This window comes from Neurospora crassa, linkage group I, assembly GCF_000182925.2.
Source record: "Neurospora crassa OR74A linkage group I, whole genome shotgun sequence".
Classification (NCBI taxonomy): domain Eukaryota; kingdom Fungi; phylum Ascomycota; class Sordariomycetes; order Sordariales; family Sordariaceae; genus Neurospora; species Neurospora crassa.
This window is the reverse complement of record NC_026501.1, coordinates 8,015,066-8,232,433: the sequence shown is the minus strand read 5'-3', so window position 1 is coordinate 8,232,433 and position 217,368 is coordinate 8,015,066. Positions and strand designations below refer to the sequence as shown.

The following is a 217,368-nucleotide window of genomic DNA, read 5'->3' as shown; positions in this document are numbered from 1 at the left end:
CTAAGAACCGGTAGGCTATTATTTAAATATATTAGACTTATATACCCAACTTCGCTCTTATTAAAGTACAACCCCCCCCGCCCCTATAATAGAAAAGTATATTAAAAATATTGAACTAAAGTAATCTTATATACCCAACTTCACTTTAATTAAAGTACGAACTGCCTACCCCAGCCCTATACTAAATATAGAAAGAATATTTAAATTTTTTTAAAATTTTTGAGAAATAAAATACTTTACTCTAATTAGAATATAAACCGCCTACCCCAGCCCTATACCAAATATAGAGAGAATATTTAAATTTTTTTAAAATTTCTAAAAAATAAAATACTTTATTCTAATTAGAGTACGAACCGTCCACTCCGGCCCCGTATATACAGAAAGAATACAAATCTTCTTAAGATTTTTAAGAAATAAAATACTTCGCTTTAATTAAAGTACGAACCGCCTACCCCGGCCCCATACTAAATACAAAAAGAATATTCAAATCTTCTTAAAATCTCTAAAAGACAAAATACTTCGCTCTAATTAGAATACAAACCGCCTACCCCAGCCCTATATATACAGAAAGAATATTTAATAATCTTCTTAAGATCTTTAAAAGATAAAACACTTTACTTTAGTTAAAGTACAAACCGCTTACTCCGGCCCTATATATATAAAAAGAATATTCAATAATCTTCTTAAAATCTCTAAGAGACAAAACACTTCGTTTTGGTTAGAGTATAAACCGCCTACCCCGGCCCCGTACCAAATATAGAGAGAATATTTAAATCTTCTTAAAATTTCTAAAAAATAAAATACTTTACTCTAATTAGAGTACAAACCGCCTACCCCAATCCTATACTAAATATAGAAAGAATATTCAATAATTTTTTTAAAATCTAAGAGGTAGAAAAACCCTAATTTTACTCTAATTAAAATATAACCCCCCTTATTAATAAGTATAGATATTAAACCTAAAATAGTTTTATATATTTAATTTTACTCTAATTAAAATATAGTATTAATTCTAATTGGACGGAACATCCGGGTTGTTAAATTTCATCCTAATATAGTAGTAAATATATAGATAAGCGCCGTAGGTAATTCTAAATAAGGTTTATACACTATACCCCGGGCTATTTGGATTTTATTCTAATATAGCAGCAAACATACGGACAGGCGCCGCAAGTGATTCTAGATAAGGCTTATGCGCCGTGCCCCGGGCCGTTTGGATTTTATTCCAATATAGTAGTAAATATATTAATAGGCGCCGTAGGTAATTATTAATAAGGCTTGTACGCGGTACCCCGGGCCTTGGGTCTTTATTTTAATATTTAAAATTAACCCTAACCCTTATTACCTCCCTTACCCCCTCCCTTCCTTAAAGATTATTTATTGAAATCGCCCTTACTTTTTATTTTAATACTAAAGCAAATAGAAGAAACGCTAATCTAAAGCAGTTTTAAACCCTCCTAGAAAAGTATAAGAACTACCCCCCCCCCTCCTCGCCCCAGTCCCCAAACTCTCCCTTCTATACGCATATACCATTTAATATTTTAAATAAGTATTTATATAGTTAAAAACTTATTTAAAGTATTAGACAGTATATTCCTTTTATTGTAGGTTAATAATATTGTTACTTAATTTAACGTTTATTAAAGTACTAGATAGTGTATTCCTTTTATTACAAATCGGTAGTAGTTACTATAAAATTCGTAAAGTACGGGGTTTATTTATTAAATTTAATAATTTATTAATTTAATTTATAAGGAATTTAAACTAAACAATAAAAATAGTATTAATTTAAACCTTAATATTAATTTATATTTTAAAATAATAATTATATCTATTTGTATACTTTATAACTAACGCTATTTAAATTAGGATAAAGGAAATATTCTTAATATTATTGAAGTTGAATAATTAGAGATTAATTACGCCCTTCCTAGAATATTAATTTTTATATAAGAAGTGTACTTGTAGGAGCTTTAGACCGATTTATATTAGGCTATAAAACTTTTAAATAGGAATAATAAATGTAGTAAAGTAAAATAGACGGAGAATAGTAAAATATACTAAATGTTAAGCTTAATATTAATATCGAACTCTAAAATCGATAATATAAGTAGAAATAAAATTTAATTTACTAAGGAACTAGGAGAGGGAGTATAATAAAGTAGTACTTTAAGGAATATACGGGTTTCTAAAAATTATAAAGTACGAGGGTATAGAAGGAGAGTAAACAAGGTTAATGCTAGTAGCGAATATTAGAGGTAAAGAGTAAATTTATTAATTATAAACCTATATATATATTTTCTATTTAATTAATAAGTTAAACCTAATCCGCTATATTCAATTGAAATACTATAATAGTTAAATATAGTTCTTACTTTAATTAGAATTTAATAAATAATTTATATATTGCTTATAAACGATTTTCGCTTTAGTTAAAGTAAATTCTAAATTACTATCTTTCATTTTAATTAGAACAAATAAATTCACTTTAACTAGAACGAAGGTTATCTATAAGTAATATATATAGGTTACTAAACTTTAATTAGAATAAAAGTTAAATAGCTTTAATCCAGATAGATAACCTACTTCAATTAAAATAAAAGTAATTAAGTATAAGAAGTACCTTAATAAATATACTAACGCTAGCTAATAGTTATACAGCGTTTAATAAAGCGGAGATCGGGAATAAGGGTTAAGGTTATAAAAATATAAAGAAGCAAGGGCGAAGTAGGCTAAATAGTATTATCCCTACTATATACTATATTTTTAATAGAACTATTCCTACGCTTATTATTCTAATTTACTTTAATAACCAATAGCACTCTAATATACTTTATAAAAAGGTTAAACCTATAAATATTAAAATACTCCTAATCCCGTAAGAAGGGTATACGTATTATTAAGTCGTTTAATATACGTATTAAATCGTTTATTTTAATTACAACTATAGTACGTACAATTTGCTAAGAGATTTCGGGCGGTAAAAGAATAGCGTAGGGCATTTGGAAATTAATATAGTATAATACGTATATTAATATAATACGCTCCGAGAAGAAGTCCTAGAGGTATAATAAGAAAATACCGGCCTTAAAAGTATCGGATAGTAGGCTAAACTTCTTCTTCGGCCTTTCAAATAACTATTCAACCCGACCGAAGTAATAATTATACCTATTATAATATATAGTACAAATATAATTATTATAATCGATATAACCCTAGAGAATATAGAGAATAGCTTTATAAAAATACTTTATATTTATAATAGTATATATATTAAAGTAATATACAATTAATTTAGTCCGCTACTTAATATTATACTTCGTCTATTTCCTCAATTTAATAATTCCAAATATACCGAAATTAGGGTTTATTATAGACGAAGGGCGTTTAAATTAGTTAAGTAATTAAAATTAAACTATATTAAAGATTATATCCGATATAAACAACAATTCGGTATTATATATATATAAACAGTTATTATATAGTTAATTTTACAATAAAGACGGCTTCTTAAATATATATCCAAACCAATCGAAATACTAATAAGGTGCAAAGAAATAGGCAATACCCTCTCCACTAGCGCAAACAGTACAACCAAAACGTTACTATAAATCTATAACATCCTTAGACGTAACCTTACCGTATTGTATAATTCGGGCTATATTAAATATATCCATACCTATCCCCAACGTAACCATCGATATAATAATACGGTATTAGGAATTAAGGGTAATAAATTACTAATATAAATATTCCTAATTAGGGGGGCGGATATAAGAGTAGTAAACCTAAACTACTATAGGCACTTCGATTCTAGTATAAAAATTACACTTAATTATAGCACGAATAAAATACTTCCTTACTTTACTAATTAAATCCTTACTATCAATATAAATAATAATTTTAAAGATTATTACCCCCATTATAAGGATAAAGAGAAATTCAAGTCGTTTAAAAGTTTAACTTTCGCTAAGCGGAATACAATCGAAAACTATATTAATATTAGGGCGGTCAATTAAAGCGCGGATAATACGTAGGGAATTAAAAGATTCCCTAAGTTTATAAAAACTAATATATTATTATATATAAACTTCGGATTTTCTAATTAATATAGTTATATAACCGAACTAAGGAATAAAGAAGGGAAGGGTCCAACAGAATTGAAAGAGATTAGAGAATTTAGTATAGAAGTTACGCTATTAGTAAATTGTATAAAGTTTATTTATAATTATAAATATTATACGGGTAGCGAATTCCAAATTACAAAAAATTTTAAGAAACCGGTAGTGAAGAGCCTACTTAGGCCCGAGGAGGATATATATAAAACGTCTAATACGTATATAGTCCTATACTATATAAATTTAAATATATTAATTAAATATTCTATATTTAGAGTAGCAATTACTAAATATACTTTATAAAGGTCCTAATTAATAAGTAGAAACTTAGCGCCGGGGTACTTTATAATAACGTCCCTCTATTCCTAACTAAAATAATTTAAGAAAATAATCTATAGAATAATTTTGTTTAGTAAAATTACTAATACTATTTAAAGTACAATACTCTTATTAAAACTAATTACTACTATAAGGATAGTATCGCTAAAATAGTATATAATACAACGGATATATTCAACTTATTCCGGACAAGGTTTACAGCGGCTAGAATTTATAATTAATTAAGAGACTAGATTAAATAGAAATTGGACAATAACGTATATAAAACGAATTTAAAGTCTAAAATATTCTATTAGGTATATATATTCAACGATAATAGTAATATATTTATACAATATTAATCTGGAAGAAGGCGAAATAGTAAGGTTAGAATAAGTTTTAAAGTATCGAATAAACCTTAAAACTTCATCGAAGGTAGAATTAAATTAAGTTATATTTAATACTAAATTTTAAATTAATACAATAAAGAATAAGTAAAATATAATACCTATTTTTTAGAATAGTAATTATAATACTTAACGAAGGAACGCCCTAGATTTTGTCTAATAATAAATATTAATTATAGTAAAAAAAAAAAAGTTACAAAATTAAAAGTAGGACTAATACTAAACTTAATAATTAAATTAGGTTCAAATATCGGTTGTAATTGTAGAGATATCTACGAGTGATATACTTGAGTAGAGTTTTGTTTGTATAGGAACAACAGCGCTTAACGGCCAAAATGCTCAAAATTGACACAGACCTCCTCTCACAAAGTTCGAGGAGACCCACATTTTATGTGGGGCGGGGGAACGGAGGCAGATGGGGTCTGTTCAGAGACTAGTTTTTGGTACGGTCGGCTTTTGATAGCCTTGTCGTTGCCATTTGACCGTTGTCATTGCCATTGCCCGCCCGAGCCGCCGTTAGTCGTCGTCGTTGTTTATCTCCGGATACCACCGTTGAAACCATAACCATATCAATAATTCTATCACTTCTCATATCTTTTCTTTCTTTTCTGATTTTCGTCTTTCCTCAAACATCTGATTCCCCATTCATCATGGTCCATATGATCCATGATGATGATCCATCCCCAGCCTCCTCATTTTTTTCTCAAAAGCGATTTTGTACATCACGTAGCATCCGCATCTCGAAACTCTGAAACATCATCCACCCATTCCACACTGCCACTGACAGCGCTCCATTATTCCTCGCCCAACAACCACTCAGGTCGCGACAAAATCTGAAACGACGTTTCAGATTTAGTTTTTTTTTTTTCTCTTTCTTTTTTGCAGCTGCATTTGCATCAGTGCATGCATATGCCAGCCCCTTAGATCGCTGAGTGCGCTTCATACTGTGCACGACGCAGCCGGCTACATATTAGCGTACGCTAAAACATCCCACATTCCGACTCTCAACCTTTCAGCCCACTCTACTCACCCACCCAATTACCCACCACCCAACGGGCAGCATATGCAAGTTGCAAGAACTTGTGTGAACTTTTCAAGGTCCGCTAACGACTGCAAGGAAATCTCTTTCTGTCTTTGGTTCCGTTGCTTTGCTGTCCTGATTGAACCGGTAAGAGCCAGTGAAGATTCAGAGAACGTCCAAGACTTGATGTTGCCTTGCATATGTAAGATTCTGGTTTGCTTTTTTTTTTTTTCTTTTTTTTCCCAGGGTATGTACAGAGGCTGAAGAGGAGGTTCGCTGAGAGAGCTCGGTGGTCGATCACTTCCGATGCGATATGCGACTGCCTTACCCGTCATCCTGGGTCGCGTCGGTCGGTCTCCCGATTCCCCCCGCCATGTGGTGAGAGCGGTGGTGTGGTCCGAGGTGCCCGGTGCGATGCCCGGTGCCGGCCCGACGTTTCATGTTTGGTACTTACAGTGGTGACTGGTGATATGGTTCGGTCAGTGATCGAATCGGTTCCGGTTCAGAGTGTCGACACCTATGTACTCATATGATCGGCTTCGATCGGACGACAAAACGGCTGGGTCGTGGATGATTACTTGTTTGTCTGTTATTGCTGACTCTGTTGGGGCATGGCCGGTCGAGGTTACCGCGCCCGCACCGCACATATCCATCGATATCCACACACGATTCCGGTTCGGTATGTAGGTACATACATCGGACCCGACCCGTGATGCAAATAAAGGTGGATGTTCGGGTTCCGCTGGAGGTCGGGGGGTACTAACGTGAACGGAGGAGAATGCGGACGGAAAGGTGTAGAGGAGACGCGGAGATGTAGACAAGAAAACGGAGGAGGGGTCTATTTTTTTCGTCCGTAAAACGTAAACTACGTGCAGGTGGGGCTGAGGGGCCGCTGCAGGATTCTTACGCTAGCATATGTGGTTGATTATTTCCGCAAATAAATCCACAATGTTGTCTGCGGAAGCATCGATTCTGTCATTGCGCGGGGATTGATTGCAGTGTGCAGTAGGCGAAAAGTAACGGAGCTTTTGCGTGCGAGTGAGAGAAAGAGGGCTCTGGGTCGGGATACCTTCGCTCGAGTTGGTCGCTTGATCGGCAAAAGCTTTGACCAACCGAGCCTTCGTTGTGTGCACCCCAGGCCTCCCCCCATGTTGTTTACTTGCCCCTTTTTCTGATCCTTTTGTCTATTATCGCCCGTGGTCCCTGGGCGCCAGAATACGCAATCTCAGAGACGACGACATACTTTTGAGTTTACGCCTCGACATCTTCTGACCGAACACTCTCAAATGCGCTCCCGTCCAAGTAGTAAATACGGTCATCTTGCCCATTCTGTTTGACACACTCATCTATGTTATGATCACGCATTCACTCATCTGCGGTCGCTTAAAATGGCCCATTGTTGTACTTGAGGCGTCGGCAATACGATCTGGGTAATGGTTTCAGACCGAGCTCGAGGTGCAAAGAGCCCGGTATTCCGTGAAAGAATCGTCTAGCCATCACCATTTACCACCATACGTTTAGGTTTCACTCGCTCATCGGGCGCCAGTGGCGCCTCTCAGCATGCACTACCTCAGGGCAACACCCTGCGAGAGCAAGATTGGAGAACATCTGATGGAATGTCCCACTTCTTCCAATTCCTTCCTTCGATGGCGTTTGCGTTCATGCAAAAATCCATTTCCTGCTCGGTACCACCTGCTCTTCTTGTCAGACAAGCTTCTCAAACTCAAAAAAGGATCTACCTTGATAGATAACGGGAGTGAAGCCTCAGCGGCTCCGCTAGGTTCTGCGGTATGCAGTACGCCGGCTCCTAGTCGTATGTCTCCGTGCTTCGGTGACACCGAAACACACCGTACGATCACTGCCGTGCCCTTGCTGTGGATAGCAAAGCGCTAAGCTTGGTCGTCCTGGAGGAAGAAGGGAAGGTATTCTGTTCTCCTTTGTTCTGACAGGCGTAGTACCCCAACACTTAAAGATGTAAACGATGATATCTTAGGGCTCACCGTCACAGCAAGTAGAGCCTGAGCTAATCTTGCAGCTGCGGGAGGCAGTACGGCGGCAAAGGCGGCAGTCTATATCCATCACTATAGCTAGTAGTAAGCAAATGACTGACTGCCTTCAGCCAGTTGGGCGTAGCCGTGGTTTTGCAACTCCCCTTACTCGGGGTGAGAGCGAATTTCTAACAGTTCGTTAATATTTGTACGTGTGGATGAACGATGTAATGGGCAAAGGCACAATGGTGGGTGTGTGATGGACACCTACCCTGAGGCCCCTATTGAGCAGGTATACTCAGCCGGATACGAGGCAGATAGATGTACGACAACAACCTCCCCATGGACCAAGGGCCACAATACTGGACGGTCCCTGTATGACATGACGTTAGACAATGCTTCGTACACAAGGCGTGCGTGCCGTCAAAACAATAAGGCCCTGGAAACCGGAATGATGTAGAACCTGTGATGGTGGATGGCTTGTATCGTTCCTTGCGTGCCTTCAGCGAGAGGGCATTGCTTGCAAAGGAATACGGGCTTCAGAGGCTGAACAAACGGTTCGACGACACCGAGTGATACTTTTTGGTCAGTTGTCACTCCGTGTGATTGGAAAGAAGCTCGATATTAAACGGGCAAATATTGGGAGACAATGCTTCCCCTTCAAGCTCTCCCGCGCGCGTGTCTGTGTGCTTAACCGATGGTCGATTACTGACACCGGAGCTTCCCTGTGTCCGATGTTCCTTTATTTTTCCGGGCCTTTTTTGCCTTCTCCAGAGTTAGGCCAGGTAGATAGGTATACCGTGACGGAAACCCGCAGACCTGGCACACTGTAACACAACAGCACGTATGTTTGAGATTGAGGGAACACAACGTCTACAATCTTTGGTAGATCATCGTAGTCATTAGACATGCAGCGTTTGCAGCATTGTCTCAGACAACTTGTTCCCCCATTCCTTCCATGAATCTTCCTTGCTTCCTTGCCTCGGTTGAGTTTGACCAGCACTCCTCCAGCTTTGGGCTTCAGCGCGAGATGGTGTCGGATCGGAGGTCCCATGTTGGTTCCTCGAGCTGGGATGATCACTGCAATTCGCTTACCAAGATGGTGGAAGACGTCCAGGAATCTAGTTGCTGATGAATGAAACATGGGGACCGCGTCGCCGACCTCATCTAACGAGACAAACGGCAAAGTCAAAGGGGGGGTTGGATATACCTGACCTGACCGTGTTGACGACCGAAAACCGAGGCCCGCGCCGTGACAACGAGACAATGGGACAATGCCTATAATAACAAACATGATGAGGTTTGGGAAGAACGGGAGACATTCCCAACCAATCAAGTCCCATTGCTGCCCAATCGCCTCACTCGCCTGGTGGTTTCGATCAGTAGAGGTACTTTCTACCCTCTTCCTGCCTTCCTTCCTTCCTTTCTTCCTGCCTCATTCATGGCTATCTATGTGCACCTGTGTGTGCGAGTGGCTCAGTTCCTTCGTCTGTTCCGTCCCTTTGTGGCCCTGTCTTACAAAACGAACCGGGAGGAAGGAACGAATCAACCCACGAGACTGAGGCACCTCCAACGAATGACTCCAGTCTCCCAAAGACGGGATGGTCACGCCACCCCTCACGTAGTCCTTAGCCCTCTTATAGAGGAACACAGGCCCATCAATCCCTGGCTTATTGTCAGAACCCAAGGCAGACACAGAACCATTGTGATTCGGGCAGTTACAACTCGCGATCGCGATCTCTTCCACCTTATCTTTGGGTCGGTGTGAATTGGCAGACCCCCGACCTATCCAATCCCCTCCTGTCTTCGATACCCAAGAAAAATGTACCGTACACATACACTTGCCAATGAGTGATGCATTGCCCCTTGCGCGTTCCTTGCGTTCCTTGCGTGCGCTGCTTTATAGCATAATGGCACAAAAAGGCACGACGAACACAAGGCTGCACACGACCTAGTCAAGACCCCTTTAATCACCCTATCAAATCGCCGTTGGGAAACTTCTTCGTTTCAATAACCGAGCGGATCAACCCCGGATTTTCCGCTCGCATTGCAGTAGCTTTTGCAGCAAGAAAAGTTGATGATATGTACGTAGTTAGGTAGCCCGGTAAAAAAGATTACGGAAGAAAGAAGTCCAGCATACAACAACGGCGGTAGCTCGGATGGCAAGTTTGGGTGCAACAGTGGTTTTGTTTCCTTCGTTTCTTCCATCGTCGTATGTAACTGGTTGTTGAACCAAACGTTGAAGTATGGATCCTTGCATTGGCGTTGCATGCTGCTTTCTGGCATCCGCTCCGCATTTGCCTGCATCGTGTGAGGTGTGGGTGCAAGTGTGAGTGTCCAACCTGCGCAAATGCGTGGGAACACTTCTCCTTCCTGAAGAATGACGGCACTAGGGAGTGCGACTTAATTAATTGCATGGCATGGGAGCGTGGGGTTGACATCTAAATGGATGAATTGGAGTCGGTTGTTGCTGGCAAAGAGGATCGTGAATGGGTGAGATGGAATGAGATGGTGGGATGGCGTCAGACATTATTGGTTAGGTTTGGGAGAGAAGAAGGTACTTTACTCACGATAAGAACATCAAGACTACCAACGAACCAGTGTCTGCCGTCTTGGCTGTGTTGTCTTGTTCTCTAGGTAAGGGAGTAAAAGAGATGATAGAGCGGAAGAAAAATGCCTGTGAACAAACAAGTTTTAGGTTTTCAGAGTCAACATGTGATGTGTGATCAAAGAATGTGTAGTATTGTGTATAATATCGAGGACTATAACCACTGGTACATTTGAATGGGGGTATGGTAGTGGCATGACGTGACACCATTCACACACCCTCTCAACAACAAACCGAGCAGCCGATCAACTAACTAGACATAAACACGGACCCGGGTCAAACCTCTCATTCTTTCGGCTAAGGAGATTTCGACTTGGGGTAAAGTAGATACCGAGTAGGCATCTGTTATGTTTTGGAGGTTCGGGCAATGATGAAAGCCTGTTCTGGTGTTTGGTGCCTTTTTTGTTCTTTCTAATACAACAGTCACGGATGTCAAAGAGATAGCCGACCGACCGACGCTTCAGAACGCCTGGCCTGTCTCGTGTCTCCTGCACCAGTCTTCTATCAACCCATGACGACTGACGTAGCACCTTGTGCCGCAAAAAGAAAAAGTTGCGTAAGGGGGGGAAATACAATGGGCGGATTGGGTCTGTTCGTATAGCGAAAGGCACTTGAGATTCATTGAGAGCAAAGGATTTGGGCTTCAGACGCATTGATTGTTTCGCTATGTGAACTTCGCTAACTAGCTACAGGATTGAGTGTAGGAAACAGGTGTTTGTTCGTTCCAATGAATGTCGGGTATGGATCTTTTGTTGCTTTTCTTCCTCCCTCTGGCAGTGGCCGAAAGGCCTCTTTGAAAACCCACAGCTAGTGAGCCTCCGCGTCAATGTATGTTGTGTCTTCAAGTTTGCATGTTGTAACCCGTGAAGCGGTTTTTGTGCCGCCGCCGTAAGTGGCCCTCGTCGACATGACGGTCGCAGTTTCATGAGCAATCCGCATTCAATCCGAGAATCTTCTTCATGTCCCTTCATCCCTCTTCATTCATCCAAGGCTCTGCCAGAGTTCATGATGGACAGAAGACCAAAGTTTCGTTCATAAAGAGTGTCGTAGATCGTAGAATGATACAAAGGAAAAGAGATTGTGTCGTTAGACATGCAATTTGCAACCGGTAAACCATCCTCGTCTGGTTTCCCGACAAGTCGATGACCCGTATATGTGTTGCTGTGATATCCCGAAACCGCCATGAGAACCCCCTGAAATTTTTCGTGAGAAGAAAAGAGATGTATGTCCGAGAGACCGGGCCCAAATCCGCCAAAAGTCTCGCCCCACGTAGAAAAACTCTTTGTACAAGTGTAAGAACATTAGAAAGCGAGTATTCCATCGCCCCCCTCCAATTCAAGTGTGTCCAAAAGAAATCAAGCCCGGGGATCGCCCCTTTTTCGCCATGTCCCGCCATGTCCCGCCAAGCCAGCCTTTCGGCAAGGGTTACGCAGTAGACACCAGAAGATCGCTTGCGCCAATATCCAAAACAACACATTAATCGTGAGAAAAGGGTGAAAAATCGCCAAACATCAAAGCCAGAAGCCAAAAAAAGCAAGAAAAAAAGCAATGCTCGCCTGCTAAAATCGACAATGATCCAAAGAGTAAAGTAGAATAGGAATGATGAACACAAAATAAGAAAAGAGTTTGAGCGTCCCGGGACCAGTGCGGGATCGCGAGAAGTCAAAACAGCTTTGGGTGCGTGAGCAGCAAAGGTCTGAGTGTGTCGCGAGAGCGGAGAAAGTGTATCAAAAGTGAAAAGCCGAAAGGATGGGAAGCCGGAAAAACCCATATAGACCGGTGAAAATAGGAAAACCCAAGGAACGCAATCTTAATCGGGTGCGTCATGACTGTCGTGCTGTCGTTCCGAATGCCGTGTAATTGGTACTCGTCAAAGTGTCGTCAAAGTTATTTTTTTTTTTCGTCTCGTCTCGTCTCATTTTATATCTCATCATCATAAATCCGCACCACTTTATGCATCTGCATCATTGGCCGCAGCAACTTGTTGGCTTTCAGCAACCATCTTCGCAAAGTCACGCACAACGTCACGGGGGATCTTGTCCCATAGGAGTGACCGAGTGTAGACCTCGGCGGCAGAGTCCTTGTTGGCGGCAGCACGCATGCTGGCAAGCGCTTCGGCAAGATTGCGTCTGCCCTTGCTCGTGGACCTTTCGGCGGGAGCATTTTGCAGGAAATCTTGCGAGCTGATGCCGTTGTATTGCGCAGCCGTCAACCCGAAAAGCTGCTCGTTGGTCTGTTGCTCCGTCGGCTGGGTCAAGGCGTCAGCCATCTCACCGAGCATCGAAGGCGCCACACCATTCATGCCAGAGGCGGCGACTGGCAACGATGACCCGGTGCTTTGGGCCCAGCTGGAACCTGATGGCTGAGGAGCCATGGCCTCGAGACCGGAAGCGGCCTGAGGCAAGCCAGCGTCCTTAAGAACATTGTCGAGGAGGGTAGCGGATGCCACACGGATGTCCTCAGACACCCGCGGAATGCTAGGCGGCGATCGGTTGGAAAGAACGAAAGCGCCGACAAGGAACAGCATGAAAAGGAGTCCGCCCTGCGAAGGAGACTTTTCGTTCTCGGCAGAAAGGGAAATCTCGGACTTCTTGGTGGGAGCGATCTGCATTTCTTGCTTGACCTCGGATGGCTGCTGCTCCATGGTGAACTCGCCAAACATGGGCATGTTATCCCAAGAGCCATCCATGGCCATGCCTTCCATCTCACTATAGGCACCGGGGAAGCCGGACACGTTCGGGCCGGCCGGCGGTGTCGACATTGCGGCGCTTTCGAGGGCTTGCACGTGGTTGGTCAGAACGTTGACCTTCTTGCGCAACTCGCCCGTCTCGATGGTGTGCTCGCGGATGATCTCCTCTTTCTCGTTCTTGAGCTCGCTGATGTACGCCTCGTAGCTCTGCTTCTCGCGGAGAAGCTGGTCCATGTCTCTTTGCAGGGCATTCATCTGCTCCTCCATGTTGGTAATGACCTCAGTGAAGTGCTTCTTCTCATCCTCGAGACGCTCCGTGTGCTGCTTCTTGCGTTGCCTCGAGTCAAGACTGTTCGGTGGGTCAGTATGGGATGGTCCAATCCGCAAGTACTTGGTGAAAAGGGGAAACATACGCGGCCTGCCTGTTGCGCAACAGACGCTTTTGCTGCTTGAGCTCCTTGATCTCTTGCTCGTCGGTGGACTGGGCAATCAGCTGATCGATGTTGCTGAGGTTGCGTTCAGCAGGGATGTCGAAGCGCGCATTCTTCTTGCGGATGCCATCACCCCGGCGCAGCTCGTTGTGAGAGCGGATCAGCGGGGTAGTCGGCCTGTTGCGCTTGGCCATCGCCTGGTTCTTGAGCTCTTGGTTAATCCAATGCTCTTTGGGAGGCGACGCGGGAACGGCCGGGATGCCATGATGGCCAAGCTGCTGGAACATGACGGCTTGGTTGTTGGGATTGCTGAAGGGCGTCTGAGCCTGGACGGTAGCGGGTCTGAACAGAGGAACAGTCGATGACTCGTACTCGGCCTGCGGCAGTCCATCGAAGCTCTGAAGAGGGGTAGCGGCGCCCGAGCTCATCATGCCCCAGTGGTTCTGGTACGTTGATTGCTGGTTCTGGTCCATCTGCATGAAGGGGTTGTTGTTGTGCTGACCGAAGAAGGGGTTGTTGGACGGGACGCTCTGCATCTCGACAGGAGGCCAGGAATCATCCGACTTGGGCGAGAACAAGGCAGTTGCCGAGACAGCAAACGAATCCCTTCTGCTGTCGGTCAAGGGCGGCGACATCTCCAAAGCCGAGTTGAGGGTGCTCTGGTTGAGGATGTCATCGTCTAGGATCTCATCATCGTCGAAGAATTTCTGACCATGGCAGGAAGTATCGACGTTCAACGGCGGTGTCCTGTAGTAGGAGGGCTGCTGGAAGGTTGCTGAGCCCATGGTGGGCTATTTGAATGTGCTCGTGGTAGGGATGAACGAGGTGGTTCTTTCCTTTGCAAAACACGCAGCGAATCTTTACTCCTCCTACGCTATTGTTTTTGTGTGCGAACTTTCTGATATATGGCCGAGTCAGTGCCTGTGGCTGGGACGGCGAAGCGGTGAGGGCAGAAGCATGGAAAGCGCCCGCTTTGTGTGTCTGGGTGGCCAAGGTCTGCAGTGGGAAGCCGGGAAGCAGGGCAAGGTGTACGGGAAGACCCAGGTTCGGATCCGTCTCTGTCAAACACCTGAAGGGCTGTCTGTGCGTGGGGGTGGGTTGTGGTTGGCTTCAGAGGCAGTTGGTATATTGCCGTGTATGGTTGAAGGGGCAAGATGAAGAGATAAAGAGCAATGAAGAACGAAGGGAGGGGAGCAGACGAGGGGATGATATGATGTTGAAGGATAAGATGGAAGGTGAGATGCGCAAGGTAGGTAGTCGATAGGAAGTCTACCCTTAGGTACACTAGATAGGCTTGGTAGTGGGGAAGAGAAAGCCGGGGTGGGAAGGCAAAGTGGAAGCCGGAGTCGGGATACACCACTACAGTATCCAGGCCTCAGGGTAGCACCGCCAGGGAGTAGCGAAAGAGGGAAAGTGTGAAGAGCCAAAAAGACACACGGGAGGAAAGGGCGAGGGTACCGTCGCAAATTTGCAAATGAAGAAAATGAGGGGGTGTGCAAAAAGGAACGTGAGGAATTGGAATGGCACTTCACTCACACTTTCTGTTCCCTGTGTAAGTTGCACTGCGCTGCCGTCCGTGGAAAGAGGGGTTATCAGGCTGGTCGGTTGTTGTTGTTGTTGAGGTTGATTGTTTGTTGTTGACGGGATGTGGTTGTTGTGGTCGTTAGGGTAAAGACGAGAGTGGCGCGTTCTTCGGGAGTCACAGACCACCACGAGAAGCGATAAAACAAAAACGAAAGAAGTGAAAGTAAATAGACAAAAAGTCAGGGTCAAGGCAGGCGCAATGCTGCTTTGGGCAAATAACGATCTTTACAGAGTCAATCAATGACTTTGGGATTGAGACGGTGGGCAGAGGGGGTGGTGCCCTTTACTTATTCTATGTTTGATGTTAAGACTGTGGTCAGTGTGGTCAGCCATGGTCAGGCCGGCCGCTGCGACGTGACGGATCTGCCCAATTGAATGAACATGGCAGGGTCTTGGATCGCAAAAGTCTCGTGGTACATCAGGGTGGATGTGTGGTGGAATTGTGGATGGATCTTGGGACTGCGGAGGATGGCGCTGGTTTGCTTCTCTGTTGCTCCATGGGGGTAAACTAAAAAGAGGACATCTTCGCCGAGCAGCGATGAGGGGGTGCGACAACAGGGAAGAGGGGCCGGTTGACGGGACCGGGGTCTTTGAAAGTACTTTGTAGAACACGACGTAGCCTGGAGACGTTGGACGAGCAAGACATCCAGAACACTCACGCTCAAGCAGCAAGGGACTTGGCCGCACCTCCACCCAAAGCCCGCAGCAGGATCGAGCCGGGTGTCTGAGGTATCTTTCCGTTACCCTCCGTTTTGCCAAGCCCTCTTGAGCAAAGAACTGAACTGAACGGATGCTGTGCGGATGCTGTGCGGATGTGGTGGAGAGGTTCTGATACGGGAGCTAGGAACTTTTGCGCGATCTGGATTAAGAGGCGGATATGGAGCTCCTCGCTGAAAGCTATTCCCAATCGGGACAGTCCATCCCCCAAACCGTAAAGCCTGCCTCGCTAGGGGGGTCGGATTTGGGCATAGCGTACAGGGCTTGGGAGCGTGAGGGCAGAAGGGTAACTGTATCACCCATCACTCAGAAAATCGAATCAGGCTCGTCATCGACAGGTCTTGGGACGACTCTGAGCCGCTCAACTAGCCCAACGGCTGGAACGAGAAGGATCGGGAGACGGTCAGGGGGTGTAGAATCGGCAAGAAACCGAGATGGCTCGTCTGTGAGGAAGTCAGCCACTGCAAAAACGAGTGATACGGGTGCTTCCCGGACGGAGAACGGCCCCATCAAAACAGGGAACACAAGTGGATGAGAAGGCTCCCTCGAGAGTGGGTTGGGCAGAAATGGCCGGGTGGGCATCGATACCCAAAACGCGGCTCAAAGACCAGTGACCTGCCAGTCCCCATGCCACCCCCAACTTTTGCTATACACCATCAACAACAGCACCAAATTCTAGGGCTGGGAATATTCGAAAGGGCCCAAGTGCCGGCCGGCAGAGACCTGTCAGAAGGCTGTCAAGAGTGCTTTTCAGCTGAAGTCCTCATCGTCACTCGAATGACCGCACCGCCCAAAGCAGCCACTTCTCAGTTGTGCATCTCAGCCTCCAAGCCACTTTGTGATGTCTTCTCCAACTCAAGGTAAAAAAACGCGTGGGGTGGCGAGCATGGGAACCGAGGGAGTCTGGAGACTGCAAGGGAAGTGCCTAGCTTGGTACGAGGTATGATATGTACCTAGCGGAGCTGAGAAAGTCGCTTTTCCTTTTGCTCATCGAAACTGAGCTGTCCAAGGCCGAACGCCTATCCAGACCGGGCCAGGCAGAAAGGAAGATGTTTGTTTCTTTGACTCCCTCCTTGGGTTGGTCATGACAAGGTCTTGAACCCCTAGACTAGTTGTTGAGAAGGAGCTGCAATCGCGGTGTTATATCAACATGTCCAGACTCTGTGGTAAACCCGGCAAAACGCCTCTATCAATAAACGCATGTGGGCATTCGACCAGTCGTCTGTGCAAACATGTGCCACGATGCTCCTTGCTTCAAGACGATTCCAAGTTCTGCCCCTGGCATATATGCAAGAAATACGGCGTAGCAACCAACTTAACAGCCCGGCCATCCACCTGGTGCGAAAAGGCCCGGGTCCGTTTTGATGCGAACGGGTTCTCGTCATCCAAAGTTATCGCTGTCATGCCCGGCAGCACCAGGACCGGCAGCAGCAACGGTGGTGGGCATGGCATCCGCTACTGTCGCAGTATCACGGCAGTGCTTGTTGCGTTCGTCGGTCGAGTCTGCGAATCCCCATTAACAGAGCCCAGGGGGACGACACTGATAGGCCAGCGAATCCGGGTACTGAGACCTTCAGAACGGAGACAGATGCACGAGCTCCTGCGGGAGGGTCGTGATCACCTCACTTGCCCATTCGACCAGTGGTATGATTTTGCTGAAACGTGGGGAATGAGAAGGCTGGTTTTAGGTTGGGAGATGGTATCAGAAGGATACTGCTCAAGGCCGCATAGGTATCGTCCAGGCTGGGAAGTAAACTTTTTCGAATGCCGTGAAGTTGTCAATGTGTCCTGGCAAGGAATATCGCCTCATATTCAGATGAAAAGAGATCATACTGTTGTTTGCGTGCTTGTTGGGCTTGGTGGTCTATCGGAGGACGCAAGGCCGTAGTGCGAGCAGCAACAACACCGCGACAATCATCAGTGCCTACAGTGCAGCAGCATCCGGCGTCGAAATACTTATTCGATTCACGGAGTGGATTAATCGGGACTGGGCGATGTCGGTTTGTCAACTGCTGGCTTTCGGACATATCAAGAGACTCGGATAGTGTTGAGTTTTCATCACCATTCTTGAGACGATTGTCATTCCTCGGTTGAACTGACCAAGTGCGCTTGCAAGGGTCGTCGTTGATGCCTCTACTATTTACAGTTGGCGGTACGTTGAATTAGTATCCCCAAGCTCCGCATTTGTCCAGCGCCAGTCGGGTGAGGTGTCAGTCGAAATGCCGGACCAAGAGCAGTTTTCCGTTATATAAGTCACATGACTCAGTACGTACTCCTGCTTCCCTTCAGTTTCATTTCCACTGCTGGGCGCGGCAGGCAGCGAAACTCCTTCACGTTTCCTCCTCGTCCGCTGCAATTTCCCTATCACAACAACAGCAACATGAACAAACGGCGACAACAACAACAACACCAACGATACGACCGCGACAATGGCCACTTACACATGTCAACATCACCCCGCTATTGCATCAAAACATTCGACTTGATGGTGATTTTCCATTCGTCCAATATTCCACACTTCCACCCTGTTTTCCTGCCGATTTGTTCCTAGATCGTCTCAGGGGCCCAGAATGCCGACTTCGTCCAACCCCAATCCGTGGAGACGTGCGGTCCATCTTTCGGGGATCAGTTTGCCCGCGAGCAATTCCCAGCAGCGAGTGATTGAGCATCGAGAAATCTGAAAATGCGGTGGCTGGGACCTACAGCATGCTACAGCACCTTGACCCACTAGCCGGACCATCTGCAAAACTCCAACGGAGCTCCCGCATCAGCGCCGCTTCTGTCGACCACTCATCGGCGCCGCTCGACTGCCTGCCGACTTGCCCAGATGGATTGTGCCTCTGGCCGCATACAAAGAGGCCCGCATCAAAGCCTGGCCGTGCTGGTATCTGTACCCAACCCGACCAACCGGCGACGCGATTGCTGGGAACTGGCACCGAATTGGCACCTTTGTTGCCGTCCCGACACGCGAGATATGTAGGCCACAGGAACCATTAGGATCCATTGAAACGCGTCCCTCTCCGGGCTCGCATCTGCTAGCTCTCCGCATGCCGCGCCGCGAACGATCACCGTCCGAGGGAGGCGACCTTTTGGATGGCTTTTCTGCGCGTTGCTGTGTCTGGGCAACAACTCTGGGGTCACTGGTGTCCGTGACTGGTGCCGGTGCTGTCACTGTCTGAACCCTACAGACGTACGACAGTAGTAGACAGCAAAGGTGAGCCCCACCAAATCCTGCCGTCTGTTATGCAGCCTGAGTGCTTGCAGATAGCGACAGAATTGGAAGCGTGCGACTTTGCTCCAGTTTTCAGAATGGCATCCAATCGAGCCGGCGACAATTCACCTCACCTTTACATAACCTTTGAAATGTCTGTCAAATATTCGAGGACTAACAAGCTGCCAGATACTCTAGCTACTATGATCAGTCATGTTGCAATGACCTTTCTTTCCCCGCCCGTTTTCAAAAGACAGAGAGAAGCCCCTCTTTTCCACACTTTTTACCAGCGCAAATTCATGCCCGGTTGCAACTATCATCGCTTGGGTTGCCTATTATCGGTTACCCCGCTGTTACCTGTCCACATGATGGGCATCGGGCGCTTTCCAAAGTCCCATCAACACTGACTTGATCAACCGTCTTGATACGGCCGTTTGCTGGTCTTGCCACGAATGGTTGAGTTTCAGCACAAGCCGTATTTCGACCACGGACGGCAAGGTTTCCGGATGGTGGACATTCAGGTCCTCTGCCTCTCAGCAAGCGAGGACTGAAGAATCATGGGAGGATCAACACAAGCCAATCGATATTGTAAGGCGGTGGTACCGGCCCTCTCACGATTGGGCTACGCGTCTTTGTCAGCCATCTCTGTCCGCCTTTGTTCCGAAGTTCTGGATTACGCTTCGTCCTACCCGAGTAGCGCTACCTAGAAGCGTCTCCAGCTGCGCCTGGTGGTGAAAAGTTTGTTCTGGAGCTGTTAGTATTGGTGAATGTGGAAGATCAGTGGTCCCGCTACTATCAGCCTCTACCATTCGGAATTCGCCGCGAGAAACCCTAAAAGAACACCATCTAGTTTTCAAGCTATGAGAAAGACGCTTTATTTCTTTCTTTTTAGCTATCGAAAGAGCCCCGCCGTGCAGTCTCCTGGTCAGTGGCTAGAGGCTCAACATCGCGCAACACTAGGGTCCTACATGCGACCTTTTTTTTTTAATTTATTTCGACCTGGATATCGATCTGGATGGTGGCGGCCGTATCAGACCCAGAACAGCAAATATCCCACCCAACGGCGCAGACCTCCTCTTGCGAGTTTATGTCCGTCGTTATCCAGTATATCCGCACGCTCTTGACGACCCTAGTGACGTTTCGACTGCTGGATGCTTGTTGTTAATGTGCATCAGTCTCTCAGCTTCTCGGGCGGCTGTCTCGCCTATTACTCTAAACGTCCAGGCCACCCTACCGAGGTCGGCCTCCAAGGGCTCCGGGATCCTATTGTTCGCGATCAGGTGGCAGCCATCTCGACGATGTGCAGGGTGCCATTACTTCACCACCCCGCTCTCTTTTCTACTCCTTGGGGTTGCGTCGTTGTGTTTCTGTGGCAATCACGCACACGATGACTTACAGGCCCTATTTTTCCTGCATCTTATGAATCTGAAACATATCTTTTCCCCCCAGCTCCACGCTCAGTCAGCGATCCCGTCAAACAACAGGGTTCAGCTGGGGACCGAGAATATTATAATTCTTTCGGCGAGATGTTTCCCCAAACGGTTTGCGGGAACCGTTTGGATATCGGTTCATAGGAGTTGTTTTAACGAAACCCCACATGCTTACCGAGTCTTACTGATGGATATCCGCCGCCAATGCTTGCGCAAGCCTTCTGCAGTCAAACCCAAGGATACAATCACTGGCTTATCCCAGGAAATCCTCGAGATGGTTCTGAACCGGCATTCTGAACAGTCAGTTACGAGTATCTTTACCGCCGAGCTGCTGGGCTCTGAGATAAAGGACGCGATGTTCGTGATTGTGTGTGGTTCAGGCGTGCAGCACCTTCACCTTGATCGAATCCCGGAACTCTGGATCAATCTATTTTGATACTGGCCCGCTAGCCAGAGCTGCATCTCGTCTGATCTAATCTGGCGTTTGGTGCGTTGCGCTTGCGTGAACGGCCACTGACGGCAAGCCCTAGGTACGGAATTTCTACGCAGAGCCAGGATTTCTCGAACCAAAATTCTCATCAGCGGAGCAAGAGAGGGGTGGTCTTTTTTTTTATTCTTGTTATTTTTGCTGTTGGTGCTCGCGTTTGAACTATCGGCTAGCGGCAGCGTCCAAGACCAACTGTGTGCAACATGCAGGCAAGAGGATGCAGCGAGCAGAGCATGGGCGTAGGACCACTACTGCAACTAAAAAGTGGTGTAAAAACTGCTGTGTTGCCGGGACCGTTGCAGATGTGGGGCATCTTCGAGCTCTCGGTGGGCTCATTGTCAGGTGAGTGGTGAGACGACATGGAAGAGCCATTTTCGGAGCGTGTTCGGGGTTGAGGAGAAGAGGAAGAGAAACGGAACAAGATGTCATGCCGTGATAAGATTTTGACGAGCCGTTAACAGTACGGAATTGGTTCCTCCCCGGCGCGGCTCGGGTCCGGTTTACGTTAACGATCCTCTGTCGAGGCGCTTGGAAGGTATGTGGAACTGTTTCATGGCGCATTTCCAAGGCTCTACTATTCGTACGATCGTACTTTCATTGTCAGTCCCGACATCTGTCGCGCAAACCTTGGGGTCATGAGGGGGACGGGAGGTTTGTTTTGATGGGTGGGTCGGTCCGGATCGGCTTGTGGATTCAAGCGGTGAGCGGAGACGGTCTGGGATCAAAACGGAATCCGGACGGTGACTACTGCGGGAGACACACCCACTCCTGGAGACATATAGTACCAGATAGGCAAACCTTCATCTGCTTGTCTTGGCTGTATCATGTACTGCTACGCAGCATGTGAGATGGGAAAATCTCCCAAAATCTCGCATCTGCTTTGCATTTGTTCAGCAAAAATTCCGGAAAGAGGATGAGCACAAAAAGGAGGATATTCTGGAGATGTGGAGATATCAGAAAGCCAGTGCCATCTCCGTATCGACTTTTATTTTGCGGCTCCAGATGGGGTACGTGGGGTTGTCTTCTCGGACACCGTCGATCTGCTGCTCTTCCCTTGGACGAGTTCGCAGATTTCCGGAGACCCCCTCTCTTCGTACGGGACGGAAGAACCGGGGGTGGGGGAGACATGTACCGAGCGTCATTCTCCGATTCTTGTACCGGCTCCCATCGTACTCCGGTATACAACAAAATCATGGTTCGCTGTGCCGTCGTTCTCATAACAGTAACCCGGCATTTTGGAGAATAAGTAAAGATCAAGTTTCCGCGAAACCAAGGAAAAACTCCGATACTTTTCAAGCATTACCTTGCTTCGATGATTCCGGACCTGCATACGAGATGACGCTCCTACTCATGGCTCCATTCACGAGGCTATCACTGCTGTGTATCGTGTATGGTAACTGAAGCCAGGGAGACCGCGTACTCGAACGTCGCCAGGTTGGTAAGTCAAGCCCGCGGAGTTCTGACAATTATCCTGCAAGCACGTGAGCCTCGCTTGGATGGCTTCCTTGTATTAGAAGTCAAGTCAACATGAACAAACAAACATCACTTGAACAACCCCGCGTTGCATACCCATGAACCATGAAGCTTTTTAGCTTGTTCTCGACTCTAGACTCAAAAGAGAACAAGCCGACTCCAAGATCCCTACCTGCCTGTCCTTTGGTGAGCCTAGCTCCCTGGTCGTGTGCGGCGTCTATCTCCCACGCAAGTGCGCGCCTACGAAGAGATAGGGACAGGAAAGAATGGTACCGAATGAAGTGACGAGGATCCGAATCCTTGTCCTGCTTCTTTTCTCCTCTTGTCTATGTAGCTTTTTCTTTTTCCCTTGCTTTTTTGCCCCGCCCCTTTTCGAAGAGGGGCTGGTAACGGACGACGAGCAAACGAACGGTCGACTTCTTGCCTGGTCATCGGTTCTCGTTGCGTCGTCCGTTCAGGTGAACCGGGGCCCTACTGGGCTCCCTAGACCTGGTTGACGATCTTACAATGTGACAAGGTCAGTCACCCAGGTCAGCTTGTCTGGAAGTCTGCAACCGGAAGCCGTTTGAGCAAAGTGAAGCTAAGGTGGGCTTGGTGGGCTCTGCCGAGTTGGTATTTCCGGGGCACTGGCCAGGGTGCACCGCTTCGGTCGCACGATCTACGGAAGCGACTAAAACAACGAGGTGAAACGAAACGGGCCCCAACCGGTGCCCGGCGGCGGCGGCGGCGGCAACGGCGGCCAGTCACCACTCACCAGCGGGCGGCGGGATGACATGGGCATGAACAAGAGAACGATTATCAATGATGACGACAAAGCAATCTACATCCATGTCAGGGTCACCATCATTGTAATACTTTCCGTGCTCACAAACACACATATCCCAGCATCCCAGCATCCCATTTACCACCAAATTATTCGATGACCAAGAGTCAAGAGTCTTATGTGAAGCTCAAATAAGCCTCCAAAGATAACGACAGATGATCTCTCTCGAAAGGCGGTGTGTTTTAGCTGGCTTCTGTCTCTGCACCCTCTGGATCTGGGAAGTCCTGAGAGTCTGGGAACCACTCACTTGGGACAGGTCTGGTGATCTGATTTGTTACTACTGTCAAGTGGTGAGAGCTGTGTTTCTTTTTATGGTGGGTGGTATGCATTAGCTATCCTTTAGGACTGTTATTTTGTCTCTCATGTTTCTGTCTCGCTCGTTGAATGGGCTTGTTGAAGTCGCCGAGAGGTTCGAACAGGTCGGTTGAGGTTGCTTTTTTCAAAAGCTCCTTCAAACAATAAAGACAGAAAAGGAAAGGGAAAGCAGTGCGCGGTAGAGCTCGCCATGGGGCAATACCAGTCACATGTCATTCTTCTTGATTGACTTTCATGTTTTGATGATCTGAAGTACCTAGTTGTAAGATTACCTACTCAACTGATAACCCTGCCGGACTGATTCAAAGAAACATTATCCTCACCCTCCCTACCTAGGCTGGGTAAGGTAAGCGAAGCAAGTATGTATGTGTAAAGAGGATGGAATCAAGCAAGTCTTTGATGCCGATGAAACAGAATATGAAACAAGAACTAATGCACTCTCTGAATTTTCCTACGTATTAGAACAGATCGGCATCTACAACAGAATATCTTCAATTCTGCGGTAGAGTGGGCGACAAGAATTTTGAAATTTTTGCTTATAGGGACCTTGTAGGCCTGAAAAGCTTTCGGGCCTACTGCTAGTGTACCAATGCCGTGAATAAAGCAACAAGCTGTAGGAGCGAGTCTAACTCTCTGTATTAGCTAAATGGTAAAACAGGGCCAAGACAGATCAGCAAGACCGCAGACATCAGTCAGCAACAAATACTTGGTATATCGATAAACTCGTTTGATCCAGTTTCAGGTCGGTCCGACAAAGGTAGATTTCAAGGTCTGCTAGTTTCGTTTGGGTGTATGTACATGTCTAATACAGTATATCGCAGAGCTATAACCCAACAACAATTGCCGGGCCGACTGGGGACATCGAGGTAGACTAGTTTGTTCGGTATTTAGCGTACCGAACAGAAAGATCGAAGAAATAAAGTTAAATTTGACGACAACGCCGTTTCCATACACGTAGTATTCCTTGTAACTTGCCGCTCTGTTACACTATGCTCAGTCTTCTTTCCGGGGACTATGATGTCGCGAATCGAAGATCACACGACTCTAACTTGCACTAGCAGATCGGTCAGCGTCATAACCTCTTCTTTCTGTAGATCAGAACCCTGACCGAAAGTCTGACGAACTAAAGTGGAATGGAATTAGGGATATGGAATATCGATGAACGGATGTAATGATGGGGCTAGCTAAGTCAGGGTTTTCAAAAGTAGCCAGAAGGGGAGACGGGAAGAAGGGAAACCGTGGGGTAGGGTCTGAGATCTGCATGTAGCGGCTGGTAAAAGAATCAACAAAAAAAGATGATGAAACAAAAATTTTCAATTTATTTATCTATTCATTTGAGGATGCTCGTCTTGACGTGTTAGACAAGTTTTTCTTTCCTTTCCTTGGAAGAATGCCGAACTCAATGTGTAAAAGGTGGTCATCAATGCGCTAAGGGTCTTCAGTAAGAGTCAGAAGAGACAGGATAAGTGCTCTGGTGACTGCTTGCCGAAACCGGAAGGAATGCTGTTGAAGTCCGGAGTCAGATAATCACTTGGGAATAATCCTATCATTTTAGCCATTTTCTCAGGTGCCTGAGGACCTCTAGGGCTGCCTCGTGTCTTATATTTCGTGTGTCTCGTGTATCAGTCTGCCTAGGTAAACATGGAGCCACCGAAGCCAAGAAAGCACAATGAACTAAGGATTGCGGGGAGGCGTGCGGCGGTACATATATACGGGGTATGGATAGGTAGTCAACTAGTATAGTATAGCACAGTCTCATATTTAGGTCTACTGCCGATGTCCTCACCCAAGCGACCAACCTAGGAAAAGCTGATCGGCGGACATAAGGTCCGGACACGAACAAGCCTGGCTAGCTTCACCAGAGTATGCGCCGGAACCTTTTTAGGCGAAGATATAGATCTTAGTGATCTATTGACTCGGGCATCTGATAGTCTTAACATGGTCGCGATGTTTGCTACTGTACTTATATCCATCTTAGCCAAGCGACCCTGAATGGGATCACTTGTGAGCCAATCCCTCTCACTTTCGCAACTATGGACTACTTTCAGAAGGTTTGCCACCAGACACTTCCTTGATCAGCGTTGCACATACTGGTAGTCTTTCGGATCTCAACAGAAAGTAGGTAGGAAGGGGGCGTTGGATTTGGTCGGGGGTCTGGAAAAAGGTTGAACGTATTTCCACATTCTATTCTGTGACCCTGCCACTGCCTCTGACTGATACACAGATAAGCACAGAGACACAGGCACAAAAGAAGGTTTACACAGAGAGGCGAATGGGTGGACGGTCTCTCAGAGTTCGCTTCACTCTTAGACTTGCACTTCACAAGTCACCACCAAACCAGCCGGTCGGCCCTTTGGTTAGTCGCCACTGGAGGGTACTACTTCTTCATTTCATCTGATTCTAAAATCTAACCTCTACTAGTCCCTTGTGATCCAAAACTACTATCCGATATGGGTATAAGCACGACCCGAAGCTGGAGAGGGATCCCCCGAAGGTTGCTGCCCGCCCAACAATAACAAAGTAAACTAGTCAGCAGCCCCTGACCCCCTCCCTATTTTGGAAAATATGGGGTGATTCACCCCCGTGAGCACACAACTGAGACAGACCATGCTGCCCTCTACTGTTCTGTCCTCATCTGCGCCCTGCCTGGCCTGGTGTTGTGATCGAGTATGACGGTGACCATGTATGACGTCCCACAGAAACACCACAGAGCAGAGAGTTCCCGCCGAGCAACCGGCCGCCGGTACCACGAAAGGGGGAAGGAAGGTGGAGAGAGAGAAGAATTTGGATGGTTGAAAGTGCGGTTTGGGGGCTGGAGGAGAGAAAGTCCCCGGGGTTCACGGTTATGGATAGAAGGCAATCAACGTAACCAACAAGCATTTCTCGACCATCACGGCGACTTGTTATTTTTTCCATTCGGCCCTCTTTTCTCCGTAACTAGCTCGATCGCGGTCTCGTGGCTCTGGTCAAGGGGTCTGGGGCAGACCCTGGCATGTCTCGGATGAGAACAATTGAACCTTGTTCGCGTCCTGGCAGAGGGCCACTAGCTTCCGAAACAATGTGTCTACCACGTGTTGAGCATGACGGTGGGAGGTAGAGGTTGTCGCTAAACATGTGGAATGCTCAACCGAGCGGACGGTCTGGGCTGCGACTGGGTATGGGAGTCGTACACTATGAGTACGGCATTTGAAAGATGGTTTACGATGAACCAAAATCCCATAGACTGACCAGCGGGCTATCAGTCTGCTCTGTGCCAGGATCGGCCTTGGTAAAAATGTGTTTCGGGATCATGAACTCGATGACCGGAGCCTTCTTCACTTCCTTGGACATCTCTGCGTCGATAAGCTGTGGGTGTATGTTAGCCATATGCTTCTATATGCATTTAATTGTGGTTGACTTACACTGCCATAGGAGTGGTCCAGAAAGTCCTCCAGGTTGTAAGCCTGTTTTGTAAACTGCTCAGAGATGATCTTGGCGATGGTCGCAACGTTGGGGTGGTAATGAGACTGTAACTGCACAATCTCCCACAGAGAACTGTCAATGGCGTGGGTCTCCATAGGGTCCTCTTCGTCAGGAAGGAAAGGGTCAAGGACCCCCTCCTTCTCGATCAGCTCCTTCTCCTCCTTGGTCCGCGGTACACGATGCATCATGAATGTGGTGAGAGGATGCTTTTTGAACAGGTTGTAGAACCACGGAACGATGACAACAATGGCGCTTGGTGGTGCGTTGAGGGCGAGACGGGCCAGACGCTTGATGAAGCTTGCCACCAGGACGGCGGGCAAATGGGACGAGCCCAGGAACGTATCGAGGAGGCGGAAGAAGCGTGAGCGATACTTGGAATGGAGGATGTCGGTATCCAGCAAGGAGTAGAGTTTCTGATAGAAAGATGGGTAATCCAGGTTGCGTTCCTGGATCAGGTAGAAGACACCGGAAAGGGCCAGGAGTGAAATAGAGCCGCCAGTATTGTAGCAGTCGGTAAGGAAGTCCATGAGGAGCTCGGGCTTGATGAACCATGGCGCAATTGAGGACGCCATGACGTCCAACACCTTCTTTCTCTGCTCCTTACTCAGACCCAGGTGCATCAAAGCCAGCCAAGCTTCCTGTGCCCTCTTCTTATGCTGCGACAAGGACCGCAGTGGGTGCTTCTTTTTGGCGGGTTGCTCGATATAAAAGTCCTCAAGGTCTTCGGATGACTCTGGGATATCCTCCATCTTGAGGAGAAGATTAAACACTGTGTTTTGTAACTCTTCATCAACCGACTCGCGTTCTGTAAGAAAGTCCCTACAAAAGCATGTTAGCAATTTGCTACACGGGGCAACTCGGGTCCCATTGGGTTCACGTACTTGATTCCCTCAAACGTGTAAAATCTAATGTCGTCATACTCGTCGATGAACTTGTCACAAAATTCATCACGCACCTCCTCGACTGGCGACGTTAGAAGCGCACTGATGATGGCATTGAAGAGAGGCCAGGGAAAGACGGCCTCGTCCTTGCCCTCCAGATACTGGGCTTCCGCCTTCAGCAAAGCCATAGCCAGAACGAGAGCCTGGGTGGCGAGCTTGGTGCTCTTGAACATGGCGACAAGAGCCTTATGGTGGTCGTTCAGGCGATCCCGAAGCCACTTTGCGACGGTCGCATCTTTCTCCGAAGCATCCTTCTTCTTGACCAAACTGCCCGAGGCGAGAAGGCGAACGAACACGCGGCACAGAGCTTCGGCGGCGGCGATGGCGGTCTTGGGGTCTTCATTCTGCTTTTCGGCGTACTCTATGAGGGTAGCGATGTTGTTGTAGTGCTTCCTGGACTCGTTGATCTGGGATTCGAGATTCTGGATTTGCGATGCGAGGTCTTCCTTTTCCTCGCCGGCCTCGGACTTTCTGCGCTTCTTGATGGGTTCGCCGTTCTCGGAGCGTTTCCGCTTGACAACCGGCTTCGCGGCTTGGGCTTTTACTGTTGAAGGCATTTTGGCGACAGTGTGTGGGTGTTTGGACAAGGAAACGAGGGAATGGACGATTCGAGGAACGGAATGGTCGTCGTATCTCAGCAAAATTTAAGTGGGGCGTCTCCAAGTCAAAGTCCTTCTTTGGCGTCGCGAACTGGAGGTCACATTGGCGACTTTCTTGGCGCCAAAGTGGGGCCTCGTTTTTTGCTCTTGGACTGGCACCGACTGATTGAAACTTTTCCAGCGCCTTTGCTGAAGCTCTCAGGCCCAAGATCCACGTGACATCCAGGTACCTCCGGTAAAGTGCCGGGTCAACCCGTTCCGTTAAAACCTCAATTCGACCTTGAAAGCTCAGCAACGTCACTAACAGCCACCCCACGCCCATCCCCTCATTCACAATGGCGTCGCGTCTGGCCAGAACTGCTGTCGGTGAGTAGATCGAGCTCTCGGACGGGCACGTCGGGCGCAAAGACCACACAGAGACCGTCGCTGACCCGGGCGCATCCTTAGGGGCTGCCCGCCTCCGGCCCAGCGTCGTCCCCCGCGTCCTTCCCGCGCTGAGCACCGTTGCCAGCCCCCGCTACTCGTCCGGTGTCCCCTCCGAGGACCCCAAGACCAAGGCCCAGTCCATCATCGACTCCCTTCCCGGCAGCAACCTCATGTCCAAGACCGCCATCCTCTCCTCCGCCGCCGGTCTTTCCATCTACGCCCTCTCCAACGAGTACTATGTCGTGAACGAGGAGACCGTCGTCGCCTTCTGCTTGCTCTCCGTCTGGGGTGGTCTCATCAAGTTCGGTGGTCCCCTCTACAAGAAGTGGGCTGATGAGCAGAGCGACAAGATCAAGAACATCTTGAACTCTGCCCGCGCCGACCACACTCAGGCCGTCAAGACCCGCATCGGCGACGTTAAGCAGATGTCTGGTGTTATCGACATTACCAAGACCCTCTTCGCCGTTTCCAAGGTAGGCGCTACCAGGATGGGGATTGGGATACATGGGATGCAGATGGTGCAGCAGGTGGAAGGATGACACGATTGGGAAGAATGATGTTGAGGAAACAAGGGGAAAGACAGAGGCTGACATGGCTTCTAGGAAACCGCCAAGCTTGAGGCTGAGGCCTATGAGCTCGAGCAGCGCACCGCTCTCGCCGCTGAGGCCAAGACTGTCCTCGACTCCTGGGTTCGCTACGAGTCGCAGGTCAAGCAGCGCCAGCAGAAGGAGCTCGCCCAGACTGTTATCGCCAAGGTTCAGAAGGAGCTCGAGAACCCCAAGGTCCTCAAGCAGATCCTCGAGCAGTCCGTTGCTGACGTTGAGAGTATGTTTTCTTGCCATCCCCGAACATGTGAAATTGGTTGAAGACATGCTGACACGACTATACAGAGATCGTCTCCAAGGCTTAAATAAACTATTTTCGTCCGACTTGCAAGCGAGGCCCCATTTGTATCAGTGTCCGTCCAGACCGTGTGAAATAGGCAATACAACTTCTTCGTCTCTACCGGCCTTATTCGACCTTGACGCCTTTATGCTATTATCGATTGCCCTCGAGCGGCCTTACAGATATTCTTACAGATTTCCTGTTTCCAGGCTGTGGGGCCTCATGTTGCATGAAGTTTTGGCTCTGAAAGCTGGGAGTATGGCAGTCAGTAAACTGGGCAAGTTGGGACTTGAAGGAATGGTGATAAATTGCCTGAGTCTCGGATATGTAAACATGTCGGGTCTTTGACTGTGTCCACCATCAATGGTTCTGCTCAACCCTGGTTCTGTCCAAAATGTGTCAGGCGGTCCCAACTCGGATTTCTAAACCAGTCACCCATGAGGAATGACCCGGTCTTGCTGTCAACTTATGTGGAAGGGGTAACGGTTGAAGATGAGGTGGGTTGTGTAAGTCATTTCGTACAAGCTTGTACCTCCATTACCCTAGACATAGCTCGAGGTACAAGTGATATGCGAACACTTCGACACGATAAAACCCTGGTATATCTCGGGTAGTTGGAGTATCGCAATTATTATAGAGCGTCGCTTGTCTTTATTTTTCTTCGTGTTGGAGAGAAGCGTTGTAAGCTTCCGCAGATCAGCTCACACAAGAACGCGGAACATCCTCTAACTTTTGAGTTCTTATATATGCTTTACCATGGCTAAGTTTGAGCCGGAGGTACTGCGTACTGGGTTGTTGCGATGAAAATCATCTTGTTAGATCGACAAAAACCATGTTATCTCACGAGGATGAGGGGTTCGGAGCTATCTGGTGGTGGTATGACGAAAGCAGTTGGCGAGCTTGGATTATAGCAGCTGACTGTGTTTTGGAAGGTTCACCTGGCACAGATCTGTTAGGCAAATGGCAGCTAAGCATTATGATTAACGAGTACAGTAAAAGGGGAAGTACCGGTGCCTAACAGATAAAGAGATCTTGACAACCCCAAATTGACACCTTGAGGCTCTGACGGAACGTTCAAGCTTCCAAGCTCCCAAGGCGTGGGTGTGGGGTGCATGTCCCAAGCTCGGCAAGCTTAAGGTTCCATGCCTGGACCCGGGGGGCGACTCCCGCCCTGCCGCCGTCGCTTGTGAATGGGTGGAACCAACCAGGCTTGTTTCATCGTCATTTGATGGAGCCGCTCTCTTTTCATGGATGTCCCAGGACCCCACGATAAGGGCGAAGGGGGTACTTGCAAGTTTATTTTTCTTTTAATACTTTAATCATTTGTTCAAGTCATCGTAGACCCCGTCGCCCCGTGTCTCACACATCGTGCTAGACGCTCCTTGGGCGTCGCTTTATGCAGGCCACGTATTACAAACACCCACTTTACCTTGGCGCAACCAGCTTTATTTACTTCATCGTCACAACGAAACAAGTCATCACTGATCTCAGCCGGTGCACATCACTAAGACGACTGCCCTCGGATGAGAGGTTCGTCTGATCAAGCATCACCTGACTCAGCCAACTCCGCCAAACTTCATTTTGAGAGGAAGAGAAGAAGGGCAAATATTCATCTAAGATACTAGTTTCGGTCATCGGTCCGTACTGAGTGTTGGTCAGCAAGGGCATGGTGATGGGGGATCAGTCAGGCCGTCGACACCAGAGCGCGCTTCGTATTCAAGAACCCAATCTGGCAGAAAGAAGACCTCTTCTACCCCAACGGATAACAACAACAACCGGTAGACAAAATGGCAACCAGCATCACTCGCTCGACGGTCAAGTATACGCGTGTGGGGACGACCACTCACAACTACCAGTTTACACCAACATCCACCGGATCCGTCGGGATATCATATCGGTGGTAGAGGACTATCTGAGCCTGGATCAACTGCGCGATATCCGCATCAACATATCTGTTGTTCGCCCGCTGGTGGACAAGTTCTATGCGCAGGACGATATTTCAATAGTCTACTGCTTGCTGGTCAACCGCGCGCAGTTCCTGAACGAGCAGTCGCATCTCAACAACAGGCAAAATGTCAACTACACACGCGCCATGCTGTGTGAGTTAATAGCCACACGCATTCTCAGGCGATGCAGCGAGGACAACGAGGGTCCAGAGGGTCTTTTGGTGCTGGCTCATATCCTTATTGCTGGCTTTGAGCCGTTCCAAAATGCTCCGCCAGAGATTCGACGGGAGGTCCGTGCGCAGACAGCATGGCATAAGACGCTACCAGCCTTGGAGGTAGCCATCCTGAGTGAGGCCAAGATCTTTCTGAGCTCGACATCATGCCAGAAGATGTGAGTCGTCCGACGAAGCTTTGAACTCAGTGGGCATGGGGGCTGACATAAGAACAGTGTGGACGCCATCTACGAGGGACGGGTTATCTACAGCCCTTCCAGCTTCCTGGAGATTATCCCCGACCGTTACAAGCAGAAGCCAATATCTCTGTATGACCCCAGAAGGGCGCCTCTACTGAACCAGTACCGTCTGGTTGTACCGCGGACGCGAAATATCTTGGAAATCATCCAGTTCGTCATCCTCCTGGCGCTCTATCTTGTATTCATGTCCGAGAGATACGCCGGTCGTGTCACGATACTGGAAACTTGCTTCACCGTCTACGCCTTCGGTTGGGTGCTCGATCAATTTGCAACTATTCTCGAGCATGGCTGGTATGTTGAAACTTCACCAATCCTCCGAGACGTCTCATTAACTCGTACACAGGCACGTGTACACTCAGAATTTGTGGTCGTTCCTTGATGTTACATTTGTTTGCATCTATTGGATCTATCTTGTTCTGCGCGTATACGGGTTGCAATCTCATAACGAAGAACTAGGACAACAAGCACTCGACGTGCTGGCCATGGGCGCACCAGTGCTTGTTCCTCGCTTAGCGTTTAATTTACTGTCCGACAACATCCTCTTCTTGTCGCTTCGGTCCATGATGGCCGATTTTTCTTTACTGACCGTACTTGGTGGCTGGTGAGCTCTTCTGGTTGTCTTGGTCTGGTCCTTTGACACTGACATCTTCCATAGGTGCTTTTTTGGTTTCCTGTTGTCCCTTGTCTGGCTAGGAAACCACCAGTACTCCTGGGTGTGAGTCCCACTTCCCGCCACCGTTTTTGACATTTACTGAGCTTCTCGTAGAACCATCAGTGAATGGATGATTTACATTTGGTTTGGTCTGGATGGATCTGGCATCCATCATTCGGTATGTCTCAATTTTAATACCTCCATGGCCTGGGCGTATACTAACACATACTCTAGACCGACTTCCACAAATACCTGGGACCAGCCCTAATGGTTATGTTTGCCTTCCTCGGCAACACATTATTCCTCACCGTTCTGGTTTCTATGCTCTCAAATACCTTTAGCACAATAGTCAGCAACGCAACCGCAGAAATCCAGTTCCGACATGCCGTCCTGACTCTCGAGGGCGTCAAAAGCGACGCCATCTTCGCCTACCAACCCCCCTTCAACATCCTCGCTGTCTTCATCCTCATCCCCCTTAAATGGTTTGTCACCCCGCGCTGGTTCCACAAAATCCACGTCGCCAGCGTGCGTCTGCTCAACCTCCCCCTCTTGCTCGTCATTGCCCTGGTAGAACGCCGAATCCTTCCCCCAATCACATCAACAGCAGGAGGAGAACGGCCAGCGGAAGGGCCATCAGTCAACTCCTCCTCTTCGCACCCTCGACGCAGCATATGCAAAGGCATGCGCTTCTGGAACAGGTGGCGTATCACCGTCCACAGTGACATCGAGACCGTCTTCGAAGTCCCGCCGCCAGATTCGGTACTCGAGCAGATCGCTGAAGACGACGATCTCACGAAACATTTGATCCGGCGGCAATTCGTTCGGGGAAACACCGTGGAAACAGCCACAAAGACACCGGCCAAGGACACAAACACGGCCAAAGACACAAGCACGGCCAAAGACACAAGCACGGCCAAGGACACAAACACGAACAAGAAACAGCCACCTGGTCGTCGTGACAGCATCGCGCCGTTCCCGGGCCTGAGGACGGAGTTGCAGGGCGTTTTGAGCGAGAGTGATGAGATGAGCGCTATCACGGCGAGACTGGAGGCTTTGGAGAAGAGCACGAGGAGGATAGAGTTCATGTTGGCGAAGCTTACGGGCGGGTTGGAAGATAACAAGGATGATACGGCTATCAATGATACGGAAAGTCCGTTTGATTCTGACGAGGAAGGAGAGGAGGGGGCGGTGTCGCAAGCTACAAAAGCGTGAGGAGCCGTAAGGAAATGGGAATGAGAATGAGACTGGGTTTGTATGCCAGCGAATAAATAGCGTTCGATGTGCAGACTGAGGTGTTCCTTTTTTGCTGGTCCATATGTGACTTTGTTTACTGTGAACCTGGGTATCAGCGGTCACATGCTTAACAAAAAGAGAAGGCTGCGGTGTTGCAATGAGCTGGCTAAAGTACATTGATCCTCATTATGATGCATTGTCAAATGATAAAGCCTACGACCTCCATGGCCAAAGCCTGGACAGGCAAACAGCGGTAAGGTGACCAAGGCCGCTTGAAAGAGGAGTCCAATGGCTCAGTTTGGTCTGTAGAAATATCTTGAGGCACAGTCCTGTTGCCATCGTTCAAACATGAAGTCTACTATTTTTGGGAGTTTTAACGTCATCCCAACTTACAAATTTCTTCGATATTGGGGAGGGGGGCTGCTTGATGGATATGATGTTGATCACTCCTCGCTTCCATAGATAGTATTGCATCACTAGGAGTCTGCTCCTTCATTCCCATCGATTCCACGGAAACATGTTCACAGCTTTAGTTTCCGTATAAATCCCACATAGAGCCGAACAAGTCTTCCCTTCTCGGTATACTACCCATGCAAAAAAGTACCAGAACGACTAGGGGCTGGAGTTCAGCAATATTTTCTCCCGCCTTCAGCGTTGACTCCCCATTTCCAATCGCCAGCAGCAAGATGTCGACATACGCCACCCCCCCTCGCGAAGCCCCCATTACCTTCCTCTGCGGACACATTTTCCACAAACGGAGAACATACCATGATCCTACTATGCAGGTTCCGAGCGCCCCCAGCTCCCTATCGGGTGCGGTACCACCTCATCGGAGTAATAACGCGCCCGTCCCGTGTAAGTCGTGCAGAGAAAATAAGTTGTGGGAGTATGATTGGAGGAGGAGGGTTTGGATGAAGAAGGATAATGTTGTAAGTGAGAGCGGGAAACTTGAGGAGCTTGAGAGGTAGCGAAGGTAGGCGGGCTTGGGATGTGTTGTTTGTTGGGCATCTGGGTTAATAGTAAGGAGGTAGCTACTTCGAATGGCGCTGTTTTCATGCGTCGATGCTAGGTAGCGGGTATCACCTACCTGTAGACGCTGTCTGAAGTGAGGATGCTGCTCGCCTAGATGGTGCTTTGTGAAGAGAGAGAGTGACTAACTCGGTCATCCTTCTATCTTTTGCTCTCACGCATACAACCCTTATCACGTGCCAAGGCTGAGTGTTTATCCGAAACGAAAATGAACATAAAATTTCGAGCCTTGTCATTTCTTGTTCAAACAACCCAAATCGGACAAAACTGGAAGCGATCCTCAACGTCGCTGTCGCCAAGTACTCAACAGTTCATTGGTCCACCTCTTGTCCCTTGAGATTTAATTCGTCGGCCTCGAACAGGGTACCACTCACCTCTTATACCGAATTAAACACAGATAGTGCAACGGCAACAACCACCCAAAAACCAATCACCCAACCGCCATCATGCTCCCAACCCCCGACACCTCCCATGTGCCTTACCAGCGCGTCTACGAACCAGCCGAGGACTCCTTCCTCCTGCTCGACACGCTCTCGTCCTCCTCCGAAACCGCCTTTCTCTCATCCCGCTTTGCCTCCCCTAGTCCCTTCTCCCCTTCCCCAGCGCCTCTGATTCTAGAAGTCGGCCCCGGCTCCGGCGTAGTGATCGCCTTCCTAACCGCGCACGCCTCCACCATCTTTGGCAGCCCGCATGTCCTGTCAACCGCCATCGACGTGTCCCCCTTCGCCTGTGCCGCCACCAACCTTACCGTCTCCAAGGCCGTTTCCGAAAATACTTCCACCTCCGGTTTTTGGACATCAGCAACCCAAGGTGACCTCGTCTCCCCCTTTCGTCCCGGATCGGTAGATGTCCTAGTCTTCAACCCGCCCTACGTCCCTACGCCTGACTTGCCTGCGCCGCCACCGACAGGGTTGCAGGCACTGAAGGAGAAAACGACGTTTGAGGAAGACTCACATCTCTTGGAGTTGACGTATGCTGGAGGGAGGGATGGGATGGAGACGACGGATAGACTGATTGAGGCCTTGCCGGGGGTGTTGAGCGAGAGGGGGGTGGCGTATATTCTGCTTTGTGCGCAGAATAAGCCGGAGGAGGTCAAAGGGAGGATCAGGGTGATGGGTGGTGAAGGGAAGTGGAAGGCAGAGACGGTGGGGACTAGTGGGAGGCAGGCGGGTTGGGAGAAGTTGCAGATTGTGAGGGTTTGGAGGTGAATGGAGGGATGAGATGCTGGTGATGAGTTGAGGATGGGGAGGAAGCTGTTGAAGAGGGTGGAAGAGGGGGAAGGACGATGGTCAGTCACGTACAAGGCTCGAAAATTCTGGGGGAAATTTGGTATAGAGAGTTGCTGATTGTGCCGCCTTCTCCAGTAGGCATATATCGCCGTCTATCTGTTTTGTGATACATAAAATAGTTCATTCCGGTGGCGGTTGGGCGCGCCTTTCTCTCTCTCCCTTCCCGCTAGCAAAGTGATTTTATCCTGTCCAGAACGCCGCAACGAAATCCCAATGCTTGCCCTCTGCTCCGATCCGATGAGGGGGAGTGGTGTTTATGTGTGTAACACTCGATGCGAATGAGGTGAATCTCGAGTGTCGCTCAAGTGAAGATCTGGGATATGCTCCTCGATTTTCTGAAGCGCACTCATCGTCGATTTTGTCGTGTCGTCGCCACCGGACGTTATTTCGGGCCGGCCTTGATCTTCCCTACCAAGACGGTCAAGCCGGTCGACCGAAGGGGGCATAAAAAACCGAAAAAAATCCACCATTAACCGTAGTATAGCATCGTATCGTCTTTGAAAAAAAATCTAATTCGCACGTTTCTGTCGTCCAGGGAGACGTACGCCGTGGCCGATCCCAAAGAAACGAGATCCGCTTAGCCACGGCCACGACCGCGGCCGCGACCCATTCCCCTTCCTCTGCCACGGCCACCACGGCCACCTCTGCCGCCGGCGCTGCGGTCCGCTTCCTTTCTCGCCTTGTTCTTGGGCTTCACGGAATCATCAACTAGCAATGTATCGAGCGGCAAAGAATCGGGGAGTATGAAGTAACGGATGGTCGAGCCCCTGTAGGGTTTCAATAGTTAGTGATGCCCTCGAAAACTGAAAAGGGCCACTCCCCCTTAGTTGAAAGGGTTGATTTACCTAATGTTCATGGCATCTAGAGCCACAGCGTCCTGGCCCTTGGGGGTCATCTTGACGTTGCGAAGCGCAGTGTCCATGCGGGGTGTGACCGAGGCGATAGTGCCGTGTACAATTGTGCCGTTCTTCAACTCAATCGTCACCGTCTCGTTGGCGCATTTCATCAAAAATCTGCAGTGTTGAAGTAACGGATTCCACTTCGTCAGCCTGGTGCCCTTGGTGTTCTTTTTCTAGTAGAGCAGCATGGACGCGCGCGAACACGGGCTGGCAGCCTTGAAGGCGAGGACTCAAAGCTCAGCATGCGTCGTGCAAGAGAATAGGAATGAAGTCGGGTGGGATGGGGTATCGGGTACATGTAGCGAAGTATCAGAAAGCAAGGAGAAATCTTACCTGACCAGCTTCATCTTGACTTATTTGGACAACGCGTAATCGAATATGTGTTGTATGGAATTGGTGGTGACAAGGTCTCGATTACCAGCTTGTTACTTTGTCAATCAACAGTCGCGACGGGAGAAGGCTTGTCGAGCTTCCTTGGACGCTTGCACAACCATCCAAGCGTCAGGGTGGAGCAGATAGCCTGCCGTCGCTACGCGCCAAGATAGAGCCCGTGCTCAATCACGTGAGCCGAGCTGAACAGGCAAACGGCGGCTTGAAAGCCCCTAACCCTGGAAGTCATGGGTTTCAAGCTATCCATAAATTGCCTGCCCTGCACATGATCTGTTCATGTGCTGAGTTGAAGCAACCAGATAATTGGGGTACACGAAGATGGGCTGGCTAACTGCCACGCCGAACAACAAGGTGTTGTTTACTATGACTTTGTCTCTGAAGCTATAGCTGTAGTTGCACAGATCATGATGCCTCATGGCAGGATAAGGACTATGAAACGAACATAGGGCTTACAGCCTTCAACTGCCTCTCCTTTCATCCAATGAAGAACGAAAACAGGGTGGATGTGTAAATGCCATCGTCGCTCAACTCCAACACGAAAGCGGACCATGACACTATTTACAGGATGCCATGGTAACTTCGCTAACACGACATTCGCTTGTACGTTCTGCGTGTGGTCGGTCCCCGCTCAATCGCCAGGATATTCACTTGTCCTTTTCGTTCTCGTTCTCCGAAACCTTCTCCCACTCATCTTCCGTGCTGACGCCGCTCTTAGTGCCCAGGCTCGGTGTCTCCTCAACCACTCTGTGCTTCAGTTCTCCAATCTGCTGGATAGGCTCAACCTCATGGCTGACCGCCTCTGCAATTGACTCCTGCCTCGTGAGGCTAGCTGTCGATGTAGCTGCCTCTACTTCTGTTTCGCTGTCTTCCGATGTGACTGGAGTTGGCGCTGCTTCTTTGGCTCTTCTCGCCTTTTCCTCTTCTTGGATTTGGTGCACCTTCAGTTCCGCCGCGAACCAGTTGATGGATCCCCAGAGTCCACCGCAGAGAGCCGAGAGAATTACGAAGTGGATACTCCATGTCGCAAAGAGGAGGCACGCCAGGACAATTTGCAGAGCGGCAAATGTGACATTTGTCGCGATAAGGAGGGTGGGAGTCGGCCCCGGAGTGAAGATCGACTCCCAGAGATTTGTAACGAAGGATGTCATTGGGAAGATTAGGCTGGCGCTATGTCGGCGTTGAAAAGTTTGACCGTGAAGGTATGTCGTGTAGAGGAAAATTCTTGTTGTCGATTCGTGTTCAGGACGATGCGCCGTGGAAGCGATGCGGACAAACGAAGAGACAAACTCGCAGTAAAGTCAATGGTTCGTAGTGGATGACTACAGTCGAAGAGAGGGTTAGTCACGGCCTCACAACCTTTATAAATGACGAGGGACAGAAGGCAGGGGACGGATGAGGATGTGCAGCCCAACCAGACAAAGCCCGTAGGGCCGAAGAGCTGGTCACCCGCCGAGAGGACAGGGCCATGGATACCAGATCACAAGACACGGTTGCTCTTCAACTACTGACCTATTCTAGTTGTATAATTTGGCCTTTGCTGGCTCCAAAGCGTGCCGTTCGTTGCAGGCTGCCACCGGTGGGACGACGCACGAAATTGTCGGCAGAGGGTGATCTTGTTTAGATCAGATGAAAGTATGTGCGATACGGTCAATCGATGCCACAGGATTGGGCGTGCGTAAACGGCGTGCGTAAAGTGAGATAGACAGCTGGGTGTGCAGCACTCGAGTAAATGACAGTTGAGTAAAACTCTGCCTTGGACAGAAGAAGACGACCGGGAAAGCAAAGGTCTTGTGGTGGATGTTGAAGATCGGTCTGGCAATGTCGTGAGTCTGCCCGGTGATTCTTGAATTCCAGTTTATGGCAGAGGTTCGTGACGTGATGACTGGACGGCGGGGAAGATCGATGGATAATGGTGGGGTAATCTAGGTACATATGTAACCGCCTTTTCAGGCTGAAGGAGTGGGTCTAGACCGGGAATTGAGTTCAGCTTTCAGCTCCACTTACTTACAGAAAAAGCTGGGTCTAACTGTACGTAACCCGCGAAGCTATCGCGGACTTCAACCGTTCCAAGCATTCAATGGCTGGCAACATGATACGTCAACTGTACAAACAACGTCCTTTATACCTTAATATGACCTTGAGTGTCACAAGTTGCCGAGACTAGATCTCCTGGCTACGAAGCTCACGAGGTTGCAGCAAAGACTACCGAATTGGTCAAAGATCCTAAGCGACCAACATCTGAACGCAGTGTTGTACTCTTAAAGATGGAATGAGGGGGATGCGTCCCCGTGATCCGACTGGCACAATATACTATTTTCACCCAATCACAATATCCCGTCCTGGACGGTGACGAGGGCGCTTATGTCGTCGATGCGCTAAGATAAGGAAGCGTATAAGTCACTAACAGCATTCGGCTGACTGTCAGCGAGGAAATCGTTAGGGCCAGCTCCATACCAATATCACTTACAAACAACACCATCTTCATCCGCATCTTGGTCACGCATCCTATCTTGTGCCATCTGCGCATTCATGGACTAGACAAGCACGGCGTTGGAACAGCGTGAACCCCAGTAGTTCGGTTAACTTACTGTGACACACCATCACCGCTCTGGAATCGCGCAGATAGGTTGCACGATCACACTAGCGATGCATCACTTCCTCGAGATGCTCTGATCCAGGAACTGAATCGAACTTCGCTCTCATAGTATAAGATATGCAGATGCGTGCAAGAGTAATCCAAAGGTGTGATGTATTTGACTGTGAGGTGTTTGGTCGCGCTCGCTTGTCAAACAAGGTGAATGGGAGTAGCATGTGGCCATTATCGATGGATATCTCCTGCCACATCATGATACTTGGTTTACTTTCATAGTAGTTGCGAGTCAAAGTAGAATTTCATATCTATCCCAGAACCTCAACCGAACAAGAAAAAGGCAAATAGAAGAAAAAAAAAGCCCCCTTTACAGTAAGACTCGCAACTTTGGGGTTCGGAAAGACAGCTGAGATACGACACAAGGTTATAAGTTGGACAAAAAAGCATGATATGGCAGATATGTAGCCAACAACTTTGACCCGGCTTTCCTGAATTTCAAAGTTGCGAATATTTACGATACGCAGCGACTGGTAATGAATGACTGCACCTCTATGGGAAAGCTGCCACCCACATAGATTTCTTGCGACTGAAGTAGCCTCGACGCCTGCTTAAACCTGACCGGTCCTGCACAGGTGCGTCTCAAGCCCAAGGGCTTGATTCACAGTTTGTTCTCGGCTCCAAGATCAGCTACAGGTGGCCCTGATATTTACGGCATCACTTCACGAAATTACAACAGTCTACAAAACACCATCCTGCCAAATTACGTCCCTGCTTACCTACGAACCTAGGTAGTCACCAACAAGACCGTTTTGGAAGGCTATTTGCGCTCCCATTTCCTTCAGAAGCAAAGGTGTCAGTTCTCAAACACGGTCCACAGCCCTTGATCACGCGAATTCAATCAATTTGTTCGATGAGTAGGCGCGAGTAAACTAGTACGATACAGTCATTCGAGACTGAAATCCCACCACACAACACGCCAAAAACATTTCCTCATAACTTAGTTCTTCTCATGCAAGTACTGACCATATGTCAACACAACATTCGAACTCAAAAGACAGCACCTACACTTGGCTCAAGATGCATCTGCAAGAGCCTCAGTCACACGGGCCCGGCGCCCCTTCGTTTTCCGCCCGTCCAAAATTTGAATTGGGTGGGGTGGAATTTCAGGACTAGGTAGCCGGCCACCCATCGACTTCGAACCATGTACTACATTTCCGCTCTTTACAGTTCAGGCGGGAAGTATAGAGTATAAGACACCTATCGGCTGTAGGTCACCTACGAGCATGCTACCTATAAGTTCTCAAAATCTTCAAGAAGATACGCGTAATTAAGCTTTGAGAATTCAAGACGTTCAGTATTATACCGCCCCTCAAAAGCCCTACGTGGGCACGCTGACTTGGATGAGATGGCGATCTTGAACGAACGGTCCAACGATGGTTTGGAGGAGCTCAGAATAAGAATTTCATCAGATACATGAATGTACATAAGGGACTCTTTATGGCGTCTGGTGGGATTGATCGACCATCGAGCAGGTAGATCATAATGCGAGATGGCCAGGTGAGTGTACCCTTGGTGAGAGACGCTTGGGAGATGTGCTGGGCGTCTTGGTCGGCAAGAGACGATATACGGAGGCGATCATCCCAGACGAAGAAGCATGACACTGACATGTCCGTATCAAGGGCCCAAATTTCAAGTTCGGCGACGGATTCTTCTGCTCAACGAACATATGTCGCCCAGTCTTCCACCCATTAGCCTTCTACATTGGCATTGCCATCAGCATCTGAGAACATAAGACCAGAAAATCTTACGGCCTATCAACAAAAACAACAACAACCTAGTGGCCAGGCTTTCGTGTTTCCTAAATATCAGCGAAAGAGGAATGGGAAGAAGAGAACTGGCATTGATTCTGTAACATAGAAGTACCTTGCTTCGTCATTTCCAGACCACCAAATCCATGAAACAAATGAGTATGACACTGCCTGGTCCCTCATCACTAAGTCGAAGGTCGATCTTCTCACTGTGAAAGATGTATCTCCCTTAGACTACCATTATTCCTGCACCGTATGTGGGTACCAATACCAATCCATCACTACTCGCTTCAGCTTTCCTTTCTTCCTTTCCTTTCCTTCTTTCTACCTACTACCTCACCCTCCAACTAGTCATAACGCCATAATCGAACCTTAGGTACAAAAGTACCGTAGTCTGTAAATGCGACAACTCCAAGATTTATTCCAATTGAGTAAAATGGAGTATCCACACATTCATCCTCGCTTCGAATTTCCTTGTCTCCTCATCGCATGTGATTCAAAACGCTCAATCCTGCGCGAATAGAGAATGTTAGAGATCGTTAGCACTTTATAAGAGCAATGTGAAAACTCAATTTTCAATAACAGCCCGATTAGCTCAGCTGGTTAGAGCGTCGTACTAATATCTTGTCTTCTGAGATATCAAGTCCATGCGAAGGTCAACAGTTCAATCCTGTTATTGGGCATTTCTTTTTTTCCCTTTTTCTTCCTTTTTTGTGGGGTAATCTTGTTCGATGTGGATGACGTGGACAGGGATGGTCAAGAATGTGTGAGAGAGACGACTACTATCTATCTACTACACCATTGCAGTGTCCATTTCGGGAAGAGACGAAGTAATACTACTATCCAGTAGATAGTAGTATTTTGGTATATGTTCAGTGAAAATTTCAGCGGCATAGTTTTCTCTACCTTTGGTTTAAAGACGGAAGGGAGTTAAGGTCTCATTCCATCTTGAGTTTTCATGGCGTGCCGGAAAGAACATAGGTAGGTAGGTATTAAGGCATAATAGGCAACCCTCATGTGCGATGCTCCTTCCTTCATCACTTTTCTTGGCCTTTGATAAAGAGTATGGGAAAGGGGAGGAGGATGGGAACTTTTGGGCCTGCACCACCGCTTTCCCAACTTGACTGACAGACAGGAAGGCGAAGGAACCCTCACTGATTTTACTGACTGATTTCTTAGTAATTGCAATAACGGGGCCTTCTTGGGCAGCACGCATTTCCGTGTAGAAAGACAAGCCCATCAGCATGCCTCAGAATACCTCCTGGGCTTGAAATCGAGGCAGTTAGATTTAATCACTTCGTTTCTACCATCCCGTTGGTGCCAGAAGACCGAGATACGCAATAAAGAGGGCTGCAAATCTTTGTTGGCTGGCGGGGTGTATACTTACGGCAGCCATCCCTCGAATCCTTGAACCTTAGTTCCTTGCGTGTAGCAGCGTGCCTAATTGGGTGTACCTCTGTCCTTTGTTCTTCGAGATTCGAGAAAACAGGTCAAAAACATCCATACCGTTAGCTTCACCAGGAAGAACGGAACGAGAAGCCTCCCCACTCGCTCAGTACCCCCGTTCATCCCATTGTTAAATCCTAGCGCAACACGATGCGCTTCTTAGTGTTGATCGATAGTCCCATACATCGTGTGTTTATCGTATACACGCAAGTCATGAGCTTGATGTCTTTCCGAATCAGTTGCCCCGCCAGCTTGCCGGCTTCTTTGATTGCTGCAAGTGTTTGCGACGGGATCTCATCGGGAGGAACTGTAGTTCGACACATGCCGAAGACAAGTGTCATAGCGCCGAGAGCTTGGGGGAATGAAAGAAGCAAGGAAGGAAATATGGGAGAGAGGGCCCGGGGAGATCCTTCATGGCAAATGGATGGGTTTCATGTCGGTCTTCGTGTTTGTGATGAGTATGTAAGCGATATGGGTGTCGTGCGGTAGTTGAGTCGATGGATGTCTTTTATGCTACAGAGGATCTATGTTTCCTTGATTCTTTCTAGCCGCAAGATAGCTTCAGGGCTTACGGCAGCCATTGTAATATGATTTGACACGATAAGGGTCTATCCGGTAGCTTGATGGGGTTCATTATCCAAATGTCAACTGGTAGAGACAGTGAGGAAGCTATTCACGGATATCTCAGAGCTCGAGCATCGATCGATGGCTAGTTTGCTTTCAGCTAGGTTCCACTCAAGCTTCAAGTCCACTACGCTTCTGCCCCTTGAGTCCTTCCACTTTTGACTACAGCTGTCTGGACTCTGAAAGAATACTTGCAAGAGCGTCAAAAGGTTGGTATTGTCCTGAAGTTGAGAGATGTCCTGTGTTAAACCTCCTTCCATCGGATTTGATACGAAAGTAGACCCTGTATTAATAGAGAGAATGGGCAACGAGTATCTTTCCAGAGAGAATACCTGCTAGACTGAAATGTTTAGGTCTCGGATACGAGTCAATGTAAGCTTACCTCTATCTCCATGAGACCTGGTTCACTTGAGGCGCCCAATAGTTCAACTGCCATGCGTCCGTGATACTGTAGTATTTCGTACCTATGCTTGTCGCTGCAGCTACTTATCTTGGTCGATATACCCGAGAGTTTGTAGTAAGATAGCGCAGCTGGAAGTGCCCTGGTGCAAGTCCCCGCGAAAGTGTTGTTTCGGAACGGACAAGGATGTCAAAGCAGAGCAGGCAGTAAGCAGGCGCCGGATCTTAGAACGATTACTCCGTGATTACAAACTGCAGGGAAAGAATGTCAGCAGCGTAGCTGTTGGTGATTCGCTAAATTACTAGCTTCTGTGCTTTAGGCAATGGATGGCGATGCTGGATTCTACATAGTCCGACGTTGCAATGCGATGGAATCCGAACCCCCCAGTGAGGACACTGACCTCGGTGAGATGGTTCGGGAGAAATTGCCGTACAGTTATGCTGGCATGGATCGCAAATTGTGTCAGCCACTGCCACAGGAATCTTGAAGTCCTGGCATCAGGGACCAGTGTCTTGGAACCGTACAGTGATGATCTTGTGTCCCGACTCAGGTCAGATCCGATCCTCTGATCCGCGGTCTTTTTGTCAATAAGGGTCCTGAAACACAATGCGGCCTTGCCATGGGAGTGTATGGTCGATATCGGTATGTGCGAGCCTTTTGTCCCGTAGGAACCGTCCTCCCGCTGTATAAGCGTGGGTGATGCTTGGCCGCCGAAAAACCTATGTCTCGATACTCAGCTCACGGACATCACGTAGCCACTAGAAGCGGGCAGCGGACGCCCGATATGCTCTACCCGGGGTTTGAGAGACAAGTTATCAAGAACGGAATGCCGCAGCCTCTCGATAAGGCTGTCGTGTCAGGGAGCGCTTGCAACACCGTGATATTTCATGCATGGTAGCGTAGGTCTCCAGTGTCGATGCAGGCGTTCGACCAGATAATGCAATCCGCTGTTGCGATATCTCATTTTCCACAAGCACTGATTATCGCAGCTGTGCCTGTTCAGTTGGATTTGATCGCACATAGACCGGCAGGATGTATGTCAGATTCCTGCGGCACCGTTCCCATTCCATGCTCAATCTGGCTATGAGATGGTGAAAAAAGGAAGGGGGTGGAAGAGCAAAATTAAAGCGTGGGGAAGGGTGTACAAATAAAAACGCCGAAAATGCAATACTAACCAGAAGTAGACTAGTACAGAGCTCATTCGTTAGCGGCAGGCGGCAATGGATCATTTATGCTTAACATCTTCCGCTGTTCAACGACCGACGACCCGTCGACCGTGGCTGCCACTGAGGGGATGTTGTGACGTGGTTGAGGACCCTGAAAAGACCCTGGTATGGAGATGCTGAGGCTTCATGTTCTCCATGTGCGACTCTCCCCATTTCGCCATATTCCGAATATCTGTTTGCCAGTCAGACCTCCCATTTCTCCAGTTGAACTTCGATTGTGAATTTTCACGTTCGGACAGTTTCGTCAAATCATCACCACACACACCGTTCTTTGATTCCTCCGACCGAATGCTCACACGTTGATCTGAGCAGAAGGCAAGTTTCGAGGCTCAGGCAACAACAACAGTCTCGGAGGAGATCCCGAATAAACCACCGGACGAGTTGTGATCTTTCGTAAGCGAATAACTGATATGACCCTGAATTCTACCGCTTCCCCGCTTCCTTTTGCTGTCTAGGGAATGACGGCATCCGCGGTCGGCTGTCCGAGTCCGTATCGCGAGAGGACGACGTGGGTCGGCGGCGCGGGATGAAGGGAGCACGTTTTCGGATGCTGTCATATCCTCTATCGCTCTGGACTAACTGCTGCAACCTTGATACGGAAGACATCTCCATCTGTATGTGTGCCGTCAAACCACTCCCGTACGGACAAGTGATTGGAGATCAGATCGAACCGGAGACGAACCGTTCTTCAAGACAGCCAAACAGGGAGGGCTTAGTCATACCGAGCTCACAAAACGTGATTCGGCGCCCTTTATGTCGGTTATCGGAGATACCGTTTCGTGATCCAGTCAGACGAAAGGACCATCCTCAAATGTCTGCACACGCGGAAACAACCGTTACCCTTTGGAGTTTGACCAGAGACAAGGCATGTGCCGTTGTCGTTGGCTGACGAGCGGCAGGACGGCTAACGTACTGCGTACAATGTATCGGGGCATGACGGCAGCCGCCATTGCGACATCTGTACATAGATCCCATGGAGGGTCGTGATACTGCGGTACTCTGATCCTTTCTCTGTACTCTGATCTTTCCTCTCTTACGGATCAGCCTTCTGCTGCATGGAACTCCTTTGGCTTGTCAGATTGGGCTACATACCTGTTCGCGCACCCACCTACCGTAGCCTTAGGTACGTGGAAAGTGGAAGTCCAACCTCTGCTAGCTATCGGAAAGCCTGGCCAGTCTCAATGGCAAGCGTGGGGGGTTATGGCGAAGAAGACAGGGCACTGCAGCCGCCGTTAGTTAGTTGGCGTCACCGGGTCGCCATCGGTCTGTGTCTCTTTGTTTTTAAACAAATTTTCTTTCGCAGCGTCATGAATGGCGGTATTAATGAGGCTTCTGGAGGGAGCATCGACAACAACGACGACATGTCCATATTGAAGTTGACGGGTGAAAAACCTCTAAAAGTCTACGGTAGATGTTGGTAGGAACTTCCTCTCGTGCTGTCACTGTGGGGCAGTCAACTGGAATGCGGGGTTCTACTTATCCATGCTCCGTCCAGTGCGATTCCCGTTGGCAGGTTCGAACCTAACTACTGTGTGGAGTAGTAGGCCAATAGCGAACCCCACGGGGTCCGGTTACCTCTACTCGTCCCCCACCCCCACTTTTTTGGACCTCGCCAGACTCGCACCCCCTATGTACCTCGAGCACGAGTAGGTCGGGGGGGGCTGCCCGAGCGAGGTGGCACTGGTCTCCCTCTGAACGTCTACGTATCTCTCGGTGCGAAAATCCTTCCGCCTTTTTTCTCTGCATTTGACTGACAACATGCCAAAGATTGAAGTGTCACTTACAGGGCCTGCCTGTTATGATCGGGTAGTAAACTGTCGAAGATTTAGAATAAGAGGGTTGCGCTGCCGTCGGACCTTCATCCTGCGGACCGTGGCAGCGGGATAGGGAAAATCGAATGGCATTTTTTTTTTTTTAGCGGTTCCAGGAACAGTCACCAGGGTTAGGGGTCATGCGTCTCCAGGCTTGCCCCCTAAGCCCTGAAATGTTGGGGCCTGGGGAGTTCTATTCCCAGTGCGGCTGTGTTTCCCGCCGTCTCTCTCTCCACTTCTTTTGACAACTTCATCACTCCACACTAAACAAACATTATCAACGAACGAACAATCAGCTGACGGCCCTAGACTTCATGTCTTCAGGCTGAGCACTGAGTTTTCTCTTCATTTACACTTTCCAGTCAACAGAAATCTCCCCGTGGCTCATTCGCGACCGCGAACTGCTCGGATTCAAAACCCTTCAGCCAAGGCGGACCGGACGAACCTCAAAGCAATCCCGCATGGTGCCTGAAATCTGAAACCGCCTTCACCTTGCTTTTTCTCTCAGCAATCAATAATGGCGAACAGTATTCCAACTTTCAGCATCGCAATGACAATTTCTTAGAAACAGCATCTTGGAACCCATAATCCGAGCCTCCGTCGGGATCCCGGGGACAACACACTGCTGTGCCGCACCATCTCATGTTTTTTATTTTTTTTTTTTTTTTTTTTTTTTTTTTTTTTTTTTTTTTTTTTGGAGATCCCCTTCGACTTCAGCAACCAAAGTTACATAGGTCATCCCTTGAAGTACATCGTCCCGTCATTGACCACACAGTACGCAACGTCAAATACATAGATAGTGCTCACTTCAACCTCCCAGCCCAAGCCCAAGCCCAAGCCCAACCGGACCGGGCAAGGCAAAGGCGATGCTGACCACTTAGACCAAGACCCTCAGCCAGATGATGGGCCAGACCTGCGCTAATCACAAACCAAGAAAAGAAAGACAAGAGAAACTTATGCTGGTCTCCCGCCCGCCTGCCGTGTCCCGCTGCCTGTGATGTGCGTGTGCACTTGCTGCCGCCGGCCGCTATGTGAGCCGCTATGTACATAAGCGGGCCGAAGGTCTTGCCTTGATACTTCCCTTGGTGGGGTGGCTTGCTTTCCACTAGTATCTTACAGTAGTAGTCTATTTAGCCTGCGTACTAGCTCTAGCGGCTGATGACGCGTGCTGAAGCCCCGAGGTGTTTACGTATGCTGAGTGTGTGGTGTGTGGTGCCTGTCTGGCTGGTGTGTATCGATGTGTGTATCTACTATGCTATGTGTGAGCGAGTAGATACCCAAAGAGGTGAGACAGGGATCTGAGCTCGCCTCTATATCCTATAGAAATGGCCGTTCCGAACTCGGAAGGTGCGGCTTTTTGGTTTCTTTTTGGCTTTGCGGCTTAGGACATGTGGATTGCCGTCAACTGGGCTCGCTGTTTCTCTGACTTCCTTGCTACTTTACTCATTTGTCGTACCATTTCCGCCATACCCAAGCCTTATATTACTGCATAGTAGATACATACCTAGATGAGGTGCCCGTCCGGCGTTCTTGCCAGCCTATTTCGGCGAGCCTGGCCTGGCCTTGGAAGATAATCCGAGGGTTCAGGTCGGCGAGGTCGGGTAGGTACATGTGATACTTTTACACACTCCATGTGTAGAGTACTGAAGATGGGAAAAGGCCCGCTGGTTTGCAATTGATTTGGAATACCTGTGTACTTACAAACGTCCAAGGTTGTAGTCGCATCTCTGTGTATGTACCTCCATACCATACCATGGGACATACTCCCTCGTCTCTCCTCCGCCCTCATTTTGCTCATCAGCACTCGGCTCGCTAGTGATGTCCGTTTCAGGGAGCTGTCCCTGGTCAATCTGGATAGCAAAAGGATAGAACGCCAAGTATATCCACCCGCCAGGGTAATGGGCATGCTGCTCGAGCCCAATCACTGTAAACAGGGGACGCCACAGCAGGTTGCTGCAGGGCCAAGCTTTCAATAAGCACACGGAGAAGGGAGTGATTGCTTAAGCATGATCAAAATCCCCGATGCGGGAAGACGGACGTCTGTGATAAGACGGATGAAGAAAATCAGTGTGGGGGAACATCTGTATGGGCTCCATGCCTAGGTATGAGAGAAGCCATCAGATCCAGGTTTGAATCAAATTAGAAGTGCTTTGAATCAACAGCTGTTTGTGCTTTTTTATTTGTACGACCCGTACATCTTGCCGTTAAGTGGTTGTTTCTAGTTCAACATGTTCCACCCAGCAGAGGTCTCAAAATAGCTACCAGTATTCTTCCCAGTCCGTTTCGTTATGTTCGCTGCCAAAGATTCGTTTGCAAACCCCAAAATAATATGTATGCAAATTTTGTATATGAAACGAATACCCGCATCGGGCGGTCCCACCTCTCTGTCTCCTGGATCTTGTTTTGTTTTTTATTCCCCCCTTTTTCCCCCTTCTCTTCTTAGATATCTAGCTTCCGATCCGCTTCTGTTTGCATTTGTCGTGCAATAGGTGCCCGTTTCTCGCAGTAGTCCGTGTGAACTCGGCGTGGCAGTTTGGACATGTTGCTTTTGTTGCCTGTCCAGACTTCTCCCTTTGGTGACGCAGGAGGTTGCTAAAGGTTGAGAATTGACGGCCATTGCATCCGTGGTCCCAACATTGCGGCTTCGGCCTGGGCTGCACGACTCTAACCTGCCCGGCAGTATCCTGAGGGCTACCTCCCATTGTTGGAGGTGAAACAGGGTACATGAGATTGGGGTCAGACATTTGGCGACTGTATGTAGTTTTGTTAGCATGGTATTTCTTTAACACCAGGATGCTATGGAGAAAAATTTACCCGTAGTAAGAGGGCAAGCTTGGAGTGGCCGATGCAGGATAGCCATAATCGTTGATGTATGTGGGTGTGGGATATGAGTTATGGTACATGTTGGACTGAGTGTTGTGATGGTCTGGAAGAGGTGGCGAGAATTGCGCTTGGTAACGGGTGGTGTGAGTTTCAGCCATTAGCGAGACAGGGCCAGCGCTTGTGTAGATAGGCATGCCAGGAGCACCTGACGACATGACTGCCAACGAAGGAGGTGGTGAATAGACGCCAGATGAGGAGCTGCTTCCCGCCCTGCGGCCCCTGATGTGCATTTTCGAATCACGCCGGGCTTGGTCTCGTTGCCTCTTCAGTTCGCGCTGCTCCGCACTTAGTGATGTCCTGGGTGGGCTCGTCGTTCCAGATCTTGATCCTGCGAAGCTGCTATCTGACCCGTATGAGCCGAATTCGGGGCTTATGAGACCGGATCCGGAGTCCAAGACTGTTTGATTGTGAGTTGATCTGTCCGATCAAGATCGCTTATGGCTACTGACCTGGCCATGTAAAGGATGATCGCGAACCCATAGAGAAATTGTTGTCGTACTGTAAGGCGAGTGCACTAGGTGGGCTTCAAGTTAGTGTTGGATATGACCGCTAATAGTTTGACTTGTCTGAGCTATACCTCATGATTCTTGACTTATCAGTTTCCGTCAATGGAGGGGCGGAGACCAGATAGGATTCAGATGCGAGAGTGGATCGAGGTAACTCTTGAATGTGGGTCCGGAAGAGATCGAAGTCGAAGCAGTTTGCGTAAAGTAGGTTCTGTGATCGGGCCGGAAAGAGTAACTGGTTTTGAGGGTTGCTATACGGAGCTGTTTCAAACAGCTGTTGACATTCCAAAGACTCAACAGACTGCAAAGTTTGAATCAGCGTATCGGTTGAAGATGGGTTGTTGTTGTGATTCGAACTGCTTTTGTCTGAGTAAGCTTCGTCGAAACTCGAAGTTGAATATTGAGAGCCCATTTGGGGTTTTCTAAGACAGAAACATCAAAAAAGTTAAAAAAGGTTGTAAGCACCACATACGTTGTTGGTGATCTGATCTTTCTTGTATTGTTGAAGTGAAGGCGTTGACGATGGTGGCCCAGATGTCACGACAGGATCCGGAGTCAAGTCTTCGATTTATGTGAGATGATTGACCGACTGATGTCTTTTGATGGACTTGACTGTTGCTTAATCGAAGTCTAGGTTGCCAGATGGCTTGCGTTCTAAGTTTGGGAATCCAAAGAAGTCCCTCAGCCTCAACCCAGTATAGGGCATGGGCCGAGGACGGCTTATAACATTCGGGAGGCAGTACATCCCCACAGTATCCCATGTGGGTACTCGAGGTTCATTCATGTAAGGCGAAGGGTGAAGCTCCTGAACACCCACACCAGCGTAGCTTAGCGCACAACAGAAGGAATTAGAGTATCAAAGCCAAGGGAACATGCATGCGTGGGTAGCCGGCCTGGCTTGAACCTGTTCAGGAGGGCCTAGGTCGGGGTCGGAGACAGAGCAGAAAAGAAAGACAGGGGCAGGGGGGGGGGGGGGGGACACCACAACAGGGGGGATAGAGGCTAGAGGCTAGAGGCCAGGGAGCATATGTAGGTACAGGGGTAGGTTGGTCAAGGGGACAAAGAGTGACTGAGGATACATAGTGTGAGGACAAATGGGCGTATACGCAGCAACAGATACCATTTCGCCGCGAACCAATGAATACGTAGTCAGTGAGACAGCCAGTACCTTGTCAAGTAGAGTATGTCAACGCCCTACTGGGGCTAGAGAGTAGATGTTCACTGGTACTGGAGAGCTCAATGCCAGATGCTTGCACATGGGAACGTACCGCACCAACATCTTAAGATGGGGCATGTAGGTCAACTTTGTATGACATGGTGTGCACGGTACACGGAAATGCTTGTTGAATTTGGGGGGGAGACTGATGAGGAAGCTGTGAATGGACATTAAGGAAACGTACGGAGGTTAGTTGCTGGATCCAGCCAACTTTGCGCTTCCACTGTCCATTATCATAAGCTTTCACCAGGGAGTTGCAGGAGGTAGGGAGGTTGTAAAAAAGAACATGGATGCTTTCAAGGGGAGGAGAGCCCGGCTGAATTAAGGGTAGATAGGCGTGGCGAGGGCGATGGATAACGACTATGGCGCCCATACTAGGCTGATCCATTTCCTGTCCCATAGGCCTTGAAGGATGAGTCAAAACTCGCTGCGTACTAGCCGTTCGACTGTGCCATGTCGCCATGATTTTCACGTACCGCAATCTAGGATCAGATATCACAGCGGTGGCGTCGAGACGCTCTGGACAGCGGACATTTCCGAGGCAATATACGCAGACCGAGCCTGAAGTCTAGCCTGGAGAGTGCAAACCCATCCGCTGGCACCAATTTTGTGTCGTACAGCAAGACAATAGGTACCCGCGGCGGCGGTGGTAGAGGCTGGAATCTAGAGGCGTGTCTAAATGGTCTTAAGCCGAGCGAGTAACTCCCCGACTATGTGGTATGAGGTGGGCGCGTGTATCCTGGCCAGGGCACGCAGATTTTGTCTGGTTGCCGGACTTTGGTGATGCCATGCAAAAGTTGTGGTTGAATACAAGACGGCCAGGTCAAGAAAAGCAGCGGTCACAGACCTGGATTCTGCGTTTGCCCACAGGTTAGCTTGGAAGAGGAATGGATTAATCGGGGGAAGAGAAAGCATCGGTGCTGGTGATTTGAGGTTTAGTCAGCTAACGGGGCAGGATTGCAGGAACGCTGACAGGGGGGCAGATATGGACCCTACTGTGTACTAACTGACTAGGTCAAAGCGAATCAACGGTGCCATGTGGACAACGACACGGCACCTTCATCATCTTGGCTGTTCTTGCCTCTTTCGCGCATTCCCACTCTGGCCGCCGTCCTGTTTGGCGGGGTTTTCCGTCTGCGTATCATGGGCAGGGTTGAGCAGATCATAGAAGTCTCGAAGATGGCCTCGATGAGCCTTGTTCATATGGCAGCTTCGCGGCGCAACAAGGCCAACTCTCCAGTGGAAAAAAGGAAGCGATCGGTTGGTGTCCATGTCACCTGAAAGGGCCTGCACGAAGTGTGGGCTAAAAGACATGGAGAAAGCTTCACTTGAATTGAGAAAGACGGATATACTTCGAGAAGGATCCTTGCCTCGTCCACAGTAGTCGACTTTGGGAAAACACCGTGACTGGACGGGGACAAGGTTGATTCCATAGAGCGAGGCAGCAGCAAATCTTTGATGACAGACGAGATGACGGGAGAAGGCTGGGTCTTTATTGTGACTGGTCATTAGACGACCGGGCAGACGATGCTCCGCGCGCCTGTTTCGTCGTCGGCAAAGTGTACATGGTACACTGCAATAACGGTGTACCTCTAGTGTAGGCGCAGGCCAGGCCGCCACTTTCCGCAGGGCTCACTACAGTACTACTAAACGTTCTGTTGGTTCGACTGCGCGTGTGTTGGATGCTGGCGACCTGGAATACAGTATCCGGGAGCATCTGCACTGTTTTGCCCAGCGCAGTGGGGCACATGGGATGCGGGGAGAGCTCAAGGTACATGGTTCAGTACAATCGCGCTACATACCTTCTTCCTCTTCCAAACCTTCCACTGCATTGATGCGAAATACAAACACCATCAGGAATTCGTTCAACCGCCTCCGCGGGCTGCTGTTTACAGTACGGATGCCGGGCGTCGTCAGAAGTCTTAACTAAACAGTTTGACGAATGTCTCGTCCAGCTGGTGACGCTCAACCTCAGATATCAACACGGATCCCAATGTAATCCCGATGGATTGAAAACATAAATCGACCAACAGCCTACAAGCACACACGCTAGACGCTTGATCATGGAAATTCTTAGGCGACGTCCTGAGCGAAGGTACTACGGCTGAAGAATATTGGATACCGTTTTGAAGTTTGACACGTCTCGTTACCGATCAACCATGTTGCGCCTACGTATTACCGATTTCCAGTCAGATGATGGCGGCTAGGTACAATACACCAAGTGGCAACCAACAACTGATAAGCACATGAGGCTAGGCTCCTCGTCCACATCTGTGATCCAGAAGCCCTCTCAACGTACATGGATGTTTGCATCAAGGTCCAACCACGTAGCCTTTTTACTGTTCTCGATGAAGTAACCAGGGCACAGCTTCAATTCTGAGCAGGCAGCCATTTAGTCATCACTTGGGCAGATACTCCTTGCTTGCAACGAAGATTCTTGAGTGCTCACCACCAAACACAAGCTCTCGTTATCGCTACGCTTGGAGAGAAGGTCACAGATGTGAGAATGGACAGGGAGAGTGTTTCTATAATTCACAGTACAAAGCGCAGGCATACTAGACTGTGGGCGGCTAATTGTTCAATCAACGGCGGGATGCCCCAGCTCAGCCAGATTCCAGTGCCCTGCCCCGCTGCCAACGGGAAACCTACAGCCCGCACAATGTTGGAGCCAACAGCAACCACTCAAGCGCGCATATCTTCAACACATGATCTACCTGTCACCATTCGAATATGGATTTACTTCCAATAGTGTAGCTCCAACATTGTACCGAAGTTGTCATTTCCCCAAGCGTTCAACTGAACACACGATGCAGTTTTGAACTACATGCAATTCCTCCACCATGCCGATCAACGTTGTTCGGCTGTCTCCACTCTTCCCGATGTTTACGGCCCGTCGGGCAGACCATCCACAAAACGCCATCAAGGCCGAAGTGGGTCCGGCGATCAAAGTGGCAGGACAGCAAATTCGGGCAGGGGACGCCGGCTCGACCGGCCATGCAGTTGGGACTTTACACCACTTGGTGTACCTGTACCTTGTTCCAAAAACCATCCATTTAACATGGAAAGTCGCTAAGACGAATTCCTCTCAAGGTAAATTCTCCTCTATGCGTGTTACTGAGTATGAATGATGATACGTTCAAAGGCTATCTTCAACTTGGTGGTTTTGTTCTTGAGGTTTCTCGACTGGAAGCATAACCGCGTCATCAGATCGCTCCTCTGCCCCTTCCCCCCCAATACATATCCAAACGTTTGCTGACCTGACTGGCTGATTCCCGGACAGCGGATCGGGGACCGCTTTCCTGCGGGGACACGATGCCGATGGTTACCCGTAATCGAGCTCTGAGCGACCAAGGACTCATGTTGGCCCACGATTCACTATCTCTCATTGGTTCTCATCAATAATTGTTAAGGTCACCGACTTCACCATTTCTGGCTTGCAGAATTGTGCATTGGTATCACAATCCTGGTTCCACAACGCCGTCACCCCCGCCTGGATTCCAGCTTCCGGGAAGTCCATGCCGCACTCACATCTCAGCTCTAATTCAGCTTCACTGACACCAGGTACGGACCCGGTTGGGCAGCATCCCCACGATCAAGAAAGGGGATCACGGGATTCCTTCTTCATCAAAAGCATAAGGTTCATTCATTTACATGTACAGTTCAGCAGGCCCCGCATCAGTGTCCGTTACAGTTTACCTAGTTCATTGGATGGACGAGGTACTTGCGCGGAATGTCGAGGGTGCTCAACGTTGTGCATATTAACCACCTCGGAGGTCGGTCGGTGGCGGCGCAGCGCAATCATACTGTCTCCTTATGAGTTCACAACTCCGTAACATTGAATTCAAACACGCTTATCTGAAGGGCCTGGGCGCTTTAGCTCCGAGACGATGCCCCTATGCAATTGAGTGGCATATTCCGGCCTTCCTCTTTTCAAATCTTCACATGGCAAAAAGCAAGGCATTAAAGACATTGCTGTTATTTTCTCCAAATCCCACATTGAAACCTGCCCTCACTCCGGTGTATCATCGAGTTACGCAGCGACACAGAGCACTGCCTCCGTTACATCACAGTCACTTCAGCAGGGATGCAGCAGGTACACCATACGGTCATTTCCCAGGCCTGTACTGTGTACAAAAACCAGCCCCTGTAGCCTTGTAGGGCAAGCAACCCCGAAGCTATATGGACACATGCTTCAGCATCAAATGTGCGCCAGGCACAATACAAGGCTGGTATGTTTGTTAGTTTGGTGTCTCGATCATGGGTGAACAGGGAAATTTTGGAGCTCTTGTTGGCCCTTAAGAGAGAAACTTTCTTCCGTTCAAAGCGATATGAGATAATGCCAAGGGTTTGTAACGCTGCATAAGCCTCTAATAGGTATCCTCTGATATCTCTCTATCGCTTTCAAGGCCCTCAAGACTGGAAGATAGGCCTTTGAAACTGTAAAACACTAGAAAGAAAGCCAAGATATATTCTATAACCAGTAAAGCTTCAGCTTTCTTGTTCACAGGAAACCAGGACAGAATTGTATTTCAGGGCCCCTTCATCTGACGTTTGTCACAGCTACCCCAGCGTATGGTCACCTTGCCTCGCCTGTTTGTCCAGATAGAGATACTCATTGAAAATGGGCAAGAATAGCCTCAAATTTCAATTTTGACTTGTAGTTGACAAATTCTGGTTATCGTTGTGCTACATCATGCTGGCCACATGACGGGTACCATACATCGCCTCCAGTCTGCATGCAGTTCACTTCATGATACTCATGAAAAGGAGGTACGTTCACCGATGAACCGCTAGCCCATGGCCGTCAAGGTTCTCGTCCCGACGGCTCCGTGCTGCGTAGGCAGGTACAACCAGCACAATGGAAAGCCCTGACTGCGCTCAATTCGGCGTTTACTTCCCATAGTGGTATTCTTCTCGGGTTAGAACATGTCTCAAATGGGCAACAAGTTGAAAATAAAAAGGACGTGTGCGTCGCTCAACGCCACATTGGAACCCTTCACCCCTTCCGGGTCACTTCGTTTCAATATAAACATTGTTCTGTTTTCTGGGATCTTCTTGCAGACATTCATGACAGCCGGGACCGAGTTGATCAACTCCCGAGTGCCACGGAGCTAAGCGTGTTGTCGAACGTTTTCCGATACTAGAGGTCGACTATCAATCTCAGGTTCAAAAATGAGAGCACCGTGAATATCAAAAACAGGAAGGAAAACACGCAACGCCAACGGTTCTATGAAATAAACCAACACCAAATAACGCCAAACACTTGATAGCTGGAGACTAAAAGCCAAGGGTTTTTCCTCGGGACCCGGCGTGGCATCCGGGCCTATAGGAGCCGGCCAGATAAAAGAGCAAAATACTACGCTGTCGATGTTGAAGTGACCTTGACCTGCTTTTTTTCATCAACCACGACCATAAGTTCCCCCAGAAAAGGAGGGAAAAAAAAAAAAAAAAAAAAAAAAAAAAAAAAAACGAGAACCTCGTGCCACGGTAGCATGTGTTTTCCCAAGGCAGCCAGATTTCCGGCCTCTTTCTTCCACTCACTAGAGGTAACCTCCGTGCCTCTTTTACTTAAGCGATGGGTTGCGAGCCCGGGGGTCCCTCAAAGCGAGAGTGGAGTGCGACTTGAGCCCTGCTAAACCGACGTTGCATTATGGTGACGACGTATATGGACTATTCAGACACTACTGCATAATGAAAATCATCATCAGACCACGAAGAGTGAATGCGGAAATCAACTGGAGTCTGGCGGAGTTCATTCGGGTATGTCCATCACCTCACAGAGCTTTTCGACAAAATCATGTTTGCGAAACCCGTCCCAACACGAACGAACGCATGTCTTTGAAGAGCAGTACAGAAGAGACTCGTCGTGCGGAGAAAAGCACATCTATTGCAGCTCCTTCATAATGGGATTTCATTCCATGGAGATATACCCTGCTTGTCCTGGACTGAGAAACCAGTCAGTCTTTGACGAAAAGCCAGGTTCAAAGGCGTTAGAGATACTCTTTCGAGAAACATTACCGCGGGAACTCCAGAGCTGACACCCCCTAGATAGAACGTGCTTCACTGATGTCTTCGACAGGTTGCAACCCGACGGTTCAGTGTCCACCATGTACTGGGATAGGTGTGAAATGTGAAGAACCTTGCAGATTGATGAAGCTTTCACAGCGCACAATGCTTGTTCGTAGGTAGACTAGGTTTGTCGAGGACCCCATCAACTCGCTCCCCACCAAACGTAAGATTTTCAAGTGCTGTACTACAGTAGAGGTAGCCTCCTGCCTGCAAGGTTCCGGAGAACAATTGCTGGTCAAGTCATGCGATTTCCTCATCGTTGCATGCTTATATCCGAACAAGCTGGATTTCAGTGTCCACTGTCACCGAAACAATGACCCGTTCTACATTTCACACCTGAAACCACGAAACCACCAAACCACCCTACTTCAATCCGCAGATAATTCAGCCGGTGGAGAAGATCTAAACAGGTGTGAAAAGATTGGAAATTCTTTGATACGAATCAAGGAAGTGTTTTTTTTTCCTTCATTCCAAGTATAAGTACGATATGAATTTAGTCACAAACTCCAAACACGATCCAAATTCAGTGCCTAGAGGTAGTCTACTACAGTGTCTTGTAAGCTCGCAATAACCGAGTTTTCCTTTTTTCTTATCAACGCGACGCCAAGTTTGCATCTCTGTTATACAACTATAAACTGTCAAAACTAAACGAAACCTCCGTACATATATTTCACTACTATCTTAACATTAGATATGAAAGTAGGTTTTTGTTCTAATACCTTGCAATGGTGCACATCTTCGAGTGATGAAGTCGAGTTTTGCCCCTTTTTTTTTTTGCGAAGAAGAAATAGGTAAGCAGGGGGGCGCTTTCTTTTGTGGCAGGACCTGCCAAACTGCATATCCGGGCAAATACAAAAAGCGGAGAGCGGTGGAAGCGACGCTTGTTTGGTGGATTGACACTCGCAAACTAAACAATCAAGCTGCCATTTACCCTCTAATATTGAAGTCACAGACGGTGTGTCATGGGCTCTGTGAGCTCTGGGTTGAGTTGGCTTGTGCTCACGACCAAAAAGAAAACCCACAATGCCGAGATCAACATGCCGAGAGGCACGCAAGCACATCGAGGATAAAGTGTTGGCGGCCCGCAGGTGGGAACGCGGTTTTCTGTTAACAGTTTGAGGTTTCAGGAGACACTGAGGCCGCAGTGAGGGAGGTTTCATTGCAAAGGACGCCACTAGTAGCCAAATCAACTGGTAGAATAAATACCTAAATCATTTCAGGCTTGGTCCCTCACAACCGAAGAATTCGTTTGATGCCAGACATCTACATATTGATGAGAAAAGGAGGCTCTAACTTTGCGGCCAACGTATACCAATAATTGGGGCAGCTCATCGCGGTATAGCATTCACAGAAGGGTGTTTCAACCAACGCGAAAATGATTGACCACCACCATTTCCTTTACCTACACGATGCTTCGCCATGCAGATCCCAGGTCCTTTCTTGCCGCAGAACCTGCTGTGATTAGAGACGGGATACAAGTCCGCTCTTCAGCATGGAGAGGGCACAGCAAGTACTAGTGTATACCACTCGGTCCTATCCTTCGCGCCCGGTAAGGGGGGGGGGGGGGGGGGGGGGGATCATTACTACCCCCAAGCTTAGGTGTCTACGCTACCTTGACTTCCGAGAAATTTTCCGGCCGATTCTCAGGTACCAGAAAAGCCAGGAGTACGAACGGTATCTTCACGATAACTTCAAAGACAGGGCTTTTAGTGTCTCGTCGCAACCGTCAGGTAGGTACCTACAGGGAAACCGAACCAGCCGCGGCACTTAGATTCACAACAGATCATCTGGAGAACATGACCCATCAGCTTCCCTCGGGGTTTCCGTCTTAACCTTCTCACTAGCCCAACCCCCACTCCACCTGCCACGCCGTAGCTCACCTTGAGGAGGTGGATAGAGCCGACAGCATGAACAGAACACGTAATAGTGGTTACCCCTTTTCCCCAGGTACATCGATACAAACATACCACCTATACCTACATATATATCTATACCTCTATAGAAATGTAGGTACCGTAGACATCTCTATACCCCTATTTATCTATCTACTACTCCACCTATCTCCCTCTAAAGGTATCCTTCCACGTCCGTGCCACTCGACGATCTTGACCTTGTGTACCTACCTACCCGAAATGTCAGCTATTGGCTGGTGGGAAACCCACTACCTCGCCGCACACATGCCTACCTATCCGGGGACGGACATGGCGCCGAAGCTAGGGCTAGTGAATTTGCTATCTTGTTGTTACGTGAATGAACATCTCGCAGATCTGCAAGTGTGGTATGGTGTAGTATTGTATTACGGTGTGGTATGAGGTTACTTTCATGTCATCTTGGAGGAGGAGGAGGAGGAGGGGACCGGTACCGCGAGTGTTGGGCGCCATCCAGCACCACTGTTGCATCCTGTTGGCAACTGCCCAGGTACCTTGTATGGGGTAAGATATACCTAGGTAAGATGGGTGGATGGATGGGTGGGTGAGTAAACAGGGTGTTGGGTGGCGTTCCGGTGGCTTTTCTGGAGTGATTAATGATCGAGTAAGGGTAAGGGTGACGGGGACCTAGATATTGTAATGGCTTGTGAAAGGATGTAGTGTGGTACACTTGTATTACAGGCTGCCGTTGGTTTGTTCTTCCAAGAGGAGAAAGGGCAGCCTGTGTAGCCCTCATGGGACAGGCTTGACAGGGACTACCACGGGACGATGGCGGTAAGGGAGGAGTGAGATGACCAGACCTACAATGGATTTACTAGGATATAATGGCTTTGTGCTCTGGTGTGCTGTTATCAACGGAATTGTGAGTGTCTCTGCCAACTCCAACAATGCAGTAGGTACAACACCGTGTCCAGGACAAAGTAAAGGAGACTGCAGTGCAGTCGGTCCAGACCACCAAGAACATGACATCCCGTAAACACCAAGAGGGGTTTCCTTCGTCTTTGTATTCATTCATAGCCCCCAGCAGGTGTTTGCAGCTTCACAAACTTGTAGGTGACTTGCCAAATTGCCAATTGACATCGTGCTCTGATGTCCACATTTTCTTGTCCTGGATGAGATTGCCTGCCCATTGGATGCCTATCGGGTTGGCAGGGCAAGGATGGTAACGACAAAGTATTCAAGGGAGTCGGTTACCTCGCATTTGAAGAAACGAAGCCTTCCGAGCCAATCTCAGGTTATGCTGCTAAAGGTCCGAATGAAGGGTCGGGGTTTGACGGTTGTTGCCTACATCCTGGACAGAGTTGGAGCTATCCCTAGGGAGTGGTGCTGTTCTGGGGTTTTCCTGGGGCTCTTCTGGGTATCGAATTTACAGCACGAAACAATCGAGCCTCATGCAAGGTTTCCTATATTCGCGACAGATTGAGATACTGGCAAGCCATGTTTGAAAGCATGTTCAGTCTCGAGTGTGACAGCAGAGTGAAGAGAAAGACAGACGGGGATAGGGATTAGGGAATGTGGAAGCTGGTGTCTTTCTCAGCGCCAGCATGGGGAAGAAAAATCTTTGACGGAATTAAGATAAACACCGAGCCCTGTCTCATTGCCATGTGCGAGCCATATCTATGGTTCATGTAAAACACCGGGGGGTGAGGGGTCCAGTCTCAGGAGAATGGTTGAAGGGACGGAGCTTGAACTGAATCGGCTCCAGCCAGAGATAGACCTGACGGCGAATCAACAGTAGATGCCCCGATAAACGGGTACACAAAGGGTACACTGAAGAATCTTTCAATCCTGGCATATGGAATTGCGATTCAGTTATTGAGTGAGTGCGATGAGGGCACTGCTCCCCGAAGGGCTAGCTTGGTCGGGTAGCCATGGCTTTTTACCAATGCCCAACTGGAGATGAAGCCCGACGTCGACACTTGTATCGCGAATAACAATCCGACGATTATTTGAGGTTGGCAGTTTGTTACTTGGACAAGCGGCTGTGTGGTAAAAACGTGTGGGAGCGGCGCATGCGCAGCTTCCAATGAGGTTCTGGAAAGCATCATGAAAGATTTGTCGGGAGAAAGGTGTGATGGTTGATTTATCGATTGGTCGGTGTTCCCCTTCCCTTCTGTGAGGAGCGACCAACTGGGCGGCAAGCGCTTAGGTAGGCACCAAATTAGCGCGTAGCGGCAGAGTAATGGTGGCTCAGTGAACCACTCACTGCACTAGGTACTACCCGGTCGCCAAGGGCTGTGCCGCCGCTGCCGCGCCCGGGCCCTGTAAGGCAAGCCACAGGCGCGTCTGTTACTGTGGAGAGACGCAGGGCGGCAGCTCCATCCATTCCTTCGACAAGTCACCTAACAACTACAACACAACAACTGCGACGACGAGACTCTTCTGGCTTCAGGCTTTCAATCTCTCGCATCAGGCACCAGCCGTCAACATCCCGGACGTCAATACTAACTGCCAGTGGATACTTGCTTCGTGGCTTGGGGATGGGCTGACCCAATTGTGACGACCATCAGCACGAATGACGAGAACAACGATAACTTCACTCCAACTTTTGAGCACCTTGGTCAACTCCGATTTGTGCCCTGCAGACGGTCTTGGAAGCAAGCGCCAGACAGGGCGTGCATATGCACCGCAAACCAACAGCTAGGACATTCTAGACTGGACGAGTCACCAGTCATCCCGCGCAAAGCCGCATCGCCTCTCCTCCGCCATCTAGGCTTCAAGATACAGACAGATACTCCGTCCAACGATGCCAGCCGCCGTCGGCTCACGCTGGCAGGACCGCCGCCGACGTGTTTTTCAGTCTGTCTACCAAACAGATCTATCACCACCCCCACCACAAGCAGTAGCGCTTCCATCAGCAAATCTTAGCTTCAGCCAAGGACTCCAATATCTCTCTGGCACAGGACCAACAGTGACTTCCGGCTCATTCTATGACGAGGATACACAGGAAGCCACACAGCCCGCTTTCTACAACCAACCCGACCAAGGTCTCTTAGTTTCACATACACCCTCCAACTCATTTCACAGCACCGTTACCGCCGCCTCACAGCCTTCACAAGTTCTTCTCGGTGCTCCAGACACAGGGAGTGGTGATCAGGTCGCATATGACAGTGCCTGGCGTCTTGTAACCGCTCGAATTACTCTCCCGTCATCCGTCACATCGCCAACATCGTCAGGTAATTTGTCACCGGATGCAGCTTTGCCCTCTGCCGAGTTCTGTGACGCTTTGGCCCACATCGTTCACGCCTCGACGCTACTGCCCGGGGCCCTACGGACAGACGACATTTTCTCCTGGCATACCCACCAGGTACGAGCTCACTTTTCGCAGCACGTGATACCCCTATTATCGGGCTGCTTGGATACGGGAGGAACTGGAGATGGCGACCCACGGAAAGTGAGTGATCAAGAGCGGTACAAGAGCAGCCAATATGAGCGCCACATGGTTGTTGTCATGAGCAGCATCCGCACACTTGAGGCTGCCCTAAGACTCTACTCTCACGGATTCGACCTCCTTGTAAAGGGAATTACTCAAGCTAAGAGTGCTGCTGCCTTCGGAACGCCGGTTGTAAATGTTGAGATTCTGGTAAATCGTTTCCGGAGAGACATACATGCCCTCGTAGGAAACTCGGCCTCTCAGCAGTTAACGAAATCTTTACGAGCTGTCCTCGTCCGCCTCGTAGGCAACATCCTTGGCATTCCATCCGAGGACGGCGATGATGATGATGCGCGTAACTTCAAGTCTCGGCGGCCAGCTCCCCCTACCGATGATGACTTCAAAGCATTAGCAGCGAGACAACGCCTCCACGAGCTTGTTGAACAGCTACATAACGTGGGTCTTGCCGGTGAGCGCTTCCAGGTCTTGTTCGCCGAAGTAATGAACTGGATGATGTCGGCTTTTGTGTGCGGAGCATATGCTGGGGTATGGTCGGCAACAGACAGACGCAGCTTGTCAAGCGTTTTGAATACAGTGTCTAAGGGTACCGGTTCATCTGTCACTTCGCCTTGTATTATCTCCCTCATGGACTGGATTGAAAACCACTTTGCCCGGTTGAGCTTCGAGGTCCTGTCCCGGATCTCTCACGGCTCTGTGTCGCCGGTCACGCTCTCTGATCTCAAGACATACCAGTCACTTGCTCTTGGTCGTTTGTCCACGCTTCGCATTGCTGAGCTCTTTGATATTGTTCTGGCTTGGCCGGATTCACGAGGAGCGCTTGATGACTTGCGCGCAACTATCACTACCTCCGCCAGGAGGCTTCAACTGACATCACACTTCACCCAGGCTCTAAAAACACGTTTGTTGCACCCTGGGTGCAGCACACTCGAGATTCTTCAGACTTACATCGACATTATTCACACCTTTCACGCTCTCGATCACAGCAAAGTTCTTCTAGGACACGTCGAACCGTCCCTGAAGCTTTATCTGTGGCAGCGTGAAGATGCAGTACGCATTGTGGTGACAGGTCTGCTCGCCAGCCCGGAGGAAGTCCGTGCCGCAAGAAAGGCCAAGGAAATTAGCAAGCAACAGGCGGAGCAGAAGAAAGCCGGGAAGAGGTCAGAAGCCAGTACACGACGCGGTGCCGGTAAAGGGCCAGTCGTGACACCTACCACGACAGGAAGATCGAGCAGAACAACCTCGACTACAACAAGGCAAAGAGATGACCTACACGAATCCAGCATGAGAACTCCCGGCACAACCCCGATTACGGGTAAGTCTACCGGTACTGGCAAGCTCGTAGAACTTGCTCTCCTCCTGAATGATCCGACCAAAACCCGCCATACCCTCGTCGAAGATGAAGAGCTCGACTGGAACGATATGAACTGGGTTCCAGACCCGGTCGATGCTGGTGCCAATTACAAGCGGCCCAAGAGTGAAGATGTTATCGGCACGCTCATTTCGGCGCTAGGCAGCGAAGATGTTTTTATCAAGGAGTTTGCCTCCATCGTCGCCGAGCGCTTGCTAAGCCTCAGCGATCCAGCTCGCTTCGACCAAGAGCTAAGGGTCCTCGACCTCCTGAAGCGGCGATTCGGGGAGGCGGCCCTCCAGAATTGCGATGTCATGATCAAGGACATTGAAGACTCGCGACGCCTAGACGTTGACATCCGCCGAGCCTGGGACGAGCAGCGGACACTGACGGCCGCGACGCCGATGATGATGTCAGGCCACTTCCTGCGGTCAGCAGACAAGCGAAAGAAGGCCGCGCTCCAGCGACAGCAACAACAGGAGCCGACGCAATACCACGCTCGTGTCCTTTCCCGCCTCTTCTGGCCCGCCCTCGACCGCGAACACTTCCTCCTCCCCGACCCCATCATCGAAGAGCAGAAGCGCTACGAACAGGGCTACGAGCACCTCAAGTCCAACCGCAAGCTCACGTGGCTCAACCAACTCGGTACCGTCCGCGTCGAGTTGGAGCTGCGCGACCGCACAGTCACTGTCGATTGCACTACCCCGCAAGCAACCGTCATCTACGCATTCAACGACTCCGACTCCGATAACGGCCATGGAATCGAAATCGACAACAAACCCCCCGCTCGCCGCACCGTCGACGAGCTCTACACCACGCTCCAAATGGACGAAGACCTGATCACCTCTTGTCTCGAATACTGGGTCTCCAAAAGCGTTCTCCGACGTCTTCGCTCCCCAGCAAACACTCAAGGTTCACACACGTACGTGGTAATCGAAAGCCTGAGCGACCCCATCGTCGACGACAACGACGACCAATTCTTCAAGGACGACGACATCTTCGGCAATCCAACCACTTCTGTACCTGCCCAAGAAGGAGCGCAGCCGGCAGAGGATCCCAAACAAGAAAGTAACAAGCCAGCCATGGACCCCAAGGAACAAGAGCGCCGCACCATATACTGGCAGTACATCAAGGGGATGCTGACGAACGCGAGCGCGTCGATGCCGCTGGCGCAGATGGCCATGATGATGAAGATGCTGATCGCGGATGGGTTCCCGTGGACGAACGAGGAGCTGGGTGAGTTCTTGGCGGAGAAGATTGCGGAGGGGGAGATGGAGCTTGTTAGTGGGGGAAAGTATCGGCTGGTTAAAAAGTGAATGTGTTAAGAGGTGAGGGTGAGGAACAGGTATGATAGGTTGGAGGAAACCAGATAGAAATGCTTAGTTGAAGAAGGTGGCTGACAGGAATAACTTTTTTTCTGGTGAAGGGTTATGGTAAAAGGTATCAGTGCTTTTACTTAACCAAGTGTCTTGAAATACCATGTCAGTAGGGTCATACAATGATGTTAATAACACATAGGCGAAACTGGTTCAAGGATGACAAAAGTAATCATATGAGTCTTTCTGGGAGAGCGCCTGCCTGTGCTTCTGGTTCACTTCAAAACCTGTAGCTGCTAAAAGCCTACCTATTCTTGCCAGTTTTAAGTGGACGAACAATTAGTTGTTTGACTTTGCCAGACAAAAGTAGACTATATACTCGGGCTACGTTGCCGACTGACTGGCTAATGGACTCCAAACCCCCTGAAGTGATCCAAAATATGACCGATGAGGCCCAAAACTAAAATAATCAAAAGCCACCAACCAGGACTACAAAAATAGATTACAGACTATATCCTCGGCCTAGGACTCTTCTCCTCCACATCCTGACACAACTTCCACGCAAATCTCGCCATCGGATCTCGCGCATCAGCATACCTCTTCGCCTGCGCACTGCTAGCCTGCCTGCTCGCCACGCGCGCCGCAATGCCCTGGCAAATGGCTGACAGCCGGAAGATGTTGAAGGCCTGGGCCCACGCGAGCTCGCGCCGGCGCTCGAGCTCCTCAGCAGGTGACGCCTGTCGGTGCAGCGAAATTTCGAAGGTTGACCGCCCTACTGGGCTGGTCACGTTGAAGTAAAGCTCGGTAATCTCATCGACGGGCGGGAGGCCGCGCGTGGCGCGCGGGAGGAATCCAGGGTGCACGTTGATGGATTGGCGAGGGTCGAGGCGGGCGGTATAAAAGGGCGTGAGAAGATTAGAGAGGTCGGAGAGGGGGTGGCCGATTGTGGACATTTCCCAGCTGATTTGGTAGAGTGTTAGTTTGAATATGGGCAAGGAGAATGGGTCTGGTGATGGAAATTGGGGGAGGCGGCTCACTCTAGAATACCAATCACCCTCGGCTCTGTCTTGTGGAAAACGAGGTTGTCAATCTTGAAGTCGCCATGAATCAATGTCGCCCTATCGGCCGGCTGCTGCCTCAGGTCGGAAAAGTATTGCATCATCTCCTCAAAGAAGGGCAACTGGCCGACGGGCTCACCCGTATCGACATCCTCGACCTTGGCCTGCGCGGTGCAGATAGTCTTCCAGGTGTCCACCTGACGGCTGTAGAAGCCATAAGGCTTGCCGAACTCTTCGAGACCGACGCTCCTGGGATCGATACGATGCAACTTGGCTAGGACGCGGACAGCATCGCTCCAGATGGCGCGGCGCTGGTCGGGAAGCACGTTGGGTATTATAGGATCCTCGAAAATGCGGCCATCGAGGAAGGACATGATGTAAAAGGGGGTGCCGATGACGGACTCATCCTCGCACAGGCAGTAGGTCCTGGGTACGGGCACGTCGGTGTCGGAGAGGGCAGTCAGGATGCGGTATTCGCGTTCGACCTTGTGGGCGGTCTTGGACACCAGCTTTCCTGGGGGCTTCTTGCGGAGGACATATTTCCTGCCGTCGGCGGCAGTCAATTGGTACGTCGGGTTGGATTGACCAAAGCCGAACTGTAGTGACGAGAGGGGGAAGATGTATAGTTAGATGGTGACCAGCGGCGCATTCGATATGGGATGGACACCCACCTGCTTGATATCCAGCGGCGCCTCAATATCAGGCACCTTCTGGGCCAGCCACGACTCGAGGGCCCTGATGTCGATGGGATGACGAACTCGCCCCGCCATAATGGCTCAATGTTGACGTGGTCACCGTAAGGGATTCTCGATAATGGAGGTGATGTGAACTAGCCACGAGTTACATAAAGTGCTAACAATTATGGATCTCTGCTGTAAGCTGGGATTCGTTCGGGTGGTGTTGCGCAGGCGGGTTCACGATGTATAAGTACTGAAACAGATTCCACTTGTTGTTGTCGTCGATAGCGACCGCGGCTGTAACAGTGGCGCTAATGTCTCGGCAGGGCACCGTGACTGGGAACAAGAGCGGGGACTCTGGGGAAGTCTAGGAAGTTGACTTTCGCCTGGTTGCTGGGCGGCTGCCGAATGATGCTCGCCCAGATGCGATGGATGCACAAATCAAGACCGTCTATTCGATGATGATGTCCCAATGAAAAGCAATGTCAATCATACTCCTACCACCGGGTTGAAGCCAGAAGTTTCTATAAAATTGACACTCAAAACAGGCCCTCATAAAGCGTACCGACGAAATGTTAGATGAGAAATCATCGACGCTAGAACAGGCGCGATACAACGATGGAGGTTGGATGGTGTGGGCGGGTCCGAATTCCGGGGTGGAAGTCCATATGTAAAAGGCTGGGGCTGGGTGGACACAGAGCCGAGGTTCCTCTTTTCAGCTCTCACTCTCTCTCTGCCGGCCCCTTATAGCGGGAAATGCCGAAAGCTATGGGCGGGATTGGCGGCGTGGTCGGGGCCCGCCCCTCGTCCCAAGTCCACTACAAGTCCGGCCGGCGCGGCTCAAGTTATCCACTACCAACGTCCATGGCACTTGCCTCCGGCCCGACCCCATCAAAAAGTTCACACAGCTCGAAGATCGTTCCTTCCCATCATCACTCAACTATTGAACGGGCGACTGCGATCGATGGTATGAGATCACGGAGCGTGGCTAAGGTACCTAGGGGAAGGGCAACATGGAACCTAAGCGTGTTTCCCCCGCAGTTTACATGCTCAGGTCTGTGGAGTTTTGACTACAATCAGACACAGGAGCCCACCATCTTTTTTTCCAAGCAACACACTCGACCACCATGAGCCAAATGGAAGTCGTTGATCACTCCCACAAGCCCGTAATTATATCTGCTTTTCCAGTCGTGGGAGCATGCACACCATCAGTGATCGTGATGCAGTGACCAGACAGCCGCAATGGCTCTCTTAACCCGTCTCCACCACAAGGCTCGCTGACGATCCACCAGAGCCTTGTCCAGTGCTTGCCTGGCCTGGCTTTAGTTCTTCTGCCACGATGGATTCAGACAAAATCCCCCCGTCATCTGATCCAGCCAGGGCACTCTATATTGTCGGTCGAATCGCCTTCATGATTACTTTCCGCGATCAGGACTTCTCAAGGAGGAGTCAACACAGGGAACGTATGTTGATTTCCGGACTTTCTTCGACACTTACATTGTCCAGCCAAACGGCCAGGAGCATGTCCACCGCAGAGTTGTTCAGTACGGCTTAATCCTGTAGTATACTGGACAAGATTTAAGCCGGTTTGTCACAACCCTTACAAGGAAAGATCAAATGGCTAGGTGCGGTTCAGAAAGCAATCAACAAGATACAGTATGACATTAATCTCGGAAATAGCATATTCAAGGTATGTTCACACCTTAGTCATGAAACGAAACGAGACAATGACACATTAAAGCTCCTAGAGGAGCCAACGGGACGTCTCGAGCTAACAAACAAACCAGTATTGGACTGGCAATGTCGATGCCAAGTGGAATTACATAACCCACCACCGTGCTTGGGACTACACGAAACAGTCTACGTCCGAAGACTTCGGTCGTCCTACTGACCAAGTCAAGAACAAAACGGTGATACCGAGTATACCGAATCAGACCTGCTCCATCCTCACAATATGCATAAGCAACTTTGGAAACGAGGGGGAGCGGGAAGTTGTTTCAATCTATCATTCCAGTTGTTTCCATTTCATCGCGTTGGTTCTCCAACAAATCTGCTCGAGTACCAGCAGTCTGGCTTCAAATGGCGCAACAACAACCGGTGGCGTCTCCGTTCCTTTATGGCGTTCACCAGCCTACCTTACATGGGATTCCATCGTTCATGCAAACCTTTGACTGGAGTCTCCCCCTCAGTGATTGCAGGATAAGATCAAGCCCCGTCGCGAACAACTTCCATCCTACTTGACCGTCCACCACCATCACTCTCCCTCAGAGTCCCCGCCCTGAAGGCACAGAAGCTCTAACTTCCGTACCTTCCTTGCCAGGTCACACACTCACTCACACTCACAAACGGCGGGGCCAGCCTCTTGGGGGAATCAAACACGACCCCATAGCTTTCATCCCAAGTCAAGCCGCGTCTCAAAGCCAAACACAAACACGGGACCAGAGGCATCAGGCACCCAATCCCAGCAGTACGTAGTACATAAGCCCAACCTTTCACCTCAATTATCGGAGACAGCTCGAGTCTGTGGGTTGCGTGGCGTAGTGGTTAAGGGATTGGAGCCCCGTAACTGTCTATTGCGATTATATACCTCGAAGGCATACTCCCTCTGCCGGGGAAGCAGACTCGGGTTCGATCCCCTTTGTGGCCACATTGGACCTTTTTTTTTTCTTTTTTTTTTTTCTTCTTTTTCTTTTTTTTCTTCCTTCTACTATGTATATGTGCTCCTCAAGGTTTGAGTGAGGTTGGTGAGGTAGGTAACAAGGTACTTCTTTCTGCAGTGCTTGCTGTCTGTCTGTCTGTCTGTCTGTACCTGGAGATTTATTGATTGTGTAGTTTTTATTTCTTGTCATACTTGAGATCACTACCCGATTGCAAAAAGCCGTCAGCTAGACTAACTAACATAGACCAACAACTGGCGAGACAGTCATGTATCAAAACGAACCAAATCCGATCGTGACGGCTTGGTTGTTCCGGACAGTCAAGAATACATACTGTCAAGGATAGTCAGTCAGTCGTTATTGTATGTCTGGTGTATTCCTAAATTCACTGCGCTGTGTTTGACATCCTTCCAAATTACCTATCCCCTGTGCCTTTTTTCTCCCTCCAGAACAAGTTGTCTCCAAGCCCCCGATATGGATTTGACTCGCATCCTCTCATTCCATGTACCTTCTTTTCCTCTTTTCGCTTTGATGTTCATCATGCTCACTCATTCTTTGCGCTGGGAAGGCTAAATGAATCGGCCCACCTTGCCACCTGCGCTACGTCACGTTGTCTACCATTCCAATGATTTCTAAGTCCGCATCGACGCTTTTCTTCAAAAAGATAGGTAGAATATGTCCCTTTCTTGCGCTGTGAATCGAGTTCTGTGCGTTTCCACTCGATGAAGGATTATCAGCTACGTACCATTCCGCTCTATTGGCATACTTCCTTCGAACAAGGCAACTAAATAAAAGAGAACCGCATACCAGAACGCCTAATGCTTATGGTGGAGACTGAAATCCAACCGCGCTTGCTCCCGTGACCTGAACTCCAAACGCTTTTTGATGACCACAAAAGGAAAGAGACTGATCAATGCGTGATGCAACAAAAAGAAAAAGAAGTTCAAACAGACGTGACGTTAAAATGAAAGTGGGTAAGCCTGGAGTTAGAAAAATAGCCCCCGTCCGTTGAAAAGTAACCTACTCCTACGACTATAAATCGCGACGCTTGCGCTTTCTTTCAAGCCATGGGCCTAGACAACCAGGTCTATCAGGCGGAATCAGTTGGTGAGAAGAGGAAGGCAGTTGCAAAGAAGAATTGGAGTCAATGAAGCGGGCATCACTGTTGCCAGGAAGGGTGTTGTTGCCGTTCAATTCCCATGTGGCCTGATGATCATGAGCTTCGGAGGGCTGCTTGTGTGCGATAGGATGCCTACCACCTCCAGAAAACGAGTGCCGTAGACGTCCAGAGTTGATAGCCTCCTTTCTCCAAGCCAAGACATCATGACCAGAAACGGTGCGCTGCCCTTGTGGCCAAATTCCAGCAAGATGTGCAGCAGCGAGGACCTCATCTATTGCCCGGGAAAGACGGATCGTCTCCCTCTGGTGAAGTCTCAGTAACTTGTCTGGCAGCAGAGGCCTGCTCTTGTGGGGAAGGTTGAGCAGCATGTCTTGCTCCAGTGTTGGCCAACTGGTTCGAGGAAGCATGAGACCCGTGTCCCTATTCAGGCCACTGTCTACCAGCACCAGTAAGGGGAAAGGTAGAAGAACCAGGGAAAGGGGTTTCACCGGAATATGTGGACGCAAGAGGCTGATCACGCTGTGCAAGTATGGACGGCTGCCCTTGTGCGGGGCCCCTCGTGCCGGGGATCTGATCAGGGAAAGCAGGGTCGCGATTTGAGGGCTCAAAGGCAAAAGACGCTTCACCATGCTGCATCCATGGAGGTGCTGGTTCGGATGTGTATGATGGCGCCGGTGGCTGTTGGGGAGTGGAGGACATCTGGCTCGTGTCGGCAATTCTGTAGGCGTTGTCACCATCAGAGGCAGGCTGGATCGCGAAGAAGGTTGTCAGTAGTCCGACTTCCAGCTTTTCGCAGGAGAGCAGATACAGAATCTACCAGCGAGGATGGGGGGCACGAGACTGACCCTTTCACGCGGTGGGCGTTGGCTGCTTTGTGCAGACGTTCCCGATGATGACTGTCGCTGGTGCAAGCTGCCGTGTCTGGGCCCTCGTCTCGTGTTGCCTGTATTTTCCGAAGGAGGCGATCGTCGATCCGCTGCTTGCCATGCCCTGGGGCTGCTATACCTCTCATTGAATTGGGCCATTTGACGAAGTAACTCGTGCTGCCTGTAAACGTGTCAGAGCAAAAGGTTGAAAGACTGGAGGGCAAAGCTTACGTTCTACTCCCATGACGCCTGAAGTGCCCACTATCTAGAAACTCTCTGATGGACTGGGCATTGGCCTGAGTGTATACTTGCTGTGTAGGAAGCTCAGATCGACAGTAAGGACAGCTATTCGAATCCTGAAACCACTTTTTGATGCAATGTTCGCCGAATATATGTTTGCATATGGGAAGTCGTAACGGTTGCTCTGAAATGCCCTCCGGGCTCTCGGTACCGTAATCGTTGTAGCAAATATCGCAGACTGCCAAGTTAGACTCAATGATCTCTGCGATACAAAGATAAGATGGCAACTTACTCCGATCCGTTTCAGGCAAGTCCGCAACATTTACAGGTTCAAGACTTTCTATCGCCTTTCGAGACGCCACCTTCTTTGTACTTTGTCCGCGAGCTACCTGCCGTGCCCTGAGTAACTGCGCTGCTCTTTCCTCATCGACTAGCCGGCGCGTCGGTATCTCGTCTGGAAAATCCATATCGTCGTCACTGAGGCTGTCGGAGGGATGAAGGGCTCGCACCAGGAGATCTCGCATCTCTGTTCGCATCTCGGGATAGGCAGGCCCACGGGAGAACGAAGTTGAATGTCCAACAAATGGGTGCCCCGTATTGGACACGGACACCGGAGTGGGAGCAGATGCAGAGGTGGTGGCGGAGCCAGTGCGGGACTGATTATCGGGAAGTGGTGCAGCTGTATTCGTCAACCCGGAGCCTGGTTGTTGGCGAGACGGTCGGTCAGCGCTCGATGCCGAAGCCTGGGGGCCCGGGGGGTTTGGGGGGCCCTGGGGAAGCTGAAGGGCATGAAACAAGTCGTTGCCGCCTTCGGTTGGAATCGACATGCTTGACGGACGATATGGAGCGAGCCTTGAGCGAAGATCGGGGGCGGGAAGCCTGATATGACTACCTGCTGATGAGGTCGCAGTAGCTGGGAGTACAGGTTGACTAGATTGATGCGAAGGTTGGCGACGATGACCCAGCGGGGGCCCATTTGTGTGATGTTGATTGGGGTTGTTGACACTAGTTGCGTGGCTTGTGTGACGAGAACCCCAATGGCCTGGGTCTGGCAGTACCTGGCCGAGAGGATTGATGTTGCTGAAGGTCGGGTGATTATGCGAGCTTGTAAACCTGTCGAGGTAGCCTGCTTCTATGGACGACAGACCGGGTGGTGGTGGTGGTGGTGGCGGCACTGGTGGGAATGCAGAACGGCTCGGTCCCTGTTGAGGCGTCCAGCCAGCCTGTATCGGTCCCGAGTCTAAGCCACCAACCCGCGGAGTGGCGGTTGCAGCAGTTGCAGCAGATGAGCCACCTTGAGTTTCTGTGTTGCCCATAAGCGTGTCTGCATCTGCACTGGAGACGGGGTTCGCAGCTGGTTGCGCCCCCGGCCCTCTACCCAAATTTCCTGAGGAACCACCATTCATGCCGTACAGCTCTGCCATGGAGCCCGGCGGAGCAAAGTAGGGAACCGAAGGCTGTACCTGGAAAGCGAGGGAAGGGAGAGGCCAAGATGCCGTCGTGGACTGTGCTGGGAACCACGTGTTAGTACCGGTACCGGACGTGACCGTGTTTCCGGCACTGACACTCGAGGCGCTGACGCCCGTGGTCGGGGCCGTGACGTTGCCATTATTGGCATTGTTGTTGCTGTTGTTGTTACTGCTGGTGCCGTTGCCTCCGTAGTGATGAGCATGGCCAGTAGATGGATGGCTGTCTTGCCGATTGCCACCCGGATTGTCCATGTTGTTGCCGGCGTTTCCACTATTACCCTGACCAGACTCTTGACTAGTTCTGTTTTGGTTGTTCATGGCGTGGTTGCTGTTGCTGGCAGCGTGAACTGGATCGTACCCTCGATTCGCCGAGTGGGACGTAGGCGGAGAAGGGCCTGAGGGATATGTGGGAAATGATGGCGGCGTGGGCCCATGGGATCCAGGAATCTGCTGTACCTGAATGGGAGGGAGAAAATAATAGTTTTGCTGTTGTGGAAGCGGGAGAGAGTTGTCAGAATAACCCGCGTGAAGGAAGAATGAGTGGTGTAATGATGACGCGGGCGGTAGGTGTGGCGGCGGGTGAGGCAGGGTCGACTGTTGATGGCGGTTGGATGTTGTTGTTGATGACTGCCCGTGGTTCGGTTGTGATCCTCTAGATCCTCCAGCTCCTTCTGTTGTCCCAACAAGACTTCCACCTTCGGAATCTCCCGTTTGCGTTCCACTTGCTGCGCCTTCCATCAGTCCACTTCTGTATGGGCAACGACCTTGCCCACGGATTTGCGGACCATTTACCCACCAGCCGGGAAGCGGGACAGGATGAACAGAAGCCTGCATCGTGTAATTCATTTCGTCCATAGTCGCACGCTGACTCAAAGAGCAGCTCGGAGAGATCGATCACAGCAAATGAGACGTAGAAAGGCTAGATCGAGCCCGACGGATTCTCAACGGACTGTTGCATAGGTGTCCACCATAGACCTTGCTCTTCTCAAAAAGGCCCTTAAAGGGTCTCCCGGTATCTGCTTCGAAACGGCCAGATGTGTTGGGCGGGATTAAGTATCAGATAAAGAGATCGAGGTCTTTGTTTCGTTTGTTGTTTGCCCTTCACAGTCCCAAGTGGCACAGGCAGAAAGTAGAAAGACTGTTGACTAGTGGAGTGAAAACGAGGCACATCTAGATAGAATTGGAGCCAAAGTATATCTGCCCAATTCCCGTGTGAGGGTGAAAACGTCGTATCGCAACGGGATAGCAAGTCTTGCAACAATCAGCAGGTGTTCGCCCAGGACTAAATGTTGGTTCGGAAGCATGGGTATCCACGGGAGATTTATTGATCGGCCTGCAGTATAAGCTCAACTTTGCCCACCGCAGCCAGGTACGTTACGAGTGAATGGCGAACACTTGAGTTCTCGACGTGGTTGGAAAAAGCTCACAGATGTCGCGGTTCACCGAGATGAAGAGAGGCTTCTGCAGAGTCCGAAAAGATGCGAAATTGCAGGCCAGCCTTCTTGACTTTCCACGATTGCTATGCCGGCGCGACTAAGATGGCGCCTTCTAAACCCGTCTCTTATCACTACCAGTTGTCCTAGGCCCTCCGATGAAAGGGTTGTTCTTTACCGCCGTTGTGATGGGCCCTTTTCATCCAAGGTAGGCGGCCGGACCAAACAAGGATAACGCCGTGCGTTTGAGGGGAAGGCGGATTCGGCGGGTAGAGGTAGACTTGGGTGCCCTTGAAGCTGAGGCTGTTTGATTGTTGTCGGGTTCGAGTAGGCCGGAGCAGACGAGCAGTAGTAGGGGTAGGGCGGCGGGCATCAAGCCGCGGATCGATAGGAAAGGGAAGCGAAGAGAGATCGAAAGGAAACAAGCACAAGGCCGTTGAGTGATGTGGGAATGCTGTTGGTTTTGTATCAGCCATGGAAAAAGCCAGGGAGCGGCGGGACCGGGGCGGAGGTGGGCAGAGCAATGGCACGTCTTGTCCCAGCGTCACAAGAGCAACGAAAATCCCGTAAAATCATGTCATCAATTCGTTTTTGGAACATTGGCAGCATGAGGCGGAAGCGGACAGGAGTGGCAGCAGTTACATGGATGTAGGTAGGCTACTGGCTACCTATCTCCAACTGCCTCCACGAATCCGCGTCCACTCACTGAGCATAGAGGCAGCTGGAACTCTGGAAGCGACCTTTTTCGTTCCGAGCCTTGATAGCTGGGGACGGTGGGTTGATGGCAGGGTTGGTGATACAGTCCAAACAGTTGTTAACCATGCGAACCCAACCACTTACTCCACCATTCAAGCCTTGCAGCGCCCACGTAGAGTCATGTAACTCTTGCGGAATGGGAGCTCGTAATGAGAGGGACGTCTCCAAAGGCACAATACAGTTGCAGCTGTTCTGGCGAGAGATGCCCCGAGCCGTTTGTTCTCCCAGAGTTTTGTTGTCTTTGTTACTGACTTCCAACCACCATTTCGACCTCGGCGTACATGCCTGACTTCTTTGTGAACGGGGAAGTGCTGTTGGAACTTGGCGGCGGGGTCGGCTCAAGCAGTGGACCGGGACAGGGCAGTGAATCGATCTGTGACGAGTACACGTCTTGGGAGTCAGGGAACGTCAAGCGTATCAATGATCAATGCCCAACCAAGGTCGCTTGCGCTTCTTCTCATTTTCGACATTTCAATCATTCCACCGTTGCCTTGCTGTGTCTAGAGATTCTTGCAGATGCGTACCTAGGTATTCTGTGTTCTCAGTTTTCTACTATGTAACTTGCCTTCGGATGAGGACCACTTGCCGTTCACTTCACTGCATGTCGTGGTACCACCTGATTGACGGCGCAAGTTCAAGCCACCGAGCTGGAAGCTCGTCTCACTGAGCTGCTGACTGAGAGTGGGGATGCGACAGGCAAGACTGTGTTTCCGGCGACCGAGCGCAAGCCATCGCCCACGTCTTTCTTTGTCCTTTCGATGTAATTTACCACGATGAGTGAGCACAAGTTGTATCACCACCAACGGAACGCACTGCGCGTGCACCAGCAGGTGTAAAGGTGAATACCTTATGAGCTATTTCTGCCATTCTGTAACATGTGGCGGAAGAAGGCAGGCAGCTCCCGTCTGGCTCAACGAGACACTACCTACCATACGGCAAACAGGGCACGCAGTGGTCCGGGTGTTCAACGGTGCCGTGTTGAGTGGCCCTCAGCAGCGACGGGAGGCACCCATCGCAGCAACCCCCCGCCAGGTAGCGCTTTCGGACCTGACGGGACCAAACCGCTCCCGATATAAATACTCCCCGCCTCTCGTTGTCCTCCTCTTTTCCGACTGCAAGTAAGTTCGGCAACTTCGCCTCGTGTCTTTACGTTTGAGTGTCCCTGAACTCCTTCATGCTATGGGGTAAGTTCTCATCACTGATTACTTATCGTACCTAGAGGTACCTTTGCAGCTTTTCCCACACTTTATTCGGCGCTGACCCACCTCGATTGCCCGGTGACCCTGCGTGCCTGCTACGCGTATCGGTATTTGTTGCAAAGCCGCACTCTGGGCCGTCAATACCTCTGCGCAACCATCACCAAAACCTGAAAAGCACACGAGCCTGCAATCGCTAGCGTGGGCCCCCAGCGTTGCTTGTTTGTGGTGGCACCACTAGAATATTGTTATGAAAATGTGTGCCGTAACGAACAAGCGAGGGGCGCATCAGGAAATGCAAAGAAAAGCACCCGGCCTGCCCAGTCTGTTGCTGCTTGCTCGCAGTCTCACACATCCACTAACTCTGAATCTGGAGCTTATAATCCGTCTCACAGCAGCAAAGAACAGCATACACTCAGAGGCAAACCACGTCTTAGAACTTGTAGCGAGGGAGGAAGCGATGCAACTGTGTCATGTCATAACACCATGTGGCGTAAATTCGGGCAGCACCATGCTAACAATACCAGCGTTGCGAGCAGTTTCACTGGGAAATCTGCGGTGGGGCGCCAACTCGACTCGTAAAGTTCGTCAAAGGTTGGTTGGTGTGTGGGATGAAGATCGTGGCCTGGGAGCTTCCTGTACACTACCAGAGATTATCGCAGCACAAGAACGATGTCCAGCTCCGGGAACGCGCTGCGTTGTTCAACCGCGAAGCAGTGACTGATCGTTAAAGCCATGCGACCTTCGGAAAGAGTGCCCGTTACTCATCGTCAGACCCCCTAGAGTTCACCACCTCATGGGCTAGCTAACCAGAGACAGATAGATCGTTGATCCCGGAAACAAGTGCACGCAAGTCCTGGCAGCCGACCTTTAGGCCGCACAGCCCCGCCGCTTTATCCATACTTACCTACCCTGTCGCTTAAGCACTTATCCATTGGCTCAGCGTGAACGACTTCTCGAGTCCCCGAAAGCTGATTTGTCCAACAGCACCGCAATCCTGGGGCTGATCGTCTTTACTAGCTTGCCGGATCACCAGCGATGATAATGAGATAACCATCGTTACTGTTGACAATATCCAGAGAAGATGTCTGTATATCTCGGACATTGTGAGCTTGGTCAGCTGATAACGATATTTGCGCTCAACATATAACGATCATGAAGTGTCCAGATTTTCCGCTTTCTGATTACACCAAGAGGAGTGACTAACTTGGCATAATCCGACCATCCTTTTACGATTTTTGTTCCTCATTAAAATAAAGTTAACAGTATATGTCTTCCGGGGTTTAATCGCTATCGAAGAAAAACTGGCTGGGACCCGAAGCCATGCAATGAGAAGCGAATCCAGGCCATCAGGAAACCCAGATTGGGGAGGTCCTGCGGGTCATAACCAATCAGATGTAAGACAAGGCCAACTGACCACCTCTCTCTCCCTAGTTCTAACATGGCTTCTTTGCATCTGGGCTTTTCGATTTTTTTTTTTTCAGTTTCCCCTTGTTAATTCTCTCGCTTGACTGGTCGCATGAGGTTTCTTGGGGTACGCTTTGTTATTTCTGCATCTGGCACGACATGGAAAAGCATTATCCCAGCCCCTCCGTGACCCAATGCTTCTCCGTCTAGGCAACTGTCGGGTTGCCATGTTTCGAACCTTGCTCGTGTGCCAGGTGGTCAGCACATGAAAAGGACACCATGCTTTGCCCCCATTTCTAGGTAATTGAACACTCTTACTGTGAACCGCGCCTTACCCTTGTAGTGATGAGCGCAGAGCGACATCGATGTTCACAAGTGAAACAAGGTAGAGCGAGAGGATGACGCTTTAATGATTACCATAAGCAACAATGCAAAGATTCAATTTTGTTTCTTCCTTGGTCGGGCAAGAAGTGTCGAGCTTAAGAAAAAAAAAAAAAAAAAAAAAAAAAAAAGAACGTAAATCCAGTTTCGGCTGACAAGGGAAGGGATTCCATCTGGAAACAAGATATCTCTCTCCTGCGTGAGCTGTCAGTTTCCAGATGAAGGGGACTTGTCGTCCGTGGTCAAACTCTACATCTCTGATACCAACCAGTCCAATAATCCTACCAAGACGTATTCAACCTGTCTCCTGTGTTGTACATAGCAATGCCCACAAAGTACTATTCAGTGTTCACCCGCATCATACTAGGTGCCCGACTGCTTTAACCTTGCCCGCCCGATCCGACCCAGCCGGCCGACTTACAACGGGCAAAGAGTGGGTCCCCATTTCCCGCATGTCGGGTGCGGGCACCGGCACCATCGGAGCGGATCCCAGTTGGCGTTGTGGTCGGGCATCCATCCATCCATCCCTTCCATCACAAGCAGAAGTGCAATCACATCACAACTGCCTAACCTGGAGAAACTGGCAACAGCAAATGTGATATATGCGTTGCAGACTGACTGACTCTCACCGGCGCACGGTAGCTATCGATCCCATGCATATCGTTGCCGTGCCGGAGCTATTCGCGGGAACTTGTAATAATTCTGGCTGAATGCCGCCATCGAGACAGCGAGAAGTTCAGATTATTGAGGACAACAAGAAATACAAATAGTAGCATCCTGGATTTCAAACAGCATCTCTAGGCGGGATGCTGTCTCGTTTGTTGGTGTTGGCCGACTGCGGCAAATGCTGTTGTTGGCTTCTTCACCCTTCGACCAAGTACTAGTCCCAACTGCTCCCGACCCCGACCGACCCGTCCGGGTAGCCCGTCTCAATGTTTGTCCGCTGTTGCCGCTAGCATCCCTTGGTAATCCCCTCCCCAGGCCGTCGGGGAAAGTTTCATCAAAGAAGATTCACAAGGAAGTTAAGAGAAAAATTCATTGTGTTGTCTGCTTCAGCCAGACAGGTGATTTGCAGTGTGCCTGGCTGCCGCGCATCTGCTTGGAACTTGGCGCCGTGGTTCGTACTCAATTGCGCGCCTGATGGGAAATTGCAGTTTGAGCCAAAATGCGAGAATGAGATGTTGTTGGTGGACATCGGCACTGCGTGCGGGCGGGCGGGCAACAACAACAACACAGTGAGGGCAGTCGGTGCGCCGCGGCAGCGATATCGCGCGATAGCGACGCTGGACGCAAGCAAAAAACTGCCCTGCACCGCTTACCAAATTTGTGATAAAGGAAAAACAAACTGTCGCAACGTCCTCAACAGTCATTATGAGAAGTAAAAGAGATGCCAAAAAAAAACCATGAATATCTTCCAAGTCGTAGCAGGATGTTCCCAGCCGGGAAACAAGAATAAAAAAAAGTGCAAAAAGTTGACAAAAATATGATTCGAATTCTGGATGTCCAGATGGGTTCCAAAGATTAGGGTATTGGAGTATTTTGGGCCAACTCACGGTCACATCCGGTAAAAGGCAGGAGATGAGTTCGTATGAGCAGGCCCACTCCAGCAATTGAGCGTCTGACAATTGACTTATGTACCTTGTAGTTAACTCCTACCACAAGCCCAATGTTGCCACCACAACTACAACAACCACGAGGTGCCATCGTTCACCTTGTATGGCTCGTGCACCGCTTGGAGTTCCAATCGCAGTGATGATTAAAGATATGACAATTGGTGCTGAAGTTTTAAGATCTTGGATTGTTGGAGTAGTCAAAGAGATGTGGTACTAGGGTAACTGACCTGAACATACAGTTTACGGATCTGTGAAAAGATAGTTGTTTGTTGTCTTATCATCTAGGCTCTCCTCTAACATTGTACTGTTCCCGTACTTCAGCATCGTGAACTGCTTTTTTGCTATTTAGCAAAATTTATCGAATCGAAACGGACACAATTCTACAGTACCCTGCACATCATACTCGAAATATGGTTTACTGGGCGTGGTCCTCTCATTGTCATCTATTCCTGTGTAGTACCATCTCTGCCAAATTTCATGTTTCTAGATCTTTTTTTTGTCACGTAATAATGCCCCAAGTAATGTACCCTTGAACTCTTGGTCCCGAGTAACGGCCATGCCCGCCCATCAATCAATCCTCGATATCATCATCACTCAACACCAAGCTCTGAATCCCACCCAGCTCCGCCGCCTCCTGCCCCTGTCCATTACCATGCACCCTACTGGCAGTAGCCCGGCTGAGGATCGCACCTAGCCCTCTCTTGTCCCGCCCGGGGATCATCGCTTCCTCCACAGGTTTATCCGTAGTCCAACTCTCAGTCACCCCTGCCTCCTCCGCTCCTACAGCTTCGTCTTCGTCCAAATCCTCGGTTGCGGGAGGCCCAATGCCATGGAAGGACACGATCTTGTCTAGGTCCCGCATACGCATGGAACCGAACGAGCCGCGTCGACCGCGGGCAATGTGTGCCATGTAAGGGAGACGCTCGAGGACCATTTCTTGTCGAGCGGCGGAGCCGAGCGAGAGGAGAGGGGGCGCGGAACTACTTGACGCGGAGGTCGGCTCTTGCCTGACTGGCTGGGGTCTTTGTGTGCTAGCCCAATCTTTCACGCTGTTGACGTTCGGGTTCACTGTCGAGGATGGCCTTTGGAACGCCGATGCACCGCTGGTCAAATTCATAGTTGTGCCGCCGCTATGCGATAATGTCATGCCGTCCTCGCCCTTCAGCATCTTGGTAGCCCACATGTCCACACAACCTTCCATTTCCTCCTTGGCCCTCCACAGCTTGAGATAAGCCGGGTAGAACATTTTGAATGCGTCTCCTCCCCCACGACCTGACGTTGGGTGCGTCTGCCGTTTAACAGGCGACGGTAAGGAGAACAATAGGCCGCGAACGGCGACCTGGAATGCCATTTCATCCTGCCGGAGTATATGGCTACCCGAGTCCTTGCCGCCGTAATTTCCGCCGGCAAACCCTCCCTTTCCGCCAAAAAAAATATCCCAGGAGGGACAGAGAAGGTCGGCTTCGGACAGGTAGTCGAGACATCCATTCATGTAGTCTAAGGAAGAATTCGGATCGAGGGGACTACTCTCGCACGACAGGGCGTAATTTTCGTGTAAGGCCGCAATGAAGGTCTGGGTGTCAGTACCCAGTTCATCGATTAGCGTGTCAACAGCAACTTCGGATTTCTTCGGCCTGGACAAGTGTGACAGGTAGCCTGGTAATGTCTCCGCTTTTGCTTCTTCAGACCCCAAGGGGAGCGGCTTTTCAGCCCTTTTGTTGTATACGACTTTTCCAACCGCGTGGAAGATACCCAGCGTTGCCTCTCGCTGAGATATTAGCTCAAGGCTTTCTTGCTCACCCTTGGTCAGCGCTGCATCCTTTGATCCTTTTTTCGTCTTCGTGAAAGCAACCTTGGATCCCCAGTCGGCGTCATCGTCGCCCTTAACACAAAGGAACTCTAGCGATGCAATTGCATTTCGGATGTCCCCAATCTCTCCAAGACGTTTGAGTACAAGTGGTCCAGGGGTCATTCGGCGGCCCGACCTTCGGGCTTCCTTCTTAACTACCAGCTCTAAGGCTTTAGCGAGGAGAGATGGCGCAATGGGGTTGAATTCGATGACACCTGTCCCAGGGTGTCGCAAAATCTCGGGACCTAGTAATCGATGTGCAGTAAAGCTGTCGGCGGAAGCAGATGTTGTAGTAAGCAAGGTCTCAGATATTACCATTACTATTGGAACAATCGAGTCCGCGGGTGGTGTCTGCCCAAAGGGTGTGAGTGCTGGGGTGTTAGCCGCCAAGAACTCATAAATTGTGTTCCTGAAGTTGGTCAAGGCGGTAGATGATCGCATGAAGGTATTGGGAAATTCTTCAATTAGGATTACCCTTCGGCCCTGATTTGATGTGTTGATCGTGGGCGCCAGTGCCGGCAGAGGTGAGTCGCCTTCCAGGTCCAGCTGTCCAAACTTCCGGCCTCTTCCCAAGAACTCTTCGAACTGCGAAGACGCAGACTGGTATCCCTGAGGAACACCGTATGAACTTGCTGGATTTCTCCATTCAAGAACTTCGCATCGCATATCCTCGGCTAGCAGTTTCAGAGTGGTCGTTTTGCCCGTGCCAGCAGCGCCCTTCAGCACCAGGAGGCGCTGCCTCATCCGGCCAGCAATAACGTCCTCCAGCCATTTCCGCACATCTCCCACTTTCCTTTTGTGTACAGCCAGCTCCTCCAGGTTTGTTGGGGCGAATCGTTCGGACCACGGTCGGGAATCGTCATCGGTCGACGGAGGTGGGGCAACCACTGGCCTAGTTGGTCTTGACGGCTTCAAGAAGCGCTGACCCGTGGTTGAACTTAGCGTACTAGTCTGGGTACTGAACAACGAGCTCCCTTGGGAGGTGCCCTGGGAGTTGTCTTTGAAGCGCCTGTGAGCTTGCAGTCCAACCAAGCTGGATGCTGCCGTCTTGGACAGAGCGATGTCGTCATCGGACTCGCTAATGATATCCTCAAGGAAATCGCTAATATCCTTGCTGCTCACGCCCGATTGCGCAGATGCTTGACTCCTTTCCGTTTGCTTCGAGAAGAGAACCTTGAGGTCCCCATTCCTCCCATTTTCCTCAGTTTTGAGTTTCTTCTGTGCCCTCGTCCGTGACTTGATCGGGCTTGCGCTTGGGCTCCCGGAAGCAGCTTTTGGCAGTCGGTTCCGAAGGGTGGCAGACGATGCAGCTGGAGGTTGAGATCTTGTCGAAGCGCGTGTAGTTCTCGTAGTGGCTCTCACAGGACTTGAAGACTCTGGTATTACTTCTGGGAGGTCGTTATCGTCTGGCTTAGCGGACTTGCTCGCGACGGGGGACGCGATGAGGTAGCGATTCAGGGTGTTTTGATTGTTTTGACTCGTCTGCTTCTTCTCGTCTTCTTCGGCGTCAGAGTCGTCGACAATGGTCCGTTTGCGTCGCTTTGCAGCCGGCGCCATTGCAAGTTTCGCAGGTGCGTGCGACACAGCATTGGTCACATTGCACGGTGGGGTGTAACGAAGAGAGCTGTATGAGAAAGGCGGTTGTTGAAGTGACGAAGTCCCAAATTAAACAAGAAAAATCATCATAGAGGCAATGGCGATAGGCGGCACTTTGCTCCCGCGACCTACCTTCATGGCACGGCCCAGGCCCGGATTTCCAGCGCAAACGTACAGTTTACAGGGATAATGTACTTGGGACAACCCTAACCCTTTAATACGTGAGCCACCCAGCGCTCTCTCGAACCTTGAGACTTGTATGAAAACAGAATGCCTTCTCAACCACTGATTCATTTATTAGGATTTCATCGTCAACAGTCTGGCCGTGGTTTTAAGAGCATTGGTAATATACAGAGAATGCAGCATTGGAGTTAACCATCGCCGAACCCAACACCCAGAGACCTCCAAACTACCACCATCCCTCGAAATCATCCGCAAACCGAACCGCAGCTGCGAGGAACCGGTCATGGACATCACCCCAAGTCTTTGCCGCCTCTCTGATTGACCGAATGGCTGTTGAGTTCTTGATTTAGCAAAGCGATCAGAATCAGGATGTGTCAAGAAGGCAACCAACCTTTCACATAATGAGCATCCTTCGCAAACCGACCGTTCAGCGCCTTGTCCTCAACATAATTCCAGCTCTTACCCTTCAGGTCCTGAGGGATGTAATCCGGGTCAACCTTGGGGCGGAGCACAGCAATGTACGCAGCCAGGGTAAGAAGCCACCACTGCCTCACGAGGTTGATGTGAAACTTGACTGGTACGAAGGGCAGCAACACTCGAACGGCATGGCTCGTTGTCAATACGTGGACGAGGAAGAAGTTGTAAGAATGCGTCCCGGGTGGAACGGATGCAACCAGGAGCTCAATGGCCGCTTCCTGGGACTCGCGGAATTGCTCGACGGGGTTGACCAGTTCCCAAGCGTTCCAGTATTCCAACACTAGCGGCTCGGCCTTCTCAAAGAGTGCGTCGACGTTCTCGAATTTGGCCTCGTCAAATAGGCCGTCAAAACGGCTGTCGTTCGCTAGCTTGGCCAGGAGCTCAGAGGGCGATGTGGAGGAGATGGTCGACTTGGTGGTGTACGATGAGTCGTCGATGTACTTGTGCAAGTAATTGTGTGTGGATGATGCCAAGCTTAGAGCTTCGATGGCAAGTTCTCTGTTATCGAACTCAAAGGCATAGCCCAAGTGGATGAGAGGATGGCCAACTACATCACTTAATCAGCAGAATGAATCATAATCTTGCAGCTCGAAATCAAGTACTTACGACTGGAAATAAGACCATTGATCAATGGCTGCTTGCCCCCAAACATGAACTCCTCAATAACCTGCTTCCAGTCATACTTGTACTTCATTACCATCATGTCCTCAAAGAAGTCAACATAGGCTCTCTGATACCGTCTGTCACCTAGGTTGTCCCTCCAGTCTGCCTCAGAGACCTCAGAAGGCGAGTCCTTCCATGGTTCCAACGTCTTGGACTCTTCCTCATAGATGTCATATAGCTGCGGTGCCTGGGCGCCCAGTTCATATGATGAGCAGAGGATATGTGCCATATGGTTGTCATATTGCAGGTCATGATACAAGATGGAATGGTTCACATGGTTAGCCCGTAAGAGGTGCTTGAGTGTCCGCGGCCGCTTGTCTGCGTCGGTCTCGATGTTGTGGACTTTGATGGGAGGAACGTCGATGGCTCTGGGCGCCTCACCACCAACCAGCCTGTTGACCAGGGGAACGTATGAAAGAAAACCCGCCATGTGATGTGCCTGTTGTTCTCTGTCTACTATTTCGATGGGAGATTGATTGCGAAACGGGATGTTAGGTTGGTGTGGATGAACAAAAAAACGCCACTGCAATCACATGGAGACTGGAACTCAATCATGACCGGAAGCTCTCAGGCGATATGAGACATCCCGGCGCTGGATACATAGCAATTTTTGTTGGGAGCCTTTCAGTTGGGATTCCACTGATGTCAACGGCAGCTGGGCCTGTCGGTCAACCCCATTCGACAGCCAGCTGCCACTCACCTCGCTGGCTTCCCCGCTGTCGTCATTGCCAGGCTCTTGATTCCCCACTTTCGCTCCGTTTAAGCTCCACCGTTGTCGGGACAGAACCGGCCGGGTCGGCGAACCATCATGCCCCTCTTCCGCCATGTGGATGTGGAAAGGGGGACCCATCCGTCATCGGGACCTTCAGATCCATCATCTACATATCCCGTCCCGTTCCGCTAGGTCAATGTAGGAATAGACCGAATTGGCAGAGTCATCCAGCTCAAACCGCGATATCGTCTTATTCGATCAACATCACACTCCTCAACACGAAATTTACACATTCACAATGGCACCCAAAGCAATCATCGCACCCTCCATTCTGTCGGCCGACTTTGCCAACCTAGGCCATGACTGCTCCAAGACAATCAGCCAGGGCGCCGACTGGCTCCATGTCGATATCATGTAAGAAAGCTGATCGTATTCCATTGCCCCCCCCCCCCCCCCCCCCCCCCCACCATGGGAAAAGAACATCAGCTAACACCAAACACAAGGGATGGCCACTTCGTCCCCAACCTAACGTGGGGCCCTCCCATCGTCGCCAAAATTCGCGGCCACGTTGAGAAGCCAACCGAGGCCTACGGCAAGGGCACCTTCGACTGCCACATGATGATTGCCGAGCCCAAGAAATGGGTCAAGGAGTTCAAGAAGGCCGGTTGCGATCTGTACTGCTTCCACTATGAGGCCGCCTTCTCGACAGCCGCTGAGTCGCCCGAGGCCAAGTCGGACAAGAAGACCAGCCCCAAGGAGCTGATCAAGTACATCCACGACCAGGGCATGCTTGCGGGTATTGCCCTTAAGCCCGCGACTTCTGTTGATGTTCTCTGGGAGATCTTGGAGTCCGAGGACCCCAAGGAGAGACCGGATGTAAGTTTACTCATGCCCATGCCCATGCCCCTTACTTGATATTGGTCTATCCTCCAATGTTGGACTGGCTTGTCGCGAAGAGTGAAGACCTTGCAGAGTCAAAGGGGAAGGAGAAAGGCACATACTAAACACCCCTGTTTGGCAGATGGTCCTCATCATGACAGTGGAGCCTGGCTTCGGTGGACAGAAGTTCATGGCTTCCGAACTGCCCAAGGTTCAAGAGCTCAGGAAGCGGTATCCCGAGCTGAACATTGAGGTCGACGGCGGCCTTGGACCCAGCACCATCGACCAGGCGGCAGACGCAGGTGCGAATGTCATTGTAGCCGGAAGCGCCGTCTTCGGTGCCCAGGATCCTTCTGAGGTCATTGCGCTACTTCGTGAGGCTGTCGAGAAGAGGAACGGCAAGCTATAAGAAAGATACCTAGTAATAACCTGAGGAAATAGTATGGAAGGGGAGCGAGTGGGGGAACGTACTCGCCAAATCTAAAAGCGCCTTCTTTCTCCATGGCTTGCATCTGACGAGTAGACGCTGCTTCCTTCACCTTGCAGTTCAGTGTATATGTCACTGACCCTTCGCCCACAATCCGCAATCCTCTGTACCTTGTGTGGCTCGACTGTGGATAAAAAGGAATGTAGATTAGGTTGTGTATGCTCAACAACGGAATATTTGGCCAATTCAAAGAAATTCATGTACTGAGAATCAAAGAAGCCTGTCTCTCAAGCCTTATACGATGTCGCCCATACAAACGATGCACAACAACTTGAAATACAACAGACGCAATCAGACCCGAGGGATGAGAACAGCTACTCCCTTCTTGCTAGTCTAAAGGTCGTTTCCGTAGATGAGACCTACACCTTTAGTAGCATTTTGCACTGTTCAGAGACGTGTGAGACCATCCAGTCTATTGCTCAAGTCAAGACGAATTGTCCCGGGTAGTTTTACACAGCTCCTGTTTGTTTGGAAAAAGAAAAAAAAAGAAGCTCATGTTTCCAACGTGAATTGCTCTGTGGAAGTGGAATATAAAGAGCTTTTCTAGTGAGGAGTTGTACTGGGCTACTTTAGGTGCTATAACCAAGCTCACCAAGGTACCTAGGTTAGGTACGCACCGCGTCGTTATCGATTAGCCAAATCATGCGATACTTGGCGATCCCTGCCTTTCTGACCACTTTTTCGTGGGGAAAGAGGATCCGATATGCAGCGGCGGAGACAAAATTTTTGGCAAGCCTGCTCCACTCTAGTGGTTCGATAAGAGCTGCGATAACTTATGTATCAGCCCACGGCACCTTCCTGGCCAGCGTTTTTCTCCTGCTGCATTTGCTCTTGCACATTTGTCTCCTCAATTACACCTCGAAATTTGTGCAGACCAGCCAATCGACCTACCCAAGATGGTGAAGAGAAAGGCAGAGAATCAGGCACGGTCTGACAGCAAGAAGTCGGCCAAGAGCCTGAAGAAATCGAAGAACAGTAATGCGTCCATTGGCCCCCATGCTCGCCCGGGTTCCAGTTGTGGCTGACCTGCATCACCGCACACAGCTCTCTCCCCGGAAGACACCAAGGCCCGTTTCCGCAAGGGGCTTTTCGACCAGTCCGTCCTTAACGAGTACACGCAGGAGTATGCTTCCTCGACCCCTTACAAGCACGCCGTTATCAACGAGCTAGTCGACGACTCCCTCCTCCGCAAGGTCCGCGACGAAATCAAGCACAATGTCTCTTTCACTCCCAAGGAGACCGACATCTACAAGATCCACCAAAGCGGTGACCTCGCAAACCTCGACGGTCTCGACGACGATGCCCTGTCCAAGCTGCCCTCTCTTCTCGCCCTTCGCGACGCTCTCTACTCGGAGACCTTCCGCAACTATGTTTCCCACATCACCGACTGCGGTCCCTTGAGTGGACGTAAGACGGATATGGCCATCAATGTCTATACCCCGGGCTGCTACCTGTTGTGCCACGACGACGTCATTGGTTCCCGCAAGGTCAGCTACATCCTCTACTTGACGGATCCCGATACCCCTTGGAAACCCGAGTGGGGTGGTGCCTTGCGTCTCTTCCCCGTCGAGGACCGTGAGGGCAAGGACGGCGAGATTGCCAAGACACCGCTCCCAGACCCGGTCAAGGTTATCCCACCGGCATGGAATCAGTTGTCCTTCTTTGCTGTCCAACCCGGAGAATCTTTCCACGATGTCGAGGAGGTATACCATGCTTCCAAGGAGGAGCTGGAAAAGCAGGGTGGCCGCATCCGTATGGCTATCAGCGGATGGTTTCATATCCCTCAAATCGGCGAGGATGGCTATGTCGAGGGCGCAGAGGAAAAGGCTGCCCACAAGAGTGGTTTGATGCAACTGCAGGGCAACCCAGATCAGTACGACCGCCCAGTAGCGAAGCCCGTGCAGGTAGAGAAGGAGTCGAGCAACGAGGATGAAGAAAACACGTTCGACGAAGCCGACTTGGAGTTTCTCTTAAAGTACCTCGCCCCTACCTACTTGACCCCCGACACGATCGAAAACATTGCCGATCAATTTGAGGAGCAGTTCAGCATCACCTTATCCGACATTTTGCATCCTAAGTTTGCTGCTAAGATCAAGGAATATGTCGAGGCTCAGGAGGCCAAGAAACTTCCTGAGGGCAGCGAGGAGATCGAGAAGTCTGGTGCTTGGAAGGTGGCTCGCCCGCCCCACAAGCACCGCTTCTTGTATCTGCAGCCAGGCGAGGAAAATGCGCCCGACTCGCCCATCAAGGAGTTGCTGGATGTTCTGCTGCCATCCAGGCAGTTCCGTCTGTGGTTGCAGATGGCAACAAGATCCACTATTGAAGGTCATGATCTCCTTGCTAGGCGGTTTCGTCATGGTAAGGATTATACTCTTGCTACCGGGCATGATGGTAAAGCTCGTCTGGAGCTCAACATCGGCCTAACACCTACGGATGGATGGGGTGATGTCGAGGAGGAGGAGGAGGACGAAGAGGAGGAGGAAGAGTCGGAAGAGGAGGAGGCTAAGGGCAAGGGCAAGGGCAAGGGTAAGGCCACCTCTAACGGCAGCTCTAAGGGCAAGGGCAAGGCTGTTGAAAAGACTGAAAAGGCCGAGGAGGAAACAGTGGAAGTCGGCGGCCACGAAGTGTATATGGCCGGTGACGATGACGATGACGAGGATGCGGCCATCTACAAGAGCAGCGAGGACGACGACAACATCCTCTTCTTCCAGGCGGCTGCTTGGAACAAGATGACACTGGTGCTCCGTGATAGCGGGACACTGCGCTTCGTCAAGTATGTTAGCCGCGCTGCTAAGGGCGACCGATGGGACGTTAGCGGTAGTTACGAGATTGAGGAACAGGATGAAGACCCCGATGCGGAGGAGTTGGCTGCAGGAGCTGAGGACGACGAGGCAGGCTCGGAAGACGATGAGTTCAACGGCTTCTCGGATGGTCCGGATGGCACCGGTTCCGATTAGATGTGAGCACCTAAAAGGACATGTAAGATATGCAAGATACCCGGCAATATAAGGTGACATAAGACAATTGTGGCTTCACTACGACAATCCGTATTCGGGTTGGTTCAACTACGTCAACTCCGCCTTCTCGAGTTGCGCCGGATTCGCGAGGTAGTTGATCTAAATTCCGAACCGCTTAATCGGCAGGTTGTCCTGATGTACACGATCAAGATGAAGATTCTGAATCGTCAAAAGGCAGTATTGCAACATGGCGACTTCTTTTAACTTGTGCAATCAAATCCTACACAGTAGTCCACTAGTTGCTACACTGCGTATTTTGCCGAGGTGAAAGTTCTCGAGTTGGGAAAAAGGATAACGTCATCACCGTATCTCCACATCAATGACCTTGGGCCATGACACTGGGAGCCCCGCACAATGCGATCGCACTGGATGAGCATCAAAGAGACCATCTTGTCGAATGCCGTATGTCGTTTGTTATAACAACTCTCAAGGTTAGAACTCTTCGAAAGATTGATGCATCACCACTTTTAGTGTATACTTACAACTAAACAAGGTCCTTGTACCTACATACCCAATTGACACCAACCAATCAACGATACACAAGCGGGCACTTTTATGCGCCACCCCGGAGCACAAGTTAAAAGCGGGGCGGGGGGACCAACTCAATGCAATTCCCCTTTTTGGCTTTTCCCGTCAGCAGTATCCGCATGTGGACGACAAGCTGTATGGCTGCCATGGCACAGGCACAGTGTCGCTAGAGTGTCCCTGAAGGCTGCAGGTCAGCTACTGCAGTCTGTGCAGCTGGCAAACTAAAACGGGAGAAGAGTGCCCCGCAGTGCCACTCTTTGGCGCCGTCGTCCAATGGAATTGTCACTATGTAACGGCCGCGAAGGTCCCTTTCGGCCAGACCGTCTTTGAGGACAATTGCGGACCATTGAGAACCTGGAGAGAGTGGCTTGGGAGTGGGAACCAGTCCGAGGGAAAGGGACTCGAGTGAATAGGGATGTTCGCTGCCCTTGATTTGCTTTTGTCCGATTTCATCTGATTTATCCTTCCATTAATACATCTAGAATTCCCTTCCATTGCACCTTCCGTCGCATCTTTAGCTCTGAAGAGGAAAGTCGGCACAAAAACTCGGACGAATCCACCGCCCATTGCCTAGAGGTACCTACCTTTCTTCCCACACCTGGACTCTTAATCGCAAACCAGATACTGGATCGCTCAGTATCTCCAATACAAAGCGGCATCATTCGAGTTTCATACTAGTCCCGTACTTGTCTTTACTACGATTATTTCTGGACCCCGTCACGCCTTAACGTTGTATACCAATCCGAGTTGACTTCTCCAACGGCGAATAAACAAACTCCTCCACCATGCCAATTCGGAATCCCTTTGCGCGCCGACTTGGCGTTGCCGTGACCCAGGACGAGAACGTCCGCCCCGGTTCCGACGCCGGGAATACCGACCTTGCCCATGCTGGCTTCGAGAGGGTAAACACGGTCGGTTTTAGAGCCTCGTCGGCCTTCAACATCCGCAGCAACAAGAAGGGTCAAGATACTGGCGATTACAAGATGAGTGGTATGACAAACCAGGCCCCTATCAACCAACCCCAACACCGCCTTAACCCCTCTGGACCATCGTCAATGCCAGTAGAAAGCGCCATCATGCTAACTCGTCTTGTGGGTCTCAGTGGTCAATGACAGTGGTGTATACTTGCCGGTATGAAATGAAATCCCCATGTGGCATGGCTTAGAGAAACAATCCAAGCGCCGACATCTGACAGAGGTAATCACAGCCGTCCCCCGTCGAGAAAGAAGCGATTTGGCCCAGGAAATACCTGTCGCGCAACTCTACCGAAACAAAGACTGCTGTTCCTGAGATTGAACACTTCTCCATCTCGAGAGAGTCCTTTGACTCCTATAGGAGGTCTTTTGTATGTTTCCGACGCATCCATCCTGCTTTCAGCCCCATGATCGCCGTACACAAATGATGGCTGACCTTGATACACTTTCCTACTTTTAGGACATATCTGCAAAGAGCCCCGTATCTCCCACCGCCGGCGAATTCACTTTCGCACCGCGCCAGAGTCTCGATTCTGCCAGGTTCCCACGCACGCCGCGACAGTCGGTTTTCAGTGAGCATCGTTTCAGGCGGGACTTCTCTACTCCGGAAGAGAGCTTCGAAGAAGTCGGCCTCAACGACGACAAGCAACAGGCCCAGCCAGCCAAGAAGCGCGGCTTCTTCTCCAAGTTTGGTTCCGATGCCCCTGAAAACGCCACCCCGCTGAAGGAGAAGGAGAACGGGCAAGCCATGTCGCGATTCCTCCCCGGCCGGAAGCGGGGACAGAGCGGACAGGGGGCAGAGCTTATGCCTGTCGCTGACCGACCATCCACTGCCACTGCCTTGCAGGAACAGGAGGTGCAGTCATGATTTATGTTCAAAGTAAAAGTCTCTTTCTCTTCTTTTTGGCTTACCAAATTGGGATGCGGATAATGCCGGGTTTGGCCATGTTCAGGCTTTACGTACATTTTAACCTGTGGGCTCTCGGCTGGAGGACTACTTAATGAAGTCACGCATAATGTTAGACCGCACAACTAGACGGACGTCACTCCATCATGGAGGATGACGCAGGATATGGGATTCTGGCTTTTGGGCGTTTTTGGGTAATGAGGATATTGCTCTTATGACACAGTATATACAGACATGATGGACAAAACTACAACTTAATGAATCAAGTAATTATTACATCTTGCACCTTCTCGCATGTATATTTTAGATCATCACTCGTGGTATCTTGGTACTTACTGCGCCTTTGGATCCTTCTTCAACGCCTCAAGGCCCTGAATAAGATCGTCCCTAAGGTCATCCCAGCTCTCGACGCCAACGCTTATACGCAACAGCCTCTTGTCAATATCCAAGTCGCTCATGGCACGCCACTCGATCAAGCTCTCAACGCCGCCCAAGCTAGTAGCATGGTGGAACAAGTGCAGCTTGCTAGGCAACCTCTTAGCCTGCTGCTCCGACTTGAGGTATATGGAAAACACCGGTCCGAATCCACCAGGCATCTGCTTCCGCAGCCAGCTGCCCTCCTCCTTAGCCTCGGGCTGCTGTGAAGCATGCTGGATCCTCGTCACAAACTCGCTCACCAGGCTGCCCTCCTTCGCCTTCTCCTCCACCAACCAATCCACCAGCTTCTGCGCGCTCTCCGCCTGCCTCTTGATCCGCAGCTCAAATGTCCGTAGGCTGCGCACCCCCAGCCAGCCCTCCAAGCTCCCCAGTACTGCGCCCAAGTACAGCCTCTCCTCCAACAGCGCCGGTAGCCATTCCTGAGCCTTGTCCGGCCGGAACGCCAGCACGCCACACAACATGTCGCTGTGTCCGCCAAAGTACTTGGTGCCGCTGTGCATGACAATGTCCACGCCCAACTGGAACGGGTCCTGCAGGGGCGGGGGAGCGAAGGTGGCGTCCACGGTCAAGTAGCAACCCAGCTCGTCGGCTTTGCGCCGGTAATAAGCTAGGTCGCGGGCTTCGCCAGTGGGATTGAGGGGCGTCTCGACGTGGATAACGTCGCCCGGTTGGAGTTTGGCGAGGTCGGCGTCGGACTCGAGTTCGAGCTTTTCCAGTCCGTTCAGCTTCTTCATGAGTTTAAGAATGCCGTGGCAGCCGTGGTAGCCGCCCCCGATGGCGACGCGCTTGGGGTTCAGGAAGACGATCATGGCGTGGAAGGCAGAGAGGCCAGAGGCGTAGGTGAGGGCGGGGGCACCCAGGAGGGAGGTTAGGATGGCCTCGAGACGCGTGGAGTTGGGGGCCGAGTCGCGGGAGTAGATGTGGGAGTCATAGGGGGCATTGGGCTGTGTTTTTGTTGCGTGTTAGTGAGATTCTGAGATTGAGGATCTTTTTCAATGTTTGACGAGAAGGTGAGGAGTGAAAGCAGGAGGCATACGTTGAGGTTCTCCCATGGTTTCAAGTCGTCTGGGTTCTCGGCATAGCGAAAGGTGGTGGACACGTGCATGGGAGGCGCAACGGCCTGGTGGTTGTTGATGTAGTCGTCGGCGTGAACCGAAAGAGAAGCCATCGACAGCTCCTTGTTAGGGAAGGCCGCGGCGAGCTTTTTGGGGCCGTCAAGGACGGGGTTCCCGGTTGGGGAAGACATCGTAATAATGTTGATTACTTGTTGGACTGAAATGCACAACTTGGTGAAAGTCAGGACTTTGATTGGAGTTCTGAAACTCTGTTCTATCAACCTATTTATATGAACCTTCACAGAGGAGATGGTGTTATCGCCAAGTCGATCGATGAAGAAAGTGGAATCATGTCGCCATAAGGAAGCATGGAGACTCCCGGGTTCGAACTAGTAGCCTTACTCGCCTAATGCGCCCTTGGACATATCCACTCTTCTCGCCGTGGTCGAATGCCCGTTAGATATTGGCGCGGGGTGACTCCATTGTTGACACAGGTCTCCTCAGTTTGTCATCGCAAGGGCGGGATGGGACCCATCGGATGCGCGTCGGACGGGGTTAGCAACTTCCTAGCTGAATTTGGGGGCTCGTTCGGCATGTTAATGAAAGCTTTGACCATTGGGCGAATAGTACAAGAAAATGCGTACGACACTCAGGCACTGTGATGGCGTTCAGATATCGCAAGAAAGATCTGATCCGTCACCAAGCCATTTGGTCAGCCGTTCCAGCCCCGGTCAAGTACATCAAACCAAAAGATAAAAGTCGGAACGGCGCAGCTTCTATCTGGCGTCCAGAATATGGGCATGTGTTGGCGATTGTCCAAGATTGGAAGTTCTTTGGTTCTTCAGGGTGGGCTTCAAGCGTTACTGCGTTTCCTGTGGAGCCATATGCATGAAAAGGGGCATTCGCTTTCAGCAGAACAACCAACAGAAGCATTGCACAGACCCCGTCCAGCTATCGTCCCGAGGCTACGGGAAGAACTCCGATGAAAGGGAAACAAAAGCCTTATGAAGACTTCTTCTCCATTTGAAACAATCACTCATTCAATCATTGATCCTTCATTAGAATGCCAAAGTGTCTGTCATTGGCGGCGGGTGTGACTGTGTGCCTAGGATGTTGCCGGCGACGACGACGAGGCTACAAGAGGCTTCGGCGGCCGTTGAATTCTTCCTTACGGACGTCGAGATCGCGCTTTCGTGTTCAAAGTTCCAAGCGTCGCCCCCTTCAGGAACGTGATTGCCAAAGGAGCCTTGAAACGTCTCATCCGAAACATAACGGTATCCAAGGGACGGGTAAGCCGAGCTTCCATGCATATCGCCATCCCCATATCCCAGGAACGGAATAGATTGATCTCCCGGCGGAAAAAAAGACGATTCCATTGCTTCCATGGGTTACAATGTGGCGCCCCCTTTGACGTCGAATGGCGGAATTGGCGGCAGTCATCAGGGGCTCCGTCTGTCGCAGATGAACAAGCAAACACCAGCCCACATACCGTGAGGAAGTCCAAGAGAAGTGCGTGCAAGCGTGCAATCTACACCATTATGGCGAGACACCCCAGACATCTCTTCCCGGTTGAGACGACTGGCTGCAGCTTAGCTTCATTGGGGGATTGGCTCCTCAAGGCAAGCAGACTGTGTTTGACACTGCAACGGTCCGAAAATGGCACCAGTCACTCCCATCTGATCGTATCCCAGGGTACCCAACACCCATTTGCACTGCTTGTCATGAGCCAGGGCCCTAATATGTTCGGACAGTTTGTGGGGAGATCATCGAACGTCGAGGCTCGTCTCCCTTCAATACCGGCAGCAGGACGTCCCTTTGGACTCGGTATCAAAGATCGGCGACCGGAGACATTGGACCACCCTCTCACCCCACGAAATAACGGTTTGGTTTAAACGATGGCTTGATATGAGCCTCCGGAGAAGGCTTAGTCGATTCCGAGCTGAAAAGTCTCTCGGATGGTTGCGCATGTGTATATCATGTTCTCCTCTGGCCCTCCCTTCGAGGCCTCTACTCCTCAAGTTGTTTGCTGATCTTACGTCCGTAAGGGAAGTTAAGCAGAAACAGCCACCATGCCCAGAACGAAAGATGGAAAGATCACAAAACCAACGGGCGAGTCTCAAGTCCGGCGAAGGGGACGGCCGGCGATCGACTGGACGCCATCACGAAAGAGGAAACTTCTCCGGCTGTATCTCTGTACTCCCGAGTCGGGCCTGTCGTTGAAGGAGATCCTTGACCTTCTTGCCGAAGGGCCATTCCAACCAAAGTAGGACATTTCCACCCTTATCCTGCCCATGACCACCAGTACTGACTGCAACTTACAGACCTCGACATACACAATGTCTGCTTAACGAGCTTCTGTCAAAGTCCTACCGTCAGAGGAGGCCCAAAAGCCGAACGTTGATGGAAAGGCGACTGGCCTATCTGAGGTCCATGAGGGATGATCGTCCGGTTTCGGAGCCACCAAAGGGAGACGAGACTGACTGTGCCATTCTTCTGGCCAAGAATCCGTCCAGATGGCGGCAGCAGTCCCTTGGTACCAGCTGTCCGACGAAGCGTTTGGGGCGAGAGATGACCCAGCTCAGCATATCGCGCCATTTGGGGTTGGAGAAGGCGAGTGCAAGCGACCTGAGCTCAATACCACCAGGTTCCTCCACAGCAACAAGCTTCGACTCGCCAGAAGCCGACATGTCTGCCCTTGAGGTACCAGCATCGACAGGAAGGATCTTCAAGCACAACTCCAAGAGCATCAAGGAGAGGCGATGCAGTCGGGTGGAAAGTTTGAGGGTGAAGCTTCCGGGACGCACTTCGTCATTCTTGGCCGACGTCGTTAGTCTCTTGAGCGGACTTTCCATATGCTCGAGTAGTAACGCCTCTTCTTGTGCCTCTCCCCATTGGAACCAGCGATCGTTCTTATCTAGGTCGAACTCATCCGCCACGCTATATGAAGGACGAGGGAAGAAGAAGTCTACAGTTCCAGAGGGCAAAGCCTTGTCTCCTGAAGACCCGATAGACTATAGCGACAAGTATGCGCAAAACGCCGACAGCCGTGCAAACCAAGAGCTTCTCAAACACTGTTGCAGCAAAAAGGCATGGTGCATCCACAAGCGCATCAGTGCGGTGTGTTTTGGCAACCGATCGGCCGATACCTTTGTCTGCGCCGCCGAGGAAGTGAACGACCAGGACGGGTTGGGAAACACCGCACTTCATGTTGCCGCCCGATGGATAGCTCCTGGGCCTGTCCTCTTCCGGATCATGGCGATGTCGACAACCGTGACCCTCAATACACCGAACCACCTTAATGAGCTCTTCTTTCACGTGCTCAACCCTAGATCACTTGACATCAACGAACTCGCTCACTTCACGAGATATCTCGTTGGCCGCGAGTTCAATTTCTGTCAACTGGACTCTTCCGGCATGACATTCATCGAGCGCCTTACGGCTCGTCTCGACTTCACTATTGAGGCCCTCGAAACCATCTTCTCCTACCTCCCCGAAGCCACTCGCCTCTTTCTCCTCAGGCACCCCTCCAGCCCCAGCCTCAGCCCTCATCATACCCCTCAACCGCCTCTAATCCAAGCTATCCGAGCTCGTCTAAACGTTATCGAAGGCAACAGCCTCATCCCCGACCCCTCCCAACTCGAAGCTGCCTCAGCCTACTGTGACTACTTTTTCGCCCGTTACGGCACAGCCTACCGTACCGTCTGGATCAGACCCCCTTCCCTCTTCGCCCACGTCCCCGTCAACCCCCAGGGCCGCAACAACCTCCACCAAATTGTCGCCTCCCTCAACGTCGGGCGCAACCTGTGTCCGCCCACCACCGAAAACCTCTGCTATTACACCCCTCCCTCCGCCACTCCCCCACCCCCGTCCTTCGGCGACACCAGCTTCCTCGACCTTGACGTCGACGTCATCGAACCCAGCGCCACCATGGCAGTCAACCAGCACCAAAGATCCCCTACACTCACCAATACAGCTACCACCACCAGCCTCTCCTTTCCCCAAGTCCTCGCCCTCGCCCTCGCGGGCGACGTCCCCGAAGACCCCAACAACCGCGACCTCCCCCACTTCCGCACTCCCCTCATGACCCTCCTCCGTGGTTTCGCCTGGGGCAACCACCACCACCCCCACTATCCGTCACAACCATCCGACATGCTAAGGGAATGCCTCCACCTCCTGCTTGCGCACGGCGCGCGGCCGGAGCTAGTCGACATCGACGGCAACAACGCTTTGCACCACGCGGCCGAACTGGGATTGCTGAGTGCCGTGGTGGTGCTGTGCACTCATGATCGGGACTTGCAGAGGACAATGAATCGCACGGGACAGACGCCGTTGGATTTGGCGATTCAGAGGATGAGTGTAAAGGGATATATGCCGATGACGGAGGCGATGAGGAGGGTGGGGAGGCATGCGGAGGTGGTGCTGTACTTGGAGACGGGGGTTGTGATGGGGGATGAGTGAGTGTCGTGGATTGAGTTGTATGAGAATATCTCTGTTTTTTTCGGCCTGTTTATTTTCCCTTAGACTGGCTTCGGTTCGCGTGTGTAAAGCTTTTTTTTTTTTTTTTTTACGTTGACGTGATAGATGCTAGACCTTAGACTTTCCGGCGTCCCTTGTTTACATAGATTTTCCACTAGATATTAATCAATAATGTAATCAAATGGCGGTTCAAAACACGTCTAGCTGCTAGTGCGTTATCCTGCTCGACGGCAACCCTGCTCCAATATGATATGGTTGTTCTAGTACGTGCTATCGAGCTGTACCGTGAAAGTGCAGGGTAGGTGACAAATCTCGCTCTGCGCCAGAACGATCGCCCAGGGGTCTTCACCAATCGGTAGGGCTGTGGTTGCCTGCCCTGTGCCTTCTGTGCCCCTGGCTAGAGGCGCCGTGTCTCCACAATTCCCCGCTGTCAGAAATTTGCAAGCCGACCGGGCGGTCTACGGCGGGCGATAAGAGGAGGGAGGTCCCGTCCCCGCCCGCCCCGTGCCGGACTAGTCAGTCGATGTGTCTCGTTTGTTTCGGGGACCTGACAAACCCGCCAGTGGATGATGTAAACCAAGCCCTCAGGCCCGACGTCCACTGTAACCTCAGCTGGAGCCTCGTCGTCGCCTTTTCCATCAACTTGAACATCACACTCGGATCTTATTCCATCATTTGTCTGTGTTTCTACTCACATTCATTCAACAAGGCGAAACATCACGCTTATTCTCATCAACGCTGCACATACATTGTTACAAGAAAAGATCGACCGTTTTGTTTGTTCGTATCTCACACTTTTATCGCCGGAAATTCGTCAAAATAGGCCGACACGGGACTCACGGCCTCAGCGCCAAAGGAACACTCGCGGACTACCAAAACGACGACGACTTTGTCGGCTTTGACGATTTTGCCGTCGGTGGGAAAACCCAAAAGAAACCCAAAAAACCCAAGAAGCCAAAGAAGCCGCGAAGGAAAATGGGTCAAGAAGTTTCTGCCGTTCCTGAAACGACCAAGCCTGAGAACCTCTCAGAGCGCAGCCTGCCTGCGGTTGCCGACTACATCAAGTCCGGTAAAGCTCGCAAGGTTGTTGTCTTGACGGGCGCGGGTATTTCGACTGCTGCTGGCAGTAAGTTGGGTTCCCATCAATGCCAATTTTCCCGATCCTGTTTGCTCACCCGCGTTTGCAGTTCCTGACTTCCGCTCTCCCGAGACTGGCCTCTACGCCAACTTGGCCGCCTTGGAACTTGAAGAGCCCGAAGATGTCTTCAGCTTGCCTTTTTTCAAGGAAAACCCCAAGCCATTCTACGTGCTCGCAAAAGACCTTTATCCAGGCAAATTCCACCCTACCATCTCGCATGTCTTCATCAGCCTCCTCGCCACCAAGGGCCTCCTGTACCAGCTCTTCACGCAGAACATTGACTGTTTGGAGCGCGCCGCCGGTGTCCCCGCCGACCTGATCGTCGAGGCCCACGGCAGCTTCGCTTCCCAACGCTGCATCGATTGCAAGACGCCCTACCCGGACGATAAGATGCGCGAACATGTCAGCCGTGCCGAGGTCCCACACTGCGAAAAGTGCAACGGTCTGGTCAAGCCCGACATCGTCTTCTTCCACGAGAACCTGCCCTCCCTATTCTTCGACAGGAGGCACATGGCCGAGGAAGCTGATCTGATCCTCGTTCTCGGCACCAGCTTAACCGTCCATCCTTTCGCCGGTCTTCCCGATCTTGCCCCCTTCGAAGTTCCTCGCGTCTTGTTCAACATGGAACGCGTAGGGTCTCTGGGCTCTCAACCCGATGACGTCCTTGTCCTCGGAGACTGCGACACTGGTGTGCGGCAGCTGGCTAGCGCGCTCGGGTGGCGCGAGGAGCTGGAGGCCGAGTGGAGGAAGCTGGTAGGCGATGAGGAGGCGGACAGGCAGTTGGAGGGTTCGTCAAAACGCCAGGTCGAGCTCCATGATGAGGTCTCGCAGCTGGTTCATGATGTCGATAAGGTACTGCATGTGCACGACGTGAGCAGCAGCGGCAGTAGCTCGCCTAGTCCTGAGGCTGTTGCAGAGAAAGAACCAATTGCGGCAACTCAGCAGGAAGTGCAGCAGAGCGAGTCTGCCTCGGTTAAGGAGAGTGTCGAAACAACAACGTTGACAGAGGAGGTCAAGGTTTCCGGCGCTTGAGGAACGGAGTGGCGCAGGCGTCACGTAGAAGACACGGCTTGGATCAGGTTGAAGCCGGGTATTCAATAAAGGGATGTGTCATCGAAGGACTTAACACCGGCCGTACGATATCATACTGCAGGAAAGTATCAGTGATTGATGGCGTTGGTAGGGCATAGGAATTGGGTTTGAGACAGGTTTGGGCTGGCGAGTTGGCTCGTCTGTATCATGAATTTCATGTTGGTTTTTTTTTTTCTTTTTGTTCCTTTTTTTTTCCTGGCATTGTCAGTCAAGATACCTGTTCCTGGTGTTTGCATTCGATAATCGTTCCTGCAATCTGTCGGCATGGTGCAACATTATCTTCTGGGAGAAATGAGGCCTTCTTATATGAACTCAGACGATCTCGGTGGCTGTGATCACTCCAGCACCTTTATCCAGTCCCATTCGTCCCTTTACCTTCCCATTTGTAAGTAGTCGAGACTCTGACGGCGAATCGAACGAAGCCATTAAACGCGACATGACATGGCTGAGCATAATGGACTTGATTGGTGATCATCGCGATCATGGTCAACTCTGTCGGACGGGTCATGGTCTCAGGGTGTTCTCACCACCGTAAGTGCTCTTGGGATCTCCACGTCTCTAAACTTTGGAGCATCGTCTTTTTGTTTTCTTGATTATTTATGTCTGAGGCGCAGTCACTGATGCCCCGACCCTATCAACACCACAGGCATCCAAAACGAACATGCCAAAAGACCGCGTGCTTTGGTAATTAAAAGGCCGCGAACTTGATCAGAGTAAGTTCTACTCTACCCAGCATTACAGGAGTAATTCTTCACCTGATATTACGACAGGTTCCTGCCTCCAAGGCCATGTTTTCGACGTTAAGCCATTGTTCGTTGAACATTTCCCCCACTCAGCAGCTACCACATGCATAACGCCAGCACTTTGCCCCAAGAAAAGCTGTACGATTAAGCAACTTTGCATCGTTTTTCGCTCGCAGATGGTGTGTTTGAGGAATCGCGTACTGCACGGATACTCGCCTTGCAATATGCAACAGGCGAAGAACGCGTCGGATGCATCGCGCCGTGTATAAGAAAACGCCTCCCCTCCTCTAACTTCATCCGTCATCATGTTTGAGTTGAGGCTTACCATCAACACCGACCGAGCACAGCACGATTGCCGATCCAGAACAACGCCACGTCAGAGACCATGACTTTTTCATCATCCAACCCCCAGAACGGGGCAGAACCAAGCTACGCAAACGTCTGGGAGGACACTGAGACGGAATCGTGTGACAGCCCCTTGCCTCGTGTGATAAGCTTCTCTCGGCGGCCAATGGCGGAATTCAGCTGTCCCAAAGGAGGCATATCAGGTATCTCCAGACTTCTTGCAGCAGAGAGGAAACAGTTCAACCAAAATTCGAAACCTTCTCTCTTGACAGGACTGCTCAAGCCATCTCCGATCGTCGAACCACTAGTCTCACCCACTATCACAGAGCATCCTATCACCTTTCCGACTAACATACCCGGAGCAACAAGGACAAGTCGGGGCCTCGAGTCTCTTCGCAATTTCCACAAATTCGGGATATTAACTGCCTCCAACGCGCCTGTCTCTGCTGAAAGCCAAATCCCTGATCCTCCCCCGGCCGCATGGCCAGACTCATACGAGGAACATGACCACTCACCCCTATCTCCTCCAGCGTCACTCATCGCAGAACCTTTTGACCCTCAAGACTACCAATACGACAAAAGGCACCGCCCGAGCATCCCTGACCAACAACATCAGTCGCACCCTATCCGCGAAACTCGACCGGCATACTACGCTTTCCCCGCCTACTGCCCACGGAAGCCATTCCAGACATCCCCTCTCCTGGCATCCTCTTTATCCAATTCGTCATCATCACCACAGAGAGAATATTCCCCCACCCGCAACGACACCGCTATCGCTGGAATTTCTCTTGGAGCTGGCGGCGGCTCTGAAGTCGAAGCCAGCACCGGCGCTGTAATCAAAGCTATGACCATAGCCGGCTCCAAGATAGACCCGCTCCCCTCGCCTCTCCTCCGCTCACCGACTGCACCGACTTCACTCATTGATTCATGGGCCGCCAACGCCTACCGCAACCCCTCATCCCGTGCGTCAACCACATCGAAAGCTGCAGCAGACCCCGCCTCCTCCTCCCCCTATTACTGCACCCGCTGCGCCGTACCCCTCATCTTTGACATCTCTTATCTCGACCAGGAGGAGAGTTGGGAATACTGTAACTGCGCTTCCAACAATAAAAAGTTGGGAATTTCGTTGTGCTAGGTGTAGGAGGCATGGGAAATGTCAGGGGCGTTGGGGTGTGTGTGTATGTGTCAGGACGAGGGTGCGAACAAGATCTGGATAGGTAGAAGAGCAGGATGACAACTTGAGGGTGATGCTGGAGAGGAAGTCGATTTTGACGGAGTGGCTTGTTTGGGAGGAGATCAGGAGAGGGTATATGGGAAAGTAAAAGGGGACATGGGGGGGGGGGGGGGGGGGAGGGGGTGTACTGGTTTTGAGGATGTTGGGTTGGAAATTTTGAGAAATCCCGGGTCATGGACCTGGAGGTGTTGTGGGATCGGTAGCGGCCAAGAAGTATTTCTGTGTCGAGACTGGTTGTGGATGACAGGGACGGTGAACAATGAAAAGCCATTGTGGTTTGCGAACTTTCGAATAATGAGGGTGCCGGAAGTTGGTTTGAATTGGATCCCCATTAGAAACCTAAATGGTAGCCTACAAGATCACTCGGGCCTAACGAACTCGTATTCGCCCGAAAAATGATTCAAATTGACGATACTGCTTACCTGTGACTTACCATCCGTTTGAAGCACTGAACTGGTTCCTTTGGCAACGTACCTGTGATTCACAAGGCCATTTCATCGGGTACTGATGTAGGTTCAACACAGTGTAGAGGTCCTATCCAGGCTGCGATTATGCGGGAAAACACCGTGCAAGATGGCCAACGGCCTTTGAGCAGTGGCCAATGTACCCCTTTCGGCCGTTGGCGAGCGTGATGTAATAGTTCCCATGAAGTGTCTTGACCGAATTCGAGTAGAGGTAGCTTGTATATCAACCTCGAAATTCGCTCTTTGTTACAACCTACCATTTGCCTCTTTTCTTTCCACATCGCACTCGAATAATTTTTCGCACCGGGACCTCAAGATTGGCACAACCTTAGTGCTATCAAAGTAACAACCAGCCAGCCAGTTGATCCAACAAGAAGTCAAAAGAAGAAGAAGAAGCAAGATGTCGGAATCCGGTTGGAGATGCTGCAACTGCCGAACCAGTAACTCGTACTAGGAGCACTTGTGCTGGTTCTGCAAGATCCATTCCAAATGCAGCGATTGTGGCAAGGCCACATAGGGGACCGCGTCATCCGTGATCGCACAAAGCTTGGGGCCGTCCGCGGGGGTAGATTGCTAAAACTCGGAGTAGCGGATATACGTTCGGAGGAGTGCAGTAGCATTTGAGAGATCAAGGGTTGATTTTCAGGGCGCTCGCTAGGGAGCGATCTGATATTGGCTCGAAGAGGGTATGCTGGTAGCTGGAAGTTAATCAAGGCCGATTGTGGGTGGCAACCTTTGTATTGGCTTCGTGGAAAACGGGGATTTTGGAGCCTGGAGTGATGAGAGGCATCCTACACGGTACCGTAGCGTAAAAATAAGGAGCATAAGCCTAGTCAAAGCAAGTAGTCTTCGCATTGATGATGGGTTTTGCGTGCGAAGAGACTCCTGATAATCCGAATGGTCAGATTATTTCCTACCTCTACCCGATGTCGGTGTTCTGGGATGAAAGTTCCTCCCCGGGAAAAAAAAAAGTAGATGTTTTTCTTCATAGAGCCTTTGTCATATGATAGCGGGTGTTCATCGGCTATCAAGTCATGATTTTCGTAGATCACATAGGAGGCTGTTCGGCCTGATGCTGAGTTGTGAACGCTTCCAGATACAGTTGGAGACCGCGAGCAGTGGTTGACACACTGACTCCAACCGTTAACCACAGTGATGTGGTGCCCAGATATACCAGTCTCTGCTTTGGCGCCGATGGTCATGTACACCAACCACGGAACCCCCTCTTTCTAGGGGTTCATCACTCCCCATTGCATCGTCCATCACTCTCCGGCCGTGTTAAACTTCTCGCGTCTACGCCACCAAATTCTCTCAACCCGACATTGCCCCAAACAAAGCCGGGCATCCATATCATTGGTAGCCAGACATGACGAGAAAAAAGTTCGAGTCCAAAAAAGGCTTGGAAATGCTGCAACCCAAACCCAACAGGACGTCCTAGGAGGGCCTGTGCTGGTACTGAAAGTTCGTGTGAAGTGCAACGACTATGGAGCGACCACTTCGTTGCGTATGCCGACCAGTGCAGGTACAAGTGTGGAGGTCGTCGACGATAGTGGCTATTGGCGGTCGTCGGTCATTGCGTCGTCAGCGGAGGCACGGCGTAGACCTGACGCGTAGCACCTCTATGAGGGCTGAGAAGAGCCGAGGCCTGTGTCGGTTCCGGCGAACACGAGCGACATGCAAGAAAGAAGTGACAGGAAGCATGTGATGGTTGGAAGGGAATAGTTGCGGGCGCTTCGGTATTGAAAGGGCGGAGGAAGGTGTGCTTGAGGTGAGGAGGGTGAACGGGGAAGGGGCGTGGTGGCAGTTTACTACCGGACTGTGTAGGCCGGAATTTGGGGATTCAAAAATGGCACCACTTTCAACAGTATAGGAACTCGCGAATATGCAGACTGGAAAATCTCAAGGCATTGCCAGCCTTTTTTTCTTTTTTTTTTTTTCTTTTTTTTTTTCTGCCTTTTCGAGTGGTAACACCATCAGGATGATCCGTCTGGACGTGGAAACGGGTGGAACGCAAGAGCATTTGCAATATACCTATTTATACCTGCATATCCCTACTTGTGCAGCTATCTGACTCAAGCTTTATACTGAGCCTTCCAAGTGTACGTGCATCATATCTTTCTTGTTCCTTGTTTATGGCTTGGTCCGAGTGGCTTGTGAAGTTCTACCTCATATACACCAGCGTGGTGAACAATGCATATGGATGGCAGCCAGGAGGACAGAAAGACACCTTTATAGGATTGTTACCTGCACCGTCCGTCATATTAGGCAAGTATCTCTGATGACAGTATGCGTGGATAGGATATTGCTGGTTTTCTCTTGATCTGGGACGGGTCCGTGACACGCAGTTGGTTGAATGTTAGGACAAGTAACTTCCGGAGTTGAGAATGCGTATAGATGCATCGCAGCTCAAACAGTAGCTCACACAACCCGACTTGCCGGACTTGCATAAAGGACACGAATATGCTCTCACGTATTCTCCGAGAAGCACTATAAAACCACCCTTGCCCCTCCCTTTGGATGTGTTTGTGCTTCCCAGTATTCATCTCCCAAAATCTCGCCGTTCTATCCTGGTTCTCATATCGTCTTCTGCGAAGTTGAAACACCTCTTCCTCATTCATGCTACGTGGCCAAGATTGTGCCTAGTCAACAAATCCAACATTTCGAGGTATGTTAGTTCAAAGGCCCTTTGCCATATTATGTTCAACATTTTGACAACATTTTGACCGAGTTACTGCAGGGAGTTACCGCGGATCAACACACTTCCACCCAAGACCACAGCACCGCGAAGCTGTTCAGAGCACAAGAACACGGATACATCAAGGGAAGCTTCCAGAGAAGATGCCGCTTCCTGCAATCATTTACACCATGAGGCGTCTTAACACCGGCGAGCACGCCCCTGTGTGGGAAGAGGAAAATGAGGACATGCATGACAGAAGCTCCCGACCTCTTCTGACCGAGGGGCTACAGAAGCAAAAGAAGCAGCCCACCACTACTAAGCTTGGACCTACCCTTCCAAATGGCGAGACAAGGAAGCGAAAGCGAGTCACCTTTGCTGTGCCGGCACCAATTCCGACCGAAATCGACCAAGATCACCTCCACATGATGTCTATAATTGACAAGCTCGCCGAGGCGGAACCCAGAAAGCGACCGGGACTGAACCCAATCACTGCCGTCGTTCCAGTCTCTGGCGTAAGCTACATCACCAAAACCGACCCTAGGAAGCCCATGTTGCTCAGTGAGTTCAGTATGAACGAACCTTCAAATTCACGAAATCGCATGCTGTCCGACTTGATCAGGACCCTGGACAGCAAAAAGGGTCGAAGAACTCGGAACAGATCGGAACACTGGCAGTTGCCAGCCCCTGAGCAGCAAGAAGAGGTGGACGCGGCAACATCTATGCGAGACATGCAAGAAAACCAACAGACGAGTGAACAGGGCTCGTCTTTGGCCTCAACAGAGCACGAGGAGGAAAATACCAAACCCATTTTCACGAATGACCCGGAAGACTCAGAAGACAAACCCCGCCACAAGTGGCTCAAAATTCCCGCTCAGATCTGGAGGAACACCACCGTATTCCTTGCCAACACCGTCGACCACCTGCCCTTCTACACTTCCCTCAAGGAGAAACAGTGGCAGGCAGCAACACGCATGTGGGAAGAGGAGGCCAAAAGCAAACGCATGAGCGTACCTAGCACAAAAAGGAAGGCTGAGAACTCACATCACACACCTTGGCTGCACTGCGACAGACTCTAGGAAAACATCACTATGGAGACTCGAAGGAAACACCGCAGTTTCGGGATCCGCACCTTACGACATCACTCTCGTCTTTCCCCACCTCCATCTACTCGTTGATTGGAGGTTTCATTCGGAATGCGCAGCTTTCTAGTCATTTAGTGAATTGGTAGCCCTACAGTAACACAGAAAAGAGAAGGAAGGAAAGGAGCAGACGCTTTTCCACAATTGTAACAAAGCAGCTGCTGTATACACAGGCACAACACTACGATCCCGGAAGGAACCAGGGCATGGAAACAGGGAAGAGGGCGTTTGATGTTTGGGCAGTTTCATGGTCATTTATATCAACATCGGGGTTTTCATCGGCAGCCTTGGACTTTTGGTCAGTTTTGAGACAATTGGTTTCCAAGAAAAGGCGTTTGGCAGGGAAAGAATCGGTTTTCTGCATTTGTCAACATCGGGCTGGCGGTTATTTGGAGATTTTGTAGTTGGTTTCTTGGATATTGAAATGGGCTACAGCGATTCTTCGCAAGGTTCTTATTTTCGGGTGGTTTTATATCTTGCTCTTGTGACAGCAATGGCTCATGATGCGACTCAGTTCCCTGCAGCCATACGGAGACAGAGAAACTGATATGGGATCAGAACGGTTGGTCATAAACATAGTATTTTGGAGGAATCTAGATAGGGATGTTGATGAGGTTGGATTTAAACAACAGAGAATTTTGGAAGACCGAAATATGATGTCCCGATCAAACGACGAATCAAATTGAAGCCCAAATCACGAACAACACCAACTTTAGTCTCCGCGATGTCCAAGACTACAGTACAGGTTTTTGAAAAAGCAAGCAAGCAAGTTAGCAGGTTTGGAAGTCTCAGAGGGCCTTCGGAAACAAAGATCTCAAGGTGCAGACAGGCAAGATCACAGTTTCAATACCATAAACATCACATCACAACGCACCACCCCTTCCATCTCCTATTTCCCATCTGCCACCTCTCTCCTGTAAAGTCGCTCAAAAACGCCGAGCAAACAGACCCAGGGAAGAGAAAAAAAAAAAAAAAAAAAAAAAAAAAAAAAGAGGGATGCGGGACACTCCCAACTTGTATGACTCTGCGTGAAGATGAGTCGAGGTAACGGACATGACAAGGCAAGATAGTAACTTGCATACAACCGCATACTGATGATGTTATCATTGCAAGTATTGAAACTCTATGGTAGGTATTTTCTGTGACTTCCATCTTATCGCCATATGCAACTGCCGCGTGTAAAAACTGTACTACCGCGTTTTGAAGGCATCGCGACATGCAGTTATGCGCATTCAGATGTTGCATGACTGCAGCACAAAAAATAGGCATGCGTATCCAACTCGGCAACAAGCTCTTCCGAAATCTTCTGCTCCAGCCCATAAATAGGTACTTCATACATGTTTGAACACTGGAGAATGGAGCAGTAAACCATCGGCGTTCACAAACAATCAGAACAACGAGATCATCAGGCCATCTGCAACCCAACAGACCAGAAGAATCAAGATCCAAACAAAAGGGTATTTATGTACCAAACCAAGCCCATCCAAACTACACCTAACTCCCACGCCCTTTTACGCCCAATGCTCCCTGCACGACAGCCTGGGTCTTCATGTCCCACTGTCAATCTGATCAACAACCGTGTTCTGACTCCACGCATCCCACTCCCTACACACCTGCTCCATTTTACCTGGCATCCTATCTCCTCCCCATCGCCTCCTCACCTCGTCCGGCTGTGTCAAAAAGCTGGCAACGAACCCTCCCGACGCATGCCACCCGATATGGCAATGAAACGCCCATATGCCCGGATTGTTTGCATCAAACTGCAGCACCAAGTGCCCGTGGGGCCTGACAACCTCGGTGTCTCTTCGCACGGGGTTGGAAGAGCGGACAATCGTCTTACCGTCCCAGTCGCCGGGGCCGGAGGAGAGAACGTAGAAGTTATACCCGTGGAGGTGCATTGGGTGTCTGTTTTCACAACAGTATCAAGTTAGTTTTGGCTTTTCCTTTTTCTCGAAATTTCAAGAAAGGAAGAGGGCAAAAAAAAAAAAAAAAAAAAAAAAAAAAAAAAAGAAAACTCACGGTCCAGGCCCCTTGTTAATGACAACCACCCTCACTGTCTTCGCCGACCCAAAATCCTTCACGTTCGACACCTCTGGGAAACTCATGTTTCCCTTCATCACCATATCCAACGCCGGGTGATTATAATCCACCCTCGCACTTACGCCATCAAACAAGAAAAGAAACACATCTGACGCGTTCCTGTACGCCTCAATCTTCATCTCCTTGGTCACCGCCGGCTCTCCTCTCACAGGAATCGGATAAAGCGGCTCCCTCTTGCCCAAATCGTCGCTCGCGCCACAAGTACTGTCCGGGTCGCCCGCGTCTGCCCACGGCTGACTCGACGGCGCCGTTTCGGGGTCTGCTTGGTCGTAGTAAACGGCCGCTAACGCGAACGGCTGCTTGGCTGCAGAGCACTTGGCCAGGTCAGAGCGCATCCAAAAGGCCGACTTGGGGTCACTGCCAGCGGCGTTGGCGGTAACGAGGACGTCAGCGCGCTGACCCACGGCAAGGGAGATGGCCGTGACATTGTAGGGTTTCACGGGGACGAAGTCGTTGGCGATAACGGTCATGGTATGTCCGTCAATGGAGAAGCGTTGGACGCCGTCGGCGCCCGAGTTGATGAGCCTTAGGCGATGGGTCTTGCCAGTTTGGAACTTGAACTTGGAGATACCCGCGTTGGGAGTGCACGGGGTTTGGTCGCCTGCTGCGGCGGCGGTATCGCAATCAAAGTTCATCTTGCCGTTGATGAGATTATTGTCCGAGGGTACACTGGGACTACCGCCCGGCGCGAGCATGTCCTTGATCAGGTCGAAGTAGGGGCGGTGGTACCAGTCGCTGAGCATGACGGGGCCGAGGTCGATGTCGTACTTGGCCTGTGTGGGACCGTGGACGACGATGGGACCGACGATGCCACCGGCGTATTGCGCTGAGTAGTGGGCGTGGTACCAGGATGTGCCGTAGAGACTTGCATTGAACTCGTACGTGTAACTTTTGCCAGGAACAATGGGACATTGGGAGACACCGGGTGCGCCGTCATCCCATGGGGTATCGTCCTGGAGGAAACCGTGCCAGTGCATAGCCGTACCCTCCTCCGGAGAAGAAATGTTGTTGAAGACATTAACGACAATCATGTCACCCCAGTTCGCCTCAATCAGGGGGCCTGGAAATGCGCCGTTCACTAGTAAGACGTCCCGTTGGTATCCATCCGGTGCAATGACTCCTCGGCTGATGACAAAGTCGTACGTTCTCACTACTCCTGTTGCAGGACCATCGGTGTATTGGTTGTTTCCCCAGTCGGTGAGGTTTCCCCATGGATATTGTCCATCCGGTGTTAAATTGCCCAAGAAGAATGCTAGAAATGAAAAGAGAAACGTTCCCAGTCGGGATGAACTTGAACAAGATGACGTTAGTGGTCTTCTTCCTCCTAAGGAAGAAAGAAATGGAAACATACCCATTTGTTTCCTCTTGAACCAAGTTCGCAACAACACCTGTAAGTTTAGAGCTGACCTCTACTATGGCGCGTCCTACTACACCCATGATGAAGAGTAAAGGGATGAAACAGAAGATATACTTTGTCGACCCTTATAAGTGCAACCGAGTTGTTGGAAGGAAGACTATGGGTATGAGTGTCCAAGGACGGCCGAACATCCTCAGCTACGAAGAACTACATCGTTACTTCTTATACAAATCCCTTTGGGAGACTAAGACCGCAAGGACCTACCGCTTTGGCGCCATCCGTGACACAATAATCAACACAGGCCGACCCAGTCCTAGCTATCCCCGAGAAACGCCCCGTAATGTGACCAGCACAGCGAGAGGGAAAAAGGAACGGCAGGGTGGATAGATCACAGATGCTGTTTGGGATCGACCCACTACCCCGATCGACATCCTCCGTATCTGTTGCACCTAGTCGATGCAGCAAAGTACACATTATCCCTGAGATTGATGATGATGATAGTCTGCCAACGGAATCGTCAGGTACCATCCGAGATCCGGCGTGGAAACAAACTCAATGTCCACAACTTCAGAGTAATCAAGATCAGCGCTGTCCTTGAGCCATGTCACATGGTGTTAGGGAGCTGTTCAGCTCAGCTGGACCAGCATATATATTTTTCAGATTAGTGCGCACAGAGACCAGGTTGTTTGCGGCATCGGATTTGTCGGACAAAACTCACAACATATCCGGCCTGCCCACCGCTAGGAGTGGCCATAGAGAGACACTTGGGTAAACGAAAACACCAAATGGAGGTTCACCGTTGAAGTACGAGGTGGACAGCAAGAGGATCTCCATCTAGCGATCTCCAGGTGTTGAATTGTCGACGATATTATGGGTACAGCTCCACGGCTCCCATTTTCCTGGACCGCAAGATGACGAGCACTCCGTTATCGCCGGAAGAGCGCTAGGAATAACGAGAAGGGGTACAGCCATTGCTGGCCATGGCACTGAGCTATCATCTCGTAAAGTCCCTGGTAGTCGATCATGCAGTCAGCCTTCTTGAAAGTAAGGAGAGAATACTAGATACTGACGCCCAAGCAGCGTACCGCACAGGCTCGCACGGACTTGATGTTAATCTGTGAGTCGAAAGTGCATACATATATGTATACCGTATGGTCTCGCGCAACTCGTATGCCAGGACAGGCACAATCGTGCGGACCCTGTAGGGTCAAAGGTCTGCCAGTTGCGTTTGGTTGCGTGTATGTGGCGGTACAAGCAAACGGTAGAGCTTTAACCCGGCGTTGCCGGACTCTTCAATGCAAGGGAAATGTCAGAGGCTCAATCACAATTATGATCGCCGGTGCAGGAAGCAAGGAACTGGCAAAACAGAACAAGCGCCAAAAAATGAGAAGGCTGCTGACGGACGACCTTGGAAAATCCCAAAGCATGGCAACAAATGCTGCCGGAACAATGGGAACTGTTCGGTCGAGCCCGTCATCCAAAAAGAATGAACCAATGACCTGTAACTAGCTTTAGTCGATTGATCGCTGTATTCGAACAGAGAGTCGCAATGTTGCTAGGTCAACGAGTCCGGACCGCAGCTGGATGTATGCAGATGCAGCAACAGCCAGAAACCGATCCTCCTAAGTAAGACTGTGGCATGTCTAGAAGCTGATGTATTCCTCTTGCCGCGGATCTCAGCCTCCTTTGACTGGCACTTGTTGCAAGTTTCGAGCTACTGCTGTTGACTCGATTCCGTACAGTGGTAAAGATGATTTCTCTCCAATATTTTCGCCCAGTTTGTCTCCTCTTGGCGGAAGTGACGATGGTTGGGTATCTGTTGGTTCACTGGACGAGATATTCTCAAGGGAGTGAATGGATATTGCTTTAAGATTGCAAGTGCGATGCATTTTTTGAGCCGCATGAAATTGTCTTAGACGGTATTAGGGTGGCTTGTATGTATCGATCACTTGGCCGCCTTTAACCAGGATGTGAAACTTTGGGCGCTGATCTCGTTTCGCATAGTATACGTGTTGCTGAATTTCCATTCCAACAAAATTAACATGCTAACTCAGGCCCAATGTTGTAGCACAGCCGAAGAGCCTCATCATGCCGGTCGGCTTGCACAGCATGCCCATTCGTAAAGCTGGCCTGTTGTCATGAAAGTCAGCAAACATCTGTTGAATACAAGCACAGAAGCCCGGAAGCACCCTTCCTGAGTTGTCGCTCGTCAAAAGTTATATCAGACAAAAGGGGCCCAAACTGATCCACGCATGATTAGAATTTCTGTGAATTCTGAACAAACGCCCAAGACGCCGTATCCATAGTCGCTCCCGAGTGCGGCCCTATTATTTACACATAAAGTACAGCAAATCGTGCCTCCTGCGTGGACGCTTAGTCGGAGCGACGAGTCGGGTAGTAGGCGGGGCGGAAGGCCTGGGCGGCCATAATCATGGGCCTCCTCTGGGCACGATAATAGGCCTCGGCGACAATGGGCGAGGAGTCGGAACGAATGACGCTTCCGATGGACATGAAAAAGCTGGAAGGACGGCTGTGTCAGCGGTAGAGTCCAGTACAAAGTTCTGTGTCGAAGGGGTTTCCTACCCAAAGGTCGCGCCCGAACCGAGCATGTACTGGCCCAATGTCCTCATGATGCCGTTAGGGCCGGCACCATATCTGAAAATGTTGACGGTCCCTGGAGAGTGGCGCACGTCAGGACATGCCCGTAGGTCAATTGAGTCTTTGGGCGATGGGCCTACCGAAAATGAAACCAATGATGCAGCCGACAGCTGTAATCGCAAGAGGTTAGCGACCGGAGTCTTCATCATATCACGGGCAGGGGAAACATACTGCCGCCCATCATGGCACCCATCTTGACTGCGAGGATGGCATCATGTTAGCACGCTCCATGTTGTTTTTGGTTATCGCAAACCCCTCTCGAGTTGTTGCCGTGGAGTCAGCCCATACACTTGTCAAAGTTGGAGGGCCCAACGGCACCACCGTGCTGGGGAGGAGGAGGCATCTTGGTAATTGGCGGTATGGGATTGACGACACTGCAAAGCTAATTGCGGCCAGAGGAACTGCCAGCTGATGCTGCTTCGCTTGCGATCTCAAAGAAGTGGGAGGAATTCCGCGATAGAGTGGTTGCCGCGGGCAATTGCAAAAAGTGACGCACGGACGATTTCAGCGTGTGAACGAGGACTCCACCGCATCAGCCTTGCCCGCCGGGAGGAACTATCAAGTGCTACAGGGAACATTCCATCGTGATAAGGCCACTGCATGTGAAAGCTTGTCTCTGTTTCACGAAGCGTGAGTCTTCTCAAAACCTAAAGAAGAGATCAATAACTATAGACGGTCTATCCCAACTATAGGGATGCAATAATGAGCGTTTCTGATATCTTTAATCCACCTTTGTGAGTCCTTGCTGTCGTACTGTACTTGCAAGCTTCACCACTTGGCAGATGAAGCTCTAACAGAACCGGGATAGGCGGGGATCACCTATGGAACCTCTTTCATGTCTTTGGAACGTCTAGACGCTTGGGCCACCAACCTCGGCGTTGCCCGTCAGACCACCTAGAACTGTAGTCGCCTAGCGGGCGACGTGCCATCGTCAACTCCATTTATGTCCTTTCCAATTACCATTTACAGGCATTGCTCACGTGATAGGGAGTTCCTGCTGGAGTTGGTGACAGACTGACAGCCAGCGCAAGTTGAAATCATGCCTCTCCCTTGTTCAGTTGGTTCTTTTTCATCTCCGTGAAAGACGGGATTCAAGCTCCTGAAGATTGCGCCTGCACCCACGTACAGACCATCATCTTGCCCCTGGTGGTTGGCCTGCACATATCGCACACCAATTTCATTCCGATACAATCACTGTATCATATACGCAGGACACCTTGATCGTGTTTACCGCTGCATCTTCAACTGGTCGGCATCCAAGAGCCAATGGGTCACCTCAAGCAAGTTCAAGCAGACCTACAGGTACCAAGCGAAGAGGTGCTTCATTGTAGAAACAGGGGCGGGGACTACCAGTACACGGCTGTAGGTACCTAGGTACCACTGCAGAAGCCAGCGACCACTGGCCGGGCAGCGGCAGTGCTGCTAGTCAAAGGCCCAATCGCGAGGAACGGGGTAGTCCTGTTTGGGATTTGGTGGGAAAGTTTAGCTGAGCCAGCTGCACGCATGGACCACTCCGTGGCTCCGGCCGGCCTTCAGTCCCCTGCCCACTAAGCGCTTCAGGTACGGTTGGTTCCTCTCCAAGGCAACGTCAGGACTCTGGAAACGTGAGTCGCCTCGTGGATATTCTGGTTCAACCATCGTCGAGTGCCATACTGTTGCCGTCGCGTCTCGAAAGCGTGCTTTGCCATTTGCCATTTTCCCCATCTGCCCTCGAAATCGCCGTCACAACTTGCTATTACTAGGTATGCTTGCTTCTCGCTTGCTCCTTCTTTACTATATAAGCACCAACATCACGACGGGATCGCCTCTCGACTCGGTGCCTGCCCCTCCGCCAGCAAGGGCGCGAAGTTACCAAAGAGCAAGTGCGCACTCCTAACTCGACAGTCGTCGGCGGCCATTGTCCACTTGTCCAATCCACCTTGGAACCCCGGAATCCCTGCGCCAAGTGCTCGACGTCACGGCCAGATTACCGCCGCGTGCTGGGTAACATTACTCGCCTCTAACTGACCCTTTTGCTTTCAGCCCCTATAGTTGCCAACAACCCGTCCAAACTCCATCAATAGTGGCGCAGGTACATAACAAGGTCAGGAAGAGAAGAACAAGTAGTCGCATGGGCTAGAGGCTGCACGGAGACCTCGAGTGACAGCCAGTTGGAGCCCGCGCGCCTGCTCCCGCTCCCGCTCCCCGTTTCCAGCTTCCAGCAAAAAAAAAAAAAAAAGGACAGTTTGTTGCAACTTGCAAAGGGAACAATCTCAAGGTCCTAGCATAGACGGCAAGCGACGACACTAGCGACCAGCGACACCACCGCCCGTATCCACTTCGCTCCATTCCCCCAGAGCCCCGTCCACGCCAGGTCTCAATGACGGCTGTCGCGAATCCCCCTAGCTTCGCAAATCTCAATCGGCCGGGATGGATTAATGGCGACCAATCGCTAAACCCGATGAACCCCGACGACAATAGAATGAACATGTTCATGTCGCGAAAATCTCTTCAACGATCAAACTCCTCGTCGTCGGTTGCGTCGACGGCGTCCTCCTCGTCCACCTCCACCGTGACCTCGACCGGCTCCGTCTCGACTGCGCCGACCAACGGCAGCCCCAACAGCACCACCAGCAGCGGCGGCGTCAACGGAAACGGCAACCCCATGTCGGTCGGTGGAGACACCGCGCCTTGGTCGAACTCACAAGCTCTGCGCAAGAAACCGCAACCAAAAAACAACAACACCAACTCATGGACTAATGCCAGGCCAGAAGGAGCGTCCGACCTTTCACGCTCAGCAACAGGCCGCCCGCCCATGGCGAATGGCGTCAACGGCGCGCCTCCAACTATGCACCATCAGCAACAGCAGCCATCATCGCAGCCTCAGCCGCAACAACAACCGCAGTCCGCCATGTCGGCGCCGAACCAGATGATGTCACAAAGCAATCTCGCGAGGCCCGGCGCCGACCAAATGGCTCCCCAACGCCTGCCCGTGCTGTCGCTGCTGTCGCTCAATGGCACCTTCGAACGCAAGACCATCTCGGTCCCCTTTTACCCCGACATAATGAAAATCGGTCGACAGACAAATGCGAAAACCGTCCCTCTCCCCACCAACGGCTTCTTCGACAGTAAGGTGTTGTCGCGTCAGCACGCCGAGATCTGGGCCAACCAAGACGGCAAGATATTTATCAAGGATGTCAAGTCCTCAAACGGCACCTTCGTCAATGGCAACCGTCTGTCGCCCGAAAATCGCGAGTCGGAACCCCATGAGCTCCAGTCTCAAGACCATCTCGAACTCGGTATCGACATTGTTAGTGAGGACCAAAAGACGGTAGTTCACCACAAGGTTGCCGCCAAAGTCGAGCATGCTGGGTTCGTTACCCAAACGAACAACCTCTTGGATATGAACTTTGGCGATCTCGATCCTTCAAATGGCGGCATGATGATGCCCATGGGCGGCATGCCACCCTTCCGCGGTCGGGCTGGCAGCCAAGCATCTCTAGCAAGCAATGGGCGTATGATGCCTGGCAATATGGGTGGTCCGATACCTGGTATGGCGCAACAGAGGCAATTTTGGTTAAACCCTGTCACGACTGAACATATTGTCAAAAAGCTTCAAGTAAGTACATGCCTGTGCCATAATTCCTGATTCACTTGCTCACACTACAAAAGACGGAAATGCGGAATGCCAAGCTGCAGCACCACGATCTTATCCGAACGGGTCAGTTCATCACCGCCTTGGTTACGAAAGACGACATCAAGAATCAAGACAAGCCCGAAGATATTGAGCCCCCTAAGTTGCATGTGAACGGGAATATCCCTTTCAAGTCGGAAATTAGCAAGACCCGGTTTTCGGAACCCCCTGCTCCTCCGCCCTCACAGCCTCTTCCAGAGAAGCCAGATGTTGCCCGCGCTTCGGATGCGCCTTCGCTAAAACGAGGAATTACCGAGCGACCCAAATCACACCCTTCTCCCAAGGACACGAATGTCAATCAGGTTGTACAACTTACGGAGGCCTTGAACCTAGCAAAGAAGGAACTGGACAGCAACAGTGCTCGGGTGCGAGATCTGGAGAGGATGCTAAACGAAGAACGTGAAGCCCGGTTACAGGCGGAGGTTTTGATGCAAAAGATGGCAGTAAGCCAACAAGCAGTGACAAATGGCACGAGTGTGGCAGCTTTAACGAACGGCCACTCGGCAACGGAGAGAGTATTTGAGCCACCGACGGAGCAAACTGAGACAAACGACGCGAGCGCGCTCGGCGGCCTCGAATCCGAAAAGAGCCCGAAACCGGAAACCAGCAATATCGAGGCCATGGCGGCGGCTTTCCAGGCTCGGATAGAGTCCATGACGACGGAGATGAAGGGGTTGAGGGAACAGCTGGAAGCTTTCAGAAACAGGGCTGAGCAGGCAGAGGCAGAGCGGGATGCTGACCGTAAGACGTTGAGTCAGTTGATCTTGCAAATACGTCAGCGAGATGAGGAAGAACAGCAAGCCGCGGCGCGCAAATCGCGTTCGTCCTCTCGCGGTAGATCGCAACAAGGAGGGAAGGACAAGGAGGTTGACGAGGCATTGCCCAAGGCCAATGGCGCTGCAGTGACTGGACCAACCCAGTCTGATGGCTCCTCCGAGGATCATGCTGAGGAGGTGCCCAGTTTGGCGCTGACGGACACCTTGAAACCGTCATCTTCGCCCGCGCTAGTATACCCGCACCAGGACCGTGCGTTGATACAAGCCATGCCCTACGTTTCCGTCCTTGGAGTCGTTTTCATTGGAATGGGTCTGATGGCTTACCTCAACGGGTGGCAGCCGCAGGCGAAGAATTAGGGCAGGCCGGTATCATGACACCACAACCCACACACACACACACACACACACACCTACGCACACCGTATCTTCAATCTCCTTTGTACAGTTTTATAGGAACTTTTTATACCTGAAGACTACCTACTTCTCATCATATTTCTATGCACATGCACTTCCGTCGTCTTGGTCTTTTTTCAAAACATATGTATTATGCACAAAACGCGGCTTACCGAACCCAGACGGTAGGGACTTTTGACAACAGAATCGTCTGGAGTTTTGATGTGAAATGGTGGCGGGTCTAGCGTGGTTCAAAACATAGGAAATGCCTTTGACAACATTTGGCTTTTTCTACCCCCAATTTTGCTCTCTGGCGTTGCTCAACCGCGTCACTGACTCTCACTTTTTCCGAGTCAGCTTTCTCTTCTTTTCCTTTGCCTTTCTTCTTCGGTCAAGTAATCATTCAAATTAGCACAACGGGCTGGGAACTGTTGCGGATACTTTCTGAGATGCTTGTTCTGTTAGCTTGCGATCGGTTTGCGAGTATCGAAGCGCGAACTTGTTTTCAGCAAAGATTTACAGTTACAGTTGCAGTAGGAAAGCAGCAATGCGATTACGGCTTGGGAGAGAGAGGGACTTGTATGTATGTATCACAACACAGCCGAAATTCTTGGTAGACGCGGGGGAATGGAGGTACATCCGGTCGGGAAAACGAATAAATCAAGCGCCGAAGAGGGCTTTTCGTACATCATTTATACGAGGTGATGATTGCTTCCATCAATACTTGCAGACTGGGTGATTGAACCTAATTGATAAGATAACGAGCGCTGTGGTCTGAGCATTGACCAACCCCCTAATCAGGTGGGGGTGGTAACCACTAACAGTCTACACACCACTGCGTTTCTGAGAATCATCACGCGGGAGGGAAACAGGAACACAATCGACTACTCTGATCAAATGACTATGCGCCTCGTTCCAGCTTTACATGGTTGTCACGGAACACCTGTATAGTGATGATCACACAATCGACGTTGGGATTCCCAGTAATTCTGTGTCACGACAAGTGGGTCAACGCAATTCGTTCATTGTGCCATACATTCTTTACGTGTGAAATTTACAATGCGCGTTATAACAATAACTCGCAGTAGACACTCGCGCAATTAGTGTCCGCCGCGGGGTTTACAATTGCTGAATCATCTTTCTTTTAATCTATATTCATCTCTCCCTGGCCAATATGCAGCTTCATGTCTTCTTAGATATATACCGTAGTCTTTACATTTGAGTGTCCCCAGAGACCATTTCCTTCCCAGCCTACGTTGCAGCATCACGTAACATACTGTAATTACTTCACATCACCCACCAAAACTATGCTCCCGGTCCCGCAACGGTAGAGCTAGCATCGTAACACAACACAAATCGCTTTAACCATCCCCTACCTTCTTGCCAAAACTTTTCGAGCTTCTCGAACCACTTTCGGTCATGTATCCCTAATAAACAGACGTGCGACGCGTCCAAGAGCCGTAATCCACGTCTTTTTTTTTTTTTTTTTTTTTTTTTTTTCTTTCGTTTCGAAGATCGTAGTACGCGGGCGATCTCGCATGTGCTGAAAAACAGTCGTGGGGCTTCTGTTGGAGAAAGGAGAAAAAATGAATGATAGTTGGGGAGTAGAGGTAGGTATACCTCCAGGTATGTATGTATGTTCAGTTCCGTCTCCTGCCCCCTCGCTTCCACCTTATTCGGGTCTGGCCATGTCGAATCGGTTCTTGATCTCTCTGATCATGAACATGTGGAACAACCACAGCATGGTTTTTGTCGGGCTTCCCCGCAGGCATTCACGCTGGTCGTCCAGCAGCTGTCCAAGGGTGATTCCCCGACACAGGCGGTCTGTTACCAGCCTCTTGGCCTGCTCGGCTAGGCTGACGGTAGGATCCCAGTCTGCGAAGAAAGAGCGTCAGCATCAATCGCGTAGAGGTTGGGGAGCAAGAATCAGAAGTGTGATTCTGGAGCTCGCAACAACGGTTAGGGTAACATGGGTGATAACTACGTCATCCTCGCGAGACAGACTGGGCTTATGGGAGTGTCCTTACCGCCGTCGAAATTAATGTATCTGAGGGGACAGTCAGCTTGAGATCAACGACGCATAGTGAACAAGTTGAATTAATCGGGGTACTTACGGCATGCTTCCCTGAGCCGGTTTCATGAGAAGTGGTTTACTTCGTGGTTCGTGAACGTGGAGTAAAACGTTGTCGAGTTTGGTATATATAGCAGAGGGAGGGTTGGGTGTCTGTGTACGATGACGGTGAGAGATGACGAAGCAGAGCAGAAAGTAAAGAATAATGCAGGGCCTTCGGTGCCATTGAAGCGTTCGGGACGGGTAAGGTTTGGCTGCCGGGCGGGAAAGCGTGGTGCTTCACTGGACAGTTCTTATTATCGGACCATCACGTGGCCCAGGTTGAGGGAGGTCTCTATGGGGAAGTCCACGTTCCCTAGTCGCAAAAATGAAAAAAAGGTATCCTACACTCATATACCGAATTGCGTCTAGCCTGGTTGCAAATTCCTGGGTAATCTGCTTTCTAGTCATTCCCTTGGTGACCAACTTCATTCTAGCATTTTAGAACTTCCCTCTGACGTGTAGTGTTACGTGAGCGATGGTACCTCTAAATTCACGGACTTGACGACCAGCGCAGTATGTCATTCAATACCACGCCAACTAGGTGAAAGACGCTAGCGTAAGATGTGTGGTAGTAGACTTGGAAGAGTAAGAAGGGGAGAGATGAAGCAAGGGAGCATGGGAGAGAACCATGTTGACGTCCCGGAATTGAAAAAGGAACAATAGAGCAACCAAGAAGAAAACACTACAACACCAACCAAATCTTTCCTAGATAAGTACAACAGGAAACGTCAGGTCCTCCCCCCAGGTATTGTGGGGCCTACGGGATTCTCATACAAATTTGCGGAAGAAGTGAAGAACTTCACGTTAATAGCTGCCCATGGTCGCCATCTTTGTCCTCGTTTCCAGTTTTGCCTGAGCGTCTAGAAAATGGATTGGATTCATGCTATGGAACAAATACCTCATGTTCCCAGGCGGACTGACTCGGATATAGGCATTCTGTTTACACCGTAAATGTCAGAGGCGTACGCCTCTGCTCTGTCGGTCGGTAAGCAGCTTCGCGATTTGTTCAAGGAGAATGGTAAGGTGAGTAAAGAGAGATATCGCTGGAATTCGCTCCCAGCGTTCCAAGGCTAGTTTGATGCCTGATCATACAGATTTGATCATTAGTAGAAAAACTCGGCTTTTACGCCTATTCGTCTTCGCCCTGTCCAGCTCCATCGCCATTTTCATGTCCGCCCAAGCGTTTGAGAACTGGGACGAGAACCATGCTGTGGAATAAATGTCTTATCGTTCCAGGCGTACAGCCCTGTACGCAAGCACCCTGTTCGCAGAGTAAATCCCATAGGCTTACGCCTCTGCTCTGTCGTCGGTAATCAGCTTTCTGATTAGTTCGAGGAGACAGGAATGTTGGCGGGATAAATGCAAAAAAGAAAAAGATATTGCTAGGCCATTCTCTCCCAACATCCAAGCACTATTCGGATGCTCATGCAACTTTGCTTGTCAACGTCAAGATTTTGCGTTCTGCCTATTTGTTATCGCCCCGTTGAGTTTCGCCGCCAGTTTCGCCCAAGCATCTCAAGACTTGGATGAGGACCATGCAATGGAATAAGTAGACCATCGTTCCAGGCGTACTGCCACGCACGTGTGCACCCTGCTCGTACAGCAGATCCCAGAGGCTGACGCCCCCATTCTGGCGGTCCCTGACAAGCTGTCTGGCTTGTTCTAGGAGACTGACACTCGGATCATAATCTATGGTAAAGAAAAGACGTCAACACCAACCGCAAAGACATAGCTCAAGAGTATTTGGCCTTGTGGCAACCAGAATGGAAGCGTGCATTTCAACTTACCGGAATCAAAGGAGATGTGTCTGACGGCATGTTAGCTTGAGACCATAAAGTGGCTGATTATTGACTGAAATGGGTGGAACACTTACGGCATGTTTACTGTTTCGAAATCTGTCTTCTTATGAAGTGACTGGAATATCCTGTCTGTGGTCGTGTGTGCGATTGGTCTTGAATGTGGTATATAGGTAACTGTTAGAGGGCAAGGTCGGAGCCTTATGTAGCGAATCGTAGAAAACCGCGAAGGGCACAGGAACATCAAGAAAGCGGGGAGCTCTTGCAGGAATTGTAGGTATTCCGGGCATCAAGGTTTGGTTTCTTGGCAGAAAACCTTGGTATCATTCTCCAGCACTGCATTTTTCTTAATATCGAAACACAATGTGGTCCAGGTTTGCGGTGGTCTATGATGGAAAGTCAAAACAGGCAGATGGAGCAGATATAAATGCCAGTTACAGGAAAGCGAGGCTCGAGCAAGATCTATGGAGAGTGCAGGAGGCATACAATGCAGGGAGATACGAGTGATTAACTACGAGAACAGAAAGTCTAGCTCATGAGCTGCCAGAAGAGATACTGTGGCTAACCAGGAGCCCCCATAATGCGTGGATCTAGTTTGCTCCTTAACCTATATCCTCTTTCGAGTACCTAGCCAGAGGCCATGCGGAGGACGTGACTCGTATGGTCGCAGGGTCCTTACAAGTACTGCAGGAGCTGACCAACCGATGTTAAGTAACCGGGTATCTCAAGCTCCGTTACAATAACGCGTGGAACAGCCAGAGTGAAGTGTGTTGCGGGCCTCTGTCACGCAAGTCTTTTTGTTCCTCGAGAAGAGCAGCGCGAGTGGCGCCGGCGTCTAGAGCCTTTTGGATCAGCTCAACGGCTTGCAAGGCAAGCGATTTTTCGGAGTCACGATCTAAGAGACGCTCGAGAGTCAGTAAATGGGTTGCCATATTGAGTATAGAAGTGAGAAAAACTAAAAACATCGAGGTATTTGCTTGCTGACAACCATAGAGCAGACTTAAATCGTGCACGTCGGGGAAACCCTGAGCAAAGCAGAAGGTTTAGGGCGTACTAACCGCGGGCAAACTCGATAAAGCTAAGAATATTGGATTAACACGATATTTGAGGAATCTCGCGAGACCTACAAGAAGAGAAGAATTGTGATACGTACGCCATGTTGAATGCTCTGGTATGTTTGCAAGGAAAAGGAGAACGCGGGAAATTCGGGTTGGATAACAGTCAACGGTCGACGAAAAGAAGTCTCGGTGATACTGAGGAAGTGCCGAGATAAGTCATTGTGTAAAATGGGTGCAAAATAGACACGAATGCAAGAAGTTACGAAAATAGGTATCACAATACAGCCAGCCAGAGGTAAGGTACAGACCTTCGATTACTTTCCACTTCTCATCTACTTCCCTGAGCATGATTCCTTCCTTATTGAAGATTTGGTTCTCTCCACTTGCACTTCCCACCCCATTATGTATGGGCCGGGGAATGTGGGAGAAGATTCCATGGGTGTAGGTAAGTGACCTGTGGACGTGTGCCCGTATATGAAACCTTAGAGGCCACGATGGGTTGAGAAGCTTTTTTGTCTCCTGCCTACACTCTCATAATAATATTATCATCGATTATTCCATTCCCTGGCGGTAATCCAAAGAATCTTAGTCAGCTCTAATATCGCCGATCCTGCTGATGTCTTCTGCAAGCACGGCTCCCACTTGGTTCTCCCCGAGCCTTCACCTTCCGTACATACCAGATATCTTTCCACACGTCGATGCTTGATCGCTGGGATCCTGCCCAACTACCCTGGGCATAACTCCTATCTGTCTCCCCGTGCCCCTTGCACACTTTGCATGGGTCGGTTGAACAACCACATGCCATCGCAACTACCTTGTGCAATAGTATCTGTGGTGCACCTGCTAAAGCTTTACCAGACAGAATGTCTGTCTCATCGATCGCCACAGGCTCAACCCCCAAATGCTGCCTGCCGTAGTTAAGGTCGTGTAGAGGTAGGTATGTATTACTGCATACCTAGTGTACACCTCCCCATTGTGTTTAGCTAAGTGTTGCCTACTTTCCCCAATCGTCAATCTCTGAGCAGTATATCCTACCAATTGGGCTACTGATGGTAGGTAGGCCGTGCTGAGTAGAGCCTCAGATTGCAACTGCTCCTTGAGTTTTCCCACCATACATGCTGAAAGAGCCACCTCGGAGATTGAGCGGCACTTGTCGCTCTTAGACCGCAAAACAAGGAAAAGAAAAGGCGATTTAAAGAAGTAAATCTCAACAGACAGAAAAACGACAGGAAAAAAAGCATGGCAAAACAACAAATCCAGGAAACAAGGGGAAAATCGGCACATAGAAGGCGAGGGAGAGCTTATGTTTTTTGATGCGAACACAAACGATGGAAAAACGAGAGAGAGAAGCCTCGCTCTACTCCGGCCGTCTTGTTGAAATGTAGCGAGCAACTTATCGATGTACGTTCCCTTCACTCCCTCGACTCATCTGTGGGAGACCTGGGAAATCGGCATCAAGCAATACATCCAGGGAAGAAACTTTGCGTGGGCTTGGATCTTTTTAGCAACTATCACGTTAGTCTCAATCGCTAAAGATATCTCGATCGCTAGAACCTGATTCTTACCATGTCACTACGCACAACCCGCCTACAGCCGACCCTCCAGTTCCACCACAACAGCATTGTAAAACATCCAAGAGATGCTGAGGTTGGTTTGAGCCTCCCTCAAACACCGCTGCTCTACGAGCAGCGCATGGGTGTCGGCGCCGGTCGCCAGACAGTGGTCCACGAGACTTTTGGCCTGCCAAACCAAAGGCCATTGGTAGGACCAGTCTAGCAGAAGAGGCGACACTTGATTAGTCATTGGTCATGCGACTGGGAAGACGTGGTGTTGGAGCTAGTCGGGCATTTCCAGGTCTCTTGCTTACCCCTCTCGAAGTCAATCCACCTGGAGGCAGAGTTAGGGTTGTTCTTGCAGTTTGGGAATGGGTCAGAGATTTGGAAAGTGCAGGTTCAGTTACTTACGGCATTGTACTAAAGAGTGAAAAGACTTCTGGCAGATTGTTCGTGGCTATTTTGTTTGTGGACTCGAACGCAGAAAATCAAAAGGAAGAATTTTTTTGAGGTCGAAAGTGTGAAGTCCTTTCCTCGATGGTCAAAGGCAACGAACAGTCATATTAATAAAGAGAGGAAGGGTGACAGAGGAAGAAGGATGGACACGTCCATACCAGATACAGGGTATTCAAACTTTGTGTCTGAGGATCAGAAAATGGCTGTCGTATTGTTTGTCTCCATCCGAAACTCGGGCGCTCAGGTCGGGGTTCTGGAAACGATCCGACTTCGGACACTCAAAGTTTTGAAGTACTCTTTACCAACTACTGGCGAAACAATGACACAATAGGAATGAGCTTATTTGAGCAAGCGTATTGACCTTTTAATCTTTTTTACAGATTTTGCACAAGGCGAAACCGTATTTTTGTTGACACTTGACCATTGTCATGTGAAAAAATCGGCCCAGGGAGCGCCAAGCCAATATCGAATTTTCAAGGGGGAAAGAGCGAAAGAAGGGGCACACACACCAAGTAAACAACCTGGACCTTAGAAGCGTGAAAGAACCAAAATTCGGATGACAGTGACGTGGGACCGTTTGTTCGCTTCAAACGACTGATGTACATATTTGCGTGAAGTATAATCTCACGCTCGAGGGGTGAAGGCAATTGAAAAATCGGGATGAGGATTTTTACTGAATTCAATAAACACTAACGTCGCGCGCAAAATGATTTATGTCCTTTCATCTCAACCAACCTCTAATTCTCGCTGTGGATGATGTGACGGTAGGAAGGCGCGTCCATTATTTGACCTATTACTACTTACACATATCCGGTGGAGTATTCACAAGCGAACGCAATTGGGAAGAGAACATTGAGAAAATGAGAATGGAAGATGCGGAAAGTAATTGAATCTCGCTATGCCATATCCAAGGTATCTATCTGGCCGTGAGGCAGGTCTCTAATGAATGGATAACAATTGCCAAAATGCTTGGTTTTTCTTTACCATGTCCACCCTTAACCACCAACTTCCTTGCATCCTCCATCTAAAACATGACGCATCGCGCTCTTTGGTTATTGTTGGTGCGGCCGGTCGACGTTGGGAGCTGTGATGGTGTCCCCCTGCGGGTGGTGGAGAGGACCGGATTTTGTTCAAGCCTGAAAATAATGGCTGTGTAAAAGTAAAACTCCGGGGACTGCACGTCGGGTGCATGTCTCCAGATGTCACTCAACGGCCCGTCATGATCGTCGTGCCTTGGAATTTGTCGAACCCTTGCCTTCTCTCTAAGGATCAGTTGCTCGATCAAGAGTTCTGACCGATCGAATCCTTGGGCGAGACGGTCTTGCACCAAGCGGCGAGCTTGGTCATGCATGTTGGCAGTGGGGTCGAAGTCTGTGTAAAGAACAAGAAACCAGTCAGTTCGGGTTACAGATTACCACGACCAATAGGCAGACATCTGGACAAAACAAAGAATAAACAAAACATATGCCTACCCTGTTCGAAAGAGATGCACCTGGCAATATCGAATGTCAGCGTTGGTGGTCCCATGAAGCAGGATAATTACTGGGGAAGAGAAAAGCACTTACGGTTCCTTGGGTGTCTCATCTATGGGAGTGTCAGGGGTAGACGTGAGACTCTCTTCCGACACGAAAGTGGGCGTTGTGGAGGGAGTTGATTCGGCCACGACAGTGGGCGTGGTGGAAAAAGTCCGTTCAGCCTCGGGAGTTGTAGCTGGAGTGGGAAGACTCTGTTCAGATCCACGCGGAGTATGGTGGTCATACTCAGTCATGGCGACTGATGAATTTCCGCTTTGGGACGGCATATGGTGGTAAAGCGATGGTGGAGTGGTTCCGAACATGATCGTTGAATCGAAAGTAGCAAAGATGAATAACTGCTGGTTTGTGGATTGTTGAAAGCGAAGAGAGAGAGATTAGTGACTGAGCGGTGGTGGATAGAGGGAAGAGAAGAAGACATGAAGGGCTCTGAAAGAAGAACATTTGAATACTGCCCGAATTCAATACTGGTGCAGACTCAGTGCCCGCTGCATATCCTCTGCTGTGCAGGAGGTCGGACTTCCATTCAATGCAGGCAAGAAAAAAGGCTAAGAGAAGGACAGATCGCGCATGTATCTGGAATCCCAAAAAAATATTTTCCCTTTCTTTGCTGCAGGGCGTCATGTAGAGTAATTGCTGCACGCTATGTGAGGCACTTCAAGTAGCTAATAAGACCCAACTACTGTTTCTGTTGCGAATTTCATCGAAAATATGTCTGGTCGAAAAGAAAATGAAAGGCAACTTGGAACGTTGCTGCCGTAGCTTGCCCTTGTCTGAATGCAAGAGTGACCACGCGGCCATGCAGTATGAAATACTCAACGGGGATGATAACGAGCTTTTATGCGAGGAAAGAACGGGAAAAGGGGCACAAACCAAAGGGAAACGGAAAGAGGAAAGGTGGCCAGAAATCACGCGTCGTGCATTGCAAGATCAAATACGTCCAAAGCCCGCATGCATCCGAAGATCCAAAACTGCGGTGGTTATCGGACTCCGTATCTTAAACCTAGTACCTAGATGTAAATACGTCGTCTTGGAGTTCCATCAGCCGAATATCGATTCCACGTGTCTCACCAGGACTCTACTCCCCGTCAGAACCCCCCACCTGGTCTTCATGGCAGCGGATGCGGCTCCAATATTCCAATCCGAAGGCGATGGCGTTGTGGCGGAGGGACGTTAGTGTTTTCACCAAGCCCGCGTCTCTGTCTTCACGCTGCTCCCTCGTAACGCCATTGTGCTGATTCCTACCCCGCTCCAAGCCCTGATAAAAAGACGTGGCTTGCACGCAGGGACAAGTATTTGCGTCCCAATCTATAGAAGGCAGTTTCAACCTATGCCAGAGGATGTTGCGCGTCCTGAATAAGGGCAATGAAGGTGGCGTTAGTGTACAAAGGGTTTCCTCTCTTGCACAGTCTCGGGGACTTGGAAAGAAACTCACTGCGACTGAAGCTGATGTAACTGAAGGCGAGTTAGCCTATGATCAAATCAAAGTGTCTGAACCGTACTGGTAGAAAGATATTTCCGTCTTTACAGGCGACTAAAAATAGGAGGATTGAGGTTGCCTGGCATCTCTTGATCTCTTCCAGTATCAACAAGTTCACGGAGTGAGCCGGAAGTCAAAAGTAAGCAATCACAAGACAAAGAAGGGGGACTTAAATGGAAAGGAGAATTTATCATGAGCCTAGGTACTCACCTTCTCGTGTGTGTATCGTCACCTGGTGAGCAAGAGACAAGTCATCAATGACTCAATCTGAGAAGAGACAAAGGTTTTCGCTTGTTCATGCGTGTTTGCCCCTGACTGTCTCACTCCCATTTGAAGAAGCCTGAAGCACCAATTTGCGTGTGATCGGTCGAGTCCCGATCCTCAAGAATGACATTTGTATCTCAAACTTTATCCAACAAGTCTGCTTGGCGGAGTCAAAGGCGTGTCAAAGCCGTGATCGGGGACCAGAATCTTCTCTCCCAGAATCATGTAGGACTATGAAATCGATGAGTGTCGCTGTGAAAGAGAATGGTATGCCTTACGCAGTGAAGGAGCAAGCCCTCGGTAGTCGATAACTATACCTTTCAAGACCAAGATACGTTATTCTGTCACTGCCCATGACCTTGATGCCAACGCGGAGATTTGGTTGAGGGCGCAACTATGCTTATGTCGTCCATTTCTGATGTGGCGATTTATTGGGCCTCCAGATTGACAAACATTTCTGGGAAGACGGCATTCTTAGCCTAGGAGTTGACTGGCAAAGTGCTTTCCAGGTCCTAGAATCATCCAACACAGCATCAAGACCGCCAGCTGGCAGCAAGGCAGCATAATTCGTACTTTTTCTTTTCTTGCCTTCCAGACACTGCGCCTATCGATACAAGCCCTCAGAGTCCGCGACCCTCTGCATTTCATCCCGTCCCATCCCTAAGGTCCCAGCCCCATGCACCAGGCTCCACGCAGGAAACTACATCTGTAGGGCACCATGTAAGGCTCGACACCAGACCCCAATACTAGAACGGGGCCCAGTGGTTGTATGGCCAAGTGGTTCCGTTCGCGAAAACATTGTCGGTGTAAGTCCAAGCCACGATACGCGATTTTTAGCCGTGAGGTATGCATTGCTAATGGCAGTCTTGATTTCTTTTCACAGCCGGCCTGTGACCATATTTCGTCCTTTGTCTCATTGAACTTGACCAGATTGCGATGGTTGCAAGTTAGACCTAGTTCATCGTAGCCAGCAAGCGTTGCCGACTTCTTCGGGGACAAAATAGTTATCCTTGGGGAAAACTGAAATGGGCAAATTTGAGCAGGTGTACCATTTCGGCGAGGTTGATCGGTTGCTCTTCGTAAAAGCAGAAGACGTGGATCTTGGGAGAGAGCTTGGTGACCAAGGTGGCAAACTCTTTTCGGGCAGCCCTGAGATAACTGTTTCTCGGAGTCATGTTTTCCAAAAACTTGTGGGCTATTTCACTAAAGGTCTGACATTTCTCGGCGAGGGGAGAGGACATGACGGCGGTAGAAGCAATGGTAGCAACCTCGAGGAGTTCCGAAGAAGATGATGGTGAAAATGGCTTCAGACATGACGGGGTACAGCTCGCGGCCCGTATCAGCGTAGACTACTGTCTTCGCGATGACCAAACCTTCCAAGCTGTGTGCAGTAAGCACAATAGGCCGGTGTCTGCAGGTCTGTCAAAGGGGATTGCCGGTAGAAGACCGCGATGGCACAGGGCTGAGCAACAACCATTCTCTTGACTTTCAAGCATGTCCAAATGATGTGGGTGACGTATCTCATGGACTGCTTGACCTTGTAGTCACCAAACTAGACCGATTCGTGCATGTAGAGCAGGATTCTAGCCTTGGCGAAATCCTTGACGACGCCTTCATCTTTGTCGGTAGCCCAGTTGAACTCGGACTTTTCATTTCCAGACTCCCAGCTTTTTCGGGGTGGGCGCCGAGACCGAGGACTAGGACGATGTCAATAACGAAATCGTCAGGGGTATTGTTGTTTCGGGGTGGCAGAGCTGCTAGATGCCCTGTGAGACATTGTCGTACCTCTTTGCCTTTCTAGTGGAGACATCCCGATATCTCTGGGCAGGAGTGCGGCTTACAGACTGGGGGAGAGCTTTCTGGGTCGCCCAGCGATTGAGCGACATGGCGAAAGGGTCGATGGTCAATCCATGCGCACCTGATGAGGGTCAGAAATTAGTAGAAGACCACGTATAGGAGACAGAAAGTGGCCATTACGGGAGAAAGGTCATCATAGCTCAAAGTTCTTTTTGAGCCAGCCTTCGTTGTACGGCAGAATATGCGAAGGAGCTTAGCCGACCGCTGCCTTTTTTGAGTAGTCTTCACGTTGCATCGTATAAGCTCGGGCAGGGTGGTGATTCGACTGGTCTGACCAAATGTCGTTTTGAGTCTGGCCACCTGATCATTTTTGTGCTGGTGTCTACAAGCAGAGATAGGCTCGTGTTTCAAAGCGCCGGGAAAACATCGTGATGGGTGTCTGGACTATAACGCGGCATGTCACAGGATATATAGATCAATGGCAGATCAAAGGATGAAGGTAGCTTGAAGATGGAATGCGAGCATATTTAATTACATCAAAGAAAAAAAAGGAAGAGGAAGAGGCAGAGAGCTATCTTGACAGCGGGGGAATTTTCTCATCATGTTCGTAGGAAACGATTGAAGTTGGGCAATCACGCTTTTAGTGGTTCTTTCCCATCACCGAGTTGTTGATTGATGTCGCGACATTTCTACATTATTTTCCAGTATTGTGGGTGTAAGATGTCCATTACTTGTAGAGCATGACCCACATTCCACTAACCGCCCGCCCAATGCAAGTTGAAACCACAACATTTCATAACCAAAGAAACTCTTCGCCTTGACCCTTTGCACTCCATGGTTACAACTCTAGTCAATTAGCCCTTGCCTGTGAACTTACTTCCTATCTGCGAGATTGAAACAAGACTGTTATCGTGAAAGGACGCTGCACCTGGAAACCACTGGCAAAAACATGTGTTTGTTGGTAGACTTGGTACCAACTCCTCAAGATGACAGACGACCTAGATAGGACCCCCTTCAGTTCACAGCATAAGACACCCTCGAAGTCCCCTTACTCCTCGAAATCTTCTTCACCGTCGTCTTACCACACAAATCCGTGGTATCAACATGCGTCCCACCGCACGGATACACCTCGGCGCCCACAATCTTGACCACCCTAAACTTCTCCCCCGGCGGCGCCAAGCTCCGATCGGGAATCAGCCTCTCCAGCCCGTTCTTCCTGAAATCCTCCTCGTCCCAGAAATCCACCTCGACCGGCATCGCCTTGTCAATGTACTCATCCACCTTCTGCTGGATCGGCTCCTTCCACCTTCCCTCGATGGAGCCCTGGAACTCGCACGCCGCCGAGTCGGGGAAGTGCGACGCCTTCAGCTCGTCGAATCCGGGGATTTCCTTTTCGAGCAAGTGCCGAACCGCCGCGCCGAGGACGTGGCCCGCGGTGTGCAGGCGTGAGTACAAGAGGCGCTTTTCCACGTCAATGGATTGTTCGACTGTGTCGCCCAATTGGAATATGCTGGAAGAGGAAGAGTCGAAGCGGCCAAAGTGGAGGACTTGCCCGTCCTTCACGGCGTCCATGCGGACCATGCTCACACGGAAGACACTAACATCACCCATGGTCATGACGCCTTCATCCGAGGGTTGGCCGCCTCCCTGGGGGTGAAAGATGGTCTGGTCGGTCACGATGGCGAAGTCATTGTCTGTGCCTTTCTTGAAGAGAAGCTTGTTGGTTTCTTCCAGGGCGGGAAAGGGCGTTATCGCCGAGACCACAGCTGACAGCTTGTAGAGCTTGGCATTGTGGTGAAAAGCCAGGTATGTTCGCGCGGCGGTGCTTCCCTGTGCGTGTGTTAGTGCTCGGCCCGCACTATCTTTTGAGAGCATCGTAATCAACACTGACCATGTTGACTTTTGGATGTTTTTGGATCATTCTTGGTGTTAGACACCAGGGCTTGTCATTGAGACTTGGATTTGACTGCCTTTTGCACTGACACTTCCAACAATTTCTGTATGATGCCTTTGAATCCTACTAGTGTAGATACTACTAAATACAGGGTGCCGAGAAACCAACGGAGGGGCAAGCTTCATTGGCACAGCGTTACAACGCCCTTTGGAAGACAACATTAAACCCGAGCATTATCTCCACTGGCGGCCGCTCGTTGCCCTGGATACGGATGGCTCCACGGAGATCACGACGGCTTCAAAACATTTCTAACGGGAATATAGCACAATCCGCACGCCAAGCAGGGAGAAGGAAAAGGGAGCAAGGTAAATTTTCTTCTCCGATTTGAAAGCATTCACATTGACATCTACCCCGCATGTGATAGACATCCCGTCTGTCTCCGCACACAGCTTCTGTCTCTCGGTTGTTCAAAAACGGAGCTAAACTAGAGGCCAGAGTGATATACGTGCAGAAGTCATGTCGGCGGACTTCCGTCGTGATGGCTTCAATAGCTTCACAGGTTTTTCTAACAGGATCGCTGGACTTGTGTGACTTGAATCGGGCTATTATTTGCTCTTCTTAGGCTTGGTGTTCCTATCCCCGAGCACCGGTGGTGTCACTCGATGGTCCTTAGGTCGTACTACCTGATGGATTAAACCTAGTTTTGTTGTCGACGAGTACAACTACAGCAATGGCATTGAAACTTACTTGAACACTTGGTCTGTGGGTGATTATTGACCATGAGACCATGGTTCTACACGTTTTGGGTTTCGTGAAATCTCGGCTAGTCGATTGGGAAGCAAAGGTGGATGTGCTTTGCGGGTGGTATGGCTCAGGGTCTGGATTCCCGTCTCGCTCTGCTTCTATTACTGTAACTTCCTCCATCCTGCTGTTGAATGTGCAGTATTAAAACATTCTCTCCTCCCCCTTTTTATTGCAGAAAGTTCTTGATAGCCCCTCCAACATTCTTCACATCCAACAAGAACGTGTCGTGACCGAACATGCTTTGCTCCTCACTCAACTCATAATGCGCCACGTTCCGGTTCCCAGCCAACCTCAGCGCATCGGCAATTTCGCGCTGTTGCCATGCTGGGAACAGAATATCGCTGGCAACACCCATGACCAACGCCGGGTGGTCTCGCAGGGCAGACAAGCCCTTGATCAAATCCTCGGGTGGCTTCGAGTCTGACTGTGTGGCAAGCTTGGTGTCAATATCTGCGGAGCCCGCCGATTCAGGCTGCTCCTCGTAGGGCTTGTCCGGCAGCGTCAGGCTGCAGGACACGTTCTCATTTGATGCGTAAACCCCCTTATGGAGCGAATCCAACCGCTCAGCCCGTCTGGAAGCCGCAGCCTTTTGGCCCGCATGACCCAAGTCAAACAGATCCATAGCCTTGCTGACGTACAACAAACTGTTTGGGTCGTACGTCAAGCAAAACTTCTCTCCCGCGTGGTCCAGATAGGTCTCTATGAGGAAGTCCGGGCAAAGAGCAGGCGGCTTGCTGGGATCCGCCCTTCTACGGCCGAACCTCAGCTCCCACTCGGGACCTGACCGATACGTCACAGTCGCAATTTCGCGCGCCAGCTTCATGCCAGCGTGTGGGGGGACGTTGTCGTAGTAGAAACCTCGGTTCCAGTTGGGGTCCATCATGAGGACTTGCCGCTGCGTGTGTCGCATCGCAATGCTGTATGGGTGACTCCTGGCGCAGCCGCTGATCGAGATGATCCGGCCAACACGCTCGGGGAATAGCACGCCGGCAGCCAACGATTGCATGCCGCCCATACTAGAGCCCACGCTGGCGTACAGCTTGTTGACCCCCAGATTGTCCAACAAACGGAACTGCGCCCGTACCATATCCTCCAGTGTAAGTATGGGAAACCTGGTGGCATAGCGCTGTCCATCTGCCGGGTCAATACTACTCGGTCCCGTTGAACCGTAGCAGCCGCCAATAACGTTTGTGCAAATGATGTGATATTTGTCGGTGTCGAGAGCGAGGCCGGGACCAATGAACCTCTCCCACCACCCGGGCTGGGGGTTGGCTGACGTAGAATGGGCATGGGACGACGCTGAAAGACCCGTGTGTAGCAAGATAACGTTGGACTTGTCGGCGTTCATCTCGCCCCACGACTCGTAGGCGATGTCGAACTCGGGGAGCATGCCACCCCAGTCGAGAAGTAGGGGTTCGTCACAATGGAAGGTCTGGGTGGCACCGGCAACGTAGGATGGCTCGGGGCCGCTCGCGTCGGAGCGCTTCTTGAGGGTTTCGGACCGGGTTTCAAGGGCGTCGAGGCAGGGGAAGGCCATTGCGGGATTGGAGGCGCCGCTGCGCCGGGGCGCTTGTCCGTGTAGGCATCGTTGCTGTTGTTGTTGTTGTGGTTGAGCTCGAGATAACCGCAGTCCAGCTACCGCAGCAGTTCTAGATGACTGTGATGTCGCGGGGCTGTAGGATGCGTGGGATAGGGCTCCTGAAACCCTCCGCAGTGACGCGGCGATATGTTTCTGTGGCCGCATGGTGCCGATATGTCCTGGATCTGGTGTTCAAGATGATGCAACCGTCGACAGGCACGAGCACAAGCAGGGACAGATGTTATAGCGCGAAGTGTGAATGTAGTCCGTAGTTTACCTTGTCAGAGGAGAATGCTAAAACTGGGTCGGCACGCTACTGCGAACCCGGAGCTCATGATGGAGAGAAAATGGAGATTGGTAATCCTAGTTGCCCGGTTCGGGGGGTCAACACGAAACCGAATTGGATGCCGTCAAATCCGGGGAATCATCATATGAGGAGGTTAAGTTGCCACAGGCCCCTCACTAACCCCATTCTGCCCTTCATCGCAATCGGGATTCGGGACATTATTTGCAGTGTTCTGAGAAATCTTGACGGCGCTAACGATAAGTCGTCATTTCACGTGCTGCGCGGGACGCTCCGTGCTAAGCACCCCCGGGGTGTATCGAAATAGTTGCCGGACCCTGTGAAATGGACGAGTCCAACAGGCACACTGCGACCGTCCGGAGAGGCCCGGCGTAAAGCCCCCTGTCCCGTCACGCCTGCCTGTGCGCCAATGTGCCTCTACATATCATAGTAGACGGGACAATGCGGGGTACGACGGGTGATGTCACTGGCGTAACCGCACCCTACCTACCAAGTACGCTGCCCCACCTTGACCACCCTCCAGCTGCTCACCACTTCACGCATGTTCCAAATGGCACCACTCCGCCTTCGCTTTTCTCGTCAGGTTCCAGAACCTTGATGACCCAAACAGTCTTGGCCTAGGCTTCATTCACTGTCTGTCTCCAGGTTGGATATCCACGACCGCGCCCTTGGTCTATTCTTGGTATTTTCCCTTTGCTGCCTATTCACGCTTATCTTGCTCCGACAATTTGCAGTCCTTCTTATTGCAGTCCAGTCCAGGTTTCAGGGAAGGGTAAATAGTCAGCAGCCCCGAACACTCATCGAGGATCGAATCGAGACCACATTCGTGCCGATGGCCTTTCTGTCCTCCATATTCAAAAGACTCTCTTTGAATATGGTCAACCCGCTGAGTGCGGCTGATTCCGCACAAGACCAAGACCAAGATGACATCGACCGCTCTGTGAACCCTTACCAGCCCACCGCCACGGAGGTGATCCTCGTTAGGGCGATGCTGGAGAAGGCTCTTCGGCTGCCACCCGAGATCATTAACGGTATCCTCGATCATGCCGAGTACTGGCCCCATACATCGACCGTCATCGACTATAGCAATTGGCCCCAAGGACAAAGGGTTGTCAACGCAGGAGACGGCAACTCGGAGAATGCCTTCTTGGTGAGTTTGGGTGTCTCGTGCTGTTGGGCCTCACACTTGTACTAACTCTCGACAAACAGCTACGCACTCTTCCTCTCGGTTTCCTCAAACCGCCTTCTTCCTTCTTCGAAAATGACAGCAACCGCGAAGTCCCACTTGAGCCGATTCCTCGCGAGCCCAAAGAGTTTCCCGTCGACACCTACCAGTCCCGCATATCCCCCACCCTCAGTCACCCGTGCCGCAAGATCAAGTTCACCATTGTTTCTCACGACCAAGGCTGGGGCGGCGAGGCGCGTACCCGCCGGACTTACAATAGCTCTTATACCTGGTTCGATATTGGTCTCGAACGGTGCCTCCAAACCAGCGACGACATTGGCGAGCCGACCTTTGATCCTCAGACCCTCTCAACTATTCTGCCAAAAGTGCGCGAGGTTGACCCCAACAATGACGGAGACCGCCATGTTCAGGGAACGCACACTTTTGACTTTCCACTATGTCCCCAGAAAGATACTATGATCCAGTGCAACGAGGTGGCTAATGGACAATACCATCAATATGAAGTGGAGTGGAAGTGGACCGACAACCTCTCGAGCGCTGATCTTTTCGACAGCGGCTATGGTTGTGAGGAGGGGTTGATAGAGAACCCCTTACCCAAGGTGGGCCGCGGCCAGGCGACGGGCGACGGAAAGTTCGTGAGGGACTTGAAGCTCGGTGATGTGATCACTGTATGGGCCAAGGCAAGGTTCGCGGGTTGGGCCAATTACATCAAGCGTATTCAAGTGGATGTTTACTGGGTCGTTTGAGTTGATGAGCAGGTACCACCTTCTAGTTTTTCGGTCCTCAGTCTTGAGATATGTGTGGGTGGCGTTAGGCGTTTCCTGAGCGAGCGTTGTCCTCTCTTCTTCTTTTCCTTACATGCGCTTTCTGTTGCATACGCCGTTCATTTCTCTATCCTATGATACAACGAAGGACATGAAGTACAACGAAAAAAGAAAGAAAAAAATTTTGCAGAGCAAAGGAAAACACAGAACAACAAGGCCATGATGAACGGCAATCATGGATGGAATGTAATGGAATAACACAGAGGGTTTGCTGAGGTGCGTTTTACAGTGAGGGATTCAGGTTACCATAGGTTCAGAGGCGCGGATTACTTCATTGGCCTAATGCCCTACCTAGATGGAGCTTCGCTTCTAACAAACCCTAAGCATACCTCAACGTATTGAATGAACTCTTATCTATTCCTCTATCTTGGCTTCATGACAGTCCATGACAGTTCGAATAGCCTCTAGTGTCTTCCCTCATATGTTCTTGATATACTGGTCTATTTCCGTCCCTTATGCCTCGCCACTCTCAAACGCCCGTTCATTACCACTTCGCTTCAGAATCGTGTCTATCTAATCATATGGCTGTGCTTCTTATCTCTCTGGTCCACATATGGTTTCTGTTCCGTTTCGTTGTTTGTTTGCCCTGACCATGACTTGGATGATCTTTTCCTTTCGTCCACATTTGACAATGAACATCAAATCACGGAGAACAAAACAATGAGAGATACGCAGTATTTTGAATCTTTTTACCACTTTTTTTTTATTTGTTTCGTTTTTTATACTTGCTTTTTGACTACTTTATCTTATGCTTCTTCTTCGTCGTCGTCGTCTTCTTTATTCTCTTTACATGTTCGCATTGCGTTGACCCAGAAACGGAAGCCAGAAACCAGACCAGTATAACCCAATGAACCTAATCCCTTTCCCTTCCCCGAATCATCCCTTCCATGAAGGTGAAAGAAAGAAAAAATGTACACACCCATATCCACTGCCATTCCATGATCTAATCAAACTTTGTGTTTTGAACTTTGTTGTTCGGGTCTAATATACTCTGGTATCAAATGTGAAACCAAACAAGTGTGCAAGGAAAGACGGACAATGAAAATAACCCGAAATTTTGCTCTGATCCTCCCCCTCTTGTTTCCCATGCGTGCTCAGCTTTTTTTTGGTGTTCGCTTTTTTTTCGTTTGCAAGCAACGTTTCCCTCCCTTTTCCTGTTTCCCATGTTCCAAATGGTGAACTGCTAACGGCATCCTAGATGAAGTCTGAAGTGGTCATAGCGAGGCCGGGTTACAAAATCGGTGTGGTCTCGGATAAACAAGACGTTATGCGGATGCAGTCAACATTCCCACTGGAAGTAGGTCCCTCAAAATAACGGGCAGGAAGTCCCTCAACCCGAGGGGTGGGTTTGCGGCAAAAATATTGAAAACTTCGGAGAGAGAGAAGATGGGAGATGGGGTAGAGCAAGGGAATGAGAGAAGAAAAACCTCCAGATGAAGCAACGATATCATTTAGGCCGGTCAATGATGCCTCAACAACCAAACAAAGAAGCCACAGCATGATCCCAAATGAAGTCATGACCCCAGTGCTATATCCTTGAAGCTTTTCGCCAGCCCGCCTTGTTTAAGAGAAACGCTCCTCTGTAAATGCGTTCGAATGTGTGAAATGCAGTGCATATGGCCTAAGCCAACCGACACCGACGATAACAGGAATGACATTAATAAGGGCCAAGCAAAACCGAACAGAACCCTCCCAGTTCCCCTATTTTCATCAGGACCGAGTTCATCGGTCCATCTTAAGTCCGCAAATGATGCAGCATAGTCGTTTCGCTTTTGTAAAATGAAATAAAGATGCTATATGCTGATGAATCCGCCGATTTCGAAGTCTGCAGATAGATAACTCGTTTATGGAATACGACTATCCGTCAGGGAAGCTTGACCAGTCTCCAGTTGTTGTAGAGTCCGAAGAGTGATCAGAACGGTGAGCATCCATAAGACTTTCCATAATTGAGGTTCGTCGTTGAACAGCAGCAACATGGAATGGACAAGCAGATCCATCTTCAGCCAGGCAGCATGTGTCATCCGAGCTTGTGCTATAATCCTGAACTATGTGTCCAATATGGGCTTAAACTTCAGATGGACGAAGCCAGACTAGGATACGTATCCAAGAAAGCCAACGTCCCAGATTTCAAGTGCTCGGATGTAACACGCGGTTAGTTTTTCGTCCGACAAAACGGAACTGAGGATCATCCCCGGGTCAATATGCCGTGCACGTTGAATGATCAACCACCTCTTCGGTCTCCGTCATTTTTGGGCACCTGCTCGCTCTGGGCAAAGGTACTCGCGGCATGTTTCAAATCAGCCATGCCCTTCTTGCGAGGCTTAGACTTTTGCCAGTCACTGAGCCCCTCACTCTGACCCTTGTTCCCATTCCGCAAGTGCCCATTGCCCCTGGAAGTGCCATTACTTCGCTGATCCAGAACCGGCGAGCGGGTTACAGAGTCGAGTTTTGCTGCAGGGCCTGCTGGCGGGGATTTCACCGGCGACGTCTTCTGTCCTGATCTCCAGGTATCTGAACGTTCTGAACGAGACCCGTTTGTAGACTCGAGGGTTGGCGTGGAAACACCTAGCGAGGATTCATACTTTCGCATGAGGGTGGGCGATGGTGTTCGCGCCTCATAAACCGGTGAAAGATGTTGCAAATCTTGAGAGACGCCAAAGCTGCCAGCAGCAAGATCAAGGGGCGCTATCCCGTTCTGTTGGCGAGCTATTGATCTCATACGATCACCATTGGGAGGAGATAATCCGGGCGACGAAGTGGTATCGCTGGTCAGTGGCGCGTATGGAATGCCGGGATGGAAACTGTTGGCCATTGCGATGCGCTGCTGGAATGACGCGTCCCCCATGTTCTTGGACGAGGCTGGAGACCGGGTAGCTGTAGTACTATTTACAATTACTGGCCGGTCCGGGAACTGAGCAGGGTTGTGACCAGTGACAGTGGGCAAATGGAAGTTGGTCGGCTCGGTCCAACCCCCATTGTAGAACCCTTGGTGTATGTAAACAGGATTCTCATAAGTCGCATCTTCCGGGACCGGAGGCTCTGCAACAGGTAGTGGTTGACGAGAGACACTTGAAGCAGGTTTGGTTTTGCCCATCGAGCCATTAACAACCAGAGGCCCACGGCTGGGAGCGAGCTTGCCATTGGTTTGCGAAACGGGCGCCGATGGCGCAGAACTATTTCCAACTGATGGGGTTCTACTGTGGCCCAGAGGCGAGGGAGACCGTGAGGTGCGCTTCATTCTTCTGTCAAGGACCGACTGAGGCAGCTGGTCACTCGACAGTCGGTGGCGAGTCTCATTGTCGAGCGTCAGTTCACCAAGGGAAGGTATGATGCCGTGAGTACCATTCGCGACAGGACTGGAGCCTCCGTGCATGAAAAAGTGGTTGTAACGCGAACCGTCTTCCTCGGGCGGGGAATCGGTCACACTGTTAGCTGACGCAAGATCAATATCCGAATCTATCGCTTCGTCTGGCACGTAATGTGGCATTGCCATCCGCGGGAATGGAATAGGAATTCCAACTGAAGGCTGACTTGTCCCGAGATAGCCCGTCATGTTCTGAGTAGAGGCAGTAGGGGTCCTCGACGCTGGTTGGGATTGAGACCTGAGCGTACCGCTACCAGTAGAAGCGCCGGACTCACTAGCCGCAGCATTTCGATGGAGGCTTCGCCTATACTCGGGCCCTCCACCAGCTGTCGCAGCTGCCGTCACAGGGGAGGACGGATATGTCTGTAGTGCCGGATGGAAATAGGCGGGATTCTGCAACGGAAATGCGTAACCGTAGAGTAGTTGCTCAGGCCGTACTGGAGGACTCGTCGGGAGATTATCAAAAGAGTTCGTCCGAGACCTATCGGTGTTCTGTGAGCCGCCTGCCCTCGTCCTGTTAGCATGGGCGAGCAACTGCTGTTGATTTATTTGCTGTGAGTGCGCGAACAGCTGATATCGGATACTATCTTGTTGTTGCTGGTGCTGCTGTTGTTGTTGACTCAGTGCGTTGAGCTGGGATGCGTAGACTTCGGGAGGTATCCCGTGCTGGTGATACCACTGCAGAAACTCAGGCGAAGCCATCTGCCCTGGAATTCCGGCCGGCACATAGGTTGAATTGGGATCGTGTGTCACACTCGATGAGCCCCGGCGACCGGCGTTTCCGTTCCGATTGTATTGTCGTGCGTTTCGAAAGCCGCCATTCCGTGGGTTTCGACTTGAGTGCGTCTGCGAAGAGCTTCTAACCAAGATTGGCCTAGATGTACTGGCCGGTTTCTGGAAGATAGTCCTTTCCTCCTCCTTGGGGAATACGTATTGCTCACAGCATTCCTCGAATTTGCCGTCGGCAATCAGTTCAAATGCCCGACGTAGCTCCATGTGGAGACCCCGGAAAGACGTGTCGTCGGCTGTATTCCCAAGATTGCGCATGGTGTTGAATGGCTCCTCCACGCAGAGCATATTGTTAACACCAATATGCCAGCGTTTCTCAACTTTACTCAGGAGCTTGCCGGTGCGTATTGACAATGCATACTTGTCGTAGTCAAACTCGTGCGCATAGAAACGGAAGAAGTTGAAAAGAAGAGCCGCTAAGCTGTCCTTGTTCTTGTCCCCAAATCCGCGTAACTTGTCGATGTCATCAGCAAAGTCGCTCTTTGTCCCATCTGGCCTCAGAAGCTTGAGGCTGTTTTCTTGGTGAAGTGCTGGGAGAACTGGAGGGTCCCGTAATTGTAGAAATGCAATAGTCAAGCATATCCATGTATAAGAACTTAATGTGCCACCAAATGCTGTAAAAGAGTAAGCAAGTGCATGTCGAGAAACGGACCACAGGGCGACTGACCTGCATCATTAATTATCCTCCTCCTTGTCCAATACTTGATGATCATGGCCAAAGGCCGCACGCGTTCGTCAATTTCGACGTACGTACGCACCATCCTGGTATTCTCCAGTGCCAGTGTATTGTTGACATTCATATCACATGCTAGTTGGAGCTCGGGATCCCATATCTTGACAATTGGTACCTTTGCTGACGAGACACAAACGACCTTCTCCATGCCATCTGTAAGAATGAAATTAGTACTTGAGCCACAGACACGCTGTTTTGAGAGAGAAAACTTACGTTTATGGAGTAACTCAGCGATCATGCAGACGCTCTCCAATTCTTTCCATGGGGTTGTGATGCAAATATCCACTGCCAAACGTCAACAATTTAATCTTAACCGCATGGTAAGGGAAATTTGGACTAACCGTCAGAGTCGTCAGAACATAGCAGATTGCCTGAAGATCCGAAAAGGTTTACTTGAATATCGTGTCCAGGCCACTCATCGTTTAATATCTTCTCCAGCTTTTGTACCAGCTTTTTCCTCTTGCGCTCCACCTCTGGGGTTGGTATTAGACTGTCATATAGTTCGCGCAGGGTTGTTGTGAGTTTCGCCTCATGGTCCTCTGCTAGCCTGCTCTTAATCTTGTCTGGATCAACCGGATCCAGTCTATCCGCTCCAATACTGTATGGCATTCGTCGTCTAGAGAATGGAATGGCGGTCTCGAAGCGACAGCCCCCTAACCTGGGAGGCAGCGGCCGAAGTGATGGCACGTTACCATTTGTCTCCGAATATGCAGAACGGGGCGAATGGTTCTGTGTGGCGCCAGGGGATGGATCACGGGACTCGAACGAGAATTTCCTTGCGTGTTGATGAGGTGTAGATGGTACTGAGCTGGTTACCGTAGCTGGAAGATGATTCATCTGGTCGGTTGGGAGCGGCGGTCGGGCGGGTAGGCCGTGCAGACCATTCTGATCTGGTTGTTTCTTTCCCGACATCTTGACTGACATTTCCTTTGCGGATGTTATAGGCACACGTTCGGCGTTTTCTGTGTGCTTGACTGTCCTATTCCCATGACAGCTCAGGACGCTGAGCTTCCCGGACAAGCCGTCCTTGGTCGACACCTTGGAAGATGATTTCGACCGCGCGACAGGCTGAGATTGCGTCAACGAAATCGCAGTCGGCGATTGTAAGGTATCCAGACAACTGCCGCCTCCTCGGCTGGAAGAAACAAGCCTGTTATAGTACTGCAGCTTATCCTGGGAGATGCTCAAGTGTTGCGGGAGCAGAATCGGCAAGAGCTCGAGATGAGAGGGAAAGTATGCAATGACAGACTCTGGAGCGTAAATCGAGGTCGTCTTCGATATCGCAGGTTCGGCGGGTAGACGCGTCCACAGGTTTGTTTGATAATGATGCTTGAGTTCAGCCGCGGCCGGCTGGGCGTCCATCAAAGGTTATGGTCAGGATCTGCTCTCGGTGCAAGTCCGGCCTGCGGTTCAGATCTGAGGGTTGAACGGGCGTGGGCGGCACAATGCTTGATACGTAGAAGGCACGCTGAGAAATGTACAGACGTTATGTGCTTTGCTCGTTCACTAAGGCAACGCGGTTAAGGTTATGTACTCTTCGCTAAGCGCAGAATGCACGCTTGAAAGAGACGCTTCGTCTATTTTCCAACGACCAACTGGTACGTTATCGCTCGCCGCTAGCGCTTTGGCGCAGACCTCAAAATCGCTTCCAGAGCACGAGTGTCAAGTTCGCAAGCACACGTTCTTGTCCGAAGGTTAAAGTGTCCCGCGGCAACTAACCGTCCACTGTGGCGAGTCTCGTGAAGACAACCTTTCAGTTCCAGGATAGCCGTTCCAGACACCAAATCCCTTATCCTGGTCTAAACACGATCGCCTCGGGAACACCCTGTTCGCACGTTGCTGACCGGTTCGAGAACGGGGTTACCGAGAAGAGAAGGATAGGGTCGAGAGGATCGGAGACGAACGGAGGGACGATTGTAGGTCGGTCGACGAGCGCGTCAGGTCGAGGAACAAGTCGTGGATCACAGCAAGCTGTTGCGAGCCGGGAAAATCAGGCTGAACGACCGATGACTGTGATATTCGAGCAAATCTGCGAAAATGCACACTCGGAGCGACCGCAGAGTAGAGTGGGCGTGTAAAGGCAAATATGCGCAAGTAGGGTATCAAAGCTAGAACATTCGGGAGGTGCTCGGCGTCGTTCGGACGGAATATCTCTCGAATGGCGTAAAAGAAATAAGGGTGAAAAAAAGGCGTGGTGGAAATAATCGAGAGGAAAGGATTCCAGGCCGACGCGTTGAGGTCCCTAAGAACAAATGCCGGTGAGCCCGGGATTGAGGAGCAGAACCAACCACGGGCGGTCTTTGTGTCGACAGGGGGAAAAAGGGAAAGAATTGATGCTGGCGTAGGGCGAGCGATCGATCTCGAGAGCAGGCAGGCGGTCGAAGAAAGCCAGTGGGTCGCCGACGTTGTCGAGGATGAGTGGGAGAGGCAGAGCAGCAAAGACGACGAGACGACACCGACGAGCGACGAAGTGGAATAAAGGGTGATGTCGGTGTTCGGTGCGGTGCGGTGCGGGAATGTAATGCGTGAGTGGTGGAGGAGGAGGTGCCTTGAAGTGCCTCTACCGCTTCGCAGTTCGCTTCGCTGAACCTGAGTGGGTGGTTGCGTGGTTGTGGGCGGGAAGCGGAAGATCAGTTGAAAGCGCCGCTCCGGTTTGGACGAAATTCCAATCCAGACGAATGTGCAATGCCGTGGTGGGTGCAGTGCGAGCGGGTGAGTGAAGTGAGGTAAGGTGCAGCGACAGAGGTGACGGATAGGTGGTGTCGACCGTCAAGCGTCAACCTGGTCACTGAATCTCGACAGGACGGGAAGGAGGTCAAAGTAATGCGATCTGACCCTGCTCTGCTTGGATGTCAGAGGTGCAGAAAGAGATACCGACGAGTTCAAGACCGGAAGGAGTCGAGAGAAAGAAATGGTGACGGCAGTCGGTACCTCCACAGTCGCTGTGTTTCGACGGGAAGTGGGAAACTGGAACTGGGCGCCCTCGCTACTTTCCAAGTCGCAGTGCAAGTGCCACCTGGGTCCAGGTCGCTAGTGATAGCAGCACGGCAGCCTGTACACAGTCCCGTCCCTTTACCTGGATGGAGCCAGTGACGCCGGGGCTAAACTGGATGGCATCTCAACTCCCACTCGCACACAACACACTACCTAGGTACAAAAAAGGAGCATTCAACATTGGTCTGCTCCCACCTTTGGATCGCTCATTCGCCGGTCTCCCTTCAACGGCAACCCGTTCACGCCGTTCCTCCATTCAAGATTTCCGTCTCGTAGGTCGGTCTCAGCGATCCTTGGACCCCATTTGAGCGTGCGGTGATCCCCGGTTGTGCCCACAATGAGCGTGCCGTTCATTACGCAGTTACAGCGGATTACCGACCGCCTATCCTTACCTCTCCGGTACCCCGGACGGGAGGACGTCAAGCGCCATTGGATTATTGGTTAAGCCTCGACGACAGTGCTCAGCTTCTCCGATGTGTAAGTTACCGTAATTTCTGGAGACCCTTTGCTGCTTGCTTGGCCAATCAGTGTGGTCTTGGTACGAAAAGTGCGTTCCGTACAGCTCAGTCCAGGTTAATTTGTTAAAGCGTTTCTTGCGACAGGGGTCTACAGAAATACAAAGTAAAATCACGGGACAACCAGGTTGAGAACGGAGACTTGGATAGGGGGCATGAAGTATACGAAACACATCCAGTTGATACTAGTCTCTTGTATGAGGTCAGGTGGAATAAGGGTTGAATTGCGTAGAGTGTCAGGTGTAGTGAAGTCCCGCGCTAACGACTCGAACAAACCAGGCTTGGACTGCACAAAAGAGGTACTTACTGCAAGAGCGCAACCACATATCCCCGCTGGAAAGAAATCCAACCTCAGAAAGCCGAAGAAACACGCAAAATACACACTGTGACACTGGAACTGCGGCGAAGAAAGACAAAGTGCAGAAGCGTGCAGGGCTACAGTGGGCAACAGGGCTTTGCAGAAAATACCGAATTCACACAAAAACCCGCGCGACATTTTTTTGCAGAATTCCATTCTCTGTTGAATGACCGGCCCGTCCTTTTAACCGTTGATGGAGATTGAGTCACGAAACAGAAACGACGCGCCAGCCAGGAAAACGTATCCGCATTTTTCCCTCTTCAGTTCTGTGCTTGGAATTGCCAGGTACCGAGCCGGAAGAAACATGAGCGGAAGCGCGAGCTTTGTTTCGGGGCCGGAATGTTCTAAAGGTACAAGGAACGCAGGTATTTCTGCGGCTTTGTGGTCCAGTGCCATGCACGTCATAGGTGTAGTCTCCTTGGCTCTCCCTGCCCCCATTCAGCCAGTCCCTGTTGCATCATCTCGATGTGCTCCGAGCCCCTTTCCAGTCTGGCATGTCACCTCGCTCGTCTCTGGCACGCTACACCCGAACTATAGTGTACAGCATTTCGAGTCTCGGCTGGCACCACCGGATTGTGGCCCATGATAAATTAAACATTCTGCTTCAGCGCGGAGAAAGATCAGAACCGACGACAGTGGTTCAAGGCGCATCTTTTCCCACCTTATCGGACGATCTGGTCACTACCTCTACTCGTCTTTGGATGAACGGCAAGAGACGGGACCAGATGCAGTGGGGTCGAACGATCTGGATTATTGTGGCTAGAGGCAAGTGGTGGCTCTTTGCGCCATTGATGTCCAGTCTGGGACATTCATTGTTCGCTCTTGAGATTTCTTCTCGCTCCTGCCCGTCAAGTACAACGGTTGCTGTTCGAAGCGGTAGTAGCCCCCCCGCCTGGCCCCCGACCATTTTTTTGGCTCCTGTCGTGTCCAGTCACGACGATGTTGCCAGACTTTGCCGGTTTCCCCCAGTTTTCCCCGCCCCTCCCTTCCTCATCTGAACCGACTTTCATACAAATGCTGCCTGGAAAGGAGAAGCCTAGTGCCTATAAAGACAGCATTGACCTACGCACAATTGTCCAACCAGCCAACAGCCATCTGAACCGCTGACTGAGCGCATATAGGTACAGTATATCTATATACTTGTCAGTACCACGAAAGAAATGCCGATCCAAAAAAAAAATGAATGCATCGCGTAACTCTTGCACATCCTTTCTCGATGACCACCTCAATGACCCCTCATTATTGGGACAGGTACCCGTGTTTGATAAGCACGCGGCGCGTGCTCTTCAACTTGGATGGGCGTCTCTTTATTCCCACGAGGACACCATGACGGAGGCTCGACCTACCAGTGGTAGCCAAAATAAACCGAACATAAACAGTCTGACACGGCTCGCTTTGGCTAGGAAAGGCCGTTACAAAACAGTAATAAGGATCATTAAAAGCTAGAAATACATCAGCTAGAGAATGTGCTGACCGTAACATGTTCGGTTTATTTCTACAACCATTCGGCCACCTTCCCCTGCCTCGAGCCCCGTCTCCCCGTGCCATCTACACTCCGTCGAGCGCCCAGATCCTCGAATCGTCTTTTGCTGTACGTACAAGGCATTGCACAAGGCTGTTAATAAGCTAGGCCCTTCTCCTTTCGGTTGATATAACGGATTCAATATATTCCAACAGCCGCCCCCTGGCTCGGTCCTTGCAGATTCTTGGTCGTTTTCCACCATCTCGGGATGGAATCCTCGCATCAAGATGGTCGTCAACGGCAGCTGCGGCTTCTCATGGCATCCTTCACAAAGAAGATGGGCTTTTTCTTCAACGCCGCGAGGGAATGGACACCCTGACCTCTCAAAAATTTTCTGGATCGTGCCCAGCACACTAATCGCCTGATGCTGAGGGTGCATGCAGTAATACGCCCATAGGGCTGCCTCTTCAAGATCCCGCCTCACCCGCCGCTACACTGTGTGCGGCGCAGCTATCGTCCTAGTTGGAATTGGGTTCGAGTTAGCCTTGCTCCCGTCATCCTCGACTCGCCTTGGTCACAGTTAGTATTGTCATCGTACGTCAGCTGCCGCCCGACAGAAATGCGAGTTTTTTGAGGATATCACGCTTTTCCCATCTTGGTTGCCTGGAGACATTTCCAGTGCTTTGACCGAACCGAAAGCCACGTCGAGGAGCTGTCAAATGGGAATATCCCCATCATCACATCCGAGCGACTGCTGCAGCCTCGAGGGTTGCACAATATGTTGCACAACATGCCTCATGGCCTTGTTGTGCTTTGCCCCAATTTCGAGAAGCAACTGGGCCGATGGAGGGGTCAGAAATGCAAGGTTGGCTAGTCCAGACACCCGCCAGTTACACATGAATATTCGACGACTCCAGCAATCAGGACAGTCTCTGTACGTTAACAGGGCATTGATTGTTTGGTATTAAACCATTGTTCCTGTATACACTACGGCATAGGATACTGGGCACTAGGCTGAGAGATGTCTAGACCACCGGAAGTGTGCAGTGACGCTGCGCCAGCACTTGGAACGTTGAATGCCTGCTTATTCATGGTCAGCTTGATACAGCAAGGCACCAGAACAGATGACATCGACGAAACCGAATTTAGTCATGATAGCTTCAAGATTCTCAAAGACCGAAACCCAGCTGCTCTTCGGTACACCTTAGAAAGCATGGGAGCTACCAAACGGGCGCAACATGAGCTTACCTCACTCATGACCTGCTAATCGGAACACAATGTGCGTCCCAGTGAGCATGCCAAAACGAAAAAGTACCTCTACAACCGCAGCCAAAGCTAAAGGCACTAATACCCCGGTGATAAGAAGCTGAAGGAATGCATCCCAGACCATCCACATAACCATAGGCACGGTTCCAAAGCACCCTCGAGGCCGTCATCAGCATTCCACTTCTTTGGGATCAGGTATGAAGACCCAAGGCTTTACAGTTTGACAGGCTCGTAGGGTTTCATTCCCTCACCTATCAACAACTGAAATTATTGCAAGAGCATTGAGCACACAATTCTGATTTCTTGTTTGGTAGATGTTTGATTAAGAGCTAGGTAATCATCGTTGACAACCATCCAAGGACGCTCAAGCTTTGAGGGACAGATTATGCAGACGGCCTGCTCGGAGCGAGCCGGGGCACGCTACCTTGGTGGACGGGAAGTTCTCCCGGGCCCACCCCTTGGCTTCGGTCTAGAAGGACCCACAAAAACCCCGGGGAGGTCCACCTCCCGTCCGTGATCCACCAAATGTCTAAGACGACGTGCCTCTTCGCCCTTGGCTTTCTCTCTTCGTCGTCGGTTCTGGCAGAGCCCTGCAGCTGATATGTTTCACTGTTTTTGCTTTCTCACTCGATATTCACCAACTGTTCCTGTCGATCGGGAAAATCTTTCATTTCACCGGTGTTGTTCAATGACAGCGCACGAATCCTCGACGATCGACGGAGATGCAGCTGCAACGGGTGCTATTCTATGTAGCCGCACCATGACATCTGGTCATACAAGGCATATCCGCACTTTGTACGGCAATCCACATTAAGGACTCCGGCAAAGGCGCTTCGTGCTTCACCGACATGCATAATAGTTACGACCGTCTCGTGGGATTGGCTGAACCAGTGTTTGGAAAGTCCCATCGTCTTGAGGTTTTTCTTTCCTGTCTGTTAGATTTGAACGTCCTCAGTTGGTTGAATGCCTCAACTAGATAACAGCTTTGGAACTGGCATTTCTCGGCTGGTTGACAACGCCTTCTTGGACGGCGTTTCTGCAATACATTGTCTGGCTGGTGAGTATACTGGCTCTGTCTTTCTGTTCGGCTCTCGAATCAAGCATGGAGGTTTGACAGTCAGACAGCCACCGACGCGTGTTCGGGATTTGTACATCTCCTTCGGGAAGTCCACCACGTCATCTTCACCTTATTTGCCTTGATTCAAACTGCAGTCTTCATATTTTTTTCTGATTCAGGCGCAAAGTAGCGCTCTGGAGGTCAAATGAAAAATCATACTGCGTACTATCTGATTGAATGGTTATCTCTAGTCACTGCGATGTCTGCCGTTCGCCCGCTCATGTCGATCCCAGCACAGCACACGGAGACACGTCAATCCCCCACGAGATCTCGTGGCAGATGCCAGATCGCTCATCACTTTCTGCCTATCACTTGCTTCTTAACCAAGGTTTCAGGTTTGCGTCGATGCAGTCGGTACACGTTCTTTTCTTGTCAGAAAACACGACATAAATATGCCCAGAAGAGAAGCAGTCAGCAAAGATACACAACAGGTGGAGGAGTAGCTGCATGAAAAATTGGAGATTCACAGGTCCAAGGCGAAAGCTAGGTACTATAGGAGAGAATCGGTGCTTGAAGGAACGCTTCGTCCAACCGGGCACTTCACGATCTATCCTGATCATGATTCCCAAAGCTGCATTATTACTGAGACCTACAACTTCAAACCTTGCTAAGTGGGTACCGCTATGCTAGTGTACATGTGTTCAAGCACGTTGCATGGCTAGGCTAGCTTCAGCTATCGCCTTGCTGGATCCTTGTTGTTCATTTTCATTTCGCTAGGGTTAGCTTCTACAGAAATATCGATTTAGGGGGGACTCTTCCTTTCCGTAACTGTCATCTTTCGCGGGAAGCTATTAGTCTAATAACACAATAGAAGCAAATTTGAAAGAGACCAGGAACCGGTGGCAACCCCAATTGGTACCACCCAACACACGGTAAATTACCCCGAGGATTACGGACTTCATTGTTTTGCATTCCCCTGTGTATGAAGCCCTATCATTCGTTATACCTTGTGAAGAACCAAGACTACGGCAGCGCGGCAAGGACCAGGACCAAACCAGGACTTTCTTGAAGATCTCGAAACTACCTACCTGCCAGCCAGTCTGTCTATGTACTTCATGCTCAAGTACCATATGGAGTGAGCAGTCTCGCCACGTGAATTGGCTTGGTTTCGGTTTTGCTTCTTTGGTTGTCTTGCCAAGAAGCAGACCTTATTCGATCCAGAACCCAGAAGTTCCAGTCCTATGTTTCGTTCATCTCTTGGCTGTTCCCTTGACATGGTTAGGTAGGGAGAACTCAGTTCTCTCATGTATAATGATGTTCATCGACCATCATCTATAGAGGAGCCAGGCGGTGTCAAGGATGATGTGGCTGATGAAGTCGTTTTACATTCGTGGTTTCTTTTCTCGTCATTTGAACGACTTGAGTCTGGTTTGTACAATTGTTGTTCACCTATGCTGACGATGGCTTGTAGAGGTAATTCTCGTTTCTTTTTTTCTCCTTCTTCTTTTTTTGTCCATTCTTCAGATTAAACAACTGTTACTATCATACAAGCATGCGATTTAACTCGGACTTTTGTTGGTCACTCTCCGGAAGGAAAAAAAAAACAAGGAAAAAAAAAACAGCTCTCAAGCTGGAGGAGGATACGGAAAGGTTTCACCGGAAGTTCTCTCCCTAATTCTCTATTTCTCATACCCTTGTTCGGACGCACGATGAGCGAAGAAACATCGTCACACTAAGTATTCCTTAATACGATGCCTGTAGAAATGCCCAGGCGGCCACGCGCACGCATTATTTACCATGAATTTCGTGCGAAGCTGGCTGGTTGGCTGGCTTTGGTCCTCCCCAGATTTAGGAGCCCTGATATGCAGGACATCCCCTCGACGCCTCCCGACGCCCTTCTTCCCACTTCCCGCAGTGATTGTCCAAGTGTACGATTGCAGGCGGCTTTTGGCCATCTAGTATAGGTGACGTCGTTATCATCCATTACCCAAACGAGGTGTGTGGATGTCATGATATTTAACATTCGATCCTTCAATTTCACCAACAACTGGAATTCCGACACGGACTCACGGCTCACGAGCAAGCAATGTTCCAACCGTAGCTTCGGCGCCATGTCCGGAAATTGTCTGATGTGCAAGTTCATGCTTATCCACAGCCTCGATGTACACCAGATGGGACCTATAATCCAAAATGAAGAAAGAAAAGGAAAGGTCCATACAATCCAGCAGTAGTAGTGTCTGCCACTGTCATCATTCATGCTCCATTGACTTCCCGTTCCCAAATATATAGCTGGGCCGAGTGTTTCTTTGCTTCCTGATCAAATTTACATCTGTGTGACAAAGGGGGGTATGGGAAGCTCGATGCCGTGATGATGTATCTGGCAAATTGGAATAATCAAGGTGTTTTAATGGCAACATAAGATCAATGCGTAGTGGTTACCCCTGACGTTGGTGAGCATAGTGTAGCTTGTGGGTTTGGGGGGTCAGCGTGTGCTTCGAAGAGTTTACAGAGATGCTGAAAAGTATTGAAACAACAGGATGGGGTCGACATACCGTAAGTAGAGTGTCTCAGGTTAAACTGAGAAGTGCTGCAGGTGTATTTCTAATACTTGATGATGATGGAGAAAGTCCCTTGAGGTATGCCATCACTAACCCGAGTACATTCAAAATGTCAGTTTCCAGATTAGTCCGACACCCTAGCAGGCTTGAGGAAAAGAGTAGAAGACATCAGGCTGATCAAAGATTGAAATGTATATCTGATCGTTTCCTTCGCTCTCGGGCATTTCAATGATCTCATGATTTCTGCCCTAAAGGACATTTACCAAGAAGAAGGCACGATCGAGGTTAGCAACGCACGTTAGGTCAACGCTTGCTCTTTCCAATATTGAGCAAGCACACCAGGCTATGAAGAACTGAAGCGGGCATTGCTCAACGTAACCTGGGGTTTTATTTTTGTATTCACATTCTCATCGACGGGGTACTACTGATGGTGGGTAAGACTTCTTTCCGCCCACGTTGCCCGTTGGCTTCCATTTTCCACAATTATGTAAAGGAACCATATTGTTTAGTACCTATTCATCATGTTCCATCAACTAATATACCTTTACTATCATCAACTGGGAAGCTAGAGATGTGCGTCAATGTGAAGACAATTTCAACCATTGCCCAGCAACTAGGTTTCAATACCCGGACCATGTTGAAGAGCGAGAAACCAAGCTGTCAACACGGGTCTTTGATAGTCAAGTTTGGATACAATGACACAAAGTCCAGGTCGCATTATGCCCCCACGAGAGCAGAATGGAACGCATAGCCAGGTTCTCTCACTCATGATATAATTGATGAAATAATTGACTGTATAATTGGAGCGTCAACAGTGTCTTATCCCAATTCCTTATTGACGGAACAGTGGAGCTTTTTTGGATGCAGTTGTATCACACAGTTCTTTTCTTTCATGAGCCCTTGCTTAAACACCGCGTTCAAGTCCTAGTAAATCCCGAACTTTTGATTGTGTCAAAGTACTGGTAGCCCTAGCTCAGACAAGTTACATGTAGGTGAAACAGGGGTTCTCACCTTACCCCCATATCCCATATAAGACATAGAAACTAGCTGCACGTTAATGTCAGAAAGAACGAGTTGAAACAAACGTGTCGGGAGAACCAGGTCGAAATATCTCGTCTCCCTCGAAATGGGCACGTTTCAGATGAGTTACCAAACGTGGGACCGCACACGACGATAGTGTCTGGTCTCAACTGCAACCAGCCCTGTTCTGTTGGTCAACGTTATGGCGAACAATTTTTGATTCATGGGGGGTCCTCAACTTGGTCATATAAGACATTTCTCTGACAATTGCTCATACTGCATTCGACTTGACGGTTGGAAACGATGCCGAGCTTCGCGTGAGCGGCGCAGTTCGGAGCAGCAGTCAGTCTCACCTTCCCGAGAGGGCCGCAGAAATGGAGATGTAGTGTGATGTGAATATGCCGTTCACATGCAGAAAATCGTCCGTAGATGAGCCACTCAGAAAAGAGTGATACAAAACTGTTTTCTAGAAGATAGGGTTGGAGAGTAGGCAGGTTGTTGGTGGTTGCCCAGACGTGGGTACTCAATCTTCTGGGTCGACCACGGAATTGGATAGGGATCCAGTGAGATAGTAGAGATACCCCACGGTGATGTGGATTGCATTCCGAAAAGAAATTAGAAAGAGTTGTAACCAGCGACGAAATCCTTGATATGTGTGAGGCTCATTCAGGACCATTGGAGCGGAAGGCCATCAAGGTTCTCCCATCTGCCGCGGCGGGTCGTTCTTGCTACAAACTGGACCACCATTGCCTGAGACCGCTTATCCTCCAGCCAGTCAAGACTGCCCGCATGTCATTGTTGATGATGAAACGACTCACGCACCTGAAAAGACGTATGAGCATGTTTATCGGCTCAGCAGGCTGCTTAAGTAACTTTGTTTGGGAAAGTTGATTGTTTAGATTTCCCTCTGGCCATCAAGGTACTCAAGAGCGTCGTTTTCAGAAAGAAATCACCGTGCAGGCGGGTCCATGGCTGCCTAAGTATCTCCAACACCATGAATGCTAGGTGATATCGCGGCTTCTTAAGACTCATGTTCTAGAGGTACCTGGGTATATCCTGAAACTACCAGGACACCAGTACCTGTAAGAATATAATGCAGTAGAAATCCCTGCGTCTACAAGTGGAAGCCTCCCTTTATCCAAGAAGAACGCTTCCCAATGCCACATTATTTCGTGCCTGAATTTTCTTCCCATACTGAAGCTGCAAACTGCAAATCGCAAGACTTCAAGTTCAAAGCCGGATTTGCAAGAACAAGGGTGCCTTAAGTGGTCAGAAGCGTCCCCTCTAGAGGGGTCTGTGCACCCACCCGTCCGTCCTCTTACATAAGATCCTCTTCGAATGCAAGAAAAATGGCTGCCCGAATTCAGTCGAAGTCCGGTAAATGCAATCGTGGCAATGCAATAATTCGAGTTCGTCACAATCCAAAATGTGTTCCTTTTTTGGTTACAGATCTACCGACTCACTCCGTAGTAAGCAATCAGAGCAGCGTGCCTGCCTCGAAGTTGTGGATTTCCCAGAAAAACGTACAGTCCCTGTTGCGTCGACTCTCCTTGAAGCATTCTTCGGTATGTGGCCGTAGGACGAACTGAAATTTCCGCAAATACCGGACTCCGGATAGTCCAATTATTTGCGGTAGGAGATGCGGAATGACGACAATTCAGGTAAGTACTGCATGTCTGCACCGTTACACGATTGGAATCGCCATTTTGTACCACCGTGATTTAAGTCGCGAAGGGCTGATTGGAGCTTGATGGCAGTTTCTTGAGGTCTTCAAGTTCCGGGGTCTGGACGTCTTGGTGTCTTGGACCCTTGTTCTGCCTCGATCCGAATCTAGGCATGATAGTCCAGACATGCGAGAAATGTTTCCGGATGTTTCAGGTGGAAGGTTATGGAAATGGAAGCTGTCAAACCGCCCTCGGCCCAGTCCGCCAAAGATCCGAATACCCGGGGAGAGCAAGCTCATGTCATGATGCATGTTGTAGATCAAGAATTGGTAAACCATGGGAGCACCAAGATTCCGGCTAGAAAATCGTATGTATGTGGCGTGAAGGAGAGAGTTCTCCGATCGCTGACCTCGAAGTCCTAGATCTAGCGGTTCGGACCAAGCGTATGCACTCGATTCCGCCTTCCTCTTTCAGCGGCATCCCGTCATGGTGCAAACAGCTGTGCCCAATCTCCACAGGCTTTCAACCTATGGCCGAGTGTATTTGTAAGGTAAGCAGCAAGCTCTGGAAGGTATCGCGTCCCCAGGCAGGGGGGTGATGAACCGGTAGGTGTGAAATATCATTACCGTGAGCCTGCTTCATGACCTCAAAGGCCGGTTTCAAAGGGATGCTTAGGTAATTTTTATTGACTAGAGGTAACAACCCAGAAACGCCAAAGAGGTCTGGGGTGAATTCCCAACTCAGAAGGCAACTGAGTGATGTCCATACTGGTGACAGTCGAAGTTCAAAAGTTGAAGCTTCCCGTCGGCACCTACCCCGCTAACGGCCAGAGAACGGCAGGGGTAAAATTGGGTCGACATGGGGCGTCATGTACGACTCCGTACCGGCAGGTACAGGGTACCCACTCTGCAGTCTTGGGCCCGCCCGCGACCCACGTCTTGGGTTCAACTCCGCGACCTGGACCTTTTCCATTTGTCGCCGACCTTGAATCACTGCACCAGTGCTTTTCTTGCTCTTCCACCTGCTTGAGAGTCCACCATTCACGTCATGCTCAACTCGCAGCACATACCGAGCATTCGACTTTCGTGGTGTCAGGCGGTGCCAATTCGGCGACAAAGCTACTTTGCCCAACCGACCAACCGACTATCTTACGACCCGACTCACCACCCTTGGGACGTAACAGAATTTTCTCGGGCTGTATAGCCGCTGATCAAGGCAGGCTTCTCCAACCTCAAGGTCTTCGCTGACCCAAACAAAGATCATCGATTGCGATGGCAATTCGGAAGGGGAGCGAGAAGGGGGCCGTCAAGTCAGGCCAATTACCAAACAACACTCCACCTGCTCCTCCGCGCCAAGGCTTGATTCCATCACCAACCTCCATCACTAACAGTGTCTATCCAAAGCTTCAGGTTGCTTTGCACAACGAGAGGTGTCCGAATGCCCGGGTTTTGATGTTGGCATTTAGCCCTGGGAACCCGGCTGGGCTGTTTAGCAGCCTGGGGAGGCTAGATATACATGGACCGACAGGTGCACCATGGTGCGCGGTATGCACAACGTCAAAGAACTCCCATCTCAGCCTGCTTGCTGGGAGCTTCGCTTTTTTGCTCGGCCCTCGTCTGCCGTCGCACCGGGTACTTGTTTGAGTTCTGAAAATGGGTTGCACCGCTATCCACTGTCATTGACACATCTGCCGTCAAAACTAAGATAAATTCTATAGTGTCCCTTCCTCCGCCTCGGTGGTCTTGGATAAACGGGTTGGCCTAGTCTGGTCTGTACCTAGGCACTGTGGACGGCCCCGCGTACATTGCATCCGGCCGCTGTTGATGAAAGTGCAAGGCCGAAAGAAGGCCCCGTCCCCCCTGTTGAAGAAAAGTACCTAAGAATTGGTCCAGCCTCCCATGTCTTGGGGTCTCCAGAGTTCTACCTCTTGGCGGTAGCGGTAGTGTGCATGTGTATTTACAGCATGGTACAGTATCAAATTCCTGGGCAACGGTAGACCGCTGCACCACTGCACCATTGCACCAGCCAAACTGTAAGGCCGGCGCATGGCTTCGTAATTTCGATACCACTTCTCGTTACGAGGGGAGCCCGCCATTTCGTCGCGTCTCCAGGCGGCCTTCGAAGCGCAAAGGTCGGAACAACAAGGTGCCAGAGCAGATGATGACACAGGCGGCTCTAAGAGCCTCAAAGGCCTCTTAGCAATATCATCATTCTCAGTCATCTCGAAATTTCGGTTTGCGCTTCGGTTTGTTGTACTTAGTGCTGACGCTTGTGAAGGCATCGAGGGAACGAAAGGACTTTCTCCCACCAGTCGACGATGAGTGCGAAAAAAAAGGGGATCACACCTGCACACCCTGACAGACCTGACCTCTCCTGGCTCGAAGAACCACCACGTCAGGCAGATCGACCCACGTTCCGCACATTCGCCGGGACTAGCAACCTCCATCTCCCCGGTCTTTTCCTCTGTCGCAACCCTCCACTTTCCCACTTCTAGCCTACGCGTATCAGCGGTCGTAGTGTACTGCCAGTGCTGCCCACTCTTCTCCTAAAAACGCCAGCTGCGCGTTCAGCTGCGACTGCGACTTTTCCCTTCCTCTCCTCCTGTTTTGTTCTGGTTTGGATCTCGACTGCCAATTGCTTTTTCCATCCCGCTCCCGACCCCTTGGCCCGTCTGTCGATTCAGCATAGAGGGAACAAGGTTGCCGACGACAGGTAAGCACCAACTGCAAACAAGCCCGCAAATCGCCGAGCGACAATCGAGATGGAAGCGTGATTCAATCTTGGGAATCAAGTCGATCGAGGGACGTGGGAGGCGCAATCAGCCCTTTCTCCTGCCGGCACCGGGCGGTCACCACCGCTGGCTGGCACCACAGGAAAACGAGCGCAGATGTTCCATCATGTTGCAGGGGAAACATTTTTTTACCTTTCCCAAGATCCAGATGCCGCAGTCACTCCAACTTGCCTGCCTGTGCGCCACCACGCCCGAATCGACTTGGGGGCCCAAGGAAAAAGACAATTCCATCTCCTTTCGAAGCATAGTCTGCACCGCATTGCATATTACCATCCCGTTTACACCAGCCCCGCTTCATTAGTTATCACACCTTGACCCCTTCTTGCCTTGCCTGCCCCTTCACCTTGACCACCCCTCGCTCTTTCCCTGTCTCGTGCTGAGCAAGGAGGAACCGCCACCGTCCATCACCTTAGTCGTCCAAACCCAACTGACATCCCGCAGAGTCAACTCCAGACCGAGATCCCACCAACTTGGTCTCTCCTATCCAGGTTGCCATCCTCTTGCTGCGGCCTTCCGATATATAAACGCCCGACGTCGTCCTCGATCCACACCGAGTCCACCGATATAATGTCCGGATACTACGAACCCCCTCAACCCCAATGGCCTCCCGCCGGCGGCCAAGTTTCGGGCTGGGAACACCAGACCCCTCCTCCTCCGCCCGCACGGTCCGGTTAGTCTCTGCTCTGCTCCCTATGGCGTCGTCCCTTATATCCCAGCCTTGCTTGCATACCGTCAAGGGAGAAGACTAACTCTTGCATTCCATCATCAGGTGCTAGCTCTGCCGTCCCCCGCGAGGAGTCCGCCGCTTTTGCTTATCAGCTCGAGGGTACGTAAATACTCCGGCAAGCTCCGGCCCGCTTGGCTGCAAACCGAGCCCTGTTCAAAACCGCCCGCTTCGAACATCAAAATGCCTCTACGTGTACATGCACTGCGGGATGATGGTACTTGCCGGCATGGGGACAGTAGTTGAAGGGAGGACACATACTGACATGGACTATCTGCAGAGGTCGACCGCGCGATCGACAACCTCGTCAAGAGCGGAAAGATGTTTGGGATGCCTGGTGGCCGCCGTGAGTCGTTTCCTGTTCCCGGCCCAGCCAGATTCTACCCAGACTTCGGTAAGTTTGCCTGGGACTGGCCGGGCTCACCCCAAGTTCCTCAGCCCACTAACGTGAAATCGTAACAGGCGGCCGCATGGGAGCTGGACCTGGTCCCCGTCCCCACTCCATGGTCGACTTCAACGATGCGCGCGGCCCTCACCAGCCCTCCAACTTGCAAACCTTCTATGCTGCCCAACGTCACCAGCCCTCGCGCGGCTCCAACGAGGCGGAGCAGATGATGCAGGCCAAGAGGAGACTGGCTGCCCAGCGGGAGCGGGAGCTTAGGAACTACCACCAAGAGCAACAATACAACCGAAGTAGGCCGCCCTCTTCTGTATGAATCAGTTTCCCTATCACAGCCAAACGACAGGGAGGACGAAAAAAAAAAAAAACAGAAAATCATAAAAATTAGATTCAGCGCCTTCGCGGGTCACAAAAACACATTCTGATCTCCTATTGTTGCATCACCACAAGTGCGGTTCGACGCAACCCTTGTCCTGTGTGTCCTGATATCGTCTGTAGAGATCGACAGATCGGCGCCCTTGGTCGACTCTGGCTGCTCACTCACATCCATTCTCAGACCATTTCCCTCATCTCTCAGTTTACGAAGTCTGACTAACATGTCTAGGCGTCCTTGCCGACTCATCCTCGCAGTTCGGTGCTGCCAAACCGGATCGTACCTTGAGCCCAGGCAGCGGCATGTCTGAAGAGGAGCGCCGCAAACTGATCGCCTCGCAGCGCAGTGCTTTGTACGGCGAACAGGGCTTCCCTGATGCTGGCGTTTATGGTGAAGAGAATGCCGGTCCTCGGTTTGGCTTGACAGCTGGCCAGAACCTTCGCGGAGCTTCTCCGATGGCCTTTGATTACAACCAGGTCCCTCCCGGCTTCCCACCTCAGTCCCAGATTGAAGGTGCCCAAGGAACTCAGTCTGCCGGCCCGCACGAGCGATCGCGTGCTAACAGCAACACGAGCCCTCAATCGAACCCGTCCGGCGGCAAGGGTATCTTTGACGCTCCTATCGGGCACCAAGCGAACCGTACTAGTGCCTCGTCTCCTGGAGGCTCGCCGCCGCGTCAAAGCGCTCCCGGCAGCAAGCCTGGACAAAACACTGTTGCGCCTATTGGAACCCGGCCATCGACGAGCAATACCGCCACGAACCCTGCTTTGAACAAGGGCTCTACGACCTCTCTTGCGTCCCCGTTAAGCCAAAGCTACAACGGTACGGCTAACAATGAGGCTGGCAACAACGGTTCCGCCGCTCCTGCTTCTGCGACTACTGAGGGCCCTAATGTTGGTCTTTCTGGCTGGGGTACCCGTTCCAACGGCTGGGGCAAGGTGGGCAATGTCCAGGCCAGCGTGTGGGGCTAGAGGTTGTAGACGTGTTTAAGGGGGAGGACGACCCCAAAGGGGACGGCGACTACGAAGAGGATGAATGACAGCGCTTTGAAGAAGCATAGGAGCTTCCCGGAATCCGATATCCACAAGCGTCTGACTGCAATGACTTGTTCAGGACTTTTTGCACAATTGGAGTCTGGGAAATGGGATCCATTCATGTGGTGGGGCAGGGCGCGTCGGATATGGATGGCAATGGGCAAATGATTTTTTCTTTTGGCCGGTTTGGTTGGTTGGTTGGTCGGTTGGTTGGTTGGCTGGTGTCTTGAATGTTGCGTGTGGTTGTTGCTGCGAGCGTGCGTGCGTTTGGTCTGAATTGGGATAACCCTCACAAAAAATTGAGCGAGTGCCAAAGTGCAAGGGGGTTTATGGGATGGCATAGGAAATGAAATGGAGGGTTATACAATGTTGATGTGGCTGGATGGTACGGAAGCGGTTTCTAATTGTTACGGAAGACTGGCGGATTGAATTGGTGGCGGTGCGTTGCGAACAAACGGGACGTCTGGTTTTTCTATGGTTTTGTTGGTTTGCAAAGAGGTGGTTCGAACGTATAAAACAGGATTTGGCGGAAAGCTTGTTGGGCTGTTCATGTTATGTTTTTGGTCTTATTCTATGGTGTTATATTTTACAGCTAGTACATCTTGCGGCTCTTGCATTGGCATTCATTTGAATTTGGCGTTCAAGAACAGTTCTCTTGTGATATCACTAAGATCTGATAACAGCATCGATCAATGATGGGTGAAGGAATGAACGATGCTTGAATCGATCAGGCGACCAAGACACTTAACACCGAACGAGCGTGCTTAAAAAAAAAAGAGAGAAAAAAAAAAAAAAGGGGGGGGGGGGGGGGGGGGGGGGAAGACCAATCGTCAATAAACAATTTGTAGAGGATGGAGGCCTTAGTATGGGTGTAATGTCATTCTTCCATAGGCGATTGTAGAATTGATACTTTGTATTCTTTCTCGCTTTGAGGGCTACGGGAGGCAATTGTGTTGAGGACTACGGGAGGTAAACTAATAAAGAAAGTTGGTTTATGAAGATGAATGAGAAGATTCAACTAGGTACATCAACGCCCCTATACCATCCATACACCCAGACTTAAAAGGACTCGATCGTAGACACCAAAGGACACTTGTGTACGGCCTCTCTGTGAATATGCGAGATCCCAAGGTAACAAAATGCGGCAAGAAACATGACCTTACGGCAGCGCTGTGTAACACCACGACGGCTGATCACAGTCACAGACAGGTCGGATAGGAGCTCGCTAGTCAAACAAGTCGGGTTCGTCATTTGTTCCCAATCTGATATTCTCGATCTACGTATTACCTCCTATCATATTCAACCCCAATTTTGTATCATTATCATATCCCAGAGGACGGGTGCCTCCACTTCTGCTTGACATGAAATGAACGGTTTTTAAGCACCATTCCGTCAGCGACTCTTGGCCACCCAACTCTCAACTGTCCTCCAATTAACTCAACTCCTTCTGACAAAAGGTTATCGAGACGACCACTCCTTATCAAATAAGACTTTTTCATCCATCGTTCACACCCTCTTCGTCCCGCTTGGATCATTCACTCACACCCACCCTCGCCGAGATTCAACTTGGCCAGTCTTTATACACCTCGCTTCCTTCCCTCGCCCCCTCACATACGCCAAATGTCCAATCACACCCTCGCTCCAGCCTCCCCATCAGCCAGGGCCTTCTGCCTCGCCGCATTCAACGCCTTTAACTTGGCCGTCCCCACGCCTGCCACACCCTCACTCTGATCTGCGCCCAACCACGGCTTCTTGGAATCGCCCAGCACGCTTCCAGCCAGGAAATACACCACCAGTCCCAAGATAATGCACACAAACGCGATCGGATACATAAAGTGAATGACATAATGGAACACCTTGACACCCACAATGACGCCCCAGAAGTTGGCCGTTAACAGGGAAATATCGAAAAAGGCGGCGCTGCCCATGCGCAAAATCAGGGGAGCGAGGGAGTAGAAAATCAGCATGGCAAAAGTGTAACCGACTAGATAGCCGGCCACAGGGCCGTTCCAGGTAGCGTCGGTGGCGGCCTGTCGGTCGAAAATGGCGGCCTGGACGCCGTTGATGATGACGCCGAAAAAGCCCAGGAAGGAAAGGACTTCGTACACGGGCCGTTTGGAAACGAACCACTCTTCGTAGACATTGGAGATGCCGTACAAGGTGGCGCCCAAGAGGCCAAAGAGGTCGCCCTTGAGCATGTTCACTCCGGGACCTCCGTTGGAACCGGTGATGTGGTCCGAAGCCAGCAGGATGCCCATGCCGCCGCAGCAAATCAGGATGCCGCCGATCTGGAACCATTTGTACCGCACTTTGAGGAGGGCAAAGGAGATGATGACGACGCAGACAATGGACCAGAAGTTGAGGAGTTGTGCGGACAAGAGGTTGGTGTAGCGGTAGGCCAAGACGGTGAAATAGTTGCCTTCGACATCGAGAAAACTGAGAATGATGTACTTCCAGCTGTTGCGCCAGGTTTGCTCAAAGAACTTGCGAGGGCCGCCCGTCTTGTAAAGGGCAATCGGGAAGTAGACGAGAAAGATCAAGGCGTAGACGAAGATGGTCTGGATGGCGGGGATCGAGGTTCCCAGCTCGCTAAGGAAAGAGGAGAAGGTGTTGGTTGCCGTGATGCAGAGAGAGAGAATTTGCCCGATGAGGATGACCAGCCAGAAGTCGACGGTCAGGAGGTACGAGTACCAGTGCACGTTTTGCGCTTCGAGCTTCTGGATGCCGAGGGCGACGAGGTCAGGTTCGTCAAGGCCGGTGAGGACAGCATTGTTGTTGGGAGCGGCGCCGCTGGTGTTGGAGGTGGTCTGCTCGGCGGTGACGAGGGTGGTGGCGCCGTAACTTTTGATTTGGGTCATTTCCGGCTCGGAGCTGGAGGGGGTGATGGTGTTGTTGGCCATTTTGGGCAACGGAGTGTGGGGTGGTGAGCCGGTGGATCCCAAGTTCCAAAAGTCACTTTTGTGACGATATTGCTACTTTGTGGTAACAATACTTGTGAAACGCTGATGGAGAACTTCTATTGACCGTTTGTATAGCAAGAGCTCAATCTCGGGTCTCAGAGGTATAACGTCTACCGTAGGTGCCAGTTCAGCTCCAATAAGAGGAGCGGTGAGGATGTATTCTGTTCAAACTGTTTCGTAGTTAAGACGAGTCGTTGTTTTCCTTGTGTATAAGACAATTGACAATGACTCGCTCAAGTCTTTCCTACGTCTTTGGAGCAAGCGCAAAGACTTGAAGTCGCCTGCTCTTCTCAAATTTGGTGCTCGTGTATGACTCGGCACAAGTAGGCCTCGTTTTGTGCCGAGTTGATCAGGGTGTCGGAAGACGCCGATGTCGTGTTGTACATGTGGTTGCTGTCGTGGGAGCTTTAGGGGTGACTGAAAGAGTCGGATCCAAATTGGTCAACCCAGGTGACGAACGAGTCGCGGGCGATTGTTGTCACTGGAGGTCAGACAGGGAAGAGAGAGAGACGATAAAGATGGGCGAAAACGGTCTTTCTTTTCCTATGGTAATAGCTACAATAAGGAAGAAAGGGTGGGAGAAGAGGCGGGTGATGGAAGTCCGTGATGGAAGAGTGGAAAAGAAAAGAAGAAAAAACAGCAGACAATATGCCGGGGAAAGGGTGTGGTTGATATACTCTGGTGCGCAGCTGAATGACCTGACCTGCACGATAGGGCTACGCTATGGGTCTCTATCAGGTGCTAGTCCTCTGTCCAGTACATATGCGGCAAGACATTGAAAAATTCGGGCACTCCCGATTTGCAGATGGCTAGGCGTGAGAAACACGTTTTCTGTTAGCAAACCGATCGGCGACCTTTTTCGCCTTTTTTTGCCTTTTTCCTCCTCTGAGGCGGACGGACGGTCCAGTTGGGGGAAGAGGAGCCGTAAAAAGAGGAGCTGGTCAACGGATTAAGCTCCTGAAAAGAGTTTTCTGGACCGGGCTCTGGCCCCACCACCACCGGAACGGACCCACTGGAGGCTCTCGGCCCTGACTGGGATCCTGGCTGTTGGGACTGGACGAGCAGGCGGGGAATGTTTGCCTGTCATCGCGGCGGGAGGGATCCACGGGGGTTTGCCGCGTGGAAGACGCACGGCCGCCGACCTCAACCGGCCCCGTCCCGTCGCTGTTACCAACGTCTACCGATCGGCACCCGACGGGTTTGACCACCTTCCCTCGATTACCTACTCACTTTCACGACAAACTTTGTAGCTGTATGCGAACCAAGTGGCGATGCTATACAGCGGCAGAACCAAGATGATCAAGTACATTCTATAACCTATCCCATTTCCCGTCACCTTTACCTCCCGCCCAGATCCGGCCATTCTACCAGCCCCCATTCCTCCTCCTCCCCATCCTCCTCCCTCGTGAATTGGGCTATCAACGCTTCAACTCCCCGTCTCGCTAGATCTATAACCTCTCTCGACGCGCCCCGAACAACCCTCGTGATATTATCCATAGCTCCGTTTATTCGACCCTCTACATCCCATCCCCTGTCTTCCTCTTCCTCTTCCTCTTCGTCGCTACCACTTTCAATTCCCAGCACCTCCTCCTCCCCATCAACCTCCCCCTCGAGCTCCCCCTTCTCAAGTCCCTGAACCCGTTCAATCAACCCCCCTACCACCTCCCTCACCCATTGTTCTGGAACCTGTTGCTTCAACAAGTCCTTTGACCACTGCTTCAACCCTCTGATTATCTTCTCCTTCCTCTCCTTTTCCCTCTGTTGCCTCCAGGCGGCCATAGCCGCTTCCCTTGCTTCTTCTGCTGAAGTACCTTCTCCGAAATCCGTGACAGTTTCCGACACAGCCTCCGCAATAGCATCATGAACATGATCAGGATCATCTCCAGCGCGAGTCAGAACCCGGACCAGCCTCATATCCCGCACCTCGCTCATATGCCTGTGCAAAGCATCACCCGCTGTTTCGGGGAAAGCCGCTTGTCTGGCAGCTGAATGCTGGAGGAGGTCCTGTTGAAAAAAGTGTATCTGGACCTCGGGGAGGTTTCGTCGTCTTCTTCTTCTTCGGGTTGTGCATGTTTGGGCTTCTTCGATTCGGCGGGTGAAGATCTTGGGTATACCTAACGGACGAGGTAGAAAGGGATTTGGTTGACCACGTTGACAAGGTAGAAGGGGATGTGGTTGACTATGTTGACGGGGTCGACCATGTTGAGAAGCTTGGGAGTGGGATAGGTGTTGGCGTTGGAAGCTAGCGTATTGCGTTTCGGTGAGGAGGTACACTTGACCCCAGACTTGCGTGTGGAGGTCGTTTTCGACATGTTGGGCTTGGCCATGGTTGTGTAATTGAGGATGGGAGTCGGAGACGGTGGTAGAGGTGGATCCGAAGGATGTGGCCGAGTTGTTCAGGTCGGTGGAGGGAATGGGAGCAGGAGCTGGAGTGCCATTAGGCTCGGGCCAGGCACCAGGTACTTGAGTGGGGATGGGCGCGAGCGCGGACCTAGACCGTCGTCGAGAGATGGAATGTCTCTTAGAGCAAGGACTGTTGGTAGCTATGTCAGGAGATATGCTGAGAGATCTGGTGTTGGTGTCGTGGGTGGCCGGATTTTTGGGCAAAAACGGAGATTCCAGCATTGCAGACCGCGAGCTCGTACTATTCCCGGTGGGCTGTGCCGTGATCATCGACGTCATGGAGGAAGAGGCAGGGCGTCTCTTGACTTTGGTGATGGTCAAGTCTCCACGATGGTTAACCACCAAACGATGTCCATCGAGACGGGCAATCCCCTGCGATCGTGCATGCGGGCAGTATTTGGTTATGAACTCCTCATGGGGGATACCGATGGCCAAGATTGGGATGTCCATGGGCCACCACTTCAGGACGGTATTTCCGATCATGGTTGTCATGTTGGGCGGGAAGCCAAAGGCGCTGGATGACATAGAAGTAATGAATGAGAGTGGGTTGAAATGGCCGTAGACGAAAAGCGAGATAGTGTGGACGCCTGGTTCGAAGCGGGAAACAGAAGTCAAGAGCCTGGTGGGCAGGCCCGGGCTATTTATGACTGGAAAATGTTATGAGATGGACAAGACCAGTATGCTTCACTCAAAGGACAAGTAGTCTTGAAGCTGCACGTTCCATGCGGGAGGTGGCGGATCAGTACAGCTATACCGGACATCAACTTGAATGTACGGACTCGAACTTGACTGACTGAAACGAAAACAGGGAGAATGGCGCCGTCAGCAAGAATCATTGCGGGTATGTGCTGTAGGTGGCGTTCTCATATCGTTGAATCTGAGGACCGTAGGTATACTGCATACCTTATCAACGCCCGACGCTGCAGCGGAAGACGAGACGGTCATCACAAAGGGCGTGGTTCCGGGTATCATTACATCTTGCAGCAGGAGTCCCAGTGCTTCACATAAGTCAAGAAAGCCAAGGTTGCTGCATTCATGCTTGGTTGAACTGTGAGGATTCCAGTTGGACTTGATTTGTGTGGAAAACATATTTGAACTGAATTACTAAATTGACATGTTCGGACCAAGAATCTTTCTTCCGGTTACAAGACCAGGGTTAATCTCCATCACACCAAACTTTGAGAAGCCCTTCTCTCACTGCCACTTCCAAGGCAACAAAATTCCGTTCGATGCTGGGATGCAACAGGTTATACCGTATTGACTCGGGGCACTGGGTTGTAGGTTCCAAGGTCTGACTGGCAGAATCTATGTGTTAGATGATGCCTTAGGGTTTGGGTTTTGGTAGAGAAATTGAGCATATGCAATGCTAGAGGTGCCTCAAGTGTACAGATTATGCTTGATTTCCAGGGAACCTAAAACCCAGTGCCCCGAGTCAATACGGTACCCATGTATCTACGTGGACTAGAACGCACCGTCGGAAAGGTATATCAACTCCAAAAATCTTGATCCTCTGACTAAACGCGCGCCCACATCCATCATAACACAAGTCAGGACTGACCTTGAGCTTGCTTCGACTTGGCCGAATCCTAGGCACCTAGCTTTTCTTTGCATAAATTTACCAAGATTTTGCTTTGATTGCATGCGACGTTGACTTGTGTGAAGCACTGGGCAGGACTCTCCTCCTTTCCTCCAAGCTTGTGTTGGTAACGACATGGCCAACATTTAAGCTTGATCACAAGCATGAATTAGACGATGCTCAACAAAATGATTGAAATTAAAGACTTGTCCAAACCCGAAAAAAAAAGATAAGAAAATTCCTAGGGTGCTATGCAATTATGAGAAATTCCAAGATGAACTATATATACACTGATCGCTGCTTATCTGTTGTGCCGATGTCCAATAAACCAAAACCTTCCTTTCTAGAGTTTCCCACTATCCCTGCCATTCTAACAAACATCCAGTTGCTGATCGAAACGATGACGCGAAGAAATATGCAGATGTACGAGACGTTCAAGTCTCTCTTCCCCTCCAATCCCACTTAAACCCCTTCAAAATTCCCTCATCTTCCACATCCTCCCCCAAGTCAAGCAGCTCCGCCAGCTAAAACATGCCGGTTCCAAAACCATCCACCAACCTTGGGTTCGGCACCGTTGGCCGTTCTGGCGCCCTCTGCTTCGGCTGCTTGACACTCAAACCCCTCGCCACCCCAATGCCCAACACCCTTGCAACTTCTTCAGGGTCCGCTGCATCGTCTGCACCACCAAGCATGGGCGTCTGTGCCCTACTCGGCGCCCGGGGCGGATGTTGGCCAAAGATGGGCGTCATGGGCGGTGGTCTATGCGCGCCCAATGCGGTTGACGGTCTCGTGCCTATGCCTGTGTCCGTGCCGTCTTCGTAAAGTCCATCAAACGTACCGTCGATTGCGGGCGTGGTGGCCCTGCGGAGTGGTGGGGTGTAAGGGGCCTGTTGGCTTTGGTCGTGCTGCGAAGGCGGGCTGGTGGTGCTACGCGAGTCGGCGTCGGGACTGAAGTTGAAGTTGAGCGGCGCGGGTATGTGGGGCCGGTTGAGGGTCGAGGCGCGCGGGGCGGGCGGGGCGGGCTTCAGGGGCGAGATGATGGCGGGGCCGGGACCGATCATGGAGTCGGGCGTTGGTGGGCCCGTGGTTGTAAGGGACGAGGCGGAGGTCGGATCACCAAAGGTGGAGCTGGGGCTGATGTTTTGGTTCGAGCCGGTAGGGCCGAAATCGAAGTTGAAGCCGGCGTTGGCGAGCGGGCTGACGGCTGGTCGATGCGGTTCCGGGTCAGGAGTCAGGGCCGGCGTCGGCGGGTTGAAGTCACGTCGCGGAGGGGGATGGCAGAGCTGCGGAGTGTTGGATCGCTGGGGCGAGTTGAATGTGCTACTGTCGGCGGTGCCCGGGTACGGAGAGCTCATGTTGCCGCCGGTTGTGGATGCTGTGTCCGATCTTCCTGGGCGAGAAACAGGTGTTGATCGACCGCTGTACAAACTGTACTCTTCGAGAGCAGGACGACGAGTTCTGAAAGCTGCTGCCGGTGGCCCTCCTCTCCTCGGGGTTGGTATTCCATAGCCGCTACCGCCCGCACTGCTGAATGATCCGGGATGGCTCGAGATGATGGGCGTTTCAGGATCGTCCTTGGCAATCGGAGTTGGCGGGTCTTCTGCGGTCGGTGACTCGGAAAACATGTCGGCGACCATCGGGTTAGCCGCGCTGGTTCTGGTTGGAGTACGCAGCGGCGCAGGCTGGATCGATGATAGAATTGGCTCGTCATCGTCTTCGTCCTCCGACAAATGTAACTGGCTGTAAATGTTGCTAGCGGAGTTGAGGCTCTTGTCGTCAAAGCTACGTTGCTGGTCGTCCAGGCTTCGGCCTTTCTGGGCACCGATGAGGCTCCTCTCCAGTTCTTCGATCCTCATCGAAAGACTTTGTCTTCGAGGGGAGACGACGGTCAAGGTGTCACGTCTCGCTCCGAGGGTCTTGATTATCGGCCTGGAGAAAATCGAATCATCGTCGTCAAGCAGGTGTTCTGCGATGGATTCCGGAGGCGAGGGCGAGCGCGAGTTACTCCCGGTTTCGGCCGCGGATATACTCTTTGGTGACTGAACTACATCCGGTCTGGAAATACATCTCGGACTTGCTTCATCCTCCTGGCTACGTTTGGCCGGGCCAAGAGCCCTCACAGCGGGGCTTTGAGGACGGCTATGCAAACCAGGAATCTGCAGGCGTGGGAGGTCCCCCAAAGTAGCATGCCCGTGTGGCAGAGGACCACGAGTATCTACGCCTGGTTGTTGAGGTAGTGGCTTGTTGGGCGCGGAAAGAGGTGTAGGTCCACCTGGCTGTTGAGGAAGCGGCTTGTTGGGCGCAGAAAGCGGAGTGGGACCGCCATGCGGAGGGCCTTGACGGGGTGATCCTTGAATAAGGGGGCCACGAAGACCGGGACGCAGAGGGCCGGGAGGTCCATGTGGAGTACCATGAGGACTAGAGTGAGGGCCAGACTGGTGAGGCCCATGGGGAAGGGGCCCGCGTGGAGGTCCATGAGGAGGGGGAGTTCCACGATAAGGAGCGCCATGGGGAGATCCGTGTCGAGGAGGTCCCTGGTGAGGAGACCCTTGGCGGGGAGTGCCCTGAGGTGAAATGCCATGGGGAGGCGGTCCCTGGCGTGGTGGTCCTCGGTTGGGTGTACCCGGATGAGGAGGTCCCTGATGCGGCATCGGTCCTCGGTAAGGCGGGCCTTGGCGCGGAGGTCCTGGGTGAGGGCCCGGATGGGGACCGGGTCCGCGGGGTCCTGGAGCTCCTGTGCGAGGTGCGGGTGGATGTGGAAGACCATGCGTGGGTGGTCCATGGCGAGGAGGACCATGGCCAGGAGCCGGAAAGGGGCGAGGCGGTCCGTTGGGGCCACTCATGGGCATTCCACCTCGGCTACCGGGTCTCTGATCAATGTTACCACGAAAGATTGGGGCGGGACCACCTGGACCATCGTGCATCCCACCACGACTTCCCGGTCTTTGGTCGATGTTGCCTCGAAACACCGGTCCAGGGCCACCAGGCCCGCCATGCACTCCTCCTCGGCTACCTGGTCTTTCATCAATGTTCCCTCTGAACACGGGGCCCGGTGCATCCTGCATACCGCCCCGGCTACTGGGTCTCTCGTCGATATTCTTCAGAACCGGGCCTGGCCCATTGAGGGGATCTAGCAGAGACGTATAGTGAGGTCTTGCCAAAGGCTCAGTGGGCGACATCTCGTCCGAAATTTTATCCTCCCCAACATTTCGCTCGAGGATTTGCTGGTCTTTCGAAATCGGCCCTTGCACGTCCTCCGCATCATCGTCCGACTGAACCAGTCTCACACCTGCCTCCACCTTCCTCTCCACTGGCGAGTGAACGACGTTGGTGCTCATGGGAATGGCTGGAAAATCCGTGGCAACCTGATTCAAGGGGGACTTGGGCGCGACAGGTGCGGTAGAGGCCTTCTTTATCGTGGGAATATCGGGAAGGTCAGAATTGTCCCACGGTTTGCTCTTGGCGTTCGCAGTTTGGGGGCGCGGCGACAGAACCGGACCCGGGCCGTGTGCCAAGCTTGCCGCAGACCCGTTCATGGCGCCAAACTTGGCCCGCAGGTTCGCATCCGAGGCATAGTGTTTGACGCCGGAAGCGTTGTTGCTATGCAGGTCGGCAAGGTTGGACATGCTCGAAGTGGCGTGGTTTTGGGCGCCGATGCCGTGCGCATAGGGAGCGATGCCAGGCGGAGGAAGAATCGGGGATGCCGCTGCATCGGATCGGCTGCTTTCGTTGGTGATGGCTCGTTGCAGGGATACCGATTTCTCAGAGTCCGCACAGCTGTTGTCCCCCGCCGCTGCTCTTTCGGGCTTCCTGTTTGCGCCATCAGTATCGGTGTGGTGGTCATGATGGCATGGGAAAGATGCGTACCCCTTTTTCTTGTCGCCGAACTTGATACCGAATAGCGATACCATTTTGAAGATAAACGAATGACTGGATCAACGAAAGATTCAAGGTTCACAAAAAACACATTACTGCGCGAAAAAGAGATTAGAGCTAACGGCCGATCAGGCGGCAAGAGTAAAGACTATCACCAACCCAGCTGCTGTGATGACAATGCAAGACCACCTGTTCCTGGGTAGGTGAAGCACCGAATGGCGGAAAAGAACGTTGTTGTTGGTCCAAGAGGATTGTCTATAAACAGCCCATGTCGACGGGGAAACAGAACGTGTATGGTATAGTTTTCACAGAGTTGAGGTCTGGCGAGCCGGTCCCAGTTGTCGATGTTGCCGTTCTCTTGACTGGATATCCAAATGACTATGAGCGAGTGTCTTCAAGCTTCTCGGCGTTGGTGCGCGATCCGGGCGCGGGAGTGTAAAATGAACGTGTTGGTGTGGTCGCAGGGACGTGGATGTCGAATTGCAGCAGCCAATTGGCGACAGACTTAGGACAATCAAAATAAAAAAATAAAATAAAAAAATAACTGAGAGAGAAAAGATAAAACGAGTGATCAGATCCCAAATGGGAAGGTTGTCGAATGACTGTTGTTGTTGCTGTTGTGAAGGAGAGTGACGGGAGAGGAAAGACTAGACGGACGATAAACAAGGTTGGCAGGTTGCTGCTATCACCAGCAACCGTGCGCTTCTCGACAGGGGTGCGAAGGGAAGCGGGAGAAGAGATGAAAAAGGAGGAAAAGAAGGCCGCTGTCGAGGGCGTCGTGCGGTATTTGGGATTGCGCCGTCAAATGAACGTCGCGTGGGTGGAGCGACCAGACAGGGTGCTTGTTCGCTTTTTCCGCTAGTGTAGCGTCGTGGCCAGGGGTTGGGTCAATCTGTACCTATTTATTCTGTACACTAGAAGCATCTTGGTGAGCTTCCATACCTAGCAGATGACCATCATGCCAAAATGGAACCGGATGCAATGTCATCAAATATCTGGAACGGAACCAGTCTGAAGACGGGCAGAAAATAGTCCGTAGCGCCGGCTACCGTCGCAATCCGGCCGTTGGCACATGTCCACACGGGACTGAGTGAAGCTCTCCCGAAGCTCCGACTCCCGCTCTCCAGTCCTCAGTCTATCGTTTCATCCTCCAAGGCTTAGTTTGTCCAGACAGACTGCTAGCACCCCGCGCGCAACCAAACCAGCCGAACATGTCGCAAATTGTTTTTGTGTCTACATACCGCCGCCGATACGACAAAGACAGCATCTGGTACTATCCATGTTGTTAACAGTTGACCAAAGTCCGGGGGGGTTCGTGTTTGAATCTCGAACGACGGAACTTGTCCAAGTTGCGCTTCAATGAGCCAAGATTTTCCAGGGGTTGTGCCTGATCGTCAGGGGTATGCCACCGGAAATGACGTCCGCTCCTGATTCGATTGGACCGGGCCGTTGACCGTTCGTCTGACAGCCGCGGTGTCCATTGTCTGTCATTCATGTCTATCCCTGGGATGGGGTTGATCGCCAGCTTGGAATCCCAATGCCGCACGTGTAATGACCATGGACGGGTCTCCATCATAGCATATCAAACCCAATTTCATTTGATTGGCCTTGGACTTCAGTGATGTCAGTGTTAAAGTGTGGTGCAAGTGTTGGCTAAGTACGCGGTACACTGATCAACATGCGACGATTTCGGTACGTGCCATTTGCACTGACTGGACGGCGACCTGCCGCGCACGTGGAAAAATGCTTCACATGACGCTCCAGTCCCTTTGCAGGGAGTGAGTGCCCTGCCCGATTTGGTAGGTAGGTCGGCGCTCGGTCGGCGGGGAAAGCATGAACCAGAAACCAAACAGATCAATTCTTTGTGGTTTGTTGTGCCGTTACCCACACCCTGTCCGCAAGCAAACAATCACTATGGGAGGGGGGAAACGACAGAGTTGACAACTTGAGAGTAACCAATAGTTCCTATTCATGATACAATGCCGTTGCTTTTCAGCTTCCCTTAAAAGGAGTTTGCGTCTCGGACTTTTCTTCCCTTGACGTTCAAGTCATGAAGGCGGCGGCGCATCGAGTGAGCAGAGAGAGCAGAGCCCCCAGCAAAGAGGTCGAGATTTTCAAGCTGGAAATTTCTGCCAAGACTTGATCTCAACAAGGGTGTGAAACTCCGTGGGAAGCCGACCTAGTCTCGGATGTCTATCCCGATTGTGACTTTGATTTAGCTGGACCATCGTTAGGACTAACTTTCATGCCATGACCATTCCGTGCTCCCCCATCTCACAAAATTGTTGTTACTAGAGGTAGCTGGGATGGACGGATCTCGTCCCCAAGTGCCAAGACTGGATGATAGGTCAACGGTGAAAATGGTCCATTTTTGCCCAGACCTTGAGGAACTTGCGATACTTGACGACTTTGTTGATACCGCCAAGCAATGCAAATTCTAAGGTATCTGCAGGGCATAAGTCAATATGTAGATATGGATCAATTGGGAGCATCCGACTGGCCGCCTCCTAAGTCTTGGCAAAAGCATAATATTTTACCGTTAAAGGGAAGCCATGTCGCCGCTTCCTTCACGCAAAACGACAGAATCCTCACTCCACCTTTTTGAAAAGAAAAAAAGAAGAAAGAATGAAAGAATGAAAGGAGGAAACCGCATCACTTAGAATCAATTTTGAAAAGAAAAAGACACATACGACCATAGATGGTAGAAAACTCGGGATCCCGTCCGCTCTCCCATAGATAAACTACCAATCGCTTGACTAGTAGTTGGGTCGGTGACGACCAGCGAATCCCAAGTGTTGTATGTTATTTTTTGCATCTTTTTGTTTGTTGTTTTCCTCTTTGGACCTTTCTTGTCCAATTTTCATCTCAACTTCCCTTATACGAAACATCTAGCTCTCTACAGTTTTTACACATCAACAGAGACCCGTACAAGTTCTTTTTATAGTGAAACATAGTCTGGAGGGTGATCCCACATCGGAATCTAAAATCCCTGGTACCAAAGTCCAAACATGGTGGTGTTCATAAATAGTGCCAACCACTACTCTCCTTCAGGATCAGCCATGACTCCTTTATTGATACCGAAAAAAGAGACGATAAACTAATAGAAGTACCATCCGCATAATTTGAATAACACACGCCTCCCCTTCTCCTCTCACCTGCACCTTTCATTCACACCTCTTCTCCTTCCCCGTCTCCTCCCCCCTCCCTCCTCCCACTCACATTCGCCTCTCTCTTTCCCTTCTCATCCTCCCCACCAGCCCTCACAACCCAAACCAACCCACTCGCCCCCGTCAGCAACCCCCCGGCCATCCAAAACGGCAACCCCACCCAACCGCCGCCCCTCCTCAACCCCTCACTCATTCCCTCTGCTAACACCGGTCCCGCAACCATGATGCCCACCATCTCCAACCATCCCACCACGCTATTCAGTAGGCCCATGTGCTCCTCGTCCACTAACGCGTTCAACAAGCTTCTTAACGTCGAGCCTAACCCGGAACCTAAAGCGAAGAGGATCATCCCCGAGGTAAAACCCAAACGGGTCGTGGCGAGGGCAATGAGGAGGCAGCCAAGGGTTAGGAGGAGGGAGGAGGCGCGGGCTAAGTGGAGGTCCTTTTGTAACGGGGTGAGGGGGGTGAGGTTTAGGTGGTAGAAGTGTGTCCCAGAAGAGGTGTGGGAGGTATCAGAAGAGGAGAGGGAGGAAGAAAAGGTAGAAAGAAGGGGAGGAGGAGAAGAAGTGCCAAGCAGCAAGGAGGAAACAAACGGCAGAATGAAGAGGAGGGTTATCAGCGAAGTAAAGTTCGGGATGGTGAGCAGATACGAAGCTTCGGACCAGGAGTAGTGGAAGCGCTTGGTGGCGTATTGGAGTAGGAGGACTTGGGCATATTTGCCGATGACGACAAGGCCGAGGGCGAGGGTGAGAATACAGATTTTTTTGTTGGTGGTGAGGAAGTGGGTGAAAGAGTGGAGGGAGGTGGCGAGGCCGTTGATCCTGGTGGTGATGGGTTGCTGAGCCTGAGGTTGGGTAAGGGGGGAGAGCCGTGGTAAGGAGGAGGATAACATGGGCTTACCAACGCCTTCGTCTTCTGTGGAGGGATAGGTTGAAATATCTTCATTGTCTAGCCGTTTGGTCGATGAAGCTTGGGCTTTCAGATGTCTAGTTTCGGGGAAGACAAGGGTAGTGGCGGCCGCGAGAGTCATGAGGCCCAGAGAGAGGACGAGTGGAATCCAGGGACTTGTGATCATGAGTGAGCCAGCTATAGGCCCAGAAATCATGCGCGCTGTGAGGTAAGTAGCGTGCATCTGGAAAAAAAGCGTGGCTCGTTCAGCGATGGGGACGATGTCGGATATGAAGGTATAGAGCATGGCTGCGATGATACCTCCACCTCCGCCGATGCTGATGCGTTGGCTTCGGTCAGACGAGGATATTCCATTCACTCGGGCCAACACTTGGGAAGTGGACTTACAGTAGAAACGAAGAGGTAAGCCAAACCGTCCATATCGGAAAAATGTTCGGGAGGAATACTGCGATGCGCTCAGTTGCAAGTCTACCACCACCAAACTACCAGATCCAAGAGCCACACATACGGATAGTAGACAACGCAAACATCTGCAACATAGACCCCAGCAACGCTAGCGCAAGCACCGGTCTTCGGCCCCATTTATCCGACAAAATACCAAACGGTACCGTCATGAGGATGCTTGGGATGCAGTCAAAAGTGGCCTGCCACCCCTGCAACGTGGCCAAGTAGCTCTGAACATCGTCCTCCTTGCACGCTGGATTATCGCTTAGAAGTATGCTCGCCGTGCTGTTTTCGAATCGCGAGACAACGTCCGGGTGTAAGTTGCGACAAATGATGCTCTCCTCCACAGCGTTAGTTGGTGGCACACTGAGCCCAACGCTGAGGTCAAGGAGGAACATGACGCTGAGACAAAGCGGAATGATTTTGGCCTTTAAACGTTTTCTTCGGGCCTCGAGTAGGGAGTTATACTGTTCTTGGTCTGCATCGTCGGCGTTGTTGGCATTGGAGTCAACGGCGGTATCGGTAGATGAGGTGCCAATGGTATCTGCTCTCCCACGCGCGGTGTAAGTTATCCGGGGATTGATATCGATGACGGCGTAGCTGAGTTCTGGAACTGGGGATTGCAACAAAGGGGTGGAATCATTTGTGAATAGAGACAGTGGAGAAGAAGCTCGTTGCTGACCTAGTACCACTCCTTCCTCTTCATAATCTCTGTAAAAAGCCATTTTCAAAATAGCTAGTAGTGAGATCAAGATATGGAGGAGATGGCATAGGTTAGTCAGTAAACCTTGATTCTAGTTGACACTCCAAGAACTCGGATATGGCAAAGGGTAGGTAGAGAATTGGGATAAACAAATCATTTTAAGAGCACTGGGGGAACAACATCAGACTGCATGCATACCAACTGAAGCGGTTGAGTTTTGGGTACGGTGATCGGAACGTTGAGTGGTATGGTACCGTGAGCAACGGCCCAGAACAAGGCGTCGTACTCGTGATAGGGTATCCTATGTCCACACTACACCCTAATTAACCTCGGATCCGGCATGTATGGGCAATAAGTGACAGATAACGAGTAAACGAATCAAAATTGGGGATATCACAACGGATGTGGCCGCCCAAAAAGGGCGTGGTCTTAGGAACCCACAGTTTGAGGCACAGCATAAACAAAACGGATGTGTATGCAGTACCAGTAGATAAAGATGAATGAGATACTCAGCGGTGTATCGGTTGTGAGTCTGGCAGGCGTTGAAGCTTGTGATGAGCCTTGCTCTAAGTGAGAGTAAGGAAACCTTGAAAGAATAGAAGAGAGTGAGGAGGTGATAGTGTTTTGTGGCAAGGATAATGGGACTGGGACGACTTGCGCCTATTTTGCGCCTCACTCGCCCGGGGGATCTTCGTGACAATTGGGTCAGTCTGTTTGAGGTAAGATCCTGTGCCTCTGGCTCAGCACTTGAACGTGGATGACAGGATCTAAGACACTGGACATCTTCCTGTGACTGCTGGGGATGTTGTTTCAGCCTTGGACTCGAGCTCATCCGACCCTTATCGAGATTGATTCTGGAATGAGCGACTGGGAGGACGGGATGTGTTTGTCATAACCTGTGCAATATCAAGTCTACGCATGCCAAAGTGATCAGTCAACACGACCAGAAATTGTACTTGACAACGAAGAGGGTGGTCTGTGGATAGTGTGGCCTGGCAGACAACTCTTGACAGTTATGCCGTGCACAAAACCCATTCTCACCATCCTTTTGGATCAGTGGGTGTCCACGTGGTGTGTATTCCAACGCGGTCTGACCCATGGCTACACAGCCGTTTGTTTGTGGACATGCATCTGGTCTGGTGTTACTCATTAGACACTAAAAAGGCAGCACTGAGTCCGGCAGGCACCCATCTCTTGAGCCAGTCGCTGTCGAAGGAGGAAGAGTGAGAGTGAAAGCTTCCAAGTTCTCCGGTTGTACATAGCCCCCGGCCACAGTCCGCCACTCGGTTCGAATCTGGTAATTCAAGGCGTAAAGTGGAAGGTGTGAGCAACCACGTGGATATGAATGAGAGGCATTCGACAGGCTTCTCCTCACACACCTCGTCCCTTCAAACATCAGGTTCCGAACGACGGCATCAGGTGTGCAGGTACGTGCGGCAAATAGGCGCGATAAGAGAAGGAAGAGGCGCCGCCTATCTGTTTTTTATTCCGAGAGGCGCCTTATAGATGGATAAGGAGTACCGCGATCTTATCATGGGATTAGTCTTGTGGTTTAAAGCATATTTGGAAGATGGAATAAGGCTGGTCATGGATTAGTCTGATCACGTAAGATGAGATGGCTCAGCACAAGGACAAACCTCGTACCTTTGGATAAGCGAATTATAGACAAACCTTACTCAGCAGGTGTACATAGAAGTAGAGATATTCAATCCGGATTTTCCCAAGTTGATATCGATGCGTTAAACTCCTGATACCCCCAGAGGAAACTCTTACCAGAAATAGTTTGAGATAAGAAAAGAAGGCCTTTCGAAAACGACGTGACTGAATCCGCCCTACGTACTGACCCCGCGATTGATGGCGTGCTAGAGTCCTGGTTACTTAGTCAGGTAGGTCATACGCCCTGGTCAAGGAAGTAGTGTACCTACCGATTGAGGGTACTCCCGGCATCGCTAGTGTATGGATGGATGTTTCAGGCGGCAGCCCCACTGATTGACACGGCACCAACCGCAATCCGCTTGGAGGTGTCCCACGGGCCGCCACAATCTTTACCTACCTCAGCTGTAGGCCACTTTCCAAGCGGCCTTGGGGTAACGCAAAGGTTCATCCGCTTTGCTCAGCTGCTACTTACCACCTTCTATCAGAGGAACTCGAACAGTCAGACAGCTGGTAGTGACCAGTGCGAAATTACTCGAAAAAATGTCGCAAGGCAAGGCGAGAGTGATCTCTACCGAGCTTTTGGTGAGTTGATTGACCCCCTTGACCAATGCAGGTCGATGCTGACCATCAAGCATAGCCTAACAGTGAGGCCGAGTGGAAGAGACTAGTCAAGTAAGTCCCTATTCAGCTGGCACAAGCGTAACCGAAACGCTGCTTGTGGTATCTTGCCTGCCTATGCGGTCACGATACTTACCATTTCCGCTCAGGACAACCTACATCGGCCAGGACGGCGTCACCCGGACATGGGAACACGCGGAGCGGACCACTCGTCCCGAGGGCAGTCCCTTTGACGGTGTAAGCGTTGTTGCCATTTTGGAAAAGGACACTGGTAAGTTTCTTCCTCTTATCACTATTGGCATGGTTGATAATTGACCTCGTAGGCCGCGAGATTCTTCTCGAGAAGCAATATCGTCCACCTCTTGATAAGATCTGCATAGAGCTTCCTGCTGGCTTGGTAGATAAAGAGGAAACAGCCGAACAGGCTGCTGTCCGGGAGCTCAAGGAAGAGACAGGCTATGTTGCGCAAGCTTTGACGACGTCGCCGATCATGTTTAACGGTATGTAATTCGTTTAATCACCTTGGATGTCAGTTCTCGCACGCTAATCACCTAGGTTTGTCAGACCCCGGGTTCTGTAACACCAACTTCAAACTAGTCGAGGTCAGCGTGGACATGAGCCTGCCGGAGAACCAAAACTTGAAACCCGAGCTGGAGGAAAACGAGTTTATCGAGGTCTTTCACGTTAAGCTCGACGGTTTGTGGGACGAATGTGTCAGATGGGAGGCTCAAGGATATGCGCTTGATGCGCGCCTGGCCAGTTTCGCCAAGGGAATTCAAATTGCGCAGAAATTCGGACTTGTGAGTAGGCCGTAGAAGGAATGATGGCGAGAGTCGCGAACATCTCCATCCAGCGTTATTCTCAAGAATACCCGGCACACGTATGCCGCCTACTCGTGTTTGAATTAGAGCTTTCCCTCTCTTCGCAAGCTTTCCCATAAGGCCACCGCCGCAAGGCTTTTGGCGTCTCTTGCGCCCTCGCGCCACAGATCCTGCATCTTGATCAACTTCAGGGATATCTTCTCACCGTGCTCACGGAGCCCCGTAAGTCGACCCGTCCAGTCACTAAGCGTGTCCCGCGGCACGCGTCTCTCGTGCATGTAAATGGGGATGTATTCGTCGCAGCCCCCTGCCGAAGGGTACATGGCTCGTGGAAGATTACCGTCCTGGATCTTGCCGTCGTCGCTCTTTGGGGACATGTCTGCCATTTCGCTCAGGGACTTCAGCTCCGAAGTGGGAATCTTCAAGCCGAGTTCTTCCTCGATTTCCTTTGCGGCGGTCCCAACGAACTGGCCCTCTTGATCTACCATGCCAGCGGGCAATTCAACAAACTCGAGGCTACCGGCTGGTATCCGTGGCTGCACGGTGAGTACAACGTAGCGCTCGTCGGTGTCGACGGGTGCATCTTCGGGGATCAGGATTACAAGCATGGCGACGCTTGGCCCTCGCAGGAAGACCGATCCAGGGAGTTTCTCTCCGGCGCTGTTGGTCACTTCGGCGAGGAGCTTGAGGAAGCCAAGCCTCTTGCCGCCAAAGAGGTCAAATGACTGAATTGTCACGGAGCGGAGCACATAGGGGTCCTGGTGAAAAGGATGCGAACGGTTCTGGGCTTGCAGGCCAAGGGAGTGCTCAAGCGTGGATATCCAAGACTGCGTAGGTACCAGTCCTGTCAGTGTCTCACGTGGGGACGAGAATAGCCAGGAAAGTGCTCCTCTTACACGAAACGGATGAAATTCGAGAAGCTGCTCCTGGGAAAGACCCTCGGGCAAGGTTATGGGCACCGCGTAGTTTGGGTGGGTGAAGGTCGACATGGTACGGTAGATCCGGATGTTGAAGGGAGAACTCAGGGAGTTTAGCAGTGCAGCTCGAGACGATGGCGGCCAGCGATGGAGAAGCGAGATGGTGTTTCTACTTTGATAGAACGCTGCAAGAAAGATTGGCATGATGAACAAGACGGCGGTCCATCCTCGCATGTTTTGTGCGATCTCCGGTCGGGCGGGGTCCAACTGCACGCGGGGTGCTGACGCCGAGGCCGCCCTCTGACCAGACTGCTATGTGCCAGTGAGTTGTTGAGGACAACGAAGCAGAAGCGCGGCGGTTGCACGATCCAACCACGACCCGACTAGTACCTAATTGCGGTTGCAAAGTTGTCGTTGATGTTGCCAGCCCGATCTGTCCAGTGTCGCGTCTCGAATGGACTTTCAGTGTCGACGCCTCGACGGCAGTTGGCATGGGCGGGAGCTCGGCAGTGCAAGCGGGTTGGGTCGGGTGTCCGGCCTTCGTTGGCTCCAGCTTCACCACCGAATGGTCTGAAGCTCCAGGCTGACGTCAACCAATGGAGCCCTGGAGACGGCCTGAATCGGGGGCCTAGGTAGCGAAGGGCAGTTTGCGGGGCGTTCCTGATCCACCTCGCAGGTAGGTAGCTGTGGGTCAGGTCCAGTCTTTCGTTGCACAGTATGTATGTAGGTACGTACCGTTACAGACTGCCGTCCCACCCAGGGTTAGGTATTTTTGCATGCAGGGCATTCTAGTGTATACCGACCTCAAGAACGACCAAAGTCGACAATGAAAGATAAACGAACAACATGAATGAAAGCCACGCAGTCCGAGTTGGAGATGCAAGTCTTTAGGTAAATCCTCGACTCTATGGCCTCCTGGTCACATGAAGCGTCTTGCGGTTGAGATACACACTTCCCCACAAAATAACGCTCAGGACATGAGAATTCAAACAAATGACGTCGGAACAACTTGAGATGTGTTCAATATAGAGCTCTCATCGCCTCCTTTGAATCACATCTTTCTCTCTCCGACATCAATCACAGTCAATCCAATTGAGGAAGCTCATCAAAGGCTGAATCAAAGACGTTTTATCAAAATAAAACACGCACACGACAGCCATACAGCTACACGTCTATCAACATGCCTCGCCAAGTTGACAGCTACCTCGAGCTGCTTGGTCACGACATCATCCACGGCGCCGGCTGGGAGCCAGTAAGTGTTGCTTTCAAGCCTCTACTATCTGCCTCGAGATAAAAGACCAACACCAAACTCAGACCACCCGCGTCCCTCGCGCCGACAAGACCGCCCCCCTGCCCGAGCCCGAGCACGGTCTTGCTATACCGGGACTGCCCGCCAGTGGAGGTTCGTGCCAGGGTCTCACTAGGGGTCCTGAAGCAGGACAGGGTCATGGTTCCAAGTATGGTCCCAAGAAGTTTCGACTTGGTATCATCTAATGAATGAGAATGAAGCTATGAAGCATCGGGACGCTTATTCAATATCAACTGTGCGCTATCAAGAAGTCTGGTGTTGTGCCTGAGAACATCATGACTGGTTGTGAATTTGAATGTGTAAACTAAACTGTAAACAAGTCCCCTTTATGTACATATTGTATCATTTGGGAGATATGGGGTTAGGGTTGGACGTTAACCCCCACCTTCCCCTCAAACCCCCATTTCCCCCTCTCCTCTCGCGAATCCCTCTTCTCAATCACGTCATTAGATACCTCTGACCCCATCCTGTTTGGTTGATTGTAGTGTACATCATATGCTGCCCATATGTATCCCACTACCGGACAGGAACCCCAAGCTTGATACCCTCCTCTCCGCATTGACCTACCTCCATGTGCCAACGCTTTCCAAGCTCCCGCGAACTCTCAGCTCCTCCATCAGAACCCCATTTGTCCGGAAGCTCAACACAAGATCGCCCCCGGTCCCCCTTCAAGTCCACCATTGTACCATGTTCTCCGCCTCTTCCTCTAACCCCTCCACCCAAAAGCCGGCTTCGGTCGACACCTCCCTCCAAGGCTCGCCCACCGGCGCCGCCGCGCTCTTCGCTTCCTCGCACTCTTCTCCACACCCCCTCAAGCTCTACGGCGGGTGGTTCTGTCCCTTTGTCCAGCGAGTCTGGATCACCCTCGCCGAGAAAAACATTCCGCACCAATACATCGAGATCAACCCGTACCACAAAGCGCCCGAGTTCCTCGCTCTGAACCCACGGGGTCTTGTGCCCACCCTCGCAGTCCCCACCTCCACCGACCCCAAGACCGGAAAGGTGAAGGAGGTCAAGCCCTTGTACGAGAGCTTGGTGCTTTGCGAGTACTTGGATGAGGCGTATGCGGATGAGAACGTGTACGGGGACCGACTCCTCCCGCAAGACGACGCCTACGAAAGGGCGAGGTGCAGACTGTGGATCGACCATATCTCTTCGAGGGTGGTGCCGGCTTTTTACCGGTTTATTCAGCACACCCCCGACAAACCCTACACCATCGACGAGATCCGAACCGAGTTCCATGGACACCTGAAAGCGTTCGCTAAAGAAATGCTTCATGCCTCTTCCCCTTCTTCCTCCCCAGGCCCCTTCTTCCTAGGCGACAAGTTTAGTCTAGTAGACATAATGCTAGCGCCTTGGGCGAAGCGGTTATTCCTGATTGATCACTACAAACCAGGCGGAGTCGGGATCCCTCCCAGTGGTCAGAGGGGAAGTGAGGTGGATGAGGAGATTTGGAAGAGGTGGGAGGAGTGGTATAAGGCTGTGACGGAGAGGGAGAGTGTTAAGAAGACGTGGAGCGAGGATGAACAGTATGTGGGCGCGTATAAGAGGTATGCGGAGGACACGACACAGAGTGAAGTGGGGAGGGCGACGAGGAGTGGGAGGGGTTTACCTTGAGTACAACAGTTTGAACTCGAGAACTATCTGCAAGTCTTACTACTTGGTACATATTCTCGCGACAGAGAAGTCAAAAGAGCGGCTCAGTTCTCATACTTTACCAATGTGCATAGCAAGTGTCGATGAAAATTTTATCATATTCCATGGGACGAGGCCTCGTTCGCAGGCCTCAGCATCTTCAATCACTGCCGCAAATCTAAACTTCAGCGGACTAGTGTCGCTTAAACGCCTTGACGCAGTCGGACCCAACATAACTCTGACAACGAATCTTTTCTCTCAATGCCGCAACCCCCATTGCCTATCCCATTTTTTTCTCTCTACCCCCCTATTTTGTTGCCACGCACACTCTTATAGCCATGACAGGGACGTCAACGGCCTGGAATTCTGACTGATTTCCACAGGGAGTGAGATCCCAGTAGGAAAGAAGGGGGTATAATAATTGCAAAATTTCCTCCTCTTGAATATGCTGCCCAAATACCGCTCAAACCTCTCAGCTGTACCAGGGTGATGCCAACACAGCGTCGGCTCCCATTATAGCCTATCCTGGGAAGCAGGCCATGCAAAGAGCAATTATGAGAGAAGAACGGGCCCCTGAACCCAAACCCGTGTCAAAAATGCTGCGAAGGGAAACACATTGGAAGAAAATGAATGGAACCGTGGATGCTTCTTCAAAGCAGGACAGGGTCAAAATGAAGTATCTACGGCCGGAATGGTGGGGCAGTTTAAAGCCACAATGTTTGTGATGATGGGATTAGAGCTGAAGGGTAAATGCCTTGAAATGGCAAGGGGGCGATCAAAGGGTTACCCCTTCCAACGGAAGCACCTTTGACCTATCCCCCAGGAAGCGAGCGCGGTATTCGATGATGCCGCGAGCAATCGCGTCGAAGTCTCTGACCTTCTTTGCACGGAATTCGTGAAGGAGCTTGCGAAGACCATCGATGAACCGGGTCTTTTGCTCGCCTTCGAATTCGTCGGCTTTGCCGAGCTCCAAGAGGATGGCATCGTCTGGTAGGTAGAGGGGAAGGAGTCAGCGCGCTGGGAGGGGGGAGGAAGGAGGTCTGATGTTAGCAGCCTACCACAAGTTTTGAGGGGACTTACCAGGAGCAACAATAGATTTAATGTGCTGGAAGTCGCACGTCTCGTCGCATTGTTCACCAGCAATCTCTGACGGGCAGAGAGGTATGGATGGATTTATCCTGTTACTGTAGGTTAGAGATCTGAGGCCACCGGAAACAGTGTCCTGGTAGCTCGGGTGAAATCGATACGCATGGAAGTAGCGCAGCGGGCTTTCGTAAGGTCTGAACGAGCCTGTCTTGGCCGTCGTCGTCTCGTGAGTCTCCTGTGATTTGGTTAACTGAACAGGGTCAGGGACCTCAGGAGAAACGACGTTTACATCTCTTGCAGGTTCCTCCTCTAGCTCCTGAGCAGCTTCACGAGGCTGAGCAACAACCGAGATTTGGTCTGGTAGGGGCGAACTGTCCTCGGGAGAGGACTCAAGGGAAGTAGGACTGGACGGAGATGAGTCGATGTCCATGGGCAACGTTTCATCAAGCTTGGCAGGCGTGTTCTCGCGTTTAGCTTCAGAGCCACCACGGCCAGCTTCGTCGACCGACTGTGATGGCGGAATGCCCTCAGACATATCTGTGGGCCGTCTGGCTTGGTCCAACTCCAACTCTTCGCCTTCATCAAGTGACATGGTGGATGTTGGATCGTCTTGTTCAACGGTCTCTGCAGGAACCGTTTCCTCTAGGGCATCAGCAGCCCGGACCGGGATGGAGGACAACGCTGAAGACTGATCTTCAGCAACTACAACGGTGCTGCCCGCTTTCAAGGATTCTGAAGGCGCTGATGAAATATCAGGCTTGCAGAAATCTGAATCATTGTGTAATTCAACGGTAGGATGGGCAGATACTGGAGAATCACCCGCCGGTTGTTAGATATAACTTCGAGCAGTACCAGGTAAAATGGCAATCTCCATGGGAATCATGCTCCAAATACAATCATCGCGCACATGACTTACCAGAAGTGGTGTCCTTATCTGAACCGTTCGACTGGGTGGGAACTTCCATAGTGTTGATGTCAGGCTGTTCGGGTTCTTCGGACAACCCATTGATCTCGGCTTCCAAGCGAGCTTGTTCCTCTCGCAGCTGCCTCAGCCTGTCCATCTTGGCTTCCAGTGCCGCCTTTGCAGCTGGACTTGGCTTTGCAGGTTCTGCAGTGCTTGGTGAGCTAAGAACAGGTGCTGCTGAAGCGGGCCGTAGGGGCGTTGTGACAGAAGATAGGCCCGTACAGCTTGTCGAAACCGACTGCCGAGTGATAGGCAGCCTGGATCCTCCATCATCTTTCAGTTCCGGGGTGTGCTCAGGCTGCGTAGGCGTTTGCGAACCCGCGGAGGACTTCTTGGCCTTCCTCTTGGCCTCGGCCTCAGCAATCTTCCTGCGCATTTCCTGAATCATCCTTTCTTTGACGTCGAGTTCCGTTTCTCGTCTTCTGATATTCTGCGCTGTTGCAGGTGGATTCGATGCCTGCAAAACGGGGAGCGGGCTTGAAACTTGACGCGACGGCAAGGTGTCTGTCAAAAGTGGGAAATCACGCAATGGCCCGCCACTCTGGAAGCTCCCATTAGCTGTCTGTGATGGCTGTGAGACATCAGTGGGAGACTCCATGTCCATATCTATGTCCATATCCTCGTCGTCTGAACCATCAGTCACATCGATTACCAGGGAGGTTTCCTTCCTGATTTGACCGAAAGGTCGTTTAGGCAGATTGGCTGCTGCTGAGGAGTACTCTACAAAATCAGCAGCCACTGGTCTTTTCCGCGGGTTCGCAGGTAGCGCAGGTTGAGCATTCGGGGTTCCAGAAAAGTGAAGGCCGGGAATAGACGGCACTGCCGTGGAAACATTGGCCTGGGCTTGAGGCTGGGGTACGCCATTTTTCAAATCGGTTGAGGCCGCATAATTAGAAATATGAGTGCTTGTAGCCTTGTCAACCAGACCTGGGGTCGCGATTTGTGGTTTGATGTTTGCCTGTCCCTGCTTCTGCGCTTCGCGAGACTTTTGCAGTGCTGCAATCTTCTGCTGTAACAAGAGCTCCTTGGGGCCCAGTTTGGGTTTGGGCGCGGCGGCATCGCCACTCGGCTTCTCTTGCATTGCCGCTGGCGCTGCCTTTGGTTCGGAAAATACGGGGTTCGATTGCGCCATTGCGACAGGAGCAGGTGCCGTTTTGGGGGCGGGCGCAGAAGGAGGTTTCGAGGCAGGGGCAGCTGGAGGTTTTGCGGCCTTCTCGGCCTTTGCGGCCATTAACCGCGCAATACGGTCTTTGCGACTTTCTTCTTTGCCTGGTTGCTCAGTTGTGGAAACGGTATCAGTAACGACAGGTGTCGGCTGTTGCTGTTGTACCTTTGTGGTCCGCGGCGAGGTGGGTACGGGGCTGGACACCTGTTCTTGGGCGGCCTTTGGCGCAGTTGTCGTTGCAGTCTCCGAGGCGGGCTTCGGTATATCAAGATGAAGGTTGTTGTAGAGCTTTTGGACGACCTTCTCATCAATACCCTCTTCTATATAATTCTGATATTTGACGCCCAGGGGTAGCAGACGCAATATGGCAAGCTGAGCTTCCTTCTGGACCGTTTGTAACGTTTTCGGCGCAGACGAGTTACCAGGAGCAGTTTGGGGTGCAGACACCGATTGTTCGGTATTTTTGGGTGTCGCAGAGTTGCTAAAGGAGGATGCGGCAAATTGAAGACCAGGAACAAGAGGCGCTCGTCCATTAGCATTACCGATCGCTTTTGTTCGGTCGGGGACAGATTGCGGTGCTGAGACTTATCAGCTTGTTGCATTCAAACCCAAGAAAGAGGCAAAGAAAGAAAGGTAGAAAAGGGAATAAAAAAAGGACGAACAAAAGGAGGTCCTACCTGGCATATTCTTATCGCCATTTTGCGGAGTCGGATTTCCAGATTGCAGCTCCCTTGGCGAGAGGAAAGGCGAGTAGGAGCCGGACCGTTCACGTGTTGAGCCAGGTACACCACCTCTGCCATCCTTCGCCGGTATTTCTCCCTCGTCCTCATCATTTCCATAGAAGTTCGCATCCGGAGTATCGACTGCGCTCGTGGGCTGGCTCTCGACAGGGGCCGGGATGGGCTTTGAAGCTTTCTTTATATTGGTGTTGACAGTGATGGGAGGGGCAGGCTCATACAGGTCCTCGAACTGACCCTCACTCAACTCCCCTTCTTCTATCTCGATCTCTCTCGTGACGCGAGCAGGCGGCTTGGGGGGAAGCTTCGGCGGGAGATTGGCGGGGCGGTTTACAGGCCCATTCGAAGAAGGTCCAGCAGCAACGGGTTGGCTTGGACCAGAATATCCGCCAAAGGCACGAGGCGCAGAGGGCTGCGTCGGCTGCTGAGGCATCATGGGCGGCGGCTGATAGTTCTGGAACGACGGCGGCGGTCGACCCCAGGGACTGGGAATAGGTGGGACGCCAAAAGGCGTGCTCGTAGCAGGTGGGCCACCAATTCCAAGGCCCGGGATTTGCATCGAGTTATAGTCAAATGCGCCCTGCGAAATGTTGCGATTCGTATCAATTCCGAATCCAGGCTGACCCGGAGGCGGGAACAATGGGGCGGCGTTATATGGAGGAGGAGCTGTAACGGGAGGAGGGACCGAGAAGTTCGGAGGATGCTGGTATCCGTACGGCGATTGGGGAGGCGGCTGGGGAGGCGGTTGGCCGTGATACTGGCCGTAGCCGTTGTAGGGTCCTGGGTAGGGGGGATATTGAGACATGACGGCGAGAGATGTCTGGAGGCAGCTATGTGGACTTTGTATGGGATTGCGCTAGCAATCGAGCCGCATTTCCCAGCGTCGACGCAAGATGGTCGTTGGGGCGCGGGTGGAGGAAGGCTTTTCCCTCCTTAGTGGTTGTCGGCCACTGCGACTGCCCAACTCACGATAGCTTCTTTTTTTTTGCGAAAGAGAAGATTAAAGGGCTCCGGCGCCTTCTTCCACTTTTTGGTCGATAGTCGCACGAGGCGATTGGAAAGACGCGACGGTCTTTGGTATGATCGGTCAAGCAGAGACTTGAGAAGTTCAGATGAAGGAGGGCGTATAGATTCCCGTCGTGCGGCGCGTGAAAGGGATGAATGAAGATGGAATTTCAATACCGTACACCCTACAATGTTAGTTCGACGACGGACCACAATCCTGTCCGTACGACTGCAGCTTTGGTTTACTCTCTGCTGTCGGGTCCCAAGGAGACATGCAATCAATCAGATAGCCGGCACGAGCTTCAAGAGGATGAAGGCGCGCGGGTTATTTGAGTTGATGGAGGTCGTTTCCTTGTCTGGAAACGTTGTGACGGACGTGGATCCCCAAAAAAAAAGTCCAAAGTTTGGGTTGCAGCGGGAAAGACTGAAGAGTTCAAAGTGCATGTGCGATGGCCACGCTTTTGGTTCAGTCGGGATTCGAGAATTTGGAGGCTTGTGGCCAACGACGACTGGCGGCGCCGCTTTCACTGCAAAAAACCCGCTAACCAGATATGGCCGATAAGAAGAGAGCACGGGCCATTCCATTTGGAGTGACATCAGGCCGTTGAGGTTGCGACGGCGGCGGAGCTGAGCCGACTCTCCATTGCTCACACCCGCGACCTGGGCTATGGACATTGGACACTGCACTTGAGGGCGGTCAGCGATGCCCGAGCTGCCCCTGCCTGCCCGTAAGTGGCTTGTGCTTCGGTTCAATTCTTATGTAGAGGTAGAGGTAGATAGCTCTAGTGGAACGAGCTGAGGGGTCCGTGGAGCGGGGAGCAGCACTAGAGGAGCACAGGGGAGCGTTTCCTTGAGTGAGCAGCCCAGCGCTACCGGGCCGGTCGCATGGCCCATGCCACAGCCACCCAATCCCACGGCAGTCGCTGCCCGCCCTAGGTAGCGCCAATTCCCATTGTTTACTTCCGGGCACTTGACACGCCGTGCGCTCTCCGTCCCAGGCCTCCACTGCCAGGGCAACCTCCGCCTACCAGGGGCATGGCCGCCAATCGCCAACCACGACGGCCATCGGCCACCTCAGCGGTGCCCCTGCTTCTCTTCCCACTTGTTGCAGCGGTAGCTCCCCCATCGTCCCCATCGTCCCCATCGTCCCCATCGTCGTCGACCGCCTTCCTGGAAGTTGTTTGTTTGCTTCGGCCTGACTGAGGTGTGGTTGGAGATCAAGCTACAGTACACACCTACCTCTCGTACTCTTCTCTCCAAGACTCTCTCTCCCCGACTCTTTCTCTCTTCTCAAAACCGAGAAGCCGATGTCTGGGACATTGGTTTCTGGATTCAACACATCTTCGTAATTGAATCTTGTCTCTTATGGGCGTCTTACTGCTTCCAGCTATATCGCCTTGTCTAATCCTACTTCCAACACGACTTGCTGCGTCCTTTTTGTCGCCTTCAGCTTCAATCTTACCTTAGCCAGCGCCGTGCAGCCTTTCAGCCTTTCAGCCTTTCAGTATCGTATCCCTCGCATCATTCGGTTGTTTACATGTCTGCGCGCAGTTCACCGACACCACTTGGAGCAGAGCAGAACATTATCGTTGCCAGAATCGCTAGCCCGAGCACGCTTTAAATGCGTAGCATTTCCATGGTTCCCTTCAGCCCTATCTAATCCTCACCTAGTACCCAGGGCAGCTTCTACACCATGTCGGTACGCAATAATCCTTTCGCGAGGAACAATGCCCCGCCGCAACAGGGACCGAATGCCCCTGGCTTGGGCAGGCCAAGATCCGCCATCTTCACGAACCCAGCGGCGCCCGTGATGCCCTCCGCCGGTCCAGCTGCTGGCGCTACTCCGCCTACACCGCCAACCCACATTCGCAGTCTTTCCCATGCCTCGAGCACGCCCACACTCGTCCAGCCGATACCGATACGCCCAGGGCAAAAGAGCTCCCTGCCCGGCTCGACTACCTTTGCCCCGTCCTTCATCAAGACGGACGACATGAGGAAGCATGCCGACATAGTCAAGGGAATCGAAGGCGAGGACTTCTCGGGCAAAAAGTATGTCTGGCTTAAGGATCCCCAGGCAGCCTTTGTCAAGGGATGGGTCGTCGAAGAGCTCCCAGAGAACAAGCTGTTGGTCCAGTGCGATGATGGAAGCGTAAGCATAGCCTCTCTATGATATGTGCTCAAGGCGCAATGTTCAACCAACTGACTAACTCGCCTGATAGCAACGGGAGGTGGATGCCGAAACGGTCGACAAAGTCAACCCGGCCAAGTTCGACAAGGCTAATGACATGGCCGAACTGACCCATCTGAACGAGGCCTCAGTCGTCCACAACCTGCATACGAGATACCAGTCCGACCTCATATACACATACTCCGGGCTCTTCTTGGTTGCTGTCAACCCATATTGTCCTCTCCCCATCTATACCAACGAGTACATCAACATGTACAAGGGGAGAAACAGGGAGGACAACAAGCCCCACATCTTCGCCATGGCCGACGAAGCTTTCCGCAACCTTGTTGATGAGCACGAGAACCAGAGTATCTTGGTCACCGGCGAGTCAGGTGCTGGCAAGACGGAAAATACAAAGAAAGTCATCCAATACCTGGCCGCTGTGGCGCACCCAGACCCTTCGGGCAGGACTAGAGGTTCTCAGCATTCGAATCTGTCGGCGCAAATCCTCAGGGCCAACCCGATCCTAGAAGCCTTTGGTAACGCTCAGACAGTGCGAAATAACAACTCCTCGAGATTCGGCAAGTTCATTAGAATCGAGTTCTCCAGCAATGGCTCAATCGCGGGTGCTTTCATAGACTGGTACCTCCTTGAGAAATCTCGAGTGGTCCATGTTAATGCCAACGAGCGCAACTACCACATCTTCTACCAGCTGCTCAAGGGCGCAGATCGGAAGCTTAAGCAAGAGCTTCTGCTGGATAGCATGGATGTAAAGGATTTCACTTATACACGGGATGGTCATGACACCATTACAGGCGTGTCTGATAAGGAGGAATGGGATTCGCTCATTGAAGCCTTCTTGGTGATGGGTTTCTCTGACGAAGAGCAGGTCGCAATCCTCCGAACGATTGCGGCCGTCCTCCACCTGGGTAATATCACCGTGGTCAAGGAGAGCAGATCGGCCGATCAAGCGCGGCTTAACCCTGATGCCAAGGCGATTGCCGGAAGGGCTTGCAAGCTTCTCGGCGTACCTTTGGAACCCTTCCTCCAGGGTTTGCTGCATCCCAGGGTCAAGGCTGGTCGGGAATGGGTCGAAAAGGTGCAAACCCCAGAGCAGGTTCGTTTGGCCATAGACGCTCTTGCCAAGGGTATCTACGAGCGAGGTTTCGGCGATCTTGTAGCGAGAATCAACCGCCAGCTCGATAGGACCAGCATGGGTCTTGACGACACGCGCTTCATCGGTGTTCTTGATATTGCTGGCTTCGAGATTTTCGAGACCAATAGCTTTGAACAGCTCTGCATCAACTACACCAACGAAAAGCTTCAGCAGTTCTTCAACCACCACATGTTCGTTCTCGAACAGGAAGAATATGCCAGGGAACAAATCGAGTGGAAGTTCATCGACTTCGGAAGAGACTTGCAGCCCACCATCGACTTGATCGAGCTACCAAATCCGATTGGTATTTTCTCTTGCCTCGACGAGGACTGCGTAATGCCCAAGGCCACCGACAAGACTTTCACTGAGAAGCTGAACTCCTTGTGGGACAAAAAGTCGCAAAAGTATCGGCCTTCTAGGCTTGGACAAGGCTTCATCTTGACTCATTATGCTGCCGAGGTCGAGTACTCGACAGAAGGGTGGCTGGAGAAGAACAAAGATCCACTCAACGACAACATCACACGTCTCCTGGCCGCTTCCACCGATAAGTACATGGCCAACCTGTTTTCCGATTGTGCTGATCAAGATGATGAAGCTGGAGCTATGCGTAGCCGCGTGAAGAAGGGACTTTTCCGAACTGTTGCGCAGAGACACAAAGAGCAGTTGTCCAGTTTGATGACACAACTGTATTCTACTCACCCGCACTTTGTGCGTTGCATTATTCCCAACCACAAGAAGAAGCCAAAGCAATTCCAGAGCCTTCTTGTCTTGGACCAGCTTCGTTGCAATGGTGTGTTGGAGGGTATTCGTATCGCTCGAACTGGTTTCCCCAACAGGTTGCCGTTTGCCGAGTTTAGACAGCGTTATGAAGTTCTTTGCCCGAACATGCCCAAAGGGTATGTCGAGGGTCAGGCAGCCGCAAGGATTATGCTCGACAGGTTCGGCCTCGACAAGTCACTGTACCGTGTCGGCTTAACCAAGGTCTTTTTCCGCGCGGGTGTGCTTGCCGAATTGGAAGAGAAGCGCGATGCCATCATCACCGAAATCATGGCCAAGTTTCAATCTCTGGCGCGTGGCTACATTAAGAGGAGGATTGCCTACAAGCGCCTTTACAGGGCAGAGGCAACCAGGGTCATACAGAGAAACTTCCAAGTCTACCTAGAGCTGAGCGAGAATCCATGGTGGCAGCTCATGGTCCGCATGAAGCCTCTTCTCGGCGCCACAAGAACTGCAACAGAGGTCAAAAAGAGGGATGAAATGATTCGTCAGCTTAGTGACCGGATGAAGCAGGAAGCCATGGATCGACAGAGGCTGGAGGAGGAGCGTCGCAATGTTCATGCCGAGATGCTGCGAATCCAACAAACCCTCGAGAGCGAGCGTGCTTTGGCGCTTGACAAAGAGGAAATCTTCAAGAGACTGCAGCTACGTGAAGCCGAGCTTGAAGACAAACTGGCGGGCGCTTTGGACGACCAAGAGCGCATGGAAGAGCAAATGGACGGTCTCCTTGAAGCCAAGAAGCGTGCTGAAGTCGACGTAGAGAAGTATCGGACACAGCTTGAACAAGCCGCTACCATTATTGGAAGGTTGGAAGATGAGAAATCTGAACTTGCAAACCGGATTGCGGATTTGGAACGTCAAATTGTCGAAATCTCACAGAAGCAGTCTGAGCGCAGTGAACAGGAAACGGCACTGGAAAACGAGCTTAAGATGCTACAGAGTCAACTCTCCCTGAAGGATCGCAAAGTCAAGGACCTAGAAAGCAAGCTGCTCAAAATCGATCAGGATAGCGATGTCAAACTTCTGGCCACCGAGAAAGAACTTCAGATTGCCAAGAGCAAAAATGAGCAGCTGACTACAGAAAACACCCAGTTCCAGCAGCAGCTTACACAACTCTCGAAGACGTCAACCAGTTATGAGGACCTAATTCGTAAAAAAGAAAGCGAGCTTGCGATTCTCCGCTCAGAAAACAAGCAACTGGCAACGGAGAGACGGAGCATTGATGATCAAACAAAGATGCTTGCTTCCGAAAGGGAGAAGGCCGCCGAAAGACTCCGGGAAGTCCAGGCTGAATTGACTGCCATGAAGTCGCAACAAGCTCAGCTGATGAGGGAGGCCGAGGATGCCAAGAAGCTTCTCCAAGCTCGTCTCTCGGAAGACGCTCAGGCAGACCAAAACCGCCAAGTGCTTGAGGCACAGATCAAGGATCTCAAGGATGAGTTGTATAACGCTCAGATGGAACTTAGCAGGGAACGTCAGTCTCGTGATGATGTCCAGTTGCTTGGTGAACACAAGTATCAGACCCTCAAGGACGAGTACAATCACCTTAATGAGTCCAAGATTACAATCGAGAAGGAGCTCTATGCCCAGCAGGATACGCTCCGGCGCGCGGTTGAGACTCGTACAACGCTTGAACAGGAGCGGGACGATGCCCGCGAAGAAATCCGCCGTCTTCGTAGTGCCATGACCCAGGCCGAGGAAGCACGGCGTGAGGCCGAAGTGCTCGGAGAGCGAGCAGCAACCAAAATCGCGCGAGAACGCGAAGAGAGTCTGCTCAAAGACCTCGACGCGGCAAACGACAAACTTAAGTGGTACGAGTCCGAATGCGCCAAGTTAAACTACCAAGTTGAGGACCTCAACAAGGTGATTATCGAGTCGGGCGAGTTTGGTCTCAAAAACGATCAGGCAAAGGAACGACTTGAGCGGGAACTCAATACCGTGAGGAGCCGACTGGCCGCTTCTGAGAACGACAACCGCGCCCTTCTCAACAAGTTGCAACAAAAGGGCCTCGAGATTGCAAGGTCCGCATCAAGAGCCGGTGAAGCATCTCGAGCTCAACTCGTCCAGGTACAGCGCGAAAAAACTAGAGTGGAGGAACAAAATACCAAACTCAACAAGCAACTGGGAGATTCTCAGGTCACTGTCGCCGGCTTGGAAAAGAAGGTGGAGAAATTGCAACTCACAATCGAAGACCTGAACCACGAACTTGCAAGGGAAACACAAGCCAGCCGCAATGCCGAAAAGCTATCGTCGAATGTTACAGTTCAGCTAGCAGAGGCGAATAGGACCATTGAGTCTGAGCGGCAGTTGCGTACCCAAGCCCAAGGTACAGTCCGCACTCTCCAGTCAACCTTGGATGCGCGTGATAAGGAGCTGATTGAGCTTCGGGCTCAACTCCTGAGCGCGCTGAAGACGGTCGATCCCGACACAGACGACACTCATGTCCAAACCGAAGGTGCAAGTGCCAGTGAAAGGTTCCTCAGCAAGAACTTTGATCTTGTCCGGAAGATTGAGGACTTGCAGCAGAACCTTCGTGTCCAGACTACTGCACGCGCCAGTGCCGAAGCCCAGCTAGCGGACCTGAGGACTAGCAGGAATGACTCCCCGACCAGGCCGCGGCTCGAGGAAATCAGTCCTAACGAGGCACCTTTCACCGGATCACCGACGCAGAAGCGCAAGACAAACGGACGACACCACTCCAATGCGTCCACTTCTCCTCGTGAACGTCGTTTTACAAACAGCGACTCGGAGAATCTCCATGATTCTGTCCGTTCGGACCGCACGGCAGATATCGTCAGCTTCAACACTCGCATGGATTTCAAGGCTGAGATTGAAGAGCTACAGAATCAGCTTCAGCTTGCACAGATGCAAAACCGTCATCTCCAAAGCCAGCTGGAGCGTACCGCGTCGGGTGAAGAAGACGCATACCTCGACGAAAGCCCACAGCTTCGGCGGGTGCAGAAGCTTGAAAAGGCCAACAACCGACTTCACGAACTCCTTGATGATTCCTCCAAGAAAGTGTCGGCTTTGGAGAAGGCTCTTCGCACCGGTGAGCTGTCGCTTCGTGACATCCAGACCAGGTCTCATGAAGAAATCCTCGACTTGCTTAATAGCCAGGAGGACTCGCGACGGTCACTCTTGCACAGCCACAAGGATGCGGTTGCAGAGCTGACGGAACTCAAAGAGCACTATGACAAGGTACGACACGAGCGTGCCAAGCTTGAAGTCGATCTCCGCGACGCCAGGTCGGATCTCCAAGAGATGTCGCTCGCCAGGGATCAGGAGGCTGCAAGCCGGAGCCAACTACTCCAAGAGTTTGCGGACCTCCAGATTCGCCTGGATGCTGAGGCGTCCAAGCTGGCTGACGTAACAGCAAGCCTTAACCTCTATAAAGGTCGGGCGGATGAGTACTTCAGCAAACTTGAACAGGCAGAGATTGCCGTTCTCAAGGCCAACCGGGCGGAGGCGTTCGCTAGAGCGCAAGCCAAGGAAGCGGAGGACAGCTGTGCGGAGATGATGTCGGAGAGGAAGCGTCTGGATACAATGATTGAGGATCTGCAACACTCGAACCAAAGGTTGGAAGAGAAGATTGAAGACATGTCGACGGACCTTGCCGCCGTTACTCAGGCCAAGAAGAGGCTTCAGCACGAGCTCGAAGATTACCGCAACCAGCGTGCTAACGACATTGAGGATAAGGAATCGAGCATGGAGCAGATGCGCAAGAAGTACCAGGCCGAGTTTGCGACACTGGCCAACGAGCTCGATCGGGCCCGCGAGGAGAAGCTACGCAAGCAGTCGGAGATTACGAGACTCCGGGAAGAGCTGGACGAGCTTCGGTCCAAGTGGGATGACGAGGTCCTCAACAGCTCGACGTGGTCTAAGGAGAAGGCGCGGCTGGAGGCGACTCTCTCGGACGTGGTGGCCTCTCGCGACGAAGCTGTCAGCGCCCACAACGAGGCTCAAAGCAAGATTGTCACGCTCCTTGGCCAGGTACGGTCGCTCCGCTCGTCTCTTGACGAGATCACGGCTGAGCGCGACGCCCTATTCCGTGAGAAGAGGAGCATCGAGGCAAGGCTTGAAGAGGCCAAGGCTGGTCTCGATGAGCTGGCCAACAGCGAGAGCCCGTCGCTGCGCAACGCGGCGCACATGGACAGGGAGATCCTAGAGCTCAAGTCTAGCCTTGCTCAACAGGAAGACATCGCTGCGGCTGCCGTCGAGAAGATGCGGCGCGCCGAGGCGCTTGCTGCCGAAGTCCAGAAGGACATTGCTGCTGAGCGCGAGAACAATGCCGATTTGCAGAAGCAAAAGGTTACTCTCGAGAAGAACTTTAACGAGCTGCAGATGAAACTCATTGATCTTGAGACCAAGGGCTATTCCACTGCCAGCCACGACATCAAATTCTTGCACAGCCGCATCAAGGAGGTAAGTTTATACGGAGTAGTCCTTGCTTTCTTAGCATCAACAGCTAACTCATCATCACCAGCTTGAATCCCAGCTCGAAGAGCAAGAAAACGAGCGCAGCAAATCCCAGCGTTCCGTCCGCAACGTCGACCGCATCGTTAAAGACCTGCAGTCCCAGATCGACCGCAAGGACAAGCAGAACACGCAACTCCAAGAAGACGTGACGCGCATGCGTGACAAGGTTGACAAGTTGCTCAAGACCATTGACGAGCTGCAATCCTCGGAATCGGCCAATGAGCTGTCAGCCCGTCGCGCGGAGCGTGAGCTGCGCGAGGAAAAAGAAAAGGCCCTGAGGCTGGAGCGCGAGCTCGAAGGGTGGAAAAACCTCCGCATGGAGAAGGGCTCCGCTATGGGCGGCGGCGGCGGCGGCAGCGGCAGCGTGGCAGGAAGTGTGCTGGGTAGTATCCGGGGCAAGAGGACGTTCACAAATGATAATATGCAGATGGATGGTGTGATTGAGATTCCGAAGAGGAAGAGCAGCATTAGTAGGGCGCCGAGTCTGACGAAGGGGTTTATTTGAGCTTTGAGGTGTCTATAGGGATGAAGATGAAAACTTGTTGGTGGTGATGAGAAGAAAGTGCAAGGGGTGTAATTAAGTTGGTATGGTGGAGAGGGCAGTCTCTAGACATCTGGAATAATTCTGTTGGTTTACTTGTCCTGAAGAAAGCTGAGAAGCTGATGTTGTTTAAAGGCCGATCGTGTGTTAGGAAGGGGCTGAGAAGGGCGGAATTAGGTGGTTTCTCTCAAGACGTTTGTCGTACATATAGCTGTTTGCTAACTTTGTATGTTAGTTGGTGTATATGATGAAAGTATTGTGTGTTAGGTTGTGTAGTGAAGGGACTGTGCAAAGCTGCTATACTATCGTGAAAGTGCCGTTATGCGGTCGTTGCGAGTCTAAATGATGATGATGATGATGAATCAAAGCGGTAATCTGGAAGACGTCAAGCTCAAGGTACCCGCAGAAGTCACGAGGTCACGGCGATTCACTTTTTTCTTTTCTTTTTTTTTTTTTTTTCTTTTTTGCGCGCAGGAAGATATGACCGGGCTGTCAGAGGTTTTGCCAAATGCAGTTCGCAAGCGTAGCAGAGCGTGTGCGCAGTTGTTGGGCACCTTCAACCCTGCCGTTCGGAACCCTAGGTCACGATATGATATAAAGTGGTGTTGTTACAGAAACAAAGGGCATCGTGGAGAGTGTTGTGTGTTGGTGCATAGGATATCTGTGTACGTCTTGCTCAATCGTGACGGTATAGGGTATTGCTAAGTAACATATTCGAATCCTGAACGAAAGCTGGAATCGAGCTGGTTTGGAAGGAGGGAAGGGAACGTCGAGTTTTGCTTATTTCAAACGACCTCGGCTTCTCTCTTCCAAGTTCTGTTACACCGACGTATGTCTGTCATACGTAACTTGGTTGCGGAGCACAGTCCGATGAATGGATGAAACCTGATTCCGAGATTCTGGAAACCTGCACCCTGCCTGCCTGGTGGTGTTGCCGTGCGTGCGTGTGCTGACTGACTGACGGATTGGTGGACGAGACGAGACGAAAAAGATTCGCGATCAATTGCGGCCCAGTGCGATGGGCGGATCTGTCACGACTCGGAATCTGATCTCCGAGATTGTTCTGATAGGCAGGGCAGGCCAGGGAGCCTCCATCGATCTGTCGAACCCGACTCGAACCCCCCCGCCTTCTCCATCCGATCCGCAACCAGAAAGACCGGGACAAGGGACAGACAGATCGCCGGGAATCAAGCGGACTCCCCTCCGCCTCAATCTGGTGGTGGGCTTTCAGGCCGCTTTGTCAGTCAGATACATGTGGGAGGCTTGGCCCGTGCGCTTCTCAGGTGGGACCATGCCCCTGGCCCTGATCACCTCAGCAAATCACCTCCGCTGTTGATACCCAGAAGGGAAAGGGCAACGCTGCACCAACCGTTTTAGGTCGGATCGTCGAACCAAACGGTGGGAAACGACTCCACTTTATGTTCAACTTCCTGTTGGAGCCCGGGGGTGGTGTCCGATGCAAAAGCCCATCTTGGCGGCCATGACATCGTGCGAACAGGGCGTTGATCGGTTCCGCAGTTCGGTTAGTTCCCACTTGCTGATGAAGACGGGACGGCCACCGATTCACGACCCTCTCTTCCACGGGATAGTAGCAAGGATAGAAAGAAACGCCAAATCGAGACCTTTTTGTTTTCGCATGTGATGATGCCGTCTCCGCTATCTACAACCATCGACCCACGGAACAAAGCAGGGAGTGGAAGGAATGTCGGTCCTTAATGGCAATCGAAATCCCAGGGGGGGGGGGGGGGGAAGGAGGGGATAGTCTAGATGGGGGATAGCTTCCCTTGCTTATTGCATGGGTCGATGCGCAGCACAGAGCGATACCACGACAACACCACTAGCTTGTGATTCATGGACGGCGGTGGTCGGGCGGTGGTCGAACGGTGGGAGATAGATCTAGATATCGACTGTGCGCATCATCACTTGTCTTAAAAAGTTCAGTTTCGGGATTGTTTCTCTCCGGAACGGTCCGTTCAAACCTTCATATACCCGTTGGATGTGCTTGTGAAAAGCTCTTGCTCCCACCACCACCATCTGCCTTGACTGTGTGCTTTCTACTTTGTTCAAAGTATCTTAAAGGGTAATCTTGCCTACGTGGAATTTCTCCAGCTTTCTTGGACTTCTGTATCTCTATACCCTCTAGACTCTTCAGATCTTCTCGGCTTTCTGTGCAGAGAGAAGGAGCGACGATAAGAACGATAACGACGACGACGAAAGAGCTAAGCAAAAAAAATACCAGACTTACAGACAAAATGGCTGAGACTCAGAGACCACGAAGCGCCATTATCGTTGGTATGTCTCTCTATTTGGAATTTGAGCTCTTCACTTCAGCCTCAGGATGTATGCTAACTTCTTCCCCAAAACAACAGGCGCAGGAGCAGGCGGTATCGCCGTCGCGGCCCGTCTGGCCAAAGCCGGAGTAGACGTCACAGTTCTCGAAAAGAACGACTTCACAGGAGGCCGCTGCAGTCTCATCCACACAAAAGCTGGCTACCGCTTCGACCAAGGTCCCTCACTCCTCCTCCTACCGGGTCTCTTCCGCGAGACCTTTGAAGATTTAGGCACCACTCTCGAGCAGGAAGATGTCGAGCTCCTCCAATGTTTCCCCAACTACAACATCTGGTTCTCCGACGGCAAGCGCTTCTCGCCCACCACCGACAACGCCACCATGAAGGTCGAGATCGAAAAGTGGGAAGGCCCCGACGGCTTCCGCCGCTACCTCTCGTGGCTCGCCGAGGGCCACCAACACTACGAGACCAGCTTGCGACACGTTCTGCACCGCAACTTCAAGTCCATCCTCGAGCTGGCGGACCCCCGCCTTGTCGTCACGTTGCTCATGGCTCTTCACCCCTTCGAGAGCATCTGGCACCGCGCCGGGCGTTACTTCAAGACGGATCGCATGCAGCGCGTCTTTACTTTTGCGACCATGTACATGGGCATGAGCCCGTTCGATGCGCCGGCGACGTACAGTCTGCTTCAATACTCGGAGTTGGCCGAGGGTATCTGGTATCCCCGCGGAGGCTTCCACAAGGTGTTGGACGCTTTGGTCAAAATTGGAGAGAGGATGGGCGTCAAGTACAGACTCAACACGGGCGTGTCCCAGGTTCTCACGGACGGAGGCAAGAACGGAAAGAAGCCAAAGGCTACGGGTGTCCAGCTTGAGAACGGCGAGGTGCTGAACGCCGATCTGGTGGTGGTTAACGCCGACTTGGTATATACGTACAACAACCTCCTGCCGAAGGAGATCGGGGGCATCAAGAAGTATGCGAACAAACTCAACAACCGCAAGGCGTCGTGCAGTTCTATTTCTTTTTACTGGAGTTTGTCGGGTATGGCCAAAGAGTTGGAGACGCACAATATCTTTTTGGCGGAGGAGTACAAGGAGTCCTTTGACGCTATCTTTGAGAGGCAGGCCCTGCCTGATGATCCCAGCTTCGTAAGTTTTACCCTCATTTTGGTTTTTTTCCTCTCCCTCTCTCTCTCTCTCTCCCTCTAATAGTCGTCCGACCATCCTCCAACTAACTTCACCTCACCTCTTGAACAGTACATCCACGTCCCCTCCCGCGTTGACCCCTCGGCCGCCCCTCCCGACCGCGACGCCGTCATCGCCCTCGTCCCCGTTGGCCACCTTCTCCAAAACGGCCAACCAGAGCTCGACTGGCCTACTCTCGTCTCCAAAGCCCGTGCCGGCGTTCTGGCCACCATCCAAGCCCGTACCGGCCTGTCCCTGTCCCCCCTTATCACCGAAGAAATCGTCAACACCCCTTACACCTGGGAGACCAAGTTCAACCTCAGCAAGGGCGCCATCCTCGGTTTGGCCCACGACTTCTTCAACGTGCTGGCCTTCCGCCCGCGCACCAAAGCCCAAGGCATGGATAACGCCTACTTTGTCGGCGCTAGCACCCATCCGGGAACCGGCGTGCCGATTGTCCTTGCAGGTGCCAAGATCACTGCCGAGCAGATTCTTGAGGAGACGTTTCCTAAGAACACAAAGGTGCCGTGGACGACGAACGAGGAGAGGAACAGTGAGCGGATGAGGAAGGAGATGGATGAGAAGATTACGGAGGAGGGGATTATTATGAGGAGTAACAGCAGTAAGCCGGGCAGGAGGGGGAGTGATGCTTTTGAGGGCGCCATGGAGGTGGTTAATCTCTTGTCGCAGAGGGCGTTCCCTTTGTTGGTGGCGTTGATGGGGGTGCTGTATTTCTTGCTATTTGTGAGGTAGGGTTCTGTTGGGTTGACGGGTTTCACTTAATGCGGAGCGGGCGATTCATGTTTCTTTAAGTCTTGGTTCTAGTCTAGATGATTTCCTTGAGTAGGTATAGTTCGATTGGGTATAAACGATTTCGTAGATAAAGTCTTGGGAATATATAGCTGTTTTGTTTTTATGTCGAAGACAATGGGGTTCATCATGGCTCGGAAAGTATCCTTCTTCTCACCGATATGTGCTTAGTTACCCCCATATGCCTAGATGCCGTCTTGCCACTGGGTTCTGCAGTCCTTTTCTTTCTCTTTTTTTTTTTCTTTTGGAAGAGGTTAGTACCGAAGCTTAACATGCGACACCAACAATGTCATGCTATTGTTGAGGGTGAATGTGGTAAAACAGCACAGTCGGCATTGTCGGGAATAAAAGTACCTGATAGACAAGCAACTTGTGATGAATGCAACAATGATTACCTAGACTCTCTTCTTCTCTTTCCATCTACAGTCAACCATCCTCCTGCCCTGAACCATGCAAATTCCCTTTCTGAATGCCCATTGCCCATCGCCCATCCAACCAACCAACCAAACCTCTTTCGAAAGGTGGTTTATTACAGAAGCGCAACTAGTAAGCACCGCACCCCAACCTAATTAGAACCAAACCATAGCCGCTGTCTCTCTTTCTAAAGTAAGCACAGTAGAGCGATGGCGAATACCCTGAACATAGACGGAAAGTCAATCAAAAGTCCCCTCTTCGCCGTCCGAACCAAGGCTGGTAAGACAAAACATTGATCCTCCCACTATTCATCTAACACTTTCCACAATATCGTACCTCCTCTGCGTCCTATACAGGCCTCATCTAGAACACGTATACATAATCAGTCATCATCATCGAAGATCTGATAGGTATTCTGCAAAATGGTATCCACCACGCGAACCTGCCACCCGGCATCCGCAATGTTGGCGCCGGGACCCGCGGTACCCATCAGCGTCGGCCCAAAGACGATGGCCAGGTTCTGCGAGCTCATCCGGTTGACGCTCGAGTTGTTGATGACGCGGTGCAGGTGCAGAGTCAAGGCGCGGAGGGTGGCGTAATTGGGATCAGGAAGGCTGTTGATGATGGCGTGGAGGGAATCACGGCGGATGACTTCATCTTCGTTTTCTGTCGAGGGAGATGTCGTTAGTTTGATGTGACCTTAGTAGCAGGAAGGGTAACAGGGGTGCTTACTGGCTGCCTCGATAAACGACGCGTAGTGCTCCTTAGTCAACAACGGGTCGGGAAGATCGCGGAAGAATTGCTTCAACAGGCCAGCTACACTGTTGACATCGTGGAAGAAGTTCTCGGGGTTACGGAAGTCAAGATTGCTGGAGCCAGAATCTGCAAGCATCTGGTTAGCCTTGGTTCAACGTCAGACATAGTGTTAGGCTAAAACCCTTACCCGTGTCAAAGAGTGTCTTGAGCTTGTTCACATGAGGTACGGAGCCAGATAGTCGGTAGATGCCTTCGAGGCCAAGGCCGAAGAGATCCACAGCCTGGATACATTGGTAAACAACCATTGGAACAGCCAGCCCATCTCGCTCGTATAACTTGGACAACGACACGCCAAAGACTGGCCGCGTAGGCTGAGCCATTGGCGGCGTCGACTGTCTTGCCTGCACAGGACCGGAAGGATATGCCTGTTGGGTTGGACTTGCTAGCGGCGCCGGGGGTTGTTGAGGAGGTTGATTAGATGGCGGCTGTTGGGATGGTTGTGGTGGTGGCGGCTGAGATGGTTGTTGCGGTGGTTGTTGGGTTGTAGATGGTGGTGATTGAGGTTGGGAGTATTGGAATGGCAGCGCTCCCAGTTGCGGAGGACCCGAGGACGAGATCGATCCAATGGCGCCATTATACCTGGAGCTTGCGGCCTGGGCCTGTTGGGTTGCAGCACTCCGAGAATCGCCATATTGAGGGTTGAAAGGGGTGCTAATCTGATTAAGGATGTTCCCATGGCTGAAGCTACGTTCGTGCGAAGGCTGTGATTCGGACTGTTGGCTAGCTGAGATAATCGGGATCGAGGAAGAGCTTTGGCCATAGTGATGACCCAGAGGCGCAGTGGGAGTATCGTTCAAAGGCCCCGTTCTGGAATTCATTGACCCCTGTTCTCGGGAATGCGAGGGTGCCTGTTGACTGCCACCCGGTGGTACATATGGAGTTGTAGTAGTGCGATTTGCCGGATCCAGGAGCTAGCAGGGGTTTAGCCTTGATGACCATGGAATTCTCATGAGATTTATACGACTTACAGCGTTCTTTTCATATTTGGGCTCCCCTGTCCTCGGAGGAAGTCGCGGATACTGGCTGAGGAGATACTCATCCAGGTCTTTGTCATTGTTGATCGCCTGTACACACTCGCGCAAACTGCGTGCGTCTGGACCATGTTTCAGAGGGCTAACACTCAAGCCGTTACTGAGCAGGAGCTTCTCGTTAAAAGACGCTGCCGGTTTCATCGTTAGCCTCGAGCCATGGGGAGCGAATGACTAGCACAGCACTTACCGAACTTTTGCATTTGCAAGACAACGCCTGCGTCACATTCTCTGACAATCTCCTGAAGAGCTTTGATGGTATCCGGCCGTATCTTGTTGATCAGCTCCCCACGTTCTGTCTGCACCGTGTTGACCTTGGCCTGGTAATCCTGATCCGCGGCCTGGGCCTTGCGTAATAGGTCTTCTTCATGCTGAGCAGCTGACTTGGGACCCTTGAAGCCGAACATTTTGCCTTTTTGCTGACCAGTGGTGTCGCCGGTGCGGGCTCGGTCGTATTCCTCGGCTAAGGCATCGTACTTGGCCTTGGACTTGCGCATAGCGGCCTCGAGGTCGGCCACTCGTTGCTCGGCTGTCAGTCCGCTTTGCTTCCACCCTTTCCTGGACTTCTCGGCAATCCCTGCAAGCTCCAATAGGTCCTCGTGCATCTGGTGGAGGGACATGGCGAACTGGGTCCCGTTTTCGGCCATGCGCTCGTGGATCGTCATCATGTCTTCATAGGCTTTGGCAAATGTTCCGCCCCTGTGTTCCGAGCGGGATGAGCTCTCGTGGGATGCTTTGCAGAGTTTTCTGAGGCCGTTCGCATGTTCGTCCTCGAGTACCGAGCGCTTTTTCAGAAAGGTCGCGAATTCCTATATGAAACCCTTAGATTAGACCGCTGTGTCTACCCCAATTGGTGGGTAAGGGTTTTGTTTTTTTGCATGACATGGCCGTCGTAGTCGGTAGTCGAGGGATTCGCACCTTTGCAGACGCAATGCTCTGTTTCAACCGGTTGAGCATCGTCGCGATGCCAATCTGTTTTCGGAAAACTACGGGTTAGAGACTGGATCGGCGTCAAGATAAGTGACTCGTCCGGTCTGAACGGACCTCTGAAGAAAGCACATCTTGAACATGCGACTTGGTCTCGTCGTTAGGTGTTGGTGCTGTAGGCGGCGCAGGCGCTGCTGCTATCACCGGGCTGCCACTGTCTGGTGTCGGTGAAGTTGCTGGCGCAGACGCATCTCCTAGAGACATTGCGAATATGTTGTCACCCTCACAGGCAACTCGGGGTGTGTTGCGTCGACGGGCACAGATTCGATGGTAACGGGAGTAGCGTGTCTTTGTCGCGAGGCGCCGAAATGCTAAGTAGATAACCAAAAGATGAACTTTTCTTTTATGTTATACGAGATGCAAAAGTTTCGCGCGTCAAAGGTCGGGGTCGTGGTCGGGGTCGTTCAGTTGGTCAGGAGGAGTAGGGTACGGAGGGGGGATCATGAGCGCGCGGGTTAAGCCAAGATGCCGTCGTTGACCCGACGGTTGAAGGGTGTTGGGGGATGGGGTCGAGTGGATCGGGAATGGATCCCCCCATGGGATGGGGCTTGTGCACCGCTGCACCTCATTTAATTCTCCAGAATCCACAATGGAACCACTTCCAGGCTAGGCGGCAGGGACCAGGACCGCCTGAGCTGCAGGTGCACTGGTGCACTGTTGAGCTATGTTGCTGGTTCTTCCTCAGTGGGCTCCACTACCTACCATCAATGACGCCCCACCTCGTGTGCCGTGTTGACCTACGTTGAACGTCCATCATGCCGCTGGCTGCTACCGACCTCTATGGAAGATGGAGGCCGTCTTGGCCCAAGCTTCCATTTCCACCCTTCGACTCCCAGGTGTGCTATTGTACAACCAAATTGTGCTCCCTCTTGTTGGTTACCAACACTGCGAATTTCCATGTTCCATTTCACTTCTGTCGAGCCGCCAATTCGACACGACAATCTTCGACTAAGCTGTATTCAGTACATGCTCGACAAAAACATCCTGTTGATGCGCATCTGTCTTTTTCAAGTTATGGGTCAGTAGCGAGGGATCTGCGTCCCTTGCCCTTCATCCAACGGCACCTTATCACGACGGACAGAAAAGAAAGACAATGGAAGCGAAATCGGACACCATCCTTTGATAGAGGTACATAAAGGTACCCCAAAGGGCAGCAACGCATAAGGTTGTGCGGTTTCAGCATGCCTTGTACCTACCAATATGGCACTTGGGTCAATGCCTGCCTGAGCGCGACGGGAGAAAGGCCCGAGCGATGGGCGGACCAACGATCTTCTTAAATCGTCGAACGGCAGACCATCCACACGCCCGGAGGTCTTACCATACAACTTTAAGGGCTTACTTTCTGGTATCCTTGGCGGCGATCAATCCTCCCCCCTCCTGGGCGAAATGTGCTTCGAAATCATATCCGCCCCATCATCCCTTGCTTTGCGACGATATCCGTCCCATCCATGGCCATTTGGTGTATCCTTGGCCTTGGCGTCGAGAAGACGGTCAGCTCCGTGATAGAACCTCACATCAACTGGTCATTGGAGGATATCCTCCCGTAACATGGCTACCTCGAGAGCTACATGGCAACCCACCTGGCCCGGCTCCCGGAAATCCATCGAAACCAGTAGTGTTGAAAAGCTCCCAAGGTCCATGCATCGAGTTCCTCTGCAGCTCGAATTCAGTCTCTTAAACATCATAACTCGGTCTTGTCTTTCCCTCCTCCTTCTGTTCCACAACGTCAGAACAGGCAAGTCCTATGACGATAGTGTTCCTGCGCATCGTCTAGCTAAGACTCCAATGTCTGCAAGAGACCATGGATGGGCATTTCACTGCATCGTTGGGCAAAAGCAATCCAAGACAAGGCCTTTGCCATGCCCATACACCAGATGTTGGGGGTGTCGACCGTTTGACGAAAGCTTCTCCCGCCAATCAACAAGACGGGCTGTTGCATCAAGCATGCTTCCCTGGACGGTCAACATGCGGTGGCGGGTACATGCATTCGTTCGATTCCCATAGACGAGACCACAGCACGGATCAGACTTTCCGGTGTGTCTCGCACTTTAACCGCACGACACCGGATGAGATATTGAAGAGAGAGAAGAAGAGCACGAAGGTGAAATTTTAAACTTTTGGCTCCTGACTTAAGCTTGCATCAACGCTCCACACCAAGGTCACCCCTGAGAATTCCACAAAGAAACCCAATGCATAGGTGCATGACTTTATACTTTTATAACAACAACCCAAAAATGATTATATTTTTGTTCCCAAACCCACAAAGCAGCCCGCTTAACCTTAGATGAGGCCCTTAAATATGGCAGCCTCAGCGTTAAGGATGGAGGAACCAGCAGCTCCAATAACAGCTACCGAGAGGTGTTAGCGCGAACAGGAAGAGGCGTTCGAGGCATAGGGCGACTTACTGTTGTGGCTCAGGGCAACAAACTTGATATCGAAGATACCACTCTCGTCCTCTCTAACGCGGCCAACGCTGACAGTGTATCCCTTGCAGAGATCACGGTCAAGACGGGGCTGGGGCCTGTCTGCCTCGTCAAAGACCTTGATGGGGGGCTCGGGGGCCGAGGGGCATCCCAGCTTCTGAGCATCAGAAACATAGCTGCGCATGGCCTCCTTGACCTCCTCGGCGGACGGGGGCGGGCGCTGGGCGAAGCGCAGCGACACGCAGGCGGTGTGGCCGTCCAAGACAGGAACACGGTTGCAGGCTGCCGACACCCGGAGCTGCTTCTGGTCCTCAAAGGCAGTGGCGTCGGCGTTGAGAGAACCCAGGATCTTCTGGGCCTCGGTTTCCAGCTTGTCCTCCTCGCCCGAAATGAAGGGCACGACATTGTCAATGATGTCCATACTGCTGACGCCGGGGTATCCAGCGCCCGAGACAGCCTGCATGGTGACGACGGATACGGTATCGATCTTGCCAAAGCGCGCCTGGAGGGCGGCAAAGGGGGCGACGAGGCCAATGACGGCGCAGTTGCTGTTGCATACCAGGAAGCCCTTCTCGAGGCCGAGGGTCTTGCGCTGGTGGGGGATCAGGTCGAGATGGTTGAGGTTGACGGTCGGGACGACGAGGGGCACGAGGGGGTCGCGTCTGTAGTTCTTTGCATTGGAGAAGACGGCAATGTTGGCGTGTTGGAACTCCTTCTCGACGTCGCCGGCAACATCGCTGTCGAGACCGCTGAAGACGATGTCGCAGTCGGCGAATTCGCTGGCCTTGCAGTCGCGGACGACTAGGTCACCGAACTCGGCAGAGATGGGGGTGGATTGCTTCCAGCGGACGGCATCGCGGTACTTCTTGCCAGCGGAGCGGGAGGAGGCGCCGACGGCGACGAGCTTCAGAACAGGATGATTCTGGAGCAACAGGATGAAGCGCTGACCGACGGAGCCAGTGCAGCCCAAGACACCTACGGGACGTCATAGGAACGGTTAGTTGTCGGGCCGGCATAATGTTGTTTCGTGTGTGTGTTGATTGGAGAAGCAGCATGGATCCGTCTGGTCTGGAGACGGGGACACATGCTGAACACATGCTGCAGTGTCCCCTCTCAAGGAAGGAACCTTAAAAGGGTGAGGTGCCGCAGAGACTCACCAACGTTTCTGGTAGGAAATTGAGACATGATGACGATCTGGGCTGGGAACTAAACAATATGATTCAACGAACAGAATGGAATGGATCAAGCAACCAGAACAGGAAAGATGTTGGGCAGGATTATGGTTCAGATAGGAAGGTGAGTCAATGGCGCTCTTTCTGCCCAGACAGCGGCGGGATCTGCTCCGCAACTTTTTTCTCTCGTTGCCTCTCACAGATGAGTCGCCATCGGCTCGGCGCCCCGCCACAGGGTTCCTCTCCTACACTCCGGCGATCGGAGCTGTGATGCACTCGTGTGGGTGTGGGGCCAAGCACGGGAGCCCCAAGCGTGGAACTTGGGGGACTTCCACTTGTCCAGCACACCTCACTGTCGTCGCTTGGTTTCAGGGACAGGAACGGGGCCAAGCAGCGTCCGTGTCCATCAGGGTCGAGTGGTCGCAAGACAGGGTGTTCCCAGGGCTGCGTGTTAGCTCCAACGTAGGAGGGTTGCGATCAGCGGTCTGGTCCGACTTTGGAGCATTGGTGGAGGCGACCCTGTCCCACTCCGGGGAGAAGTGTACTTCTAGCCCAGGGAGTACCTCTTCTCTGTAATGTACCTAGCGGTACGGTACGTACACTGCCAGGCCGTAGGGCTGGAACCCGTCCACATGCCCTGCTCCATCTTAAGGGAACAGGTCACGGTCTGCCGTTCCGTTCTGTTCCCTCACCACCTACCACCGACTGCAGCCCAACACAAACTCTCAACATTCGTCAAGATGCGATTCAGAAGCATCGAGTCGCACCTGACATCGTTTGTATAGTGCGCGGCACATATAGCTCCACCACAGCAAGAACTTCTTCTGGGTTTCTCGCTTTCTGGAAAGTGTGCTGCATCTGTTCGACGTTGCACACAAGGCTTGGCCGTTACGTACCACGACCGGCTTTAACACGACATGTTTTATAGGTGAGCAGCGCTGCCCACAATAGAAACGACGGGATAAAGAAGCACAACGTCAACGTCCCCCGTCGTGATCAATACCCAACTGCGCTTGGGGGAGAGCTTTGCGCAGGCGATTCCTTGTGATCGTACGACAGCGTCAACACTCCCCGCCTGTTGTCAAGCTCTTCTTCCCCCACGAGCCGCTTGTCAGCGTCCGCTCCAAATTCAGCATAGCGCCCGGAGCCAACGATCGTATTCTGGTGGCTTACCAGAGGTGCATAAGGAAATACATCATATGACCTGGATATGCACGGGGTAGTATGCCCCATAAGGTGGGCTTCGAACTGGACCCAGATAATATCTCCCCCGCTAGAATACGTACGGGATTCCCCATGCTCGTCACCCATCCCTACGTACTCTATCTTTTGCTCAGTCGAGCGGTGAGCAACCCGACTGAGAGCTCAAAAGAAATACGACGGCTGCCTTACCGGGCCATTACCCTTGGATAAACATAACCGGATGTCATGTCGCCTTCACTCTACGTCCGAAGCATGAGCATGGGATCCTATCGATGCTCTTTGTTTGTTCAACAGACAAGGGTCACGGAGACTATCTACCATCCCAAAACACCGAGATCCCACCGTCAAGCGGATGGGTACCACCTCGTTATCGCACCATGTCCAGAGATTATTGTTCACGATGCTTGTCCCATTGGCAACAGATGCAGTCTTGGCAGTTCCCATTGGATGAAGCCCAGTGACGCAACCCCTTCTGAAATGAAGGGAAGCGGGCGGACGACAGCTGCCGCTGACATTGTCATGTAACGCGCCTCAACGCCTTGTTAGACCAATGCTGGGAGGATGGCTTGACATGGCGCAAATACTACTATGCAGTAGTGAGCCGCTTGGCTGAAAAAGAGCCAGATGATCTTTTCTTTCTCTTCAGCTTTGCCCACCGATTTAACTGTGGTATTATCACGTCGGGGCCCTCTGTCGCCGTCGCTGTTCAGCTCTTCAGCCGCTTCGATTTATCTTGAGCCTTAAGCACTCTGATTGCCTCGGCTGTCGACGACCGTTGATCCATGAAGATCATCTACACTACCCCCCATCTCACTGTTACATTGCCCGCACAACAACAGGCCACGAGGGGTCATTTCTAAATTCTTCCTGGTTTGTATCAGGAAATTTGCTTGGTCAACTTGATCTTAAGGTTCTCGGTAAATTGGCATTGAAGACAAAACCTCTACCCAACGTCTTCAGACAACTGGGAAATTATTTCGGCCGTCTGTCTTTGTTTCTTCACCCAGCAACTTACAGGTTGAACGCCTTTACCTACCAGCGAATGTTGAAGAGAAGCACACAATTATGGAAAACTCAATGGTAACAGACGACCTCTCTTGGTCAATCGTTAACACTATCAAGCAATCGCCACCCGTCGATGTCAAAGCTCCTTACGACACCAAGTCCCTCGCCGGCAAAACCATCTTGATCACCGGCGGGGCATCCGGTTTCGGTGCCGCTTTCGCCCGCAAATGGGCCGAACACGGTTCCCATATCATCATCGGCGACGTGAATGACTCGGCCGGCGAGGACCTCATCGCCGAGCTCCGCTCCCTCCCCGGGTCCTCCAAGCACCACTACTACCAGCACTGCGACGTGACCAAATGGGAAGACCAAGTCTCCCTCTTCAAAATGGCCGCCCGCGCTAGTCCCACCCGCGGGATCGACGCCGTCGTAGCCAGTGCCGGCATCAGCGAGCATGGGGACGTAGCTTCCGGCGCCCCGGGCGTCTTCGACAACCCCTCCGATTTGGACTCCGATTCCCTCCCTCCCCCGCCACCGCCCTTGAACGTCCTTAACGTCAACCTGACAGGCGTCATGTACACTACCCACCTCGCTCTCTTCTGGCTTCCCCGCAACGGCGGCGTCTCCCGCCTCGATCTCCAAGATGACACCACTGCTGCTGATGATGGCCGACCAATTCGTGACCGCCACCTCCTTCTTGTGTCCTCCATCGCCGGCCTTGCACCCCTCCCTGGCCAAACGGAGTACACTGCCTCCAAACACGGGGTGCTCGGTCTCTTCCGCTCGCTAAGGGCGACCTCCTGGACGAAGGGGATCCGATGCAACGTGCTTTGTCCGTACTTTGTCGATACCCCCATCGTTCCCTGGCGCGCCCTGGCGCTGTTGGCGGGCGGGCCGAAGGCGGACATTGAGGATGTGGTGGATGCGGCGACGAGGTTGATGGTTGACGAGGAGGTGGTGGGGAGGGGGTTGCTTATTGGGGGGAGGCAGCGGGTCGTGGGGGGGAAGTTGGTGGTTGTTGATGATGCTGAATATGCTGAGGGCGAAGGAGGAGATGGGAATGGGAATAAGGGGATTAGGAATTCGCCTAGTGCTGTGTGGGAGGTGCACGCGCATGATTATGAGATGGTGGAGGTTTTCGTTTATAGGTTTGTCAAAGTTTTGAACATGGTGAGGACGGTCAGGGGGTGGGTTGAAACGCTAAAAGATTTGTGGGCAATTTATTTGAGTCGGGGGAGAGGTGGAGGAAGGGCGGCGAAGGCGAAGGCAAAGAATGCAGTGCTGTAGGGGAAGTGAAGTTTGGTCAGGGTGATCCTTATGTTATGGCTTTCATGACCGACGACGGCGACATTTGAGACAGATTTTTGAGTGACTGTGGTTCGTGGAGAGGTCTACTTTAGTCTATTGGTTTATGGGGCTTCAGGGTTCACAGTCTTTATTTATGCAAAGAAAAAGCGAAGAAAACAAAAGGCCGGGATATTTAAGAAAAACCTGACGAACAGACAGATGAACGAACGGACAAATCAAACAGGATGAGCGGGAACAAGGAGCACCTTTTTGTGTTGTCCATAGGAAAAAGCGATTTTGAAGTCTATAACGCATTATTTGTTCAGCCAGCCAGGTGCTAATGATAAGTATACAAGTATAACACGAGTTCTGAGAAATTAAAATGCGTGACATGGTAAACAAATATGGAATGAACGATACCAATTGGGGTATGTAATGAGCTTATAGAAAAGGCACTCTCGTCACCTGGTAATTTTTCGTGCCTTCCACCTACTCAAGTCATTGTCAACCTAATCTTCACCTGTAAAGGAGGGCACGATGTTGGTATAAAAGGCCAAGCAATTGCCGATTTGGCCGGTGGAGGACTGAGCATTTATGTAGTGCAAATTATTATTTTTTTCCCTCTTCCCATGGAACGGAATCGAAGAGATAGTGAGATGCCACTGAAAGTATGGGTGAATAATAAGAAAAGGAGGGAGGTAAGGTGAAGAGTGGATGAAGAAATAGGAAGGAATATACACCTCAGTAGAAGCTCAATGACATTCGAAGTGTCGTGAAATTAACAGTCAGGACATCAAGTCAACTAAATATTGAACGTCACCCCTTAGTTCCATATGTCTTGGAATTAATCACTGTAGCCATTGGTGACAAAGATCCCAACCTCAAGGAACGTCTTTTCCCTACGGATACAAGAAAATTACAGACATTCTGCACGCAACACACTACTTCGTTAGCACATTTAGTCCTTCATCGATGAATAAAAACGTGTCCGGCAGCTGTAGTCAGGGACAATTGACGTCATTGTTTGCCAAGTCGAAAATTCCGCTATGACAGACATTCAGGTTTGGTAATATCCGAATAACGTCAATTAGCACACTTCAACAGAGCCAAGAAAAAAAAAATTACTCGCTAATATGACATGACGGCTCTCCCATTCACGCTTCTGATGCATTAAATCGCAGTCATTGCAGGCAGGCCTCCAAAAGACTTTGGCTTCGTCCCTCATCTGCTGCTCATCTCTCGCTCTTGCTGTTTTGAAATGCGCGTTTCTGGAAGTAATGGTTGCACATCAGACGAGGAAAAGAGAACCATGAGTTACATGAGGAGTAAAATCAGCAGCAAAAAGATATAGAATATCTAATATAGAGTGTGGTCTCTTCCATCCTGGGGAACATGAACTCCACCACCATATGCCAACGTCGTGCCTTCCACAAAGGTTTTGTCGGGGTTTGTTTCGGTTCGGTGGTACCCGGCTGGGGTTGTCGTGATGGTTCATGTTGTTCGCGGTGTCATACCGAGAAGATAAGCAGATGTATTTGTCGTTGTCGGATGAATGGATGGTTTGTCGCAACTCGTTCAAAGAAGCGATGAATAAGGGGTATAAATATAACATGGCACCAAGAGGATGAAATCCTAACCAAAACGAATGCCCACGACAAGACATTTCCTGCAAGAGTGCAACAGAAAAAAAGAAAAGAAAAACATTTTCCTGTTTAAAGTGTATAAAGTTGGTATCATTTCATCCCATATCCCCCAAGTCTTTTGCCGTTAACCCCGGAGATGTATTTAGCACGGTTTGTAGATGCGTGCCCCGAATGTGTATGTATAGTCCTTTGCCATATAAAGTCAAACGATCCGGGGTTGAATTCCTTTCGCCACGTGTGAGGGCTGCCGTAGATACACAAAGGTGGTTGGACTGATTGTTTGGAAAGACTGCACCACTGTGTGTATATTTTCTTGCACCGCAAGCCGCCTGCATGAATGCCAGTGTGGTTGTATGTGTTGCGATACACCACAAGTCAAATAACAATAACTCCTACGGACCTCTTGAGTCCAAGTCGCCCATGCTTATTTCTCTCCCTTGGATGCTGATGATAAACCGATCGTGACGCCGAAGGCCGATGCCAATCCCTAGACTCCACGCACGCTGGTGTGGCCACGAAAACAGCTCTTGAACCATGGTCGAAGGCCATTAGACGCTCGCCCTGAACAAAAGCCAAAAAGGAGACCGGGGAAGCACAAGGGGAATTCTGGGAAATAAGAATCCTCTACGACTCCAACGTGTTGGGTGAAACGCAAAATGAAAAGGAAAAAAAGGAAAAGCAACGACGTTAAATTAAGAGGGAAATCGTGTCCATGTCGAAAAACACCATTCATGTGTCCGCACGCACCATGCGCCAATGCATGCCATGTCGAAGATGCCAGCCGTATGCAAGCCGTAACCACTGTGCCTCAAACATCGCCTACCAGCTCCAATCAACACCCCATGTCCATGTCGTCTTTCTTGTCCAATTGATCGGCGCGAGGCAAAGAAAAAAAGATGTGTAAGTGCAGTAAGAATCCAAAACGTGAAATATCCCTTTCTTGAAAATACGCAGAAGAACATGGACAACAAATCGGAATTAAACGAAGAGATCCGAAAATGCCATTCGGAGGGTAAGAGCGCCCCGGTTCGTATGCGTATTATCATCTTCCCATCATGTAAGCCGGAAATTGCGCCTGAGAGTTGCCGTTCAGCTGCGAAGATCCGTTGAAGCTCGAAGCCCAAGGGCTCTGAGTTGTGGGGAACGGGGGCGGGGTATACGGATTGTGTCCGTTGTTCAGCATGTTAGGTGACCCCGAGTACAGCGACCTGTTCATGCCCAAACCAGGAGGGGCAGACAAGCCCGGAGGAGGTCCATTTGCGGTTGTGAAGCCAGTGCTGGTACCGTGGGGGAAACCATTCATGCCGTTCATCGGCCCAGGGCCATTCTGGCCAGGCGCCTGACCCGTGCGGACTCCCAAGGGATTCTTTGAGAAACTCAGTCGCATGCCGCCCTTCCTGCTGTTGCTGAGTGTATGACCATAGAGCTCGTTTAGGGCCTTAGTGGCAAAAGAGACATCCTCGAACTCAACAAAGCACATGGGTCCATTGTGCTTAGTCCTGTAACAAAGGCGCTTGTATCCCCGCACCTTGGAAAAAACGGCCTTGAGCTCTTCCTCGGAGGTGTCGATGGGCAGGTTGCCAACATAGAGAGTATTGCAAGGAGGGTTCATGTCTGCAGGGTTCGCAGGTGGGTGTTGCCGATACGGCTGAGCATGGGGCATCATTGGGACGGGCCCGCCCATCATGTTGGTAGGCGACATGGTAGCAGAGTGCGCTCCCATAGCCCCCATGTTTGACTGGGAATAGTGCGACATTGATTGCGGCATAGTCGTGGGAACCGATGTGTTTAGCGACAAATTTGCCATACGCGTGATGGGAAGCTGAGATGAGGTGGAGCGACGTTGCTGAGGGCCGCCTTCAGCAAAGCCGCCAATCTCCTTGAGAATTTCGCCCGTTTCGTCATCATCTGCGGAATCGTTGTTGATCAAGGTCTTGCCAGTCGCGCGACTACCATCTGTAAGATAGTTTCCAATAGGCGATTGAGCCGAGAACAGGTTCTGGTAGTGCGCAGTGGCTTCGGGGCTGCCCAACTCGGTGGATCCGTACGCAGTATTAAGGGGCGGCGACATTCGGTCAAGAGATTGGAATGTGCCATTGAAGCGCGACACTTGTCTCGAGGAGGGCGCCGTCAGCGCTGTGGGCGAAGTGACTGCCGATGTCACAGCGGAGACGGATGTGTCAATCGAAAATCTGGCGCTCGAGGCAGCGGAATCGGACTGAATGATCTCAACAATCATTTCGGCGTCGTTGGTCATGTTTGTCTTGCCATTCAGGAGTTGCCTTGTCTCTTGCGCACCCTCCAAGGTTTTGAATGTGAGAATTGCGGTACGGAAACCAGCATCGTCCGACATATCGGCGGGCAGTAGTTCAGCTTTGACGAGATCCTTGGAGAGGGCCATCATGAGGCGCAGCTGGTCTTCGGTGAAATTGGCGGGCAACTTGCGAATGCGGGCGACAGAATAGGTTGGGGAGGGCGTCGTGGCAAACGGGGTTCCGACAGACTTGGCAGCTTCGCGATCGAAGGGCTTGCCAGGTGTGTAGTAGCCGACCGGAGAGGTCATGCCTTGTCTAATGTTGAAGGCCTGGGCAGCCTGAGCGGCGGAAGGCCGTGGTAGGTAGGATGGAGCGGCCATTGTGTTGGTTGTCGCAGTGGACGAGAAAGGGCTCGCGCGGTTGGAGGCCAGGGAAGCGAAAGAGTTGGCGTTAACAGTGACGGAGGAGGTTGCGCCCGGAGCGTTCACGTTCTGACGATGATCCCCGTTCATGCCTCGCGGTGCGTTTGGTGCATGTACAGGTTGGAGTCGCTACAAATAGAACGGAGTCGGACTGGGGCGACGATCGGACGTGATTGATCGAACGGGCGACGAGCCGTCGGCAGGTTGGCAGTGGAGGAATTGGGTTTCGCAGAGTGGATGCGACGGCGATTTTGTGGAGAGTAGGATACCTGGCTACGTCGAGCGTGTCAGGTACCGTGCTGGAATCCAG

At 51.1% G+C, this 217,368-nt stretch overlaps 56 protein-coding genes and 3 non-coding genes across 64 annotated transcripts; 27 read left to right on the top strand and 32 right to left on the bottom strand.

Annotated features, from left to right (window-relative positions):
• Window positions 1-11,098: 11,098 nt before the first annotated feature.
• Window positions 11,099-12,774, bottom strand: NCU16460 (hypothetical protein). Its single transcript, XM_011395125.1, has one exon. It carries the CDS (start codon window positions 12,229-12,231, stop codon window positions 11,464-11,466), a length of 768 nt encoding a protein of 255 aa, XP_011393427.1. The 5' UTR covers window positions 12,232-12,774; the 3' UTR covers window positions 11,099-11,463.
• On the bottom strand, window positions 12,351-15,356 carry ada-1 (all development altered-1). The gene is made up of 3 exons (XM_959210.2): window positions 15,039-15,356; window positions 13,563-14,478; window positions 12,351-13,498 (listed from the first exon to the last, which is right to left on the bottom strand). The coding sequence occupies exons 2-3, from the start codon at window positions 14,363-14,365 to the stop codon at window positions 12,412-12,414; spliced, it is 1,890 nt and encodes a 629-aa protein (XP_964303.1). The 5' UTR covers window positions 14,366-14,478; window positions 15,039-15,356; the 3' UTR covers window positions 12,351-12,411.
• A 1,662-nt stretch (window positions 15,357-17,018) lies between these two features.
• Window positions 17,019-17,982, top strand: NCU16459 (hypothetical protein). The gene has a single exon (XM_011395124.1). The coding sequence runs from the start codon at window positions 17,032-17,034 to the stop codon at window positions 17,767-17,769; it is 738 nt and encodes a 245-aa protein (XP_011393426.1). The 5' UTR covers window positions 17,019-17,031; the 3' UTR covers window positions 17,770-17,982.
• A 2,464-nt stretch (window positions 17,983-20,446) lies between these two features.
• On the top strand, window positions 20,447-22,736 carry NCU00500 (hypothetical protein; the record flags this gene model as incomplete). The annotated part of the gene is made up of 5 exons (XM_959211.2): window positions 20,447-21,351; window positions 21,471-21,544; window positions 21,904-22,016; window positions 22,413-22,447; window positions 22,630-22,736. The coding sequence occupies exons 1-5, from the start codon at window positions 21,213-21,215 to the stop codon at window positions 22,734-22,736; spliced, it is 468 nt and encodes a 155-aa protein (XP_964304.1). The 5' UTR covers window positions 20,447-21,212.
• A 3,254-nt stretch (window positions 22,737-25,990) lies between these two features.
• Window positions 25,991-28,645, bottom strand: NCU00501 (nucleolar complex protein 4). Its single transcript, XM_959212.2, has 3 exons — window positions 27,964-28,645; window positions 27,022-27,901; window positions 25,991-26,965 (listed from the first exon to the last, which is right to left on the bottom strand). Exons 1-3 carry the CDS (start codon window positions 28,578-28,580, stop codon window positions 26,819-26,821), a joined length of 1,644 nt encoding a protein of 547 aa, XP_964305.1. The 5' UTR covers window positions 28,581-28,645; the 3' UTR covers window positions 25,991-26,818.
• A 167-nt stretch (window positions 28,646-28,812) lies between these two features.
• Window positions 28,813-30,688, top strand: NCU00502 (ATP synthase subunit 4). Its single transcript, XM_959213.3, has 4 exons — window positions 28,813-28,988; window positions 29,070-29,521; window positions 29,651-29,873; window positions 29,939-30,688. The coding sequence occupies exons 1-4, from the start codon at window positions 28,958-28,960 to the stop codon at window positions 29,956-29,958; spliced, it is 726 nt and encodes a 241-aa protein (XP_964306.1). The 5' UTR covers window positions 28,813-28,957; the 3' UTR covers window positions 29,959-30,688.
• Window positions 30,689-31,264: 576 nt separating this feature from the next.
• Window positions 31,265-34,315, top strand: NCU00503 (nonselective cation channel protein). Its single transcript, XM_959214.3, has 6 exons — window positions 31,265-32,270; window positions 32,328-32,642; window positions 32,695-32,952; window positions 33,007-33,066; window positions 33,118-33,181; window positions 33,238-34,315. Exons 1-6 carry the CDS (start codon window positions 31,600-31,602, stop codon window positions 34,213-34,215), a joined length of 2,346 nt encoding a protein of 781 aa, XP_964307.3. The 5' UTR covers window positions 31,265-31,599; the 3' UTR covers window positions 34,216-34,315.
• A 1,201-nt stretch (window positions 34,316-35,516) lies between these two features.
• Window positions 35,517-36,745, top strand: NCU00504 (hypothetical protein). Its single transcript, XM_959215.2, has one exon. The coding sequence runs from the start codon at window positions 35,712-35,714 to the stop codon at window positions 36,471-36,473; it is 762 nt and encodes a 253-aa protein (XP_964308.1). The 5' UTR covers window positions 35,517-35,711; the 3' UTR covers window positions 36,474-36,745.
• Window positions 36,582-37,927, bottom strand: NCU00505. 2 transcript variants are annotated; one of them, XM_011394470.1, is made up of 3 exons: window positions 37,787-37,927; window positions 37,400-37,668; window positions 36,582-37,321 (listed from the first exon to the last, which is right to left on the bottom strand). In XM_011394470.1, exons 2-3 carry the CDS (start codon window positions 37,558-37,560, stop codon window positions 37,132-37,134), a joined length of 351 nt encoding a protein of 116 aa, XP_011392772.1. In that variant the 5' UTR covers window positions 37,561-37,668; window positions 37,787-37,927; the 3' UTR covers window positions 36,582-37,131. The 2 variants fall into 2 exon arrangements, with proteins under 2 accessions (XP_011392772.1, XP_011392773.1); XM_011394471.1 differs by having other exon boundaries at window positions 37,400-37,567.
• Window positions 37,928-38,127: 200 nt separating this feature from the next.
• Window positions 38,128-39,741, bottom strand: pkr1 (Pkr1-like). The gene is made up of 2 exons (XM_959217.3): window positions 39,353-39,741; window positions 38,128-39,162 (listed from the first exon to the last, which is right to left on the bottom strand). Exon 2 carries the CDS (start codon window positions 38,989-38,991, stop codon window positions 38,488-38,490), a length of 504 nt encoding a protein of 167 aa, XP_964310.1. The 5' UTR covers window positions 38,992-39,162; window positions 39,353-39,741; the 3' UTR covers window positions 38,128-38,487.
• A 3,084-nt stretch (window positions 39,742-42,825) lies between these two features.
• On the top strand, window positions 42,826-42,924 carry NCU15055. Its single transcript has one exon. It is a non-coding gene; the product is annotated as a tRNA-Ile (tRNA).
• Window positions 42,925-50,115: 7,191 nt separating this feature from the next.
• NCU00509 (hypothetical protein) lies at window positions 50,116-51,549 on the bottom strand (the record flags this gene model as incomplete). The annotated part of the gene is made up of 4 exons (XM_959220.2): window positions 50,116-50,499; window positions 50,563-51,028; window positions 51,081-51,145; window positions 51,209-51,549. 4 exons carry the CDS (start codon window positions 51,547-51,549, stop codon window positions 50,196-50,198), a joined length of 1,176 nt encoding a protein of 391 aa, XP_964313.2. The 3' UTR covers window positions 50,116-50,195.
• Window positions 51,550-55,193: 3,644 nt separating this feature from the next.
• On the top strand, window positions 55,194-55,755 carry NCU00510 (hypothetical protein; the record flags this gene model as incomplete). Its single annotated transcript, XM_959221.1, has 2 exons — window positions 55,194-55,443; window positions 55,634-55,755. The coding sequence occupies 2 exons, from the start codon at window positions 55,194-55,196 to the stop codon at window positions 55,753-55,755; spliced, it is 372 nt and encodes a 123-aa protein (XP_964314.1).
• Window positions 55,756-62,681: 6,926 nt separating this feature from the next.
• Window positions 62,682-66,657, top strand: NCU00512 (hypothetical protein). Its single transcript, XM_959223.3, has one exon. The coding sequence runs from the start codon at window positions 63,097-63,099 to the stop codon at window positions 66,406-66,408; it is 3,312 nt and encodes a 1,103-aa protein (XP_964316.3). The 5' UTR covers window positions 62,682-63,096; the 3' UTR covers window positions 66,409-66,657.
• NCU00513 (phosphotransferase enzyme family domain-containing protein) lies at window positions 66,621-68,822 on the bottom strand. Its single transcript, XM_959224.2, has 3 exons — window positions 68,138-68,822; window positions 67,446-68,062; window positions 66,621-67,368 (listed from the first exon to the last, which is right to left on the bottom strand). The coding sequence occupies exons 1-3, from the start codon at window positions 68,234-68,236 to the stop codon at window positions 66,918-66,920; spliced, it is 1,167 nt and encodes a 388-aa protein (XP_964317.1). The 5' UTR covers window positions 68,237-68,822; the 3' UTR covers window positions 66,621-66,917.
• Window positions 68,823-70,987: 2,165 nt separating this feature from the next.
• On the bottom strand, window positions 70,988-76,548 carry NCU00515. 3 transcript variants are annotated; one of them, XM_011394473.1, is made up of 5 exons: window positions 75,923-76,548; window positions 73,319-75,746; window positions 73,018-73,264; window positions 72,766-72,967; window positions 70,988-72,667 (listed from the first exon to the last, which is right to left on the bottom strand). In XM_011394473.1, exons 2-5 carry the CDS (start codon window positions 75,348-75,350, stop codon window positions 72,341-72,343), a joined length of 2,808 nt encoding a protein of 935 aa, XP_011392775.1. In that variant the 5' UTR covers window positions 75,351-75,746; window positions 75,923-76,548; the 3' UTR covers window positions 70,988-72,340. The 3 variants fall into 3 exon arrangements, with proteins under 3 accessions (XP_011392775.1, XP_011392776.1, XP_011392774.1); XM_011394474.1 differs by having other exon boundaries at window positions 71,114-72,967; XM_011394472.1 differs by having other exon boundaries at window positions 71,114-72,967; window positions 73,319-76,548.
• Window positions 76,549-77,010: 462 nt separating this feature from the next.
• NCU00516 (hypothetical protein) lies at window positions 77,011-78,835 on the top strand. Its single transcript, XM_011394475.1, has one exon. The coding sequence runs from the start codon at window positions 78,131-78,133 to the stop codon at window positions 78,602-78,604; it is 474 nt and encodes a 157-aa protein (XP_011392777.1). The 5' UTR covers window positions 77,011-78,130; the 3' UTR covers window positions 78,605-78,835.
• Window positions 78,836-81,700: 2,865 nt separating this feature from the next.
• On the bottom strand, window positions 81,701-84,865 carry NCU00517 (cell cycle checkpoint protein RAD17). Its single transcript, XM_959228.2, has one exon. The coding sequence runs from the start codon at window positions 84,685-84,687 to the stop codon at window positions 81,853-81,855; it is 2,835 nt and encodes a 944-aa protein (XP_964321.1). The 5' UTR covers window positions 84,688-84,865; the 3' UTR covers window positions 81,701-81,852.
• Window positions 84,866-84,924: 59 nt separating this feature from the next.
• Window positions 84,925-86,641, bottom strand: NCU00518 (MGS207 protein). The gene is made up of 3 exons (XM_959229.3): window positions 85,993-86,641; window positions 85,301-85,933; window positions 84,925-85,239 (listed from the first exon to the last, which is right to left on the bottom strand). The coding sequence occupies exons 1-3, from the start codon at window positions 86,477-86,479 to the stop codon at window positions 85,136-85,138; spliced, it is 1,224 nt and encodes a 407-aa protein (XP_964322.2). The 5' UTR covers window positions 86,480-86,641; the 3' UTR covers window positions 84,925-85,135.
• A 175-nt stretch (window positions 86,642-86,816) lies between these two features.
• NCU00519 (ribulose-phosphate 3-epimerase) lies at window positions 86,817-88,359 on the top strand. Its single transcript, XM_958628.3, has 3 exons — window positions 86,817-87,175; window positions 87,265-87,637; window positions 87,783-88,359. Exons 1-3 carry the CDS (start codon window positions 87,060-87,062, stop codon window positions 88,047-88,049), a joined length of 756 nt encoding a protein of 251 aa, XP_963721.2. The 5' UTR covers window positions 86,817-87,059; the 3' UTR covers window positions 88,050-88,359.
• Window positions 88,360-88,932: 573 nt separating this feature from the next.
• Window positions 88,933-91,277, top strand: NCU00520 (oxidoreductase). Its single transcript, XM_958629.2, has 2 exons — window positions 88,933-89,102; window positions 89,172-91,277. The coding sequence occupies exons 1-2, from the start codon at window positions 89,024-89,026 to the stop codon at window positions 91,082-91,084; spliced, it is 1,992 nt and encodes a 663-aa protein (XP_963722.1). The 5' UTR covers window positions 88,933-89,023; the 3' UTR covers window positions 91,085-91,277.
• Window positions 91,278-92,028: 751 nt separating this feature from the next.
• NCU00521 (hypothetical protein) lies at window positions 92,029-93,869 on the top strand. Its single transcript, XM_958630.2, has 4 exons — window positions 92,029-92,662; window positions 92,775-92,803; window positions 92,880-93,017; window positions 93,107-93,869. The coding sequence occupies exons 1-4, from the start codon at window positions 92,458-92,460 to the stop codon at window positions 93,512-93,514; spliced, it is 780 nt and encodes a 259-aa protein (XP_963723.2). The 5' UTR covers window positions 92,029-92,457; the 3' UTR covers window positions 93,515-93,869.
• Window positions 93,726-95,584, bottom strand: NCU00522 (cystathionine beta-lyase). The gene is made up of 2 exons (XM_958631.3): window positions 95,028-95,584; window positions 93,726-94,935 (listed from the first exon to the last, which is right to left on the bottom strand). Exons 1-2 carry the CDS (start codon window positions 95,235-95,237, stop codon window positions 93,886-93,888), a joined length of 1,260 nt encoding a protein of 419 aa, XP_963724.2. The 5' UTR covers window positions 95,238-95,584; the 3' UTR covers window positions 93,726-93,885.
• A 492-nt stretch (window positions 95,585-96,076) lies between these two features.
• On the top strand, window positions 96,077-99,675 carry NCU16457 (hypothetical protein). The gene is made up of 2 exons (XM_011395123.1): window positions 96,077-97,309; window positions 97,368-99,675. Exons 1-2 carry the CDS (start codon window positions 97,116-97,118, stop codon window positions 99,502-99,504), a joined length of 2,331 nt encoding a protein of 776 aa, XP_011393425.1. The 5' UTR covers window positions 96,077-97,115; the 3' UTR covers window positions 99,505-99,675.
• A 389-nt stretch (window positions 99,676-100,064) lies between these two features.
• nst-2 (NAD-dependent deacetylase sirtuin-2) lies at window positions 100,065-102,196 on the top strand. Its single transcript, XM_958632.3, has 2 exons — window positions 100,065-100,648; window positions 100,710-102,196. Exons 1-2 carry the CDS (start codon window positions 100,498-100,500, stop codon window positions 101,690-101,692), a joined length of 1,134 nt encoding a protein of 377 aa, XP_963725.2. The 5' UTR covers window positions 100,065-100,497; the 3' UTR covers window positions 101,693-102,196.
• A 684-nt stretch (window positions 102,197-102,880) lies between these two features.
• NCU00524 (hypothetical protein) lies at window positions 102,881-103,975 on the top strand (the record flags this gene model as incomplete). Its single annotated transcript, XM_958633.2, has 1 exon — window positions 102,881-103,975. One exon carries the CDS (start codon window positions 102,881-102,883, stop codon window positions 103,973-103,975), a length of 1,095 nt encoding a protein of 364 aa, XP_963726.2.
• A 3,428-nt stretch (window positions 103,976-107,403) lies between these two features.
• On the top strand, window positions 107,404-108,291 carry NCU00525 (hypothetical protein; the record flags this gene model as incomplete). The annotated part of the gene is made up of 1 exon (XM_958984.1): window positions 107,404-108,291. The coding sequence occupies one exon, from the start codon at window positions 107,404-107,406 to the stop codon at window positions 108,289-108,291; it is 888 nt and encodes a 295-aa protein (XP_964077.1).
• Window positions 108,292-109,901: 1,610 nt separating this feature from the next.
• NCU00526 (Lcc1) lies at window positions 109,902-111,891 on the bottom strand (the record flags this gene model as incomplete). Its single annotated transcript, XM_958985.2, has 3 exons — window positions 109,902-110,259; window positions 110,374-111,744; window positions 111,806-111,891. The coding sequence occupies 3 exons, from the start codon at window positions 111,889-111,891 to the stop codon at window positions 109,902-109,904; spliced, it is 1,815 nt and encodes a 604-aa protein (XP_964078.2).
• A 1,251-nt stretch (window positions 111,892-113,142) lies between these two features.
• NCU00527 (mitochondrial genome maintenance protein Mgr2) lies at window positions 113,143-115,041 on the bottom strand. The gene is made up of 5 exons (XM_958986.3): window positions 114,758-115,041; window positions 114,641-114,667; window positions 114,550-114,579; window positions 114,395-114,485; window positions 113,143-114,329 (listed from the first exon to the last, which is right to left on the bottom strand). Exons 1-5 carry the CDS (start codon window positions 114,810-114,812, stop codon window positions 114,185-114,187), a joined length of 348 nt encoding a protein of 115 aa, XP_964079.2. The 5' UTR covers window positions 114,813-115,041; the 3' UTR covers window positions 113,143-114,184.
• A 564-nt stretch (window positions 115,042-115,605) lies between these two features.
• On the top strand, window positions 115,606-120,027 carry ham-4 (hyphal anastomosis-4). The gene is made up of 3 exons (XM_958987.2): window positions 115,606-116,211; window positions 116,492-118,067; window positions 118,121-120,027. Exons 2-3 carry the CDS (start codon window positions 116,829-116,831, stop codon window positions 119,273-119,275), a joined length of 2,394 nt encoding a protein of 797 aa, XP_964080.2. The 5' UTR covers window positions 115,606-116,211; window positions 116,492-116,828; the 3' UTR covers window positions 119,276-120,027.
• Window positions 120,028-120,983: 956 nt separating this feature from the next.
• NCU00529 (hypothetical protein) lies at window positions 120,984-121,451 on the bottom strand (the record flags this gene model as incomplete). The annotated part of the gene is made up of 3 exons (XM_958988.2): window positions 120,984-121,186; window positions 121,339-121,358; window positions 121,426-121,451. 3 exons carry the CDS (start codon window positions 121,449-121,451, stop codon window positions 120,984-120,986), a joined length of 249 nt encoding a protein of 82 aa, XP_964081.2.
• A 1,102-nt stretch (window positions 121,452-122,553) lies between these two features.
• On the bottom strand, window positions 122,554-123,302 carry NCU00530 (hypothetical protein; the record flags this gene model as incomplete). Its single annotated transcript, XM_958989.1, has 4 exons — window positions 122,554-122,724; window positions 123,007-123,113; window positions 123,212-123,231; window positions 123,298-123,302. The coding sequence occupies 4 exons, from the start codon at window positions 123,300-123,302 to the stop codon at window positions 122,554-122,556; spliced, it is 303 nt and encodes a 100-aa protein (XP_964082.1).
• Window positions 123,303-123,801: 499 nt separating this feature from the next.
• Window positions 123,802-124,451, bottom strand: NCU00531 (hypothetical protein). The gene is made up of 3 exons (XM_958990.2): window positions 124,374-124,451; window positions 124,279-124,298; window positions 123,802-124,115 (listed from the first exon to the last, which is right to left on the bottom strand). Exons 1-3 carry the CDS (start codon window positions 124,376-124,378, stop codon window positions 123,955-123,957), a joined length of 186 nt encoding a protein of 61 aa, XP_964083.1. The 5' UTR covers window positions 124,379-124,451; the 3' UTR covers window positions 123,802-123,954.
• Window positions 124,452-125,865: 1,414 nt separating this feature from the next.
• On the bottom strand, window positions 125,866-126,247 carry NCU00532 (hypothetical protein; the record flags this gene model as incomplete). The annotated part of the gene is made up of 3 exons (XM_958991.1): window positions 125,866-126,050; window positions 126,146-126,165; window positions 126,243-126,247. The coding sequence occupies 3 exons, from the start codon at window positions 126,245-126,247 to the stop codon at window positions 125,866-125,868; spliced, it is 210 nt and encodes a 69-aa protein (XP_964084.1).
• A 908-nt stretch (window positions 126,248-127,155) lies between these two features.
• On the bottom strand, window positions 127,156-128,124 carry NCU00533 (hypothetical protein; the record flags this gene model as incomplete). Its single annotated transcript, XM_958992.3, has 3 exons — window positions 127,156-127,658; window positions 127,760-127,779; window positions 127,853-128,124. 3 exons carry the CDS (start codon window positions 128,122-128,124, stop codon window positions 127,312-127,314), a joined length of 639 nt encoding a protein of 212 aa, XP_964085.3. The 3' UTR covers window positions 127,156-127,311.
• A 2,018-nt stretch (window positions 128,125-130,142) lies between these two features.
• NCU00534 (hypothetical protein) lies at window positions 130,143-131,866 on the bottom strand. The gene is made up of 3 exons (XM_958993.2): window positions 131,541-131,866; window positions 131,349-131,481; window positions 130,143-131,260 (listed from the first exon to the last, which is right to left on the bottom strand). Exons 2-3 carry the CDS (start codon window positions 131,447-131,449, stop codon window positions 131,116-131,118), a joined length of 246 nt encoding a protein of 81 aa, XP_964086.1. The 5' UTR covers window positions 131,450-131,481; window positions 131,541-131,866; the 3' UTR covers window positions 130,143-131,115.
• A 131-nt stretch (window positions 131,867-131,997) lies between these two features.
• On the bottom strand, window positions 131,998-133,380 carry NCU00535 (alanyl-tRNA synthetase). Its single transcript, XM_958994.2, has 2 exons — window positions 133,252-133,380; window positions 131,998-133,190 (listed from the first exon to the last, which is right to left on the bottom strand). Exons 1-2 carry the CDS (start codon window positions 133,279-133,281, stop codon window positions 132,375-132,377), a joined length of 846 nt encoding a protein of 281 aa, XP_964087.2. The 5' UTR covers window positions 133,282-133,380; the 3' UTR covers window positions 131,998-132,374.
• A 418-nt stretch (window positions 133,381-133,798) lies between these two features.
• Window positions 133,799-136,131, bottom strand: NCU00536 (homoserine O-acetyltransferase). The gene has a single exon (XM_958995.2). It carries the CDS (start codon window positions 135,800-135,802, stop codon window positions 134,225-134,227), a length of 1,578 nt encoding a protein of 525 aa, XP_964088.1. The 5' UTR covers window positions 135,803-136,131; the 3' UTR covers window positions 133,799-134,224.
• A 354-nt stretch (window positions 136,132-136,485) lies between these two features.
• Window positions 136,486-138,323, top strand: NCU00537 (hypothetical protein). The gene is made up of 2 exons (XM_958996.3): window positions 136,486-137,091; window positions 137,151-138,323. The coding sequence occupies exons 1-2, from the start codon at window positions 136,774-136,776 to the stop codon at window positions 137,871-137,873; spliced, it is 1,041 nt and encodes a 346-aa protein (XP_964089.2). The 5' UTR covers window positions 136,486-136,773; the 3' UTR covers window positions 137,874-138,323.
• Window positions 138,324-138,629: 306 nt separating this feature from the next.
• NCU00538 (PAP/25A associated domain family) lies at window positions 138,630-145,779 on the bottom strand. Its single transcript, XM_958997.3, has 4 exons — window positions 143,179-145,779; window positions 143,051-143,122; window positions 142,772-142,990; window positions 138,630-142,718 (listed from the first exon to the last, which is right to left on the bottom strand). The coding sequence occupies exons 1-4, from the start codon at window positions 144,197-144,199 to the stop codon at window positions 140,173-140,175; spliced, it is 3,858 nt and encodes a 1,285-aa protein (XP_964090.3). The 5' UTR covers window positions 144,200-145,779; the 3' UTR covers window positions 138,630-140,172.
• A 270-nt stretch (window positions 145,780-146,049) lies between these two features.
• On the top strand, window positions 146,050-146,821 carry NCU14041. Its single transcript, XR_897793.1, has 3 exons — window positions 146,050-146,308; window positions 146,419-146,548; window positions 146,626-146,821. It is a non-coding gene; the product is annotated as a ncrg89 (non-coding RNA).
• Window positions 146,822-157,886: 11,065 nt separating this feature from the next.
• NCU00541 lies at window positions 157,887-161,695 on the top strand. 2 transcript variants are annotated; one of them, XM_011394477.1, is made up of 6 exons: window positions 157,887-158,443; window positions 158,964-159,192; window positions 159,292-159,348; window positions 159,527-159,640; window positions 159,709-159,939; window positions 160,251-161,695. In XM_011394477.1, the coding sequence occupies exons 2-6, from the start codon at window positions 159,090-159,092 to the stop codon at window positions 160,988-160,990; spliced, it is 1,245 nt and encodes a 414-aa protein (XP_011392779.1). In that variant the 5' UTR covers window positions 157,887-158,443; window positions 158,964-159,089; the 3' UTR covers window positions 160,991-161,695. The 2 variants fall into 2 exon arrangements, with proteins under 2 accessions (XP_011392779.1, XP_011392778.1); XM_011394476.1 differs by having other exon boundaries at window positions 158,304-158,443; window positions 159,292-159,463; window positions 159,527-159,592.
• A 580-nt stretch (window positions 161,696-162,275) lies between these two features.
• Window positions 162,276-164,721, bottom strand: NCU00542 (DUF914 domain membrane protein). Its single transcript, XM_958592.3, has one exon. The coding sequence runs from the start codon at window positions 163,951-163,953 to the stop codon at window positions 162,682-162,684; it is 1,272 nt and encodes a 423-aa protein (XP_963685.1). The 5' UTR covers window positions 163,954-164,721; the 3' UTR covers window positions 162,276-162,681.
• A 630-nt stretch (window positions 164,722-165,351) lies between these two features.
• Window positions 165,352-166,340, bottom strand: NCU10916 (hypothetical protein; the record flags this gene model as incomplete). Its single annotated transcript, XM_001728402.2, has 3 exons — window positions 165,352-166,017; window positions 166,137-166,255; window positions 166,286-166,340. 3 exons carry the CDS (start codon window positions 166,338-166,340, stop codon window positions 165,352-165,354), a joined length of 840 nt encoding a protein of 279 aa, XP_001728454.2.
• A 1,831-nt stretch (window positions 166,341-168,171) lies between these two features.
• Window positions 168,172-172,694, bottom strand: NCU00545 (hypothetical protein). The gene is made up of 3 exons (XM_959613.2): window positions 172,028-172,694; window positions 171,860-171,963; window positions 168,172-171,802 (listed from the first exon to the last, which is right to left on the bottom strand). Exons 2-3 carry the CDS (start codon window positions 171,901-171,903, stop codon window positions 168,517-168,519), a joined length of 3,330 nt encoding a protein of 1,109 aa, XP_964706.1. The 5' UTR covers window positions 171,904-171,963; window positions 172,028-172,694; the 3' UTR covers window positions 168,172-168,516.
• Window positions 172,695-174,572: 1,878 nt separating this feature from the next.
• Window positions 174,573-174,672, top strand: NCU15606. Its single transcript, XR_897792.1, has one exon. It is a non-coding gene; the product is annotated as a 5S ribosomal RNA (ribosomal RNA).
• A 364-nt stretch (window positions 174,673-175,036) lies between these two features.
• On the bottom strand, window positions 175,037-177,113 carry NCU00547 (hypothetical protein; the record flags this gene model as incomplete). Its single annotated transcript, XM_959615.3, has 3 exons — window positions 175,037-176,261; window positions 176,332-176,389; window positions 176,453-177,113. 3 exons carry the CDS (start codon window positions 177,111-177,113, stop codon window positions 175,037-175,039), a joined length of 1,944 nt encoding a protein of 647 aa, XP_964708.3.
• Window positions 177,114-179,077: 1,964 nt separating this feature from the next.
• NCU00548 (MutT/nudix family protein) lies at window positions 179,078-180,304 on the top strand. Its single transcript, XM_959616.3, has 5 exons — window positions 179,078-179,329; window positions 179,385-179,419; window positions 179,515-179,636; window positions 179,689-179,865; window positions 179,930-180,304. The coding sequence occupies exons 1-5, from the start codon at window positions 179,288-179,290 to the stop codon at window positions 180,178-180,180; spliced, it is 627 nt and encodes a 208-aa protein (XP_964709.3). The 5' UTR covers window positions 179,078-179,287; the 3' UTR covers window positions 180,181-180,304.
• On the bottom strand, window positions 179,597-181,646 carry NCU11186 (NUDIX family hydrolase). Its single transcript, XM_001728403.2, has 2 exons — window positions 181,083-181,646; window positions 179,597-181,013 (listed from the first exon to the last, which is right to left on the bottom strand). Exons 1-2 carry the CDS (start codon window positions 181,335-181,337, stop codon window positions 180,270-180,272), a joined length of 999 nt encoding a protein of 332 aa, XP_001728455.2. The 5' UTR covers window positions 181,338-181,646; the 3' UTR covers window positions 179,597-180,269.
• A 276-nt stretch (window positions 181,647-181,922) lies between these two features.
• Window positions 181,923-182,653, top strand: NCU16455 (hypothetical protein). The gene is made up of 2 exons (XM_011395122.1): window positions 181,923-182,355; window positions 182,418-182,653. The coding sequence occupies exons 1-2, from the start codon at window positions 182,284-182,286 to the stop codon at window positions 182,595-182,597; spliced, it is 252 nt and encodes an 83-aa protein (XP_011393424.1). The 5' UTR covers window positions 181,923-182,283; the 3' UTR covers window positions 182,598-182,653.
• A 158-nt stretch (window positions 182,654-182,811) lies between these two features.
• Window positions 182,812-184,259, top strand: NCU00549 (glutathione transferase omega-1). Its single transcript, XM_959617.3, has one exon. The coding sequence runs from the start codon at window positions 182,908-182,910 to the stop codon at window positions 184,027-184,029; it is 1,122 nt and encodes a 373-aa protein (XP_964710.3). The 5' UTR covers window positions 182,812-182,907; the 3' UTR covers window positions 184,030-184,259.
• Window positions 184,260-184,285: 26 nt separating this feature from the next.
• Window positions 184,286-189,455, bottom strand: NCU00550. Of its 2 annotated transcripts, XM_011394478.1 has the most exons (5): window positions 187,940-189,455; window positions 186,050-187,840; window positions 185,423-185,940; window positions 185,128-185,368; window positions 184,286-185,034 (listed from the first exon to the last, which is right to left on the bottom strand). In XM_011394478.1, the coding sequence occupies exons 1-5, from the start codon at window positions 188,802-188,804 to the stop codon at window positions 184,823-184,825; spliced, it is 3,627 nt and encodes a 1,208-aa protein (XP_011392780.1). In that variant the 5' UTR covers window positions 188,805-189,455; the 3' UTR covers window positions 184,286-184,822. The 2 variants fall into 2 exon arrangements, with proteins under 2 accessions (XP_011392780.1, XP_011392781.1); XM_011394479.1 differs by having other exon boundaries at window positions 185,128-185,940; window positions 187,940-189,453.
• Window positions 189,456-190,128: 673 nt separating this feature from the next.
• myo2 (myo2-like) lies at window positions 190,129-198,394 on the top strand. The gene is made up of 3 exons (XM_959619.3): window positions 190,129-191,153; window positions 191,224-197,526; window positions 197,588-198,394. The coding sequence occupies exons 1-3, from the start codon at window positions 190,698-190,700 to the stop codon at window positions 198,083-198,085; spliced, it is 7,257 nt and encodes a 2,418-aa protein (XP_964712.3). The 5' UTR covers window positions 190,129-190,697; the 3' UTR covers window positions 198,086-198,394.
• Window positions 198,395-200,038: 1,644 nt separating this feature from the next.
• al-1 (albino-1) lies at window positions 200,039-202,577 on the top strand. The gene is made up of 3 exons (XM_959620.2): window positions 200,039-200,413; window positions 200,491-201,557; window positions 201,666-202,577. Exons 1-3 carry the CDS (start codon window positions 200,374-200,376, stop codon window positions 202,344-202,346), a joined length of 1,788 nt encoding a protein of 595 aa, XP_964713.1. The 5' UTR covers window positions 200,039-200,373; the 3' UTR covers window positions 202,347-202,577.
• Window positions 202,578-202,715: 138 nt separating this feature from the next.
• NCU00553 (rho GTPase activator) lies at window positions 202,716-206,150 on the bottom strand. Its single transcript, XM_959621.2, has 7 exons — window positions 205,706-206,150; window positions 205,580-205,633; window positions 204,852-205,470; window positions 204,602-204,792; window positions 203,761-204,544; window positions 203,550-203,699; window positions 202,716-203,483 (listed from the first exon to the last, which is right to left on the bottom strand). Exons 1-7 carry the CDS (start codon window positions 205,850-205,852, stop codon window positions 203,200-203,202), a joined length of 2,229 nt encoding a protein of 742 aa, XP_964714.1. The 5' UTR covers window positions 205,853-206,150; the 3' UTR covers window positions 202,716-203,199.
• Window positions 206,151-207,274: 1,124 nt separating this feature from the next.
• Window positions 207,275-209,649, bottom strand: hom-1 (homoserine-1). Its single transcript, XM_959622.3, has 3 exons — window positions 209,229-209,649; window positions 208,054-209,046; window positions 207,275-207,996 (listed from the first exon to the last, which is right to left on the bottom strand). Exons 1-3 carry the CDS (start codon window positions 209,254-209,256, stop codon window positions 207,929-207,931), a joined length of 1,089 nt encoding a protein of 362 aa, XP_964715.1. The 5' UTR covers window positions 209,257-209,649; the 3' UTR covers window positions 207,275-207,928.
• Window positions 209,650-210,742: 1,093 nt separating this feature from the next.
• NCU16454 (bacilysin biosynthesis oxidoreductase bacC) lies at window positions 210,743-213,104 on the top strand. Its single transcript, XM_011395121.1, has one exon. It carries the CDS (start codon window positions 211,512-211,514, stop codon window positions 212,736-212,738), a length of 1,227 nt encoding a protein of 408 aa, XP_011393423.1. The 5' UTR covers window positions 210,743-211,511; the 3' UTR covers window positions 212,739-213,104.
• Window positions 213,105-213,740: 636 nt separating this feature from the next.
• Window positions 213,741-215,152, bottom strand: NCU16453 (hypothetical protein). Its single transcript, XM_011395120.1, has one exon. The coding sequence runs from the start codon at window positions 214,399-214,401 to the stop codon at window positions 214,027-214,029; it is 375 nt and encodes a 124-aa protein (XP_011393422.1). The 5' UTR covers window positions 214,402-215,152; the 3' UTR covers window positions 213,741-214,026.
• NCU00556 (RNA binding protein) lies at window positions 215,040-217,148 on the bottom strand (the record flags this gene model as incomplete). Its single annotated transcript, XM_959624.3, has 1 exon — window positions 215,040-217,148. The coding sequence occupies one exon, from the start codon at window positions 217,146-217,148 to the stop codon at window positions 215,424-215,426; it is 1,725 nt and encodes a 574-aa protein (XP_964717.2). The 3' UTR covers window positions 215,040-215,423.
• Between the last annotated feature and the right edge of the window lie 220 nt (window positions 217,149-217,368).

Coding starts and splice junctions, on each gene's coding strand:
- NCU16457 (XM_011395123.1), top strand. CDS start 97,116: ATGCCCAGAACGAAAGATGGAAAGATCACAAAACCAACGGGCGAGTCT. Junction 97,310..97,367: donor GAAGGGCCATTCCAACCAAA/GTAGGACATTTC, acceptor TGCAACTTACAG/ACCTCGACATACACAATGTC.
- NCU00548 (XM_959616.3), top strand. CDS start 179,288: ATGTCGCAAGGCAAGGCGAGAGTGATCTCTACCGAGCTTTTG. Junction 179,330..179,384: donor TGATCTCTACCGAGCTTTTG/GTGAGTTGATTG, acceptor CATCAAGCATAG/CCTAACAGTGAGGCCGAGTG. Junction 179,637..179,688: donor CATTTTGGAAAAGGACACTG/GTAAGTTTCTTC, acceptor TTGACCTCGTAG/GCCGCGAGATTCTTCTCGAG.
- myo2 (XM_959619.3), top strand. CDS start 190,698: ATGTCGGTACGCAATAATCCTTTCGCGAGGAACAATGCCCCGCCGCAA. Junction 191,154..191,223: donor TCCAGTGCGATGATGGAAGC/GTAAGCATAGCC, acceptor CTCGCCTGATAG/CAACGGGAGGTGGATGCCGA. Junction 197,527..197,587: donor TGCACAGCCGCATCAAGGAG/GTAAGTTTATAC, acceptor CATCATCACCAG/CTTGAATCCCAGCTCGAAGA.
- NCU00535 (XM_958994.2), bottom strand. CDS start 133,281: ATGATCCAAAAACATCCAAAAGTCAACATG. Junction 133,191..133,251: donor AACATCCAAAAGTCAACATG/GTCAGTGTTGAT, acceptor ACACACGCACAG/GGAAGCACCGCCGCGCGAAC.
- NCU00537 (XM_958996.3), top strand. CDS start 136,774: ATGGCCTTTCTGTCCTCCATATTCAAAAGACTCTCTTTGAATATGGTC. Junction 137,092..137,150: donor ACTCGGAGAATGCCTTCTTG/GTGAGTTTGGGT, acceptor CTCGACAAACAG/CTACGCACTCTTCCTCTCGG.
- NCU16453 (XM_011395120.1), bottom strand. CDS start 214,401: ATGTCTTGTCGTGGGCATTCGTTTTGGTTAGGATTTCATCCTCTTGGT.
- NCU00503 (XM_959214.3), top strand. CDS start 31,600: ATGGTGATGGGGGATCAGTCAGGCCGTCGACACCAGAGCGCGCTTCGT. Junction 32,271..32,327: donor TCGACATCATGCCAGAAGAT/GTGAGTCGTCCG, acceptor ACATAAGAACAG/TGTGGACGCCATCTACGAGG. Junction 33,067..33,117: donor AACCACCAGTACTCCTGGGT/GTGAGTCCCACT, acceptor AGCTTCTCGTAG/AACCATCAGTGAATGGATGA.
- NCU00522 (XM_958631.3), bottom strand. CDS start 95,237: ATGTCTTCCCCAACCGGGAACCCCGTCCTTGACGGCCCCAAAAAGCTC. Junction 94,936..95,027: donor AACCATGGGAGAACCTCAAC/GTATGCCTCCTG, acceptor ACAAAAACACAG/CCCAATGCCCCCTATGACTC.
- NCU00502 (XM_959213.3), top strand. CDS start 28,958: ATGGCGTCGCGTCTGGCCAGAACTGCTGTCG. Junction 28,989..29,069: donor TCTGGCCAGAACTGCTGTCG/GTGAGTAGATCG, acceptor GCGCATCCTTAG/GGGCTGCCCGCCTCCGGCCC. Junction 29,522..29,650: donor CCCTCTTCGCCGTTTCCAAG/GTAGGCGCTACC, acceptor CATGGCTTCTAG/GAAACCGCCAAGCTTGAGGC.
- NCU00542 (XM_958592.3), bottom strand. CDS start 163,953: ATGGCCAACAACACCATCACCCCCTCCAGCTCCGAGCCGGAAATGACC.
- NCU00518 (XM_959229.3), bottom strand. CDS start 86,479: ATGGCGGGTTTTCTTTCATACGTTCCCCTGGTCAACAGGCTGGTTGGT. Junction 85,934..85,992: donor CAATGGTCTTATTTCCAGTC/GTAAGTACTTGA, acceptor TAAGTGATGTAG/TTGGCCATCCTCTCATCCAC. Junction 85,240..85,300: donor GGATGCTCATTATGTGAAAG/GTTGGTTGCCTT, acceptor AGAACTCAACAG/CCATTCGGTCAATCAGAGAG.
- NCU00513 (XM_959224.2), bottom strand. CDS start 68,236: ATGGCGGGGCGAGTTCGTCATCCCATCGACATCAGGGCCCTCGAGTCG. Junction 68,063..68,137: donor CGCCGCTGGATATCAAGCAG/GTGGGTGTCCAT, acceptor TCGTCACTACAG/TTCGGCTTTGGTCAATCCAA. Junction 67,369..67,445: donor AGGGTGATTGGTATTCTAGA/GTGAGCCGCCTC, acceptor CTACCAAATCAG/CTGGGAAATGTCCACAATCG.
- nst-2 (XM_958632.3), top strand. CDS start 100,498: ATGGGTCAAGAAGTTTCTGCCGTTCCTGAAACGACCAAGCCTGAGAAC. Junction 100,649..100,709: donor TATTTCGACTGCTGCTGGCA/GTAAGTTGGGTT, acceptor CCGCGTTTGCAG/TTCCTGACTTCCGCTCTCCC.
- al-1 (XM_959620.2), top strand. CDS start 200,374: ATGGCTGAGACTCAGAGACCACGAAGCGCCATTATCGTTG. Junction 200,414..200,490: donor ACGAAGCGCCATTATCGTTG/GTATGTCTCTCT, acceptor CCAAAACAACAG/GCGCAGGAGCAGGCGGTATC. Junction 201,558..201,665: donor TGCCTGATGATCCCAGCTTC/GTAAGTTTTACC, acceptor CCTCTTGAACAG/TACATCCACGTCCCCTCCCG.
- NCU00541 (XM_011394477.1), top strand. CDS start 159,090: ATGTCCGGATACTACGAACCCCCTCAACCCCAATGGCCTCCCGCCGGC. Junction 159,193..159,291: donor TCCTCCGCCCGCACGGTCCG/GTTAGTCTCTGC, acceptor TTCCATCATCAG/GTGCTAGCTCTGCCGTCCCC. Junction 159,940..160,250: donor AGAGCAACAATACAACCGAA/GTAGGCCGCCCT, acceptor TAACATGTCTAG/GCGTCCTTGCCGACTCATCC.
- NCU00505 (XM_011394471.1), bottom strand. Junction 37,322..37,399: donor CTAGATGCCATGAACATTAG/GTAAATCAACCC, acceptor GAAACCCTACAG/GGGCTCGACCATCCGTTACT.
- NCU00512 (XM_959223.3), top strand. CDS start 63,097: ATGCCAGCCGCCGTCGGCTCACGCTGGCAGGACCGCCGCCGACGTGTT.
- NCU00527 (XM_958986.3), bottom strand. CDS start 114,812: ATGCCTCCTCCTCCCCAGCACGGTGGTGCCGTTGGGCCCTCCAACTTT. Junction 114,580..114,640: donor GGGTGCCATGATGGGCGGCA/GTATGTTTCCCC, acceptor TTGCGATTACAG/CTGTCGGCTGCATCATTGGT. Junction 114,330..114,394: donor GGTTCGGGCGCGACCTTTGG/GTAGGAAACCCC, acceptor CCGTCCTTCCAG/CTTTTTCATGTCCATCGGAA.
- NCU00501 (XM_959212.2), bottom strand. CDS start 28,580: ATGCCTTCAACAGTAAAAGCCCAAGCCGCGAAGCCGGTTGTCAAGCGG. Junction 27,902..27,963: donor TACACGTTTGAGGGAATCAA/GTACGTGAACCC, acceptor ATGCTTTTGTAG/GGACTTTCTTACAGAACGCG. Junction 26,966..27,021: donor TGGACCACTCCTATGGCAGT/GTAAGTCAACCA, acceptor ATACACCCACAG/CTTATCGACGCAGAGATGTC.
- NCU00531 (XM_958990.2), bottom strand. Junction 124,116..124,278: donor CTTTATCGAGTTTGCCCGCG/GTTAGTACGCCC, acceptor AGCGTCTCTTAG/ATCGTGACTCCGAAAAATCG.
- NCU00520 (XM_958629.2), top strand. CDS start 89,024: ATGGTGAAGAGAAAGGCAGAGAATCAGGCACGGTCTGACAGCAAGAAG. Junction 89,103..89,171: donor CCTGAAGAAATCGAAGAACA/GTAATGCGTCCA, acceptor CACCGCACACAG/CTCTCTCCCCGGAAGACACC.
- pkr1 (XM_959217.3), bottom strand. CDS start 38,991: ATGACATCCTTCGTTACAAATCTCTGGGAGTCGATCTTCACTCCGGGG.
- NCU16459 (XM_011395124.1), top strand. CDS start 17,032: ATGTCCAGACTCTGTGGTAAACCCGGCAAAACGCCTCTATCAATAAAC.
- NCU00515 (XM_011394473.1), bottom strand. CDS start 75,350: ATGGACGAAATGAATTACACGATGCAGGCTTCTGTTCATCCTGTCCCG. Junction 72,968..73,017: donor AGGCGTCATGGGAGTAGAAC/GTAAGCTTTGCC, acceptor ACACGTTTACAG/GCAGCACGAGTTACTTCGTC. Junction 72,668..72,765: donor AACGCCCACCGCGTGAAAGG/GTCAGTCTCGTG, acceptor TTCGCGATCCAG/CCTGCCTCTGATGGTGACAA.
- NCU00504 (XM_959215.2), top strand. CDS start 35,712: ATGCTCCCAACCCCCGACACCTCCCATGTGCCTTACCAGCGCGTCTAC.
- NCU16454 (XM_011395121.1), top strand. CDS start 211,512: ATGGAAAACTCAATGGTAACAGACGACCTCTCTTGGTCAATCGTTAAC.
- NCU00549 (XM_959617.3), top strand. CDS start 182,908: ATGCTGCCCATATGTATCCCACTACCGGACAGGAACCCCAAGCTTGAT.
- NCU00550 (XM_011394479.1), bottom strand. CDS start 188,804: ATGTCTCAATATCCCCCCTACCCAGGACCCTACAACGGCTACGGCCAG. Junction 185,941..186,049: donor AGATAAGGACACCACTTCTG/GTAAGTCATGTG, acceptor GTGATTCTCCAG/TATCTGCCCATCCTACCGTT. Junction 185,035..185,127: donor TAAATCTATTGTTGCTCCTG/GTAAGTCCCCTC, acceptor TCTACCTACCAG/ACGATGCCATCCTCTTGGAG.
- NCU00517 (XM_959228.2), bottom strand. CDS start 84,687: ATGGCGCCGGCTGCAAAGCGACGCAAACGGACCATTGTCGACGACTCT.
- NCU16455 (XM_011395122.1), top strand. CDS start 182,284: ATGCCTCGCCAAGTTGACAGCTACCTCGAGCTGCTTGGTCACGACATC. Junction 182,356..182,417: donor ACGGCGCCGGCTGGGAGCCA/GTAAGTGTTGCT, acceptor CACCAAACTCAG/ACCACCCGCGTCCCTCGCGC.
- hom-1 (XM_959622.3), bottom strand. CDS start 209,256: ATGTCTCAATTTCCTACCAGAAACGTTG. Junction 209,047..209,228: donor ATTTCCTACCAGAAACGTTG/GTGAGTCTCTGC, acceptor GACGTCCCGTAG/GTGTCTTGGGCTGCACTGGC. Junction 207,997..208,053: donor TGTTGCCCTGAGCCACAACA/GTAAGTCGCCCT, acceptor ACCTCTCGGTAG/CTGTTATTGGAGCTGCTGGT.
- ada-1 (XM_959210.2), bottom strand. CDS start 14,365: ATGGGCTCAGCAACCTTCCAGCAGCCCTCCTACTACAGGACACCGCCG. Junction 13,499..13,562: donor TTGCGCAACAGGCAGGCCGC/GTATGTTTCCCC, acceptor CCCACCGAACAG/TCTTGACTCGAGGCAACGCA.
- NCU16460 (XM_011395125.1), bottom strand. CDS start 12,231: ATGGGTTTTTCCGGCTTCCCATCCTTTCGGCTTTTCACTTTTGATACA.
- NCU00545 (XM_959613.2), bottom strand. CDS start 171,903: ATGGTATCGCTATTCGGTATCAAGTTCGGCGACAAGAAAAAGGG. Junction 171,803..171,859: donor TTCGGCGACAAGAAAAAGGG/GTACGCATCTTT, acceptor TGGCGCAAACAG/GAAGCCCGAAAGAGCAGCGG.
- NCU00538 (XM_958997.3), bottom strand. CDS start 144,199: ATGGACGCCCAGCCGGCCGCGGCTGAACTCAAGCATCATTATCAAACA. Junction 143,123..143,178: donor ATGTTCTGACGACTCTGACG/GTTAGTCCAAAT, acceptor GACGTTTGGCAG/TGGATATTTGCATCACAACC. Junction 142,719..142,771: donor GAGGATAATTAATGATGCAG/GTCAGTCGCCCT, acceptor ACTCTTTTACAG/CATTTGGTGGCACATTAAGT.
- NCU00553 (XM_959621.2), bottom strand. CDS start 205,852: ATGTCTCTAGGAGATGCGTCTGCGCCAGCAACTTCACCGACACCAGAC. Junction 204,793..204,851: donor CTTGCAAATGCAAAAGTTCG/GTAAGTGCTGTG, acceptor TGAAACCGGCAG/CGTCTTTTAACGAGAAGCTC. Junction 204,545..204,601: donor CCAAATATGAAAAGAACGCT/GTAAGTCGTATA, acceptor AACCCCTGCTAG/CTCCTGGATCCGGCAAATCG.
- NCU11186 (XM_001728403.2), bottom strand. CDS start 181,337: ATGCGAGGATGGACCGCCGTCTTGTTCATCATGCCAATCTTTCTTGCA. Junction 181,014..181,082: donor TCGAATTTCATCCGTTTCGT/GTAAGAGGAGCA, acceptor GTACCTACGCAG/TCTTGGATATCCACGCTTGA.
- NCU00516 (XM_011394475.1), top strand. CDS start 78,131: ATGAAAATGTGTGCCGTAACGAACAAGCGAGGGGCGCATCAGGAAATG.
- NCU00521 (XM_958630.2), top strand. CDS start 92,458: ATGCCAATTCGGAATCCCTTTGCGCGCCGACTTGGCGTTGCCGTGACC. Junction 92,804..92,879: donor ACAGTGGTGTATACTTGCCG/GTATGAAATGAA, acceptor AGGTAATCACAG/CCGTCCCCCGTCGAGAAAGA. Junction 93,018..93,106: donor ACTCCTATAGGAGGTCTTTT/GTATGTTTCCGA, acceptor TCCTACTTTTAG/GACATATCTGCAAAGAGCCC.
- NCU00536 (XM_958995.2), bottom strand. CDS start 135,802: ATGCGGCCACAGAAACATATCGCCGCGTCACTGCGGAGGGTTTCAGGA.
- NCU00534 (XM_958993.2), bottom strand. CDS start 131,449: ATGTCGCTCAATCGCTGGGCGACCCAGAAAGCTCTCCCCCAGTCTGTA. Junction 131,261..131,348: donor TCCACTAGAAAGGCAAAGAG/GTACGACAATGT, acceptor ACATCGTCCTAG/TCCTCGGTCTCGGCGCCCAC.
- NCU00519 (XM_958628.3), top strand. CDS start 87,060: ATGGCACCCAAAGCAATCATCGCACCCTCCATTCTGTCGGCCGACTTT. Junction 87,176..87,264: donor TGGCTCCATGTCGATATCAT/GTAAGAAAGCTG, acceptor ACCAAACACAAG/GGATGGCCACTTCGTCCCCA. Junction 87,638..87,782: donor ACCCCAAGGAGAGACCGGAT/GTAAGTTTACTC, acceptor CCTGTTTGGCAG/ATGGTCCTCATCATGACAGT.
- ham-4 (XM_958987.2), top strand. CDS start 116,829: ATGACGGCTGTCGCGAATCCCCCTAGCTTCGCAAATCTCAATCGGCCG. Junction 118,068..118,120: donor ATATTGTCAAAAAGCTTCAA/GTAAGTACATGC, acceptor ACACTACAAAAG/ACGGAAATGCGGAATGCCAA.